Source organism: Hyla sarda, chromosome 4, assembly GCF_029499605.1.
Source record: "Hyla sarda isolate aHylSar1 chromosome 4, aHylSar1.hap1, whole genome shotgun sequence".
NCBI classification, from domain to species: Eukaryota; Metazoa; Chordata; class Amphibia; order Anura; family Hylidae; genus Hyla; species Hyla sarda.
This window is the reverse complement of record NC_079192.1, coordinates 128,828,023-129,090,282: the sequence shown is the minus strand read 5'-3', so window position 1 is coordinate 129,090,282 and position 262,260 is coordinate 128,828,023. Positions and strand designations below refer to the sequence as shown.

Sequence of the window (262,260 nt, the reverse complement as noted above, 5' to 3'; positions counted from 1 at the left end):
AAAGAATCTTTACTCAAACGGCTTATTTCATACTTCCTATTAAAAACATGTGGTTCTAGAGTATTAAGTATGAAAATCAAAAACTCCTTGCGGCGTAACAATTGTTTTTTCATACAACCTCCTCACTTGGGTAAAGTGGCCCCATCTATAACTTGAAATTGACACTTCTGATTGTGAATTTATGCGTTGTGCATTTATGCCTTAAAGGGGTTATTTAGGAATAGAAAAATAGACCTACTTTCTTTTAAAACCTCACCCTGTCTGTCTCCAGGTTGGGTGTGGTTCTGCAGCTCAGTTCCATTGAAGTAAATGGAGCCAAGTTGTAAAACCATACCCATCCTGGAGACAGATGTGGAACTGTTATTGAAAGAAATTAGTTGTGTTTTTCTATTCCTGGATAACCCCTTTAACATGCTGCATGGTATAACCGATGTAAAGAAATCTTAAGTAAGTATGTAAAATTAGAGTCCCCTCTGATTTCATATGTCTTGCCTGAAATGGGGGAGAACAAATTAATTGCCCACATCAGGGATAAGTACCCTCTCTTTTGCTGGACAGAACCAATTGACGTGGCAATAAGATTCGTGACCCCCAAGTCTGCCTGACTAATGTCAGTTAGGGGCTTTTTTATTGCAAATCAATGCAGCATTTTGGAACTCCTCGATCTCAGGGTATTAATCAGTTAGAATGGGCCTATGTTTTTTGTCTACCCTGTCAATCTTATTATTTTTAAATGGATGAAATTTGTGTATGAATTAGATGTATCTTTCTGTATGATAGGCATGTCATTCTTTATGTCCCTACACACCTCTGCTAAAAAAAAATATTCTCCTCCATTTCTTTTAAGCTAAGATCACACTGTGTCTGGTCAGACACAGTACGATTCAGCCATTGCAGTTGTGATTTAGGAATTGCTTTTTTTGTTAAAAATAAGTGTGCAATTGTAAAATGTAAGAGCTGCTCGTGTCAGTGGTTTTGCTGTACAAATCTGTAAATAGTTGACCTATAGTACCCTTGGAAACTGATGTATTGAGAAAACTGATGGAATATAAATTGCAATTCATCCGAGATTGCATTCACTTGTGACACAAAATCCAATGCCCATACGCAAACACGTCATCTATAAAATGATGCCAGACTAGTGCATGCTTTTGAATTAAAGTGTTTGAATAAACTTGATATCTTCAAATTCAGACATAAAGCAATTTGCATATGGGGGGGGGCACATTTGCCCCCATGGCCAATCCACATTTCTAAAGAAAAAAACATGTCCTGAAAGAGAACATAGTTTTGATATAAAACTATTTTTAATAGCTCCATAAAAATACACACTGTTAAATTAAGAAATTACTTCTCTAGCATTTTACTGACTGCTGTCATGCCCTTCTTTATCAAAGTATATAACCTTACAACGTCTATCGTAACTAATAGACTATCAACTAAAACCTGCTTCAAAAGTGTCCAGCAAAAAGGATCTAGAGTCTTTAGTCAGATGTGTAAAGGCCTTTTTTAATGTTACTGACAATGAGATAAAACTGGAATCCATGGTGGCCACGATTGGACTCCCTTGTGGGTTGTCTAAAATCTTATGAACTTTCGGGACAATATTTATCAATGGTGTAACAGGTGAGTCCTGTTGGCCAAATCATCATCAATTAAAAAAAAATGTATTTGGCTATTTCTGAGCCAAAGCTTCAATTTTCTTTTTTATAGAAAAACATAGGATTCCTCTTCAATTTCACGTATGTTGTGGTATCAGCCAACTTTCTCTTCATTTATTGGATATATATCGGCAGTTCTTCACAATGATGGAACCACCTTTATCGTCCGCTTTCAAAATGAGGTCTCTATCTTCTATATAGTAATTGTAAGCCAATTTCTCATCCTTATTTAGGTCCTGTGACATAGGGAATAAACTTATTTAAATAGAATCGGTAATAATGTCAATGTCTTTCTTGACACACTGCATTAATGTCTCTAGCGATGATAGATCTTCAGGGGGTTGTAGGTGCTACGCAATCTAATATCCAGGTGTTTCAGTTGCAATACCCGCTAAGCTTATTGTGGGGTTCAGAGGGGCCCTTACACTCTTTTGAGAGATGTGCCTTCAAATGAACATTACGAAAAAAAACATAGCATGGCATATTTTCATCTGGAAGACATCATACGATGGAATAGGGCTACCAAATGACCCCTCTCATGCAAGCTTATTTGAGCACTATTTAAATTCTTAGATAAAATGTTAATGACTAGCAAGGGGTTTCTACCTGGAATCGGGTCCATGTGGCTCCTATTCGACCATCTGTGGTATTCTCCTGAAAGTTCATAAGACTCTGGACAACCCACTAGGGAGGCTAAATATGGCTGTGGTGGATTCCATTTTGAACCCATTGTCAGTAACATTGGGAAAACCCCTGACTAAAAACTCTAGGGGGGAGATTTATCAAGGGATTTAGAGCTCTTTTTTTTGCTTACAAATGCTGCATAAAAAGTCATATTTGTGCCTAAGAAATTTTTTGTGCGACTTTTGGCTGTAAGCAAAAATCTACAAAAAAGGTTACCAAAGGAAATTTCAGTTTTCACTTTGCAGTGGTCAGGGATTAACCTATTGGGGACCATGGGTGTATGGATATGCCCTTGCGTCCTGGTACTTAACGACCAAGGGCGTACCTGTACGCCCGTGGTAATTTCGATCCCCGCCGCTAGCCGGACAGGGATCGGAATGGGATGCCTGCTGAAATCATTCAGCAGGCATCCCATGCAAATGCCTGGGGGGTCCTGAGACCCTCCCAAATCGCCGACCAATTCATATCAGCAATTTGCGGCTATTCCGGGCTGATCGGGTCTCTGATGACCCGATAGCCCGGAAAATAGGGATGATCGGAGCTGTCAGAGACAGCTCCGACCATCCTGAAGGATAGGAGTGAGGTTGCATGGTGCGGCCAATCGGCGAATCGCAGGGCAGGGGTGGGGGGACCTTTATTTCCCCAGCTCTGCCCACCTGGATGTCGGGGCAGAGCAGGGGAAGATGGTGGCAATGTGCGGGGGGCCTGTGCATGCGGCGGAGACCAGCGGCGGCAGTTACCTTCATCACGGCGCCGACCAGGACCAGGGACCGCCAGCTATAACAGGAGGCGCAGGCAAGTGGAGGCGGCGGCGGTGGTTTCCCAGATACAGCTGTGAAGATCGCCGTAAAGTGATCTTCACTGCTGTATCTAGGAGATTCAAAACTACAACTTCCAGCATGCCCAGACTGCCTTTGGCTGTCTGGGCATGCTGGGAGTTGTAGTTTTGCAACATCTGGAGGACCACAGTTTGGAGACCGCTGTCCTTCCAGATGTTGCAAAACTACAACTCTCAGCATGCCCAGACTATCCATGCATGCTGGGAGTTGTAGTTCTGTAACATCTGGCCCTTCAGATGTTGCAGAACTACAACTCCCAGCATGCTTGCACAGTCTCAGCATGCTGGGAGTTGTAGTTTTGTAACATCTGGATGGTCACAGTTTGGAGACCACTATACAGTGGTGTCCGAACTGTAGCGCTCCAGATGTCAATTGAAAGCATGCCGAGACTGTCCAGGCATGCTGGGAGTTGTAGTTCGGCAACATCTGGCCCTTCAGATGTTGCCGAACTACAATTCCCAGCATGCCTGGGCAGTCTGGGCATGCTTGGAGTGGAAGTCCTACACTACACAGTGGTCTCCAAACTGTTCTCCTCCAGTTGTTGCATAACTACAACTCCCAACATACCCTTCGGCTGTCTGGGCATGCTGGGAGTTGTAGTATTGCAACAACTGGAGGTGCACTGGTTGGGAAACATTGTCTGTTTCCTAACTCAGTGTTTCCCAACCTGTGTGCCTCCTGCTGTTGCAAAACTATTACTCCCAGCATGCACTGACAGACCATGCATGCTGGGAGTTGTAGTTATGAAACAGCTGGAGGCACACTGGTTGGGATTGGGAAACACTGAGCTAGGTAACAGACTACCGCAGTGTTTATGCACCACTGTCTGTTTCCTAACTCAGTGTTTCCCAATCCCAACCAGTGTGCCTCCAGCTGTTGCATAACTACAACTCCCAGCATGCATGGTCTGTCAGTGCGTGCTGGGAGTTGTAGTTTTGCCCCCCCACCCCCTCCCCCACGTGTATTTACAGGGTACATTCACATGGGTGGGGGGTTTACAGCAAGTTTCCCGTCTGAGATACGGCAAATTTTTCGCTGCAGCAGGAAACTCACTTTTAAATTGCGCTACAAATTTTGGGGGGGCTTTTTCTCCTTTTACCCCTTATGAAAAGGTAAAGTTGGGGTCTACAACAGCATGTTAGTGTGAAATTATTTTTTTTTTTTACTCAAACATGCTGGTGTTGCCCCATTCTTTTTATTTTCATACAATGTAAAAGTAAATAATGACCCCCAAAATTTGTAATAAAATTTCTCCCAAGTACGGAAATACGTAGACCTAAAATGCTCTGCGGGCGCACAACAAGGCTCAGGAGTGAGAGAGTGTCATGTACATTTGAGGCCTAAACTGGTGATTTGCACAGGGGAGGCTGCTGGTTACAGCAGTTGTGACATAAACGCAAAATAAATAAATACCCACATGTGACCCCATTTTGGAAACTACACCCCTCACGGAACGTAACAAGTGACTGACAGGTGACTGACAGATTTTTTAAACAGTGCTCCGTGAAAATGAAGAATGTAATTTTTCATTTGCACAGCCCACTGTTACAAAGATCTGTCCAGTGGCGGATCCAGGGGGGGGGGGGCAACGGGGCAATTGCCCCCCCGAGATTGCTGTCCCCCGCCCCCTAGAATGGTGGAGCCGAAGCTGTAAGCTTCCGCTCCACCATTCACTAACCTAGGCAGTCTCACACGCTGTGAGTACACAGCGTGTGAGCTGCGGGGACGCGATCCTCTGCAGGCCGGCCCGATGACGTCACATCCTCGCGCCGGCGCCCGGAAATCCCGTCCCCGCGGCCAGCATACAGTAAGTAAGAAGAGTATGCTCAGGGCCCAGTGGATTTGGGATTTGGAATATGTGCCACTGTTAAGGGCACTGTATCGGAGGGGGAGGGGGATTTAAAAACTTAGGGGGGGGAGAGAAAGGGGAATTTTTTATGTGAGGTGCTGCAGGGCAAAGCACTGGGGGCACTATATGTTAAGAACACATGACAGGGGGGGCCTCCTTTGCTGTGCCCCTCACATATAATGCCCCCTGTGCTGTGCCCACACATATAAATTATATGTGTGGGGGGCACAGCACAAGGGGCATTATATGTGTGGGGCCCAGCACAGGGGTATTATATGTGTGGGGCACAGCACAGGGGGCATTATATGATATATTGCCCCCTGTGCTGTGCCCCACACATATAATACCCCCTGTGCTGTGCCCCACACATATAATGCCCCTTGTGCTGTGCCCCCCACACATATAATTTATATGTGTGGGCACAGCACAGGGGGCATTATATAATGCCCCCTGTGCTTTGCCCCACACATAATGCCCCCTGTGCAGTGCCCCACACATATAATGCCCCCTGTGCTGTGCCCCACACATATAATGCCCCCTGTGCTGTGCCCCACACATAATGTCCCCTGTGCTGTTCCCCTCACATATAATGCCCGTGCTGTGCCCCACACATATAATGTCCCTTGCTCTGTGCCCATCACATATAATGCCCCCTGTGCTGTGCCCCACACATATAATGCCCCCTGTGCTGTGCCCCTCACAAATAATGCCCCCATCATGCGCCCCTCATATATAATGCCCCCATCCTGTGCCCCTCATATATAATGCGCCATCATGCGCCCCTCACATATAATGCCCCCTGTCCTGTGCCTCTCACATATAATGCTCCTGTCATGTGCCCCAAACATATAATGCCCCCTGTGCTGTGCCCCTCACATATAATGCCCCCTGACTGGACAGGACAGGGGGCATTATATGTGAGGGGCGCATGATGAGGGCATTATATGTGAGGGGCAAAGAACGGGGGCATTATATGTGAAGGGCACAGCACAGGGGGCATTATATGTGAGGGGAACAGCACAGGGGACATTATATGTGAGGGGCACAGCACGGGGGGCATTATATGTGAGGGGCACAGCACAGGGGGCATTATATGTGAGGGACGCATGATAGGGGCATTATATGTGAGGGGCAAAGAACGGGGAATTATATGTGAAGGGCACAGCACAGGGGGCAATATATGTTAGGGGCACAGGGCATTATTATGTGGGGGGAACAGGACGGGTCATAATTATTATATGTAGGGGCACAAGATGGGGCATTATTACTATATGTGAAGGAACAGAGTGTTTTGCATTTCAGAAGTATATTGTAGATTATGAGGAATTTCTGGGGTGGTACATTTTTTTATGGGCCGCAATACATTTGGGTATTTTATTCAGAGGGTGCACTGCACAGCAAGTTATATTCAGAGAGTGCAGTGTGTGGTAGTATTAAATTTAGAGGGTACAGTGTGTGGTAGTATTATATTCAGAGAGTGCAGTGTGTGGTAGTATTATATACAGAGGGTACAGTGTGTGGTAGTATTCTATTCAGAGAGTGCAGTGTGTGGTAGTGTTAAATTTAGAGGGCATAGTGTGTGGTAGTATATTCAGAGAGTGCAGTGTGTGGTAGTATTATATTCAGAGAGTGTAGTGTTTGGTAGTATTATATTCAGAGGGTACAGTGTGTGGTAGTATTCTATTCAGAGAGTGCAGTGTGTGGTAGTATTAAATTTAGAGGGCACAGTGTGTGGTAGTATTATATTCAGAGAGTGCAGTGTGTGGTAGTATTCTATTCAGAGAGTGCAGTGTGTGGTAGCATTAAATTTAGAGGGCACAGTGTGGTAGTATTCTATTCAGAGAGTGCAGTGTGTGGTAGTATTATATTCAGAGAGTGCAGTGTTTGTTAGTATAAAATTTAGAGGGCACAGTGTGTGGTAGTGTTATATTCAGAGGGCACAGTGTGTGGTAGTATTATATTTATATGGCGCAGTGTGTGGTAGTATTATATTCAGAGGGTACGGTGTGTGATAGTATTATATTCAGAGGGTACGGTGTGTGGCGGTATTATATTCAGAGGGTACAGTGTGTTGTATATTCAGGAGGTACAGTGTGTCAGAATTATATTCAGAAGGTATGTGCCAGTATTATATTCGAAGAATACAGTGTTTGGCAGTATTATAATAATTATTGTTTTCATATAGAGGATCAGAATCCGCTGACATAGTGAGGAGACGTCTGGGCATCAAGTTCTGCAGGGAGAACATTTAGCTGAAACAAGTCCCGGTGGTATGTACATCTGAATTAGATAAGGAAAGACTATAGAGAAGACGTCACCTGTAGTCACTAATATCATTCTGTATCCTCCTGTGTGTGTCCCATCAGAGCTTTAGTCACTGAAGAAGTTCTGCAGTAATGATGGGTGAAACAACAACTCCCAGCATCCCCTTACCACTACTTAGGTCATACTGGAAGCTGTAGTTTTAAATGGTAAAAACTTCTTTAGCACTTTCCCATTCTGTGGCAATTGGTATATTTGATTATTATTCTGACATATGAACATGGCCTAAGAGTCTTAAACAAGGTTAGGACTGTATGATACATTTAATAATATTGTAAGTTCCGTAAGCAACATCTTGTTTTCTGTCCGCCAACACAAAATACTCTAATAGTGCCCCTCCCGAGACTCGACTCTGGATCCGCCCCTGGATCTGTCAAAAGCCAGTGGGGTGTAAATGCTCACTGCACCCCTTGTTATGTTCCTTAAGGAGTGTAGTTTCCCAAATAGTGTGCCATGTGGGGTGTTTTTCGCTGTTCTGGAACCTTTGGGGCATCCTAAATATGACATGCCCCCCAAAAACCATTTAATCAAAATTTGCTTTCCAAAAGCCCAATGTCGCTCCTTCCCTTCTGAGCCCTCTATTGCACCCGCAGATCACTTTACATCCACATATGAGGTATTTCCTTACTCAAGAGAAATGGGGTTTCAAATTTTGGGGGACATTTTCACCTATTACTCATTGTGAAAATGAAAAATTTGGGGTGACATCAGCATTTTAGTAAAAAAAAAAAAATTTTCATTTTCACGTCCAACTTCAACGCAAAGTCGTCAAACACCTGTGGGGTGTAATTCTCACTGTACCCCTTGTTACTTTCCCTGATGGGTTTAGTTTCCCAAATAGTTACCATGTGTTTTTTTTTTTTTTTTTTTTGCTGTTCTGGCACCATGGGGGCTTCCTAAATGAGACATGCGCCGCAAAAACCATTTCAGCAAAATTTGCTTTCCAAAAGCCCAATGTCGCTCTTTCCCTACTGAGTCTTCTAGTGCACCTGCAGATCAGTTAACATCCACATATGATATATTTCCTTACTTGAGAGAAATGGTGTTTCTAATTTTGGGGATATTTTCACCTATTACCCCTTGTGAAAATGAAAAATTTGGGGTAACATCAGCATTTTAGTGAAAAAAATTAAATTTATCATTTTAGTCCAACTTTATTGAAAATTCATCAAACACCTGTGGGGTGTTAAGGCTCACTGTACCACTTGTTACGTTCCTTGAAGGGTGTAGTTTCCTAAATAGTATTCTATGTGGGGTGTTTTTTGCTGTTCTGGCACCATAGGGGCTTCCTAAATGCGACATGCCTTCCAAAAACAATTTCAGCAAAATTCGCTCTCCAAAATCCCATTGTTGCTCCTTCTCTTCTGAGCCCTCTAGTGCACCCACAGAGCACTTTACATCCACATATGAGGTATTTCCTTACTCAAGTGAAATTGGGTTACATATTTTTTTTTTTTTGGGGGGGGGGGGCTTTTTCTCCTTTTACCCCTTGTAAAAAATAAAAAATATGAGTCTACAAGAACATTTTGGTGTAAAAAATGAAGATTTTGAATTTTCGCCTCCACTTTGCTGCTATTCCTGTGAAACACCTAAAGGGTTAACAAACTTTCTGAATGTCATTTTGAATACGCTGAGCGGTGCAGTTTTCATAATGGGGTCCATTATGGGATATTTCTAACATAAAGACCCTCAAATTCACTTCAAAACTGAACTGGTCCCTGAAAAATTCAGATTTTGCAGTCAATGCGAATATGTGAATCAATATATAATTTATTTGGAATGTCTATTTTCCCTACAAGCAGAGAGCTTCAATGTTATAAAAATGCTAAATTTTCAAATTTTTCATGAAATTTTAGAATTTTTCACCAAGAAATGATGCAAGTATTGACGAAAATTTGCCACTTACATTAAGTAGAATATGTTATGAAAAAAACATCTCTGAATCAAATTCATAAGTACAAGCATCCCAGAGTTATTAATGCTTAAAGTGACAGTGGTCAGAATTGCAAAAAATGCTCTGGTCCTTAGGGTCAAAATGGGCTCGGTCCCCAAGGGGTTAAATCAAGTGCGACAGTCGCACAAAAGTTGCAACCGCCTCCAAAGCAGCGTAAATGTAAGCCAGCCCGGACATGGCTTACAAAACTGGCTTTGGAGAGCGGGATTTAATATTTCCCACTGGGAGCCGAGACCACGGCTCCTGCGGGAAATATAAAATCATGTCCCCCGCTCTCCTCCTGTGTGTCACGTCCCCCCACCACCGCCTATCTTTGCCTCGCTTCCCACCCGCTGGCTAGCCCTTACAGGACTATAACTCCCAGCATGCCCCAACAGTGAGGATATACTGGGAGTTTTAGTTGCAACGGCTGGTAGTTGAGGGCAGGCGGCTGGGGAGCGGAACCCCCCCCCTACTTATTGCCAACCCCCCCCCCCATTTATTGCCAACGTGCCCACCCCTGCCATTTGCCAACACCCCCACCCCGGTGGCTCTCCTCCTGTGTGTGTAACGTCCCCCTCACCGTCGCCTATCTTTGCCTCGCCCCCACTCCAGATCTCCCATCCAGGAGTAAAGCTGGTAGTGGCGGGCGGGTGACCGAGGAGCGGAGCTGGCTGACTGCAAGGAATATGAAACTACACTGTAACTTCATATTTCCCGGCCTGAGCTGTAATTGGTTGGTTGGTCTCGGCTCAGGCCGCTCCCCGGCCACCCACCCGCAACTACCAGCTGTTGCAACTACAACTCCCAGCATGTCCTCACTGTTAGGGCATACTGGGAGTTGTAGTCTTGCAACAGCTAACGGGCAGGTGCCCGGGGAATGGCTGGTGCTCCAGGTGTTGCTAAACTACAACTTACATGATGGGAGTCGTAGTTTAGGAAAGGGGTGCCTTCAGTTGTTGCTAAACTACAACTTCCATGATGGGAGTTGTGGTTTAGAATTAGGCTACGTCCAGCTGTTGCTAAACTACAACTTCCATGACGGGAGTTGTAGTTTAGGAATGGGGTGCCTCCAGCTGTTGCTAAACTACAACTTTCATTATGGGAGTTGTAATTTAGAAGTGGGGTGCCTCCAGCTGTTGCTAAACTACAATTTCCATGATGGGAGTTGTAGTTTAGGAATGGGGCGCCTCCAGCTGTTGCTAAGTTACAACTTATATCGTTCCTAGACAACCAAAGGCTGTCTGGAAATGATGGGGTTGTAGTTTAGCAAAAGCTGGAGGCTCCCTGTTAGGAAACGATAGTTTATGAACGTTTTCTTTAAGGGAGGGAACTATAGACGTACTAACCTATTTTTCATGTTATTGTCTTAGTTCAGATCCGTGTATGCAGAGTACTTCATCGGATTTCGGCGTTAACCAGCGTTTTTTTTATTTAATATTAATAAAATGGCTAACGAGCACTTGTCGGGGAGTGTTTTTTTGGAATAAAAGTTTTTAAAAAGTGTTGTGGGCTTTTTTGTTTAAATTTACTTTACAGGCTTGGTAGTGGAAGCTGTCTTATAGACAGAATCCATTACTAAGCCAGGGCTTAGCGCTAGGCACAAAAACAACTAACGCTAACAGATACCAACAAGCAGCAACAGCCTGACGTTTCCAGGATGGGTGAGGACCATTGTTACTCCCTCCCCAGCCTAAATAACACCAGCCTGTCATTGCCTAGGCCCAGAAGCACCATTTTTTTCCCCTCCGGGCCTGTTGGTACCGGCTCTTCCCGGCACCTCTGTGACAGTGGGTACTGGGGTAATAATTAGGGATTAGTGCTAGCTGTTTTTGTGGATAGCGCTAAGTCCCGGTTTAGTAATGGATTCTGTCTATAAGACAGCTTTCATTACTATAAGCCTGTAAATTAAATTTCCTACCCTATCATTTCCAGACAGCCAAAGCCAAAGGAAAGACATAAGTTGTAATTTAGCAACAACTGGAGTCTCGCTGTTTTTTTTTTTTTTGTGCCTTAACGGATGTTATTTTTGACCGGGCTCAACAGGAAACAATGGATTTCAACAGATGCCATTCACTATTATGGGGTCTGTCGGGCAATGTTGTTCTTTGACGGGAGTTGCGGGAGGAAAAAACGTTGCATGAGGTATTTTTCCTCCTGCTATTCTCCCCGGGTTCCCCGACAGACGTCACACTGTCGTGTCACAAAGGCAGTGTGAAAGAAGCCTAGTTGGATATCATTTCAATTGTATGGACCTACAAAATACATAGAATGTGTCATTTTTACTGAAAAGTGCACTGGATAGAAACGGAAGGTTCTAAAAGTTACACAATGGCATTTTTTTCCCCAATTTTGTCCCACAAATATATACTTTTTTGTTTTGCCGTGGATCTTGTGGTGAAATTATTAATGTCATTACAAAGTAAAATTGGTGGTGCAAAAACCAGGGCTTTATATGTAAAGCTGAAAATTGAAAGTGTTATGATTTTTAGAAGGTGAGGGGAAAAAAACTAAAGTTCAGAAATGAAAAAAAACCTGTGTCCAAAAGGGGTTAAAAAAATATTAATATTTTGCAAATTTTTTCACAACTGCAATTTTAGAGCAGAAAATCCACAGAGGAGAGCAGGTGGTGTTACAAAGTCATTTAATGTTTTTTTGCCTATGTGTGCTAAATAAATGGCATATTTATCAACCCCCTGTGATAGTATGGTAAATGTGTCATACATAAGCAAAACCAAAAGCAAGAAAAAAATGCCTACCGAACTCGCTTACCAAAGCAACCATGACAAATGGCCCCGTAGATTTTTTTTACTGGACACTAAGGATTTTTTTAAATACTATTTGCAGTTTGAAGCAGGTTCCAGTTGACAGGCTATTAGTTGCTTAACCCCTTAACGACGAAGGACGTATATTTACGGCTATCAACGGCCGGGACCCGCGGCTAATACAGGACATCACCGATCGTGGTGATGCCCTGCATTAACCCTTCAGACGCGGCGATCAAAGCTGATCGCCGCGTCTGAAGTGAAAGTGATCCAGCTGCTCAGTCACTTTCACTTTCCTGCCTCCTCGGTGTTCGATCGACGAATGACTGCTCCGTGCCTGAGATCCAGGCAGGAGCAGTCAAGCGCCGATAACACTGATCACAGGCATGTTAATACACGCCAGTGATCAGCATGAGAGATCAGTATGTGCTGTGTTATAGGTCCCCTTTTCCCATCCCCCTTTTCCCATAAAAAAATAAAACAGTGTAAATAAAAATAAAAATATGTGGTATCGCCGCGTGCATAAATGTCCAAACTATAAAAATATATCATTAATGAAACCGCATGGTCAATGGCGTACACGTAAAGAAATTCTAAAGTTCAAAAAAGCGTATTTTTGGTCACTTTTTATACCATTAAAAAATTTATAAAAAGTGATCAAAAAGTCCGATCAAAACAAAAATGGTACCAATAAAAACTTTAAATCACGGTGCAAAAAATGAGTCCTCATTTTAAATGTATACATTTTCCTGCATGTAGTTATGATTTTTTCCAGAAGTACGACAAAATCAAACCTATATACGGTAAGTAGGGTATCATTTTAACCCTATGGACCTACAGAATAAAGATAAGGTGTCATTTTTTACCAAAATATGCACTGCGTAGAAACGGAAGCTCCCAAAAGTTACAAAATGGCATTTTTTCTTCGATTTTGTTGCACAATGATTTTTTTTTCGGTTTCGCCGTGAATTTTTGGGTAAAATTACTAATGTCCCTGCAAAGTAGAATTGGTGACGCAAAAAATAAGCCATAATATGGATTTTTAGGTGGAAAATTGAAAGGGTTATGATTTTTAAAAGGTAAGGAGGAAAAAACGAAAAAACTGAAAAACCCTGCGTCCTTAAGGGGTTAAGATCTAGTTACAGTTTATATAATGCAAATTGCATGACAGCAGTCAGTAACATGCTAGAGAGAAGTCAAAAAAGGCGATTCCTACAACACAACTGCAATGAGTGAAACACAGCCTGGGGGAGATTTATCAAAACCTGTCCAGAGGAAAAGTTTCAGATTGCTTCTTTCATTTTTGAGAGACCTTTTCAATAATAAAAGACGCAATCTGATTGGTTGCTATTGGCAACTCAGCAACTTGTCCTCTAGACAGGTTTTGATTTATCTCCCTCAGTGTGTCTGACCAGACACAGTGTGACCTCAGAATTAAATAATAGTGGAGAAAGGGCACATAGGGACATACAGAGTGACATGCCTATCATACAGAAAGATAAATCTGCTATAAGATTCCCATTGATACACAAATTTCGTCCATTCAACAACTCCTAGATGACCTTGGGCATAAATGGATGCCCTTGCCGTCTGGGACTTGACGCACCATGGAGTAAATGTACTCCCCAGAGTGTTAAATAACTATGAAGCAAGCACGGGAGCTGCACTCACTTTATATGTGGTGTTGGATGCCTGTTATTAACCCTTAAAGGGGTTCTCCGGTGCTTACACATCTTATCCCCTATCCAAAGGATAGGGGATAAGATGCCTGATTGCAGGATTCCCGCCGCTGGGGACCCCCGGGATCTTGCACGCTGCACCCCATTTGTAATCAGTCCCCGGAGCGTGTTCGCTCCGGGTCTGATTACGGACGACCACCGGGCCGGCGGCGTATGACGTCACGCCTCCGCCCCCATGTGACATCACACTCCGCCCCTCAATGCAAGCCTACGGGAGGGGGCGTGATAGCCGTCACACCCTCTCCTGTAGGCTTGCATTGAGGGGCGGAGCGTGACATCACACGGGGTCAGAGGTGTGACGTCACACGCCGTCGGCCCGGTGGTCGTCCGTAATCAGACCTGGAGCGAAACACGCTCTGGGGACTGATTACAAATGGGGTGCCACGTGCAAGATCCCGGGGGACCCCAGTGGTGGGACTCCTGCGATCAGGCATCTTATCCCCTATCCTTTGGATAGGGGATAAGATGTGTAAGCACCGGAAAACCCCTTTAAGATGCCCCAATTAATGATGATAAAGGCATTTAAAGGTATAAATAAGATATGCTTGTAAACTCAGAGAGCACATCAGACCATTGCAACGTGATTGCAGGGGTCCGATGAACTAAAATGGCAGCAGAGTGTCCCACCTGCCGCCTGATCACCGTTCCAATGATACAGCATGGCTTAGCCAGGCTGCGCCAGTGTATCTGATCTCGCACTGATCTTGCTGTATAATGCTATGCAATAGGCATAGCATTATACAGTGAATGCAATCTAATGATTACATATAAAAGTCCCCTATTGGGACTTAAAAAATAAATGTTTTTAAAATTATATTAAAATAGTTTCCTTACAGCAGCATATTTTTCATAAAAAATAACTGAAAAGTGGATGAAAACAATAAAGATATATCATAAGGTGTAAGATTTATAATGTCTATTCTATGATCCAGATTTAAACAAAATTATAAAAAACATAAATTAATTATTTCCCATTAATAAAACTGTCATGATCAGGGTACTGTGAGGATCCTCTGTGTCAGTGGGGTGATGACGTGGGCCGTACCAGGGGAACGGAGTCTAAGGGGTTACTGGTATTCACCAGAGTCCGCCGCAAAGCGGGATGGACTTGCTGCGGCAGGTAACCCCCAGATCGTTCCACTCGATAGCGACTCAACCCCGATTGACTGCTGAGATAGGCGCGGTACAAGGGATTAGGCAAGAGCAAGGTCGGACGTAGCAGAAGGTCAGGGCAGGCAGCAAGGATCGTAGTCAGGGGCAACAGCAGGAGGTCTGGAACACTGGCTTAGGACATACAAGGAACGCTTTCACTGGCACAATGGCAACAAGATCCGGCGATGCTGGGAAGGGGAAGTGAGGTATTATAGGCATGGACACAGGTGAATTCACAAATTTGGGCCAGGCGCCAATCAGCGGCGCACTGACCCTTTAAATCGCAGAGAGCCGGCGTGCGCGCGTGCCCTAGGGAGCGGGGCCGCGCGCGCCGGGACTGAACAGACGGAGAACGGGTCCGGTAAGCAGGCTGGGATGCGAACCGTGAGCGGGCGCGTCCCGCATCGCATCCCTGCTAAGGACACTATCGCAGCGCTCCCGGTCAGCGGGTCTGACCGGGGCGCTGTGAGCAGGTAAACGCTGCGAGCGCTCCGGGGAGGAGCGGGGACCTGGAGCGCTCGGTGTAACAGTACCCACCCCCTTGGGTCTCCCCCTCTTTTTGGAACCCGAAAATTTGTGAATGAGGTCCTTGTCGAGGATGTTATCCTCGGGTTCCCATGACCTCTCCTCAGGACCGCAATTCTCCCAATCTACGAGAATTTTTTTTTTACCTCTGACCGTCTTCGACGCAATAATTTCTTTAACAGAGAAGACATCGGAGGAACCGGAGACAGGAGCAGGAGCGACAACCTTGGCAGAGAAGCGGTTAAGGAGAAGCGGTTTAAGGAGAGAAACATGAAAAGCGTTAGGAATGCGAAGAGAAGGGGGAAGAAGGAGTTTGTAGGAGACAGGATTGATTTGGCATTTGATTTTAAAGGGTCCAAGATAACGTGGTCCCAGTTTATAACTGGGGACACGGAAGCGGATATACTTGGCGGAGAGCCACACTTTGTCTCCAGGAGCAAAGACAGGAGGAGTTCTTTTCTTTTTGTCGGCATGCTTCTTCATCCGGGATGAGGCCTGTAAGAGGGATTTTTGAGTCTCCTTCCAGATGGTGGAGAAGTCCCTGGTAACTTCGTCAACAGCAGGCAAACCTGAAGGGGTGGGAGTGGGGAGGGGGGGGAAGAGGGTGACGGCCGTACTCCACAAAGAACGGGGATTTGGCGGAGGATTCAGAGTCTTTGAAATTGTACGAGAATTCAGCCCAGGGTAGGAGATCGGCCCAATCATCCTGGCGGGAGGAAACCAAATGTCGCAAATAGTCACCAAGGACCTGATTAACTCTCTCTACTTGCCCATTGGATTGGGGATGATAGGAAGACGAGAAATTTAATTTGATTTTTAGTTGATTACAGAGAGCTCTCCAGAATTTCGATACAAATTGAACGCCTCTATCCGAGACGATATGCATGGGAAGCCCGTGAAGGCGAAAAATATGCACAAAAAATTGTTTCGCCAACTGTGGCGCAGAAGGAAGGCCTGGAAGTGGAATAAAATGTACCATCTTGGAGAAATGATCAACGACCACCCAAATGACTGTGTTGCCATGGGATAAAGGCAGGTCCGTTAAAAAATCCATGGCAATCTGAGACCATAGTAGCTCAGGGACAGGCAGAGGATGAAGGAGGCCGGCAGGCTTCTGGCGAGGAGTCTTGTCCCGGGCACAGACTGTACAGGCCCGAACGAAATCAGCGACATCTGCTTCCAGGGTAGGCCACCAATATAAACGAGAGATGAGTTGGATGGACTTCTTGACGCCAGCATGGCCGGCGAGGTGCGAGGAATGTCCCCACCTGAGGATCTTGAGGCGCCGGGGTGGAGGGAGGAAAGTCTTTCAAGGAGGTGTTTGTCTGATAGAAGCTGGAGAAGAGGAGATCAGACACTCAGGAGGAACAATGTGTTGCAGGGGGACTTCCGTTTCGGAAGCATAAGAGGAACGAGAAAGAGCGTCAACCCTGATGTTTTTGTCAGCAGGGCAAAAATGAATCTCAAAGTTAAAACGGCCAAAAAACAACGACCACCTAGCCTGGCGTGGGTTCAACCGTTGGGCAGACTGAAGATACGAGAGATTCTTGTGATCCGTGAAGATGACAATTGGGTATTTGGAACCCTCCAGCAGGTGCCTCCATTCTTCGAGGGCAAGTTTAATGGACAGCAGTTCTCGATCACCAATGGAGTAATTTTTCTCCGCCGGAGAGAAAGTCTTAGAAAAGAAACAACAAGTAATGTTATGTCCAGAAGAGTCTTTTTGTAGGAGTACAGCTCCGGCTCCCACCGAGGAGGAGTCTACCTCCAGCAAGAAGGGTTTAGATGGATCAGGTCTGGAGAGTACAGGAGCAGAAGAAAAGGCAGTTTTGAGATGATTGAATGCCTCATCCGCTTGGGGAGACCAGGACTTAGGGTTGGCGTTCTTCTTGGTGAGGGCCACAATTGGAGCCACAATGGTGGAAAAGTGCGGAATAAACTGTCGGTAGTATTTGGCAAACCCCAAGAAGCATTGGATAGCTCGTAGTCCGGAGGGGCGTGGTCAATCTAAAACAGCTGACAGTTTGTCTGGGTCCATTTGAAGACCCTGGCCAGAGACTAAATAACCTAGAAAGGGAAGAGATTGGCATTCAAAGAGACATTTTTCTATCTTGGCAAATAATTGATTGTCACGGAGTCTCTGGAGCACTATACGGACATGACGGCGGTGTTCTTCGAGGTTAGAAGAAAAAATCAAAATGTCGTCCAGGTAAACCACAACACAGGTATATAAGAGATCTTGAAAAATTTCATTCACAAAGTCCTGGAAGACAGCAGGGGCGTTGCAGAGCCCAAAGGGCATAACCAGATATTCAAAATGTCCATCTCTGGTATTAAATGCGGTCTTCCACTCATCCCCTTTCCTGAGGCGGATGAGATTATATGCACCTCTTAAATCCAATTTGGTGAAGATGTTAGCGCCACGTAGGCGGTCAAAGAGTTCCGAGATAAGAGGCAGGGGATAGCGGTTTTTTATAGTGATCTTATTAAGACCGCGGTAATTGATGCACGGCCGTAAGGAACCGTCTTTTTTGGAGACAAAGAAGAACCCCGCTCCGGCAGGGGATGAAAACTTGCGGATGAATCCCCTCTTTAAGTTTTCTTGGATGTAATTCGACATGTGTCTCAGGAGCTGACAGAGGATAGATCCTGCCCCGGGGTAGAGTAGTACCAGGAAGGAGATCAATAGGGCAGTCAAAAGGCCTGTGAGGAGGCAAAGTCTCTGCTTGTTTTTTGCAAAAAACATCGGCATAGACCAGATAGGCCTTGGGGAGACCTGGTATAGGAGGAGCCACTGGGGTTTGACTGGCGGGACTGGGAGCAGACGTGAGGCATTTTTTGTGGCAAGAAGCACCCCAGTTCTTGATCTCCCCGGTGGTCCAGTCAAGGGTAGGAGAATGGCGTTGGAGCCAAGGCAGTCCGAGAAGAATTTCAGAAGTGCAGTTAGAGAGAACCAGAAATTAAATTTTTTCGTGATGAGGTCCAATGCACATTAACAGGGGTTCTGTGCGGTAACGCACAGTAGGGTCCAATCTTTCTCCATTAACTGAAGCGATGTAGAGAGGTCTGGCGAGACTGGTCACTGGGATGTTGAACCTGTTAACGAAAGAGGCCAAAATAAAATTTCCTGCAGAGCCTGAATCCAAGAAGGCCACAGCTGAGTAGGAGGAGTTAGTAGAAGAAGAAATCCGCACAGGCACAGTAAGACGTGGAAAAGCAGAATTCACACCTAGAGCTGTCTCACCTTTGTGCGGAATCGGAGTGCGTCTTTCCTGACATGGAGGACGGATAGGACAATCATTCAGGAAGTGTTTGGTACTGGCACAGTACAGGCATAGGTTCTCATTGCGGCGGCGTGTCCTCTCTTGTAGGGTCAGGCGAGACCAGTCTACTTGCATAGCCTCCACAGCAGAAGGCACAGGAACAGATTGCAGCGGACCAGAGAAGAGAGGAGCTGGGGAGAGAAATCGCCTAGTGCGAACAAAGTCCATATCCTGACGGAGCTCCTGGCGTCTTTCGGAAAAACGCATGTCAATGCGGGTGGCCAAATGGATAAGTTCATGCAGGTTGGCAGGGATTTCTCGTGCGGCCAGCACATCCTTGATGTTACTGGATAGGCCTTTTTTAAAGGTCGCGCAGAGGGCCTCGTTGTTCCAAGATAATTCAGAGGCGAGGGTACGAAATTGGATGGCGTATTCGCCTACATAAGAATTTCCTTGGACCAGGTTCAGCAGGGCAGTTTCGGCAGAAGAAGCTCGGGCTGGTTCCTCGAAGACACTACGAACCTCAGTGAAGAAGGACTGTACAGTGGCAGTGACAGGATCATTGCGGTCCCAGAGCGGTGTGGCCCATGACAGGGCCTTCCCAGACAGGAGACTAACCACGAAAGCCACCTTCGACCGTTCAGTGGGAAATTGGTCCGACATCATCTCCAAATGCAGGGAACATTGCGAGAGAAAACCACAGCATAGTTTAGAGTCCCCATCAAATTTGTCCGACAAAGACAAGCGGAGGCTGGAAGCGGCCACTCGCTGCGGAGGAGGTGCAGGAGCTGGCGGAGGAGATGGTTGCTGTAGCTGTGGTAAAAGCTGTTGTAGCATAACAGTCAGTTGAGACAGCTGATGGCCTTGTTGCACTATCTGTTGCAACTGCTGGGCGACCACCGTGGTAAGGTCAGCGACAACTGGCAGCGGGACCTCAGCGGGATCCATGGCCGGATCTACTGTCAGGATCCGGGTACTGTGAGGATACTGGTGGTGGATCCTCTGTGTCAGTGGGGTGATGACATGGGCCGTACCATGGGAACGGAGTCTAACGGGTTACTGGTATTCACCAGAGCCCGCCGCATAGTGGGATGGACTTGCTGCTGCAGGTAACCCCCAGGTCGTTCCACCCGATAGCGATTCAACCCCGACTGACTACTGAGATAGGCGCGGTACAAGGGATTAGGCAAGAACAAGGTCGGACGTAGCAGAAGGTCAGGGCAGGCAGCAAGGATCGTAGTCAGGGGCAATGGCAGGAGGTCTGGAACACTGGCTTGGGACATACAAGGAACGTTTTCACTGGCACAATGGCAACAAGATCCGGCGATGCTGGGAAGGGGAAGTGAGGTATTATAGGCATGGACACAGGTGAATTCACTAATTTGGGCCAGGTGCCAATCAGCGGCGCACTGGCCCTTTAAATCGCAGAGAGCCGGCGCGCGCGCCCTAGGGAGCAGGGCCGCGCGCGCCGGGACTGAACAGACGGGGAACGGGTCCGGTAAGCAGGCTGGGATGCGAACCGCGAGCGGGCGCTTCCTGCATCCCTGCTAGGGACACTATCACAGCGCTCCCGGTCAGCGGGTCTGACCGGGGCGCTGCGAGCAGGTAAACACTGCGAGCGCTCCGGGGAGGAGCGGGGACCCGGAGCTCTCGGCGTAACAAAAACTCTGATACAAATCTTTTCTGGCAAGATACATTTTATAGGAAGCTTATTAAAATGAAAGATACAGAATATACTTGCATTTCATGAACAACAAAGGTTTCACAAATTAGTGGTAATGTCTCATGTCATCAATACCTGTCTAACCGTATAAAAGACAAGATGAGTTATGTTCATGACAAGGTAATTGTCTATTGTAAAATATAGAAGAGGTGACATCATGTAGCTCATAATAGTTGTCTGCACTGGGAGAATTAACATTTATGCTTACATTATCATCACAATGTTTACCACATACTTTATTTTACAAATATTACAGCAATGGTTTTATGTTACCTAAATAAAGCAAAACATAAAACAATCACTGAGTGCCACCATTCAATGTAACAGAAAGGCTTGAGTTAAAGGCAAACAGACAGGAGCATCACCTACACAACCCAGGGAAATAGTGCTGGTGATGCCCATTAGAAGGCAGTTTAACCTTTTTAAAGCCAATCAAAAAAAGACCATAATATAAGAATCATATCATCTTTATTAAAGTATATTAATGAAGTACAATAAAACAATGTAAAACCACTTAAAGCACAACTGTCACCAATTTATTCCCCACCCCCGAGACTAGAACCATGATATTACTGTTCAAAACAAATGAAAAGCAGCCATACCTTTAGCTACACTTTTCCATACTTTATCAGCCCAAAAATCCTATTTTTATGCCTTTGATGTAAAGTTTTCCTCGATTCGAAAAAAACTTTCCGTACCGCGCAAGCAGTTTTCTACGATTTGTAGAAAACTAAGACCGCATGCGCAGCTTTCCTCCGTTACGCAGTTAGCGTAAGTTAGTACATGCGCAGTTGTTCAGAGTAGTCTGTAGAAAACTGTGTGTGCATGCGTTCGTAGTTATAGTAGATAGCTTAGTGTAGAAGGCAGGGAGAGAGGGAAACCAGTGTTAGCGAAGTTAAACATTAGTGTAGCGTAACTAGCTTAGATTGTAACGTAGTTAGTGTAGCTTAGGTTTTATAGTGAACGGAAGTAGGTTATAGGTTTTAAAGTAAAGAGACTAGAACTCCCAGCATGCCAAAGCATGCTGGAAGTTGTAGTTTTGCATGTTTTGCAGTAAAGGGACCACAACTCCCAGCATGCCCAGACAACTAAAGGCTGTCCAGGCAGGATGGGAGTTGTAGTTTAACACAGGTATAGAGTATTTAGCGTAGCTTAGTGCTAGCGCAGTTTTAAAGTAGTTAGCGCAGTGTAGTGTTAGCGCAGTCTTAACGTAGTTAGCGTAGCGTAGTGTTTGCACAGTTTTTGCGTAGTTAGCATAGTGTTAGCACAGTTTTAGCGTATTTAACGTAGTGTAGTGTTAGCGCAGTTTTAGTGTAGTTAGTGTAGCATAGTGTTAACGTAGTTTTACACAGGTGTAGTGTAGTTAGCGTAGCGCAGTGTTAGTGTAGTATTACACAGGTGTAGTGTAGTTAGCGTAGCATATTGTTAGCACAGTTTTAGCGTAGTTAGTGTAGCATAGTGTTAGCGTCGTTTTACACAGGTGTAGTGTAGTTAGCATAGCAAAGTGTTAGAGTAGTATTACACAGGTGTAGCGTAGTTAGCGTAGTGTTAGCACAGTTTTACACAGGTGTAGTGTAGCTAACTTAGTTTTACATGCAGATAAGGTATAGTTTAGAGAGTGTAGTGTAGAGTGTAGCTTAGCTTAGTCATACAGTGAAAGGGCTACAACTCCCAGCATTCCCAGACAGCCAGGGGCTGTCCAGGCAGGATGGGAGTTGTAGTTTTGCAAAAGTAGCAGAGGAAATTGCACTCTGCTACGTTAATGTAGCAGAGGCCATTGCGCTCTGCTACATTAAAATAGCAGAGAGCATTGAGCTCTGCTACGTTAACGTAGCAGAGGCGAGTAAGTCCTTGTACGTTAAAGTAGCAGAGGCAGTTTAGCTCTGCTATGTTAATGTAGCAGAGGCCATTGCGCTATGCTATGTTAATGTAGCAGAGGCGAGTGCTCCCTGAGCTGCGCTAGTTAGTTAATTAGGGTTATACAGCCATCTATATAGATGGCTGTATACGGTGATCAGAAGGCCACTTACCCACCTCCGTTTCTGCTCCTTCACTAGATGTGGAGCAACACAGGAAGATGACAGAGCTGGGACGGGGGGGGGGGGGCAAGTTAACAACAACTTTTAGGGGTACACCCCCAAAAGGGGTTGACCCTAAAACTAGAAATCCCCCTGTTTTATTTTAAAACTCTAATGCTTTATTCAATCCTTTAAAATAAAAGAAGTAAAAAAATGTGTAAAGTGCTGTTTACATGGATGGCTAGCACCTCATTTTAACAGCAGCCGTATATGCCAGTTTAAAGGGGTACTACTATGGAAAACTTTTTTTTTTTTTTTTTTTAAATCATGGTGCCAGAAAGTTAAACAGATTTGTAAATCACTTCTATAAAAAAAATCTTAATCCTTCCAGTACTTTTTAGGGGCTGTATACTAAAGACAAATCCAAAAAAAGAAATTCATTTCCTGTGATGTCCTGACCACAATGCTCTCTGCTGACCTCTGCTATCCATTTTAGGAACTGGAGAAAATCCCTATAGCAAACATATGCTTCTCTGGACATTTCCTAAAAGGACAGCAGAGGTCAGCAGAGAGCATTGTGGTCAGGACATCACAGGAAATGCATTTCTTTTTTGATTTCTCTTTAGTATACAGCCTCTAAAAAGTACTGGAAGGATTAAGATTTTTTAATAGAAGTGATTTACAAATCTGTTAACTTTCTGGACCAGTTGATTTATAAAAAAAAAAGATTTCCACGGTAGTACCCCTTTAAACTAAATGTGTATGTCCACAGCACACAGTGAATGACCATAGAGTTACCCAATGTTTATCTGGACAGACACAGTAATTCATCTGAGCATAGGATGTGTTTTTAAACAGCACTTTACACGTTTTTTTACTTCTTTTATTTTAACAGGCTGGCATTATTTAGGTTGGGGAGGGATAGTAACAATGGTCCTCGCTCACCATGGTAACATTTGGCACTCTGGGCCTGTTGGTATCGGCTCTTCCCGGTACCCCTGTGGCGGTGGGTACAAGGGAATAATTGGGGGTTAGCGCTAGCTGTTTTTGGGGCTAACGCTAAGCCCCGGCTTAGTAGTGGACTCCGTCTATAAGACAGCTTTAACTACTAAGCCTGTAAAGTAATTAAAAAAACACACACAAGTAAAAACATTTTTATTAGGAAAATTACTCCCCTCGTTAACCATTTTATTTGTACAAAACAAAAAAAGTGCAGTTCATCGTCGTAGTCCACCGAATCCAACGTGGTCTTCTGCATTCAGGTATCTGGAACGAGAAGAGAAGAAAAACTCAAAAAAATGGGTTAGAACATTTTTGGGGGTTCTTCCCCTGGAGAGCCTAACTTACCACCCCCGTTCCAGCTTTGTCATCTTCCTGTGTTGCTCCATGTCTAGTGACAGAGCAGGAACAGAGGTGGGTAAGTGGCCTTTTGATCACCGTTTACAGCCACCTATAAAGATGGCTGTATACCCCTAATGAACTAACTAGCGCAGCTCAATGTGCACTCGCCTCTGCTACATTAACGTACAATGATGTACTTACCTCTGCTACTTTTGCAAAACTACAACTCCCATCCTGCCTGGACATCCTTTGGCTGTCTGGGCATGCTGGGAGTTGTAGCCCCTTCACTGTATTACTAAGCTAAGCTACACCCTATGCTACACTCTCTAAACTACGCTTTATCTGCCTGTAAAATGAAGGTAGCTACACTACACCTGTATAAAACTACGCTATGTTAACTACACTACACCTATGCAAAACTGTGCTAACACTACACTACACTAACTACACCAGACCTGTATAAAACTGCGCTAACACTACACTAACTACACTACATCTGTGTAATACTACACTAACACTACGCTAACTACACTACACTACACCTGTAGAAAACTTCGCTAACACTATGCTACGCTAACTACAGTACACCTGTGTAATACTACACTAACAATATGCTAACTACACTACGTCTGTGTAATACTAAACTAACACTATGCTAATACACCTGTGTAATACTGCACTAACACTACGCTAACTACACTACACCTGTGTAAAGCTACTCTAACTAGACTAAAACTGCGCTAACACTACTCTACGCTAACTAGGCTAAAACTGCGCTAACACTACGCTACGCTAAATACGCTAAAAGTGCACTAACACTATGCTACACTAAGTACGCTATAACTACGCTAACACTACACTACGCTAAATACGCTAATACTACACTACGCTAAATATGCTACAACTGCGCTAACACTACGCTACACTAACTACGCTAAAACTGTGCTAACACTACGCTACACTAACTACTCTATACCTGTGTAAAACTACAACTCCCATCCTGCCTGGACAGCCTTTAGCTGTCTGGGCATGCTAGGAGTTGTGGTCCCTTCACTGTAAATCATGTAAAACTACAACTTGTTGTAGTCTCTTTACTTTAAAACCTATAACTTACCACCTTTCACTATAAAACCTAAGCTACTCTAATTACATTACAATCTAAGCTAGTTACGCTACACTAATGTTAAAAGGTAGCTCCCACCATCCATTTTTTTTTCTTTCTGTCCCTGCCTATTGCCCATCTATCCCTAACCCCCTCCCTCCCTTTACATTTTTATTTTTACTATATTAAAATTGCTTTTTGTCTGCCTGGTAGTGTGCTCACTACCAGGCAGACTTCCCCAGTAGGCGTGACGTCACTGATGCCTGTTGGGGCTGACACTTCCGCCCTTAGTTCACTATACAGGGTGCCTCCAGCTGTTTCACCACTATAACTCCCAGCTTGCCCTGACATCTACTGGCTGTCAGGGCATTCTGGGAGTTGTAGTGGTGAAACAGCTGGAGGCACCCTGTGGTGAAAACAATAACTTTGTTAGCGCAGCAGTGCTACACCACTCCCGCTCCCCCCCCCCCCCCCCTTGAGGAACAGAGTTCAGGAGTGGAGTGGTGTGCAGGAGTTCAACCGTGCAGGAGTTCAAGAGAGCAGTTGAGTTCAAAGTGAAGAATCATCAACTCATTTCAGTCAGAGTACAGAGTGGAGAAATATCAAGCCTTTACTTCAGCCTTGATCAGAGAATTCCTAAAGGACAAGTCACTATCTTCAGGTGAAAAGCCACAAATCTACCGACACTTCAGTAAGCGACTTTAATCTCAAGCCTAATATAGCGCAGAGCTAAAACTCCTAGTCCGGCCGTAAGAGCCAAGCATATATGCAATATCAAGTCCAGGCACTGCAAGCTGTGTGGTCCTCTAGAGACTGTCTGTTAACCCTTTGGGAGACTTTGGTTGAGTGCTCTGAAGATTGTACCAACTATCTTCAAGTTAGTAAAGCCTCCGTTAAACTGCAACCTAGTGTGGAGTCATTTCTTTCCTTGCTAGCCTGTGGGGAGACGGAGTTCCCCGGACCTGTAGTATCCCGGGAGATACCAAGACTACAGTGGTGTCACGTGACATTAAGGGTTAATACCATCCGACCCTGGGTTACTACCCCCAAGAACCAAGTAGCTAACCCCAGCGTAATGGTGGTTGCGGACCTCACACGTGGCCACCACAAAGTTTTTGGCATCCACGAACAGGATACGGGTGTACGCCTTAACTATTCAGCCACTAAATCAAGTCCTTCCCCCAAGTCTGAACTGTGTACGGGACTGTGTATTGAAAAAAATTTATCTGCCGAGGCGCAAATACAAGTGGTGGGGAAGGTGAAGGAGAGACTGTTAGCTGCCAGTACTAAGTGTAAAAAGTCCATACCTGAAGGGGTTAAATTGTTTCCACCATTTCCTGCGCGCAGGATCAGTCGCAGCTCCGCCCAGTCAACCCCCGGCGGTGACTCCTCTTCAGTGTGTGAGCCGGAACTTAAGAATCCGCCCTGTGTTGCACAGGGGAAGCATTTACTGACCGGACCAAACAGGAAACTGCCGGGCGCAGCCATAGCAACGCGTCCGGTGATCATCACTGAAGCTGCAGAAGATCTGCAAGTATCCGCGGCAGCGCAGGCTGAGTACGGAAGCCTCCGATACCTCCAGCATTAACCCCGGGCTGCACGGCACGCAGACACCCCCGCAGCATCCAGCCAGCTTAAAGAGATGGCACACTCAACGACGGTGCACTCAACGACGGCGCACTCAAAGACAGCGCACTCAAGGACGGCGTTCTCAAAATTCCTTAAAGCGACAGCGCACTCAATCAAGTCGACAAGATGTCAGATCCAAGATCACCAGACGCAGGTGATGTTCCAGATCCTCTTGCGGCTCCTGTGCAGGCTATCCCTCCGGGATCACCCCCGGCTAGGTCCCTCCCTCCAAGTGTCACTTACTCAAGCCACAAGTACATTACCTGGGCCATGTCATCAGCGCTGAAGGGGTCCAACCTGACCCAGCTAAAGTGGAAGTCATCAAGAACTGGCCTACCCTACGCACTGTCAAGGATATCAGGAGCTTCCTAGGATTTGCGGGGTATTATCGCCGCTTTATCCCTCATTTTGCCCAAATTGCCGAGCCATTGACCTCTCTCTTGCGAGGCACAGCGAGAGAGAATTATAATGGGAAGCTACCTGTGAAATGGGCTAAAGAACAAGAGGTGGCCTTTCAAGCCCTGAAACATCTATTGACAGAGCCCCCCATCGTGGCCTATCCGGATTATACCCAGCCTTTCCGACTGTATACAGATGCCAGTTTTGAAGGGCTAGGGGCGGTGTTATCCCAGATGCAAGGGAAACAAGAACAAGTGATAGCTTACGCCAGCCGGAACTTGCGAGGAGCCGAGAGGAATGATTACAATTACAGTTCATTCAAGTTGGAGCTCCTGGCCCTCGTGTGGGCGGTCACCAAAAAATTCAAGGACTACTTGGTAGCAACCTCGTTCACTGTTTATACCGATAACAACCCCCTGGCTCACCTGAACACCGCTAAACTAAGGGCTCTGGAACAAAGATGGGCCTCCAGGCTGGCCAACTATGACTTCTCTATTAAATATCGAAGTGGCAAATCCAATGTCAATGCGGATGTGCTATCTCGAATGACTCCCGGTGAAGATCCCCCGGTGGAGGACAGGTGGGAAGATGTGGAGATGCCCCCATTCTATCAGACGTTCGTGAACAAAGATGTTGCAACCACCCTCGAGGGGAGGGAGTCTAGATCTAAAACAGTCCAGGAGGACTTGTATACCTGGAGGACCTTACAAGAAGAAAGTCAGACCATGGGGGATCTGTTAGAGTACCTATTGACCAGAAGGGTACATCCCCGTCTATGCCGGAGTCAGAGTGACTATGAATTGAAGCGTCTGTGGCGCCAGAGAAAAAGGCTATTTGTGCACAAGGGAATGGTGTACAGGAACTTCTTGGACCCAGTGTCTGGCGAAAGGCTACATCAGATCCTGATTCCTCGGAGAGATGCTGCAATGGTTCTGAATGCCTACCATGATCAGTCAGGACACTTTGGGGTTTACAAGACAGAAGCCACCGTCCGACGCCGGTTCTACTGGATTGGGATGAGAAGTGATGTTGAAAAATTGTGCAGTGAATGCACAGTTTGCAGTATCACCAAGAATGGCCGCAAGGATGCCCGAGCACCCCTCCATTCCATCCAGAGTGAGAGGCCTAACCAATTGGTCGCATTGGATCATGTACCCGGTCCGGGTATTCATATGCCCTCACCATGGTGGATCACTACTCCAAGTGGTTGGTAGTTGTGCCAGTCAAAGATCTAACGGCCAAGACCACAGCCCAGATGCTCTACACCCATTGGGTACATATACTTGGATGTCCTGAGACTGTCTTGTCCGACCGAGGACCAGCCTTTGAGGCCCAACTATTCCAGGAATTATGCCAGTTCCATGCGTGTAAGAAACTCAGAACCACTGCTTATCACCCGCAAGGGAATGGACTTTGTGAAAGAATCAACCAGGTGTTCATCCACATGCTGAGAGCTGCATCTGTGTCTCGACCTGAAGAATGGCCTCGATTGATGCCCGAGTTGTTAGAAATTTATAACAATACCATTCACTGCTCCATGGGATACACTCCATTTTATCTAATGATGGGACAAAATGGCCAACTGTCCAAGGACAGGATCTTTGGCCTTCAAGCACCTTTCAACAGCTCGCCACAAGCCTCTATGGAATGGGTCTCTGAACACCAGAAAAGGATTCAAGAAGCAAAAGAGATTGTCAACAAAAAAATGGGTGAGGCACACCATAGACAGCAACAGGACTATAATCGCCATGCCTCTGCCCAGCCATTGCAGATTGGTGACAAAGTTTGGTTGAAGAAATTCCCTAGGACTCATAAATTGGACTCCATTTGGGAAACGGAACCTTATACGGTGATCGCCGTAACCTACCCATACACCGATGTCTACACAGTCCAAAAAGTAGGGTATGAGCCGCAAGTTGTTCACCGGAACCGGATCAAGATGTGTTATAAAGGGGATTTGCCTCTGTTGCCGCCTTCTTTTGCACTCCCAAATCTTCCACCGCCAGTTCAGCCAGCACAAGTCCAGCCATCAAGAACAGTTGAGCCTGAGAGACCGCTCCTAATGTTTGAAGATGATCCTCTTTTCCCTCCAGATCAAACTGCCTTCTTCGGCTACGTGCCAGCCAAGGCTCCCCCATCAACCCCAGTCTTGTTGCCAGAAGCCTCAGAATTTACTCCAGTCATCCATCCACCTGCCTCAAGTTCAGTTCAATGAAAGCGCTGTGGCCAGTCCAGCAGAATCAAGTCCTCAAGAAGAAATTGTTGCTCCAGAAAATTCAGAGATGGTGTTGCGTAGATCCACACGTTCTAATTTTGGACAACCCCCAGCAAGATATAGGGATTAGTCTAAAAACATGTACATAAACATATGTAGATAAACTACATACACATAAGTCAGTATACACTTCAAATATACTTCATTGATAATTCACTACAAGTGTATCTAATGGGTAAACCATTATCAGCTCAAAACCTTTTAACCCTGTTTGTGCACATACCGCCAAGAACCAAGTAGCTAACCCCAGCGTAGTGGTGGCTGCGGACCTCACCCGTGGCCACCACACATGTAGCTGGTTAACTGCCAAAAATGGAGCCTTATCCCCTCCTGGCAGTCAGTGTGGGGTCTCGGCAAGGGCCGGCCTTAGGTGTTCAGGCGCCCTGTGCGAGCTAACAAATATATATTTTTTTATATTTAATCAGTCTCCTTCCCCCTTAATCTGTCCCATGTCACCCTTCACCAGTCCCCTGCCCCCCTTATCAGATGCAGTAAAGCTCCCCCACATTAGATGCAGTATAGTTCCCCACATTAGGTGCAGTATAGCTCTCCACATTGGGTTCAGTATAGTTCCCCACATTAGGTGCAGTATAGTTCCCCCACATTAGGTGCAGTATAGTTCCCCACATTAAGTTGGCAGTATAGTTCCCCCACATTAGGTGCAGTATAGTTCCCCACATTAGGTGCAGTATAGTTCCTCCACATTAGGTGCAGTATAGTTCCCCCACAGTAGGTGCAGTATAGTTCCCCACATCAGGTGCAGTATAGTTCCCCACATTAGGTGCAGTATAGTTCCCCCACATTATGTGCAGTATAGTTCCCCCACATTAGGTGCAGTATAGTTCCCCACATCAGGTGCAGTATAGTTCCCCCACATTAGGTGCCATATAGTTCCTCCACATTAGATGCAGTATAGTTTCCCCACATTAGGTGCAGTATAGTTCCCCCACATTAGGTGCAGTATAGTTTTCCCACATTAGGTGCAGTATAGTTCCCCCACATTAGGTGCAGTATATGCAGTATAGTTCCCCACATTAGGTGCAGTATAGTTCCCCCAAATTAGGTGCCATATAGTTCCCCACATTAGGTGCAGTATAGTTCCCCCACATTAGGTGCAGTATAGTTCCCCACAATAGGTGCAGTATAGTTCCCCACATTACGTGCAGTATAGTTCCCCCACATTAGGTGCAGTATAGTTCCCCCACATTAGGTGCAGTATAGTTCCCCCACATTAGGTGCAGTATAGTTCCCCCACATTAGGTGCAGTATAGTTCCCCACATTAGGTGCAGTATAGTTCCCCACATTAGGTGCAGTACAGTTCTATACTGCACCTAATGTGGGGAACTATACTGCACCTAATGTGGGGGAACTATATGGCACCTAATGTGGGGGAACTATACTGCACCTAATGTGGGGGACATTAGGTGCAGTATAGTTCCCCCACATTAGGTGCCATATAGTTCCCCCACATTAGGTGCAGTATAGTTCCCCACATTAGGTGCAGTATAGTTCTCCACATTAGGTGCGGTGCAGTACAATTCCCCCATGTTAGGTGCAGTATAGTTCTCCACATTAGGTGCGGTGCAATACAGTTCCCCCACATTAGGTGCAGTATAGTTCCCCCACATTAGGTGCAGTATAGTTCCCCACATTAGGTGCAGTATAGTTCTCCACATAAGTTGCAGTATAGTTCTCCACATTAGGTGCAGTATAGTTCTCCACATTAGATGCGGTGCAGTACAGTTCCCCCACATTAGGTGCAGTATAGTTCCCCCACATTAGGTGCAGTATAGTTCCCCACATTAGGTGCAGTATAGTTCTCCACATAAGTTGCAGTATAGTTCTCCACATTAGGTGCAGTATAGTTCTCCACATTAGATGCGGTGCAGTACAGTTCCCCCACATTAGGTGCAGTATAGTTCCCCCACATTAGGTGCAGTACAGCTCTCCACATTAGGTTGGCAGTATAGTTCCCCCACATTAGGCGCAGTATAGTTCCCCACATTAGGTGCAGTATAGTTCCCCACATTAGGTGCAGTATAGTTCTCCACATTAGGTGCGGTGCAGTACAATTCCCCCATATTAGGTGCAGTATAGTTCTCCACATTAGGTGCGGTGCAATACAGTTCCCCCACATTAGGTGCAGTATAGTTCCCCCACATTAGGTGCAGTATAGTTCCCCACATTAGGTGCAGTATAGTTCTCCACATAAGTTGCAGTATAGTTCTCCACATTAGGTGCAGTATAGTTCTCCACATTAGATGCGGTGCAGTACAGTTCCCCCACATTAGGTGCAGTATAGTTCCCCCACATTACGTGCAGTATAGTTCCCCACATTAGGTGCAGTATAGTTCTCCACATAAGTTGCAGTATAGTTCTCCACATAAGTTGCAGTATAGTTCTCCACATTAGGTGCAGTATAGTTCCCCCACATTAGGTGCAGTACAGCTCTCCACATTAGGTTGGCAGTATAGTTCCCCCACATTAGGCGCAGTATAGTTCCCCACATTAGGTGCAGTATAGTTTCCCCACATTAGGTGCAGTATAGTTCCCCACATTAGGTGCAGTATAGTTCCCCACATTAGGTGCAGTATAGTTCCCCACATTAGGTGCAGTATAGTTCCCCCAAATTAGGCAGGCAGGGTTCCCCCACATTAGGCAGGCAGGGTTCCCCCACATTAGGCTGGCAGTGTTCCCCCACAGACATACAGCCTTCAGCCATATACAGTGTATGGCTGGAGGCTGTATGCCTGTGTACTGCCCCACTTCAGTGCTCCGACCACCACTCCGGCCATATCATTAGTTACCGGGACCGGAGAAGTGGTGGTCGGAGCACCGAAGATGACGTCCCGCTGGTCACTTACCAAGCTGGCCAGCACGCGTCCATCTTCCATCCACCTCGATCTTCCGCTCCTCCACGCTCAACGCTATGGGCGCACGCACGTGATGTCCCGGCGTGCGCTATCTCCTGGCGGCCCCTGCGTTTTTAAACTTAACACGGGGCCGCAGGGAGTTATCCTCAATAGTGAAGGGGGGAATTGCCCCGTCGCTACAGGACGGGCAAGCACCAGCTCTGCTCGGGGCCCCGGGCCAGCTCGGGGCCCCAAGCAATTGCTTTGTTTGCCTGTTCTGTAGCGACGGGCCTGTCGGCCGGCCTGTTACACAGCTCGCCCACCCCTAAGGCCGGCCCTGGTCCCGGCTGTCTTTCTGGCACCGGGGTCCAGTAGCAAACAGTCAGGCTGCTGCCATTTAAGGATGGCAGCCTAGTTATTATTGTTTAAAGACGTGAGGCGGTCACTAAGGGATTAAAATGTGGAAGCGTTGATTAGTTGCTAAAGGCAACTGTGCTACTCTACACCAATGTTTTCCAACCAGTGTGCCTCCAGCTGTTGCAAAACTACAACTCCCAGCATGCCCGGAAAAGCCTTTAGGCTGTCCGGGCATGCTGGGAGTTGTAGTTTTGCAACAGCTGGAGGCACGCTGGTTGGAAAACACTGCTGTAAACAGCTTTTGATAATTACTGCAATGGTCTCGTGTAATGCAGCACACACAACTCCAGTACACAGATATCACTGACACAACTGGGATTGTAACAGAGCACACTACACACACAGCTCTGCAGCACAGACTCATAGTTTGAGGGGTGTAGTGCTCGTGCTGCTGTGTTTGTGTAGAGTCTGAATGTTAAGGCATGCTGGGAGTTGTAGTTTCGCAACAGCAGGAGGCACCCTGGTTTAGAAACACTGCCCCTTCACATTCATACACAGACTAACAGACGCCCCCCGACTCCTCCCACACACGTGACTGATCACATGGTCACTCATTACGTCACCGAAGGTCCTTCACACCACGAGGACCTGACCTCTTCATTGCAGTAAGTGCAGTGCACTGCCTATTCTCTTGTCCCTGGTGACTACAGGTAGTCTGCCATCAGCTGCCTCAGTACTACAGGTCCCAGCATGCACTGTGACAGCTAATACAAAAGCGGAACCTGTTAGTATGCAGAGATTTCAGCTACTGAATGTATCCGCAGCATGTGTCTGCAAGAACAGATCTCTTACCTGATACATCCAGCCCTCACTATTATACAGATATTACAGAGTAGATAATGTCACTAGGTTCTACAGGAAGAAAGCATATAAAGTAGTCACCTGTAGCAACTTTTAAAGGGGTCTTCCAACATCACAAAATTTAAAGTACAGTTTTAGGGGGCTGGGGTCATCACTACTGGCTAATTCTGTGCCTTCTGTGTGTCAAAAGGAAATTCATCAGGGCTAAAGGTTTTGGGTGTTTAGGATGTACCTCCAGAGATGCAGTGCCATGTGCTCTGCATAGTTAGGTGTGAAGAGATGCAGCTCGAATTGCCATGGCAACTGTACAATGCCCAGCGAGTTCTGTGCATGAGCCCTATTCTTATTAATAGGACTCATGCACAGAACTTTCTAGGTATCCGACAAGTGCCTCAGCAACCCGAGTGGAGAGTAGCACCACATCACTGGGGGTACCCTGCACACCTGCCTTGGCAGATCAGTTTCATACATCTAAGGCTAAGTTCTGTTATTTTATTTTTTTTGTCTTTTTGCCAAATGGACCTTTAACAGGCCAAGGCACAACTGACACAGCCGGGTCTCAACAAGTCCCATCGACTTGAATGGGGTCCGTCGGGTGAATTGAGCGGAGTCAACTCCCGTCCTTCCGACAGACTGAGCGATGGAGCTCCCTTTACCGGAGCACAACAGCAGCGTGAACATAGCATTAAAAGGAAGCAGTTATTGGATTAATGGTGTCTGACAATGGGCAGTATGAAACAGAGACAGGCTCACTTATCACAGTGCTTGAGAAAGGTCTCATTGTGAGACTGAAACATTACACTTATATACTTGATGGGCAAATAAAAAGTAACTTATTTTACATTTTGGAGTGCGGCCTTTCTACCGTGGACGCATATCACATTGCTATAAAATCCTCCCTAAATGCCTGTCCTGGTTTAATGAAGAATAAACTTCCTCTGGGAATGGAGCTCTGGGTCATTTTGGGTGGTCCATGGTGGCTTTTTCCCGCACTACTGGCCTTAGGTGAAAGATTGTCCCCTTTATGCAAGTAAGGAGAAATCTGTTAGTCAACGCTGGCAGACCACCCCAATGACTTGGTGCCTGTTGGTCAAGGTTATATCTAAGCTTTCTCTGAAATGGCGTGGCCATTGAGAGCAGATAAAACAGCATTGTGATAAGGGAGCCTTTCTCTGTTTAATGCTTAAAGGAGTTCATCTTATCCCCTATCCAAAGGATAGTGGATAAGATGTCTGATCGTGGGGATCCTGCTGCTGGGGACCCACGCTATCTCGCAAGCAGCACCCACCTCTGGGAGCTGCATGCAGCGCTGCAGCCTCGGAGTTGCCGGGTCACGATTATGGGGCCAGAGTATGGTGACATCATGACTCCACCTCCCATGTGACGTCTATGGGAGGGGGCATCCTCCGAGGCTACAGCGCTGTGTGCAGCTCCCAGAGGTGGGTGCTGCATGCAAGATAGCGGGGGTCCTCAGTGGGGGCCCCCCGTGATCAGACATCTTATCCCCTAACATTTGTGTCTTAGGGCGGAGTACCCCTTTAAAGGGGTACTCTCCCCCTAGGTATCTTATTCCCTATCTAAAGGTGCAGGTGTCGGTCGTGGGAGTTGTGACGTCACGGCCACGCCCCTCGTGACATCACACCACATCCCCTCAATGTAAGTCTATAGGAGGGGTCATGGCAGCTGCCACGCCCCCTCCCATAGACCGGCATTGAGGGGGCGTGGCCTTGACATCACGACCCCACCGCCCGCTCCAGACGTTCGGAATAAAATGTTCCAAATGCTGGGGCAAGAGTACCCCTTTAAAGGTTATTTCCAGTTTGTCCCATTCTACAGGACAGAGCAGGGTGCTGGTTGGCTAGTGAGAGGCCTGTTGTGGGGGAAAAGGGCTAATGTTTCTCCTTGAGGAGAGTGTCAAAAGGATCTGTACTGACAAGGGGCAGAACCCTAAAACAGCTGTTTGCAGATGGGCATTCTTTCCTTTTGGAGAGATCTCTGGCTTGGCATACATTCCCAGTCAGTTTCCAATACTCTTAGTTGGAGTGAAATGGTGACTTTAATAGAATGCCACTTGGAAAGAGTATGGTGAGAACTGCTTTACATATTTTTCCTCCATTCTCTTTTAAATTATAAAATGTGAACAGAGAACGAGGAAATAAAACATTTTTAGATTAAAATAGACTTGACCTATTTTTATTTTTATATTTTTTTTTTACATTTCAGCAGAAAGAAAATGAGAAAAGTTACACTGCTGGGTCTTTACTCAAGGAGGATTTGCCAAAAACACTTTCTTCGCTTTTCACGCTCAACAGTCAGTTATCCATACCAGGTACTGAAAGGGTCTTTATGGGATATTCCTATAGTTGAATCATGTGGTGTATAGCGGTGATACCTCTTATAACCATTGTAGACTGAAATCCATGAAGTTATGACTTATCCTTTTTTTATTTTACCTCCTTGAGAGAAATGACGAGAATTTGAAGTTAGCAGAAGAAAATGAAGAGAAGCCTCAGGCTTTTTCAGAGACTATAAAAGGCATTCCAAAAAAGAAGCATGCCATACAGATGGTGTACTGTGGCTCCGGATATTATGGAATGCAGGTAAGTAAAGTTTTATTTAGATCTCATATTTTAGGCCTTCTTTTCCTTCATGGCATTTTGAACTGTTTAAAAAAATGTGTGTAATGATGCCAGAATTCTTTAAATGTTTTACAGTGTTTTTACATGTAGTTTTTACATGGGATTTTTGTGTGTGCATTTTGAATGTGCATTTTCCTGATGCTCTTTAGGAAGCAGTATAGTATCTCTGGCACTCCCATAGAGAATGCATGGCATGCCAACCCACCACTCCATGCAGCGGGAAGAGAAACGTCTGTCATGGAGATTGCGCATGGGATCGCAGAGGTCGGGCACATACTGCCCAACCTCTCCCACCACCACGTTTAAAGGGGTATTCCAGGCAAAAACTTTTTTATATATATCAACTGGCTCCAGAAAGTTAAATAGATTTGTAAATTACTTCTATTAAAAAATCTTAATCCTTTCAGTACTTATGAGCTTCTGAAGTTAAGGTTGTTCTTTTCTGTCTAAGTCCTCTCTGATGACACCTGTCTCGGGAAACGCCCAGTTTAGATGCAAATCCTCATAGCAAACCTCTTCTAAACTGGGCGTTTCCCAAGACACGTGTCATCATAGAGCACTTAGACAGAAAAGAACAACCTTAACTTCAGAAGCTCATAAGTACTGAAAGGATTAAGATTTTTTAATAGAAATAATTTACAAATCTGTTTAACTTTCTGGAGCCAGTTGATTATATATAAAAAAGTTTTTGCCTGGAATACCCCTTTAAGGGAAACCTTTTTGTATGGCTGGAATACACCTAAAGTGAATTATATAGTCATAAAGTTCTATAGAGAAAGCAGAACAGAACAAGTGTGAAGTATAACGTTAAGAGAAGGATTAGGCTCTGTTCTTGTCTGCAATGTGAATTTGACCTATACAGAACATATTAGGAATATTTCCTTACGCACCATTGTACCCATAGGCCATTGGTGAAATATATCCCAAAAAACGTGCTTTAGGCTGGTAACATTACTTTTCCTCTGTTATGGCGTGCACAGCTTTCTCTGCTAATCTGAAGACTGGGAAGCCGGACCACTGGAAGCTGATCTCTTGGACAGCTTCAGTCTAGGAAGGTTTGTCCGTGTGAGATATCCCTTTAGGGTACATTCACACATACAGGATCCTGAACAGATTTGATGCGCAGGATTTGTAACTGCAGATTAGAAGTTGTGCTCAGTCATTTCGTTTACATTGAAATCTGCAGCAGAAAATCCTGTACATCAAATCTGCGTACGGGTGAACGTACCCATAATAGGTATGTTATGTAGTTGGAAGAATTTTTATCTTATGTGTGGATGTGTAAACAAAATAAATGTCTTATTTGTTGACTACTTTAATTTTTTATCATTTGAGACAAGCTGACCATGAATTTCTGCTTACTGTCATTATGAATAAAAGATTAAAAATATGAAGGTTAGACATTTTGATTCTCTTTTTTCAGATAAACAATACAATTCCTTTTCCAACTATTGAAGGACAAATTGTTTCTGCACTTGTTAAAGCACAATGCATTCCTGAGATTTGTTCTACTAACTTGAAGAGTGTGCGATTTCAACGCTGTGCCCGCACAGACAAGGTGGGTCAATAGTTTTTTATGGCTTTATTATGCATGCAACATTGTTCTTATTATTATCGACAGATCATATGTTTTTGTATTTATTCTGAGGCACTTATCACTTTTGCGTACTCCTCCTAGATGCCCTCTTTAGCTGTTTGCTCGGCACTGACCTGTTGTTTTAGGTGTCGTTAGGATCTACCAGCTAATGCGGACACATTTTTACATCTGAATTGACTGCAGTTCTGATGACCTGAACCGATAGCTGTCAGTTTGTGTCATTAGACCCGCAGTTGGGCTGGGAGTTGTGGCTTTGATAGGGATGGAAAATTGCATATGTATTACGCAAGTGTGAATCCAGCCTTACCTGTCCTCATTGATGCACAGTGCAATGTTTGCTTTTATCTTCCAAACCATTTGATGTTTAGAGTGGAGGAAAAAAATGTTTGGTGGTATAGTAAAAATAATAAGCTATACTCATCCCGCTCCTCCACTAATGCAGTCTAAGTGGCTCCTGGTCCTCTTTGCTTCTTTCTTGTGACATCAGGGCCATGCAGGAACTGCCCCAATTAGCATACCAGTGGCTGTGGATGCATTGATTTGCTGTGTGAGGGGCAGATCCGGCATGGTCACAATGTCACATTAACTAGAAAGAACAAACAAAAGACCATGAGATTTAACGGCGGGGAAGTGCTATGGGTGAGTATAGCTGGTTTTACCACATCAGCAGCCACATAAAATTTTTTTTTAAAGCTTTGTAAGAAACTCTGCTGCAATAACAACCTCAAGCAGAGTTTGTTTGCAGTTGTCCAACAGAATCCCAGTGTAGGGGTGCACATTGTAAGGATTTTCTCCTGAAGGTTTCTATTCTTCATCGCCCAGGTGTTAAGCTTGCATAATATGTTCATCCCAGTAGTGATGTAAGATGACATGACTTCTTGTGATCCCTGATGACAATGCAGAGTGGAATTGCCATTTGATCTCTTTTATAATAATAATAACAATACTTTGTAAAGGAAAATTATAGTTGTTTATAAGAACTCCTATTACATAGTAGAGTATATATAAAAATTCTCCAATTCACCCAAGGCCTCGAGTTTACAAACTAATGCAAAGACACTGTCAGATTTTCCTACATATGTAAGACCTTGAATTAATGGTTATGATTTTCTAAATTTTTCTTATTTACTAGGGAGTTTCTGCCTTGGCTCAGGTTGTCTCCGTAAGACTCTTTGACCACTGTGAAAATCCTGTGGAGATTATTAACTCTTATCTTCCACCAGAAATTTGTGTCTTAGGTAATAAAGCTAAGTAATATCAAATCCAAATGTTCCCTGATTTATTAAATAACAAATTGCAGCATATTTACATCACCAGGTCCAGCTCCGACACTTCATTCCGCTTTGATGACACACTCCCCCTGCTTCCTCTGATGACACACTCCCAATGCTTCCTCTGATGACACACTCCCCCTGCTTCCTCTGATGACACACTCCCCCTGCTTCCTCTGATGACACACTTCCAATGCTTCCTCTGATGACACACTCCCAATGCTTCCTCGGATGACACACTCCCAATGCTTCCTCTGATGACACACTCCCAATGCTTCCTCTGATGACACACTCCCAATGCTTCCTCTGATGACACACTCCCAATGCTTCCTCTGATGACACACTCCCAATGCTTCCTCTGATGACACACTCCCAATGCTTCCTCTGATGACGCACTCCCAATGCTTCCTCTGATGACACACTCCCAATGCTTCCTCTGATGACACACTCCCAATGCTTCCTCTGATGACACACTCCCAATGCTTCCTCTGATGACACACTCCCCCTGCTTCCTCTGATGACACACTCCCCCTGCTTCCTCTGATGACACACTCCCAATGCTTCCACTGATGACACACTCCCCCTGCTTCCTCTGATGACACACTCCCAATGCTTCCACTGATGACACACTCCCCCTGCTTCCTCTGATGACGCACTCCCAATGCTTCCTCTGATGACACACTCCCCCTGCTTCCTCTGATGACACACTCCCCCTGCTTCCTCTGATGACGCACTCCCAATGCTTCCTCTGATGACACACTCCCAATGCTTCCTCTGATGACACACTCCCAATGCTTCCTCTGATGACACACTCACAATGCTTCCTCTGATGACACACTCCCAATGCTTCCTCTGATGACACACTCCCAATGCTTCCTCTGATGACACACTCCCAATGCTTCCTCTGATGACACACTCCCAATGCTTCCTCTGATGACACACTCCCAATGCTTCCTCTGATGACACACTCCCCCTGCTTCCTCTGATGACACACTCCCAATGCTTCCTCTGATGACACACTCCCAATGCTTCCTCTGATGCGCACTCCCCCTGCTTCCTCTGATGACACACTCCCAATGCTTCCTCTGATGACACACTCCCAATGCTTCCTCTGATGACACACTCCCAATGCTTCCTCTGATGACGCACTCCCCCTGCTTCCTCTGATGACACACTTCCAATGCTTCCTCTGATGACACACTCCCAATGCTTCCTCTGATGACACACTCCCAATGCTTCCTCTGATGACGCACTCCCCCTGCTTCCTCTGATGACACACTTCCAATGCTTCCTCTGATGACACACTCCCAATGCTTCCCCTGATGACACACTCCCAATGCTTCCTCTGGTGACACACTCCCAATGCTTCCTCTGATGACACACTCCCAATGCTTCCTCTGGTGACACACTCCCAATGCTTCCTCTGATGACACACTCCCCCTGCTTCCTCTGTTGACACACTCCCAATGCTTCCTCTGATGACACACTCCCAATGCTTCCTCTGATGACACACTCCCAATGCTTCCTCTGATGACACACTCCCAATGCTTCCTCTGATGACACACTCCCAATGCTTCCTCTGATGACACACTCCCAATGCTTCCTCTGATGACGCACTCCCCCTGCTTCCTCTGATGACACACTCCCAATGCTTCCTCTGATGACGCACTCCCCCTGCTTCCTCTGATGCGCACTCCCCCTGCTTCCTCTGATGACACACTCCCAATGCTTCCTCTGATGACACACTCCCAATGCTTCCTCTGATGACACACTCCCAATGCTTCCTCTGATGACACACTCCCAATGCTTCCTCTGATGACACACTCCCAAGGCTTCCTCTGATGACACACTCCCAATGCTTCCTCTGATGACACACTCCCAATGCTTCCTCTGATGACACACTCCCCCTGCTTCCTCTGATGACACACTCCCAATGCTTCCTCTGATGACACACTCCCCCTGCTTCCTCTGATGACACACTCCCAATGCTTCCTCTGATGACACACTCCCAATGCTTCCTCTGATGACGCACTCCCAATGCTTCCTCTGATGACGCACTCCCAATGCTTCCTCTGATGACACACTCCCAATGCTTCCTCTGTTGACACACTCCCAATGCTTCCTCTGATGACACACTCCCAATGCTTCCTCTGATGACACACTCCCAATGCTTCCTCTGATGACACACTCCCAATGCTTCCTCTGATGACACACTCCCAATGCTTCCTCTGATGACACACTCCCCCTGCTTCCTCTGATGACACACTCCCAATGCTTCCTCTGATGACACACTCCCAATGCTTCCTCTGATGACACACTCCCCCTGCTTCCTCTGATGACACACTCCCAATGCTTCCTCTGATGACACACTCCCAATGCTTCCTCTGATGACACACTCCCCCTGCTTCCTCTGATGACACACTCCCAATGCTTCCTCTGATGACACACTCCCCCTGCTTCCTCTGATGACACACTCCCCCTGCTTCCTCTGATGACACACTCCCAATGCTTCCACTGATGACACACTCCCCCTGCTTCCTCTGATGACGCACTCCCAATGCTTCCTCTGATGACACACTCCCAATGCTTCCTCTGATGACACACTCCCAATGCTTCCTCTGATGACACACTCCCCCTGCTTCCTCTGATGACACACTCCCAATGCTTCCTCTGATGACACACTCCCAATGCTTCCTCTGATGACACACTCCCAATGCTTCCTCTGATGACGCACTCCCCCTGCTTCCTCTGATGACACACTCCCAATGCTTCCTCTGATGACACACTCCCAATGCTTCCTCTGGTGACACACTCCCAATGCTTCCTCTGATGACACACTCCCAATGCTTCCTCTGGTGACACACTCCCAATGCTTCCTCTGATGACACACTCCCAATGCTTCCTCTGATGACGCACTCCCAATGCTTCCTCTGATGACGCACTCCCAATGCTTCCTCTGATGACGCACTCCCAATGCTTCCTCTGATGACACACTCCCAATGCTTCCTCTGATGACACACTCCCAATGCTTCCTTTGATGACACACTCCCAATGCTTCCTCTGATGACACACTTCCAATGCTTCCTCTGATGACACACTCCCAATGCTTCCTCTGATGACACACTCCCAATGCTTCCTCTGATGACACACTCCCAATGCTTCCTCTGATGACGCACTCCCCCTGCTTCCTCTGATGACACACTCCCAATGCTTCCTCTGATGACGCACTCCCCCTGCTTCCTCTGATGCGCACTCCCCCTGCTTTCTCTGATGACACACTCCCAATGCTTCCTCTGATGACACACTCCCAATGCTTCCTCTGATGACACACTCCCAATGCTTCCTCTGATGACACACTCCCAAGGCTTCCTCTGATGACACACTCCCAATGCTTCCTCTGATGACACACTCCCAATGCTTCCTCTGATGACGCATTCCCAATGCTTCCTCTGTTGACACACTCCCAATGCTTCCTCTGATGATGCGCTCCCCTTGCTCTTGCAGATGACATTCCGAATCCACTACAGCCAAATCCAGAGGCTGCATCGGGTTCAGATCATCATCAGCAGAGCAGGGGGATCGCTTCATCAGAAGAAGTAAATAAATACATCAAAGCGAAATTAAGTGACGCTGCTGGACTCGGTGAGGTGAGTATGCTGCAGTTTGTTATATTACAGCTCTAGAAGGCTGCAGTTTAGTTTTGAAATAAATTGAAACACTTCTTTAATGGACCACATAACCTTTCTTGTCTTCGTCTCTTTTGTATCTAGGTGTAAAAAGAGTGACCAAAGGCTTCAATGCAAAGCTCATGTGTGACGCACGGTCCTATTCTTACACACTGCCCACATTTGCACTGTCAAGGAGTGCTGACTCTGTTCCTGACTCCAGCTTTCGTCTATCTCGAGAAGACTTCTACCACGTCAACAAACTTCTTTCTTTTTATAAAGGAACACACAGTTTCCACAACTTCACAAAAGGGAAATTGTCTGATGACCCCAGTGCACGTAGACACATATACGCAATCTCCTGCTCTGAGCCATTTGTTCGCCATGGTGTGGAATTTGCAAGAATTGAAATCACAGGCCAAAGCTTCATGCTTCACCAGATCCGTAAAATGGTCGGTCTAATCGTAGCAGTGGTGAAAGGTGTCGCTGCCCCGGAGTTTCTTCCTCTGTCAATGAACATAAAAAAGACCAACCTTCCTCTTGCTCCAGCTTTAGGACTGGTTTTAGAATGTACTCATTTTCATTCTCACAATCGACGTTGCCAAACCAGTCTCTCCACCCGGACAATAACTTGGGAAGAATTTCTGCCCACAATTACAGCTTTCAGGGAGGAGAAGATCATGCCAGTCATTATTGAGGGAGAACTGAGCGATCTTTCTTTTTCTTGCTGGTTGCAGCAGTTCAGTGGTTACACATTTTTGTAAAAACCTTTAGTTTGTGTCAATAAGAAAAAAGACAGACTACGGCACAGCTGATATGCAGCAAACATAATCTCCAACTAGCCACTCTCAACACTTTTTTCGTCAAGTTTTTTAGGAAATCTTTTTTTAACTGGATGGCAAACAGATTTGGCTGACACGCAGGGAGTAAGTGACTGTGTAGGCCCTGCACTTTTAATTCCGCCCGGAGTGCCTAGACATCTTATCCCCTATCCAAAGGATAGAGGATAAGATGTCTGATCGGGGGGGCCCCTCAGCTGGGACCCCCGCAATCTCTGTGCAGCACCCCATCATTCGGAACATTTTGTTCCGAACACTTGGAGCGGGCGGTGTGATGTCACGACCATGCCCCTCGTGATTTCACACCACGCTCCCTTAATGCAAGTCTATGGGAGGGGGCGTGGCGACTCCCAAAGCCTTGCATTGAGGGGGCGTTGTGTGACGTCACGAGGGGGGTGGTCGTGATGTCACAACTCCCGCTCCAAGTGTTTGGAACAGGGGTGTGGAAATTTTATAAAAAACTACTTGTCCACGGGACTAAAATGGAGCAAAATCTACTTGTCCCTCATGACGATCCACTTGTCCGGGCCAATTTTCGCTTTTACGCTCTAATTTTTTCCTCCTCGCCCTATAATAGCCATAACTACCTACTATAATGATACCTTTTAATTTTTCAATAACATATATTCTCTGAACCAAAAAATATATATATATTAAGGGAAGTGATATTGAAATAGTAAAAGATAATTTTGCAGATTTGGTGGTTTTCTTTTCTGCGCCATTTACCTTGTGGTTGAGGTAACATGTTAGTTTTATACTTTAGGCGCCTGATTACAGCAATACCAGATTTGTATCGTTTACGTCATGTTTTACTAATTCTGAACGTTTTCTAATTTTTTTAATTGCCATTTTTTAACCCCTGTAGCTTTTTTTTTTTTTCCCGCATACCAGGCTGTATGAGGGCTCATGTTTTGCGCCATAATCTGTTTTCTGTATCGGTACCATCTTGGTATTGATCTGACTTTTTAATTGCTTTTTAACTTTTTTTATGGGATATTATAAAAATTGCAAGTCTGTGGTTTGGTATTTTTATTACATTTACCGTACTGGATACATAATGTTATATTTTAATAGGTTGTACAATTACGCACAAAGCGATACCAAATATGTTTATTTTTATTATGTTTGCATGTTTGTATATAGGAAAAGGGGGTGATTTGAACTTTTAACATGGAAGGGGTTAATGCAGCGGTCTTCAAACTGTGGCCCTCCAGATGTTGCAAAACTACAACTCCCAGCATGCCCGGACAGTCCTGGCATGCTGGGAATTGTAGTTTTTTAACATCTGGAGGGGCACAGTTTGAAGACCACTGGGTAATGTGTCTTTCAAACTTTTATTAAAACTTTTTTTTTTTATTTTTTTTTTTTTTTACACTTTATTACACTTATAGGAGGAATCATTAGATTCCTCATACAGATGAATAGATTCAATTGAACTCTATTAATCTGTGTGCTCTGTGGTCCATTGATAGAGCCTGGTCCAGCCAGGATCTATCAATGACAGAGCCGGGACAGGAGGAAGCAGAGGTAAGTCCTCCGGCTACCTCTATAGTGGATCTCCCCCCTGCGATCGCGCTGCGGGGGGGGGCGATCCACCCCACTAGCCCACCAGGGAGCATTCACATCTCCCTTTAGATGCCGCTAAAGGGTTAATAGCCAGCCGTGGCGATCACCGCATGCTGGCTATTAGCGGCGGCCCCCGGCTACTGAAAACAGCCGGGGGCTGCAGAGTATGGAGCGGCCAGGAATCCCGAGCCCGCTCCATACAGACTGCAGATCGCCACCGCACTTGTCAGGTCCGGCCCTGCTTGCCCGAAGCCGGGCTAAGGGCCGGACAATTTCACCTGCTCGGCGCCCAAAACTGTTTGTCGGGCCTCGGGCGATAGGAATTCCACATCCCTGTGGGGAGCCCCACCTGATGATGAGATTGGGGTTCCCAATAGGTGTACAGGTCCCCAGATATATATGACACCTAGGGCAGGGCGGTTTACCTGTTCATACTGAATAATGGTAATTTTATATATAAAATTTTCACCGCCCGCACATAAGGATAATGGGGCATCTTCTATGTGCTGGGACCTGTGTGTCACAGTGGGGGAGTGAGCTATGACACTCTGTGCAGCCAGTATACCGCTGTTTCTCCAACCAGGGAGCCTCTAGCTGTTGCAAAACTACAACTCTCAGCATGCCCAGACAGCCATTGGCTGTCCGAGCATGCTGGGAGTTGTAGTTTTGCAACAGCTGGAGGCACCACCTGGTTGAGAAACACTGTGCAGCCAGTATACCGCTGTTTCTCCAACCAGGAAGCCTCCAGCTGTTGCAAAACTACAACTCCCAGCATGCCCAGACAGCCACTGGCTGTCTGAGCATGCTGGGAGTTGTAGTTTTGCAACAGCTGGAGGCACCACCTGGTTGGGAAACACTGGGCAGACAGTATACCGCTGTTTCTCCAACCAGGGAGCCTCTAGCTGTTGCAAAACTACAACTCCCAGCATGCCCAGACAGCCATTGGCTGTCCGAGCATGCTGGGAGTTGTAGTTTTGCAACAGCTGGAGGCACCACCTGGTTGGGAAACACTGTGCAGCCAGTATACCGCTGTTTCTCCAACCAGGAAGCCTCCAGCTGTTGCAAAACTACAACTCCCAGCATGCCCAGACAGCCACTGGCTGTCTGAGCATGCTGGGAGTTGTAGTTTTGCAACAGCTGGAGGCACCACCTGGTTGGGAAACACTGGGCAGACAGTATACCGCTGTTTCTCCAACCAGGGAGCCTCTAGCTGTTACAAAACTACAACTCCCAGCATGCCCAGACAGCCATTGGCTGTCCGAGCATGCTGGGAGTTGTAGTTTTGCAACTGCTGGAGGCACCACCTGGTTGGGAAACACTGTGCAGACAGTATACCGCTGTTTCTCCAACCAGGAAGCCTCCAGCTGTTGCAAAACTACAACTCCCTGCATGCTCGGACAGCCAATGGCTGTCTGGGCATGCTGGGAGTTGTAGTTTTCCAACAGCTGGAGCCCCACCTGATAAAGAGATAGGGGTTCCCAATTGATGTACAGGCCCCCAGATATACATGATCACCTAGGTAGGGTTCCTATTTAAACAATTATACCCCCTTAAAAATATCTCTATGGACGTTTTACACTTACTGCTGCCTGTAAAGATCGCAGGACCTTGCCGGGGGATGCACGATGCGCGGGCCGGGGGATGCGCGATGCGCGGGCCAGGGGATGCGCGATGCGCGGGCCAGGGGATGCACGATGCGCGGGCCGGGGAATGCACGATGAGCACGTCAATTGACGTCATCCCAGGCGCCGCACGGGACGTCAGCGTCACGCCGCTGCCTATGCGTCCCGGCGTCCTGCGCTTCCTATGACGTCACGGATAGTGTGCACCGCTTCAGGAAGGAGGCCGCAGGTACAATACACACGCTGCGCACACATTTAAAATTCTTCCGGCATTTAGCGCTGCTTGCCCGAAGCCGGGCTAAATGCTGGAAGAATCCACCTGCCCGGTGCTCAAAACTGCATGTCCCGGGCATCGGGCTATATAATTTCCACATCCCTGTTGGAACAAAACGATGGGGCAGCGAAGTACCCCTTTTCTTATAAACTCTACGCAATTGGTTGTGAGTGCTATGTTTTCTTTTTCTACTTATACATTGATAACCTTTATTTTACGATAATTTAGAACACTTTCTGGGCATCAGATGACTTCAGACTGCCATGGGTGACATGTGAGCTGATACTCCATTATTACAGATATTGAAGTTGTGTTCCATCAGGAAATTCCTCTTTCATAAGGATGTTCGTACTGAGGGGATCAGCTGTCATTACCACCAGAAGTAGTGTAAGATCCGTAGAGGCCATATTACTGATTCTTTTGTATATGTTTGCCATATGGCATCCACTGTACTTCAGTATGCATTTGAAGAATTCATACAAAAAAAAAAAGAAAAATTACCTCCATCTCAATCTTTGTTTAAAATTCATATTAATATACAAATAAATAATTAAATGGCACCAAAACAGTCCACTCAGGATAACATACAGAGAAAAGGCTGAAAAAAATATCAAAAGGTAGAGAGAATCCTACTATTCCATAAATAATAACAATTTGAGACAAAAAGGTTTCTAAAAAATATGGGAAAAATATTAAAAATTGAAACAACTTTTTTTCTATTCTTCGAATAAAATCTAAATGTTATAAGGGTCATAATATTGCCGTGTCCCGGTACAGAACGTGGCTCTGTACAGTTCCTAAAGTCCCCTCATGTAGAGTCCCTCAAGTCCACAGGGCTCTCCTGCAGGTTCCCCCTAGGTCACTATTGTGGTATATTACTTATGTACATTTATTATAAGTATTGTACAGTGGATATAAGCAATGTGTAAAGGTTATTAGGAGGTTTAAACTGTATAGGACCTTCCTAAGGTCATGTGATATGGTCATGTGATGTGTGATCACCTGATACCTAGAGTTCCAGAGGCACAGGCAACCAGCTACCAATGGGCTTTAGTCCAGCCCCCTGATATATAGGGCTGTAGTTTCCACACTAGGTCTTTTAGTTCCGGGACACCAAAGCAAGCACAAGTCCTGTAAAAGTTCAGTCCAGTACAGCTAGGCCAAAGCCTACAAGTCTGCAGCCACATCTTATCTATAAATATATGCCATTTCTGGGTTGGTGGTCGGCGGTGCCCTACACCAAACAACCATATTCTGGCATCACGAACAATAGGGGTTAACAACATCTTGCCCAAGGGGTTAATACCATCTGGCCCCACCACCTACAACGCTACTCCCCGTGGTCCCGCCATACAGCGTGGGTCACCACAATATATTGATGCAAATAAGTTTATGTTTTTATTTTAATTTTTTTTTTTTTGCTTTATTGTAGAACAGTGTGAAAACAATTAATCCCAAAAATGAGTGGAACATAGTTTTTTTTCCCATTTTCACCCTACAAATTTTTTGGGGGGTTTTGCCGTACTTTTGGTAAAATGAAGCATGTTATTACAAAGTACAAATGCTCCCACAGAAAACAATCCCTTTAGGCTAGCTTTACTTGCATTGTTCAGGGCCTCCATTGCAGAATCTATCCAAACAGCTGGACAAAAAAGGCAGCATGCAGTACAGTGGTCCCTCAAGTTACAATATTAATTGGTTCCAGGACGACCATTGTATGTTGAAACCATTGTATGTTGAGACCATAACTCTATGGAAACCTGGTAATTGGTTCTAAAGGCACCAAAATGTCATCCAAAAATAGGAAAAAAGTGAGAATTAAAGAAAAATAAGTAGATAACTAATATAGATAAAGCAAGTCCGTACATATAAAAGAAAGAAAGATCTGCTGGGAGCTGTAAATCACTGTCTATGTCAGTGTTTCCCAAGCAGGGAGCCTCCAGCTGTTGCAAAACTACAACTCCCAGCATGCCCGGACAGCCTTTGGCTGTCCGGGCATGCTGGGAGTTGTAGTTTTGCAACAGCTGGGGTACCCTGCTTGGGAAACACTGGTCTATGTAGAGGAAAGGAGCTATGTACAGTACACGCAATGTCCTAAAAAAGTAACATGGCGTCGCCCTCACCTGGTGTCCAAAGGCGCAGCTTACCCTGGGACAGGTAAAGAGTACAGAACATGTAATACCTCCCTGTACTGTAGTGGGCGCTACCAGACACCAACACTTCAGTAATACAGGTGTTTTAGCGGTAAATTGCCCATTCTGATTGGTCAGATCTTCCAGCCATTGATGCGTTTCACAGATCTGGACTGTCCGTAGCATTGTATGTTGAGTCTGGTTTCAACTTACAATGGTCCAGAAAAGACCATTGTATGTTGAAACTATTGTATGTTGAGGCCATTGTACGTTGAGGGATCACTGTATTTTTTTCCATATAGATCCATTCAAATGAACATACTGGAAACCTGATGGATCTCATTAGAATCAATGGGGTTTGTTGGGCTCCATTGGTGTTGCATAGTGGACTGACCAGCTTACTGCTATATGCAATGGAGGTTCTGAACTGAGTATCCAACAAAGATCTCATCCTTAGTCTTATATGGCTCTGTAAATGGTAAAATAAAAGCGAAGTGGAAAAAATGTAACAACCACAATGGAAACCTGCTGCTTCCTTGAGAGGTTAAAGAGTAAAATGATACAAAACATACATTTAAAATTGATACAAACATAAAGTGCGATCTACCTTTAAAAAGGTAGAGAAAAGGGGAGACTGGCAGTGATGCCCACTGTAATAGCTGGGATCAGAGTAACCTGTTGTACCAGATGATTAACCCCTTAACTATGTTCTTCAGTGATCCCAAAAGAAGTTTATTGGTGGAAGCATTCCAAAGCCTCTAGAAAGGCTCAAATGTCTTGATCAAAGGCTTATAAAACTCCCGAATATAAAGTGTGATATAATGTCTGCTGTCCAGCACAGGAGTTACTCAAGGGTTAATGTGGGGCGCAGACCCCTCTGTGTTTATAGTCATAAGGTGACCGGAGCAGTGCGAGCTGTCTGGGGGGAGGCGGGGGGAGGACTGGGAGACATGAGGTGAGGGGAGGGACCTGCAGCCGGATCCTCCCCCCTCCAGCTGGCTCCCTGTCATCTCCAGTGCCAGGACCTGTGCGGGCACCGGCTTTGCGCCCTCTTCGTGCCCATGGATTACACGGGGGCGGCACAGGCTGCGGCGGATAAACTGCTCTCCTACCGCAAGGACCAGGACGGATGGAGACTCTGCAAGAAAACTGTAAGGACGGTTGGAGGGACTACACCTCCCAGCATGTCCTGGCTTATTATAAGGCTCTGAGGGCATGGGAGTGGGGGTGTCACAGCAGAGGGCTCTGTGGTATATCGGGGTATAAGAGGCGGCCGGGTGTGAATGACGCCCATCTACTATTACAGAAACTCAGCTCATCCTTATAACCGCAGCCATTGGGTAATAAGAGTGCATGACATCTGCATCACCGATACCGTGCACTGCCTGCTGCTATATACTGTGTCTGGTCATTGTGTCTGGCTGGATGTGTATCTATCTCCTATCTATCTATCTATCTCCTATCTATCTATATATCTCCTATCTATCTATCTATCTATCTATCTCCTATCTATCTATATATCTCCTATCTATCTATCTATATATCTCCTATCTATCTATCTCCTATCTATCTATATATCTCCTATCTATCTATCTATCTATCTATCTATCTCCTATCTATCTTATAATCTATATATCTCCTATCTATCTACCTATTTATCTTACACCTATTTGTGTATCCCATCCAGTTCCTTATTGGCTCAAATGGGGCACAGCACACAGGCACCCTGAGTAACTGGGGGCAACCATGCAGGAAGAAAAATGTGAAAGGGAGTACAGCCCAGCACAGTACAGCATTCCCTTCATCTTTGTGATCGGTGGTGGTCTGCACAGTACAGCATTCCCTTCATCCTTATCTGTCATGGTCTGCACAGTACAGCATCCCCTTCATCCTTATGATCGGTGGTGGTCTGCACAGTACAGCATTCCCTTCATCCTTATGAACTGTCATGGTCTGCACAGTACAGCATCCCCTTCATCCTTATGATCTGTGATGGTCTGCACAGTAAAGCATTCCCTTCATCCTTATGATCTGTCCTGGTCTGCACAGTACAGCATTCCCTTCATCCTTATGATCTGTCCTGGTCTGCACAGTACAGCATTCCCTTCATCTTTGTGATCGGTGGTGGTCTGCACAGTACAGCATTCCCTTCATCCTTATCTGTCATGGTCTGCACAGTACAGCATCCCCTTCATCCTTATGATCGGTGGTGGTCTGCACAGTACAGCATTCCCTTCATCCTTATGAACTGTCATGGTCTGCACAGTACAGCATCCCCTTCATCCTTATGATCTGTGATGGTCTGCACAGTAAAGCATTCCCTTCATCCTTATGATCTGTCCTGGTCTGCACAGTACAGCATTCCCTTCATCCTTATGATCTGTCCTGGTCTGCACAGTACAGCATTCCCTTCATCCTTATGATCGGTGGTGGTCTGCAGAGTACAGCATTCCTGTCATCCTTATGATCGGTGGTGGTCTGCAAAGTACAGCACTCCCTTCATCCTAATGATCTGTCATTGTCTGCACAGTACAACATTCCCTTCATCCTTATGATCGGTGGTGGTCTGCATAGTACATCATTTCCTTCATTATGAACTGTCATGGTCTGCACAGTACAGCATCCCCTTCATCCTTATGATCGGTGGTGGTCTGCACAGTACAGCATTCCCTCCATTCTTATGATCTGTCGTGGTCTGCACAGTACAGCATCCGCTTCATTTTTATGATCAGTGGTGGTCTGAGAGGTTGGATGCCAATGATCATCAAGTAATGGCACATCTTGGCAATATATCAACACTTTGAGATAGGAACCTCTCTTAATATCACCTCTTCCACCCCTTCCATACATGTCACCCACTAAGGCTGGGATGCTTCCAGCTTTCACATCAGGTGTATACAGTAGCACAGGCGCAGATCTATTTGCAGGCAGCTGTAAGTGAGATCTGTAGGGCCGATAGCATCATGAATATTATTTTCCGAGGGATTTTAATAGTAATATTGAGGGAGATTTATCAAAACCTGTGCAGAGCAAATGTTGAATAATTGCCCATAGCAACCAATCAGATCGCTTCTTTTATTTTTGGAAAGGATTCTAAAAAATGAAAGAAGCAACCTGATTGGTTGCTATGAACAAAGGGTCTACTTTTCTTCTGAACAAGTTTGATACATCTCCCTAATTTTTTTAAGGGAATCACTTTCATGCTGGCTTTACCGTGAGATTGGTCCCCGGTGGCTTCTCTCTGCCCCACCAGCTCTACCAGCAGAGTAGACAGAAGCCATCGGGGATCACCCCAATGTCTCGTGGTTCCCTTGAAAGAGTTGTAATGCAATTGTGTAATGTAATAGTTAAAGTAAAACCAGTAATAGGAATTTAATAGTTAAAGTAAAACCAGTAATAGGAATGTAATAGTTGCAGCAAACCAAAGCCTCCTGTTAGTATCTTTTACGGGGTCATAAACCCCGTTATATGTAGGTGAATCATTGTCACATGATGATTTTTACGGGCTCTGGAGCCTGGCACTTTAAAGAGTACCTGTCATCAACTAAAACTTTTTATTTGTTCTTCATCAAGTAAAGTTTTGCATATTTGCAATTTATCTTGTTTAAAAATAATCACTATTTCCATGTGCTTTTTATCTTTGAAATTGTGTCCACTAGGGGTCTCTGTTCTATCTATCTCTGCAGTCCCCGCATAGACTTCAGACTTGTGCTGGACTGGCACAAGTCCAAAGTCTGGAAGTGAGAGTGGGGTGGGACATGAGCGCTGCCCTGCACAGCTCTCGCTGCCTGCCTGGCTTTATCAAAACAGTTATTCTGTGCACAGCAGGCAGGACGGCTCCGATCTCCTTTTTCTCTGTATGCCTTGTGCTGTGCATAACAGAGAGGAGGGGCATGACAGCCTGCCTGTCGTGATTGGCTCCCTGTCCTATATGCACTCTGGAGCCCTAGCGAAGGGCGGAAGTGTTACTCGGCAGACTTCAGCTGACATCACACCTGCCGGGTAACGCCCCCTTGATCCCGAGAAAGCTCACAGGCAGTGAGCAAGCCTTGTAAAAGCATTACAAAGGAAATACAGAGCGAAATTGAAAAACTAAAACTGCTGGGGACAGCTAATGAAGAGGGGAACATAACAGCACACAATAGAATATACACAATACACATGGTGGCAGGTACTCTTTAACAATATACATCAAAACAAGCCAGGTAGAGACTATTTGGCATTTTTTTCTAGATAGAAATAGAAAATAAACATAAAAAGCAAAAACTTTGCTAATTTCTGGATATGTTGGGTAGATGCCTGCTGAGATTTATCAAACCTTGACAATATATATGACCTATTATTTGTAGGTCTGGTATAGAATGAGTGTACTAAACATTTTGAGAAATGAAAATATTATAAAAAATTTAGAAACTAAATCTCTCCCATTTTATCTTTAAAGGGGTACTCCGGCCCTAATACATCTACAAAGGATAAGGCATAAGATGTCTGATCGCAGGGGTCCCACTGCTGGGGACTTCCGCAATATGTTATTCAGCACCCACCTTTGCGAGCTCTCTGCAGCGCTGGAGGCTTTGAGTGTGCAGCTTGACGATCACGGGGTGTCACGCCCCCTCCCATAGACTTGCATTGAGGGGACGGGGCCTACGGGGGTGGAGTCCTGATGTCACGATACTCTGGCCCCGTGGTCGTCACGCTGCACACTCGAAGCCTCCAGCGCTGCGGAGAGCTCGCAAAGGTGGGTGATGAATGACAGATTGTGGGGGTCCCCAGTGGTGGGACCTTCGCGATCAGACATCTTAACCCCTGTCCTTTGGATAGGGGATAAGATGTATTAGGGCTGGAGTACCCCTTTAAACTGCAGTTGTATGGAGCTGGACACAGACCTGGGGACCTTAGATGTTGGTTAGATCTATAATCTGATTCCCAATATATATTTGGGAATGAGTAACAATAGCTAGATATTGCAAAGGTTTATTTCAGTCACTAGCCATTGAAACAAATTTTTAAATAAATAAATATTTCAGTAGTATAAAGGGGTATTCAGCCCATAGACATCGTATCCCCTGTCCACAGGATTTGGGATAAGATGTCTGATCGTGGGGGTCCCGTGATCCCCCCACGATCTCCGTGCAGCACCCTGCATTCTGTGCCGGGTGCTGGTCCAGTCTCAGAAAAACTGGGTTTCCGAAACAGAAACGCGATGAAACGCCACGCCCCCTCGTGATGTCACATCATGCCCCCTCCATTCATGTCTATGGTTGGATAGGGGATAAGATGTCTATTGGCAGAATACCCCTTTAAAGTGTTGTGTATTTTCTCTATAGGGTGACGTCGCTGTCTACTGGAGGCCATCAACTGAATTCACTGGCAACGTGTGAGTAATGAAGTCTACATACAGTCATGGCCGTAATTTTTGTCCCCCCTGAAATTTTTAAAGAAAATTAAGTATTTCTCACAGAAAAGGATTGCAGTAACACATGTTTTGCTATACACATGTTTTTGCTATACACATGTTTATTCCCTTTGTGTGCATTGAAACTAAACCAAAAAGGGAGGAAAAAAAGCAAATTGGACATAATGTCACACCAAACTCCAAAAATGGTCTGGACAAAATTATAGGCACTCTTTCAAAATTGTGGAAAAATAAGATTGTTTCAAGCATGTGATGCTCCTTTAAACTCACCTGGGGCAAGTAACAGGTGTGGGCAATATAAAAATCACATCTGAAAGCAGATAAAAAGGAGAGAAGTTCACTTAGTCTTTTCATTGTGTGTCTGTGTGTGCCACACTAAGCATGGACAACAGAAAGAGTAAAAGAGAACTGTCTGAGGACTTGAGAACCAAAACTGTGAAAAAATATCAACAATCTCAAGGTTACAATTCCATCTCCAGAGATCTAGACTTGTCTTGTCCACAGTGCGCAACATTATCAAGAAGTTTGCAACCCATGGCACTGTAGCTAATCTCCCTGGGCGTGGATAGAACAGAAAAATTGATGAAAGGTGTCAACGCAGGATAGTCTGGATGGTGCATAAGCAGCCCCAAACAAGTTCCAAAGATATTCAAGCTGTCCTGCAGGCTCAGGGAGCATCAGTGTCAGTGTGAACTATCCGTCGACATTTAAATGAAATGAAACGCTATGGCAGGAGACCCAGGAGGAATCAACTACATTTTGCCAAAATTAACTTGAGTAAGCCAAAATCCTTCTGGGAAAACGTCTTGTGGACAGATGAGACCAAGATAGAGTTTTTTGGTAAAGCACATAATTCTACTGTTTACAGAAAACGGAATGAGGCTTACAAAGAAAAGAACACAGTACCTACAGTGAAATATGGTGGAGGTTCAATGATATTTTGGGGTTGTTTTGCTGCCTCTGGCACTGGGTGCCTTGAATGTGTGCAAAGCATCATGAAATCTGAGGATTACCAACGGATTTTGGTTCGCACTGTACAGCCCAGTGTCAGAAAGCTGAGTTTGTGTCCGAGATTTTGGGTCTTCCAGCAGGACAATGACCCCAAACATACATCAAAACGAACCCAGAAAGGATGACAACAAAGCACTGGAGAGTTCTGAAGTGGCCACAATGAGTCCAGATCTAAATCCCATTGAACACCTGTGGAGAGATTTTAAAATTGCTGTTGAGAAAAGGCGCCATTCCAATAAGAGAGACCTGGAGCAGTTTGCAAAGGAAGAGTGGTCCAACATTCCGGCTGAGAGGTGTAAGAAGCTTATTGATGGTTATAGGAAGTGACTGATTTCAGTAATTTTTTCCAAAGGGTGTGCAACCAAATATTAAGTTAAAAGGGTTCTCCGGTGCTTTCGCATCTTATCCCCTATCCAAAGGATAGGGGATAAGATGCCTGATCGCGGGAGTCCCGCATTATTGCTTCATGTTTTTGGAAACTAAAATGACAAATAGCCTGAAATCAAAACAGAAAGCAATTGTCTCCACATGAAATCTGTACATCTTATGGTTGGTGTGACCAATCCATTACTCAATATTCATAATTATGTCTTTTATATTTAGATACAAAGGAGAAGGTTTGGTGGCTGGTAAACCAGAAGATGTTTGGGAATGTTTAAAACCAGAGCCTGGTGGCCTGAGAGTGAAGTGGGACAATAATGTGCAGGATTTTCAGCTCCTAGAAACTGTTACCAATGTAAGTATAGAAGAGTCAAATACCGGGAGGTCGTGTGGACTTTGTGGACTGTGTGATAATTCATAACTGCCAGTGCAGTCAAAACTACCCCACTAACTTGATGGACTTCAAAGCGGCACTCCAGGGAAGTATATATATATATATATATATATATATATATATATATATATATAAAAAGCTCCAAATCCTCCACACTATCTGGATATATTCCCTGTAAACCATCCTGCCTGATATACTTGACTCCTTTGGCCCCTGTTGTCTTCTCTGGCTGCTTGCAATTCTTTGCTATCCCTCCCTCCCCTTTCCTACATCTTTCAGCAATCATTGCAGCTCTGCTCTGCCAGTCAGCTCACTCTATGAGAGCAGGCTCCACCCTCCTGCTCTGCGCAGCAGAGATAGATTCAGTGTCTGATTGGCTGAGGCTGCACACACCTCTCAGTTTATAGCACTAAAGGTAGCATCACCCAACAGTGCAGGGCACATGGTCTGTGTCTCTCAGAAACGTGGGGGCTGCTTTCAGAGGGATTTTGAACATAGACAGAGTGAATGGCTGGATGATGTAATTCCCTTTATGCATGTTAGTGACAATTGGGAAACTGCTCTATATAGCTAATGAATGATATTTAAACAATTAAATAGGTTGATGAGAGGGAAGGGAGGGGCTATGGGTTTACATTTCTAATATTTTTACTACTTAATGGGGTACTGCAGTGAAAAATAACTTATCCCCTATACGCTAGGACCCCCCACAATCACCTGAATGGGCCATGACTCTCCGAGGAGCACATGCTCTCGGTCTCTTCTGCACTCCCTTAGAAAATTAATGAAGTGTGTGCTGACCCAGCACGCGCTTCTCTCAGAGAGCCAGGGCCCGTTCAGCAGATGGCAAAAGGGCCCCAGCGGAACCCCCCCCCCCCCTCCCCCGCTATCTGACACTTATCCCCTATCCTGTGGATAGAGGATAATTAACTTTTCGCTGCATTACCCCTTTAAAGGGTCACTCCAGGCAAGACTTTTTTTTTTTTTTTTTATATGACCACAGGTTCTCTTTAAAATATTCATTATATTATAACATGTGGGGTTTTTTTTGGCCAACATTATGCGGTGATGAATTTCATAGTATGTTTTTCGGGAACAAAGCTCCAAATCTCATTATTTTAATGGTACCTACCTTTAAACCACGAACATTATCAAATTAGAGTTATTATCATTCATTATCACACTAGAAATATGTTATTTTGTCTTCTTTAGGACATCACTATTTGCCGAACAGTGACACCAGCAGCAGCCATGGGCATTATATCTCCTCGAGATTTTGTAGATGTGGTAATGATCAAGAGATATGAGGATGGTTCAATAACGTCTAATGGTGAGTACACATCTGTTTGTGATGCCATCATAGTTATGTGCATTGTACATTTACTTTGTCTTTTGAGATTAAATAGTCTTCTGTTTTCTTCTTTTCACATAAAAACAGGCACTTAAATGGTCATTGTTGTTTCAACAAACTTTGCATGAATCAAAAAAAACTAAAAAAACTTTGTACTATATACAATTATCAGAGGGAAATGTTTCTTTCTCCTCTTATCAGACTGCTTTTCTTTTCCTTTGATAAACTTTCATTCACTCTAAAAAAAAGTATGTGTGTGTTTACAGGAAGGACTAGCAGCTCTTGGAGGGATTGGGTTATATGCTGCCCATACATGAATAGGGAGGGGGTGCAGTGGGAGGGGGGATGTGGTAAGAGAGCCAGAAGTTGCAGATAATTTAAAGAGGCTATTTAATAGCTTACTGTGAGTATTAGATCTCACCCCAGGTCTTAAAGAATATCTGACAGCTGTTCACTTGCACTAAACCCAGTATTTTGGCTTATAGTGCAGATGAAGAGCTTTAAAATGAAGGGTAACTTACATTTTTACGTTAGGTATTTCCATAGTTCTACTTGTTACAAGGTCCTTGCCTTTGCGCTCCAGTGCACATTTGAGGCAGGGAGCCAGCTTGCGCAGCTCCCCTGCCTCATCATAATTGCGCCCCCGGGCCGCCACCTTCTGTGAAGTGAGAGCCGGGTGTAGCGAGGGCAGAGCGCTCTTCCCCCCCTTTCTGACTCTCGTCTTGAAAGGGGGCGGGGCAAAATCATAACACTGATGAGGCAGGGAAGTTGCGCAAGCTGGCTTCCAGCATTTAATGCGCGCTCGAGCACAAAGGCAAGGGTCTTGTAGCGTGCAGAACTATGGAAATACCTAATGTAAAAATTTAAGTTACCCTTCATTTTAAATCTCTTCAACCAAACTATAACCCAATATACATGGTTTAGGGTGCGTTCACACGGCCGTTTGCCCCGTTCCGTTTAAAAAAAAAAAAAAACGGATAGAAACGGCTGATCAAACGGGTATCAGTTTTGAACCGTTTTTTAATCCGTCTTTTTTTTTTTTTTTTTAAGTATGAAAAATCAGCCACCTACAAACTCCTGCAGCCAAGACTACTACTACTCCCATCATGGAACAGACTTGTTTCCATGGTGGGAGTAGTAGTTCCTGGCTGCCGGAGTCTTCTGGCGGGGTGGGGAGGCTACATTAGTGCTTGTACTACTACCCCTATCATGGAACAAAGTCTGTTCCATGATGGGGGTAGTAGTACAGGGGCTGAGGGATTGATCGCACCGGGTCTCACTTTTGAGACCCGATCCGATCAGAAGTTATTAAGCAAGGGAGCGGGCGGCACAATGTATTTTACTTTCATTTTTAAATTCCCTGTGGGGAGCTCTGAATGGCTCGTACTGAGGAGCCAATCAGGGCTCCCTGCAGGGATTTTAAAATGGACAATGTATATTAAAAGCGCTGTGGGGGGCAAGATATATAGCGCTATATATCTAGCCCCCCCCCCCAGCGCATTTATAAAGAAATAACCCCCACCAGCGCCAAAAATATATTCCCCTGCCAGGAAATTACTACTCCCATCATGGAACAGACTTGTTTCTATGATGGGAGTAGTAGTAGTCCCACAACACTGTAGGAGTCTGCTGATGTCACCTTTTCTGAGCATGCTCAGATGTAATTACGGATATTTTAAACCCGGGTGCAAACGGATGACATTAAAGGTTCATCCGGCCATAGACTTCAATGTTAAAATTATGATGTCCGTGTTTTCTTCCGTTTTTTTCACGGAAGAAAAAATACTTCATGTGCCGTTTTTTTCTTCCATGAAAAAAACAGAAATGAGTGCAAACGGGTGCACACGGATGTAAACGGATTATAAAAATATCCTATTGACATGAATGGGATTTTTTAAAAACCGTTTTTTAATCCGTTTACAGTCTGCAAAAACGGAACTGAAATGGGGATAAAAAAACGGGGACAGACGGCCGTGTGAGCAAGCCCTTAGTGTGGGTGAACAGCTGTCAGATTGTCTTTAATTCACTGCTTATATGCTAAGTATGGCACTAATATCCTGCTGCTGCTTCCTCTCTTCTGTGGGTGCAGTATATGGGAGACATCATAGCATTATAGCTACTAGTCTTCAATTACTAGCTCCAGAAGAACTTAATATTGAATCCTGCAGAGCAGAAATCTGATGGAAGATTCCATTTACGTGTTATATAATGGCCAGAAATAATGCTACACCTCATGTACACAGGGCAGCTTATCAATAAAAGTCAGCTGAAATAGTAGGTTTACTTTAACCGTTTGCCGTCTAAAGATGAGTCGGCTCGTCCGATTTGAGCCTGCGCCATATCAGCCGGCCCCCAGCTGATTCCTGTTGCTGGGGGCCGCCGTTAATAGCCAGCATGCGGCTATTAACCATTTAGATCGCAGCTGTCAAAGTTTAAAGCGGCGTCTGAAGGGACATTTAAACCATCCCTGGAGGTCCAGTGGGGTAGATCTCCCGACCATCCCCCCCCCCCGCCCCGCAGCGCGATTCCGTGGGGGCAATCCACTATGGAGGTAGCCGCACCTCTCCTGCTGTGGCTGTTCCTGCTCTGTGATTGATAGAGCCTGGCTGAACCAGGCTTTAACAATCAGGTGCAGAGCACACAGATCAATGTGGTTCTATAGAAACACCCATTAACCCCTTCCATATTAAAAGTTTGAATCACCCCCCCTTTTCCCAAATTCCATATAAAAAATATATAAACATAATAATAATAAACATATGTGGTATTGTCGCGTGCGGAAATGTCTGAACTATAAAAATATAATATTAATTATACTGCAAGATCAATGGCATACACATAAAAAAATTCCAAACTCCAAAATTGCATATTTTTGGTCACTTTGTATACCCTAAAAAAATGTATAAAAAGAGATCAAAAAGTCCCATCAAAACAAAAATGGTACCGATAAAAACTTCAGATAACGGCGCAAAAAAATAGCCCTCATACTGCCCCATATATGAAAAAAAAAAAAAAAGGTATAGGGGGTCAGAAGATGACAATTTTACACGTACAAGTTTTGGTGCATGTAGTTATGATTTTTTTTTTTTAAGTAGTGAAATGGGTCTGTATGTGCAAAATTGAAAGCGTTTCAATTTGATTTTTAGAAGGTGATGAGGAAAAAACAAAAGTGGAAAAACCTTGCGTCCTTAAGGGGTTTATGTTATTTTACTCCTGTTTTGGTGGTAACAACAGGGGCAGTAGCATGTTAGAAGGGAGAAGGTGCAGCATCCTAAACTAGGCGTGAGATCTTATGGTGTTAACATAACAGCTTCATTCCTGGATCAGTAGTAATTCGGCAAATTGTTATCTAGTTATAATAACAAATAATGCAGTGAAAAAAAAATTCTTAATAATAATTTTTGTTGTTGTTGTTGTGTTTCGGTATAAAATATATTATCACTTATTTTGTTTATTGTTATAGCAACAAATGTTGAGCATCCTAGCTGCCCTCCCCAGCGACACTTTGTCAGGGGGTTTAACCATCCTTGTGGCTGTTCCTGTGTCCCTGTTCCTGGGTAAGCAAACTAAAAATTTTAACGCTATTTTTGGTGTAAAAATGTACAACTTTTTTTGTAAATCGTTGATAAATTGTTTTATAAAATTAAATATTGGTTTATGGTTTATTTTACAGATTTATATTGTTATGTGATATATATATATATATATATATATATATATATATATATATATATATAGCCCCCCAGAGGAGAGCAGCACACCTGTGGTGTGTGGATGCACGAGTGCAAGCTGCTTGAGGACCCCGGATTCCAGTCCAAAACAATATAGTGGCGAATGAGCAGCAGCACTCCAGAAATGTGAAGCAAATGGTCTTTATTCAGACGACAACGTGTGCGACGTTTCAGCTTGCTCACCAAGCCATTGTCAAGCGCTGTATAATGGGTTGGTGAGCAAGCCGAAACTTTGCAGACGTTGTTGTCTGTATAAAGAAATAAAGACCACCAATTGCTTCACAATTCTGGAGTGCTGCTGCTCATTCGCCACTATATATACATATATATATATATATATATATATATATATATATATATAGGCTATTGGAGGTTCATATGGGAGGTCCAAGTTTTGAAAGGGGTTTCATACAAAATTTGGCTGGTGTTGCCACTCAAATTCGCCAACATTACATATTTTTTTTATTTATTTGTGATATATTTATAATTCAATAAGGCCTTTCTCCTTTGCTATGTGTGGTTACATAGACTTATTGTGCAGTTTAAATACTGTTTTGTAATAATTATTAATATTCACTAACACACCGGTCATCATATATAGCTCAATTTACTACGCTAGTCAGGAATTGTAACATTTAAATTTGCCATTTAACAACAATAAATATAAGAACAAAATGCATGAATCAGATGATGAAGCAAAGAATGGTTAGAACTGATTGAAAAAAATAAAAATAAGTATATATCAGGAATTCCCCAGTTACACTTGAGGTTTTCGAGCTGATCGCCCATCATGGAGATGCAGCAGAATAAACAGTCACTAAAGCATTTGGGGAACATGTCATTTCTACATCCTTTATCATTAACATATTAATGAACGTGCAGATTTTCCGGACAATTAACACTTGGAGGGTTCTATCACTATAATTCAGATTTAGTAGTACTATGGATTGAGTGTCAGCTGATATTTACTACTATATGTTTTACTGTTATTCATCTCCACTAGTCAACATGGCAATAAAAGTGAATGTGTTTAATTTGTTGCTATATTGCATAGTATGTACTTTTTAGCATATTCTTAATGCCAGGCATTTGTCATTGTTGGAACGTTGTACTTGTAAAGCTACCTATAGATATTAGGTGGGGGACTTTGCCATGGCCATTGGTTAGCCTCATAGGAGTTGTTTTAGGACAGTGATCCCCAAACTGTGGCCCTCCAGATGTTGTAAAACTATAACTCCCATCAAGCCCAGACAGCCAGCGGCTGTCTGGGCTTGCTGGGAGTTGTAGTTTTGCAACATCTGGAGGGACACAGTTTGGAGACCACTGTACTATATGATTGGGTGACCATGCAACACAAGCTCAGTTTGGGTCTGCTAGAAGGGGGGGGGGGGGGGTTCTTTACTGTGGCTAAAAGAGAAGTGAGGTAACTTCTTTACAATGTCCATATACCCTAATAGAAAATGTGCACCCCAAATTAAACTCTGCTCAATGCTTGAACATGTGCCGTCCTTGTACCATCATATCCATGCCCTCGTGCCTCAAGGGGCAGTGCATTTTGTGGCCACATAGACATGACATCATAGGGAAGGCAAATATGGACAGCAATGAGCAGGGGCAGAATCATGTCAAGACATATACACTACTCAAAAAAATGTAACTCCAAGTCAATGACACTTCTGTGAAATCACACTGTCCACTCAGGAAGCAACACTGATTGACAATCAATTTCACATGCTGTTGTGCAAATGCAACAGACAACAGGTGAAAATTATAGGCAATTAGCAAGACACCCCCAATAAAGGAGTGGTTCTGCAGGTGGTGACCACAGACTACTTCTCAGTTCCTATGTTTCCTGGCTGATGTTTTGGTCCCTTTTGAATGCTGGCGGTGCTTTCACTCTAGTGGTAGCATGAAATGGAGTCTACAACCCACACAAGTGGCTCAGGTAGTGCAGCTCATCCAGGATGGCTTATCAATGCGAGCTGTGGCAAGAAGGTTTGCTGTGTCTGTCAGCGTAGTGTCCAGAGCATGGAGGCGCTACCAGGAGACAGGCCAGTACATCAGGAGATGTGGAGGAAGCCGTAGGAGGGCAACAACCCAGCAGCAGGACCGCTGCATCCGCCTTTGTGCAAGGAGGAGCACTGCCAAAGCCCTGCAAAATGACCTCCAGCAATCCACAAATGTGCATGTGTCCACTCAAACGGTCAGAAACAGACTCCATGAAGGTGATATGAGGGTCCGACGTCCACAGGCGGGGGTTCTGCTTACAGTCCAACACCGTGCAGGATGTTTGGCATTTGCCAGAGAATACCAAGATTGGCAAATTCGCCACTGGCGCCCAGTACTCTTCACAGATTAAAGCTGGTTCACACTTAGCACATGTGACAGACGTGACAGAGTCTGGAGATGCCGTGGAGACCATTCTGCTGCCTGCAACATCCTCTAGCATGACCGGTTTGGTGGTGGGTCAGTAATAGTGTGGCATTTCTTTGGGGGGCCACACAGCCCTCCATGTGCTTGCTAGAAGTAGCCTGACTGCCATTAGGTACCGAGATGAGATCCTCAGACCCCTTGTGAGACCATATGCTGGTGCGGTTGGCCATGTGTTCCTCCTAATGCAAGACACTGCTAGACCTCATGTGGCTGGATTGTGTCAGCAGTCCCTGCAAGAGAAAGGCATTGATGCTATGGACTGGCCGCCCGTTCCCCAGACCTGAATCCGATTGAGCACATCTGGGACATCATGTCTCGCTCCATCACCAACGCCACGTTGCACCACAGACTGTCTAGGAGTTGGTGGATGCTTTAGTCCAGGTCGGGGAGAACATCCCTCAGGAGACCATCCGCCACCTCATCAGGAGCATGCCCAGGCATTGTAGGGAGGTCATACGGGCACGTGGAGGCCACACACACTACTGAGCCTCATTTTGACTTGTTTTAAGGACATTACATCAAAGTTGGATCAGCCTGTAGTGTGGGTTTGCACTTTGATTTTGAGTGTGACTCCATATCCAGACCTCCATGGGTTAATAAATTTGATTTCCATTGATAATTTTTGTGTAATTTTGTTGTCAGCACATTCAGCTATGTAAAGACGAAAGTATTTCATACGATTAGTTCATTCATTCAGATCTAGGATGTGTTATCTTGGTGTTCTCTTTATTTTTTTGAGCAGTGTAGATAGGTACCTTGGGCCGAATTTATCATTGCCGGTGTAAGCACAGAGTGACAAAGTTGCTCAAATTTTGTGTGCAAAAGTATTAGAGCGCAAAAGGGGTTGTTTGTGCCAAAAAAAATAAAAATGTTACCAACATTTGCCGCTGGTGCAGGGAATGATAAATCCCCCCCTTTATTTATTTATTTTTATGTCAATTTTATTATGTTTTAGAAAAGTCCATTATTTGTACTACTAGCATTGTTTCTTATTATGTTTTTATTTGTATTCCTTTCCCATCTTCTAAACACGTTGGCCTTGTTGAAATAGCAAGTCCTGCCGGTGCTAGGGCCAGTCGAAAATGCGCCTTAGGGGTATATTCACACAGCGGAATTTCCAAGCAGAATCTATGGGAAAAATTCTGCTTGGAATTTCCGTTGCAGCAGAGTCCCATTGTTTTCATGGGGATTCTGCTGCACCGCACAAACTTCAATCAGATGTTTCCGCCACAGAAATTCTTTGATTCCGCTATCCGCCTAAAGAATGAACATGTTCATTCTTTCAGTGGAATCTACTCGGAAATGCATTGCTGTCTATGGAGACGGCGCCGGCAGCACATGCTATTTGCAGAATATCCGCCCTTGTTTTTTCCGGGTGGACATTCTGCAGATTTTCTACCATGCAAACTCTGTTATTTGCATTAGAGAATCATACTTGTTAAAAAAAATGATAATTTTTTGTTGATAATAATATTTACAGTTTTATAATCGTTGTTTTGTTATATAAAATTACTAATGTTATGAAATTTATCATTGATATTCCCTGTGTTCATCTTCCAGGGAACCTGAGAAAACGCAAGTATTAAGTTTCTTCCAGACGGATCTTAGTGGCTACCTCCCGAAATCTGTGGTGGAATCTTTTTTCCCTTACAGCATGACTCAGTTTTACAACAATCTCTCAAAGGCTGTCAAGTCATTGAATGTATGACACACAGAGCACTGCCCATTGTAGATAAATATTCTACTTGGAAGAGGTCAAGGAATTGAGGAAGAACGTACAGCGTTTACACTGTTACAACCTTAGAAAGGCGCGTCGGTAACTGCACTTGAGCTGTACCCTATAGTTACATTTTAAAAAATTCTATGCATATTTATTTTTTTCATTTGCATAGTAGAGCAACTATTTTAGGCTGCTTTCACACTATGAAGTTCACCCGTTAATAAACGTATGTTATTATGTATTATTAACAGACGTTTAATAACGGGTGAATTAAGGGATGCTACAAAACATCCGTCATGTACCGGACACCGGACGTTTTTACACCTCTGCCTACAGACTCCCACAGCCAGGACTACTACTACTCCCATCATGGAACAGACTTGTTTCCATGATGGGAGTAGTAAATCCCTAGCAGCTGGAGTCTGCAGAAAGCTGGGGAGGCTACATTAGTGTTTGTACTACTACTCCCATCATTGAACTGAGTCTGTTCCATGATGGGGGTTGTAGTACAGGGGCTGAGGGATTGATCGCACCGGGTCTCATTTCTGACACCCGATGCGATCAGAAGTTATTAAGCAGGGGAGCGGGCGGCATGCTCCGCAACCCTGAGATCACGATGTATTTTTTACTTTCATTTTTAAATTCCCCACGGGGATCCCTGAATGGCCGGTACTGAGGAGCCAATCAGGGATCCCCCTGGGGTTTTAAAAATGGACAATGTGAGGGAACATATGTAGAATAAAAGTGTTTATTGGGGGGCATAGAGCGCTATATATCTAGCCCTCGCCAGCGCATACTGTGACCACGCCAGCGCGCTTATAAGTATATATCTATACCCCCGCCAGTGCATTCTGTGCCCCCGCCAGCGCGTTTATAAGTATATATCTATACCCCCTGCCAGCGCATACTGTGGCCCAGCGCATACTGTGTGCATTTGTCCTAATTTTCTATTGCAGCTATATGTGACAACCATACCTATCAGAATGTATTCAGCAGCGGCCCGGCCAGATGATCCTGACAGATATACTATTCATGCATAGCGCCGGCAGCTGCATATGTATATAGATGTGCTGGGGGGCAGACATATAGCGTTATCTGCCCCCCCACAGCGCTTCTATATACATATACAGCCGCCGTGATATGAATGAATTGTATACCTGTCAGGATCATCGGCCGGGTGGCTGCTGGATTCGCTCCTGACATATATACTTGTCATATATAGCGCATTTGTGCAGCGTTATATATGACAAGTATATATGTCAGGAGCGCATCCAGCAGCCACCCAGCCGATGATCCTGACAGATATGCAGCTGCCGCTCTATGAATGTCATATATAACGCTGTACAAATACGCTATATATGACAAGTATATATGTCAGCAGCGCATCCAGCAGCCGCTCGGCCTATGAACCTGACAGATATACTATTCATTCATATCGCGGCGGCTGCATATGTATATAGAAGCACTGTGGGGGGCAGATAACGCTATACGTCTGCTCCCCCAGCATATCTATAGACATATACAGCTGCCGGCGCTATGAATGAATAGTATATCTGTCAGGATCATCTGGCCGGGCCACTGCTGAATACGTTCTGATAGGTATGGTTGTCACATATAGCTGCAATAGAAAATTAGGATAAACGCGCTGGCGGGGTCACAGTATGCGCTGGCGGGGGCTAGATATATACTTGTAAATGCGCTGGCGGGGGTCATATTTTTATTAATGCACTGGCGGGGCTAGATATATAGCGCTCTATGCCCCCCCCCTATAAACACTTTTATTATACATATGTCCCCTCACATTGTCCATTTTTTAAAACCCCAGGGTCATCCCTGATTGACTCCTCAGTATCGGCCATTCAGGGATCCCCGCTGGGAATTTAAAAATGAAAGTAAAAAATACATTGTGATCTCAGGGTTGCGGACCATGCTGTCCGCTCCCCTGCTTAATAACTTCTGATCGCATCGGGTGTCAGAAGTGAGACCCGGTGCGATCAATCCCTCAGCCCCTGTACTACAACCCCCATCATGGAACAGAGTCTGTTCCATGATGGGGGTAGTAGTACAAACACTAATGTAACCTCCCCAGCCACCGGCAGACTCCTGCAGTGGGGAATTACTACTCCCAGCATGGAAACAAGTCTGTTCCATGATGGGAGTAGTAGTAGTCCCTCAGCACTGCAAGAGTCTACTGATGTCACCTCTTCTGAGCATGCTCAGTAAAAATAATGTCCGTTATAATAACGGGCATTAACGGGTGTATTTTCTAACGTATGTTGGCCATAGACTTCAATGTTAAAAAATAACCTACGTTAATAGACCCGTTTCTTGTGACGTGCGAAAAATTTGTGCATGTCCCGTTATTTCTCCCGTCACAACTAACGCACGTTAGTCATGACGGGCTATAACGTGTGACAAAGGGTAAACGAAAAAAGCCATTTACTTGAATGGGGTTGTTTAACGTGTGTTAATAATTATGTTTCAAACGTACGTGTATTAACGGGAGAACCTCATAGTGTGAAAGCAGCCTTACAATGAGTGTCTGTTGTAAATGTTTTTAATATTAAGATTAATTTAGTATCAAGATTAATTAGCCAAAGTATGCTAAGGACACAATAAAAAATATTTAATAAGATTCTTGTGCAAAGCCATTTGGACAGACATATTCGGTGTGGAAAAGCAACATCTCTATTGCAGATGAGCCTACATATAGTGCCAAACCCATAATTAGCATCTGGGAGCTGGGAAAACATCGCTATGTTCAGGTATATATGCACCAAATTTGTAATAACACACACAACCTGAGGACAGGTGAGGTGCTGTTTTTGGAAGAACAACATACACAGAGGACCTAAAAATGACCATGGTTAGAATATACTGTTTTTTGGCTTTTAACTTTTTTATTTGTTCGGTATTCTCACTTCCATGCATGTTTCACTGCTGCACAGTGTTTTTTTTTACTTATGCTGGATGACCCTATGACTGTGGTCTCCAAACTAGGGACCTCCAGCTGTTGCAGAACTATAACTCCCAGCATGCCCGGACAGCCAAAGGCTGTCCTGGCATGCTGGGAGTTGTAGTTTTGCAACAGCTGAAGGTCCACAATTTGGATCCTTTAATCAGTTTAATGTAACCTATGTTTGCTATGAGCCAGTGTTTTTCTATTTTTCAAATTAGATATTGTTTACTATGTCAATGTTCTTTTATAAGGCTAAAGTTATTGCTTTTGCCAAGAAAATATTTCTTATGGCAAACAACAGGGTGACTGAGAATTATAGGGAGCCAGTCCAAGAGCAAGTAGAAAATGTACTTTGACTGCTTTCTGATTGATGTCAGACAACTCTGTAAGCATACTCCTTTTGCAATGGGCATTTATGCTTTAAATAGTAGTGATGTTTGACACTGTTTTATACCCTTTTCAATTAATGTAAAAAAATAAATATATAAGGGGAACCCCTCCCCCCACCTTGATCTCAAAAGGGGCCTGAGTACATGTGCTGAGTGCTTTGTTTTTCAGCTTTGGGTACAAGGTATCTGAGGTTTTTGGTTCGTTATATCAAAAGTTATTCCACTACATGTATCCCATGTGCCTGCCTTGTTATGAATGGAATGGTTCTTGGTTATGTCCCACAGTGTTCCTCAGAAGCCTGGGTCATGCATGCTCAGTTGGTTTTCCTGTTCACCATCCCTGTGAAGTGCCTCTTCTGCTCTTTCAGTTTGCCTGACACAAGCACAAGTATTGAAGAGAAACATTTCTCCTCTCCCATGCTGTCACTTCACTTTTCTGCACTGTCAGTTTCCCTGACCCTCTGTCTGACAGCCTGATATTGTATATTATGCTACATAGACAAGTTTCAGCAGTAAAAAAAAAAGTGGTGGGGTGGAGGATGACATTCTGCTTCTTCCCCCCTTCCCCCTTGTTTATTGCCAAGACTTGTTCATACATCACAATATGCAATATTAGGCTTCTGGACGGAGGATCAGGGAAACTGACAGGGCAGAAGAGTGAAGTGACAGCCTCGGGGATTGTTTTTCTTCAGTACTTAGTGTTTGTATCAAGCAAACCAACAGAGCAGAAGAGAGGTGCCACACGGGACAGGGAACTTGAAAACCAACTGAGCATGCGTGACCCAGACTTCTCAGGAACACTATGGGATATAACCAAGGACAGCAACATTCATAACAAGGCAGGCACATGAGCTACAGGTAGGGGAATAACTTTTGATCAAGACAATACAAAAAATTATGGCTAATATTGTTGTCTCAGCAAACACTATGGGGCAGATTTATCAAAACCTGCCGAGAGGAAAGTTGCTGAGTTGCCCATAGCAGCCAATCAGATTGCTTCTTTCATTTTTCAAAGGCCCTGTGAAAAATAAAAGAAGCAATCTGATTAGTTGCTATGGGCAACTGGTCGACTTTTCCTCTGCACAGGTTTTGATAAATCTTCCCCTATATAATTACATATGTTACAATTTGTGAGACAACTCCTTTCAGGAAGTTTTACCAGAAGTGAATACAATATCATTATTAACAAGGAAAGCAAATTTCACCAACCACTTTAAAGTAGACAATTTTTATTCAATATTACAGAATCACAATTATTTACATATCTATCATATACCCACAAAGTTAATAGAATATTTACAAAAACTGCATATTGCATAGATTTAGACTAGGATTTATACAAACTCTTTGGCAGAAGCTTTAAAGAGACTGTTCCCAGATTTGTGCTGCTCTATCTGAGGACACCATAAACCTGGTGGCAGGGACTCAGAGTAAAACACGTTATTACTTTTTTCTGTAGGTGCTGCATATCTGATGAAATCGCTGTTTACCACTGCAGGCTACTGAGCGTGTCCGCAATATTCATGAGTGGATGCTCTGACCCGCCCTCTGACCAGTGACTGGCAGCGCTTTGTCTGTGACCAGTATTGACAGAACGCTGCCAATCACTGGTGGACGGGCCAAAGCGGCGGCTCATGAATATTACAGACTACAGAGCACATGCTTAGTAGTCCATAGTGTTAAATAGCGATTTAGTCAGTAATACAGCGTTTTACTCATGGTCCCTGACACCAGGTTCCTGCTGCCCTCAGATTCCCTTTAAACCTACTGTTTCCTAAACTCCTTCACATTAAAGCTCTTTTTACCAAACTATATGAATAAGTCATTTTAGTTGTCTAGTAGAAGTGAGACACCTATTGACTGTCAAGTAATCATAATAGAACTTAAAGTAGAAAGTTACTCTGCAAAAAACTATCACTGGGTTAAGTAAATGCTGTCATTAAAGCGAGCTCGTCTGGTCTCTGAAGCATCTTCTCCGAAAACTTGTACCATTCTGCTATTATTACTTTAGGAAATGTGAATAAATTAACAACCGCAGAGACTCAAGCCATGCTCCTCACATCGGGAGGTGTTTTGTATATGGACCTGAGGAAGGCGCAAGTGTGCTGCGAAACTCGTTGTTCCAAGCATTCTACATTACTTCAATAAATCGTTAACCATTCATGTAACTTATGTGGTAACATAATACGAGAAAAGTAAAGCAGCGCCTCCAACAAAGACCTGTTTTCTTCTAGTTCTCCATTTGTTTGTTCCACCACCCTACAACCAGTAGATGGGTCGGCAGTGCAGTAGCTGGTTACATATCTATGGCTTCAATAGAATTGTGCCGATCACCTAGCACATCCACCCCAGATGAGTGCAGACTTGTGGTAAGGTAGTAGGGTCACCAGAATCCCTGTACTACTACATGAGGGAGTGCTCCTCTTCTTTTTGATTTCTCCCATTTGATTTTTGTGATAAAGTAACACTCACTGGGTAACACCCACTTTCCAGGAGGAAAAAAAGCACAGAGAAAAGCTCAGAAAAAAAGCACAATACAAATTTATACAGAGACTCCAGACTGTTTCATGAAAAATGTAAGCATTATCTAAAACATACATGTCAGGAAAAATAACACCTGGGTACTTTTATATTATAACATACACAATTCAAAAAGTTCAAATCCACACAGTTGAGCTTAAAGAGAACCTGGCATCACTTCTATGCTGCCTGAAGACATTGGGGCAGTCCCTGTGCATATTTGCTGTTGCATATCTTCCTACCTAATTAAGTCAATGGGTAGAATCCACAGCTGATTTTGCTATAAAAGAATATGCAGCAGCGAAATACGGCACGCGTGACCCAACCCTTAGATGTTGTACATCTTGGCAAAACGTTAACCTTTATAATATACTTTATAAGAATATTTTATTTCCTTTTTATTGAGTCAGGGCTTATAAAACCATGGCTTATTCCAAGCTGAAGCACAGGCACGGACAAAGTCCAGTAAGTGAGGGTGGGCTAGTACTCCTCTGTGCTCTCTCCTGTCTGATAGGACTCCTCTGTGCTCTTTCCTGTCTGACAGTACTTATCTGTGCTCTCTCCTGTCTGATAGTACTCCTCTGTGCTCTCTCCTGTCTGATAGTATTCCTCTGTGCTCTCTCCAGTCTGATAGTACTCCTCTGTTCTCTCTCCTGTCTGATAGTACTCCTCTGTGCTCTCTCCAGTCTGATAGTACTCCTCTGTGCTCTCTCCAGTCTGATAGTACTCCTCTGTGCTCTCTCCTGTCCGATAGTACTCATCTGTGCTCTCTCCTGTCTGACAGTACTCCTCTGTGCTCTCTCCTGTCTGATAGTATACTCCTCTGTGCTCTCTCCAGTCTGATAGTACTCCTCTGTGCTCTCTCCTGTCTGATAGCACTCCTCTGTGCTCTCTCTTGTCTGATAGCACTCCTCTGTGCTCTCTCCTGTCTGATAGCACTCCTATGTGCTCTCTCCTGTCTGATAGTACTCATCTGTGCTCTCTCCTGTCTGATAGTACTTCTCTGTGCTCTCTCCTGTCTGATAGTACTCCTCTGTGCTCTCTCCTGTCCGATAGTACTCATCTGTGCTCTCTCCTGTCTGACAGTACTCCTCTGTGCTCTGTCCTGTCTGATAGTATTCCTCTGTGCTCTCTCTCCAGTCTGATAGTACTCCTCTGTACTTTCTCCTGTCTGATAGCACTCCTCTGTGCTCTCTCCTGTCTGATAGCACTCCTCTGTGCTCTCTCCTATCTGATAGTACTCCTCTGTGCTCTCTCCTGTCTGATAGTATTCCTCTGTGCTCTCTCCTGTCTGATAGCACTTCTCTGTGCTCTCTCCTGTCTGATAGCACTCCTCTGTGCTCTCTCCTATCTGATAGTACTAGTCTGTGCTCTCTCCTGTCTGATAGTATTCCTCTGTGCTCTCTCCTGTCTGATAGTACTCCTCTGTGCTCTCTGCTGTCTGATAGTACTCCTCTGTGCTCTCTCCTGTTTGATAACACTCCTCTGTGCTCTCTCCCGTCTGATGGGTTTCCTTTGTGCTCTCTCCTGTCCTATCATATAGAGGAGTGCTTGCCCACCCTCACTTACTGGATTTTGTCCATGCCTGTGCTTCAGCTTGGACAAAGCCATGATTTTATAAGCCATGATTTCTATAAAAAAATAAAATATTCTCATGAAGTATATTGGAAAGGTTAATGTTGTGCCAAGATATACAACATATAAAAAGTTTTTGCATCTGACAGTGCTCATTTAAGGGAACTTTGTGAAATTATCACCTAATACATTGGGATGTTTCTGACCCAAGATTCCCAACACAGTGGCACATGCAGTTTATTATCTACTGTAGAAGAAGGTCATTGTCACGCTTCGGCTTCCAGGTAGTGGATCCTCTGTGCCAGAGAGGGATTGGCGTGGACCGTGCTAGTGGACCGGTTCTAAGCCACTACTGGTTTTCACCAGAGCCCGCCGCAAAGCGGGATGGTCTTGCTGCGGCGGTAGTGACCAGGTCGTATCCACTAGCAACGGCTCACCTCTCTGGCTGCTGAAGATGGGCGCGGTACAAGGGAGTAGGCAGAAGCAAGGTCAGACGTAGCAGAAGGTCGGGGGCAGGCGGCAAGGTTCGTAGTCAGGATGGGTAGCAGAAGTTCAGGTACACAGGCTTTGGACACACTAAACGCTTTCACTGGCACAAGGCAACAAGATCCGGCCAGGGAGTGCAAGGAAGGAGACTAGATATAACCAGGGAACAGGTGGGAACCAATTAAGCTAATTGGGCCAGGCACCAATCATTGGTGCACTGGCCCTTTAAGTCTCAGAGAGCTGGCGCGCGCGCGCCCTAGAGAGCGGAGCCGCGCGCGCCAGCACATGACAGCAGGGGACCGGGACGGGTAAGTGACCTGGGATGCGATTCGCGAGCGGGCGCGTCCCGCTGTGCGAATCGCATCCCCAACGGCCAAGACAGTGCAGCGCTCCCGGTCAGCAGGACTGACCGGGGCGCTGCAGGGAGAAAGACGCCGTGAGCGCTCCGGGGAGGAGCGGGGACCCGGAGCGCTAGGCGTAACAGTACCCCCCCCCTTAGGTCTCCCCTTCTCTTTGTCCGGTAACTGCCTCCCCTGGGATGAGGACACCTGGAAAGAATGGAAGGTTTCCTCAACGGCAGGCAGTACAGCAGGAGTGGGAATGGGGAGGGAGGGCAGAGGGCGAGGCCTGGCACGGAGCAGTGTGACACCAGGACGGGGACCATGGGGAGGCACAGAGGCCTGCCTGACGGGACTGGGAGGGGGGGAGAGGCACTTCCTGTGGCAGGCAGAGTCCCAGTTCCTGATCTCCCCGGTGGTCCAATCAATGGTGGGGGAATGAAGCCGGAGCCAAGGCAGACCGAGGAGGACCTCAGAGGTACAGTTGGGGAGAATGAAGAATTCAATCCTCTCAAGGTGGGGTCCAATAGACATGAGGAGGGGCTCTGTGCGGTAACGCACGGTGCAGTCCAATCTGGCTCCGTTGACCGCGGATATGTAGAGCGGCTTGACGAGACGGGTCACCGGGATGCTGAATTTATTAACAAACGACTCCAAAATAAAATTTCCAGAGGCACCGGAGTCCAAGCAGGCCACGGCTGAGAGGGAGGAGTTGGCTGAAGAAGAAATCCGCACGGGTACCGTGAGACGTGGATGAGCAGACTTGGAACCAAGAGACGCCACACCCACGTGAGCTGGGTGCGTGCGTGCGTTTCCCAGGCGTGGAGGACGGATAGGGCAATCCACCAAGAAATGCTCGGTACTGGCACAGTAAAGACAGAGATTTTCTTCCCTGCGGCGATTCCTCTCTTCCTGGGTCAGGCGAGACTTATCCACTTGCATGGCCTCCTCGGCGGGAGGCCCAGGCGTAGATTGCAACGGATACTGTGGGAGAGGTGCCCAGAGATCTGAGTCTTTTTCCTGGCGGAGCTCTTGGTGTCGCTCAGAAAAACGCATGTCAATGCGGGTAGCTAGAAGAATGAGTTCTTGCAGATTGGCAGGAATCTCTCGTGCGGCCAGCACATCCTTGATGCGACTGGATAGGCCTTTTTTAAAGGTCGCGCAGAGAGCCTCGTTATTCCAGGATAATTCTGAAGCAAGAGTACGGAATTGTACGGCATACTCGCCAACGGAAGAATTACCCTGGACCAGGTTCAACAGGGCAGTCTCAGCAGAAGAAGCTCGGGCTGGCTCCTCGAAGACACTCCGGAGTTCAGTGAAGAAGGCCTGGACTGTGGCTGTGGCAGGATCATTGCGGTCCCAGAGCGGTGTGGCCCAAGACAAGGCCTTTCCTGAAAGAAGGCTTACTACGAACGCCACCTTAGACCGTTCTGAAGGAAACAAGTCCGACATCATCTCCATATGCAGGGAACACTGAGACAAAAATCCACGGCAGAGTCTGGAGTCCCCATCAAATTTGTCCGGCAGGGACAAGCGGAGGCTAGGAGCGGCCACTCGCTGCGGAGGAGGTGCAGGAGCTGGCGGAGGAGATGGTTGCTGCTGTAGCAGAGGCAGAAGTTGCTGTAACATGGCGGTCAACTGCGACAGCTGCTGTCCTTGTTGGGCAATCTGCTGCGATTGCTGAGCGACCACAGTGGGAAGATCAGCGAGACTTGGCAGCGGCACCTCAGCGGGATCCATGGCCGGATCTACTGTCACGCTTCGGCTTCCAGGTAGTGGATCCTCTGTGCCAGAGAGGGATTGGCGTGGACCGTGCTAGTGGACCGGTTCTAAGCCACTACTGGTTTTCACCAGAGCCCGCCGCAAAGCGGGATGGTCTTGCTGCGGCGGTAGTGACCAGGTCGTATCCACTAGCAACGGCTCACCTCTCTGGCTGCTGAAGATGGGCGCGGTACAAGGGAGTAGGCAGAAGCAAGGTCAGACGTAGCAGAAGGTCGGGGGCAGGCGGCAAGGTTCGTAGTCAGGATGGGTAGCAGAAGTTCAGGTACACAGGCTTTGGACACACTAAACGCTTTCACTGGCACAAGGCAACAAGATCCGGCCAGGGAGTGCAAGGAAGGAGACTAGATATAACCAGGGAACAGGTGGGAACCAATTAAGCTAATTGGGCCAGGCACCAATCATTGGTGCACTGGCCCTTTAAGTCTCAGAGAGCTGGCGCGCGCGCGCCCTAGAGAGCGGAGCCGCGCGCGCCAGCACATGACAGCAGGGGACCGGGACGGGTAAGTGACCTGGGATGCGATTCGCGAGCGGGCGCGTCCCGCTGTGCGAATCGCATCCCCAACGGCCAAGACAGTGCAGCGCTCCCGGTCAGCAGGACTGACCGGGGCGCTGCAGGGAGAAAGACGCCGTGAGCGCTCCGGGGAGGAGCGGGGACCCGGAGCGCTAGGCGTAACAGTCATGCTATTGCTATGGAGCTTAGGCAGGGGTCAATTCATGGGAACTAAAGTATAGGTACTTACCCAAGATTTCCACTTAAGGCCTGGTCCTGCAGAAATAATGGGAACAGTGTTCCTGCTGTGGAAAAAGTGCAGGAACTCAGTTCCCATGCATTCCTGCAGGCATAGTACCCAACAGTTTTTATAGGACTGATAGTAAGTCAAGGGAAGTATCTAGAGGTTGTGAGCCGCCTGTGAGGGCAGCAAGGAGAGTAAAGAAACTTGCGCCCCTATTTATAGCCTTACAGCAGTGTTCCCCAACCAGAGTTGTAGTTTTGCAACAGCTGGAAGCACACTGGTTGGGAAACACTGTCCTACAGTACCCTGGTCCCCTTTTTTTTAATTAAAAGAGACTGTATTTACTTATACATATGTGTTTTCATGGGAGTCTGCCCTGGTTACTTTCCATAAACCCTGTGTCTAGACCAAAGTCAACCAACATAGTCATATCAAGGACCAAGAAATCTGCATTTTTATCTTTTATTACAATTTTCAGCCTGGCGCCAAGTATTATGTCATCTGCTGATCTGCATAGCACCATGTGTTCCGACTGTAAATCACCAGATGTAGTCAGTAGCGTTTATCTTATTATTCAGCCATTGCTCTATGTGTATTTATGTGTGTTTATTACTGATGCCGTATCTTCAATATCAGATTTCTAATTAAAAAAATAAATCTCTGTATAGGAGTGCAAACAAAACATGAACTCTCTAACCCCCCTCAACGGCAGTAGGGCTCCTCCATGGATCCATCTGCGGCTGTATAATGTTCGCGTACGGAAAAAGAAACATACCCTTCCCCACGTTTTATGGCACCATTCACTGAGTAATTGGAACATTCATGCAGTTCAATGGATTGTGACAGCTGGTAATGAATATTGCTTCACTAATTTTCTGCCTTAATTTATATTCATTTTATTATTATTATTTTAAAAAAAATGATATTATTATTTGATGGCAATGAAGTTAAAACACTTAACTATTCCAGGTGGGTTTATCTGCTGCAGTATGCTTGGGGAAGTGTTTTAGGCAGTCCTATGGGAAAGGGCATCTGGGGCGCAGGGCCCTATTTGCATTCTAGTGGCTACTTTGGGAGTCAATGCTCTTCTCTTTATAGGAATGACATATCATGCATTTTAAAGCATATTTCTGGTGAGGGTTTATAGGTGTCTGCAGACTTCAAAGTTAATCTTATATTACCGACACTAACGTTTTATGCATACAAAATCTGCTTGGTTTTTAACTACAAAGCATGGATCGGGCAGCAAATTAAAAATCTAAATATTGGTTTACTACGTTTACTGACATTTTTTCAAGAGCAAAGAATAATGGTATAGTGACACGAAAAGTGACAATATGATTCCTATTTCTGTCCGCATACTTAGTGCATTCACCATCCTCATCATCACGCCAAGGTCAGTTAGAAGGATGGTTGCCATTTTGTAGTTACAACTTTGTTCCAGGTGCTGCACCCCTGTCTTCCTAAAAATCCAATGTACTTTTGCATTAAAAATCTCATTTTAGCACATTTGTAGCTATATTTAACATTTCACAATAGTTGGAGATTTATCAAAACCTGTCCAGAGGAAAAGTTGTCCAGTTGCCCATAGTAACCAATTATATTGCTTCTTTCATTTTTAACAAGGCCTCTGAAAATGAAAGAAGCGATCTCATTGGTTGCTATGGGAAACTGGGTAACTTTTCCTTTGCAATGGTTTTCATAAAACTCCCCATATAGCCCTATATACTGGAAACTCTGTTAGTAGGTGCAGTATAGAAACCATACAAACAATATATTTCTGTTTCTATGTTGTTGAAATGTATTAAATAGATTAAGGGAGTTATCCTATGAAAGAAGCATCTGTGTGCATGTTTGGCCATCTTTACATTCACTCTCTATGGGACTTCCAAACATAACCAAGCTCAGTGACTGGCAATGTTCAGAAGCCCCATAGAGAATAAACAGAGCAGCGTTCAAGCATGTCTACTGCCACTCCATGCATTCAGGGGACAACAGGCTTCTGTTCTCACGATCGGTCAAATTCCTACAGATCAGCTAGATATCCTGTATCTCAGAGTTTTGCAACTGGTGTGCCTCCAGCTGTTGCAAAACTAGAACTCCCAGCATACCCAGACTGGTTGGGACACTTCTCTTTTCTGTGGCTTGGGATAGCTTTTAAAGGGGTACTCCGGTGGCAAAGTTTTTTTTTTTTTTTTTTAAATCAACTGGTGCCAGAAAGTTAAACAGATTAGTAAATGACTTCTGTTAAAAAATCCTAATCCTTCCAGTAGTTATTAGCTACTGAATACTACAGAGGAAATTATTTTCTTTTTGGAACACAGAGCTGTCTGCTGACATCACGAGCACAGTGCTCTCTGTTGACATCTCTGTCCATTTTAGGAACTGTCCAGAGCAGCATATGTTTGCTATGGGGATTTTCTACTACCCTGGACAGTTCTTAAAATGGACAGAGATGTCAGCAGAGAGCACTGTGCTTGTGATGTCAGCAGAGAGCTCTGTGTTCCAAAAAGAAGATAATTTCCTCTGTAGTATTCAGCAGCTAATAACTACTGGAAGGATTAAGATTTTTGAATATAAGTCATTTACAAACCTGTTTAACTTTCTGGCACCAGTTGATTAAAAAAAAAGTTTTCCACCGAAGTACCCCTTTAATCCAATGCACCAATGTAATATACCATCACATCATTAATAGGATTCATAGGTTCTGAAGATTATTCTGTCCTGTCCTTTTCCTTCCATTTCTGCATATAGCAGTTTTTCTGCCATTTGTCAGGAAGAATAAATGCAGTGGTGTAATAGGCTATAAGCAGTTTTCCTCCATGTGCCACTTTGTTTAGGGATTGCTCATGGAGTCAGTGGTGTTAGATCGCCTAATAACAGCGAGTACTGGCCCATTGGGCAACGTCTTGATAGCATTCCAGGCTTCAAACCGAGTCAGACCTTGTAGGTTGATATTTCCCAACTGCAATAATTCATCTCCGGGCTGCACAGCATCGTTCTTGTCTGACACACCTAGGAAAACAAACACAGAGCGATTTACATGTCAAGGTCCAGGTCACAAGTTGATTTCCCACTAGTAGACAGAGTGGTTCTAGTAAATGCTATTGCTGTGTTTGAATAGTAAGTCATGTCCACAAGTTATGTCTTAGGCTTGTAGTCTGGCTGTGATCCAATGTCCCACAAGTTGTGCCCCCCGCCCCAGCTGTTGCAAAACTACAACCCCCAGAATGCCCTAACAGACTTTATTTGTCAGAACATGCTGTGAGTTGTAGTTTTGCAATAGCTGAGCAGCCACAGGTTAAAGGGGTACTCCGCCCCTAGACATCTTACCCCCTATCCCTGCTTCACCCGGCGTTTGTTTAGAGTGTCGGGGGCAGCGCCGGAGGCTCATGACATCACGGCCACGCCCTCTCAATGCAAGTCTATGGGAGGGGGCGTGATGCCCCCTCCCATAGACTTGCATTGAGGGGCGTGGTTGTAACGTCACAAGCCTCTGCCCCGCATCGCCAGTCATCCGGCACGGAGCAAAGTTCGCTCCGTGCATCGGATGTCTGAGGTGCCGAAGCCAAGATTGCGGGGTCCCCAGCCGCTGGGGTCCCCCGCGATCAGACATCTTATCCCCTATCCTTTGGATAGGAGATAAGATGTCTAGGGGCAGAGTACCCCTTTAAGAAATACTGCTATATATCATAGTCCTATGCTATTTGTAACCAGACCTTAAAATCAAAGCGAACTTCCTTTTCCAGCAATTTTGCAGCAATCCACTGGGGATGTTGAAAGTGTTCTTGTCATTTCACAAAACTTTTCACATATCAATGAGACATGTCAAAAGTTATAGAAAAGGTTCAGTAAAGATTATTGTTGATATTATTACTACTACTACTACTACTACTACTACTAACCCTTTCCATACATTGAATGTGTGGACCATGCAACTATAAATTTGTGTATATGAATTATAATTCCTTTGACAACAGCATTATAAACTGATTAGCAGAGTTGTAGAACTGGAGCATAGAACTGGACTGGTGTAAGCAGATAGAATACTGTATTTCTCCTGACTGGTGTTTAACTGCTGGTGTTTAACTGCCCTCTAGTGGTTGCTGATGTTAATGTTTCATGCAAAACCAAAATATATTGTTATACAGTATTCAAATCTAGAGATTCTGCAGTCAAAGTCATACATTTATTTTTTAAGTAATCTCGATATGTTGGGATTATAGGGGGGATTTAATAAAGGATTTAGCTGTTTTGTTTTTTGTTTAAATAATTTGTCGCAGGATTTGTCTCAGTGTAAAATTTGCAACTTTCTCTGCGACTTTTGGTTTACACAAGATAAGGTGTGCTGTGATACTCAGATTTGTAGCAACTTTAAAGGGGTATTCCGGCCAAAGACATCTTATCCCCTGTGCAAAGTTGGGACCACCGTGTTCTCCATGTAGCACATGCATTCTATGCGAGATGCTGCTCCAGTCTTGGAAACCTCTGTGTTTCCAGGACAGGAGAAGTGAATAGACATGAATGGAAGGGGAGTGGCATGATGTTACGTCTCCAGTCCTGGAAACACAGGTTTCCGAGACTGGAGCAGCAGCACGGAGATCGGGGGGTCCCAGCAACAGGCCCCTGGCGATCAGACATCTTATCCCCTATCCTTCGGATAGGGGATAAGATGTCTTTGGCCGGAATACCACTTTAATGCAGTCATCATGGATTTATAATTAGCGGTGTGTTGCAAAATTTGGCAAAATCCCTTGATTTGTCCATAATCTACACAAGCCCAGACGTGTCATACAAAACTGGCTGTAGATAGCATTTGTAAAAAGTTGCACATTTTGGAACAAACAAGTTAAAAAGTCACAGAGGAGAAACCATACGAAGTGGAGTACTATAGTAAAAAATTTGTACTAGCCACATATTTCTTACATGCCCTGCGCCATTTCATTAATTTGGCGCAGGTACACATTACCACCACACAAGTTAAAGGTGTAACAAAAACTTTCACACTACCCTTGATAAATTTCCCCCATAATCTTTTCACGGCTCATACTGTCATCTGATGTTAAAAAGAAATAGGCTTACCTTTAAATATCCGGTTAATGACAATAGGCTTGTCTCCATTAACAGAGCCTTTGCCTCCTTCTAAACTGAATCCTAAACCGGACAAATTCTTTTCAAGAGTTACATTCATTGTTGATCCTGTACTGTCTGAATCTGTCAGAAATGAGGAAACGGTACATTATAAAGTTATACCATGTACGATTCAATTCCAATAGACAAAATAATAATTTTACAAAACGAGGAGGCTCACATTATCCTTAAATCTTTCTTTACTACTTGAAGCAGCAAACAAATGGTTAATATTTAGTTGCTAAGAAAAATATGTAAATTAGGTAAGGCCAGTATCCAATCAGTGAATAGTCCAGTAACATAATGACTCAAATTAGTGCAATAACTTCCTCTTTCTTTGCTGCTTCAGTATAAGATAAGTACTATATATTTTGCTCTGATTCATATACGTTTTTCTCCATTTATTATATAGTTTACTAGCTGAGTACCTGGCGTTGCCCGTTTTTTTAGGAGGACGAGATATGAGGACGAGATGTGAGGACGGGATATGAGGTTGATATATGATGATGGAATAGGAGGTCAGGATAGGAGGTCAGGATAGGAGGTCGGGATAGGAGGTCGGGATAGGAGGACGGGATATGGGGTTGGGATATGACAACAATATATGAAGACGGGATATGAAGTCAAAAGCTTCCTCCTTTGTTTATTTTCCTCCCCAACAAGGATTAGGAAGGAGAAACCGGGCAACGCCAGGTATTCGGCTAGTATATATATATAAAGCTCAATGTGTGTGTGTATGTGTGTGTGCATGTTCCAGCATCACGTCCAAACGGCTAAAGATATTAACATGAAACTTGGCACACATGTTACTTAAATGTCAACAACAAACATAGGATAGGTAATTTATTCCTTACTCACCCCCATTTGCCAGGGTCAGGGTTTTTGTTTAAAGTCCCATACAAGTCTGTAGGAAATATATGTTACTTCATAACTTCCAAACGGCTGGAGATATTTCAACATTACTCAGTCACACGTTACTTATATGTCCACTTAAAATATAGGATATTTAATTTAACCCTCAACTACCCCCATTTGTGAGAGTCTGGGTTTTTATTTGAAATTCCATTCAAATCAATGGGAAATGTATGTTCCCACATAACTTCCGTATGGCTGGAGATATTTCAATAATACCTGGTACACATATAACTAATATGTCAAATAAAAAGATATGATAGTTAAATTAACCCTTACCAACACCCATATATAAAAGATGGCTTTTTGTTTTAAGTCCAATGCAAGTATATTGGACTTCCAGTACCTTACTCCACAAGCTCCGCTCTGCATCTCTTGGTAAATGTGTCGGTCCGGCTTACAAGCCACACCCCATCTCAAAAAGACGGGACGGATATGGGGTCGGGCTGTGAGGACGGGATATGAGGTCAGGATATGAGGACGGGATACGAGGTCAGGATACGAGGTCGGAATAGGAGGTCGGGATATGAGGACGGGATATGAGGTCGAGAGGAGGACGGGATAGGAGGACATGATATGAGGTCGAGATAGGAGGTCAAGATATGAGGATGGGATAGGAGGTCGGGATAGGAGGTCAGGATATGAGGACGGGATAGGAGGTCGAGATAGGCGGTCAGGATATGAGGTCGAGATATGATGACGGGATATAAGGTCGGGATATGAGGATGGGATATGAGGTTGAGATATGAAGTCAAAAGCTTCCTCCTTTGTTGATTTTCCCATAACGATTATTGTTTTTTCCCATAACGATTTTCCTCATATGCAGCTATTGCTACGTAACTGGGGTCTCGAGCGCAGCTGGTGATCAGCTGTTATTCCCACGTTTTAAATTTCACCTCACACGCGCTCCTCCACCTCACTGTATACATCGCTACCTGTCAGCTCCTGTCAGATCCTGCCAGCTATAGTGATCGCGGCTCAGTGCCTCTCTATACAGTCCCGCTGTCTCTCCTCAGCTCTGTCGGCTTCACTGACACATTGTCAGCTATTTCCCCCACTGATCCTCCTGTCAGTTCATAGCCGCAATAAACCCTGTCTGCCGACTCCCGCTGCTCTCCTGTCAGCTGTGGACCTTATCAGCGCTTGTCAGTGTCTATTATATTCCTGTCACTACATATTGCTGCCTTAAGTATCCTTCTTATAACAATCAATTTATGTAATTATATACTATCAATTGTCTCACATGATCTGTTTTACATGAAGTAATTTTATCTTCAAATAATTCTATTTAATTAATTAATTTTACCACTAATATTTATTTATTTATTTATATATTTTATCTATATACACACACACACACACATATATATATATATATATATATATATATATATATATATATATATATAACACATTTATTTTTCTACATAATTTATTATTTATCAATTCTTTTCATTATTATATGTCATTCATGTTTACTGGATTTTATATACATGAATTTATATTCAAGTATAGGAATAGGTATAGGAAATATATATATATATATATATATATATATATATATATATATATATATATTTCCTATACCTTTATCATATATTATGTCAGTCATGGCGAATGAAGAACCTGCAAAAGCATCTGACAAACAGAGTTTTTGACGAAAATGTCTTACAATCCATAGTAGACCAGTCGGTCAATAAGTCATAACAATCTGCTGTCAGATCTGCTATGTCCAATATTTAGGAAGTCATCTCCAAATCTATTACTTCAGCAGTAAACCACTCTAATATTCATATTTCACCCCAAAAAGACCCTTCTACGCCGTCAGAAGTCTTCTGGTCGGCTGAAGATTCCAACTCAAAAATGGCAGGTGGGTTTAAAAAGGGAAAGGTTTCTCAAAAGAAATGCCATTTGTCTACTACCGATCCTTGCGTTGCTAAGCAACACAAATTACATAAACATTTCAGGTTTTATCTACAGCTTTACCAGAAAGCACAGATCTAGATGTATCTAATTTACATCCTCTACCCTCAGCCCCTGAGGAAGTAAAAACTAAGCAGGCAAATACAGCCTCTCTTCAAAGAAAGGCAATTCCTTTCCCTTCTTCTCCTATACATTCTTCTTTGGAAGATAACATCGTATATTCTGTATCTGACAAAGATTCCAAATTTGAGGAAATTTCAGAGGATGACAAAGAATTTGTAGGGGATGATTCTACTGAACCCATTTTACTTGATAGCGCTGGGAACCCATATTTCCACCCAAGCCATATTAACTCCTTAAATGGGCACTGTCATCAACATTTTTTTTTTTGATATGTTGTAGTACTTATGTACTACAACATATCTCTAATAGCTGGCCATGGCGTCAATCAGACAGGCGGGAGCGAGCGCAGTGAAGGCCAGGGCTGCGCGCATTGGCTCCCTGGATTCGCACGCAGCCCGTCCCCGCCCCCGGCATCAAAAGTGAAATGGAGACAGCACACGCACACTATATCAGTGCCGCGCTGAGGCTCCATTAGTACGGTCCTGGGTCTCGGCAGTTGTATATTGCACGGCAGGCTACTCCTATACTCCTCCTCCCTGGATAACACGTACTGCTAAACAGGGAGGAGGAGACCCCGGAGCAGCCTGCCGTTCTGTTCACTGCTCATCTATGCGTGCTCCTGACAGAAGTGCAGCATTGAGGAAGTGAGGGCGGAAGTCGGCGCCTAGAAGGCGTCAGTGAAGTCGAGTCTGCTGGGGAAGTCGGCTTCCAGCAGAGGAAAACGAGAGCCCAAGAAGACCCATTTGTAAGGTATAACAACATTTTTGAAAGGCAGGGAGGGGGTTAGGGATAGATTACCAATAGGTAGACAGATGGTGGGAGCTACTCTTTAAGGACTTAGGGCGTACCTGTACGCCCTGAGTCCGTTCCTGTTCTATAACGCCGGGCCACAGCCTCTAACAATGGCCGGGACCCTGGCTAATAGCGTGCGGCACTGATTGCAGTGCCGCGTGCTATTAACCCTTTCAACACGGCATTCAAAGTTGATCGCCGCGATTAAAGTGAAACTAAAACGTTGCCGGTTAGCTCAGGGGGCTGTTCAGGATCGCCACTGCGAAATGGCAGCATTCCGAACAGCTGTAGGACAGCAGGAGGGTCCCCTCCCTTCTTTCTCGCAGTCCTATCACCGAATAACTGCTCAGTACCTGAGATCCAGGCATGAGCAGTCAAGTGGCAGAATAATTGATCAATGGTTTCCTATGAGAAACCATTGATCAATGTAAAAGATCAGTGTGTGCAGTGTCATAGCCCCCCTGTGGGAGCTATAAAATTGCAAAAAATAAAGGGGGAAAAAAATTGAATAGAGATCATTTAACCTCTTCCCTAATAAAAGTTTGAATCACCTCCCTTTTCCCATTTAAAAAAAAACTGTGTAAATAAAAATAAACATATGTGGTATCGCCACATGCGGAAATGTCCGAATTATAAAAGTATATTGTTAATTAAACTGCATGGTCAATGGCGTACAAGCAAAAAAATTCCAAATTCCAAAATAGTGTGCTTTTGGTCACTTTTTTATATAATAAAAAAAATGAATAAAAAGCAATCAAAAAGTCCCATCAATATAAAATGGAACCACTAAACACTTCAGATTACAGCACAAAAATGAGCCCTCATACCACCCCGTACACGGAAAAATAAAAAAGTTATAGGGGTCAGAAGATGACAATTTTAAACATATAAATTTTCCTTCATGTATTTGTGACTTTTTTCTAGAAGTACGACAAAATCAAACCTATATAGGTAGGGTATCATTTTAACCGTATGGACCTACAGAATAAAGATAAGGTGTCATTTTCACCAGAAAATGTACTGCGTAGAAACGGAAGCCCCCGAAAATTACAAAATGGCGTTTTTCTTCAATTTTGTCGCTCAATGATTTTTTTTTTAATTTTGCTGTAGATTTTTGGGTAAAATGACTGATGTCCTTACAAAGTAGAATTGGTGGCGTAAAAAATAAGCCATCATATGGAGTTTTAGGTGCAGAATTGAAAGGGGTATGATTTTTTAAAGGTAAGGAAGAAAAAACGAAAGTGGAAAAATGTTCAGTCCTTAAAGGTTTAAGCACCCACGTTGAGGTGAATGGATTCCTCATCCTAAAGTTTCCCAATATATTTGAAACTGGGTGAAAAAACCTTTAGATAGGGCTGCCCGTAGCAAATTAAAATCTGAATGTCACAGACCTACCCTTCCCCAAAAATTGTTTACCACTCCCGACCTAGATCCTACTCTAGTTCATTATCTTACAAAAAACGGTAAGAACCCAAAAAAAAGTCCATTCAGGACAAATTTCTTGACCTTCTTTGTCCCTTGACCAAAATTCTTGATCTGAAAGAGGAAGCTTCCTTATCAGGAAGCTCAATTGACTTGCAGACTCTCCAAGGTTGGGCTCAGAGGGCCCTATGTCTCTTTGGAAATGCTAACTCAGCTCTATGTATTGAGAGAAAGAGGTCCATATTGATGGACCCACAATGAATTCATCTTGCTAATGCTGAATCCACTCCCTCTCCTGATAACCATTTATTTGGTGAATCATATATAAAAGAAATAAATAAGTATGGCTCTTTTCCTCTCTAGGCAAAGCCCAGACGTCCTATAAAAGAGTCTTCCAGGGTCGTATTTTTGGTCGGGCTGGGAAATGAAGGGGCCGTTTTCCCAGCCGTCAACCCCAAGAGAGACCACCTTACAGAGGCCCCCCTATACCCCATCAAGATACATTCTCTGTACCCACACCTACCTACCGTATCATAGAGGATATACCAGATCCACACCCTCTACAAGTAAGTGCACTACTTCCACATTTTTGTCACATTCCCCTAGGAGGGAGAATAAGAAATTTTTTCCATGTCTGGTCCATGATTACATCAGACACAGGGATTCTTCAGACAGTAATGGGGTATCAAATTGAATTTATATCCCCCTCCTGTTCAGATTCAAAAAACCACATCCAATACAATTTTCCATAATATACAGAGAACTTATTCACCAAGAAATCAAGGAACTATGTTCTAAAGGTGCGATCATTCAGATACCAATAGACACTCCAGGTTTCTTAAGCAATCTTTTCTTGGTAAAAAAGAAAGATGGAGGTCACAGACCTGTAATAAATTTGAGAATCCTCAACAATTATGTACGATATCATCATTTAAAGATGGAAGGCATCTATCTCATAAGAGATCTATTATCACAGAATGATTGGCTGGTCAAAATATATTTGAAAGACGGCTATCTCACGGTGCCTATGCATCAGAACTCACAACCATACCTCAAATTTCTATGGGAAGGTCGGAAATGGCAGTTTACCAGCTTACCTTTCGGCCTATCCTCAGCTCCTTGGTGCTTCACAAAACTACTGAAACCAGTAGTGGCTCTACTCAGAGCTCAAGGAGTTAATTTTATCATATATCTAGACATTTTAATTATGGCCGAATAATTACATTTAATTCCCCTTCATTTCCATTGGGCTTTAACATTCTGTTCAAACCTAGGTTTAAAAATAAATTCAGAAAAATCTACTCTAACCCCATCAAAAGAAATAGAATTTCTCTGCACTACCGGGCCCTTCAACGACTCAAAGCACAACCTTTGAGGGAGGGACTAGGTTATTCAGGCGAGATTTAACTCAATTCAGATACCAAAGAAGAACTTATACGGTGGCTTCAACACATACAATCCTGGAAAGGGAAAGCTATGTTCAATTCTATTCCAGATCTGATTACAGCATCAGACGCCAGTCTTCTAGGCTCCTTTTCCACTGGAGGGAAATGGTCAGAACAACAATCTCTTCTCCACATAAATTGCTTGGAACTTCTAGCAGGTTTCTTTGCCCTCAAATGTTTAATGCAGATGGACAATATTTCCGCAGTACAATACATCAATCGCTTAGGAGGCACCAGATCAAAATTATTGGCCAACACATTTTTGTCTGGACAAAGACATTACCCTGAAGGCAGAATATCTGCCAGGTATATCCAACTCCATGACAGATTGGAATTCTCGTTTCCTAATCGACAACAGCGATTGGAAATTGGATCCTTTAATCTTCCTTCAACTCAATTATCTATGGGGTCCCATACATCTGGATCTCTTTGCATCCAGACTGAATCGACAGATTTACAGTTGGCGTCCGGATCCAGAATCCTTAGGTGCAGACGCCTAATTCAAATTTGCCCGTCAGGAAATCTATATGCCTTTCCACCATTCACTCTAATCCCGAGGACACTCTTATTAACCAAAACCCAGAAATCCACTATGATATTGATAACACCATTATGGCCAACACAATCTTGGTTCCCTCAGATTCTAGGGATGTTAATTGATTTCCCACACATTCTTCCAAATCATCAATCCATTCTTCTAGATCTATCCGGGAATCCCCATCCTCTAATTGTATCAGGTCTCCTGTCTCTGGTTGCTTGGTTCATTTCTGGGGATCAGACTCTGACCTCGATGTTTCTCAATCAATTAGAGACATCCTCTCAGATGCGTGGGCTCCAGGTACCAGATCTGCTTACGTATCAGCCTGGAAAATTTGGTCTAATTGGTGCATACAACGGGCATTGGATCCCGTACATGCACCTTTAAATCAGGTTTTGAATTTTCTCTCTCATTCCTTCGATTCAGGTAAAGCTTATAGAACCATAAATGTATATTGTTCTGCCATATCGTTTTACCATGCCCCTATTCATTCATTCATTACCCTTGGGTAAACATCCTCTGATATTCAAATTATTGAAAGGTATAAAATTTAGAAGATGGTATGTATCTTTAATTTTGGATTTAATGGTTTCATGGGGAGACAATGAAACTCTTTCTCTGAAACTATTGTCTTTCAAACTCACTATGTTGTTATGTCTCATTTCTTTCAAAAGGGTTTTTGATGGCCGTGCATTAGACATATCTCATAGACATTTTTCACCAGAAGGTGTTACTTTTCATATTTACAGATGTTCCAAAACTAATCTACATACTGTCTTTTATCCAAGTTTTCCCCACCCAAAAAATCTTTGCGTTGTTCGTTGCTTAAAAACTTACGAACAAAGAACTGAATCTCTTAGAGGTCATTCCAATTCTCAATTAATTATCTCTTTCTGTAAACCTCATTAACCAGTCTCTTCACACACTAGATTAGCTAGATGGATTAGACACACCATGTCTTTAGCTGGCATAGACATTTCCCTTTTTGGGGCTCATTCCACCAGAAGTGTAATGTCTACTAAAGTTAGTCAGTCAGAAGGTTCTCTAACAGACATTCTAAAGGCCTCCAATTGGTCTTCAGAATCCACATTTAAAACTTTTAATTTCAGACCAGAACCACATGTTTCTATGGTTTTATTCTAAATTATTCTACTATTATTTTAGTATTAAGCTTTAAAGAAGCATAATGTGAGCTTCCTCGTCTTGTAACAAAATTGGAGATATTCCTATTTTCAATGACAGAAAATTTAGATTTTATTAAAGACAGGAGCTGAGCATTACCCCACCCTTTTTTATACACTTCCCATTGTATTTACTTTATTTATTATATTTTTTTAGTGTAATCTTCTCTTCAGCTGATCATTTCAGAAGTTTCCAGTTGATGTTTTGTTTTATTCAAAGAAAAGTTACATCAACTATATATCTACTTCTACAACAAAGATACAGGAAGTTATTGGACTAATCTGAGACTTTATGTTACTGGACTATTCACTGATTGGATACTGGCCTTACCTAATTTACATATTTTTCTTAGCAACTAAATATTAACCATTTGTTTGCTGCTTGAAGTAGTAAAGAAAGATTTAAGCATAATGCTTGTCTCCTGTCTTTAATAAAATCTATATTTTCTGTCATTAAAAATAGGAAAATCTCCAATTATGTATTATCACTGGTAGTAGTAGTAGTAAGTAATAGCGGTAGTAATAGTGGTAGTAGTAATAGTAGCTGTGGCAGTAATAGTAGAAATAGTAAAAGTAGCAGTAATTGTAGTACTAATAATGGGGGAGTCGTTGTAGGAATAATAGTATTGTTGTTGGTAATACTGGTGGTGGTAGTACTAGTAACAGTAGTAGTAATAGTAGTAGTACAAGGTAAAAGTAATACATAATAGAAGTTGCAATAATAGTAGTGTTAAAAAAGCTGTAATAGTAGTATTAATAATAATATTATTAGTAGTAGTAGTAGTAATACTATGTACACAAAAAGAAAATCGAGTTCAAACAACTCCTTAATTAAAATCATGATTTTATTAGTACAAATTTTAAAAAAACAATGTGAACAGATGCCAAAAATTGAAATTGGGATTAGGTTGGGTTCCAGTACAAAAAAAAAAAAAGTAGGGCTACTGCCAGCTGCAATGGGCTACCATATAATATGATGTAACAATTAATTAATATAGTATCTCAGTCTCTAAGAGAACTGCGCTGCATCTTCGGTTATTGCTACTAAAGTGCTCTATATACGGTATTCAAAGTATACACTGACCACAATTGTGGGTATAATAGGGTATAAATTAGTACAAACGAATAAAAATAGATTTCAACTCGCATGTGCATATATATACAAAAATATAATATTGCGCAATAATAGTATGATAATATAATGATAACACAGGCGCTTATCTATGGATCCATGCAGACTGCAAAGAGACACAGAGACTAGTAAGATAAAGTGCATATAGTAAGCTTACCCATGTTAGACTGCAGAGCCCAGACCCCTACGATCGTTTCGGTTTCCCTTTATCAAGAGGTACTACTGAACAACACCGCACCACAAACTTTATAGTGCTCGCTATTACTTACAATTAATTACAGCTGTGGACGATTCTTCCGGCGCATGCGATAGTAGTCTTCCGGATGTAAACAACCGCCCCACTTCCGGCGTCCACACCGCTATGCGCATGTCCGAAAGCAGTAAGCTTCCGGACATGCGCACTATGGCCACGGTCGCGTCGGAAGGCGGTATCTTGGATATCAACATATCGCGCATGCGCACTGAACCAACACAGCCGTACGAACTACTCAAGGCAGACATCTGCATGGATCCATAGGGCAGACTATACAACAATATACATGTAAGAGCATATATGGAGTGAAAAGACCCAGTGTAATATTAACCCAGTATTAAAATGAATCGTGCTAAATAAACAGGTGCATGTCAAAAATAATATGTGAAAAGAAAAAAGCAAAAAAGCAAAAAAAGAATTATTGAATACTTATAACATATTACAAGAATAATTAAAGTGCTATACATAAGGTGCAAATATCCATGTGTATCATGTCAGTATTAATTGCTGGCAAATCCCCATTATATAGTATAATTAAAGTGCATATACAGCCATCTATGTGGCACTTATAAAAAATTCCCAAACAAATCCAAAACCCCACTACAATTCCTTTCACTACCATATTGTCCAATTCATTTCCTTTTTTTTCCTTTTTAATCAGTCTGGCTACCATGGTTCACTTAATGGTCTTCAAGTAGTCCGTACTTCTTGCAATACTTTATATCTTCCATACTAAGATGCGAGACTCATATCATAGGGTAACAGTATGTCTTATAATGCCATGTGTACAAAGGTATATCTTAAACAAAGAAAATAAGAGTTATAACTAAATACAACAATACAATCTAAAACATGTGAACAACACATGGGAAATTAAAAACAAATTGGGGAGACAAATGGTGAATAATTCCTATCACAATATTAAATATCCAGAGTAAATTGATATTTAAGACTCGATTGGTACTACATATTTATATTCGTATCTTTTACTTTACAGGTAGGATGAAAAGCTTAGTTGTTCATTTAAACCGTGGGGAACCATTGTATTCAACACTGTAATCCACCTACATTCCTTCTGGGCCAGAATTCTTTTCAAATTGCCCCCTCTCATACCACCTTGGACTCTTTCGATCCCTCTTACTTTTAAACCAGAGGGGTCACATCCGTGTTTCTCCTTAAAATGTCTTGGTAGGGTTTTTAAACTCATGGTATCAACACAGTTCTTGGCAGAGATAATGTCCCTCACATGTTCTCGGACTCGGGTGCGCAGTTGTCTAGAGGTCAAACCTATATAGATTTTGTCACAATCACATGTGGCATAGTATATAACATGTGTGCTAGTACATGAGATATACTGCCTAATCCTGTACTCCCGCAAACTCCCAGATGTAGTGAATATTTTGGTCCTGATAATATTGGAGCAAGCTAGGCATTCCCCACAAGGATAACAGCCGACTCTTGGCATTGATTCTGTAAAAGGGTTAATGTTCTTTGGTACATAATGACTCTTAACTAATAGTCGTAATAGCCGCAGTCGTAATTTAAAAGATCTATTAGTTAAGAGTCATTATGTACCAAAGAACATTAACCCTTTTACAGAATCAATGCCAAGAGTCGGCTGTTATCCTTGTGGGGAATGCCTAGCTTGCTCCAATATTATCAGGACCAAAATATTCACTACATCTGGGAGTTTGCGGGAGTACAGGATTAGGCAGTATATCTCATGTACTAGCACACATGTTATATACTATGCCACATGTGATTGTGACAAAATCTATATAGGTTTGACCTCTAGACAACTGCGCACCCGAGTCCGAGAACATGTGAGGGACATTATCTCTGCCAAGAACTGTGTTGATACCATGAGTTTAAAAACCCTACCAAGACATTTTAAGGAGAAACACGGATGTGACCCCTCTGGTTTAAAAGTAAGAGGGATCGAAAGAGTCCAAGGTGGTATGAGAGGGGGCAATTTGAAAAGAATTCTGGCCCAGAAGGAATGTAGGTGGATTACAGTGTTGAATACAATGGTTCCCCACGGTTTAAATGAACAACTAAGCTTTTCATCCTACCTGTAAAGTAAAAGATACGAATATAAATATGTAGTACCAATCGAGTCTTAAATATCAATTTACTCTGGATATTTAATATTGTGATAGGAATTATTCACCATTTGTCTCCCCAATTTGTTTTTAATTTCCCATGTGTTGTTCACATGTTTTAGATTGTATTGTTGTATTTAGTTATAACTCTTATTTTCTTTGTTTAAGATATACCTTTGTACACATGGCATTATAAGACATACTGTTACCCTATGATATGAGTCTCGCATCTTAGTATGGAAGATATAAAGTATTGCAAGAAGTACGGACTACTTGAAGACCATTAAGTGAACCATGGTAGCCAGACTGATTAAAAAGGAAAAAAAAGGAAATGAATTGGACAATATGGTAGTGAAAGGAATTGTAGTGGGGTTTTGGATTTGTTTGGGAATTTTTTATAAGTGCCACATAGATGGCTGTATATGCACTTTAATTATACTATATAATGGGGATTTGCCAGCAATTAATACTGACATGATACACATGGATATTTGCACCTTATGTATAGCACTTTAATTATTCTTGTAATATGTTATAAGTATTCAATAATTCTTTTTTTGCTTTTTTGCTTTTTTCTTTTCACATATTATTTTTGACATGCACCTGTTTATTTAGCACGATTCATTTTAATACTGGGTTAATATTACACTGGGTCTTTTCACTCCATATATGCTCTTACATGTATATTGTTGTATAGTCTGCCCTATGGATCCATGCAGATGTCTGCCTTGAGTAGTTCGTACGGCTGTGTTGGTTCAGTGCGCATGCGCGATATGTTGATATCCAAGATACCGCCTTCCGACGCGACCGTGGCCGTAGTGCGCATGTCCGGAAGCTTACTGCTTTCGGACATGCGCATAGCGGTGTGGACGCCGGAAGTGGGGCGGTTGTTTACATCCGGAAGACTACTATCGCATGCGCCGGAAGAATCGTCCACAGCTGTAATTAATTGTAAGTAATAGCGAGCACTATAAAGTTTGTGGTGCGGTGTTGTTCAGTAGTACCTCTTGATAAAGGGAAACCGAAACGATCGTAGGGGTCTGGGCTCTGCAGTCTAACATGGGTAAGCTTACTATATGCACTTTATCTTACTAGTCTCTGTGTCTCTTTGCAGTCTGCATGGATCCATAGATAAGCGCCTGTGTTATCATTATATTATCATACTATTATTGCGCAATATTATATTTTTGTATATATATGCACATGCGAGTTGAAATCTATTTTTATTCGTTTGTACTAATTTATACCCTATTATACCCACAATTGTGGTCAGTGTATACTTTGAATACCGTATATAGAGCACTTTAGTAGCAATAACCGAAGATGCAGCGCAGTTCTCTTAGAGACTGAGATACTATATTAATTAATTGTTACATCATATTATATGGTAGCCCATTGCAGCTGGCAGTAGCCCTACTTTTTTTTTTGTACTGGAACCCAACCTAATCCCAATTTCAATTTTTGGCGTCTGTTCACATTGTTTTTTTAAAATTTGTACTAATAAAATCATGATTTTAATTAAGGAGTTGTTTGAACTCGATTTTCTTTTTGTGTACATGGTATTATGAGTTCTCCTGTGTCCATGCAGGAAATAGTGTGCCCCCGATTGTATGCCATAAAGGCAAGGGGTGACCATACACGTTTAATACTAGGACCTGTATTAATTAGTAGTAATACTAATAGTAGTAATAATAGTAGAAGGTAATCATAGTAGAAATAGTAGTAGTAGCAGCAGCAGTAATAATAATATATAGTTATAGTAGTAGAGTATTAGGTAGTAGATAATAGAAGTAGTAATAGTAGTAACAGTCATGGAAGCACAGTATAGTAGTATTTTTGTTCCCCTTTTGTTCTTTCAAAGCACTATACAGAGAATATTGCGACTATTTTGGTGTAACGTTTAGGGTTAACACTTTACTCACTAGATGGAGAGTCATCAAACATGCCGCAGGGTTCCATTGTGTCCATTTCTTGCCCTCCATCTGTTTCTTTCTTTATTACAATGACAGCTTGTCTGGGGTGGCGAGCCTGATGTAGAATTCCTAAAGCATCGTTGTGGCTTACACCTTTCAGTGATTTTCCATTAATAGACAAAACTTTATCTCCTTTGTGTATTGTTCCTTCATGAGCAGTCAGTCCATCAGGGAACACTCTATGCACCTGCAACAAATACCACAAGCAGGTATGAGGGTGTTTAATATCTCACTTTAGTCAGTACGTGATCAATACAGGACACTCTAAACTACACTACATGGCCAAAAATATGTAACCCTTCTCCATTGCCTATTTTAGCTGTACCCACTGATACGATATGCATAAGATCAGAATACTGACAGTGCACCATCACAGAATGCCACATTTATTAAACGTTTGCCCTATAAGACATGAACTGGTCAAATGTAAGTGGTTTTATTGTGATCATGTAATATCTAGGAGAAACAGTAGATAATCTGTGAGGGAGTATTGTACACAGGCTTACAGGACTGGCCCACCAAGTGCCAAGCCACAAAGTGGGCTACAAGAAAATGGCTTGCTTAGACTAGTCAAGGAAAGAGTTATGATTTAAGAGAAATAGCAAATTCAATACAGTATTGATATAAATACATACAGTGATTTCTTTGTTTTCCAGATCAACACCTCCTGCAAGACTGAAGCCTAGACCGGTGCCTTCCTCCTTGTGGAGAACCACCACATGGATGTCATCAAATTGCTGTGATAGGAGAATATACAGAGATAAGGTTACACATTAACATCTTCAAGCATATCTAGAGAAGGTACAAATATAGGGTCAAATGCTGCAATGCCATGACCAACAAAGAACAGATGGCTTCACTTTGCAGCTCATATAGACTGAAAACAACCATAGGGTCCAATAAAGACTCTCAGAATCTTACAAGGTTTTTAGCAATTGCAAACTGTATATGGCAATCTGGCTTCAATAAGTATTATCAAGGATCGTCATGAAGCTGTAGAGTGTTAGGGTGTTTTCACATTATTGTCATGTTACTATTGGTAACAGAGAAAAAAGCCACTATGTTGACTATAAAAATTGCTACTCCAATAGTAATTATTGATACATATTATATATTCATCTGTTTATGTGTATATGCTTATGTTTTATTTTTAACTTTCATTTTTATTATTTTTTATTTATATATTATTTTTTATTTTCATTTTTTATTTCTTCTTTTTATTCTTTCATCCTGTTCATGATCTATTGCACGTTCGCTAGAAGTTTGATTTTAATTGCAATTTTATAATTTTTTAGGCACTTTATTGTTATGAGGATGTCACCATTATAAGTATTGTGAAGAAACTTCATTGCAGCCTGGATTGATATCATTGAAGTGTTTATTTTCACAAAAATCTCCCCCTCCTTCTTTTCATGTTATTGTTAAATAGACCATTCTAATGAGTTGACCCTTATAATAAACTTTTTTTCCACCTTGAATACTATGTAAGCACTGGATAGTGTAATTTCTGTGATTCTTGGCACCGGGCTGTGCGCCTGACGGGCGACGCGATCGCATTGTTCCCAATACATGGGGGTAATGTGTGTGCGCGGCATGCTTGTGCAGCCGCACTATGCCCGGTGGATCTAGTTAAGGTATGGGCATCCCGGTCAGCAGCACAGCTTATTCTGCATGCACTACAACACTGGAAGATTATTGGTAGATACGGGGGTGATACGCTGAGGCATCAGAGACGCTTACGCAGTCGGTTTGTTTACAAACACCTGGCATGATAGTGATGGACATGAACGGCAGATCTGAAGAGAGATCCCCTCTGTTAGAAGGCTGGCAATGAAGTTATCTGTGGATTAATGTTGTATAATGCACAATTGGTTGCACTGAGCACATTATTTGTACTTATAATGTATTGTGTATATTTGGTTACCATGCCAATCTGACATCACTTTGATTGACTGATGACTGATCTTAACACCAATGTATGTATTGTTGAGTTGTGTGTAAGGTTGATTACATATTTGCATCACCTGTATTGTATTCAATTAAATGCATTTGAGATATATATATATATATATATATATATATATATATATATATATGCACTTTATCTGCTTGTATTATTAATAAAGATTTCCAGATTTTCATGATCCATGGCCTGGCTGGTGCTGTGATTTCCGGGGTTGGTGTACTTTGATCCTGGGCTGGCAGCCTAGGCAACCACTTGCACAGAGGTCAACCCCCGATGCTGTCTTACTTTCCCTCTACTTGTTTATCGTTTTATGTGTATCTGTTTATCTGTTTATATGTATTCATCATTTTTTTTTCTACAATATCAAAAGCATTGACAAGGCAAACCCCTTTAGTCCTCCCTATTCGATCACATTTAATAAATTTAGCTTATTTTTATTTTGTCAAAGCTCTGTAACAAAATAAGAAAAAGTGCAGAACAAGTTGAAATGAAAGGAGTTACCTTCAGTGTTTTCTCATCCAGTCCTTTAACTTCCTCTATTAGCTGTGTCAGTTCTTCTAGAGGAAGTAGGGAAATGACGGACTGGCCGGCACTCACACTTGCTGATGGCAGAGAAACCTTCTCTTCCTTCTCCCTTTCTATCTGTCCCACGCTATACCCCTTCAGTTCTGAAAGGCTTTGAAAAGGGAAAATATAATTAGATGAGATACCTTTCAGAAGAATTCATTTTAACAAGTTAAAAGAATGTTATTTAACCAAATTTATTTGATCGAATGAGCTGCATATTCCCTTATAGAGACAACTGTAAAAATGTACACTACATACTACTGCCGCCCTTGAACGTGAAGCAATGGCTTACAAAAGCTGTTTGTCTGAGTGACTCAATTGTCAAGTAGGGGGTGCTAAATTGTTTAAGTACTGCAGCATCGCCTGTCTCCTGGCTTCTCCTCCTCTTCCTTCCTTGCATGATTGACATACAGCTCTCAGCTCACTGTGTAAAGCCCTGTCTCCAGATCAGGTACCTTCACTATCTTAGGCTGGGTTCACACTACGTTTTGTCCCATACGGGAGCGCATACGGCAGGAGGGAGCTAAAAGCTCGCGCTCCCGTATGTAACCGTATGCGCTCCCGTATGCCATTCACTTCAATGAGCCGACCGGAGTGAAACGTTCGGTCCGGTCGGCTCATTTTTGCGCCGTATGCGCTTTTACAACCGGACCTAAAACCGTGGTCGACCACGGTTTTAGGTCCGGTTGTAAAAGCGCATACGGCGCAAAAATGAGCCGACCGGACCGAACGTTTCACTCCGGTCGGCTCATTGAAGTGAATGGCATACGGGAGCGCATACGGTTACATACGGGAGCGCGAGCTTTTAGCTCCCTCCTGCCGTATGCGCTCCCGTATGGGACAAAACGTAGTGTGGACCCAGCCTTACTAATAGCTACACATACAATATTACAGACCCTGCCTCAGTATATCACCATGCCTCATTGACAAAAGGTGCTTAGACAAAGACATTGTTTACCTGGAAGTGCAGCCAGTAATATGTTTCATTAACCCTTACTGTTATCTATGTACAGGATTCTGCAGCTTATTTGGTCAAAATGAACTGCAGATTCCCTTTAAATGAAATCAAAGAAGTTAAAACATACCTGTCAGATCCCTGTTAATCAGTGCCTCATCCTTATCATGTACATGTAATTTTTATGTCTCTATTTGCCATATTTCACAAAGAAATTGCAAATTAGAGCTGCTCACTGTCAATTCCATCTTGTCAAAGGGTGGGGGCATGTCCTACTCTTGCTTGCACTGTGTTGACTCCTCCCTCTCCCTCACTCTGCTGCCTCACTGCTCTCGGGAGCGAGCCTGGCAGCCCTGCTTTGTAACCCTTTTCTCTCTGTTTTTATGCTGTACACACAAACACACACACATACACACAATGATTATTGGGGACTGCCTGTACTTTACAAAATACAATATGGTAAGAGTATAACTTACATCTTCCTTTGTCATTCATGTGTGTCATCCTTAGTGTGCAGTCCTGTAATGCTGGGACTTGTAGTTTTGGAATAGTTGTAGGTACAGTGTTTGGATAACTCTTTTTCTGCAGCAGTGTTGCCTTCAGCTGTGTGCCTACAGCTTTTGCAAAACTTCAACTCCCAGCATGCCCAGACATCCTTTGACTGTCCAGGCATGCTTGGAGTTGTAGTTTTGCAACAGCTGGAGGCACATATTTGGTAAATCTCTGTGTTACAGCAGTGTTGCTGCAAGCTGTGTTCCTCCTGCAGCCTAGACAATCAGCCATCTTGTGTCCATGACCCTTGGACACACTCATGCTGCTGTGGGACTTATCAGTGTCCCAGGAGGTATGGGGACCCCTACTTGTAGTATTTTCAAAGGCAGTTTTCTTTAATAAAATGTGAAAAATTATTGTTATGCCAAGATGTACAACATATCAAAAGTTTTTATATCTGACAGTGCCCATTTAAATAATAGAAAGCTGCTGACAGATCCTTTGTCTTAAGATTAACAGTTTTATTTCCCTAGTAATATAAGCACATATACTTTCCATGTGAATGCCGCTACCTATCACTGTGCTCCCCATGATCAGCAGTAGGTTAGATTACAGGAGTAAATAAAAGCATATCCAACAAGATATAAGCTTAACTTATTATGTATTCCTTTGGCTTCTAGCTTGAACAAAAAAAGAGGCACAATTCTTGCAGTATTGTTTTTTTTTCTTGCAATTCTGTGTATTCCTTACCACTAAACTATTTATCATTTGCGACTTTTTTCAAAAGTCGCAATTTCTGCGCTACGGTACTTTTTTAGGCTCAAAGCTACACCACCTACCAGTAGGCATTTGAATCACTTCTACCTTCCGCAATTCAACTTTAACCTCTTGTGGACGACAGAGTCCCACTCCCCTTCTATTACACTCACTCAGGCGCTGAGCGCAGGTCATAGCTGGGTGGTCCTGGCCGCTATCTGCCCCCAGGTCTCATCTCTAATGCCAGACATCAACAATCATGGTAATGCCCAGCTTTAACCCCTTAGACACCGCAGTCAAATTTGATTGTAGCGTCTAAATGCAAGTAAAAATGTCCCGGTAGCTCTGTGAAATTAAGTAAAAAACACCTAACATTTCAAATTCAGGAACCGGGAAAGTGTCTACTTCCCTCCCTCACAAGAGTCTAGAAAAATTTTATGTGGAAGAGCTTTTACCACCACAGCAGAGCTGCGCAAAATTCATCATCCTGCTGCACCTTCTTTATAAATAAGATGTACGCTAGTCAAACCCACCACCCAAATAACCATGGGAAAATAGCTCTACTGTAGACATTCTTTGATAAATCTGGGCCATAGTGCCTTGGTAGGATTCATATGCTTTTTATTGTGCATGGATTTATTTGTGTAAAATATGTGTTACTGTAGGTACAAATAGATATGCAAATAGCCCAGTAATAATGCAATGGTACACACAAAAAAATTTATTGTTTGGGAAGTATAATTGGTCGAAATGGCTGCGTATATTAGAAAACACTTGGTAACTAGTGTTGAGTGCAAATATTAGAAATGCAAATTTTTACAGCGAATATCGGCACTTTGCAATTTCACGAATATTTAGAATTGTAGTGGTATATATTCGTAATGACAAATATTCGTTTTTTTTTCTTCACAGTACACATCAAAATAATGATGTGTACTGTGTATAAAAAGTGATAGTTGGTGTTAGATAGGGTAGGTTAGTTTATCAGGTTCTAGTGTAGGGTATAGTGTTAGTTAGTTGAAAGATATAATCGCGTATGCGCACTATACAAATTTCATTAGGATTTTAGCATGGAAAAAAAGTGAACGAACATAGCAAAAATGCGAATTTTGCAAACATAGGACGAATATTCGTCCATATAATTGCAATATCGCAAATTCGAATATGGTCCCTACCGCTCATCACTATTGGTAACATAAAACAAAACATAATGCATAAACAATAAAAATGTGACCATTAGAATGGTGTCACTCACAGCGTCTTCAAACAGTTTTCATCTTTTTACAAAATGAAGTATGCTCACAGTGTGGCCTTAAAGGGAACCTGTCGTACTTAAAATGCAGTCCAATCTTCAGGCAGATTGTTATAGAGCAAGAAGGGCTAAACAGATCAATATACAGTATCACAGTGTTTCCCAATCAGTGTGCCTCCTGCCGTTGCAAAACTACAATGCCTAGCATGCCCGGACAGCCAACGGGTGTCCGGGCATGTTGGGCGTTGTAGTTTTGCAACAATTGGAGGCACCCTGGTTGGGAAACACTTCAGTATCATATGAAAAGTTCTAGGATAACTTCTGTAAATCTCTTAGGATAACTGTAAATCTCTACTATTTTTGACCCAGTAGTCAAGTGGGCGGTCCTACTCAGTGATTGACAGTTACACAGATAGTTGTCATTTACTGAGTAGGACTGCCCTCTTGACTACTTAGCTCAAGTTATCTTGGAACTTTCCCCACAGCACCCCCAGAAAAAAATGAGAATTACTTCCTCTAGTTATCCAAAGCCTTTGACTATCATTCCAAGCCTATCATTTACAATGAATACTACACTACATGTCTTGAATATTAGATATGATAAAAAGTTAATCTTTTATTACAGTTATCCACTATTATAAAACATTGACAGCTTGACTTACTTAACAGAAAATCCCATGTCCACATGTTGACTTTCACCTGATAAAGCTGGGGTGTTCTCTTCTCGAGTAGTAGCCTCAAATTGCCATATATCACTACCATGGGTACTTGGTGACTGAGGGAAGACCAGCAAAGATTTCATAAGGGCAGAAGACACCTGGTTACTTATAGAATAGATTTTGCTTGAGTTTTCGGAAATCTTGCTGTTATCGATGGATGGTGTGGAGGTCAATGGATAACTCCTTGATCTTTGGCTTGGAGTTTTGAATGGTAGGGGCTCAGTGAGTTCTGTATATGAAGAGTGGTGTTGTGGTTCATTACTGGTACTGCTAGCTCTTCTTGTAGTCAATATCTTTGGTGGAGAGTGTGACAGTCTGTTTTCATTCTTGTCCACTGGAGACACTATCATAGGATCACTTATTTCTTTAATTTGACTCTCAACTGAGTTGACAGTGACCTTATTGAATGATACGGTTACACATTCTACTTCTAGTTCCTTGCTAGTAGGTTTCACATGTTGGGCTGGATTTCGAGCACTGAGCCTGTCATTCCCTTTTGTTGGTGGCTGTGGTGTACTATAGGTTTCAAATGAGCTTATTCTCTGCTTGATTGATGCCCTACTGGAAATTTGTGGCCTAAAACTATAACTAGGTTCCCTTGGTTTTACTTGAGGGGTGCTGTCTGCTCTTCTGTCTCCATTCTTAGACCCTCTTAAACTTTGACGGAACCAAGCAGGTTTGGGTGCTACTGGCGGGCCTTTCTTCATGTTCCCTATATCTTCATTTCTACATGTCTGAGAACTACAATCCGTACCCTGAGTTTGTTGCTGCCCACGCTCTATCTGAGCAGGCACAGAGCTATCCACTCCTGTGCCAATGCTTCCATCTAGATCCATTAGGCCGTGGTCCTCAGATAATATGGGACTAAATAGATTTTTTATACAGTCAGATATCCTGACCCAGGGATCTTCTGGTGGTGTATCGAGGCTGTAGTCAACACGTGCCTGTCGTCTCAGTAATGGCTTGTGATGTGAAACAATAGGATTTCCTATAAAATGTGAGAAAAAAAATGGTATAGTTACATTATGCTTCACAATCTGTTAGATATGGATAGTAGTATAACTTGTCAAATATATTCACACCTTTGTAAAATTAAGAGTGCACTATAGTCATTTTTTACTGAATGATAAAAGCTGAGACTGAAATAATTTAATAAACTGAAATATACAGTAGGACTATGCCAGACCTGTGAATTGTAAGTCCATTAGAGGGAATGATAACACCTATGTCACATATACACTGTTGGTTCAATCCCAACATAATAACACAGGAAATTATGGCATTATCTTTGTACCTAAGGTTTGTCTGCCAGGCTAGATGGCTATCTATAATGATTGTTGCATGCTGCTCTAAGCATTTGTGCTGAATAAAGCCAGAGATTTTTTTTACCATTTATGGAAGTGCTGCGTAACTTTTTTCCATATCTATCTATTTATCTATCTATCAATCATTCCTCTTTAAAATATGTTATCCTCATCGTATCACATCTTATTTATCAATCTATTCACACATCAGTATTTATAAAAGTTATTTCTAATCAACAGCGTCATAGCAGTTGCACCTAGGCCCAGTATTTTTCATATGGTCAATGGTATTAAGTGTTCTACAAAGATAGAACATTGCTTAATTCACAGAGGTTCACATTAAAAAAGTTATAGTCTATAATATTATATGGTGATTTCTACACACTACTTTGCAAGCTTACATTCCCTACAATGTTTATAGACTGTAAAGGCTTAATAAATCTGATTCTACATTATAATGATAAGATACTTTGTCATCCTAGGTATGTAAATATTTGAAACCATGACTGCAAGTATGTTCATCCCAGTGTAATGCATGTAAAGGTAGAAGGGTCTAGGATGCATCAGCCAGTAACATACCTGTGTCTGGAGACTTTTGTTCGCCAGGCGTTGTGTGCGAGGATTCGGTAGAAGATACTGTTGTATGTAATACTCTGTGGGCTGTCATTTGCTGGTTTCCTTTTAGCAGCAAGTTTCCTGCTTCCTGTGAAACAATGCTGTCATGTCAAAAACAGTATTCTGAAAAACCACAAGATTTTCTAAAAGTTCTGTTCTGTGTATATATTCTCTTAGCAGGCAGATGCTGGTCCTGATCTAATGTTTACACGTAGTCCAGATAGTATTTACTATCCACTAGTCTGAATGGTACTTTCACTGACCCGCTGGTAAACTTTACTGTCACTTGATAGTAGCACAAAGCAGAGAAGAAACATGACTTGCCAATATATCTGTTGCAGTCATTAGCATTACTACCTTACAGGAATAAAGCCTTGTTTCCTATTTTCATCATTACATCATCGTTATGGAATCTGCATATACTCACTATGTTCACATCTTTTTTCATATTGTGAGTTTTTTAAAGGGAGTATGTCAGCTGTACATCATGCTCAGAGTTGCAGAATTGGGCAGATAGCTGCTATGGAGGTAACACAAATAATACCGGTCTCATAGTAAAAGTCTGTTGGCAAAGTTATAAAATCATGTTTTACTTCCAAGCGTAAGTGTCATAGATGCAGTCCTCGGCTGCAGACATGCATGCCCCCTACCTCCTCAACCCCTCACTGCTTGGCTTCTGGCACTTAGCTCAGTGTATCAGTTATGCAGGGCAGGGTGGGGAGGGAGATAGGAGGAAAACATACTGCAACTTGACACCTATACATGATATAGAGCTGACAGATTATCTTTTAGGTCCCCCCCCACACACACACACACAATCTTGGTGGATTTGGTGGATCTTTCCCTTTACCTCTTGTATCACCCTACTTTTTCATAGATTGTAAGCTCTTGTTATCATGGCCCTCACTCTTGAGTTGATAGTTACTTTGTAATGTCAAACTTTATTTTAATGTACCCTCTTAAATGTGAGTCACTGGGGGGTATGATGGTGCTATATAAATTAAGATTATTATTTACATAACTATAATATAATTCTATTGGCTCAGCCTATTCACACGTTGGGATCTGCATATCCAACAGTGGATTGAGTACAATGATAAAGATAATGGGAGACGTAATCTGAAACAGTCTGGATTTGTGGAATTTTATATGATGTACTATACTAGTTATTTATACTAGTGTGTGTATTGTAGATCTTACATCAATTCAGTTTTTGAAAAGTTTTCTATTTGCATAAAGAGGATGGTTATAACCTTAAATGTATTGTCCCAGTTAAACAGCCTTTAATCAAATGCCACCTAATAGAATATGGATGCCTTAGGGGATTCTGTTGGAGAGGAGCACTACTATTCTGGACAGTAAAACAAAAATAGAGAAAAAGAAACACAGTCGCACAACCACAATTTGTATTTTGATCTACTTGCTTCTCAGCATAAATTCAAACACTAAAAGGTTGTTAGTATACATTTTGATCAGAAAGCACAAGCCCACTTGCCACATCAAGGCCACCTATTTAGAGTAGGTCCCTAACCCAACATTGGAGTAGCACCAGGCGGCGGCCACCATGCCTATTCTGGGCAGAGAACACTTGAAAACTGTCACTTAGTATACCCATGCACTGTATTATGTGAATAGGCGCCATATTATACTACATTTCTTCTGCAGGGAACATGTGTGTCTGTCTGCTGCTTACCCCTCCTCTCCCTATAGACCAGTGGCGGACTGACCGTCCAGTCTGATCGGACGTCGTCCGAGGGCCTGGCCGGGTCAAGGTCCCGCTGCCACTACTGAGGATCCAGGACACTCGTCCCAGATCCCCAGCAGACAGCGCTGCCTTCTCCGGTATGTGCAGTACACACACATACAGGAGAAGGCGCCCCCTCTGTGTGAGCCGCACCTGCAGCTTACACAGAGGAGACGTGTCCTCCACCCCCATGCAGTACGCAGTACAGGTGCCGATGATGTAAGTCATCAGCACCTGTACTGTGGTGGGGAGAAGACATGGGCCCCTGCTGCGTGGGATATCAGGTGAGCATATTTTTTTTTAACTCTGCCTATACCTATGGGAAAGAGGGGGAGGGGTATAACTATGCAAATACCTATGGGAAAGAGGGGGAGGTGTAACTCTGCATATACCTATGGGGAAGAGGGGGGAGTGTGTGTAACTCTGCATATACCTATGGGAAAGAGGGTGGGGGAAGCCCCGCTTATACCTATGGGGAAAGGGGAGGAAAGGCAGGTAACCCTGCCTATACCTATGGGGAAAGGGGGGGGGTAACTGCCTATACCTATGGGGAAGAGGGGGGTAAACTCTTCCTATACCAATGGGGAAGAGGGGGGCTAACTCTACCTATACCAATAGGGAAGAGGGGGGGGTAACTGCCTATACCTATGGGGAAGAGGGGGGGGGTAACTCTGCCTATACCAATGGGGAAGAGGGGGGTAACTCTGCCTATACCAATGGGGAAGAGGGGGGGTAACTCTGCCTATACCAATGGGGAAGGGGGTTAACTCTGCCTATACCTATGGGGAAAGGGGGGGTAACTTTGCCTATACCTATGGGGAAAAGGGGGTTTAACTCTGCCTATACCTATGGGGAATGGAGGAGTTTAACTCTGCCTATACCTACGGGGAAAGGGGGTAGGGGAGTGGGACTCTGCTGCCTACAGTGGGGATCAAAAGTTTGGGCACCCCAGGTAAAAATTTGTATTAATGTGCATAAAGAAGCCAAGGAAAGATGGAAAAATCTCCAAAAGGCATCAAATTATAGATTAGACATTCTTATAATATGTCAACAAAAGTTAGATTTTATTTCCATCATTTACACTTTCAAAATAACAGAAAACAAAAAAATGGTGTCTGCAAAAGTTTGGGCACCCTGCAGAATTTATAGCATGCGCTGCCCCCTTTGCAAAGCTGAGACCTGCCAGTGTCATGGATTGTTCTCAATCATCATCTGGGAAGACCATCTGACCTTGCCCCAACAATATGCACCATGGGTTCGTCTAAGCAGTTGTCAAGAAATCTGAAACTGAAAATAGGTGACGCTCACAAAGCTGGAGAAGGCTATAAGAAGATAGCAAAACATTTTCAGATGTCAATATCCTCTGTTCGGAATGTAATTAAGAAATGGCAGTCATCAGGAACAGTGGAAGTTAAAGCAAAATCTGGAAGACCAAGAAAAATATCAGACAGAACAGCTCGCAGGATTGTGAGAAAAACAATTCAAAACCCATGTTTGACTGCACAATCCCTCCAGAAAGATCTGTCAGACACTGGAGTTGTGGTACACTATTCCGCTATAAAGAGATACTTGTACAAATAAGGTCTTCATGGAAGAGTCATTAGAAGAAAACCTCTTCTATATCCTCACCACAAAAATAGGCGTTTGGACTTTGCAAATGAACATATAGACAAGCCTGATGCATTTTGGAAACACGTTATGTGGACCGATGAGGTTAAAATTGAACTTTTTGGCCGGAATAAGCAAAAGTACGTTTGGAGAAGAAGGGGAACAGAATTTAATGAAAAGAACTTCTGTCCAACTGTTAAGCATGGGGGTGGATCAATCATGCTTTAGGGTTGTATTGCGGCCAATGGCACAGGGAACATCTCACGAGTAGAAGTAAAAATGGATTCAATAAAATTTCAGCAAATTTTGGATGCTAACTTGATGCCATCTGTGAAAAAGCTGAAGTTAAAGAGAGGATGGCTTCTACAAATGCATAATGATCCTAAACACACCTCGAAATCCACGGGTGATTACATCAAGAGGCGTAAACTGAAGGTTTTGCCATGGCCTTCACAATCTACTGACCTCAACATAATTAAAAATCTATGGATAGACCTTAAAAGAGCAGTGCGTGACAGACAGCCCAGAAATCTCAAAGAACTGGAAGACTTTTGTAAGGAAGAATGGGCAAAGATGCCTCAAACAAGAATTAAAAGACTCTTGGCTGGCTACAAAAAGCGTTTACAAGCTGTGATACTTGCCAAAGGGGCAGTACAAGATATTAACTCTGTAGGGTGCCCAAACTTTTGCAGACTCCATTTTTTTGTTTTCTGTTATTTTGAAAGTGTAAATTATGGAAATAAAATCTAACTTTTGTTGACATATTATTAGAATGTCTAATCTGTAATTTGATGCCTTTTGGAGATTTTTCCATCTTTCCTTGGCTTCTTTATGAACATTAATACAAATTTTTACCTGGGGTGCCCAAACTTTTGATCTCCACTGTATAGCTAAGGATAAAGGGGTTAACTCTGTTCCTATACCTATTGGGAGGGTGTTTAACTCTGCTGCCTATACCTATGGGGAAGGGGGGTTCAGTCTGCTGCCTATACCTATAGGGAAGGGTGGGGCTAACTCTGCTTCCTATACCTTTGTGGAAGGGGGGGGGGTAACTCTGCTGCCTATACCTACAGGGAAGGGGATGGATTAACTCTGCTGTCTATACCAACAGGGAAGGGGGGGGGGTTAACTCTGCTGCCTATACCTACAGGGAAGGGGGGGCTACCTAACTTTATACCTAGATGCCTAACTATTTACCTACATACCAGGAGATCTAACTACCTACATACCCAGCTACCTAACTATGTACATACCTGGCCTTCATACATGGCTGCCTAACTAGCTAGCTCCCTACCTACCTGGCTTGTCACCTACCTACATATCTGTCTTCCTGATCAACCTACCAAGTTACCTATTTACCTGGCTGCCTATCTATCTGCCCTTTTACTGTGCAGGACACCAAGGAGGGCATTATTACAGTTTGTGGGCCTATAGATGGAAAGATTGTGTAGAGGAGGGGAGGGCACTGGAAAATGCAGAGTCTGACATGTTTTTCCTACAGATGTTAAGAGATCCACATGGCGGTCTTATCCGGACGGAGAAGAAAAGGAAAGAGGACAATGCTGATCAAAAAAGACGTCATTGTGAGCCCCAAAATGTAACTGTAATCGCTTATATGGTATATGCATCCTGTGTATAGCTGATATCTAAAGCCATATGGTCCTGTATATAATCACTTATATTGTACACAGATCCTGTGTACAGCTGATATCTACCTCCATATGGTCCTGTATATAAACACTTATATTGTATACAGATCCTGTATAGTATACTGGTCTGTATATAGTGGTTTTATTCAGTACAGTGTGGCGGTATTATCCAGTTATTGTGTGGTGGTATATATTTACTCCTTGTATACCAGTATTATTGGTCATGGAAATTTACCTACATTAAAGTGTTTCTTACATATATAAATTTTTGTTTATTGTGTGTGGGATTTGGGTAGAATAGGGGCGTGGCAGAAGATTGACGAGCTGCAAAGACTAGCAGGGGCCCTTGCTTTTTTTGGTCCAAGGGCCCTGAGTGTTGTCAGTCGCCCCTGCTATAGATAATACATAAACATTTGGCCACATTGAACATTCATATTTATGGGAAGGTCAGGGGACATAGCATTCGCTTGGCTGACAGTTATTGAAAATGAATGTCAGCATTTAGACTGAATACATAGAAGTAAGTTCTTACAAAGGAGAAGTTTTAGGTCTGTATGACTTTTGAGCCATCACTAACAGCAAGCAGATATGTTGCAAATGCATTTGAAAAAATGCAGTGCAGTGGATGTTTAAATTTTTTTATATAATTTCAGCTTTAAGATAATATTCCTACACTCTCCTTTCTCTGAAGACAATTTCAACAATTTAACACAGAAACACATATTATGAGTACACAGCAAGGAAGTTATTGTTCACATATTATATAAGCTGCCAGGCACATCTTTGCCCCTAAAGTAATTTTATGTGTAAAGCTCAAACTTCCTTTGCTAAACCGCATCCTGTGAACCTTTTTTTTTTTTTTTTTTAAATTAATGATCATTTTATAAAATGTGTTCCGTATCCGTACATTGAAATATTCAAGTGAATATGATAGTAATGTTTGAGATATATATATACGGTATATGTTTCTGGTTAAATTGCAGCAAGATTGAAAAGTCATGACAATGTCTGACAGCAAAATATGTAATCAAATAAAAAGCTTTTTCTTACATTGTAGTGAGGATTTTTAATAACACGAGTTCTGTGTCCATGTGCTGCAGCGTTTTTATGCAAGTACAGCGTGTCATCATTGCTACCGTGTGTCCGACAGAGGAGCATCGCCACTGCAATGGCAGGGGGTTTAACAGGTAATATTTTTTATATTATTACATAATCTGCAGATTTTTTCACTTTAGTAGCACTACTTTCTTTATTCTTGTCAATATCAAGTTAAGTTTGTTCACCTTTAAAAGCTATTTATATATATTTACAGTTTAAATATAAGGTTGTAAAATACACTATACTCCCTTTCCTAAATCGAGAATTTGCGCTGCGGCCTGCCCAGTGCCCCTGTTTACCTATTCTAATGACACTGTTTCTCAGCTCTCCTGATGATGTTCCAAAACCACTGTAGCCAATTACGTCATCACCAAAACGCTGCAAATTCCCTTCTGTTGAGCGCCTTTAGGGAATTTTAAATGGCTGAATTCCCGAGTGGAATTCTGCAGGACTATTCTGCTCGTAAATTCCGCTGAAGCAGAGACCCATTGATTACAATGGGATTCTGCTGTACTGTGCCCCTGGCGGAATTTCCGTGACCGAGAAAATCCAGATTCTGGTGTCCACAGAAATATTGAATTGGTTAAAAATTTCTGCGGATTCTGCTCAGAAATTCATTGCCGTCTATGAAGATGCTGTATTGCCAAGCGGTTAAGGACCGAATGGTCCGAAACGCGTCGGCATTGTGTTTTTAATCCACTGGGTGTTTTTTGTTCTACCATACTGACTTTTTAAATGGATTAATTAAACTTTGGACTTTTAACACGGATTATTGTTTGGGAGCTGGAAACCATTTTCCTGGTTGGAATTTTTTCTTGCATTGCCAAGCAGTCCTAGTGCCACCGAATCAAACAAATGTGCGGAATGTCCGCTATTATTTTTTTCCAGGTGGACATTCTACACATTTTCAGCTGTGTGAACATAGCCTTAAGGCGCCTTATGTGGGAGCTGCTTGTTGGCAGATCAAATGATCATTTATATTGGTAGTCTCTCTCAGCTGTCTGGAGCCTATTCACTGTTTTGCATGCTCTCATGTATCCACGGCTCCCAACACCTCCTAACAACTTTGTCAGAATGTCCTAGATAGCAGGCAATTCATTGAAACAACTCATGATAATGAGTCCAATGATGTTCCCCCTTCTCAAAGTCTACCAACTGGGCAAATTGAATTTGAGTGGGTTGTATAGGCATGTCTATCAGGCAACGGTCTTTTACCAAGAGGTACACTATCCAACAGTAGCTTCTTAGAGCCTTTTTATAGAGCATCTAGTCAAACACTTTTATGCCCTCTCGTGGCAGGACCCAGTGTCTAATCATACCACAGCTGTAATCATCTACACATCTGCCTGAGACATAACTACATGCTGAGGTTTGAATCAATCTGGAAATTCTATCTGGGTGCATTATTTGTTTGGTCAATGAATGTATGCGAAGTGGTTGTCTGGTTTAGAAAACCCATTGTGAATACATTTTTAGGGAATTCCAAGTTAAAAGAGCAGCCTCCCCCATTCAGCCCCCCTATATAATTGTGGTGGCCCAGCACTTCTGACTTCTGACCCCCCCTGCCCCACATGTGTCTTATGTATCATCTTTAGTGCCTATGTTATTTAGTGTAATGTACATATATTGTTGTATGCCTTTACGTATTATTGTCATGTGGTTGTAACAAGGGAAGGTACCAGTGACCATGTGACCTACAGGATGACCTATGGGACCCCTCCAGAGTCTCCCCCATATAAGCCCTGGGTGCAGCTTCCTCTCTCTCTTTGAGTCTTTGCTGAGCTATAGTGAGATCAAGTCTTGTGAGAGTGTCTGGTGTAGTTGTTTAAAATTTTTTAGGTATTAAATAATGAAACCGGCTCCTGAAAATCCCACCGCTAGGGGCCCCCATACCTACTGGGACACTAACCAGTCCTGCTGCAGCATCAGCTTGTCCATGACTCATGGAACAGAGATGACTCATGGACAAGGCTGCATGAGCAGACACCAATCACCTCCCACCACCACAAGGGAAGGACACGCCCCCTTCCCCTGAGAGGATTTCTAACACTGTGAGCTAATGTAAAGAGGTATTTTTATAACAAATATAGGGGATAGAGGCATAATGTACTTGTACATGGTCAGAATTAGGTACTGAGTAACATATTGAGTTGTTTTTTATTGTGGGATCTGATCTGTGGGTGCTTTAAGTATTTTCCTGCAAGTTGTTATTACATCAATACAAACCATGCATCAGTGAATTTTCAATGGACTTACTTCATCCTTGGTATCTTGCTTGTAGTATTTCCTTGGTGGTGGAGCTGGTTTTGATGGTAGTTTCTTCACTATGATCTCTCCTGAGTGTCCACTCATTTTCTTACACAGAACCTGAGTTGAGGCTTGAGTTTCACTGCTTATGGGTGAATGGTCATCCATGCTTACTGGGGCAGAATAATGTGGCTGGGTGTGCTCTGCTCGCACAGGCACGTCCACACTATGCACCCTGTTCTTTAGGTCATACAGCTGGTAGGTGTCTGCGCTGGCAGATCTAGGGTTATAATTGCTGTCACTGCTTGAGCGAATCATTGGTTTCTGTTCCCTTCGGTTGTAATATAAATATGCTGCGTACCTCTCTATACAGTGGTCACATTGGTATTTCCCATGGGAGCATGAGAACATCTTTTTATCTCCTGAAATGAACATATATATTAGGTTACATATAGGCCTCTACAAGGTGAAATCATCATCTCTATTTACTGCATGCCAATTATACGTCAAGCATTAAACATTCTCTATGGGGGGTATTTATCAAAGGATTTATGTGTTTTTTTCACGTAACTTTGGCGTAGTGTCTTTTTGCGCCAAAGTTTGGCACATCTTCTCCACTGTCATTTTTACAACTTTCTCAAAATCACATGGTCCTGTGTGTGATTTTAACTTTAGTCAGTAATTCATCATTTGCGCCAATCGATCTTTGGCGCAATCTTGGCACAAATCCCGTTTTTTTTGAGCAAATCCCCGCCAAGAAATTTTGCACATGGAAAACACACTTAGCAATGTCACAAAATGTAAAGGCGTCAAAATACATTAAAAAATGCTTTTGTGAAAGCAGCGACGCCTCCAGGGCTGTTCAATACTATCCTGCGACATAGTTGTCTCTGAGGGACCTTCACCCTCCGTTGAGCCAGCATTGGACATGGCCAAACAGGTTCAGGAAAGGTAAGCACTAAAGCAGTGGTCTCCAAGCTGCGGACCTCCAGATGTTGCAAAACTACAACTCCCAGCCGTTGGCTGTCCGAGCATGCTGGGAATTGTAGTTTTGCAACATCTGGAGGTCCGCAGGTTGAAGACCACTGCACTAAAGTAACAAAAAAACAAAACTACCAAAGTTGAAAATAAAATCCATTTCACATGGTGGCTATAAACCCCACAAAAGAAAATAACTCATGTCGCTTGCTGATATACTGCAGGAGGGACTCCGAAATAGCTGCTCTACAGGGTAAAATACGCATCCTCTGTGGCGGTAAGTTCTGTGTAAAAGACGCTGGGAACAGCTGATTTCAACATTTGAGCCAAAATTACTAACAACTTGCACCAAATGATAAATTTGGTGCATGTCCACGAAAACCAAAGTGGAAAAAAAAGGGTAAAAAGAAACTGTCAACAGGCAAAATTGATAAATACCCCCCTATATCCTTAAGAGCAAGCGACAAAGCAATAGAGACACAGAGAATGCGAGCGACTTCATGGAGACTGCGATGAGCTTTTAACCTAGTAGACGGCTACGTGCACAGACATTAGGGTCATGGGATATTTTTTTATTTTTTTGGGAGAAGTAGGGTACGTTTATAAAATAAAAAAATTTAAAAAATTTAATAAAAAGAAAATCCCGATGTTGTCATCGAAAACTCATGATGCTCCAGTTTTTGAGAAATGTCATAGAACATCTTGTAGGATAAGGAATGTTGAACCTTTTACAGCAACTGTGCAGGCAGAAGTTATTGTTACTTGCCATTCCAATGCATTTTTTTCACTTTAGATATTCTTTCTGAAAAAGTATGTGTATATTTTTTTGGGCATGTTTTTAACAATGTTTTAGAGTCAGGTTTTGTCATACCTTCCACGTTGCACTGAGGATGGTCTCGTTCCACGGCCTCAGCCATTGCTTGCTGCAATTGCTGCTCAGAAACCTGGCCAAATGCAAACACAACATAAAATACTGGAATATGTGTTCTTAAACCCTTTTATCCCATAGCATCTTCACTATATAAATTGTTTTTAATGACTTTATATTCCCACAATATTTATTAGATGCACAACATATATTTTGCCTTCACAAAATAATATTGCCATAACGTATGCTTGTTATTTCCTTCCTAACATACTTTTACATTAAGTGCTAAACATTTTGGAATTTGTCAGTGTTTCCATCATGAAACAAAAAGAACGTTTTTCAACTATTGTATGAAGATATTTGTTGAATGATGAACATGTTGGGCATGTAGAGATGGATGGAGCTATCCTTTGCTTTTATAACACAATATCACAAACATTTGAAGCCAGAAGTTAAATGGCTTTGTGAAAAGTATAAAATATTTTAAGTATTCATATCAGCTTCCATTACGGGGACATTCAAATACATTACGCTAAGTCTGTCTTTTCCCCTTTTGTTGTGAAGTGAAATCCATTTCAGACTGATGAAAGATAAGGGGAAGGGGGTTATACTACCTGACCTTTTCTACACTGGGTTATTGGGCAAACATGGCTGCCGGGAGGATCACTGTCTAAATGTGGGGCCTTTTTCTTTTATCATTTATCAGGCATACATATGAGATGTGATTCATGACCAGTGAACAAGTATTCTTTTTTCATAGGTTAGAACCATGGCATCACCAAGGTAATCATCGGCCTATTCATGCAGTACAGTGACCCCTGACCTACGATGGCCCTGACCTACGATCATTTCAACATATGATGGCCTCTCAGAGGCCATCGCATGTTTAAGGCAGCATCAACACACGATGCTTTTGTATGTCGGGGCCATCGCATAAACGGCTATCCGGCAGTGCAGATTGCTTCAGCTGCCGCCGAATTGCCGTTTACGGTGCCCCGTGTGGTCCGCTGACGATCACTTACCTGTCCTCGGGGCTCCGGCGCGTCCTCTTCGGAATCCCCTGCATCGTTGGCGCTCTACATTGTCGTCATCACGTCGCTGCGTACGCTCTCCCGTCATCCAATAGGAGCGGCGTGCGTAGCAACGTGATAGAGAGCGCGGATGCCGGGGAAGCAGAGGCCTTGCCGGAGCGTCGGGGACACCTCGGGGACGCGGCAACAGCGATGGACGGCGACATCCCGGGCAGCGGTGACGAGCGGTGACGGTCCGGAGCGGCGGGGACAGGTGAGTACAACTTCCTATACCAGTGGTCTTCAACCAGCGGACCTCCAGATGTTGCAAAACTACAACACCCAGCATGCCCGGACAGCCAACGGCTGTCCGGGCATGCTGGGTGTTGTAGTTTTGCAACATCTGGAGGTCCGCTGGTTGAAGACCACTGTCCTATACTTTACATTGCACGGATCCCTCAACATACGATGGTTTCAACAAACGATGGTCCGTTTGAAACGGATTATCATCGTATGTTGAGGGACCACTGTATACTCCCCATGAAATAGGGCTCCTAGTTATACTTAATTTTTTGGGATTACTGTAGGTGCCCAGTGAAATATATTCATTCAGGAGATTTTTGTGCTTTAGTTCAAAATGAATTCATGTATAAGGGTGGCTTCACACACGTTTTTATTTTAAAAACACCAATGCAGTTTTTTGAGTCAATGCCAAAAGTTGATCCAGCAGGAGGAGTAAAAAGGTGTTGTTTTGAAAGGCCTGCTGAGATCTGTAGTGCGGCATACTAGCCCTAGGGGGTCAAAATAACTAGAGTGGAGCCTCTGACCCGGGGCACCTCTCTGGAGCATGTGATTGTATTCTCTTGGTAAGTTTTTCTCCTGAGGCACACCTGTATACAGCGCCCAGTCAATGGTACCTTGAGTGGGCCCTTGGTGTTACTGGATCATGAGGGAGATGGAAGAACAAGACCAAAGAGCAGTGGAGACTTTACTTAAAGGGGTACTCCCGTGGAAAACATTTTTTTTTATCAACTGGTGCCAGAAAGTTAAACAGATTTGAAAATGACTTATATTAAAAAATCTTAATCCTTCCTGTACTTAACTGCTATATGTTCCACAGGAAGTTATTTTCATTTTGAATTTCTTTTCTGTCTGACCACAGTGCTCTCTGCTGAGAACTGCTGAGAACTGTCCAGAGTAGGATAGGTTTGCTATGGGGATTTACTCCTGCTCTGGATAGTTCCTGACAGGGACAGAGGTGTCAGCAGAGAGCACTGTGATCAGACAGAAAAGAAATTCAAAAAGAAAAGAACTTCCTCTGTAGTATACAGCAGCTGATAAGTACTGGAAGGATTAAGATGTTGAAATAGAAGTAATTACAAATCTGCTTAACATTCTGGCACCAGTTGATTTTTAAAAAATAGTTTTTCATTTTTTCCTCCTTACATTTTAAAAATCATAACCCTTTCAATTTTCCACCTAAAAATCCATATTATGGCTTATTTTTTGCGTCACCAATTCTACTTTGCAGTGACATTAGTCATTTTACCCAAAAATGCACGGCGAAACGGAAAAAAAAAATCATTGTGCGACAAAATTGAAGAAAAACGCCATTTTGTAACTTTTGGGGGCTTCCGTTTCTACGCAGTGCATATTTCGGTAAAAATTACACCTTATAATTATTCTGTAGGTCCATACAGTTAAAATTATACTCTACTTATATAGGTTTGATTTTGTCGCACTTCTGGAAAAAATCATAACTACATGCAGGAAAATTTATACGTTTAAAAATGTCATCTTCTGACCCCTATAACTTTTTTATTTTTCCACATACAGGGCGGTATGAGGGCTCAATTTTTGCGCCGTGATCTGAAGTTTTTATCGGTATGATTTTTGTTTTGATCTGACTTTTTGATCACTTTTTATTCATTTTTTAATGGTATAAAAAGTGACCAAAATTACGCTTTTTTGGACTTTGGAATTTTTTTGCGCGCACGCCATTGATCGTGCAGTTTAATTAATGATATATTTTTATAGTTTGGACATTTACGCACGCGGCGATACCACATGTTTATTTGTATTTTTTTTTACACTGTTTTATTTTTTTTTATGGGAAAAGGGGGGTTATTCAAACTTTTATTAGGGAAGGGGGTTAAATGACCTTTATTAACACTGTTACGCCGAGCGCTCCGGGTCCCCGCTCCTCCCCGGAGCGCTCGCTACACTTCCCTCACTGCAGCGCCCCGGTCGGTTCCACGGACCCGGGGCGCTGCGTTACCACCTCCGGCCGGGATGCGATTCGCGATGCGGGTAGCGCCCGCTCGCGATGCGCACCCCGGCTCCCGTACCTGACTCGCTCCCCGTCAGTTCTGTCCCGGCGCGCGCGGCCCCGCTCCCTAGGGCGCGCGCGCGCCGGGTCTTTGCGATTTAAAGGGCCACTGCACCGCTGATTGGTGCAGTGGTTCCAATTAGTGTTTACACCTGTGCACTTCCCTATATCACCTCACTTCCCCTTCACTCCCTCGCCGGATCTTGTTGCCCTAGTGCCAGTGAAAGCGTTCCTTGTGTGTTCCTTGCCTGTGATTCCAGACCTTCTGCCGTTGCCCCTGACTACGATCCTTGCTGCCTGCCCCGACCTTCTGCTACGTCCGACCTTGCTTCTGTCTACTCCCTTGTACCGCGCCTATCTTCAGCAGCCAGAGAGGTTGAGCCGTTGCTAGGGGATACGACCTGGTCACTACCGCCGCAGCAAGACCATCCCGCTTTGCGGCGGGCTCTGGTGAAAACCAGTAGTGACTTAGAACCGATCCTCTAGCACGGTCCACGCCAATCCCTCTCTGGCACAGAGGATCCACCACCTGCCAGCCGGCATCGTGACAGTAGATCCGGCCATGGATCCCGCTGAAGTTCCTCTGCCAGTTGTCGCTGACCTCACCACGGTGGTCGCCCAGCAGTCACAACAGATTGCGCAACAAGGCCAACAGCTGTCTCAACTGACTGTTATGCTACAACAGTTACTACCACAGCTCCAGCAATCATCTCCTCCGCCAGCTCCTGTACCTCCTCCGCAGCGAGTGGCCGCTTCTGGAATACGACTATCCTTGCCGGATAAATTTGATGGGGACTCTAAGTTTTGCCGTGGCTTTCTTTCCCAATGTTCATTACACTTGGAGATGATGTCGGACCAGTTCCCCACTGAAAGGTCTAAGGTGGCTTTCGTAGTCAGCCTGCTGTCTGGAAAAGCCCTGGCTTGGGCCACACCGCTCTGGGACCGCAATGACCCCGTCACTGCCTCTGTACACTCCTTCTTCTCGGAAATTCGAAGTGTCTTTGAGGAACCTGCCCGAGCCTCTTCTGCTGAGACTGCCCTGTTGAACCTGGTCCAGGGTAATTCTTCCGTTGGCGAGTATGCCGTACAGTTCCGTACCCTTGCTTCAGAATTATCCTGGAATAATGAGGCACTCTGCGCGACCTTTAAAAAAGGCCTATCCAGCAACATTAAAGATGTTCTGGCCGCACGAGAAATCCCTGCTAACCTACATGAACTCATCCATCTTGCCACTCGCATTGACATGCGTTTTTCCGAACGGCGTCAGGAGCTCCGCCAGGATATGGACTCTGTTCGCACGAGGCGTTTCTTCTCCCCGGCTCCTCTCTCCTCTGGTCCCCTGCAACCTGTTCCTGTGCCTCCCGCCGTGGAGGCTATGCAGGTCGACCGGTCTCGCCTGACACCCCAAGAGAGGACACGACGCCGCATGGAGAATCTCTGCCTGTACTGTGCTAGTACCGAACACTTCCTGAAGGATTGTCCTATCCGTCCTCCCCGCCTGGAAAGACGTCCGCTGACTCCGCACAAAGGTGAGACAGTCCTTGATGTCTACTCTGCTTCTCCACGTCTTACTGTGCCTGTGCGGATGTCTGCCTCTGCCTTCTCCTTCTCTGCTGTGGCCTTCTTGGACTCTGGATCTGCAGGAAATTTTATCTTGGCCTCTCTCGTCAACAGGTTCAACATCCCGGTGACCAGTCTCGCCAGACCCCTCTACATCAATTGTGTAAACAATGAAAGATTGGACTGTACTATACGTTTCCGCACGGAGCCCCTTCTAATGTGCATCGGATCTCATCACGAGAGGATTGAACTGTTGGTCCTCCCCAATTGCACTTCTGAAATCCTTCTTGGACTTCCCTGGCTTCAACTCCATTCCCCAATCCTGGATTGGTCCACTGGGGAGATCAAGAGTTGGGGGCCCTCTTGTTCCAAGGACTGCTTAAAACCGGTTCCCAGTAAACCTTGCCGTGTCCCTGTGCTTCCTCATGTAACCGGTCTCCCTAAGGCCTATATGGACTTTGCGGACGTTTTTTGCAAAAAACAAGCTGAGACTCTACCTCCTCACAGGCCTTATGATTGTCCCATTGACCTCCTCCCGGGCACTACTCCACCCCGGGGCAGAATCTATCCTCTGTCCGTCCCAGAGACTCTTGCCATGTCTGAATACGTCCAAGAAAATTTAAAAAAGGGCTTTATCCGTAAATCCTCCTCTCCTGCCGGAGCCGGATTTTTCTTTGTGTCCAAAAAAGATGGCTCTCTACGTCCTTGCATTGACTACCGCGGTCTTAATAAAATCACGGTTAAGAACCGCTACCCCCTACCCCTCATCTCTGAACTCTTTGATCGTCTCCAAGGTGCCCATATTTTTACCAAACTGGACTTAAGAGGTGCTTATAATCTCATCCGCATCAGAGAGGGGGATGAATGGAAAACGGCATTTAACACCAGAGATGGACACTTTGAGTATCTGGTCATGCCCTTTGGTCTATGCAACGCCCCTGCCGTCTTCCAAGACTTTGTTAATGAAATTTTTCGTGATCTCCTATACTCCTGTGTTGTTGTATATCTGGACGATATCCTGATTTTTTCTGCCAATCTTGAAGAACACCGCCAGCATGTCCGTATGGTTCTTCAGAGACTTCGTGATAATCAACTCTATGCCAAAATAGAGAAATGTCTGTTTGAATGCCAATCTCTTCCTTTTCTAGGATACTTGGTCTCTGGCCAGGGACTACAAATGGACCCAGATAAACTCTCTGCCGTCTTAGATTGGCCACGCCCCTCCGGACTCCGTGCCATCCAACGTTTTTTGGGGTTCGCCAATTATTACAGGCAATTTATTCCACATTTTTCTACCATTGTGGCTCCTATTGTGGCTTTAACAAAAAAAAATGCCGATCCCAAGTCTTGGCCTCCTCAAGCGGAAGACGCCTTTAAACGACTCAAGTCTGCCTTTTCTTCGGCTCCCGTGCTCTCCAGACCTGACCCATCTAAACCCTTCCTATTGGAGGTTGATGCCTCCTCAGTGGGAGCTGGAGCTGTCCTTCTACAAAAAAACTCTTCCGGGCATGCTGTTACTTGTGGTTTTTTTTCCAGGACCTTCTCTCCGGCGGAGAGGAACTACTCCATCGGGGATCGAGAGCTTCTAGCCATTAAATTAGCACTTGAGGAATGGAGGCATCTGCTGGAGGGATCAAGATTTCCAGTTATTATTTACACCGATCACAAGAACCTCTCCTACCTCCAGTCTGCCCAACGGCTGAATCCTCGTCAGGCCAGGTGGTCTCTGTTCTTTGCCCGATTTAATTTTGAAATTCACTTTCGGCCTGCTGATAAGAACATTAGGGCCGATGCTCTCTCTCGTTCCTCAGATGCCTCTGAAATTGAACTCTCTCCTCAACACATCATTCCTCCTGACTGCCTGATTTCCACTTCTCCAGCCTCCATCAGGCAAACTCCTCCAGGAAAGACCTTTGTTTCTCCACGCCAACGCCTTGGGATCCTCAAATGGGGTCACTCCTCCCATCTCGCAGGTCATGCGGGCATTAAGAAATCTGTGCAACTCATCTCTCGCTTCTATTGGTGGCCGACTCTAGAGACTGATGTGGTGGACTTTGTGCGAGCCTGCACTATCTGTGCCCGGGATAAGACTCCTCGCCAGAAGCCCGCTGGTTTTCTTCATCCTCTACCTGTCCCCGAACAACCTTGGTCTCTGATTGGTATGGATTTTATTACTGACTTACCCCCATCCCATGGCAACACTGTTATTTGGGTGGTCGTTGATCGATTCTCCAAAATGGCACATTTCATCCCTCTTCCTGGTCTTCCTTCAGCGCCTCAGTTGGCTAAACAATTTTTTGTACACATTTTTCGTCTTCACGGGTTGCCTACACAGATCGTCTCGGATAGAGGCGTCCAATTTGTGTCTAAATTCTGGAGGGCTCTCTGTAAACAACTCAAGATTAAATTAAATTTTTCTTCTGCATACCATCCTCAATCCAATGGACAAGTAGAGAGAATTAACCAGATCTTGGGTGACTATTTACGACATTTTGTTTCCTCCCGCCAGGATGACTGGGCAGATCTTCTACCTTGGGCCGAATTCTCGTATAATTTCAGAATCTCTGAATCTTCCTCCAAATCTCCGTTTTTTGTGGTGTACGGCCGTCACCCTCTTCCCCCCCTCCCTACCCCCTTGCCCTCTGGTCTGCCCGCTGTGGATGAAATTTCTCGTGATCTTTCCACCATATGGAAAGAGACCCAAAATTCTCTCTTACAGGCTTCTTCTCGCATGAAGAGATTCGCAGATAAGAAAAGAAGAGCTCCTCCCATTTTTTCCCCTGGAGACAAGGTATGGCTCTCCGCTAAATATGTCCGTTTCCGTGTCCCGAGCTATAAGTTGGGACCACGCTATCTTGGTCCTTTTAAAGTTTTGTGTCAAATTAATCCTGTCTCTTACAAACTTCTTCTTCCTCCTTCTCTTCGTATCCCTAATGCCTTTCACGTCTCTCTTCTTAAACCTCTCATCCTCAACCGTTTTTCTCCTAAATCTGTTCCTCCCACTCCTGTTTCCGGCTCCTCGGACATCTTCTCTGTCAAAGAGATCTTAGCCTCAAAAAAGGTCAGAGGAAAAACTTTTTTTTTAGTGGATTGGGAGGGTTGTGGTCCAGAAGAGAGGTCCTGGGAACCTGAGGACAATATCCTGGACAAAAGTCTGATCCTCAGGTTCTCAGGCCCCAAGAAGAGGGGGAGACCCAAGGGGGGGGGTACTGTTACGCCGAGCGCTCCGGGTCCCCGCTCCTCCCCGGAGCGCTCGCTACACTTCCCTCACTGCAGCGCCCCGGTCGGTTCCACGGACCCGGGGCGCTGCGTTACCACCTCCGGCCGGGATGCGATTCGCGATGCGGGTAGCGCCCGCTCGCGATGCGCACCCCGGCTCCCGTACCTGACTCGCTCCCCGTCAGTTCTGTCCCGGCGCGCGCGGCCCCGCTCCCTAGGGCGCGCGCGCGCCGGGTCTTTGCGATTTAAAGGGCCACTGCACCGCTGATTGGTGCAGTGGTTCCAATTAGTGTTTACACCTGTGCACTTCCCTATATCACCTCACTTCCCCTTCACTCCCTCGCCGGATCTTGTTGCCCTAGTGCCAGTGAAAGCGTTCCTTGTGTGTTCCTTGCCTGTGATTCCAGACCTTCTGCCGTTGCCCCTGACTACGATCCTTGCTGCCTGCCCCGACCTTCTGCTACGTCCGACCTTGCTTCTGTCTACTCCCTTGTACCGCGCCTATCTTCAGCAGCCAGAGAGGTTGAGCCGTTGCTAGGGGATACGACCTGGTCACTACCGCCGCAGCAAGACCATCCCGCTTTGCGGCGGGCTCTGGTGAAAACCAGTAGTGACTTAGAACCGATCCTCTAGCACGGTCCACGCCAATCCCTCTCTGGCACAGAGGATCCACCACCTGCCAGCCGGCATCGTGACAAACACTTTTTTTTACATTTTTTTTGCAGTGTTATAGGTCCCATAGGGACCTATAACACTGCACACACTGATCTCTCAACCAGATCACAGGCGTGTATTAACACACCTGTGATCAGTGTTATCGGCGCTTGACTGCTCCTGCCTGGATCTCAGGCACGGAGCAGTCGTTCGCCGATCGGACACCGAGGAGGCAGGTAAGGGCCCTCCCGGTGTCCGGTCAGCTGTTCGGGACGCCGCGATTTCACCGCGGCGGTCCCGAACAGCCCCACTGAGCAGCCGGGTCACTTTCAGTTTCACTTTAGAAGCGGCGGTCTAAGCTAAAGGGTTAATACCGCACATCGCCGCGATCGGCGATGTGTGGTATTAGCCGCGGGTCCCGGCCGTTGATGAGCGCCGGGACCGACGCGATATGATGCGGGATCGCGGCGCGATCCCGCTTCATATCGCGGGAGCCGGCGCAGGACGTAAATATACGTCCTGCGTCGTTAAGGGGTTAACACGTTAACGACCATGGACGTGTATATACGTCCATGGTTCTCGTGGGTGCTGCCCAGTGTACCCACGAGATTGCGGCAGGGACTCGACTGTAACACACAGCTGGGACCCTGCCGCACTGCCGGGACCAAAGTAAACTTCGGTCCTGGCAGTTTAACCCTTACAGCAGCGGTCAGAAGTGACTGCGGGCTGTAAGTGTTTTGACAGAGGGAGGGAGCTCCCTCTGTCTTCCCTGCAGCACACCGCAGCGCGATCTCAGGGTTCTGTGTGTAATCCCCAACGGACAGGGGCCTGCCGCACTGCCAAAGTAAACTTCAGTCCAGCAGTTTAACCATTACAGCCGCGGTCGGAAGCAACCACGAGTTTTGGGTTCCCTCTGTCTCTCTCCTGTAGCACCCCGCAATGATCGTGGGGTGCTGCTAGTTACCTGGGCAGCTGGGAGTCTTTACAAGGCACGTCCTGATATGCTGCCTGCCAGTGTAAAACTGGAATGCAACATATAACTGCAATGCTTTGGAATACTAAGTATTCCAAAGCATTTTTTAAAAAGTGTAAAAAAATATATATAAAATAAATAAAAGTGTAAAAAAAAGTTCAAAAACAATAGGTGGTAAAAAAAAGTGTAAAAAAATATTACATGCTGCGGATGCCCGTCAGCAGTTACAATAATGAGCTCTCTGCTGCGGCTGGGTAGCTTTGTGCATTTGCCGCCGGCAGTCATGAGCGGACACACTGAGCTACTCAGCCGCAGCAGTGATCTCGCCCTTGTGACTGCGGGGGGCATCCGCGGTGTGAGATATGCTGCGGATGCGCTCTATGTGACCTTACACTGTGTCCCAATCATACTGCGTTTCAGCAGTATGTGAGAGGTATCCGTCAGCATCATGTCAAAAAAAGTGATGCTGACGTATACTGTAGCAGCTCCATTCATTTCTGAATCAGACTGCTACATTGGCATCCCTTTTTTGAAATGACAATGGACACCTATACTGCAGAAATGCAGTATGAATGGGGACTATCACCCAACTCCCCCCCCCCCCTCCAACAAAATAAACCAGTTTTTTCAAGATTTATTTATTTTTTAACGCCCAGTGATGGATATATTGGCCATGAGTGGGTGCTTATTCCCACAACATGACGGATATATCCATCAGGAACTTTAACTGTCACAGCCGCGCGTCACTGCTAGCCCCCCAAGGTCCCTGGTCCAATACACTTGTAGGGGTGCAGTATTGTTCTGCCAGCTCCAATCCTTTGTAGGTATGGAGTGAGGTCTATAATTCATATAATGATGCCCTGAAAGCCAAAGGGGGCTCCTCTCCTTCTTTGTCCTACCAGGCAGTCAGGCAACCAGATATGGCCTAAGTAGGGGTACTGCCCAGCCCGGGACGAACAGCGTGATAACATATGGGGCACATTTCCTCCATTTCAAAAGCAACGTACCAAAATCATGTCCCACAAATAGAATTTGTGGAAAAAAAAGCTAACTGCTATTTTTTCCACTGACTTATAGAATAATTCTAGCCACACAATAAGGGCTCAACGTACTCACTTTTGCCCTAGGTGAATACTTTAGGGGGCGTAGTTTCGAAAATGGGGTCACTTCTGGGGGTGCAGTATTGTTCTGACAGCTAGAATGCTTTGCAAGATGAAGTGCGGTCTATAATTTGTATAATGATATCCCGAAAGCCAAATGGGGCTCCTCTCCTTTTGGGTCCCATCATGTGGCCATGCAACCAAATATAGCCTAAGCGGGGGTATTACCGAACACGGGACGAACAGCGTAATAAAATATGGGGCACATTTTCTACTTTTCAGATGCAATGTACAAAAAATATGTCCCACAAATTATGCATTTGGGGAAAAAAATTTAATTTTTATTTTTCCACTGACTTTGTAACCATTCCAGCCACACAAAAAGGACTCACTTTTAGTCTAGGTGAATACTTTAGGGGGTGTAGTTTCCAAAATGGTAACTTGTGGGGTTCTGTATGGTTCTGGCAGCTAAAACCCTTTGCAGGCATGAAGTGCGGCCTATAATCCATAATGGAGTCATTGGGGGGGGGGGGGGTTATCGGCTTACTTTTACTATGTACAGGAAGGACAAATTGTGACAAAAAAGCATTGTCAGATTTATCATGATTGACGAAACGCTACCAGAGTTGTTCTCTAATTAAGTCAGACATCCCCAATTTTAAAAAACAGGTCTGGTCTTTCAGGGGCGTACAGGTTTACTTGTATTGGACCTTGAGGTGTTAAAAGAGTAGCAAATTGAATTTGAGCACCATAAAAAATCTTTTCTATTGTTTGGCGCTCTATTTTCATACATAGTTTTGAAGCTCCTGTATTTAATTACATTTAAAGGAGTATTTTGGTATGTAAAAAGTTATTCCCTATCCTTAAGACCTTAGAATAGGGGATAAGTGTCAGACCGTGGGGGGGTCCATCCACTGGGACTCCCCCCCCCCGCAATCTCCCATACAGGGCCCCTGCAGTCCGCAGGAAGGGGGCGTGTTTGACCACCGCACAAAGCGGCGGCTGACACACTGCCTCAATTCAACTCTATGGGAGAGCCAGAGCACTGTATTGTCATTCTCCAGCTCTGCCATAGCACTGCATTGAGGGTGTGTGCCGTCCACCATTTCATGCGGTGGTCGACACACGCTATTTGGCTGGAGAGCCGGGCCCCCCATACAGGAGATTGCTGGGGGTCCCGGTGGTTAGGACCCCTGCAATCTGAAACGTATCCCCTATCCTTAGGATTGGGGATACATTTTTATATCCCGGAGTACTCCTTTAAGAGATAACCATGTATCAAGCCCCATCATTTATTTTCTACTATGACTTAAGTTACCTGTGGATCTGGGTGTCTGCTGATGAGAATAATGATGGGTCCGGGGTGACAATGGCTTAATAATGCATAGACTTCATTCAGGGACTTGTTTGTGACAACATGTTCATTTATTTCCACAATTTCATCACCTTTCCTTTAAAAAAAAAAAAATAATAATAATAATAAATACATTCAAAGAATTAGCATTAGTAACTACTCCTTTTTGTTAACGGAAAATATGTGTGATCCCTGCTTTTTTTTTGCTGTTTATCAGTATTCCTTGAAGTAATTTTTGGATTAGTAGCTGTTGACTATAGACACGTTTTTGTAGACTGAAGTGGTAATAAAAAAAGTTTTCACTTATATTCACATATTGAATATATTAACCAACTTTTGCATACACATTGTATAAAACAGGAAGCTTGAGTTAAAGCGAGTGGTAACAACAAGAGTTGAGTAATTTACTGTTTGTAATGTTTTCAAATGAACTGGTGCCAGAAAGTTAAACAGATTTGTTAATTACTTCTATTTAAAAATCTTAATCCTTCCCGTACTTATCAGCTGCTGTATACTACAGAAAAATTTGGGAAGTTCTCTCTGCTGACACCTCTGTCAGGAACTGTCCAGAGCAGGAGAGGTTTTCTATGGGGATATGCTTCTAATTTGGACAGTTCCTGACAGAGGTGTTAGCAGAGAGCACTGTTGTCAGACTGGAAAGAACTGCACAATTTTCTCTGTAGTATACTGTATAGCAGCTAATAAGTAATGGAAGGATTAGGATTTTTAACTAGAAGTAATGTACAAATCTGTTTAACTTTCTGGTACCAGTTGATTTGAAAACATTTGTTTTCCACTTGTTTCCACCGGAGTTCCCCTTTAAGAGCAGCATGGTGCTTGGATGCAACAGTACAGCTTCTAGAATTTGCACATAAATAAAGGCATCTGTTGACAGAGAGGAATATCGGTGGGTTGATTGCAACCTCCTAAAAGGCGCACAAGAAACAGTCTCTTTCTTTGAAGCATACCTCCAGTATTTTTTATTTTTTTTGAAACGACAACTTAATGTAATTTTTTTTTACACTGCGTCTCGCTCTGAAGACAGCTGTTGTGGAGACAGAGCAGGAAGCTTTGTCTCCCATTGCATAGTTATATACAGTGTCGCCTCGTTCAGGCATTTTGGTGAATATAGTGCACAGTGTTAATTTTTTATGCACATTTTTCCAAATATTATGTTATCATTGGTTGTACGCTTCAAAGCTTTTTTTCTCTTTACATGCACACCTGTACAAACAAACCCATTGATTAGGCACTAAACATCAGTACTAAATGATCAAGATAAGTTTTAAATTATTAGTATTTTAGTATTTAAATAACACAAAAATAACTAGTACGTCAATGGGTTGATCACTGCCTAAAATGTGCACTGCTCAGTTTAGTGTTAAAGAAACATTTATCTTTTTGGTGGAAAGCACAAAAAAGATAGTCCTGTTCATTTATCCATTTTTAGACATTTACCTTAATTTTCCATCCATGTGAGCCATAGAACCTGGAGAGAGTGTATGGATAAATATTCCAGAAATGCTACCACAGTTTGGAACACTACACAGTCCAATACCCAGGCCAACCCCTGATTCTGGAGAAATAAAGAACAATAACATTACAGGGTTATGTAAAATTTTAACATATGCAACATAAGTGTACACATCATTTAGATGTGAAGGGTTTAGAGTTCATTGAACTTTGGTTTTCCAGGCTTGCAGTACTTTTCAAAAAAGTTTGGTTCACGTGAAAAAGTTCTAGCCAAATCCGCAATTTAATAAGCCTGAAAACACATGGATAACACTGCCTAAGAGCTCTTTAGCCCTGTATAACACTGCTGGGGTCACCTAGGAATGGTGACATGCAGTAACCCATGGTAACTAACAGCTTGTTTTAAGCCAGTGGACAACAGACTGTGGTGGACTGGTTGTAGTTCTAGTAGCCAGTGGATAGCAGGCAGTGGTGGACTAGTGATAGCTGTAGCCAGTAGACAGCAGGCAGTGGTGGACAGACTAGTGATAATTTTAGTAGCTAGTGGACAGCAAGCAGTGGTGGACTAGTGATAGTTATAGTAACCAGCAGACAGCAGGCAGTGGCAGACTAGTGATAGCTGTACCCAGCAGAAATTAGGCAGTGGTGGGTGGACTATTAATAGGTTTAGTAGCCTCCGGACAGCAGATAGTAGTAGATCAGTGATAGTTGTAGCCGATAGGAAGTGGTGGACTGGTGATTGTTGTAGTAGCCAGCAGGCAGTGGTGGACTTCTGATAGTTGTAGCCAGCAGACAGAAGGCAGTGGTGGATAGTGTTGGGCGCGAATATTTGCATTTAAAATTTTTATCGTGAATATCGCAAATTTGCGCATATTCGCATATGTGAATTTTCGCATATTCTTTCTTTTCACTTGTGGGCCAATTACAATGATGCAAATACACTTGTCAGAGGTTATCAACAACATCCCTAGCAACCAATAGTAAAGTTGCCCACCCCCTCACTGTTTTCTTCCTCGAATATGCGAATTCGCGAATATAACTAACACGTGAAATTTGCGAATATAGGACGAATATTCGTCTATATATCTTTGCGAAATATCGGGAATTCAAATATGGCCAATGATGCTCATCACTAGTGGTGGACTGGTGATAGTTGTACCCAGCGAACAGCAGGAAGTGGTGGACTGGTGGTAGTTATAGTAGCCAGGCAAAGTTTAAAACCTGGTTCTATGGTTTGGGCTTGCTCATCTTTAGAAGGGTTCTCTGGATGAGGTTAATCTCTACCTATATTGCTTATTATGGCATTTAGACTTGTAGATTGGGTTTCCTCTTTTATGGCTGTTAGCAGAGAGACTCTAAATTAGAGAAGCTCTGGCTTTGGTTGAGCAACACTTGTCAATGTATTATATAGTACTGCATTCTCGGAAGCAATGGTTGAACAAAACTTTTGTTATCACCATATCCAGGAGCCAGACCCATGGTAATTGACTGCAAATACTTTCTGTAGAGTGGTTCTTCATGAGGCAACCTTGTTAATGAATAGGAAATCTGAAGCTTTTGGAAGTACAGAGGACCCCACAGGTTTCTATGGGTACAACTCAGAAGTTGTTCTAATGTGTTAAAGTTAATGGAATGGCTCATCAGTGAATATGCTTATTTAAGTTTTTAGTAGATATGACTCTTACCTTAATGATATGGCTCTTACCCTAGTACCAATGATATGGTTTTTATCTTAGTGTCAGGTTATTGATGGTACTAGCACACAACTGTATCCGTAGCTTGAAAACTCCATTCAGGGCTCCCGTCGGGGTTTCTAAATAGAAGCGCAGCGGTGGGGAAAGATATATAGAATTGCTGGGGGGGGGGTATATGTCTGGCCCCCCACACCCCCACAGTGCTTCTATATATCTTGCCTCCTGCTGTGCTATATAAGTCTTGCTCCCCACAGCGCATTTATATAGGTATTGTCCCCCGCAGCACTTTCATAAGCCCCCGGCAGCGCTATGAATGAAAAGTATTCTAAATGCAAATTTTTACAGCGAATATCAGCACTTTGCGATTTCGTGAATATTTGTAGAATATAGTGATATATATTTGTAATGAAGAATATTCGTTTGTTTGTTTTTTTTGCGAATATATGCGAATATTCACGAATATGCAAATATTCGCAAATATCGGCACTTCCAGTCAGAGGACACTGATCTCTCCCTTTTTTTAGGTGAAAGATATAATCATGCATGTGCACTATGTGAATTTCATTATAAATTTTTGCATGGAAAAAAAAAAGAGAATGAACATAGCGAATATTCGAATTTCGCGAACATAGGACGAATATTCGTCCATAAATACGCAAAATATAGCGAATTCAAACATGGCCTTTGCGGCTCACCACTACTTATGATAGCGCTGCAGGGGGAATATATATATATGAACATGCACTGCAGGGGAAAATACCTATATAAATGCGCTGCTGGGGGCATATGATAGCGCTGCAGCGGACAATACCTAAATAAATGAGCTGCGGGGGGAAAGATGTATCCACCCCACCCCCCCAAGTGATTCTACATATCTTTCCCCACCACAACGCTTCTATTTGAAAACCCTGCCAGGAGCCCAGAATGGCTTCTCAGTACCGGCCATTCAGGGCTCCCGGCTGGGAATTTAAAAATGAAAGTAAAAGTACACTGTACATCGCTGTCGAGGAGCATGCCGCCCGCTCCACTGCTTAATAACTTCTGATCAGATCGGGTCTCAGAAGTGAGACCAGGTGCGATCAATCCCTCAGCCCCTGTACTACTGCCCCCAACATGGAACAGACCCTGTTCCATGATGGGGGTAGTAGTGCAAGCCCTAATGTAGTCTGAATTTACAGAGACAGACGGCTGTGTGAATGCAGCCTTTCAACATGTTACATTGTACAACTTTTTTTTTAATTCTTTTTGACCCATATATCTTATTTAGAGAATTTCTTCATTAGCGACACCCCTGCGATCTTCCTGTATAATGTATAGATGCGAGCGGCTTTCTCCTGCGCTCGCATCTCTGCAATAGATAGGACGATCGCAGCGGGTGTCAGGAGTGACACCTGCTGTGATTTTTCCTTAACTGCAGGTACTACTGCTACTGTCTAATAGACAGATTGCAGCGGGTATCACTTCTGATCACCACTTCTCCTAATGCAATCGTCCTGTATAATGTATAGATGCGGGCGGCCGCTCTTCTCTGGTCCCACTTTAGTATGAATATATGCCATATATATACCTATTATTCATATTTCCCGCAGAGAGCTGTGATTGGCTGGAACCATGTGGCCAATCACAGCTCTCTGCAGGAAAAATGAATAAGTGATGTGAATTCTATTCACATCCCTGGCCGACCGGAGTATAGTGCAGTGATGCGAGCACAGGAGAAAGCCGCTCCATCTCTGCAATAGAAAGAACAATCGCATGGGGTGTCAGGAGTGACACCCAGGGCGATCTGTCTAGTAGTACAGGTACTACAGCTCTCATCATGGAACAGTCTGTTCCATGCTGGGAGTAGTAGTACTACCAAAACAATTTAGAAAATAGAGAAAAAAACTGAACCACACAAACTTTATTAAACACAATATTACAATATTACATTACTAATAAAAAAATAAAAATAAAAATTAGTTTTACATTTAAATGGCCCTTTTCTACATTTTTATTATTTTTGGCAACATTTTTAGGTCCCTACCCACCAACCCATATAAATTGATCCCTGTTTAAAATTTAGCATTAACATTTTTTTTTTTTTTGTCTTTTACTTTTCGGGAGCGGGCAGGGACCAGAAAATTCAGCACTCAATTTCTTCTAGTTTTTTGTTCTAAATCATAATTTTTTTTTAATTTTCACTTTACTATTTTAGCCTCATTTATTTTATTTTTTCGGGCAATTAGATGTGCGGCCATGAGTAATTGCGGGGTCAGAGACCAGACGAGGACAGGGATCAGTAATATGCATAATACAGTAGGCAAAAAAGGTTGAGTTTCCCTAATTTACCAAAACTCCATAAATTTACAGAGGTCTTCTATCAAAAAATCAAATATACTTCAAATTGTAATTTGCGTAGGCAGAAGGCCGGGACAATAATGTATGTAAAGGATGATGTCATTGTAATTAATAATTACAATGACATCGTTCTTCACAATTATATTAAATACATACATACATTATTGACCCGGCCATTTGCCTCTGCAACTTACAATTTGAACTATATTTGATTTCTGATAGAAGTCCTCTGTAAATTTATGGATTTTTTGTAAATTAGGGAAACTCTGCCTTTTTTTGCCTACTGTATTATACATATTACTGATGTCCCGATCCTCGTTTCGTCTCTGACCCCTGCAACTATTCATGGCAGCACATCTAAATGCCCGAAAAAATAAAATAAAAGGGGCTAAAAAAGTAAAGTGAAAATAAAAATAATATATGATTTAGAACGAAAACTAGGAAAAAATTATGAAATGCGCTGAATTTTCTGGTCCCTGCTGCTCCCAAAAATTTAAAGTCAAATAAAAAAAATGGAAATTTTTAAACAGGGATCAATTTATGTGGGCGGGTGGGGAACCTAAAATTGTAGCAGACAATAATAAAAATGTAGAAAGGGGCCATTTAAATGTAAAAATTATATATTTTTTATAATTATTATTTTTTTTTTTATTAGTAATGTATTTTAATATTGTGTTTAATAAAGTGTGTGTGTATGTGTGTTTCTCTTTTTGTCCTGTATTTTTTTAATTTTTTAGGTAGTAGTACTACTCCCAGCATGGAACAGACTGTTCAATGACGGGAGCTGTAGTACCTGTACTAATTCGGTGCACTGATATTACTAGGTGGGTAAATTAGTTCTCCCAGAAAAAGTTATGGAAAAATAGTGATTGTACAGGTAACCATAAAACTTAGTTTTTATTATGCTAGTATAAAAATAGCAATAATATATCAAAAATCAAGAAATAAATTGCAAAAAACATCAGATTGCTGTCCTTCATTTATAGCAGTGCATCCATCTTAGGATACCAAAGTCTATGGATGCTTCACTTATAGAATATGTAAGGCTCAGCACAAGTTCACACCTTTTAGTTTGGGGATCCGTTACTGTTGCGTAATATCCGGATTCATCACTATGGAGAAGATTTTCTACAGTTGGCAGGACATGACTCGCACAGGATGCACTGTAATAATCCTACTGTAAATCCATCAAGTATATATCTTGAAAAACCATTTACTATAGATGATGATGCTTAAATACAATTCACACTGATATTGTGTTTTCTATTAATTACTCATGCTAAGTATTTCCGTTGACTGATTCCAAGCGCAATCCACACTACCAATGCTTTGATTTTTGCAATGACCACAGCATATATTACCGACACGACACAGTTTACACTGATATAGTGTTTCCAATTATATGGTGATATTATGTTACTTATCTTCACAACTTATAGAAGTAGTACACACTGCCAAGATATTGCCACAATATACACTCAGGATATAGTTCACAGTCTGTGCTTAGCATAGCATGTACTTGGAGCATAATACACACTGATATTGCATTTAAATAAGATGACCACATATATGTCGAACACGATTTACACTGACATAGTGTTTCCAATTCTAAGGTGATGTTATGTATTTTTATTATTATTCACACTGCTGCTCTGTCAGTGCTTTCAATGACCACAGTATACACTCCAAGATAAGTTCACAGCCTGTGCATAGCATAGCATATAATTCACACTGATCTTGCGCTTGAATTCAAAAATAGAAGAATTCACAATCACTGATGGTGAATTTAAAAAAAACTGTGAGTATTTAACCCCTCATCACCTTCTAAAAATCATAACGCTTTCAATTTTGCACATACAATTCCATATGATGGCTTATTTTTTGTGCCACCAATTTTACGTTACAGTGACATTTGTCATTTTACCAAAAAATCCACGGCGAAACGGAAAAAAAAATCTTTGTGTGAAAAAATTGAAGAAAATTTTTTGGGGGGCTTCCGCTTCCACGCAGTGCATTTTTTGGTAAAAATGACACCTTATCTTTATTCTGTAGGTCCATGTGGTTAAAATTATACCCTACTTATATAGGTTGGATTTTGTCGTACTTCGGCAAAAAATCATAACTAGATGCAGGAAAATGTAAACGTTAAAAATTCTCATCTTCTAACCCCTATAACTTTTTTTATTTTTCCGCGTACGGGCCGGAATGAGGGCTAATTTTTTGTTTGTATCGGTACCATTGTATTTTATTGATCGGACTTTTTGATCGCTTTTTATTCATTTTTTCATGACATAAAATGTTACCAAAAATACGCTTTGTTGGACTCTGGAATTTTTTTGCACGTACGCAATTGACCGTGCGGTTTAATTAACGATATATTCTTATAGTTCGGACATTTTCGCACGCGGCGATACCACATATGTTTATTTTTCTTTTTATTTACACAGTTTTTATATGGGAAAAGGGGGGTGATTCAAATTTTTATTTAGGAAGGGGTAAAATGACCTTTGCTAACTTTTTTTTTCACTTTTTTTTTGCAGTGCTATTGCTCCCATAGAGACCTATAACACTGCACACACTGATCTCTTACCCTGATCCCTGCAAAGCCATAGCTTTGCATGGATCAGCGAGATAGGGGCTCGATTGCTCAAGCCTGTAGCTCAGGCTTGGAGCAATCAAACGCCGATGGGACGCGATGGAGCAAGGTAAGGGGGTCTCCGCTGGCGTCCTAGCTGATTGGAACATCGCGATTTTATCGCGATGTCCCGATCAGCCCGACTGAGCTGCCGGGAATCGTTTGCTTTCACTTTCAGATGCGGCGGTCAACTTTGATCGCTGCGTCTGAAGGGTTAATAGTGCGCGGCACAACAATCGGTGCCACACGCTATTAGCCCAAGGTCCCGGCTATCATTAGAAGCCGGGAACGACCGGGTGTGATGCGGGGTCATGGTGTGACCCCGTTTTAAACACTGGGACCGGGTGTAGGGCATACAGGTACGCCCTTCGTCCTTAACAGGTTAAAATTCGCCAACAGTGATTGTGAATACTTCTACCTTTTAATTCAAATGCAATATCAGTGTGTATTATGCTCCAAGTACATGCTACGCTAAGCACAGACTGTGAACTATATCCTGAGTGTATATTGCGGTAATATCTCGGCAGTGTGTACTACTTCTATAAGTTGTGAAGATAAATAACATAATATCACCATATAATTGGGAACGCTATATCAGTGTTAACTATGTCAGTAATATATGCTGTGGTCATTGCAATTATCAACGCATTAGTAGTGTGGATTGCGCTTGGAATCCGTGAACGGAACTACCTAGCATTAGTAATTCATAGAAAACGCAATATCAGTGTGAATTATATCTAAGCATCATCATCTATAGTAAATGTTTTTTGAAGATATATACTTGATGTATTTACAGTAGGATTATTACAGTGCATCCTGTGCGAATGATGTCTAGCCAACTGTAGAAAATCTTCTTCATAGGGTTGAATCCGGATATTACGCAACAGTAATGGATTACTGTGAAGTAATGGATTAAGTGAATCATCCATAGACTTTGGTATCCTAAGATGGATGCACTGCTATAAATGAAGGACAGCAATCTGAATATTTTTTTAATCTTTTTTTGCAATTTTTTCTTGATTTTTAACACATTATTGCTATTTTTATACTACCATTATAAAAGCTAAATTTTAAGCTTCCCTGTAAAGTCCCTATTTTTCTAGTACCTGTACTAATAGACAGATCACCCAGGTGTAATTTCTGACACCCAATGCGATTGTCCTTTCTATTGTAGAGAGGGAGCGGCTTTCACCTGCGCTCGCATCGCTGCATTATACGCCGGCCTGCCAGTGATGTGAATAGAATTCACATCACTTATTCTTTTTTCCCGCAGAGAGCTGTGATTGGCCAGATGGTTCCAGCCACTCACAGCTCTCTGTGGGAAATATGAAGAATAATATGTATACGCATATACTCATACTACAGTGGGACCAGAGAAGACCAGACTACATCTCCCAGCATGGAGCCGAGTGTGCTCCATGTTGGAAGCAGTAATACCTGCAGTTAAGAACAGATCACAGCAAGTGTCACTCCTGACACCCACTGCGATCATCCTATCTAGATGAGAGAAAGCCGCCCGCATCTTTACATTATACAGGACGATCACAGTGGGTGTCAGGAGTGACACCTTGGGCGATCTGTCTATTAGCACAGGTACTACTACTCCCATAATAGAACAGTCTGTTCCATGCTGGGAGTAGTAGTACTACCTAAAAAAATTTAAAAAAATTTGAGAAAAAAGTGAAACACACAGTTTATTAAGCACATTATTAAAATACATTACTAATAAAAATTTGCTGAGAATTTATTCATATCAAATCGATTAATCTCTAATCTTAATCTGTTCTGTGTGTTTGCTTCTCATTGTTCTATCTTTAATTGCATGTTTCTGTAATCATCTTGGCAATACTGCCTGTCAGGAGAATACATTTTGTGTGATAGATTTAAACCTGTGTGACACAAAAAACCCAGAGATGGGCAACAGATTAGTAAATCAGGGGGGAAAAAAGACAGAGTAAAAAGAAAAACACTTCACATTAAACACCCAGGTTTTAGTAAATCAGGGCCACTATGCACCAAAATAACCCGACAAAAACCATTCGGTTTTAGCTTAGTAAATCAGGACCATACTGTGATAAAGTTTAAAAAAAACTATCAATAGTCTGATGTGAACAGAATACAAAGGGTAGAATTAGGATGGTACCTTTTTGTAGTGACACCTCCATAATAACTCTGTTATTTGGATTAGAGCTTTCTGATTGTAGCGGACTATGCTCTCGCACTGCGCAAGTGCTGGAGCTTTTGGAGCGAACCATTTGAGAGTTGCAGGCTTTGATGATATCTGGTGCACTGAGTCCTGTCCGAACTGTGAGAGTGATCACTCCTTTCTTCACCTGCTGAAGGTGACAAATAACAGCATGTCATATACTTATATTAATCGTAGCAAGAAAAAAGCAACCAAAGGAACACACAAATACTGTATACTGTAAATGCTTAAAGGAGCACTCAAGACAAAACTGATACAGAAAGTTAAACCTAGGGATTATAATCAACCATCCCCTAAAATCTTGTATGAGGCATACTACAATGTGTCTGTTTTGCCAGGAGTGTTCCTTTAGGCTGGGTTCACACATCGTAAAATCAAATGCAAAATATAGCCATAAAATAGCTATAAAAAAGGTCAGTGTTTTTAATCTAATAATGTGCCCTATTAAAGTCTATGGAAGAGCCGCCTTTAATCCACACACTGTTGGCCACACACTGATGGCCATTGCATAAAACAGTGTTTACACTGACTGTCTCATTTCCATAGACTTTAATGGAACACATTACAAGATTGAAAATATGGCTCTTTTTCATACCTATTTTTCAGACATGTTTTTCTTTTGATTTAACAATGTATAAACCCAGCCCTAATGTGAAAAATAAGAAACTTTTCTCTTGTGCCTCTTCATTTTGACTGCTGTTCCTTTTTTGCATTGCTCTCTATTTGCCAATATGCTACCATTTTCCAGCACCACATCAACCTTAAAGGAGTTAAAGGGGTTATCCACCATAAGGTGATTTTAGTGCATACCTGGCAGATGGAAATATACATGCTTAGGAAGAATCTGCACTTGTCTTGGGGCTAAATGGCTATGTTGTGAGATTACCATAATACTGTGAATAGTATTTGTGAACAGGTTTTTCCTGTTTGAGTTTTCTTCTTTGCCTACAAATCCCATAATTCACAAATTATCTGCATCCATTCAAAAGACCTGTGGTTTTCAATCAGGGTGCCTACAGCTGTTGCATTAGTTGCAGATTGATCTCTCTCCAACCAAGCGATCACTCCACCCATTGAAGCAGACAGGCTCCCTGTCATCAGCTGACTAGTGAGTCAGGTCTCGGCTACATTGCAACCTGGGAATAATTTGGTATGCAGTTAAAAATACATTTTGGGCTGAAAATCACAGAAGAATTGTGAGAAAACCATCACACACTGGTACAGGCACTATATTATGAACTACAGGAACTTTACAGCCCCTGCAGCATAGTCAAATAAAATAAAAAATCCTGGAATACCCCTTTAACTGCTGGGAGGAGAAGTTTTAGAACAATGCCCATACTACAGTATATAAAAATGTAAATCTGTACTTACCTTCAGCACTCCCGCGGTGCCTCTGGTGTCTTGCTCCGGTCCCTGGCTGCGATCTTCTTCCCGTCAGAAATCGTGACACTTGGGCCCAGAGTGGCGTTGGGGCCCAGTGTGTCATACTGCCACTCACTGGCTGCAGCGATGTCCTACCTCAGACAGTGACTGTCTGACTGGCAATATGAAACACCGGGACCCTGACAACACTCTGGGCCCATGCATAATGCATTTTCAGGAAAAGGATCACATGGCGACTGGAGCAGGACACTGGAGGCAGCACGAGAACGCTGGTGGTAAGTACAGATTAATTTTTTTATATACTGTAGTATGCGCATTATTCTAAAAAAAAAATCTGCCCGCCGAATAACCCCTTTGAGGCAAAAAATGTAGGACTTACACAACTGTTCTGTAGAGTTGTGCTTTTAAACTCAAGCACCCCCAACCAGTCAACCTGTGAGATTATGAGAGTGAAAACACACAATCAGGTAGTGGTGCAGTTTCCAATTCAGCAATGAAATACTTTCATTACTTACTAATGTGATGCAGTTACAAACCGCAGGGCAGCTGCAATGCAACCTGGTCCTGTGTTTTCCCATTAAGAAAATCCTTACAATCTGATCTGTCAAGGTTTGTGCAGACACAGTACAATTTGCAGTGGATTTACAGAGCTGATTTCATTTGAAGCAAACAATTTCCATGAGCAAAAACAAAAAAATAAAAATTAGGTGTTCAGCTGTTCAGTTTGTGCATTCTGTTTTGTAATTGACTATACATGTAGATCTGCAGCAAAATAAATTGTATTATGTATAAATTCACCCATACATGTTACAAAATTTTACGTTTCAGCCTCTCTATGAGGCCTTTCTCAAGCCATCAAAGAGAGGCTTAAAGGGGTACTCCGGTGGAAATTGTTTTTTTTTTTTTTTTTTAAATCAACTAGTGCCAACATTTTTTACAGATTTGTAAATTAGAATAAAATCAAGGGCAGTGCAGCTCAATCAATAACTAGCCTGAGGTTAACTGGTATGGTCTAATTACCCCAATACCAAAAAATCTATAGAAAAATATATAATGAAGAAATTATATGTCCAGTCCTCAAGGGTAGTGAAATACAGAAAAAATAGAAAAAAGGAAAAAGAAAAAAGATGAAGATTAAAGATATGGAAAAATTGACGGATAGCAGGTCACAAATGAAAGTGTGAGATATATAGAGATAAAACTAGTAATAACTTAAATAATCCTATCTTGATTATAATAATAATAAAAATACCTGCAGAACATAGCTTAAACAATAATGTGCATTTATTGAGTGAAAATGGTATTAAAACACCTGGGCAGGGCCCTTGCCCAGGTATTGGGAAAAATATGCTTATTAAAAATAAATTAAAAAAATGTAGATTGCCAACCTTCTTATAAAAATAGATATATAAATGTTCATAAAAATATTTTGTATCAGATAGCAGCCAATGTCCCAAGTCAGTATAATGATTCTAATCTGGTTTAGCAGCCACAGTGGTTAGAATTGTTCATCAAATAGAGCCAATGTACTGTATTGGCAGCAAAGTAGATACAACGTGTCTGTTAGATGTAGCAGATGAGATGAGCGATACAGTTATAACTTCCACTTCACTTCAAAGAGAGCCGGTTAGTATGAATATGAATGAATACAATATTTGAACATTCAGAGCGGTACCTTATTTGAAGTCTTCACCGTGTGCCACGGCAGCTGACCGTCTCCAGAGTGGCAGACTCCTGGAGACTGTAATAGATCAGCGCCCGCACGGACTAAAACGAGGGCAACCACCAACCTGGCATGGGTGTAGGGGTTCCTCCGAGAAGCCGTTTATGAAGGTACGCTGGTCCCAAATGATGAGAGGTTGTAATGCAGAGAGCCGGCATCCAATATGAAACGGTGGGTGAGTGAAGTTTTGCTGGACACTGTTCGCCCGTCGGCCTAAAGAGCAGCAATCAGCTGTAAGCCGGCGTCCTCGTGGTGTGAATAGCGTGCTATTCAATGGTTTGCCGCAGGTTTGGGCACTGCAGTGCTGGCAAGGCGGTATTGGCTGATTTAGTGGCTAATATGAGCAAAAGATGGTTGTGGCAATACTTATAGATTGAGGCTAAACGCGTTTCACCACTATTGTGGTATTCCTCAGTAGCCTTAATATATATATATATATATATATATATATATATATATATATATATATAAAAGATTTGTAAATGACTTCTGTTTAAAAATCTTTATTTTTCCAGTACTTATCAGCTGCTGTATACTACAGAGGAAGTTCCTTTCTTTTTATAATTTATTTTCTGTCTGACCAGGATAGGTTTGCTATGGTGATTTGCTCCTGCTCTGGACATTTCCTGACATGGACAGAGGTGTCACCAGAGTGCACTGTGATCAGACACAAAAGAACAAATCAACTTCCTCTGTAGCATACAGCAGCTGATAAGTACTGAAAGGATTACGATTGTTATATAGAAGTTATTTACAAATCTGTTTAACTTTCTGGCACCAGTTGATAGAAATTTTTTTTCTTCCACCGGAGTACCCCTTTAAACATTGCATGTTGTAACATGGATGAGTGAATAAAATCACTTTTTAACATTGATATGGAGTGCCGCTTTTCTACTTTTGGATGCATATCTGACAAGAGGTTGTGGGTCTAACCTTGGAAAGCAGAACACCCTTCCTTTGATCAAATGTTCATTATAGAGAATAAGATACCTTGCACAAAAGTGGTGCAGTTCCCAAATAATTCTTGGGTTATTGGCTGTTCCTTCTTATAGTTTGGGTCTATTCACTCGACGGAATTTCCGCTTGCGGAATTCATCCTCAAAATAAAGCCCATAGACTTCTATGTGATTCCGCACTCCCATTCAACCTTCTGAAATTTCGCAAGCGGAATTTCAGAAGGTTGAATGGGAGTGCGGAATCCCATAGAAGTCTATGGGCTTTAATTTGAAGCAGAAATTCTGCCCTGTGAATAGACCCTTTCTTTGCTTCCTTCGATATGTGAGTGCACTACCTTTCCAAAGTATATAAAAAAAATAAAGAGATCTTCAATTAGGAACAGTAATTCATACCTTAAATTTCTGTAGAGCATCATTATGTGTTAGGCCATGCATTGACTCTCCATTTAGTTCCAGAATTTCATCCCCTGCAATAAAACACTTTGTAAAGCTATGTCATAGTTCAGTTAAATCTAATAAGCTTTGTTAAAAGCAGCTACTTATGTCCCATTTACACTGATTCTATTACTTTAGTAGACAATCTATTTCAGGTCAGGGGCTGAATTTATATTGGTAATTTATGCTTCATTTTTCCATTCGTCTCTGCTATAAGAGGTAATTAGGCTTTGTACATTTTATAGCCAAACTCACTGCTCAGACTGCATACATAATGGATGATTCATAATACTGTTTAATTTGAAGATGGGGCAACATATCAGATAAGTAATTATAAATTTATCTCCAAAAATACAGTCTTAGTTTGTTCTGGCCCAATATGAGTGTATGAAGGCTACATACAAAAAAAGACTCATACATTTCACAATTTTTATATATAATTATATATATATATATATATATATATATATATATATATATATATATATATACTAGCTGAGTACCTGGTGTTGCCCGGTTTTTCCTTCCTAATCCTTGTTGTGGAAGAAAATCAACAGAGGAAGCTTTCGACTTCATATCCCGATCTTAAATATTTTGTTGTCATATCCCAACCCCATATCCCGTCCTCATACCCCGAACTCCTATCACGACCTCTTATCCCGTCCTGCTACCTCGACTTTCTATCCTGACCTCCTATCCCGTCCACATATCTCATCCTCCTATCTCAACCTCCTATCCCGTCTTCATATCCTGCCCTCATTTCCCATCCTCCTATCCTGACCTCCTATCTCAACCTCCTATCCCGACCATCCCAACCATCCTGTCCTCCTATCTAGACCTCCTATCTCAACCTCCTATCTCGACCTCCTATCCCGACCTCCTATCCCGACCTCCTATCCCGACCTTCCATACCGGCCTCCCATCCCGTCCTCATATCCCGACCTGTAATATGTGTACCAGGTATTGTAATATCTCCAGCCGTACGGAAGTTATGTGGGAACATACATTTCCCATTGATATTCATGGGACTTTAACCCCTTAACGACGAGCGCAGTAAATGTACGTCCTGGTGACATGGTACTTAACGCACCAGTACGTACATGTATGTCCTAAGCATCCGGAGCGATGCCCGGATCATGCGTGGCAGGTACCGGCTGTTGATCGCAGCCAGGGACCCGCCGGTAATGGCGGACATCCGCCATCCCACGGATATCCGCCAATAACCCCTCAGATGCCGTGATCAATACAGATCATGGCATCTGCAGCATCGCGGTCACTTAATTGGATGATCGGATCGCCTGCAGCGCTGCAGCGACGATCCGATCATCCAGCACGGCAGCCGGAGGTCCCCTCACCTGTCTCCGCTGCATTCCGGGAGTCTTCTGCTCTGATCTGCCTTCCCGCAGACCAGAGCAGAAGATGACCGATAACCCTGATCAGTGCTATGTCCTATACATAGCACTGAACAGGATTAGCAATCGAATGAAAATAAAAGTAAAAAAAGTTAAAAAAAATAAAGTAAAAAAAATGTGAAAACCCCCTCCCCCAATAAAAATGTAAATTGCCCCATTTTCCCTATTTCACCCCCAAAAAGTGTTAAAAAAATATTTTATATACATATTTGGTATCGCCGCATGTGTAAATATCTGAACTATTAAAATAAAATGTTAATGATACCGTACGGTGAACGGCGTGAACGTAAAAAAAAAAGTCCAAAATAGCTGCTTTTTTATAACATTTTATTCCCAAAAAAACTTATAAAAAATGTATTAAAAGTTTTATATAAGCAAATATGGTATCAATAAAAAGTACAGATCACGGTGCATGCAAAAAATGAGCTCCATATCGCCGCTTATACGGAAAAATGAAAAAGTTCTAGGTCTTCAAAATAGGGGAATCTTAAACGTACTAATTTGGTTAAAAAGTTTGTGTTTTTTTTAAGCGCAGCAGTAATAGAAAAGTATGTTATCACAAATATTATTTTAATTGTATTGACTCAAAGAATAAAGAACACATGTAATTTTTACCATAAATTGTACGGCGTGAAAACGAAACCTTCCAAAATCAGCAAAATTGCGGTTTTCTTTTTAATTTCTCCACACAAATAGTATTTTTTTGGTTGCACCCTATATTTTATGGTAAAGTGAGTGATGGCATTACAACGGACAACTGGTCGCGCAAAAAAAAAGCCCTCAAACTAGTCTTTGGATGAAAATATAAAAGAGTTATGATTTTTTGAAGGCTAGGTGGAAAAAATGAAAATGTAAAAATAAAATTTTCTGCGTCCTTAAGGCCAAAATGGGCTTCGTCCTTAAGGGGTTAAACAAAAACCCCGACCCTCACAAATAGGGGTAGTTAAGGGTTAAATTAACTATCCTATATTTTAAATGGACATATAAGTAACATGTGACCAAGTATTATCAAAATATTTCCAGCTGTTTGGAAGTTATGCAATAACATATATTTCCCATAGACTTGTATGGGACTTTAAACAAAAACCCCGACCCTGGCAAATGGGGGTTAGTAAGGGTTAAATTACCTATCCTATGTTTGTTGTTGACCTATAAGTAACATGTGTGCCAAGTTTCATGTTAATATCTTTAGCCGTTTGGACATGATGGTGGAACATACACACACACACACATTGACTTTTATATATATAGATAGATATATATATATATGCAAAGTAACTCATCACACCACCTTCTCAGGTAGCGTGCCCTAAGATCTGCTCTGGCTCCAGTTACGAAGCCTCAGAAACTGAGGAGAATTCTGGCTTGGCATAAATCCCTATCAGTTTCTGAGGCTTCGTAACTGGTGCCAGAGCTGATCTTAGGGCACGCTACCTGAGAAGGTGGTGTGATGAGTTACTTTGCATATTCTTTACCCAGAAAGCCCGCGGAGTGCTAATGGCCTTTTTGACTCTCCATTCTACACCGGAAGCGGTGCTCCTCCCTGAGGAGAATACTTACCCCTTTTATATTTATATATATATATATATATATATATATATATATATATATATATATATATATATATATACATATATATATATATATATAGAAGTTGTAGGAAAACAGCACATCCAAAAAAAAATTATATTAAATGTATTATGGTGCTCGCAGGTCCAGACCCAGGTCAGGGATCCATTTTAAATAAAAAGAGAATATCCACAGCACACATCCAATGGGTGAAAAATCAAAGGTGGTTTATTACATCAAGCAGAGTTCTGGACACTGTGTTTGATGGAATAAACCACCTTTGATTTTTCACCCATTGGATGTGTGCTGTGGATATTCTCTTTTTATATATATATATATATATATATATATATATATATATATATATAAATATACACACATCTCAACATATTTGTATGTTCCAGCGTAACTTCCAAACGGCTGGAGATATTTAGATTAAGCTTAATAAACATCTTTTTTATATGTCAAATAAAAATAAAGTAAAGTTTAGGGATGTCCCGATACCAACAATCTTCATATCTGCAGCTCAAGAGTAACGCTATCAGGAAATGTACCAGAAGTAACATACAAGTCTATGGGACTTCCGTTACACCTCCTGGTTGCTCAGGAGTTTTAAACATCCTGTTAATTGAGACCAACTGTAATTAGATCAACGTCATGGTAAAATATGATTTAATGGCAGGCAGTTAGTGAGGGGGTAGGGGTCAGAGTGAGAGGGGTTAGAGGGAGAGGGGGAGAGAAGATTTATTGCAGGTTAAGAGAAGACATCAGTGTGGGGGTAAGGAAAGGGCATGACAGCACTGCTGCAGCAAAGAGTGCAAGAAGGATTAGCAGCATATCACTGCTGAGGCTTTAGGCAACTAGGAAAGCTGGGTGGCACACAGTATGCATGCTGACCACTTTTCCCAATCTTCTAAAGAGCTTCAATATAGCTGCTTTACCAGATAGTTATTCTTTTTAGGAGACTGAGAAAACGGGGTGGCAGGCAGTACACAGTGCAGGACTCACAGTCCTCCCCTAGATTCCCCAGTCTTCTGAAGAGATTATCTGTCTGGTGAAACAGACTTGAAGAGAAGTAGCAGATGCCACTTACAGTAGTTGCTGTATTTACTGAAATAGCATTGATTACATTTTTGGCTAGTTGAGTACTTGGTGTTGCCCGTTCTTCCTACCTAAACCTTGTGTAAGAGGAAAAGCAACAATGATGTAAAAATAACACATATTGGGGTTTATTTACTAAGGTTGGGGGTATTTACCAAGGTTTCCCTACATTTTGCACTTTTCCTTACGTTTTTCTTTTTTAATACATGTTCTGATTTGTAGGGTTTTCCTCAGCTCAAATCCACCACATTTTCTGTGGAAACCTTAGTAAATATGTTGGGATTTTTCAAAACTGTCGGGGACACGCCTCTTTTGCCGGGACCACGCCCACTTTTTCCAGTGACAACGCCCACTTTTCAGTTTTTTCTTGTAAAATGGAGGGTTTTGTTTTTTTTTTGTCACATATTGTGTCGCATGGAACGTGGAAATAATTTGGGCACAAAACCCGAGAAAATAAGAGTCAGGATCACGTTAGTAAAGAAACCCCATTGTTTTTAGGTAGGAAGACCGGGAAATAAATCATTTTTGTAAAGCATGTTAGAAACTAGTAAAAAACAAATTCTTTTTTTTTTTTTGCACACTTTGGAAACAGTCACCTTCTTGAAGCCTTCCATCAGCTGCAGCAGCTCCATCCGGAAATATTGTCTTCACGTAAATACCCACAGGTCCATAAATGCTATCTTTCCCTCCAACAATGCTGAAACCCAATCCCTGGACAATAACAATAGATGCGACTTAATGTAACGTTTTAGTCTTTTGAATATGCTTTGTAGTGCAATCTGTACTATCCTTTTCCAAGAAAATTTGACTACATTTTTTAATACATTGATAGATATGTTGTAAACACTGTCTACATAACAGACAACAATACACGGACAACAGTATACAACTGTTCTTTTATGTTATCTTATAAAGTGTTACTATAGTTCTGAACAGAGTTGGAGTGAACAGTTAAATATAAATGAGCTACTTTGTATAAATTGGTTTGTATAATACTCTTATATAGTACTACAAAAACCTTGTCATTATACATCTTGTTCGACATTGGTTTAAAGGGGTTTGCCACTTTGAACAACCCTCTTCTCGTTCATTCACAATGACCTGAATATTAATGTGGCCGTCACGCCCCCTCCCATAGAAATGAATAGAGGGGCGTGGCGTGACGTCACTAGGGGACATGGCCGTGACGTAACGTCCCCGTCTCGGAGGCAGCGCCTGGCACAGAATGCCGGGGGCTGCACTGAGATCACAGGGGTCCCCAGCAGTGGGACCCATGCGATCATACATCTTATTCCCTATCCTTTGGATAGGGGATAAGATGTATAGAGCCGGAATACCCCTTTATGCATTACACAATGCCCAGTCAAATCAATGGCTTGTCTGTGTAATGAAGGATGGGACAGGTCCTTCAGGGAGAGACAGTCTTTGTAACTGCTCTCCACTCTGGCCAAGAGATGAAGATAGCCATCAGGAGAACCCCTTCCTATTAACCAATTATACTCTGGAACTAATTATACTCTAAGGGTACGTTCACACGTACAGGATCTGCTGCATATTTTTGTTGCAAATGTTATGCAGCTGATTTTGCTACCCAATGAAGTTAATAGGCAGCAAAATTAGATGCACAAAATATGCAGTAAAAATATGAAGCAGATCCTGTACGTGTGAACGTGCCCTAATAGTGCATATGCACATGAGTTTTCTGGCCTGCACAAATAAGAGGAACATGGTAGTAGTTATAGAGCTATTTTTCTCCAGTCTGAGATATGTTATACTAACTACTGATAGAAAATGCAGCAAGTGTAACACCCTGCACTACCAAGGGTATACATACAATAGAGATAGACCATGTGGCTGCTATATGGCCCTTGGAAAGAGAACACCCAGCGCTGGCTACTCCCCTTTTACAATTGGGTGATGCAGGGCTCCAATGTCCACAGGAACTACTAGAAACAAAGCAGTGGGGAATTAGCCTAATAGTTGTGGCTTGGCAGTGGGAAGCCTTTGTGGCAAAACAAAGTATCTTTATGGTCCCCATTTTGATCATTGCTTTGGGTCCCCTTTCTACTACATATGCCACTTCAATGCCATCTAGCTTGTGTATAACTGTCATTTGTAATATTTATGGCTTCTACATCTATTTAGCCTGTCAGTTACACTACATTGTATTTATTATATTGATAGCATTTTTAGGCGTTTCTCATTCACAAGTAAAAATAGCTGGTGTAAAATGGCCTGTATGTTTTATTGAATAATAACAAGAATGGTCTCACCTTGCCTTGGCCCTTCATTAAGATAATATTGGAGATGACAGAAGCATGTGATGAGCTTCTCATGTTCATTAGTTGTGCTGAACTCAGGGACCTTGATGAACGGGTGACACCCTGTAAATATGGAAGATGTAATACGACATTATTGATGTGATTTGTACTAGGTCATCATGTTAATAGGATGTACAGGGAAAATAGATCTAAATGTCTACAGGTCTGATGCATAGTGCAAATGTGAAAAATCAACTAACAGTGAAACTGCCATAGATGGTGATTATAGGCCTTCAAATATACCATGACATTTTCTAATAGCACTTAACCTCTATGTAAAGTATAAAAAAGTGTTTGAGAAGTCATGTACGGCAAACTGTATAACTTGTCCTGTACGCAAGAAAATATTGGTAAACATGTATTTGGCCAATAGCTTTATCCTCTCCCAAAATGTATGCTTAGTTTAGCCTAAAGAGCATATTTATTTCAGTGGGAAAGGGAAGACAAAATGGTGTGTCTCCTGGTAGAAGAAACATTTTAATTTTGGCTGCGCCCTAGATGAACAGACCATGGTTGTATATTATTATGGCTTTCACTGCTTGACATGATATGGCGTCACTACATTATTACCTGGACGACCCCTGTAGTAGAGTCGAATTGCTGAGACAAAGACTTTCTGTTGCTGCACAGGATTGCGGATTGCCTCTCTCTATATAGTGATGGCTTCTTAGTTGCAGAAGGGTCAATTTCACCAATCCAATAAGGATTCACACCTAATAGAGATATAAGAAAAATATTCATCAACGTGAGGTCAAAGCAATAAGGCTAAAGACTGTTTAGTGATTGAGGTTTTTCTGAATACAAATTAAGCATGTCATCTTCAAGAAATCCCCAGTCTTACCCCACTGTAGATTTTTTTTAAGGGGGTTGTGCAGCATCGGTCTCCTCCATGTGATCTGATATACTGAATAGAGTAGCAGTGCTGTATGCCAGGCAAGACAGTTGCTAATACAACCATCCAGCGCTTAGCAGGTATCCTGTCCTGTCTGTTAGAACGCACAATATGTCAGGTGTCAAACAGTTGCCTTTGTGTCCACTCCACAGTCAATATCAGATCGGGGGAAAGAGAGGCACTGCACAACCTCTTTAAGGAATACCACGCTGAATTTCCTTACTGTTGTGGACACCAAGACGGCAAGTTTTGTAGTCAACAAATGATGGTAGAATGTACTGCTTATTCATCACAGTACCACTAGAAACAGAATTTATCAGAAATATAGCTTGAGTCCCTATTTGCAGTGTGTAACATGAGTTAGGCTCTGTTTACACCACAATAATGTTTAATATATGTAAAATATATTAATGTTAAATAAATGTACCCTGAATGTCCATTTTAGTAAAGGAACCCATCTAGTAGTGCACTGGATCTTCTTTAACTCTCCGAACCTCAATTCATTAATCATAGATTCCATTAGGTGTTGAAATTGCTCGGCAGGAATATTGATCCACACAGAGAGGACAGCTTTTCACTGTTTCCGAAAATTAGATGGAGGTAGTGACATGCCCGGAACAGCCTGTTTTACCTTGTTCTAGAGATGCTCTATAAGAATAAGATCTGGGGATTGTGAATGCCAGGGAACAACGAAAAGTTATGTTTCTCAAACCAATCCCTGACTATACGATACTTGTGATATGGTACATTGTTCTGCTGAAAGTGTCCTTCCTTCTTTTATTTTAGATAAGCCACTGTCCAAATGTCTATCCTTTAGCATGGAAGAACAGAAATCTTGCTTTATTTCAGCAGTCAATCTTTTTCTACTGCTCAATGATACAAGTTTTCTTCTCTTATGCCAGACACCTGTTAGAGCACCTACAATTGACATCACTGTCCATTACCTGTTCAACAAAATGATTTTCTTCTTTCGTGGACAAGTTGTTTACATCAGAAGGATACCCTATAGTTGGATGTTTTCCTTTATCACTATCCTCAGCTATTCTAGCACTAATAATCACACTCAGATTCACTCAGATTGCTCAATTTTCCCCATTGCCATATGCTTAATTTCTTTATAGAGAAGGTGAAAGGTAAGGTGTCTAATAAATTGGCCATGCATTGCATACTGTATGTTAAAATAACAATAGGTTTCTATTCTGCAGACGTAGGCTAAAGGTATATCATTTTGTTATGTAACAAGCAGGTTTGCCAGAGGTAGTCATTTCATATGTGCTACCTGTGCAATGGCACAAAGGTCACAAAAGTTATGGGGGCTCACAGCTACAATAAACGTAGCCAGCAGCTTCATACTGCCCTATGGATTGCATCTGTGTTAGGAACATTCGTTTAGGAATTAGCAGGGAGATGCAGTGACCGAGGCCCGAGTAATGTCATGGAAAGCCAGGCGGTGAGCTAATTGGGATAAGTGTTCTGTGTATTGCTGTGTTGTAGGGAAGGACTTGTTCCTTTAGCTTTGGGAGAGACAGTGTGAAGGCACTCTTAGGGTCTTTTCAGACTGCGGAATTTCCGCTTGCAGAATTCCGTCTCAAATTAAAGCCCATAGACTTCTATGGGATTCTGCACTCCCATTCACACTTCTGAAATTCTGCTTGCGGGCTTTACTTTGAGATGGAATTCCACAAGCGGAAATTCTGCCGTGGGGATAGAGCCTTAAAGGACTGTGAGGAAAATGGCAGCTCCTGTGACTTGTATAGCAGCCGGCAGGGCCATGACAAGGAATTTTGATGCTCTTGTCAGATAAATCAAATAAAACACACCGACATAATACCACTGCCATTCGGGCCCACCAGTAGCTTCACTAGGGTCTATAAAGATATAAGTTTTGTTACTGCCCCCCCTAACAAAAACCTATATATATATATATATATATATATATATATATATATAGATAGATAGATAGATAGATATAGCTATAAGATGATTTTATATGTATAATTCACCTTGCAGTGGCAGTCAGGAAGGTGATGAGATGCAGGCTAACCGACTCCTGAGAGTTTTGACCATATCTGCAAAGCCAGTAAGTGGTGACTGGTGATAATAAGAGGTGCAAGCTATGGAACTAAAGTCCCGCCATTCAGCAACAGTGGTCATTTATTTTCTATTAAACTTCCCTGTACCTGGAACCATAGGCGGCTGCATTCCCTGCCTATCCCTTGGCCTGTCCCTGGCCACCTAATTGTGTCCTAGTTCTGTAAGAGAATAAACAGGACATGTATAGTGTAACTAGCCAAAGAGGAGTGCCTGGTAGGAAAGTGGGGTTAGAAAAAAAATCCCCTTCTGCTCGACGGATGAACTAGGATGCCTAAAGTCACAATTTCTTCTATGAAAAGTGAAATGGTCTGTTGATATTGGCCTGAAGAAGTAGTTTGAGTAGTTGGAGTAAACTGTCAAAGATGGTTGAGAGTAATTCGCAAGTAGTTAATGAGGAGACACAAGGAGGCGCAGGGAATAGCAACATGGAGGGACTGGTGCAACTCCACAAGTAATCGCTAGGTGGGGCAGGCTGAGGGTAGTGGTGAAATTTCAGAGGACTCAGTAACACTTACTCTGTAAGTCAACATTTACTTTGGGCACTAAATTTAGTTTAGTAGCGTTCTATTTGTTTCTACCCCAAAGCATTATTGTGCCAGTCTTTGTGTCTGCAACCATCAGGATTCTGCATAAGGCTAGGTTTCCACAAAGGTTTATTTTTCCTGCCTTTTTTGGGGAAAACTGCCACTGCAGTTTTTGAGCCAAGGCCAGAAGTGTATTCAAAAGGAATAGGACATATAAAGGAAGGATTTATACTGCTCCTTCCTACTGGATACACTTTGGCTCTAAAGCTGCAGTGGCAGTTTTCAAAAAAAAAAAAAAAAAAACACCAAAAGAAAAACCTGTATGGAAACCTAGCCTAATAGAGTGGTTAAAGAACAAATATTACATATCTGCCCTCTGAGCCCATCAATACTTTTATGTAAAGCTGTTAGTGAACACTAGATGTCACTCCATTTCATATCTTGGTTTAAACTATATTAGTTTATTCTGAAATAGTACTTTTTATGTTTTCATGTATTATTTTTCTTCTGTTTAATATAGGGGTTTGCTATAGGAGCTGTAAACTTAGTATAGTTCATGATATAGTGTCTGTACCTGTTTTACATGGTGATCTCACAATTCTTTTGTGATTTTTGCCCCAATTCTAGTTTTGCAACAGCTGGAGGCAGCCAGGTCAGAGAACTCTGGTCTATTGCATGGAAAGGATCACAGGTGTGTTTCAATAAGTGGGGTGGCTGATGTGTGGGAGGGAAAAAAGTGACCTCACCCTTAAAAACAAGGAATCATGAGACTTGTAGTTTAAGGGAAGGAACTCCAACAGAAAATAGCCAGTTCACAAAAAGATAGCCTTATGGTAATCTCACAACATAGCAATTTAGCCTGAAGACAAGCACAGATCCATCCTTAGCATGTCCATTACTGTTTGGCAGGTACAGACTAAAATCTTCTTATGGTGAATAACCCCTTTAATTGGGCACTGCCATTTTAAAACACTTTCAGCCTATGTGATTCTGCTATCCATCCCGGTTTTGCTCGCAGCAGGCAGATCCCCCACCGGCAATCTCACTTTGGGTTGCGGAGGCAGGTGCCCAAATCCCACCCCCCTTGTTGCATATTCATTTCTTGTTTCTCCACGTCCTAATAACGTGGAGTTATCCGCCCCTCTGAGTGCGGCGATCTGGCTTCAGAGCATGTGCTCTGTTTTGTTTTACACAGCTCTATCCTGATAACGTGAGAGTTATGTTCCCCAGAATCGCTCTGCGCCACGAAACTGCGCATGTGCTCTGAAGCCAGATCGCAGCGCTCATAGGGGCGGACAACTCCATGTCATTAGGACATGGAGAAACAAGGAATTAATATGGAATAAGGGCGGGTGGGATGCGGGTGCCTGCCTCCGGAACCCAAAGTGAGATTGCCGGTGGGGGACCCGCCCGCTGCGCGCAAAACACTTTAGAGGACGCAAACTCGCCCTAAACAAAACTTTACTAAGTAAGTAAGCATGTTACAGACTCCTGTTCACCCACACTATAACCCAATGTACTGGGTTTTCCTTTAAACAGCCAAGGTAGTGTAGCTGCAAGCTCTGCTAGTCTCCCTGTGGAAGATGATCCTCTCTGTTCCTCAAAGGTCCCTCTGCATTTTGAAATCCAGTGCAGGCCCAGAAGCTGTGCTATCCTTGGCTATGAAGTTGCTTCTGCACAGTGTGACATTTAAATGTGCAGAGGGAGCAGAGTGGTGACGTTGGAGTGGCCTGGGCTGTCAATCATGGTCGAGTAGTCATGAATACAGTCCAGAGCAGCAGCGACTACCTGAAGATGCACCACGCCCAGGGGACTACTTGGGGGTGTCAATAACATAGGACGCGGGACATTTTCAAAGTGATTTTTCGGCATTATGGAGGATGCAATCCAGGACATCGGGACATGGTAAGAACACTGATTTTGCCCTATATAACATGTCACAAACAGTCTTATAGGGTTAAATATGCTGACAGTTTCCCTTTATTTATCCTGCATTAAAAACAGAGCTGATTTCTTTAAAAAACTGCCCACATTGTCTGAAGGTTGTAATACCACACATAACCTGCAGACAGGAGTGGGGACCCCCGTGATCTCAGTACAGCCCCCCGGCACTCTGTGCCGTACGCTGCCTTTGATACGGGGACAGGGACGTGACATTACGACCACGCCCCCTAGTGACATCACGTCACGCCTCCATTCATGTCTATGCCCCCTCCCATAGACATGAATGGAGGGGACATGGCGTGACGTCACTAGGGGACGTGGTTGTCTCGGAGTCAGTGTCCGGCACAGAATGGCGGGTGCTGCACAGAGATCGCGGGGTCCCCAGTGGCGGGACCCTTGCGATCATACATCTTATCCCCTATCCTTTGGATACGGGATAAGATGTATAAACCTGGAATACCCCTTTAAGTTACATAAGAGCTGTAGCTGAATCCTACGTAAATGACAATACTGGTATTTGTTTCTTTTTTGTATTTTAATTCATGTTACTGCCACCCCATATGGTTTCTGTCCGCACAGTAATGAAGTTTATAAGCTGAATTACACCAACCGATCAATATCCCCTTCATGTATAAATAAAAACCAGAACATACTTGTGGAATTACTCCGAGTCCTGACGCAAGGAACCTTCATTTGTAGCATGCAGTGATTTTCCAGTTTCGTTTGACTTTCTATGAAAGCATTCAAAGCTGTTTCCTGAAAGACAAAAGATTGATGGTAAGCAGCAGAATTATAATTTGTTGCTTTCAATAAGGGGTTAAGATGTCTGATCTGTTAGCTGTGGTTAATCTGTCTACATCAATTTTGTAGACAAAGGTCTTGCAAATCCAGGCTGAGGTTTCAGGGGAGCCACGTGCCAAATGTGGTAAAGTACTGGCAAGCCGTCCTCTGGTTATAGAAAACATTTGCTGTGTATACGTTCAGCTCAACAATCCTGATCCATGATTTCACTGTAGAAAAAGTATTCATGACACATGTGCTGAAGTAAATACATTGCTAAATAAAAGCAACCACAGCAGAAAGGTAGAATAAAGTCTGTTCCATCAGACACCATATTACTTAGTATCCTGCCCTACAATGTCTCCCTAAAACAATGCTTATTATATGTGGGCGCCATTCTGCTACACAAAGCTTCGGTGTCACAGCGGCTTTACATGCAGCTTCTGTGCATTTAAAGTAATGTTTACTACATCTGTCCACCTCATCACTTTGTAATGCTTCTTGCACACTATTTGGTGATAGGAGAGTTATTGGAAGACATCTAGGATAGAAATACTTAAAAAACATGGATTGATATATTATAAATGCTTAAATTGGTGCTGTCACTTTATAAAGCTTTTAACATTTTGTACAGATGTGTCAAAAGCTTTGATTAGTCGGGGTCTGAGTGTTTAGACCCCGACCAATCGCTAGAATAAGGTGAGAGAAGAGCGAGCTAACAAGCAGGGCAGGCCCGAGACTATGTGCTGCCTGGGTCCAGAATGAATGCTCCCCCCCCCACCACCCCCCCAAAAAAATGATATATATTATGCCATTGCATATCAGGAGGACATGATGCAAAAAACGCAATTCTGGGGTTTTGTATTTTGTTACTCTTACAGCATTTACCATACGGGACTAATGTTATATTTTAATAGTTTGGACAATTATGCAGCAATACCTAATATGTTTATTTCTATTATGTTTACGTGTTTTTTAAATGGGAAAAGGGTGGTGATTTGGACTTTTAATATGGAAAGAGTTAATGTGTGTGTTTTTTTTAACTTTATTAAACTTTATTTAATTTTCTTTTTTTTTTTAAACTTTATTGGTCCCTTACGGGACTGTTAGGAGGAATTATTAGTTTCCTCATACAGATTAATGCAGTTCTATTGAACTCAATTGATCTGTGTGCTCTGCACTCCATTGATAAAGCCTGGTCCAGCCAGGCTCTATCAATGAGATAGAGCCTGGATAGCAGAAAAAGAGTGGTAAGCCCTCTGGCCACCTCTACAGTTGATCACACTCCTGCGATCGTGCTGCGGGGGTGTGATCCTCCCCTCCAAACCACCAGGGATGGTTTAAAACTCCCTTTAGATGTGGCAATCTAAAGGGTTAATCGCCAGCTGAGGCAATCACGGCATGCCGGCTATTAGTGGCGGCCCCCAGTTACAGGAATTAGTTGGGGGCCTCAAGGTTTTGAGTGGACTTGAGTCAGGAGCCTGCTCCATACACCCTGAGCGGCACCATGACAGACTAGGTCCGTCATGGGTCATGAAGGGGTCAAAAATCTTCTCTGGGTGGCAATTAAAGGCCTCTGTGAAGGTGCTGCCTGGGTCCAATGAAGCCAGCGGGACCAATTGTAGGACCAGCCCTGCTAACAATACAAACTTACAATGTAAGTCTATGGGATTGTCTTAAAGAGGTACTCCAGTGCAAAACAATTTTTTTCCAATCAACTGGTGGCAGAAAGTTAAACAATTAAATTACTTCTATTAAAAAAAACTTAATCCTTCCAGTACTTATCAGCTGCTGTATGCTCCAGAGGAAGTTCTTTTCTTTTTCAATTTCTTTTTTGTCTGGCCACAGTGTGATAAGTACTGGAAGGATTAAGATTTTTAAATAGAACTAATTGACAAATCTATATAAAACAGTATATTAGACAGCGCTGATTGGGACTTAATTATGCAAGTTAGTGGAAAATGAACAAGTGTGTATCCTATATGTATATATATATATATATATATATATATATATATATATATATATCTATCTATCTATCTATCTATATATATATATATATATATATATATATATATATATGCACGTGCAACAGTATATATAAAGACATATATGCACATGAAAAATTAAAAATTACCTGAACGGAATTGCCACAGGATTATTAGATGGCTACAATGATACTGTCATACGGATACCGTGCTGATAGCAATATACATGTATTCTGCAAAAAAAGCTTAACGATGCTGCAGGGCTGTACTCTGCTAAAAATACAGGTATTGTATTTTTTGCAGAGTACAAACCTTTCTTACCTCTGAGTGCTTTGCCTTCACCTTCCGTGATCAACTGATCTCAAAAGTGATAGCCCCTTGTGCCAAACACAGACTAAGGTGCTACACACACAGCAGTTCACCCAGGGCCAAGTTGGGGCCCATACCAGAGATCGTGGGGAGTGCCAGCAGTCGGACCCGCACGGTCAGGCATTTATCCCCTATCCTGCAGATAGGGGATACATTTTTTAGCACTGGAAATCTTTAAGACCCCTTTAGACAGGCTGGTTAAAGAGGAAATTAGTATTTCTAGGAAGGCTCATTCCTAATAATCGGCCTGTCTAAAATGGCCAGTTATCAGTTGAGAAACAGGCAAACACTTGCTCATCAGCTAACAGCATCTTAAATGGGTACTTCACCCTCCGAAGGATAAGATGTCTGATTGCGGGGGTCCGGCTGCTGGTACCCCAGCACTCTGAACATTTATGTTCCGAGCGCCGGTTGAGGGCGGCCATGTTCATGCTGTCACACTGAGCCCCCTCCATTCATGTCTATGGGAGGGGGCGTGATGGCTCTGGGGGATAAGGTTTCTAAGGGCAGAGTACCCCTTGCAGGCTTCTAAGTTACTGCTATCTGCCCAACATGACCCGTATAAATATTTATTAAACCAGCAATCGTTCGTGCAGCCCAGCCATACCATTGATTGAGCCTTGTGAAGTTCAGCAGTCAGCCTAATAAAAGGGTAATGAAATGAAATAAGGAATATATCATGTTTTTGTAGAATGGACCTTTAACACTTTATAATATCTAATGCTGTTCAGGAGGTTTTCAAGGCCTTTCAGCACAAAAGAACTTACCTTTAGAGATAATTTGTTTGTTGGTTTGTCACTGGAAGCAGCTTTGGACAAAGCAATATTTTTTCCTGTGAGATCTGGCAAAGTGCTATCTGTGTGCGTTGTATCAGCTGTAGATGACTCCGTGTCTCGTACACTTGCGCGTGATATGTCATTGATTTCAGAATACTTTTCTTCCAGACTGGACCCATCATCACTGTTTTTGGTGTTACAAAGAATAAGAGACTTGGATATAGATCGGAAGTTTTTAGGTTTCTTCATTTTTTTCCCTGTACTGTTCTGTCTGTCCATCTTTAGTGAGGACGTAAAGATGCTGGTTCTCTCGTGACCATATTTGTTGGGCATGTCAGGAGTTAGGCCTACATCATCCACAGCATAACATTATAGCTGAAAGTACAATGAAAATTATTATAATATTGTACTGAGTTGATATGGAACATTTCAAAACCAAGAACTCATGATTTTATTGCATAAAGAAACCATTCACTTCACATGATAGCTCATGATCAGCATCTCCACTTTATAGGGTTTCTATTGTAACTTGTACCAGTTCATCATTTTACTTTTCTTAAATTTGTTTGTGGAATATTATGTAATCCTGTATTTGCTCATAATACACACATGTAGACATAACACTGCTTGCTTGTTATTGCCAGTATACTTCATGACGCCTGCCTACAGCAGAATAAAATAAGGCATACCTTACTATTACATCTGTAAGCTGATCATCCTAATCCTCATGTCTGCAAGAACATTATTAGGTAAAATCACTATCACAGATCATCTTTAGGGGTCAAAAGAAAACTAACCATAGTTATTTAGGCCAGAGAAGAGAAGAGTATTGTTATATTTAAAATCTCTACAAATCTCTGACTTTTTTCTTTTTAGTAATCGGTCATTGAAATAAGGGAAAATGTATCCTCTTATACCAGCCAAACCAGATTATCCTTAGGAGGAGTCACCCATTTGTAACAAGCAGTTTTAGAGTTTTGCTCCTTGTGATTACGGCACTTCCGTACATCCTGTTGGTTTGGAATGTAAGAAATAGTTTTTCTTCCTTCAAAAAGATAATTCATTTGCATACTTTCCCCCACCCAAAAAATTAAAATAAGAAGGTCTTTTGCCATTTGTAAAAGACTCAGCGATCAGCCAACAAACGAGAAATTACTTAGATCATGTAACCCTAGAATCACCTTCAGTCCGTCGTACATCTACATGTGTAAACAGGACAGGTATGGACTTGGTCTCACAATCATTGAATCTTGAAAAGGCTCATAAAATGAATGCTGATCTGTAAGATCAGTGCTTTTATCGGGCATGGACTTCCCATCTAAAAGAAAAAGTCTCCATATCGTTGATCAATTCAACAAAAGTCAATACCCCATCACCCTAAGCGATATTGAAGCCACTTCTCTAGTCAATCAATAGGCTATGTTCACACGTCAGAATGTCTGCACTGAGATCTTCTGAAAACTGTGGGCGCCGGCTAAGACCGCACGGGAATGTTCCATCTCATAGACGGCTATGCATTCGGTGCAGAGTCCGCAGAAAGAATGAACAGGTTCATTCTTTCTGTGCATCTGGAAATCAGACTTTCCATGCCAGAAACATCTGGCACAGAAATTCTGCTGTGTGCACAGTGCAGCAGAATCCCATTGAATTCAACAGGACTTTGCTGCTCCGGAATCTCGCTGCAGAATTCCGCACGGAAATTCCAAGCTGTGAACATAGCTTCACCCTGCTCTGAATAGACGAAGAGAAAGTACCCTGATACATTAGTTTAGAGATGGGTTCGGCTGGGTTTACATATGTCCAGCATAGGTGAACTCTAGATCTGGACGCAACTGATGCCACAACTGATGACAGGCATCCATTGTTTCTGAATGCCGGGCAGGGGAACGCAGCTTGCTGTCCGGTGCTCTCAGGCGTGTCCAACCATCCAGGATCAAAATTGTGACACTGAATGATTGTGAACTGTCCCAATCAAATAGGCTCAACCAATAAGAGAAGATAAATGAAGAAAACGTTCCCCTTTTTCCTCAGCCTGAAGTCACGATGGAACCATCACAATATTACAGAATCGTGAACAATGCTATTCATACCCTATGCTGCCATGCCATACATGTCATCTTGGTGAACCAAGAATATCATATTAGACTGGAAACATTTATAGGAGACTTGGTGTCTCAATATGGAATTCACTATGTTTAATATGGATATTAAGATGATATGATTTAGAGAAATAAATGAACTACTGTAATATAGATGATGTAGCAATAAGACGCTTTAAAAGTGTTCACTGTCCCTCTATGACCCCTCCACAAGTGTGTGGGTTTACAGCCATCATTCAGTTTCACAATAAATATTATAGATTTTGTTACATGACAACTGTGCTGCAACATGTACGCTTAGAAATATTTATTGGCTTGCAAACTTTTTTTCTTTGTGACCACAGAACTTGGACAAGGGTGAGGTTTTAATTTATTGTTGTTTTAACTCATCCTGACTTACGCTGCTGTCATGCAAGTGAGCGGCTTAGATGACTCAAGCGCAGTTTATTACTTATTTAGGCTTATTGTGCAGGCAGCTTATGGATAGATGTTTATCCAGTAATTATTGTATATGTGTCTTATGTTTATATGTGCTGACATTTTAGATGATTTTTTATGTGTCTCCAAACTTCATCCTTACAACTTGCATATATAAGGATACCATTGCAACATCTTACTGATCTCAATTATGCTAGTATGTTTTTGCTTTATAGCTTATGGAGAATAACTGAAAGTCATCCTTATGGTGATGTCATCATATCCAAAGAAGGCAAGATGTACACTCATATCCTGGACTACATTACATTTTAGAAAAACATCCCCTTCTGCCACCATCCTTTCACCCACGTTCTTACTCCCATGCGTTTCTCATTTTTAACGGTACGCACCAGAGCTGTTTCCTCTCTCTTCTCCTTTTTGTTTTCTGTATTAAACTTTTAGCAGCTTATATTTCGGAAATGTTCTTTTTGCAGATGATGTCCTCCTTACCTCGACCTCCCTTCATGCCACCTTCTCTTCATGCTGCTTTTGATATGGCTTGCGGTCAGGTTATAAGGTAAATACTAGTGTTGAGCGGCATAGGCCATATTCGAATTTGCGATATTTTGCGAATATATGGACGAATATTCGTCATATATTCTCTAAATTATCATATTCGTAATATTCGCGTTTTATTTTCACCTATACGAAAATTCCCGTATGCGAAAATGAGCATATGCAAATTTTCGCATATGCAAAAATTTGCATGCCAGTCTCACACAGTAGTGGTGTGGATGCTGGATAACCTCGGCAAGGTGCTTGTCCAGTCCTGGTAAAAACGGCGATGCTTCTCTGGGGTGCCTCCGGATGCGTGGATGCTTCAACTCCCGACCCAGGTGGGGGTTGGAGAAGGAGGAAGGTACGGGAGCAATTGAAAGTTTTAAAAGCTTTATTCAGACGACGCGTTTTGCAAGGGGTCCCTTGCTTCATCAGGTGACCTGATGAAGCAAGGGACCCCTTGCGAAACGCGTCATCTGAATAAAGCTTTTAAAACTTTCAATTGCTCCCGTACCTTCCTCCTTCTCCAACCCCCACCTGGGTCGGGAGTTGAAGCATCCACGCATCCAGAGGCGCCCCAGAGAAGCATCGCCGTTTTTACCAGGACTGGACAAGCACCTTGCCGAGGTTATCCAGCATCCACACCACTATCCACCAGACCGACACCACGGAGTATCGGGATAGATGCTTGGCAGCCCAGAGGAGAACGTTTAGAGTGCATGCACTCAGAAAGCCCACATCAGTGTTGTGCCTGAGCTTGCACAACACTAGAAGGTGAGTGTGTTAATACACACTTTAATTTGGCTCCATAATTCCTGTATGCGCAAATTTACATCCTTTGCGATTACCACCATTTACGGCACTTAGATAGCGCCCCCTTTGTTTCCTTTCTTTTTTCCTTTTCTTCACAGTCTCACACAGTAGTATTAGAGCCTTCTTTACACCACACAAGCTAGAAGCAGAGAGGGGTGATAACTGTGATGTGTACTGTGGAAAAAAATAATAATAATAAAAAAAACGAATATTCGTAATTACGAATATATAGTGCTATATTCGCGAATATTTGCGAAAATGCGATATTCACGAATAAAATTTGCATTGCGAATATTCGCGAGCAACACTAGTAAATACTGCCAACCCTCCTTCTTAATGTCCCTCCTCTGCCCCTTAATCTTTTAAAACAAAATTCTTAGCACCAGTGGAGATCCTACTCTGAAATACCTGGGTGTTTTCTTGACCCCCTTCCCACTATTCCACAAAATCTTTATCACATAAATGGAAACCCCATTTTCTTTCTCTTCTAGGATGCATGTATGTCATTAAAATGTCTCTCCTACCTAACCTTGCATACCTTTTTGACCTCTGTGTCAAGATTCCCCTCGCTAACTTTTATTTGGAATTACAAGCGCCATTCAATAGCTAAACTTTTTATGCTTGCTACCAAGGGCCAGAGGAATTTCATGGTACCAGACCTACTTCAATTCTTTTGATGAGTTCCTGGGCAACTCATCAAGCCTGTATTGAATGGATAAAAAAAATTAGGTTACAGTAATCCCAATTCATTCTTATTGCCTTCTATGGGACCATTCCCTCCACACTTCTTCAGGAAAGCCTCTCGAGCCCATAACATATTTATTAGAACTATTGTCTACTTACAATAGAGGTTTTTCTCTAACTTCTTATTCTCCTGTGGTTTTCATATTGCAAACCTTAACCTTCCACAACATTTCTATTCTCAAAAGATTTAGCAACTTCTCTGGTAAACTGCACAATGTTGAAGAAAGAAGGATAAATGGAGCACTCAACAGAGTGTTGCAGAGCAGATCATGCAGGGGAACTAACCAGACTATCTGCTAAATTGCTTATTTCCATCCTTACTCCCACCAAATCTCTTATTCCTCAGACATGGAAACAATCTACTCTACCCTCTTTTCTAAAACTTTATGCCCGGATTAGGGAGATTAGGTCATTAGAATATCTCACAGCTACTCTTCATTATAAGATAGGTATGTTCCTAGCCCTAAAGGACTCTTGGGACTCACTGTTCTTGCCTGGTATTTTGTAGGACCTCTTGTTTTATACCCCTTTTACCTCTTGTTTTTTTTCTTTTGTATTCGTCTTTGTCCTGTTTTTATTTTACTCCTATGCCCTCTTCTACATTGCTTTAATACTTGATTGTTTTTGTAATGATGCTGCTGACGTATATTAACTCATGATGCCTATATCCTGGCTGTTAACAGTTTCCTGTGCTCAGAATGGAGGTTCTATCACTATTACAGTGAAAATGCTATTTTCCTTTAAAGTTATTATATTATTGTATTACATATTCTGCAAATTCTAATTAAAAATTACGGAAAAAAGACCGTACAGCATAACCTTTTACATTTTTCATATTCCTCATGGTTTTACTCGTAATGTCCATAATCTTTAATATGTAGCACAAAATTAAAGCATCATTTAATCCAATTTGCTAATAGCCATTTCACCTTGTTGAAAAGGTGTTTCCAGAATTTTCAATCAATGACTTATCCGTATTATAGGCCATCAATATACAGTAATGCTGTTCAGCTGCCCATCTGTGGAAGCCAGCAGAAGGGCAGCTAAAGAGTAGTGTCAGCTGGCAGAAACTGTAAACCTGCTGTTCACCCTTGGCAGATACCAGTAGGAGAAAGCACTGCACCAATACCAGCACTTAACCTTCCATTTGCTTTCAGATAGATTGCCAGAGCCACCCTCGATCAGAGCCTTGATACTGTCTAGAGTCAGGACATTGCCTGCACTGCTTTCCACTGTCTCCTCCTGATGCTAGATAACTTAAAGGGGTACTCCGCCCCAAGACATTTTATCCCCTATTCAAAGGAAAGGGGATAAGATGTCTGATCATGGGGGGACCCCTTCGTTCTCGGCTGCGGCACCCCAGACATCTGGTGCATTGAGCGAACTTCGCTCTGTGCTGGATGACTGGCGATGCAGGGCGGAGGCTGGTGACATCACGTAAAGAACGGTGGGTGCAGCAGGAAGATCATTGAGGTCCCCAGCTGCGGGACCCCCGTGATCAGACATCCTATCCTTTATCCTTTGATTAGGGGATAAAATGTCTAGGGGTAGAGTACCCCTTTAAGGTCACAGACTGTCCAGACACAGGGCCACACTAAATATGCAAAACCTGTTGCAGACATGTAAGCTAAATGGCACTTGCACAAATCCATTCACATTATTCAGAAAAAACTCAATTCAGATGGATGGAAGGGACTTTTCAGTAGCAAAAAGTTTTGCAATGAATCTGCTACATGTGAATATACCCTAAATCAATCATTTGAACCCATTGAGGGATATACCATATACTGAATTCCCTGGTACAATATTCTGCTTGTATAAAATGAATTGTACTACTTTTATACAAGGAGATTATTGTTTGCAGACACAAGTTCTGAGTTGCATTCCCATACTGGAAATAAAGATTAACATCTGTATACAATAAACATAGCCATAACTATATTCATGACACAGTTTCTACATTTCATGGTGCACTTTGTACAATACATGTACACTATAAATAAAATACATAGCAGCTCAATGGAACCATTGATGGAAGTATGCTGGACCCATTTGTGCAGCCCATAGATGTCATGAACCTAAATAGTGGTCTTTTTTGAAAACTAAACAAATTCAGCTTTGGACAGACTTTAGGATCACTCTTATATTTTATTACCTTCATTAATTGCTATTGCTTCCTCTGATCTCCTTCCAGCGCCATAACATACTTTTTATGAACTTGTGCCAAAATCTACTGCATATGTAAGGTGATCTGGTGCTGTAGTAAATCAGACATCTGTCTACTTATTTTCAACATCTAGGAATTTTCTAAGAATCTTTTTGGTACGGTACATGTTCTGAATCATCTGTACTTTTCAGAGTACTATTTCTATTCAAATACTAAAGAGATTCAAGTAGGCGCGCATCATTTCTGAGCATTATTGTGTATGCATGTCTCTTTTCCTTATGTTTCTATTTTTTTTAAACATCTGAAAAAAAAAACATAACAAACCAGTACTTTAGAATAATAGCTGCCAATCTGTACATTTCATTGCTGTTGTTATTCTTATTTTTGTTCTTGTTACTATTGTAAATCTTAAAGGAGAAGTATCATAACAAAAAATGTATCACCTATCCGCTGGGACCCTCCGTTATCTCCTGTGCGGTGTCCCGGCTCTGTCCGGGAATGGCGCGTGTCGATCCTCCACATGAAGCGGCGGCTGACACGCCCCTTCATATATCTCTATGGGAGAGCCGAAGATAGCCGAAACAGCTCTCCCATAGAGATATATGGAAGGGGCTTGATGCCACTTCGTGTGTTGGTTGACACGCCCCCATTCTCGGATAGAGCTGGAGCTCCGTAAAGGAGATCAGGGGTCCCAGCTGTTTATGTTTATGCTATATATATAAAACTCAACGTGTGTGTGTGTGTGTGTATGTATGTATGTGTGTGTGTATGTTCCAGCATCACGTCCAAACGGCTAAAGATATTAACATAAAACTTGGCACACATGTTACTTATATGTCAACAACAAACATAGGATAGGTGACTTAACCCTTACTCACCCCCATTTGCCAGGGGCGGGGTTTATGTTTAAAGTCTCATACAAGTCATTGGGAAATATATGTTACTGCATAACTTCCAAACGGCTTGAGATATTTCGATAATACTTGGTTACATGTTACTTATATGTCCACTTAAAATATAGGATAGTTAATTTAATCCTTAACTACCCCAATTTGTGAGGGTCAGGGTTTTTGTTTAAAGTCCCATGCAAATCAATGGGAAATGTATGTTCCCACATAACTTCCGTACAGCTGGAGATATTTCAATAACTGGTACACATATTACGGGTCAGGATAGGAGGTCGGCATAGGAGGTCGGGATAGTAGGTCGAGATAGGAGGACGGGATAGGAGGTCGAGATATGAGGACGGGATAGGAGGTCGTGATAGGAGGACAGAATAGGAGGTCGAGATAGGAGGACGGGATAGGAGGACGGGATAGGAGGTCGTGATAGGAGGACGGGATAGGAGGACGGGATAGGAGGTTGGGATAGATGGACTGGATAGGAGGACGGGAAAGGAGGACGGGAAAGGAGGACGTGATAGGAGGACGGGATAGGAGGACGGGATAGGAGGACGGGAAAGGAGGACGGGATAGGAGGACGGGATAGGAGGACGGGATAGGAGGACGGGATAGATGGACGGGATAGATGGACGGGATAGGAGGACGGGATAGGAGGACGGGAAAGGAGGACGGGAAAGGAGGACGGGATAGGAGGACGGGAAAGGAGATCGAGATAGGAGGACGGGAAAGGAGGTCAAGATAGGAGGACGGGAAAGGGGGACGGGAAAGGAGGTCAAGATATGAGGACGGGAAAGGAGGACGGGATAGGAGGTCGGGATAGGAGGTTGGGATAGGAGGTCGGAATAGGAGGTCGGGATATGATGACGGGATAGGAGGTCGGGATATGACAACAATATATGAGGACGGGATATGAAGTCAAAAGCTTCCTCCTTTGTTTATTTTCCTCCCCAAGGATTAGGAAGGAAAAACCGGGCAACGCCGGGTACTCAGCTAGTCTCCTATAATAATAGAAATCACTTAAGGACAAAGCCCATTTTGGCCTTGAAGACACAGACAATTTTTATTGGCTGTGTCTTTCATTTAGCGTTTTAGGTTTTTCCTCCTTGCCTTAAATGGACATAATTCTTCTTATTTTTCATCCACAGACCCATATGAGGGCTTGTTTTTTGTGTGACCAATTGTACTTTGTAATGACATCTTTAATATCATTAAAAAAAATGTAAGACGTAACCAAAAAAAATGTATTTGTAGGGAAAAATGTAGCAACTTTTGGGGGTTTCATTTTTACACAGTGTACTTTGCGCTAAAACTGACACAGTAGGGGGAATATTCAAAGAGTTGTGTAATTAGTGGATCTTGTTAGCGCCTCATTTTCAGAAGTGTGTTTGGTCTTTTGAAAATTTGGGGCACGTTTGTCCCGCAGCCAAAAAAATAAATAGAACATCATTTAATACCAGGTATTAACTGCAACACCTTTGTGCGCCAGAAAGTTGTGCTAAACCTTTGAAAATAGGGTGTTAATAACGCATAATTCGTAGCCACGCCCCTTTAAAATTCGGGTGCTAAATATCTGAATATGTGGTGCTAATAGTGTGCACCACATTTGCTTAAAAAAAGCAAAAAAAAAAAAAAAAAAAGTTTTGCTTAATTCTTTGAATATCCCCCAAGTATCTTTATTCTGTCTGTCAATACCATTAAAACAATGCCCAATTAAAATATTTTTTCTATTAATGTATTAATTAAAGTAACTTTTTAAACATATTTAGAACACCTCAAATTGTCCTATTCTGCACCCTATAACTTTTTTACTTTTCCGTATAAGGGGCTGTATAAGGGCACATTTTTTGTGAAAGTATCTATATTTTTATCAGTAGAATTATTGTTTAGATGAGACTTTTTGATCGGGATTATAAATGCTATATTTTTATAGCTTGGACAATTCCACACACGGCGATTCTAAGTATATTTTTGTATGATTTTTTTGGGGGAAAATGGGAAAAGGAGGGTGATTTACATTTTTATTTGGGGAGGGGCTTTAATATATTAAAAAAATATATATTTTTTTATTTTACACTATTTAAGTCCCCTTGCATTACATGAGATAATTGGATTGCATTCACTTTACAATGCAATGCTATTGCATAACATTGTACAGGGAGATTGGTGCTGTACTAATACTGCTAGGCTGTATCACAGGAGCAATGATGCTGGGGCAGGAGGATAGGTAAGAGACCTCCAGCCACCATTTTAACTCTTCGCCTCCCCTGATCCCAGGAGTCTGATGAGCACCACATTACCACCAGCACCTGTCTTTTTTCCATTAGACGCTGAGAGCAGCATTGACCATGGCATCTAAAGGGTAAATGACAGGCAGTGGCAAGATCACCACTGCCTGTCACTAGCAGTGATAGTTGCCATCAATTACTGCCTATGAAGCGAACACAGCTCTGGCGCTTGCTTTATAGACTCTAAACCCTCCAGGTACAGGTACACCCTGATGCATTTAGGCCCAAATGGCAGGGGGCATACAGGTACACCCTGTGTTGTCAAGCAGAATTTAAGCAAAGATGCTTACAATCAATTTTTGAGTAATTCAAAAAGGTTAGCCTTTTGGTTCATTGAGGGGAATTCATCAAGCTTTTTAGACCGTTTTTTCTATCTAAAAAAAAGTTACATCCAAAGTCTCAGTGACTTCTCCTGTGACCTTTGTGCAACTTTTGTTATAGCTCATATCTGAAAGTGAACTACCATGTTCAGTGAAGACAACAGAAGAAAAGGTCAGCTTCTCCTAATCCAAGCACACTGCAATCTCCACAAGTAACAAGCAAGGAGAGGCTGGAACCAGCGCTGTAGAATCTTCCAATTTATTGGAGGTTAAAACACAGAGCAGGATAAGAACACATACCAACACGTGGAAATAGCAGTGGCGTGTTTCAGGTCACGTGACCCTTCGTCAGACTGAAGCAGTGCCATGTGCAGGGCTTTAGACTAGTTTAATACAGTGGTGATCAATTCATGATGTGCGACTTCTCTCTTAAAGTCGCACAAAAGTTGCAGCTCCCGTCCTTTACACATTAACCCACACCAATTTACTTCAGAACTGAAAAGTGCCTGCTGCTCAAACAACCCCCCTCGCTCTCAGACCTCCTCTGCGATCCTAACAGCATCTCATCCGATGGCCCCTCCATGTGATGATGTTGCCCATCCCTTTGCCTACAGATGTCCGTCCCTTCTACACCCCCCCCCCCCCCCGCACCACCACAAAGGCAAAAGACAAGTGCACCTACCCTCTGCATCACTGCTTCTTATTTTAACAGAGTTGTTTCAGAACTTATCCTTAAAGTTCAATATGGAACCCCCATTTCAAATCTTAAATATTTTCACTTTAAAATGGCGCACATACTTCCTACATAATACATGCAATTCTAAACAGAGGATGATTATTTAAAAAAAAGTAATGCAAGATGCAATTCATAAGACTTAGATTGAACAGTAAACTCACCTCTTGATCTGCTTTAAAGTAAAGAAAGTGCAGGTGTGAACAGATCCATTATTTTTTCCAGGGTTTCCCTTGATGAGAAGACAAGAAATGTGCAATGTAAATATTTAGCGATCAGTAAAATGCCATAAATGAGGTCTCTATAGGGATGAACTAGAATAGAAGGCAAATGTTAAAAACTCATAACATACTTCTCCCTGCTGTGTACAAATACACATTTTGTATAATTAACTCAGGTCACTAGACATATACATTTTATAGAATACCAAGTTTTGGTCTGGCGTGCCACAAAAAAACTAAACAATGGTGTCTCAAGAAGCGCAACAGTAAACCAGTAGTTTTCTAAATGGCAATTAAGATTTATTTAGTCCAATATAAAATGCGCTTTTCAGAGGGTTTACCCTCCTTCCTCAGATAACAGGACTGAGAACATGGATAAAACGTACTTTTCGGAGGGTTTACCCTAAACGTAAGCACGTTCTCAGTCCTGTCATCTGAAGAAGGAGGGTAAACCCTCCGAAAATCACGTTTTATATTGGACTAAATAAATCTTAATTGCATTTTGGAAAACTACTGGTTTACTGCTGCGCTCCTCGAGACACCATTTTCTAGTTTTTTTTACTGGCCCCACTGTCGGACAGTTAGGGGTATTTGGAAGTGACTCGCTGCTGCATGGTATCCAGTATATCATCTAATTTCTTCCCAAAGAGGGATTGATAGGCTATTTATGGAGTTGGGGCTACACCACAACCCACCCAGGTGAGTGGCTCTATTGCTAACTGGTATTTTTATCATCTTCTATGATGTTATTACACTATGTGTCTCTTTTTTCTTTTGTTTGTTCAAGTTTTGGTCTGGTTATTCAGTGATTTTTCTGCTTTACTGGCCCAGTACCACCAGTTTAATTCCAGCAAAGGCCAGTTTCAGAAAAGGGTAATGTGGCCATATTTCTGTGCCCTTATTACATCTGCAAGTCCTAGTATGTCTGTTAGTCTTATGACCCAAACTGACAACATCTTAGGGATCTATGATGCTGTAAGTTCTGATCACTTGAACTGCAGATAGGCCGGGACATATGGCTGTAGTATGCTCGTCTGAAACTGGTGTAACTGGCCCTGTGAAAATAAGCTGGTCACAGGGTGTCATGCTGCTAAGACTATCATCTGTACTCTTCACAGTAACCTGGTAACATGTGGTCAAATGCTCTGTAACTGCCATCACAGGAAGAATAAAACATAAAAATAAATTCACATGCAACAGATTGCATATAGAAATTTCTGTGTCGGGAAATCAGTTCCACTCATCTGTATAAGGTTATTATAGAATAGATTTCCAAAATAATGAACTCTCCTTTATTAACTCCAAGATGGGGTATTTGAAAATTGTTTTTCTAAACTAGACAACCACTTCATGTATGCATTTGCTTGTTTTAAGAACTTACCTTTCCTTAGTGACCCTACTAAGGTTATAACAGCAATACACGCAATAATAAATATGCATAAACCTATATTTGGTACAGTGGCATTCTTTTTATAAGGCCACATCACTTTGAAGATGATGTTCCAAGATATTGTCACAACACACATCAATCCAGGACACCATTAGGCTTGGCAAACACTTTGGACACTACATTTGCAAAGTATTAATTTGCACAGTGCAATTGTTTGCCCCAGATAAATGCAACTGTATGCATTTACTACTGCATGCGTCTCTGAAAGACTCTCAATACAGTTGAGTCATAGGTGTATTGATATATCATAATCTAAATGGATACTCCTTTGGAATACACCCAGCTAGAAGAAGTCTATTAGAGTTGAGTGAACCTTTGAAAAATTCTGTTCACCGGACTCACAGAACTTTTCGGAAATCGAGAGTTTGGTTCGACTACAAACAGCAATGAAATAAGCCCCTAAAAATGTTTATAACACTGCCTAACACCTCTGAACCCTTGTCTAACACTGTTAGGAATGTATTCAAGTAGTTTTAAAGTGTTTTCAAGGCTCAGTTATGGCGACATGCATTAACCCATTGTCACTATTACAGCTCGCCCGAGATGACAGCACAATGAGCACAATGAGTACTGAAGGTGTTTGCGGAAATCTATTATATTAACAATTGTGTTGACAGGCCATATAGGTATACAGGTGCCACTTGAATACGCTTTGTGGGTGGGTGGCACAGATTAACCTCTTAAGGACCCATGACGTATGCATACGTCATGAGTCCCGGTCCTGCGATATAACGCGGGGTCACACGGTGACCCCGCATTATATCGCGGCGGGCCCGGCGTCATAGTGAAGCCGGGATCCGCCTCTAATAGCGCGCGGCACTGATCGCTGTGCCGCGCGCTATTAACCCTTTAGCCGCGCGCTCAAAGCTGAGCCGCGCGGCTAAAAACGAAAGTAAAAGTGCCCGGCTAGCTCAGGGAGCTGTTCGGGATCGCCGTGGTATAATCGCGGCATCCCGAACAGCTGTAGCACAGGAGGAGGTCTTCTTACCTTCTCCTGTGCTGTCCGATCGCCGAATGAATGCTTCAAGCCTGAGATCCAGGCTTGAGCATTCAATCGCCGAAAACCCTGATTGATCCATTCCTATGGATATGGATCAATCAGAGTAAAAGATCAGTTAATGCAATGTTATAGCCCCCTATAGGAGCTATAATGTTGCAATAAAAAAGTGTAAAAAAATCATTAACCCTTTCAATTATCCCTTCCCCTAATAAAAGTTTGAATCACCCGGCATTTCCAAAAATAAAAAAAACATTATGTAAATAATAATAAAAATAAACATATGTGGTATCGCCGCGTGCGGAAATGTCCGAATTATAAAAATATACCGCTTTTTAAACCGCTCGTTCAATGGCGTACGCGCAAAAAAATTCCAAAGTACAAAATAGCGCATTTTTGATCACTTTTTATACCACAAAAAAGTGAATAAAAAGTGACCAAAAAGTCTGATCAGAACAAAAATGGTACCGCTAAAAACTTCAGATGACAGCGCAAAAAATGAGTCCTCAAAGTGCCCTGAACACAGAAAAATAAAAAAGTTATAGGGGTCAAAAGATTACCATTTTAAACGTATAAATTTTCCTGCATGTATTCATGATTTTTTTCGGAAGTGATACAAATTGAAACCTATACAAGTAGGGTATCATTTTAACCGTATGGACCTACAGAATAAAGATAAGGTATCATTTTTGACAAAAAATGTACTGCGTAAAAACAGAAGCCCCCAAAACTTACAAAATAGTGTTTTTTTATCAATTTTGTCGCACATTGATTTTTTTTCCCGTTTCACCGTAGATTTTTGGGTAAAATGACTAATGTCATTACAAAGTATAATTAGTGACGCAAAAATTAAGCCATTATATATAATTTTAGGTGAAAATTTTTAAGAGTTATGATTTTTTAAAGTTAAGGAGGAAAAATTGAAAATGAAAAAACGGAAAAAGCCCGGGTCCTTAAGGGGTTAATGCACCTCACTGGAGCTGGTTCAGGGGCACTATTCAACTCAGGCATGTGTAGGCATGAGCCTTGAAAAAGGCTGTGGATTTGTGGAAGCAAAAGATGAGCCCTTCAGAGGCTGTAATTAGGATGTCCCCTTATATGCTGTTTTGGTGTTTTGGAGCCCCTTTAGGATTCTTGCATGGGGATTGAATCCTGTTCATACACAAGGGGGGAGCTTTAGCAAAACCTGTGCAAAGGAAAAGTTGTCCACTTGCCCATAACAACCTATCAGATTTCTTCTTTCATTTTGCAGAGGCCTTGTTAAAAATGAAACAAGCGAGCTGATTGGTTGCTATGGGCAACTGGGCAACTTTTCCTCTGGACAAATTTTGATAAATCTTCTCCATTGTCTTTATTTCTATTCTTTATCTCTCTATTTTTCTAATCCCTAACTGTCCCTATTTTTGTCTCTCTCTTCAGTAGTTTAGCCTCTCTGAATGCAGTGGGTGATATCATTGCCCTCTTATCTGTGTAAAAATGCCCTCCCCCTTGCTGTGTTCTATTGGCCTTTGTGCAGATTGACGCAGTAAGCAGCAAATCACATGATAGACCTGGGTATCATGTGATATGCTGATGTCCCGACGTCACCTCACCCTGCTTCTTCCATCCACCAAAAAACCATGCTACTACGTTTTTCTGCACTATTTACCAGCTTGCACAAGCTGAACCGGTAAAAGCTTGAGTGTTTGCCGAGCCAGAAAAATCCTAAAGTTCGGGTCAAATCTGGGTTCGCCGGATTCAGCTTGCTCATCTCTAAAATCTATAAACACTGCAAATGTATACATTGGGTTGAGTTTAGTCAGTATGGTTGTCAGCAACATTGACTGCTTTATTATCAACTAACAATTAAAAAATGTTTACTGTTTGACTTCAGTAGATTATAAAAGTGATAGAACTGGTCACATGTGTAGCACGGAAAAAGTTAAATGTCACAAATGAGTCAGTTTCTCAGTTAACTGGTTTAGTATAGTATGTAAAAATCACTGCTTTCTAGTTTTGAACTTGGAGACGTGAATCAGACCTTCCACAGTATAAACTTGTCCTTGGCATTGACCAGTAAATTTTAATCCTTCCAAATGGTTTGTCAGCCAAGTTACCCCTGACGGTCACGGCTATTTGTTGAGTATCTCTCCCCAGAAAACAATAAAAGCAATAGAATGATGTCAATAGGATGCTATTAATTACCGTTAATTAGATGCAGAGATGAATTTCTGCTTTTCCTTCCTGTTATAATTTCTGTCGAATTTTTAAATGCTTACGAGGCAGGAACTTGGAACTAATTATGTTCTCTTACTAACTGGCTAAGTGCTATAGAGCACCCTGTGGTTCGGCCTTCAGGCTCACTCTTAAATAAATGACCTATTTACCACAACTTTTGTAACATTAGAGTTTTGCATGGTTATAGACTTAGTTTACGCTCGGAACTACCAAAACGTTTCTAAGTAAATTATTTATAATTGCATGGAACATGTTATAGAACAATTGCATAGACCAGATTATAGAACTGACTCTATTATATTTAAATGAGTAGCAGCAGAGTTTCCGCACAGCCAACAAACTTTTAACATCTTGACATGCCTTGAGTATGTAATGTTGTATTTTATTTTAGATTTATTTTTTGCTGGTATATGTTACTCACATTTTAAGTCTTTAAGCAATTGGGTGTACTTTACTTTTCTGTAATTGAAACAGAGAAGCTTATACATTTCTTGAACATCTTGTTTTTGTCAGATATTTGCTAATCCTAAAAAAAAAATTTGATTTGATAACAAAAGGTTGTAGAACTTGCTCAATACACAATATTTAGTGATGGATCTTCCTGGTCACTGACACTTTCAATGCAGGCAAGCAGCTAAAAAATAATGACTCGGTCCTCGGCCGCTAGAATACCTAAATCACTACCTACTTTTCAGCTGTGAATACTTCTGCCCTGGGTTCTGATACCATAAATAATCAAGATGTAGTATCTGGGATCTAATTACTTTAGGTAGCCTGGTTGAGAGTCTGAGTTAGGCTATATCCATATGGTAGAATTTCGTTAAACCCGTACCAATTCTGCATCCAAATTCATTTGTGTGGTTTCTGGTTTGTGTGGATCTGAATCGGTGCGTATTCCGTGCAGAATCGATAAATGTGAATGGGAGGATGGAATCCCAATAAAGTCTATTGGGCTTTAATTTTATGTGGAATTCGCACGCAGAATCTGTGCGAAATTTCGCACGCGGAAATTCTGCCATGTGAACATAACCTTAATTTAGGGGGTCTGATTTATTTAGGGGCCTTGACTGAGGTCTGACTTTGTTTTGCTATGGGGGATGGACTGCAGAAACAAGGGGCCAAAAATGTTTGGGCAGAAAATGCTATTTTTTGTTTGGAGTCTGGAGTAGATGGAGAAGAAAGGGAAAGTGGAAGGCAATAAGAGAAGATCATTTGTGAGTCACTGAATTTAGTATTTATGTATTCTACTGCAAACCACCTCTGTAGAACCGGCATCCGACCCCTGCATGGTCACTGTAAGGCACTATTATTGGTTATATTGGTCTTTATATATTGGTAGAATAGAATATATCTGTCCCTGACTGAATGGGATTATTTGTTTCTGTTTTCTACTTTCTATATTGTGGGGATGATGTGGCTTACATATTTAATGGAATGGAGAGGGGTGTTACCAAAAATAGAAAAACTTTTTGGATGTTCACTATGTAAAAAAATAAAAACTTTCCATAACTAGTACCCTGTCCTCTCACTTGTCAGTCTGTGGCCGAGCAGCCTGCACTTTGTCTTTAAACAACCCCGCCCCCCAACACACCTTCCTAAAATACCCAGTATTCATTCTTCCTCAATGCATCTTCGGCTTGGCAAAGGTGCAACTAAATCTACAGTCCACCAACCTTTTAAAAGGCAATGCACATCACTGCTGCTGTAATATACATATCTGCATTTGCCTCCTCTTTATAATATAAAACAATGTAGATATAAGACATACCGGATGCCTGAAAATCAGAATTTGTTAAAAATCTCCGCTATTTTTTCTGAAAAATAAATAAAAGTGTCCCTGTCTAAAGCAGTGTTTTGTATTGGTTTCGTCTATCATAGACTGTCATATGGCTGAAGTTTACATGGTTTTATGATTAACAAAGAAAGTCCTTTGTATATAAGGGGAGGCATTCTAAATATGAGCTGTGGAGACCACAGGCTGTAGGACGCTGAATGTTGCCTCCTGTTTAGTAAGCTGCAGTGGGCAGGGTAGGCTTTATAAATATTGTCCACATAATATTTTCTTTCATAAGTTGTTTATCTAGTATGAATGTACAAAAATTGTGAACAGGAACTAATAGGCATGAAAGAACAGTGAACACATTCCAGCTTGCATTAGTTAATATTCGTTACAATTAAACCACATTCATCCTGTCTATATATGTAATATATAACACCTACACTATAGTTCAGTTATGCAATAATTATGCCAAGTGTGAAAAATATGGGCAGAGACTTGAAGCTCCTAGGCCCTGCTGCACACCGCTGTACAAGGCCCCTGACTGTCATTTGTAGAACTGATGTCCTTATGTGACAATGTGGTAACTGATGTACTGCACATCTTAAATTCTATACAATTACAAAATTAATTCTACACAGTGGAAGTGATTCACATATTCGAGACTTAAACAAGGGAATCATTTGTGTATTTTTGTGGTATAAGGCTGGGTTACCACAAAATAAAAACAAAAAATAAAAACAGCATTAAAAAAGGTATAAAAAGTGGCAAGCTTTTTTTTTTTTAAAGTCTATGGAGGCGCCGCCATCAGTGCACAGATTGTTTAAAAAAATGGCTGGCATATATTCAGAATAAAAATGCATTTTATGCAGATAAAGATAATCCTAGATGGGAAATTGGGTAACACGAATTATTTGAATTTTTGGTTGACACAAAAATTAGTTGAAGGAGTAGAATGGGGAAAATGATAATTATTAAGCACAAGACACAAAAAAATATTAAAATAATTAAATGAAAATGGGAAAATGAAATAGGAGTGTTGGAGGAAGAGGAGTGGCGGGAAATATTTAGAAATGTAGATAAATCATCTATTAGCACAAATCACAAAATATCACAAATTAAATTGATTCACAGAACTAGTTACACTCCTTATGGGTTGTTTAGAATGGGGAAAAGGGATGATTCAAATTGCCCCCGATGTAGTTGGGAAAATGCGCATCTTATACATATGAAGTGGGGGTGCAAGGTGCAGACATTATGGGAGCAAGTTTATAGTAAAATTGAGGCAAAGTTGGGGGTGAAATTAAAATATAATATGGTTACTGCTGTATTGGAGTTGGAAATTGTGGAAAATAAAAACCTAATCCTCAAACTTGTTGGGTTGACCAAGATTCTGATTCTTAGGAAATGGTTTGCACCAAAGGCACCACATATTAAAGAAGGGATTAAAGAGGTATTCCAGGCAAAAACTTTTTTTATATATCAACTGGCTCCGGAAAGTTAAAGTCTATTAAAAAATCGTAATCCTTCCAATAGTTATTAGCTTCTGAAGTTTTCTGTCTAACTGCTCAAGGATAATGTCACGTCCCGGGAGCTGTGCATGATGGGAGAATATCCCCATAGGAGCTGGACAGCTCCCAGGACGTGAGTCATCAGAAAGCAGTTAGACAGAAAACATCAACTCAACTTCAGAAGCTAATAACTATTGGAAGGATTAAGATTTTTTAATAGAAGTAATTTACAAATCTGTTTAACTTTCCGGGGCCAGTTGATATATAAAAAGTAAAGAAGGATATGAGGTAGTGTGGTATAAAGGCAACAGGCTGTCGCGGGAGGGTGGGGAGGGGTAAGGGAAGAAGAGGGAGGGGGAGGGATGATATGTAAAATAAGTAGATATGCTGATTTATGAATGTGTAAATTGTTATGTGTATGGCAATTTTGCAAATTAAAAAGGTATAAAAAAAAATGGCTGTAATTTAAATTTTAACATAGGACATTAATATAACACAAATTAGGTAAAACAAAATATCAGCCTAATATGTTATTTGGGGTGGGAGGCTAGGGCTACTTGACCTGGCACAAAAATATGGAATCGCCATAACTAGAGGATGATCTCTTAGCTTTTTTACCCTGTATCAAATACCCAAATTTCATAGTTGATGCAAAAATCATATTGTCACGTTATGCAGAGATAAAGTGCAGCCCTAAACTTGCCTCCAGCCTCTGTCGCGTCCTTCTTATGTGCCCATCCTAAACAACGGGTCCACAACCATGAAGACGGTCCCTTCCTTTGAGGGAAAGGGAAAATAAAATTTTAAACAATAAAATACAATACTGTAGGTGTCAGGAAAACAGCTGGAGGCACACAAATCTAACAGAAATCAAACTAAACACACACACACACACTGTCAGGATTCGGCAGGCTGGTGGTGGATCCTCTGTGTCAGAGAGGGATTGGCGTGGACCGTACCAGAGGACCAGTTCTAAGTTGCTACTGGTTTTCACCAGAGCCCGCCGCAAAGCGGGATGGTCTTGCTGCGGCGGTAGCAACCAGTTCGTGTCCACCGGTAGCGGCTCAACCTCATTGACTGCTGAAACTGGCGTGGTACAGGAGGACTAGACAGAGGCGAGGTCAGACGTAGCAGAAGGTCAGGGCAGGCGGCAAGGTTCGTAGTCAAGGGCAACGGCAGAAGGTCTGGAAACACTGGTAAAGGCACTCACAAAACGCTTTCACTAGGTACTAAGGCAACAAGATCCGGCAAGCACAGGAAGGGGAAGTGGGTTTATATAAGCCTGGAGCAGAAGGAAGCTAATTACACTGATTGGGCCAGGCACCAATTAATGGTGCACTGGCCCTTTAAATCTCAGAGAGCCGGCGCGCGCGCGCCCTAGAGAGCGGGGCCGCGCGCGCCGGGATGTGACAGCCGGGGAACGGGACAGGTGAGTAGATTGGGATGCGATCCGCGGGCGGGCGCGTCCCGCTACGCGGATCGCATCCCCGCCGGCAGTGACAGTGCAGCGCTCCCGGTCAGCGGGTCTGACCGGGGCGCTGCAGAGGGGAGAACGCCGCGAGCGCTCCGGGGAGGAGCAGGGACCCGGAGCACTCGGCGTAACACACACTGAAAGCATAGTCAAACAAGCTGAGTCAAAGCCAGGAGATTAGCGAGGGGACAATAATGCTGGTTACTGGAAACTTCTTTCACTGGCAACCAGGAATAGAATGAGCTAGACTTAAATGTTTCGCTCATAGGTGTAGCTCAGCCTGATTGCTGCCACAGCCAAAGGGCGTAGCCAAGCAACCAGGCCAAGCAACATCTCAGGGAGGGTAAACCTGAGAATATCAAGAATATCACTGTGTAATGTGCATTTCTAAAATGAATGCCTGCACTAAAATTGTCAATTACCTTGCAATCAATAGGAAAAGAGCTTACATCCCTTACAGTTGTGAACTTGGCTATTTGATGGCCCCACCAAGAAAGTTGTTATCTAAAACAATGGAATAGGGTTATAAAACTCAAAAGATGTTGACTAAGGAAGATGTCAAGGTGATCACTGGCACAATACACTGCAATACTTCTGTATTGCAGTATATTATGTCTGCTGGCTTAACTCCTTAATGACACAGGGTATTTTCCGTTTTTGCATTTTCATTTTTTCCTCATCACCTTCTAAAAATCATAACGCTTTGAATTTTGCACCTAAAAATCCATATTATGGCTTATTTTTTGCTACACCAATTATACTATGCTGTGGCATTAGTCATTTTACCCAAAAATCCACTGCAAAATGGAAAAAAAATCATTGTGCGACAAAACTGAAGAAAAAATAAAATTTTGTAACTTTTTGATCACTTTTTATTCACTTTTTTTATGGTATAAAAAGTTACCAAAAAGACGCTATTTTGCACTTTGGAATTTTTTTTACGTGTACACCATAGACCATGTGGTTTAATTAACATTAGGTTATACCACATATGTTTATTAGGCGATATCACATATTTATTTTTTATTTACATATTTTTTTTTTCTTTATTGGGGAAAGGGGGGTGATTCTGACTTTTATTATGGAAGGGGGTTAAATGATCTTTATTAACACTTTATTTTCACTTTTTTTTTGCAGTGTTATAGCTCCCATAAGGGGCTATAACATTGCACACACTGATCTTCTACACAGATCACTGCCAGGCAATAGCCGGGCATTGATCAGTGTTATCGCTGCTCAGATCTCAGGCACGGAGCAGTCATTCGGTGATTGGACAGCGAGGAGGCAGGTAGGGACCCTCCAGCTGTCCAGCAAGCTGTTCTGGACACCACAATTTCATTGTGAATAGCCAAGTTTCTAGTGGATAATAGAACCCAGAGACAAGAACTAAGTCTGAAAAAATACTGAATATAGAAGCTAAAGCAATAAGACAAACTGAAATAAACATTACAGAACTACACACTAACATTACAGAACTACACAGGAATAAAAACTAAAACCACCACTAGTAGCAAAACAAGGACAATAATAACTAATAGGAGAGGGTAGCACTGCAGATTGATTCTTACTATTTGTAACAAGTTCCCATGACTTAATAGTATGTCATAAAGTGGGAAAAGGTTAAACAAATATTGTTTTGCGTCATCTAACAGACTCCTGAAGTAGAAGGCTGGAATGAAATAGGTTGGAAAAATACTGGGTGAGCTGAGATATATAATAAAACAAGCATATTGTAAGACTTATTGCTTTTAATAGAGACTACAAAATTATATAGGTTCAAGTGTAATATTTGCCTTTAAAGGGGTACTCCCCTGGAAAACATTTTTTTATTTATTCTGGTGCCAGAAAGTTAAACAGATTTGTAAGTTACTTCTATTTAAAAATCTTAATCCTTTCAGTACTTATCAGCTGCTATTTGTTCCACAGGAAGTTCTTTTCTTTTTGAATTTCCTTTCTGTCTGACCACAGTGCTCTCTGCTGACACCTCTGTCATTTTTGGGACTGTTCAGAGCAGGATAGGTTTGCTATGGGGATTTGCTCCTACTCTGGACAGTTCCTAAAATGGACAGAGGTGTCAGCAGAGAGCGCTGTGGTCAGACAGAAAGGAAATTCAAAAATAAAAGAACTTCCTGTGGAACATACAGCAGCTGATAAGTACTGGAAGGGTTTAACTGTTTAACTGTTTAAACAGGAAGTTTAACTGTTTAACTTTCTGGCACCAGTTGATTTAAAAAAAATATTTCCAGTGGAGTACCACTTTAAGTCCAAAAATAAAGGTGTAGAAACTTACAATATCAAATAAAAGAAAAACAAAACCTTCCTGCCTAATAGCTAACTAAACTTAAAATAAATTTCTTCACACTGGATCCCCTAGGACCACCTAGAACATGCAAAATACATTGGCAGATAGATATCAATCATAGACATCAATCCAACAGACTGCTTCTCCGGCAGAATGGGACAAAGCTAATACAAGCACTAAACAAATAGGCCATAGAAGAGAAACTAAGCAGAAAACACCTATGGAGAATTGTTTTTGCACCATAACAAGTACAAAGCAGTAATTTAAAAAATGCATCTAAAGTTGTCCATAGCCTTTAATTTCTAATTCTCCATGTAAAATTAACCATTTAAGCATAAAATGGTTTAGAGTGACTTTTTTTTTTTTAATACAAATGCCTTTCAAGAAGAGACTGTATCTAGGCAACAGTTTGAAATAATTTAACTATAGATGATTTTGACTTTTGAAAGTTTAAAGCACATTAAGTACTTTTAACAGTAGTCTCGAATTATTTTTGAACAACTCAGTTATGTAAAAAATACAGAACCCATTATGTGCATTGTGTGACATTAACAACTAGGAATAGCTGATATCCGCCTATGAGCTATTTTCCTGTCATCTCACTAGAATAAGATTTTACAGTAATGTAAACTGTTATCTTCACAATACAACTTCTATTTCACAAAAGTCCTTTATTTTCTATCATTGTGAGTGGATAAGAACTTAAAGGGGTACTCCGGCACTAAGACATCTTATCCCCTATCCAAAGGATAAGGGATAAGATGCCTGATCGCGGGGGTCCTGCCACTGGGGACCTTCCAAGCCGCACCCCGTTAGAATCAGCCCCCGGAGCGTGCTCGCTCTGGGTCTGATTAGTGGCGATCACGGGGACGGAGCATAGTGACGTCACGGTTCCGCGCCCCGTGTGACGTCACGCTCCGCCCCCTCAATGCAAGTCTATGGGAGGGGGCGTGACAGCTGTCACGCCCCCTCCATAGGCTTGCATTGAGGGGGAGGAGTGTGACATCACACGGGGGCGGAGCCGTGATGTCACTATGCTCTGTCCCCGTGATCGCCAGTAATCAGACCCGGAGCGAGCACGCTCCGGGGGCTGATTCTAACGGGGTACGGCGTGGAAGATCACGGGGGTCCGCAGCAGCAAGACCTCCGCAATCAGGCATCTTATCCCCTATCCTTTGGATAAGGGATAAGATGTCTTGGCGCCGGAGTACCCCTTTAAAGGAACAATTTGGTCAAAAAATTTTTACTGAAGCAGTGTGTGTCTCTTTTTTTTATTTTTTTTTACTTGTTTTATTGGAGAGTGATTATAGTAAAAAAAAAATAAAATAAAATAAAATAAAAGCCACAGACAAATAGGCCATTCCACAATTTCAAATGCTGATGTTCTATCTAGTATTCTATAATTACTGTACCTGTGTAATACACTACTTGTTTTTGTCCTCCACTAGACATTTGTACCATGAGTGTTTTTTTCAGGAGCTGGGCCCATGCAACCAGCACTGGATATCAGATATAACATACAGCTGACCTTTGCTGCATTGCCTGTTATATGATCTGAGCTATCTCCAATCTGTCCATTCGACCCTCATGTTATAGTAAATGTTTTATATGTTTATTTTTTCTTCTTTTTTGAGGTACAAGCACACAAGTCACCCAAGTGCAAGCAAAGAGTGCAAATCGTGTTCAGACAAAAAACTGTGCACGAAGATGCGGTCCATGGCCAGCCCTTCTCCAAAAGGAGAGAGGCCCCCCAATAAACCAAACCCTTTGCCTCAGGGCCAAAAGGCACCTGCAAGGTTCCAGGTACAATGGGAGAGATTTAGCAAAACCTGTGCCAAGGAAAAGTTGCCCAGTTGCCCATAGCAGCCAATTAGCTTGCTTCTTTCATTTTTAAAAAGGCTTCTGTAAAATGAAAGAAGCCATCTGATTGGTTGCTATGGGCAACTGGGCAACTTTTCCTCTGGATAGCTTTTGATAAATCTCCCCCAATGTCCCCTTTCGCCGAAGCTACTCAGGGACCGAAAGTGTCCCTGGCAAACAACTAGGCGTAAACCAAGTTCTCACCAAAGAGCCAGTAAAACCGGCTTGGCACCCTTGCCGAAGCAAGGATGCCCAGGGCATGGCAGGGAAATGAGGAACCAGCGGGCCACACACACCTCCCATAGACTGGCAGGAAGGACACCCAGAAGAGCTACCACACCCTGACAAATCCTAGTGACACACAAAAGCAACATAAAACATGGAGACAGTGACAAAAATAAATAAATAAGTAAGTATGCGCTGTGTAAAACTGCCCGAACATCCAGCAAGATATTATAAAAATTTCTCTGCTTATCAACAATCAGAAGGCCGGGACACTAGAGGTGAGTGCCTGGAAGAGTAAGAGAAAAAGTGCGTGCTGCATGCCACCTTTCAAGTGGGTCCTAAATCCCAAGTGAATTCTGGCACCCTGGGGTCACCACTCTCTCGGCACTTTTGCACCTTGGCTCTTACTCTACCCGGACCTTAAAGAAGAAGTATAGTGGGGGGAAAAACGTATATCCTATCCGCAGGATAGGGGAAAGGTTTTAGATCATGGGGGACCGACTGGTGGGGCCCCACATGATCTCCTGTATGGAGCCCCAGCTCTCTTCCACAGTGGCGCATCACGACCCCCGCCCAAAGCTCTATAGGGGAGCCATTCAGCTATCTTCAGCTCTCCCATAGAGCTATATGAAAGAGGCTTGGCGGCCCCCGCTTTGGGCGGGGGTCGTGACGCGCCACTGTGGAGGAGAGCCAGGGCTCCATAAAGGAGATTGCGGGGAGCCCCATCGCTTGGACCCCCTGCAATCTTAAACATATCCCCTATCCTATGGATAGGGGATACTATTTTCTTCCACCATACTTCTCCTTTAAGGCGAGATCTAGCAGGAACAGGTCACTTCAGGGACAGCTGCTGCTCTCTTCAGCCATCCCTGTTACACCTGCCCCACTTTGTGGTTCTCTGTTCTTCCTTGGTGGTCTCCTTCACAGCCAACTAACAGAACAGATACTACACTTGATCTTTGCCAAAAGACCGAGAAGCATCAATGTTTTATATATATAAATATATCAAAGATATACATTTCATATCAATATAATTATAACAACCTGAAGAATAAAGTTATTACAGATGTGTCCACCCTTACCTTTCCTTTAGTTTAAGGAGTATTCCAGGAGTTTTTTTTTCCCATTTGACTGTGCTACAGGGGGTGTAAAGTAAATGTAGTTCATAATATAGTGTCTGTAATAGACCTTGTAAGAACCAGCTGGTAATATGGTGGATGGGAGGTATGTATCACTGAGGCTTTATGCCTCAATAATATAAGACTAGAGTTTGAATCTGGGTTTTGGGAGTGACTGAAGGTTCTGGAGATAAAGCACTACAGTTTTGCTGAGTGTGTTGGAGTCCTGAACCTGACTTTGGGACTAAACATTCCAAGTTTTGGGTGAGAAGCTCAGAAGTTTATGTAAAGAACCTATCATACCACATGCTGCAAGTGGAAGTTATTTCTGTATGTGAATTATTACAATACACCGAAGACTACAGAACTGTGACACCTGTCTGTTAGGGTCTGTTTGCTTGCTGTCAAGACTGTTTGGGTCCCGTTCCACAGCCTTTACAGATATCTTTGACTTCTGGAGGTAACAAGGAATATTTTTGTAAACTGATAGCAATCAGGAATCTTAAAAATATAATGTCATATACTGGAATGAATGGCTTTCGATAGCAATAAGTAGTCATTAAGGACATAATTTATGTTACCAGTCATGTGGAGCTATAAATACTGATTCACAGAAACTTTATGACTGAAGTAATCTTTGTGTTACGGCTTCATTCATAAAATATAGCTATATGAAAATTCCTTTTCAATGACTGATATATGTATCCTGTTACATAAGAACAGTTATGACCTGTATGATAATCTCTAACTTGCCTCTGTTCACTTGAAAGTGAAGGTTCTCTGTCTACAAACAATTTCAGTTTTTGGAATTTCAGTCATTTGATATAAACTAACATTTCCTACTACGCTTTAACAAACCACAACTTAATAATTATTCTTATGCAAAAAGACATTGACCTATAGCAACCAATCACAGCTCAGATTTCAATTTACTCTTTTTCAGATTTCAATCTCTTTAAAGGGGTACTCTGCCCCTAGACATCTTATTCCCTGTCTAAAGGATAGGGGATAAGATGTCTGATCGTGAGGGTCCCACCACTGGGCCACTTTCAGAACACCTTGTGCTGCACAGAGATGGCAGGGGTCCCAGTGGTGGGGCCCCCACAATCAGACATTTTATCCCCTATCCTTTGGATATGGGATGAGATGTATAGGGGTGAAGTACTCCTTTAAGATATGAAATCTGAGCTGTGATTGATTGTTATGGGAAAACCAGACAGTTTTGGGTTCACGCAGACTGATCAGGGCCATTGGTTTTGGCCTAGTTTATTTAAAGGGGTACTCCGCTGCCACAGCGTTCAGAACATTTTGTTCCAAACGCTGGGTGCAGGTGGCGAGGGTCGTGATGTGATGGCCACGCCCCTTGTGACGTCACGCCATGCACCCTCATGCCATGCCCCCTCCCATAGACTTACATTGAGGGGGTGTGGTGTCATGACATCACGACCTTTGCTACTTGCACCCAGCATTCTAAAGGAACGCTGAGTGCTGTAGAGATCACAGAGGTCCCAGCGGCAGGACCCCCACCATGAGACATCTTATCCCCTATCCTTTGGATAAGGGGTAAGATGTCTAGGGGCAGAGTACCCCTTTAAGTTAAAATACCCGTGCTTTACTAAAATGCATCCAAAAAGTGGAGTGAATGAGGGAGGAAGTAAGTAGATACTCCTGCTACTTGGCTATTGACAAAAATCATTAGACAAAAAGGCATAAAAGGATAAGTGAGACATAGGATGTCACACAATAAAATAAAACAGTTTTGTTATAGGCCCAAGTTAACAGACAAATTTATTAAAATGCCTATTCACTATCTGCCAATTGCCATTGCAAAAATGGCCAAGTACAAAACAGATCTTATGCAATGTCAAAAGAAACTAATGCAACACAACCCAAAAACATGAAAGTCAGAGAACTGGAACAGTTCAGCGTTGAGGAAGTGAGATATTGAAGAAGCAATAAATTGTTTTTTTTATTGCGAAATCTAAATTCAACATCAACATTCTGTTTTCAAAAATGAAAATATAGTTAAATCCATGTGTTCTTTGAAGACATGCACAATATATATATATATATATATATATATATATATATATATATATATATTTTTTTTTTTTTAAAGGATGATGAAAATATTGTGCTATAAAAATGTTTTATGTGCTCTGAACACTCAAGTCTCTAATATAGTACATATATGTCCGTTTTACCAGTAGGCTACACTATAATGGAGATTTAGGTTGATTTTAAATGTCCTTGATCTGTTCAACCTCTGTACTACAACCACAACAGCCAGACCACCAACTTTTCCTTAACGAAACTTAGACAACCATAGAGTTACCTTATAGTGGTGTTAGTATAGAAAATTCCTCTGACTGAATGGGATATACTGATAATGTTACTATAGGCCACATCTTACAATGGTTATAAAGAAGAAGCTTGGTTTACGACTCACTAACCTCACTTACATGAGGTTTATGTGACTTACCACATAAACATATTTTAGTGTTTTTCCACTTTAATGCACTCCTGTCTGTCAAGTTCTATGTAGAGTTTACCCATAATGCTGCTATTTCTTTGATACAATCAATATCGTGAAGCTGTCAAAGCACAGTTGGCCCATCATTGCCTGAGGATGGGTCTTGTCTCATTGGTAGGATGAAGAGCTGTTCCAGACAGGAGCCATTCAGGGTGCATAATAACATCAAGTAGCCTCTTCTTGAATATCACAATGTATCATTATAATACAAATAAAACAATGGGAATAATGATTTTACAATTGAACTATACTGGCAAAGCGACATATCGACTTAACTTTAGAGACTTTTATTTGCATACCTTCCAATATACAGAAACCGATTCAATCTTTAATTCATCTGATAAAATGTTCTAAATCTTACAACTACTGACTAGGTGTTGCAGCCTATAGTAGAAATGGCTGAGGTTGGGCAGATGTTCGAATATACAACATGAGAATATTTCATATGCTAACCATTCAAAGGCCACAATGTAAGAGAGTCCTGGATTGGCTGTGAGATAAGACCCATCATTCTAAAATGGACAGGCAAAAAAAGTATTAAACGCATGTTAAAAATGAAAAATATGTACAGTAATTTTTTTTCCAATTTCAATTTTCTTTTTCTTCATGTCATGGGTCTTGCCAGCTAGTTCCCATTGACTGATTTTTCAGTACCCCCCCCCCCCCTCCCCCAATTGTAGACAATATTTACTATACTGTATAACACCATCTTAGATAGAGTACACATTCCAATATTATCGCTTTGTTCTACATCGTATTTCAAGAACTTTCCTTCTTCACAATGACATTTCTGTTCTGGGACTGGTGTCTGAGCAGCAGAGTCCCCAGCATGCCTGCCTCCCTGCACCCATAGAAAAGAGCTCTTTCTTTAGTTGGTCTTAATTAAAAATAACACAGGACAAACTGCTGCTACTGGAAATGAAAAACATCTGGCTAACTTTTCCACTTTATAAGTCACTAAAAGTCGATGGGGAAAAAAAATAGGACTTACCATTGCCAAGAATATTGAATATCTTCTTTAAAGATTCATTAACACAAAGTTATTCCGCAGGTTAAGAATAAGCGGCCAGTCCATGTTCCTGAGTATAGAGCCTGTAACTCCTGTGTGTATTTCCCTCCTCTGCTGCTAAACACATCCACAGCAAGCTACTTTCATCCAGTTTTCCTCTCCTCTTACTCTGCAATGAGTGGTTTGCCAGTAAATCATAATTGCCTGAGTCTCTGCATTTTAAATACCGCCCAGTGAGACAGATGTGCATAAAAGAGATGCTATTTCACTGAATGAAACCACTTTGGTCATAACCTTTTTTTTCCCTGCACCAAGAGGGAACATGAAAAAACCTCAGACTTTCCTTTAGACGTTCACTGGTCTGTTATAAAAGCATACTCCCAGGGTTATATGGCAGCATGACTGGTAGTGTTACGCCGTTCACTCTAGTGCCAGTGAAGGGTTAAGAAACCCTTTTTCTTTAAGCCCTAAGAGCGGCTTGTTAGTTGGAGGTCTGTCTGTTTATATAGTTCTGTACTGCTCCACATTAGCTATACTTCATGCCTAAAATTAAAATGAATCATTTAGATGTTGTTTTTTTTTTCTTAAAGGAAAAAAAAAAAAAGTTCTCTCTGCTTGCTTTACCAGGAAGAAAACGCCTTTCATAAAGTGTTTCCAGGCTGCTAGAGGGTGAATAATGTCTGTGTGGAGACTATTCAGAAAAAAAATGAAAATGACGTGACAAGGGACAGAACGTTTTACTGCGTCTTGTAAAAACATAAGACAGTGTATAGTGACATAGAACACAACCATTAGTGTCATTTATTGCCACTATTTTAGTATATCAACTATCTCTGTGTGACAAAGATATATTGTACAGCAGTTTATTTTGGATGGTCCGAGACAAGTAGATTATAAAAAGTTTGTAGCTTGAGGTATGTGATTGCGTACTGTATTATATATGTATGTAGTGTTTTTAATTGCAATAGGATACAATTTGTACGGAATAAATTTAATAGTATTAACTATGGTTATTACGTAAAAAAATCAACTATTTATATAAGTAATACTATATAAATAAATAAAAAAATGTAATTAATTAATGCATTACGTGCAGCCAGGGATCTCTCAGTATTTTTTCATGATATTTACCAACTTGGTACTTTTCCCTACATTTTTCTTTCTTCACAACTGCTCTGAGTTGTTGGTTTTTTTTCCAGAGCTCTAATGCACCACATTTTATGTCAGAAATTTTATGTAGTAAATATGTTGGGATTTTTCCAAACTGTCCGAAACACGCCCCCATTTTTGCCAGCCCTGCCCCTTTCCACTGACAGCCATGCCCCTTTTTCAGGTTTTCTGTGTAAAATGGAAAGTTGGGTGGGTTATTTGACTTTTTGCGAGCAAATTTCTGTGCAAAGAATGTGCAACACAATTTGGGCTAAAAACCCAAGAAAAAACAGGCGGAATCACTTTAGTAAATGATCGCTAGTGTCTGCATATACGAGACCTCTGTGCTAACATACATTTTCTTGGATAAGGTGAATGGGCTTCTTCACATTCTACAATAAGTGGGATAATAACTCTTCTTATAGGTAAGATGTATAATACAATGGTAGTATAAATGGTACTCATAACCTGATTGCATTTTCCTAAGATCCCGAGATTGCATTTCAAGTTGGATAATTGTCTCGACTTTGAAGAGATAAAGTTGGATATTATCCCATGATGTATGCAACAACAAAGGGAAAGTAAGTATATGAAGTTGTTTATCAGAAGAATGTGTATAACATAATCTTCTATCTTTGATCATTTAATTGTGGTCTATTCATGTCCAATTTTGGTTGATATGGAGGCGTCTAACTATTGACATGGATGTACTTCTTTGCTTACAAATTGTGATATAACACAATTGTTGTTTTTTTTTTATTTAAATGTTATATTTTAATTAGGGCTTTATTATTATATGTAGTGTTAATATACTATTGCCTTTTTCACTTACTCCCATTTTCCTTAGGCCTCATGTAGAGTTATACTAAAGAGCCATAGGCCCATATGAAGTGTTATTCTTATTTTAAAGTAATGCTTTTAGAGAAGTAGATTCACGTAGATTCATGAGTTAAGCAGCATATTTAAAGTAAGTTAAAGTAAGGCTTTATACATGTCACGATCACACCCTATCGGTCCAGCCAAGACGCTACAGAGAGTGTGATGGTGCAAGGGTTAAAGCCGCCAGACCTCTGGGTATCCACTACAAGTCCCAGCAAGTCACCAAATTAACCCTTAGATAAACGTGTTTTACCAGAGCCTCCTTCAGAAAGGTGAGCTCATATATTTAGAGATCAAAGACCAGAGCTGATTAATTAAACATTTAATCTGATAAAAGGTATCACAGTGCTGACTATATAAAAATACAGAAACAAATGACATACAGGTACAAAAATATATACAAGAGTTTAGCAAGACAAGTTCAGAAAACAAAAGATGAAGTTCTTACAGCATGATGATATAGCAGTCCATGAGAGAGATGTTCTTAGGATGGTCTTGTCAGCTTGTGGCCCAGCTTTTAACAACCAACTTTTAGTCTAGCATTGTTTAAATATCATATCTGCTTTCTTTGGAGGGAAACTCCATTCCCCCCTCCCCTCTGATCCCACCAGGAGGGGCATCTCTCTTCCTGACCCCTTATCTGTTTGATTATATGATGGGACCAGAGTGCATGACTTCAAAAGAGCCTTTGACTTCAAAGGAGATGTAAACAAACAGCCAGACCCCCCAATAAAATGCAATACGCAAAACACAGTCTGAATGACTTCTCACCCATGTCTTGGATAAGACATTACACAGTTACAATTATAATACACACATAGGATTTTAATAATCAGGCCTTGGGCCTGACACCTCCCCCTTAAGATGGGGACAGAGAGATCTTGCCTGCCAGGCTGATAGATCTGTCTCCATTAACTGTCTTTATTTTCTTGACACCACAGGCCCTGCATTCCCAGGCAAAGATGGCACTGAAGGGTCCTAGTACCTGATTAAGCTGCCTCCTCCTTTCATCTGAGAGCTGTGGATTGATCTCCACATCCTGAAGGGATCCCTGGCTCTTAGCTTCCTCCACTAGGTCTAGTAGGGAATCACTACCCAGCCCTTCCTCTAGTGCACTACATACACTGAGTACCACCTTCTCAGGGTCATAGTATGCCATATTAATGTGGCACTGTCTCTGCCTCTGACCTTTCTCATCAAGTGCAACTACATATGTGGTGGGTTCTAGGTACTGCAGAATGGGGAAGGAACCCTCCCAGCCTGCAACTTATTCTGCCTGATGGGGTTCAGAACCATTCCCTTCTGTCCCACTTCATAGACCCAGTCCCTTGCATTGTGATCATACCAGTACTTCTGCCTGGACTGTGCTGCTATGAGGTTGTCCTGTACCAGCCCAGTCAATGCCTGCCTCTTGTCCCTGAATCTCAGAACATACTCCACCACAGAAGTCTCAGGGGCATGTAGCCCCCCTTCCCATTCTCCCCTAACTAAATCTCGGGGTCCCCGCACTTTGTGACCATATAATAATTCAAAGGGCGAGAAACCTGTAGATTCTTGGGGTACCTCCCTGTAAGCGAATAACAGATGGGGTAAATACTTTTCCCAGTCTCTGCCCTCTGATTCTACAAATGTTTTTAGCATTTGTTTCAAGGTGCCATTGTTACCGGACACTCTGTCCAACCAATGTAGAGGGTTGTGATCAGTTATGACAGTAAAATCTCTGCCATACAGGTATGGCTGTAATTTTTGCATATCCCAGACCACAGCTAGACATTCCTTCTCTATGACCGCATAGGCCACTCCCAAATGTCCTGCCAGGGGGTCTCATGGGCCAACCTCAGCAGCTCTTTTCTGTACTGCCTAGGAACCACTAACTGCCTTTCTCTCTCCTGGGCCCCTAGCATGCCTTTGGAAAGGGACTCCCAGTACAAGATATCATTTTCCCAATATACCCAATGCCCATCTGTGTCAACATCTGTATGCTCAGCACGTTGTCTCGGCCTTTCAAGGGAAGGGTCACTGTGCAGAGCTTCCCGGAAATGCTCATTTCCCTCCCCCCATCTTGGGGCATCAGGGAGCACATTTCCCCCAGATGAACTAGCATCTCCACCTTCCTCTCCCTCAGTTCCAGACATAACAATGTTACAGGCATCATACACAGGTCTATCACTCCTTCCCTCCTCCTCCTTAGGCTCACAGGATTGTGACATATCACTCACTGCTGGTCCCTCATCCTTACATGTCACCAGGGGCACACCAACCCCCCCCCCCCCCCCAGCCCATCTCCACTAGGTTTTGGCATTGGCAATTCATTATAACCAAATTTTACAATACACCCCATTTCACTTTTGGAAAACATTACTGGTTCAGTCACAGGTAAACATTTATCAATTCCCTGCACTCCCTCCCAGTTACCACAGTTCACAGTGTCTCCCAAAGTCTCGCACAGTACCTCAGAATGAACAGGGCTCTCTCCTAGCCCATCCGGTGTGCAGGTAGTGTCCTCTGGAGCATAATGACAGAGCATCCGACCCAAATCATTCCCCAGCAGAACATTAACAGGGATGTCCTCAGAGACCCCCACTTCCCGCAAACCTTTGCCTGTACCCCAATGCAGGTACACACGGGCCATGGGCACAGAAGGCCGCACACCTCCAATTCCTTTTAAAGCCATGGTTCTTCCAGGGATGATGTCCTCTGTATCCACCACTTCAGGCCACACCAAGGTAAAGGAGGCTCCAGAATCTCGCAAACCCACTGTCACCCAGTCACCCACAGTTACACTCTGCAGGTTATCCGCTCTTTTCTCCACTGCTCCGGACACCAGAAGAACGTCTGTGTGTCCTCCAGCTACTGATGGAGAATTCTTTTTGTTGGGGCAAGTGGCACTCAGGTGCCCAATATTGTTGCATCTGTAACATCGGCGGGTGTCCCCCTGACCCAATGTGGCTCCTGTTGCTTTTAGGAATGCTGGCAAGAATTTTCCAGCTGACCTGGTGGTGCTTTGTGGTTGTGTGGCTCCCCTCCAGGTACTTGCTCCAGCTTGTGCAGATCCACGCTTTGCTGCTGGTGCCCGGTTGTTGGCAAAGTCATCTTCTAGTTCTGCTGCTTCCATGGCTGTATTGGGCTTGCGGTCCAAAATCCACTCTCTGGCTTCAAAGCTCCGCATTTGGAGAAACTGATCCAGGACCATCAAGTCCTCCAGGGCCTCATATGTAGTGACTTGTAGGCCCCCAGTCCATTGCCTGAATGCAGTCCTTAGCTTACCTGCATGTTCAGTGCAGCTTTCTGTGGCGCTTTGTTGCAAAGTCCTACATTTTTTCCCATAAGCCTCTGGAGTCAGATTAAAACTTTTTAGCAGGGCAGATTTTATTGCCTCATAGTCCTAGTCACTTTCAGAGGGAAGCGAAGCAAACACATCCAGAGCTTTCCCTCGCAGCCGTGGGGTTAGATATCATCCCCACTGTTCCTTAGGTAGATGGAACTGCCGGCAAACCTTTTCAAATCCCCTCAGGAACACATCCAGATCACCATCTTTCACCAACATGGGGAAATGTTCCAGGCGGGTTTTGTGGTCTCCTTGAACCTGCACATCACTCCGTGCGGATGAAGCATCCCCTCTCAGCCTCAGAAACTCCAGTTCATCCCTTCGCTGGGCCTCTCTTTCTGCGGCTTGTGCCTGGGCCTCTCTTTCTGCGGCTCGTGCCTGGGCCTCTCTTTCCGCTGCTTGTGCCTGGGCCTCTCTTTCTGCGGCCTGACAATACATCTTTATGGGTGCTATATTACTGCTCTGCACAAATCTGAGCAACTAAACAAGGTTCAAATTTTCAACAGATCTCTACCCCCCTCCCCCTCCCCAGTAGAATACGTAGAAAATGAAAAGAGTCCCATGTTAAAAATCAAATTGGGCCCCTATTAGGGTTTTGGAGTTTTGCTGTCATGAGGACAGAAGGGTGTTTCCCTCTCCATACCCTTTTCATCACCTCTTGCGTGTCTCCACTTGCAGTTGAATGTAAAATGAGACCAAGTAAGGCCTATATTGCAGCTGCATGGTCTGACTCTATGGTAGTATACCTTTTGTACCACCTCTTTACATGACAAAAATGTGATGAGAGTTCTCAGAAAAAGGTCTAGGCCCTGTTTGTATTTTCATTCAGGAATCCAACAAAAAAAACATTACAATGCAAAAAAAAAAAAAACTTGCTTTAAAAAGACACTAATTTTTGTGCAGCGCTTTAAATTTTTGCGCAAAACGCAGACAAAGTTGCACATTTTTCAACAAAAATATATTACTTTTTTAAGCAAGTCTTCTGGTGTCAAGAAAACTTCTGTCCATTACTTGTACATATCACTGCAAGACTGTCAGTTTGTAGCAATAGCAACTTTCTAAGTAAAAATGTTCTTTCAAAATACTGCAGAACTGGATAAAACGTGTAAGGAAAATGTAGCATCCTGCCAGTGGCTGTGCCACACCCGTCCACAAACACATGGATTTCACATCACCCATACGTTGCCATAATAACATAGAAATTGAAATAATTTACTTAGGTTGATAGTGCTTCCAAGTCACTTTTAGTCTACTGTAAGTGAGTGTAGGGCTTGCTGTTTGATGCAAATAGTTTTTTCTACATGGCTAAAAATACTAACAGTTGGAGATACAAATTGTTTTGCTCTAAATAATGGAATTTCCTAATAATCAAATGCCCACTTTAGTAATATGTCAGTAACTTATAAACCTCTGGTCTGCTGCATATAAGGGCACTTCATCAGAGAGATGTATTAAAACTGTTAGAGGGGGGTTTCCACCACAAATGTATGCTAGAGGTTGTCAAAGGACCTGCACAGATAAGGTTGAATGATCAAGGGGTATTCCGGTGTAGAACTATAAAATTAAATCCTCAATTTACCGCCATCGCTCCCTTGGTGCTTTGGTATCGCTGCTCTCATCCTCCACTTTGGTCCTGATCCTAGTTGCTAGTAGTTGACACCGCACACTACGGCTCAGCTACTCGCCAGCCACAACATGGTGGTAGTGTGACGTATTGAGCACCAGCACTGGTCCTCTCCCTGGTGCCAGGGCTCTATACCTCACTATGCATCTCAGCCTATCACTGGCAGAGGTGAGACATTACTGCAGCCGGTGATTAGGTGAGTGATAGTATATTGTGATGACCATCATCAACCAGAAAAAAAGACTGCAGCGGACAATGGAAGCAGTGATAAAAGGGTACCGAGGAAGCGGAAGCTGGAAAGTTCTGTTTTTTTTATATGCCAGAAACCTTGGGTAGATATTTAAAAAATGTTCTATGCCCTTTAGGTTGGTCTATAAAGTTCCACAGAGAAAGAGAAAAACTGGTCCAGGGTCTGTTACTCTGGACTTTGGTCTGAAGTATGTTGTTATTTTTGTCTTGTTTGGACTCTTATTGTATTTCTTTCTCCAGGGTGGGGGGATCTGCTATTATCAGGGAACTAGTCTAGTTTTTGCTCTGATTTCTCCACTTATTTTTGGGACTGGGCAGTGCTCTGCATTTATTCTGAGGTCTCATCTAGGGTATGTTTTTATCCTGAGGTCTAATCTGAGGTCTGTATTTATCATGGAGTGTGTATTTATTCTGTGATCTGTATTTATTGGTACTATCTGATAGGGTCTGTGTTACTGTAGGTGGACTGGTCTGAGGTCTGTATTTATTTTGGTCCCTGGTCTGAGGTCTGTACTAATTCTGAGGTTGTGTATGTTATTATTTTGTACACTGGTATGGGATCTATATTTATTCTATGGTATTGTCTATTTTGGGGTCTGTATTAATGTTAGTGTCTGTATTTTCGTGCGGGTCTGTATTTATTCTAGGGTTTGGCCTGGGGTCTGAACTTATTCTGTGGACTGAACTGGGGCCTTTATTTATTTTTCAGTCTGGCCTGAGTCTGTATTTATGAGGGGGTCTTGGGTATTTATTATGATGTCTAGCGTCTCCATTTACTCCTTAGGTTTTGGTAGGGGGTCTGTATTAGTTAAAGGGGTACTCCGGTGGAAAACTTTTTTTTTTTTAATCAACTGGTGCCACAAAGTTAAACAGATTTGTAAATTACTTCTATTAAAAATTATAGTTATAGTCTCTTTGCTGTCTTTCTTGAGCCTGGCCCATTTTTTTTACTAACAATCTCTTTCACCTCTTGGATTCTCCTCTGACGGTCTGAGACCCAGTCTTGTGAAGCCTGAGCAGAGTGGTTAAAGGGCGCTTGCAGTCCAATGCCCGATCTTTCGGCAGTTGCCAATGTCGACCAATCATCAGGAAGAACGGGGTGTACCCAGTGGAGCAATGAATGGTATTGTTATAGATCTCCAACAAATCCGGCAACAGCCGGGGCCACGCTTCATGCTTGGACACCGACGCTGCTCACAGCATGTGGATGCAGACTTGATTGATGGGGGGTGGTAAGCTGTAGTCCGGAGTTTCTTGCAGTCGTGGAACCAACACAATTCTTGGAACAGTTGGGCCTCAAAAGCTGTTCCCCGATCTGTGATGACAGAATCCAGAAATACCAGGGTCTGCACCCAGTTAGAGTAGAACATATGGGCAGCTGTTTTGGCTGTGAGGTCTTTGACAGGCACAACTACTACCCACTTGGAGTAGTGATCCACCATGGTGAGAGTGTGAGTGTACCCAGACCGGGTAGGAGACAACTTGACGTGGTCTAGCGCGACCAGCTGATTAGGCCTGATTAGGCCTTGGATGAAATGGAGGGGTGCTCTTGCATCCTTGCGTAGGTTCTTGGTGACGTTGCAGACGGCACACTCGCTGCACCACTTCACCACTCCGCATCCCAATCCAATAAAACCTTTGTCTGACAGTGGACTCGGTCTTGTGGACTCCAAAGTGTCCCGGCCAATCATGGTAGGCGTTGAGGACTATTGCAGCGTCTCTTCGGGGAACCAGAATCTGTTGAAGCCGCTCACCAGAGACTGGATCCAAAGAATTCCTGTACAACAGTCCCTTGTGCACAAACAGTCTTTTCCTCTGTCCCCACAGCCTTTTCAACTCTTAGTCACACTGGGCCCGGCGCAGACGGGTTGGCGCCTTTTTCATTAACAGGTAGTCCAACAGATCTCCCATGACTCGACTTTCATCTTGCAGAGTTTTCCACATGTAGAGGTCTTCCTGAACTGTTTCGGACCTGGGTTCACATCTCATGTAGTTAGGACACTCTGACTCACGAACCTCTGATAAAATGCGGGCATCTCCACGTCTTCCCACTCGTCTTCAACAGGTGGTTCTTCAACTGGAGTCATCCGAGACAATACATCTGCATTCACGTTTGACTTGCCACTTCTATACTTGATGGTGAAGTTGTAGTTGGCCAATCTGGAGGCCCAGCGCTGTTCAATGGCACCCAATTTGACAGTATTTAGATGGGCCAAAGGATTGTTGTCCACGTAGACGGTAAAATCACTTTTTTTTTGCAATGTTATAGCCCCAATAGAGGGCTATATCACTGCACACACTGATCTTTTACATTAATCTTTGTTATCCCATAGGATAACATAGATCAATGATTCTGCCGCTTGACTGCTCATGCCTGGATCTCAGGCACTGAGCAGTCATTCGGCGATCGGACACCAGGAGGCAGGTAAGGGGACCCTCCTCGTGTCCTACAGCTGTCCGGGATGCCACAATTTTGTCGTTGCAACCCCAAACAGCACCCTAAGCTAACCGGCAGCAGTTTAGTTTCACTTTAGACGCGGCGATCAACTTTGAACACTGCATCTAAAGGGTTAATAACACGCGGCACCGCGATCAGTGCCATGCACTATTAGCAACAGGTCCCGGCCGGGCCCGACCCATTATGACGCGGGGCCACGGTGTTATAGAAAGGGGGCGGACTCAGGGCGTACAGGTACCCCCTACGTCCTTAAGAAGTTAATCTTCAGCCCATGACGGATCAAGACTTAAAACCCCTCTGTCAGGTGGTTAAGATGCTCCCGATAAGCTTTGGAGTATACGATGACGTCATCTAGATATAGCAGGACCCTCTGGAAGTTGAGATGTCCCAGGCATAACTCCATCAAATGTTGTAAGGTAGCAGGGGCGTTGCATATACCAAAGGGCATACTTTTGAATTCAAACAACCCCATTGGGGTCACAAAAGCAGTCTTCTGTCGGTCCTCTTCAGCCATGGGCACTCGCCAGTATCCGCTAGTTAAATCTAATGTGGAGCAGTATGCGGCTGATCCTAAAGCAGTTAAGGACTCTTCGATCCGGGGTAGAGAATAGACAACTTTATGCGTGACATTATTCAATTTATGATAGTCCACGCAGAAGCAGGTAGTCCCATCCTTTTTTTTTTACAAGGACCAGAGGAGCTGCCCAGGGACTCTGACTCTCTTGGATGACGCCAGCGTAATTCATTTCAGCTAACATCTTCTTGACCGTCTGGTACATGCTCGGTGCTACAGGACGGTGCCTCCGGTGTTGTATTATGGTAGTGTGGCTGAAATTGGTGGGGTGCTTGCTGAAAGCTTCATGGTGCTGCTTGGCCATTTTAATTACTCCACTGACCTTTTCTGCTGGTGTGTTTATAAAAGACATCCTTGGGTATGGTGGACACCTGATATCCCGTGTCGATTAGGGCCTCCAACTGTTCCCCTTCTACTCTTACATAGGGGCATGGGGTGAAATAAAGGGAGCGTCCTGACTTGAAACATGCTGAATCTGGACCTAGTGACGATTCTCCTAAGGGCCGGTCCTCGACCTCAGGGGATTCCCGTTTAATGATTGTGTTCTCCAATGTCCAGTCTTATTACAATGGCTACAGAAGGGCCTCTGAGTCCCTGGAGGTCTGTTAGAGGGAAAATTACGGTAATTAGCAGGACAAGTGTTACGCCGAGCGCTCCGGGTTCCCGCTCCTCCCCGGAGCGCTCGCAACATCCTCGCTACTGCAGCGCCCCGGTCAGATCTACTGACCGGGTGCGCTGCGATACCGCCCCCAGCCGGGATGCGATTCGCGATGCGGGTGGCGCCCGCTCGCGATGCGCACCCCGGCTCCCGTACCTGACTCGCTCTCCGTCGGTCCTGTCCCGGCGCGCGTGGCCCCGCTCCCTAGGGCGCGCGCGCGCCGGGTCTCTGCGATTTAAAGGGCCACTGCGCCACTGATTGGCGCAGTTGGCCTAATTAGTGTGTTCACCTGTGCACTCCCTATGTATACCTCACTTCCCCTGCACTCCCTCGCCGGATCTTGTTGCCATTGTGCCAGTGAAAGCGTTTCCTTGTGTGTTCCTAGCCTGTGTTCCAGACCTCCTGCCGTTGCCCCTGACTACGATCCTTGCTGCCTGCCCCGACCTTCTGCTACGTCCGACCTTGCTCTTGTCTACTCCCTTGTACCGCGCCTATCTTCAGCAGTCAGAGAGGTTGAGCCGTTGCTAGTGGATACGACCTGGTTACTACCGCCGCTGCAAGACCATCCCGCTTTGCGGCGGGCTCTGGTGAATACCAGTAGTAACTTAGAACCGGTCCACTAGCACGGTCCACGCCAATCCCTCTCTGGCACAGAGGATCCACCTCCTGCCAGCCGAATCGTGACAGTAGATCCGGCCATGGATCCCGCTGAAGTTCCACTGCCAGTTGTCGCCGACCTCACCACGGTGGTCACCCAGCAGTCGCAACAGATAGCGCAACAAGGCCACCAGCTGTCTCAACTGACCGTGATGCTACAGCAGCTACTACCACAGCTTCAGCAATCATCTCCTCCGCCAGCTCCTGCACCTCCTCCGCAGCGAGTGGCCGCTTCCGGCCTACGACTATCCTTGCCGGATAAATTTGATGGGGACTCTAAGTTTTGCCGTGGCTTTCTTTCGCAATGTTCCCTGCACTTGGAGATGATGTCGGACCAGTTTCCTACTGAAAGGTCTAAGGTGGCTTTCGTAGTCAGCCTTCTGTCTGGGAAAGCTCTGTCATGGGTCACACCGCTCTGGGACCGCAATGAACCCGTCACTGCCTCTGTACACTCCTTCTTCTCGGAAATTCGAAGTGTCTTTGAGGAACCTGCCCGAGCCTCTTCTGCTGAGACTGCCCTGCTGAACCTGGTCCAGGGTAATTCTTCCGTTGGCGAGTACGCCGTACAATTCCGTACTCTTGCTTCCGAGTTATCCTGGAATAATGAGGCCCTCTGCGCGACCTTTAAAAAAGGCCTATCCAGCAACATTAAAGATGTTCTGGCCACACGAGAAATTCCTGCTAACCTGCATGAACTCATTCATCTAGCCACTCGCATTGACATGCGTTTTTCCGAAAGGCGTCAGGAGCTCCGCCAGGATATGGACTTAGTTCGCACGAGGCGTTTTTTCTCCCCGGCTCCTCTCTCCTCTGGTCCTCTGCAATCCGTTCCTGTGCCTCCCGCCGTGGAGGCTATGCAAGTTGACCGGTCTCGCTTGACACCTCAAGAGAGGACACGACGCCGCATGGAGAATCTTTGCCTGTACTGTGCCGGTACCGAACACTTCCTGAAGGATTGTCCTATCCGTCCTCCCCGCCTGGAAAGACGTACGCTGACTCCGCACAAAGGTGAGACAGTTCTTGATGTCAACTCTGCTTCTCCACGCCTTACTGTGCCTGTGCGGATATCTGCCTCTACCTTCTCCTTCTCTACTATGGCCTTCTTGGATTCCGGATCTGCAGGAAATTTTATTTTGGCCTCTCTCATCAACAGGTTCAACATCCCGGTGACCAGTCTCGCCAGACCCCTCTACATCAATTGTGTTAACAATGAAAGATTGGACTGTACCGTGCGTTACCGCACGGAGCCCCTCCTAATGTGCATCGGACCTCATCACGAAAAAATTGAGTTTTTGGTCCTCTCCAATTGCACTTCCGAAATTCTCCTTGGACTACCGTGGCTTCAACGCCATTCCCCAACCCTTGATTGGTCCACAGGAGAGATCAAGAACTGGGGTACTTCTTGTTTCAAGGACTGTCTTAAACCGGTTCCCAGTACTCCCTGCCGTGACCCTGTGGTTCAACCTGTAACCGGTCTCCCTAAGGCTTATATGGACTATGCTGACGTATTTTGCAAAAAGCAAGCTGAGACTTTACCTCCTCACAGGCCTTATGACTGTCCTATTGACCTCCTCCCGGGCACTACTCCACCCCGGGGCAGAATTTATCCTCTGTCCGCCCCAGAGACTCTTGCTATGTCTGAATACATCCAGGAAAATTTAAAAAAGGGGTTTATCCGCAAATCCTCCTCTCCTGCCGGAGCTGGATTTTTCTTTGTGTCCAAAAAAGATGGCTCCCTACGTCCTTGCATTGATTACCGCGGACTTAATAAAATCACGGTAAAGAACCGCTACCCCCTACCTCTTATCTCAGAACTCTTTGATCGCCTTCAAGGTGCCCACATCTTTACCAAACTGGACTTAAGAGGTGCTTATAATTTCATCCGCATCAGGGAGAGGGACGAATGGAAAACTGCATTTAACACCAGAGATGGACACTTTGAGTATCTGGTCATGCCCTTTGGCCTGTGCAATGCCCCTGCCGTCTTCCAAGACTTTGTTAATGAAATTTTTCGTGATCTCTTATATTCCTGTGTTGTTGTGTATCTGGACGATATTCTGATTTTTTCTGCCAACTTAGAAGAACATCGCCAGCATGTCCGCATGGTTCTTCAGAGACTTCGAGACAATCAACTTTATGCCAAAATGGAGAAATGTCTGTTTGAATGTCAATCTCTTCCTTTCCTAGGATACTTGGTCTCTGGCCAGGGACTACAAATGGACCCAGATAAACTCTCTGCCGTCTTAGATTGGCCACACCCCTCCGGACTCCCTGCTATCCAACGTTTTTTGGGGTTCGCCAATTATTACAGACAATTTATTCCACATTTTTCCACTATTGTGGCTCCTATCGTGGCTTTAACCAAGAAGAATGCCAATCCTAAGTCCTGGTCTCCCCAAGCGGAAGACGCATTTAAACGGCTCAAGTCTGCCTTTTCTTCTGCTCCCGTGCTCTCCAGACCTGACCCATCTAAACCCTTCCTATTGGAGGTTGATGCCTCCTCAGTGGGAGCTGGAGCGGTCCTTCTACAAAAAAATTCTTCCGGGCATGCTGTTACTTGTGGGTTTTTTTCTAGGACCTTCTCTCCGGCGGAGAGGAACTACTCCATCGGGGATCGAGAACTACTGGCCATTAAATTGGCACTTGAGGAATGGAGGCATCTGCTGGAGGGATCAAAATTTCCAGTTATCATTTACACCGATCACAAGAATCTCTCCTATCTCCAGTCTGCCCAACGGCTGAATCCTCGCCAGGCCAGGTGGTCGTTGTTCTTTGCCCGTTTTAACTTTGAAATTCATTTTCGCCCTGCCGACAAGAACATTAGGGCCGATGCTCTCTCTCGTTCCTCGGATGCCTCGGAAGTAGAGGTCTCTCCGCAACACATCATTCCTCCTGACTGTCTGATCTCCACTTCTCCAGCCTCCATCAGGCAAACTCCTCCAGGGAAGACCTTCGTTTCTCCACGCCAACGTCTCGGGATTCTCAAATGGGGTCACTCCTCCCACCTCGCAGGCCATGCGGCCATCAAAAAGTCCTTGCAACTCATCTCTCGTTTCTATTGGTGGCCGACTCTGGAGACGGATGTTGTTGATTTTGTGCGGGCCTGTACTGTCTGTGCCCGGGATAAGACTCCTCGCCAGAAGCCTGCTGGTCTCCTTCATCCTCTGCCTGTCCCCGAACAGCCTTGGTCTCTGATTGGTATGGACTTTATTACAGACCTACCCCCATCCCGTGGCAACACTGTTGTTTGGGTGGTCGTTGATCGATTTTCCAAGATGGCACATTTTATTCCTCTTCCTGGTCTTCCTTCAGTGCCTCAGTTGGCAAAACAATTTTTTGTACACATTTTTCGTCTTCACGGTTTGCCCACGCAGATCGTCTCGGATAGAGGCGTCCAATTCGTGTCAAAATTCTGGAGGGCTCTCTGTAAACAACTCAAGATTAAATTAAACTTCTCTTCTGCTTATCATTGTTACGCCGAGCGCTCTGGGTCCCCGCTCCTCCCCGGAGTGCTCGCTACACTCTCCTCACTGCAGCGCTCCGGTCAGATCCACTGACCCGGGGCGCTGCGATACCGCCTCCAGCCGGGATGCGATTCGCGATGCGGGTAGCGCCCGCTCGCGATGCGCACCCCGGCTCCCGTACCTGACTCGCTCCCCGTCGGTCCTGTCCCGGCGCGCGCGGCCCCGCTCCTTAGGGCGCGCGCGCGCCGGGTCTTTGCGATTTAAAGGGCCACTGCGCCGCTGATTGGCGCAGTGGTTCCAATTAGTCTGATCACCTGTGCACTTCCCTATATCACCTCACTTCCCTTGCACTTCCTTGCCGGATCTTGTTGCCATCGTGCCAGTGAAAGCGTTTCCTTGTGTGTTCCTAGCCTGTGTTCCAGACCTCCTGCCGTTGCCCCTGACTACGATCCTTGCTGCCTGCCCCGACCTTCTGCTACGTCCGACCTTGCTTCTGTCTACTCCCTTGTACCGCGCCTATCTTCAGCAGCCAGAGAGGTGAGCCGTTGCTAGTGGATACGACCTGGTCACTACCGCCGCAGCAAGACCATCCCGCTTTGCGGCGGGCTCTGGTGAAAACCAGTAGTGACTTAGAACCGGTCCACTAGCACGGTCCACGCAATCCCTCTCTGGCACAGAGGATCCACCTCCTGCCAGCCGGCATCGTGACAATCATCCTCAATCCAATGGGCAAGTAGAAAAAATTAACCAGGTCCTGGGTGACTATTTACGGCATTTTGTTTCCTCCCGCCAGGATGACTGGGCAGATCTTCTACCATGGGCCGAATTCTCGTACAGCTTCAGAGTCTCTGAATCTTCTGCTAAATCCCCATTTTTCGTGGTGTACGGCCGTCACCCTCTTCCCCCCCTCCCTATTCCCTTGCCCTCTGGTTTGCCCGCTGTGGATGAAGTGACTCGTGATCTTTCCACCATATGGAAAGAGACCCAAAATTCTCTTTTACAGGCTTCATCTCGCATGAAAAGGTTTGCCGATAAGAAAAGAAGAGCTCCCCCCATTTTTGCTCCCGGAGACAAGGTATGGCTCTCCGCTAAATATGTCCGCTTTCGTGTCCCCAGTTACAAACTGGGACCACGCTATCTTGGTCCTTTCAAAGTCTTGTGCCAGATTAATCCTGTCTCTTACAAACTTCTTCTTCCTCCTTCTCTTCGTATTCCCAATGCCTTTCATGTCTCTCTCCTTAAACCACTCATCATCAACCGTTTCTCTCCCAAACTTGTTTCTCCCACTCCTGTTTCCGGTTCTTCTGACATCTTCTCCGTGAAGAAGATACTGGCCTCCAAGACGGTCAGAGGGAAAAAAAATTTTTTGGTTGATTGGGAGGGCTGTGGTCCTGAAGAGAGATCCTGGGAACCTGAGGACAACATCCTAGACAAAAGTCTGGTCCTCAGGTTCTCAGGCTCCAAGAAGAGGGGGAGACCCAAGGGGGGGGTACTGTTACGCCGAGCGCTCCGGGTCCCCGCTCCTCCCCGGAGCGCTCGCAACATCCTCGCTACTGCAGCGCCCAGGTCAGATCTACTGACCGGGTGCGCTGCGATACCGCCCCCAGCCGGGATGCGATTCGCGATGCGGGTGGCGCCCGCCCGCGATGCGCACCCCGACTCCCGTACCTGACTCGCTCTCCGTCGGTCCTGTCCCGGCGCGCGCGGCCCCGCTCCCTAGGGCGCGCGCGCGCCGGGTCTCTGCGATTTAAAGGGCCACTGCGCCACTGATTGGCGCAGTTGGCCTAATTAGTGTGTTCACCTGTGCACTCCCTATGTATACCTCACTTCCCCTGCACTCCCTCGCCGGATCTTGTTGCCATTGTGCCAGTGAAAGCGTTTCCTTGTGTGTTCCTAGCCTGTGTTCCAGACCTCCTGCCGTTGCCCCTGACTACGATCCTTGCTGCCTGCCCCGACCTTCTGCTACGTCCGACCTTGCTCTTGTCTACTCCCTTGTACCGCGCCTATCTTCAGCAGTCAGAGAGGTTGAGCCATTGCTAGTGGATACGACCTGGTTACTACCGCCGCTGCAAGACCATCCCGCTTTGCGGCGGGCTCTGGTGAATACCAGTAGTAACTTAGAACCGGTCCACTAGCACGGTCCACGCCAATCCCTCTCTGGCACAGAGGATCCACCTCCTGCCAGCCGAATCGTGACAACAAGGAGCAGGAACAGGTTTTCTAGGCAGAGGTGGTTCCTGGCAAGGCGAATTGGTCCGGCTAGCAAGCTCTTTTATGGCCTTGGTCAGCTGATCAATGTTCTGCCTAACACTTTGAAGTTCTGAGGCCGCAGGGATTGATGGGGCAGGTGGTACTGGTAAAGGAGCAGGTGGTGATGGTGGCACTGACCTAGTGGACGCCCCTAGTGTTTCTGAGGGAGAGGTGCTAACTTCATCGGACTCAGCCCGGACTCAATAACATGGATGGCTAGTATCTTCAAAGCGGGAAATGACAAACTAGGGTTTTGTACCGCTAACATTCTAAGCTGGGCTTTGTCCCATTTGTTGTGGGCCCCATCAATAAATCTGACCGTTAGTACCTTGTTGCCCTGCTCGGGAGTTATACCATCTAGTCTCCAGGGCATTTTGTAAGGCTACAGCATAGGCTTGGAGGGTCTCACCTAATTTCTGTCATCTCTCATACAGGCGGAGGCGTACCTCTGATGGAGAATGAGATTCAAATAATTAATACAGCCCCTCAAAGAGCTGCGGCTCAAACTCCTAGCGGGAAACTCATTGTGAACCCCCGCCCATCTGAATGAATCCTAAAAACACTACACTACACAAAATAAAAAGTAAAACACTACATATATACATACCCCTATACAGTCCCCCCCCCCCCCAATAAAAATGAAAAACATCAGGTGCGGCACTGTTTCCAAAATGGAGCCTCCAGCTGTTGCAAAACAACAACTCCCATTATTGCCGGACAGCCATTGACTGTCCAGGCATGCTGGGAGTTTTGCAACAGCTGTAGGCACCCTGTTTGGGAATCAATGGCATAGAATACCCCTATGTCCACCCCTATGCAAATCCCTAATTTAGGCTTCGAATACGCATGGCGCTCTCTCACTTCAGAGTCCTGTCATATTTCAAGGCAACAGTTTAGGGCCACATATGGGGTATTTCCGTACTCAGGAGAAATTGCCTAACAAATTTTGGGGTCTTTTTCAAATTTTACCTCTTATGAAAAGGTAAAGTTGGGGCCTACTCCAGCATGTTCTTGTAAAAAAAAATGTTTTTTTACGCTAACTTGCTGGTGTTGTCCCATACTTTTTATTTTCAAAAAAGGTAAAAGGAAAACTTGTAATGCAATTTTTCCTGAGTATGGAAATACCCCATATGTGGACGTAAAATGCTCTGTGGATGCACAACAAGGCTCAGGAGTGAGAGCACCATGTACATTGAGGTGATTTGCACAGGGGTGGCTGATCATTACAGCGGTTCTGACATAAACACAAAAAAAAAGCACCCACATGTGACCCCATTTTGAAAACTACACCCCTCACGGAACGTACAAAGGGGTTTAGTGAACCTTAACTACCCACAGGTGTTTGAAGAATTCTCGTTGGAAAATATTATTTTTTTTTTCACTAAAATGTTGGTGTTATCCCAAAGTTTTTCATTTTCACAAGGGGTAATAGGAAAAAAGCCCCACATAATTTGTAACACCATTTCTTCTGAGTATATAAATACCCCATGTGTGGATGTAAAGTGCTCTGCTGGAGCACTACAGGACTCAGAAGCGAAGAAACGCCATTGGGCTTTTGGAGAGAGAATTTGGCTGGAATTGAAGGCCATGTGCATTTACAAAGCCCCTGTGGTGCCAGAACGTGGAACCCCCCCCCCCCCCCCCAACGTGACCCATTTTGGTACTACAACCCTCACGTATTGTACTAAGGGGTTCAGTGAGCATTTACGCCCCACAGGTGTCTGACAGATTTTTGGAACAGTGGTCCATGAAAATGAAAACTGTAGTTTCTCATTTGCACAGCCCACTGTTCCAAAAGTCTGTCAAACATCAGTGGGGTGTAAATGCTCACTGCAGCCCTTATTACATTCTGTGAGGGGTGTAGTTTCCAAAATGGGGTCACATGTGGGCAGGGGGTCCACTGTTCTGGTAGCATGGGGTCTTTGTGAACGCACATGAGCCCCCCGACTTCCATTCCAAACAAATTCTCTCTCCAAAAGCTCCTTTTCTTCTGAGAATTGTAGTTTGCCCGCAAAGCACTTTACATCCACACATGGGGTCATACTCAGAAGAAATGGGGTTACAAATTTCTTGTAAAAAACATAATCTCTTGTAAAAAACTGCATTTAGTGAATTTTTTTTTCATTTACACATCCGACTTTTACGAAAAGTCGTCAAACACCTGTGGGGTGTTAAAGGGGAACTCCGGTGGCAAAACATTTTTTTTTTCTTTTTTAAATCAACTGGTGCCAGAAAGTTAAACCTATGTGTAAATTACCGTGCTTCTTTAAAAAATCTGAATCCTTCCTGTACTTATTAGCTGCTGAATACTACAAAGGAAATTCTTTTCTTTTTGGAATGCTCTCTGATGACATCACGAGCACAGTGCTCTCTGCTGACATTATAATAATAATAATATGTCTTTATTTATTGTTGTCCTTAGTAGGATTTGAGCCCACTAAGCCACCATGCTGCCCTTAGCATACATCTGCTATGCATGGTTGCTAAAATGGACAGAGATGTCAGCAGAGAGCACTGTGGTCGTGATGTCATCAGTGTTCCAAAAAGAAAGGAATTTCCTCTGTAGCATTCAGCAGCTAATAAGTACTGGAAGGATTAAGATTTTTTAATAGAAGTAATTTACAAATATGTTTAACTTTCTGGCACCAGTTGATTTAAAAAAGAAAAAAAAATAGTTTTTCCACTGGAGTACCCCTTTAAGGCTCACTGTACACCTTGTTACATGCCTTGAGGGGTGTAGTTTCCATAATAGTATGCCATGTGTTTTTTTTTTTTTTTTTGCTGTTATGGCACCACAGGGGCTTCCTAAATGTAAGATGCCCCCCAAAAACCATTTCAGCAAAATTTGCTTTCAAAAAGTCAAATGTGGCTCCTTCTCTTCTGAGCATTGAAGTTCGCCAGCAGAGCACTTGACGTCCACATATGGGGTGTTAAGGATCACTGTATGCCTTGTTACTAGTGTTGCTCGCGAATATTCGCAATTCGAATATTATTTGCGAATATCGCATATTCGCGAATTCGCGAATTTCGCGAATATAGCGCTATATATTCGTAATTACGAATATTCGTATTTTTTTATTTTTTTTTTCTTCACAGTACACATCACAGTGATCACCCCTCTCTGCTTCCAGCTTGTGTGGTGTAAAGAAGGCTGTAATACTACTGTGTGAGACTGGCGTGCGAAAATTCGCATGTGAAAATTAGCATATGCTAATTTTCGCATATGCGAATATTCGCGCATGTTAATTTTGCATTTGCTAATTTTCACATATGTTAATTTTCGCATACAAGAATATTCGCATATACGAAAATAAAACGAGAATGTGCGAATATTCGCGAATATATGACGAATATTCGTCCATATATTCGCGAATATTCGCGAATTCGAATATGGCCTATGCCGCTCAACACTACTTGTTACGTGCTTTGAGGGGTTTAGTTTCAAAAATAGTATGCCATGTGGTTTTTTTTGTTAGTTTTTTTGCTTTTATGGAACCATAGGGGCTTCCTAAATGCAACATCCCCCCTAAAAACCATTTCAGCAAAATTCACTCTCCAAAATCCCATTGTCGCTCCTTCGCTTCTGAGCCCTCTAGTGCACCCACAGAGCACTTTACGTTCACATATGAGGTATTTCCTTACTCAAGAGAAATTGGGTTACACATTTTGGGGGGCATTCTACAAGAACATGTTAGTGTAAAAAATTGAGATTTTGAATTTTCTCCTTCACTTTGCTGCTATTCCTGTGAAACACCTCAAGGGTTAACAAACATTCTGAATATCATTTTGTATACTTTGAGGGGTGCAGTTTTTATAATGGGTTCATTTATGGGGTATTTCTAATATGAAGACCCCTCAAATCCACTTCAAACTGAATTGGTCCCTGAAAATCCCGATTTTGAAAATTTGGTGAAAAAATTGGTACATTTCTGCTGAACTTTGAAGCCCTCTGATGTCTTCCAAAAGTAAAAACATGTCAACTTTATGATGCAAACATAAAGTAGATATATTGTATATGTGAATCAATATATAATGTATTTGGGATGTCTATTTTCCTCACGAGCAGAGAGCTACAAAGTTAGAAACATTCTAAATTTTGAAATTTTTCAAGAAATTTTGGAATTGATGCAAGAAATGATGCAAGTATCGACGAAAATTTACCACTATGATAAAGAAGAATATGTCACAAAAAACTTTTCTCTGAATCAAATTCATAAGTAAAAGCATCCCAGAGTTATTAATGCTTAAAGTGACAGTGGTCAGATGTACAAAAAATGTGCTGGTCCTTAAGGCCAAAATGACCATGGTCATTAAGGGGTTAAAACAAAACTACTATAGATCACAGAGCAAAAAATTAGCTCTCATACATACCGTATACAGGAAAATAAAAAAAAAGTTATAAGGGCCAGCACTCCACTGAACCCATTTGGCGCAGGTATTTTTAATCAGAAGGAGACTTCATATGGGTTTCCTCCTAGCATTCTCCCATCCCTCTGGCAGGGATAACAGGGTAGGTGTTCACACTGGTGTGTTATTCGGTGGCGGCCATTGTTGCTGTAGTGCTTTGTCTGTGGGGTGGGGTGGCCCAGAGCCAGGGGCTTGATCGGGCAGCAGTGGGGCTGCCTGGCCGCTGGGCCATTCCCCCTGTGGGCCTGGTGTGGCAGCGGCAGTGGTCGCTATGCCAGTGTTATTTTAGAGACCTACTCTTCTCAGGTGGCCTTGACATGGCATGTTTTGATCATAAGGTACACTGTTGGTCTTTGAAATTATGCTGAGAAGTAAATTGATCATTCTACAAGTTGTGGATGTGTGGCCATGTTTCTGTTTTTCTATTTGTGATTTACTTTTTGTTAACAAAAGTCTTTATTTTTTTTTAAGTTGTACAATAATAGAAAAACTATATAAATTGGATATCATTTTCATCACACTGACCTACAGAATAAAGAGAACATGTCATGTTTACCATAAAGCGCACTGTGTAAAAAAACAAACCCTGCCCAATGTGCAAAATTGCAGTTTTCTTATCAATTTCTGCCCAGATATAATAATTTTTTGGTTTCACTGTAAAATTAGAGGTGTCATTAACAAAGTATAATTAATCACAAAAAAGAAACAAACACTCATATGGGTCTGTGGATGAAAACATAAGAGTTATGCCTCTTAAAAGGTCTCTCTCCACTATTAACTTTTTGTCCATTTGTGTTAGTGATTATATGCTTGGTCTAAACTGTACCTATGAGTGTTAGACTTTTAGTGATCACATGCTTGTTTTAGACTGTACCTATGAGTGTTAGTGACCACACACCTGTTCCAGACTCCCTCTGAGTTTAAGTGATAACACACCTGTCCCAGACTCCTTATGAGTGTTAGTGATCACATACCTGTCATTGACTGTTCGTATGAGTGTCACTGACTATACATTAAGAAACCGGTCCTGCAACGCTTCAGTGCTAGCAGCTGCAGCAATTAGACGGGCTAGTAATACCTTGTAGACATGTGCAATTCGTTTCGTAACGAACATGGAACGAAACAAATTTTCCTGTTTTCGGATGTTCGTTACGAAAAGAATGCCCGAAAAAAAAAATTACAAAATCCTGAAAAAGCATACGAATACGAATATACAGTTAACTAACGCATAACGAATATGCATGTTAATGAACAACGAATGCATTCGTTATCAGTATACCGAATGTCGGGGCCATGCATCAATTGCTATCCGGCTGCGCATAATGCTTAAGCTGCTGCCGGATAGCAGTTGAAGCAGCCCGGGCAGGTTCACTCACCTTTCCGCGCTGCTCTGGGCCTTCCTCCGGTGGGTCCTGGGCTGGTCCAGGACCTTCATACGGGTCTCCCTCTGACGTTGTCCTGACCCGTCACGCACGCCGTCCCGTCATCCAATAGGAACGGCGTGCGGCAGAGACGTGATGACGTTGTTACGGAGGCCCAGTAAGGCCTTGCGGCAGACAACAGAGGACCGGAGAAGACCAGGAGAGCCCAGCAGAGCCCAGCGGAGTACCGAAGAGGATTAGGAGAGCCCAGCGGAGGCCCGGGGACACCATCGGGAGCAGCGGGGACAGGTGAGTAGGACTTAACTTTTTTACATTGCACGAATCCCTCAACATACAAATTACCATCGTATGTTGAGGGATCACTAGACATGTGCAGAACCAAAAATCAGAATTAACGAATGCATTCGTTGTTTCCAACGAATGCATCCGTTTTTTAAACGAATGCATCCGAAAACGAAAAAAAGAATCGCGGATGCATCTGAAAACCGAATATGACGATTGCACAGCATTCCGAATATTCACGGAACCGAAAATAAAAAAAAAAACGAAAACGAACATAACGAAAAAAACAAAATTTTTGGTTCTGCACATGTCTAATACCTTGCTCCAACTTCATATGGGGATGCATAATAACTGAATAGAAGAATCAAATCCAATGTAACATGAAGAAAGGAAGATTGTACTCGTAGTTGACTTTTTAGAAGAACTTTATTCCATAAAAGGAAAAAGTATGTAGAGCAGGTAAGATCAGTGGAGCAACCTCAAGGCAACAGACTGTTTCCTGCATCCAAGCACACTTACTCGTGCTGTTGGTCTCGGAAGTATGAAGTGTAAAAAAAAAAAAAAAAATGCCCCTTTCCCAATAAAAGCCCTGTATTACCACCAAAAAAGATAAAAAACACAAATCATATACATAATAGGTATTGCCACGTCCGTAATGACGCGTACTATAAAACTATAATGTAAATTATCCCGTATGGTGAACGCCATAAAAAAAAAACACAAGTGCAAAATTCACCAATTTTGGTACAAATAGCGGAATAAAAAAGATCAAAAGGTAGCATGTATCGCAAAAAATGATACCAATGAAAAGTACAGTTCATCCCTCAAAAAATAAGCCCTTACTCAATGGCGTCAGAAAAATTAAAAAGTTACGACTGTTGAAAAATTAATGGCAGAAAAAGAATTTTGATCAGAAAATGAAAAAGAACATAGAAAGCTACCGTATTTATCGGGGTATAACACGCACCGGCCTATAACACGCACCCACATTTTACCACAGAATAAATATAACATCACTTTTACCGCACAGTGAACACCATAAAAAAAAAGTTTTAAACGCCAGAAATTTTCCAGTTTTTCACAATATTTTGCAGTTTTTAACAAAAAATGCTCCATGTGTCAACAAAAATGCACCATTTATATAAAGTACAATATGTCACGAAAAAACTATATCAGAATTGCTCCACTCAGAAAAAGCTTTCTAAAGTTATTACCATTTAAAGAGAAAAAAAAAAAGAGCCTGGTCATTAAGGTAAAAAATTTGTCTCTCCTTAATGGGTTAATGGAGCAGTCATGGTTACAAGAGATCTATAAAAAAGCATCACCAAAGGAAACATTTGTCCACTTTGTTATGATAAACGGTTGGTGGTTGGTGGCTAGAGGCAGTGGCTATGCCCAGTCTACCACTTCAAACAGAGCACAATAAAGTAGTATTATAGAAAAATGTTAATAAAACCACTTGATCAAGACTGGGATAGAGAGTTCAGCATTGCCACTTTGATGTACAGAGTTCTGATACAGTAAAAAAAATATATAAATTTTGACGCTCAATAAATTTGGTAAAGGAAAATTCAGACTTCTAGAGGTAGATACTATTTTATACACCATTTATATATAACAGTAAGACCAGTGATTGGCTGCAGCGATGATGTACCTGTATACCATTGTCATTTCTGCTGTATATAATGCTAAGACCATTAATTGGCTGCATCGATAATGTACCTGTATACCCACATCACTTCTGCCTTATATAACACTAAGACCATTAATTGGCTGCATCGATAATGTACCTGTATACCCACATCACTTCTGCCTTATAACACTAAGACCCTTAATTGGCTGCATCGATAATGTACCTGTATACCCACATCACTTCTGCCTTATATAACACTAAGACCAGTGATTGGCTGCAGAGAGGATGTACCTGTATACCCACATCACTTCTGCCTTATATAACACTAAGACCATTAATTGGCTGCATCGATAATGTACCTGTATACCCACATCACTTCTGCCTTATATAACACTAAGACCCTTAATTGGCTGCATCGATAATGTACCTGTATACCCACATCACTTCTGCCTTATATAACACTAAGACCAGTGATTGGCTGCAGAGAGGATGTACCTGTATACCCACGTCCCCAATGCCTTATATAACACTAAGACCATTGATTGGCTGCAGCGATGATATACCTGTATACCCTTGTCACTTGCTGCCGTATATAACACTAAGACCAGTGATTGGCTGCAGCGATGATATACCTGTATACCCTTGTCACTTGCTGCCGTATATAACACTAAGACCAGTGATTGGCTGCAGCAATGATGTGGGTATACAGGCAGGAGCAGAGCAGCAGCGCTGGATGTTGGAAGGATTAAATGAGTAAACAGAGGTATAAAATATCACAATCCCTATTGCTGGGGAAAAGATATTAAAAATTATTTAGATAACTCCTTTAAGATTTTCTTGGTTTTGTAACATTGTTACCGTAATATCAATTAACACAAAGTCACATTATTTATTGTTTTCTCGTCATGGCTTTTCCACTAGGACTGCACACATTTGACTTTTTGACATTTCATTTAAAACAATCTGTGTCTATTGACCTGCTTGTAAAAACACATATATTCCTCCCAAGAGTGATATAATAATTACTTCCAAAACACGTGTACATGTTACTAACAAGGGATGTTTACACTACTATTATTACTATTGGAAAAATATTCATGCGACTAAATGTCTGTGTGCAGCCCAAGGCTTTGACCACAAGTGGTTCTTCATACACTTACATTAGGAAGGCCACATGATGATTAATGATGATGACAAGTCCATTGCTCTTGTAAAGAGGATTGCAGATGATTCCTAAATCGTGACATAATAACATTAACCTGTTAACAGCCATGGACGACTATACTTGTCCATTAACAGCGTGTGGCGCGGGCTCCCGACTCGAGCCCGTGTCCCATCGGCCGGACCCCAGCTGATTCCTGTAGCTGGGGGTAGGTGCTAATAGCAGACATACAGCGATCGCTGCGGCCTGCTATTAACCCTTTAGATCAGCTTTGACAGTGGCGTCTAAAGGTGCCTTTATCCCGTCCATTGTGGTCCAGTGGGGTGGATCACCCCCCACAGCGCTATCACGGGGGCGATCTACTTCTGAAGTAGCCTGAGGGCTTAGCTCTCCTTCACTGCAGGCTCCTGCGCTGAGAATGATAAAGCCTGGCAGGACCAGGCTTTATCAATCGAGCGCAGAGCACACAGATCAATGTGGTTTTATGGAACCACATTGATCTGTATGAGGAATCAAATGATTCCTCCTAAAAGTCCCCTAAGGGGACTAAAAGTGTAAAAAAAAAAAAAAGTTTAAAAACACACACATTAACCCCTTCCTTATTACAAGTTAAAATCACCCCCTTTTCCCAAACTCCATATAAAAAATATATAAACATAATAAAAAATATGTGATATCGCTGCATGTGTAAATGTCTGAAATATAAAAATATATGGTTAATTAAACCACGCGGTCAATGGCGTACGCGCAAAAAAATTCCAAACTCCAAAATAGCGTATTTTTGTCACTTTTTATACCATAAAATTTTTTTGAAAAAGCGATCAAAAAGTCAGATTAAAACATATATGGCACTGATAAAAACTTCAGATCACAACGCAAAACATGAGCCCTCATACCGCCCCATACGCAAAAAATATTAAAAAGTTATAGGGGTCAGAAGATGACAATTTTAAATGTAGACATTTTTGTGCATGTAGTTATGATTTTTTGCAGAAGTAAGACAAAATCAAACATATATAAGTAGGGTATCATTTTAATCGTATGGGCCTACAGAATAAAGAGAAGGTGTCATTTTTACCGAAAAATGTACTGCGTAAAAACGGAAGCCCCCAAAATTTACAAAATGTTTTTTCTTCAAGTTTGTCGTACAATTATTTTTTTCCGTTTCACCGAATATTTTTGGGTAAAATGACTGATGTCATTACAAAATAGATTTGGTGGCACAAAAAAGGTATTTTTAAAAGGTAAGGAGGAAAAAACGAAAGTGCAAAAACAGAAAAACACTTAGTCCTTAAGGGGTTAATAATATTAATTGTAATACAGTGTATGCTAACGTATAGTTCTATTAAATTGCTATTATTTTTATACTGTATGTCTACTGTACATGCCAATTACTTGGTTATTGGTTTCATTTTAACTAGTAAGTGACATAAAAAGAAGAAAATAGCCCCGTAGAATAAAAAAAGCTCCAAGGCTGGTTTGCTACCTGAGACCCTTGTCTTTTTATTGCCCCATAATCATTATCTGTATGGAGTCACCCTGCCAGAATTCCTGTATTCAGAACTTATAAGAATAGTACAGAGAAACAATGATGTGGAAGTCTTTTCTATGCCGCTTGACTTATTTATAAACCTGAGACCTCCTTTTTACTGAGATTTGACGGTTGGACACGTGATGATGAGGCCCCCCTGTGGTCTACTACTCAATACCTCTTATTCTTTCCCCTTAATACTCTTCCTTCTCCTTTTTTATTTATTGGTTCTTATTGTTTACTATTATTTTCCTGTTGATATGATTTTTGTATAACTGTTTCCCTTTGTTATGGAAAGTTTAAAAAATGTGAAAATAAACAATTATTAAAAAAAGAAATTAGATATTCATTTAGTATACAAAGAAACATTTACAAGCATGCAATATTTATTTCAAACATTTAAAAAAATGTGAAAGCATACTTCACTTAAGCTTCTAAAGCCATTTTTTATTTCTAGATATTAATTAGAACCAATGCTTTTTACAAGCCATTAATGAATAGACCCTTAATGGCCACATTATATTGCAGAAAAATAGCAGTTTTATCCACAAATTCCTACAGCTATTAAGGCTTTATTCACACCATATTAGTGATGTCTGTTTGCTCGATGTGTCAGAAAACCTCGCATTGCATACAGCACAGGTACCCATGGACCCTAATCACCCTACAAAGGCCAGAAATGTGTCCCATTGTCCACCACTCGGGTGGTCTTTCACCGGAAAGTTGAACAGATTTGTAAATTACTTCTATTAAAAAATCTTAATCCTTCCAATAGTTATTAGCTTCTGAAGTTTTCTGTCTAACTGCTCAATGATGATGTCACGTCACGGGAGCTGTGCATGATGGGAGAATATCCCTTGCATGATGGGAGAATATCCCCATAGGAGCTGGACAGCTCCCGGGACGTGAGTCATCAGAAAGCAGTTAGACAGAAAACAGCAACTCAACTTCAGAAGCTAATAACTATTGGAAGGATTAAGATTTTTTAATAGAAGTAATTTACAAATCTGTTCAACTTTCTGGAGCCAGTTGATATATAAAAAAAAGTTTTTGCCTGGATTACCCCTTTAAGTGGCCCAGCCAGAGACCTGCCATGAACCCAGTTGAACATATCTAGAGAGACCTGAATATGGCCTCCACCTATGGTCACCATCCAACCTGATAGAGATTTAGTGCACCTGCAGAGGAGAAAGGCAGAAAATACCCAAATCCAAATGTAGTTTTCTTTTTCTTGTCCCTTTATTGGGCTCCCTTTGTGGTTTGAGTGGAGCACTTGTTTTGTATTTATTTTCATTCCAAATAGGCAATCCTTGTGACATTATACCCAAGAAGACTGGAGGATGAATCACTGCCAAAGGTGCTTTAACTTAGTACTGAGTAATGGGTCTGAATACTTATGTCAATGTAATATTTTAGATTTTCATTTTCAATAAATCAGCAAAGATTTTTAACATTCTGTTTTCACTTTGTCATTAAGGGGTCTTGAGTGCAAAATAATGGGGGGGGGGGGGAAGACTTGTTTTTGTTTTTATTTATATTCACAAAATATTTTGTTTTAGTAAATTGTTATTAAATCATACTTTTTTACATTTGATTTTTTAACAATCAAAAAGTTACATTGCTTTAAACAGGATGCACAACATCCACACGTGTTTATGATGTTTTCAGTTCAGGTTTGTTCATTTAAGGCTGTCAATGTTTATTAGGGCCAGTATTACAACAGTGGTTCTTTGTTTCATAAAAAGTATATCCGTTGTTAGTACGTGCCTCCTGGGTCATACATTGAGTACAAATTAGATTTTGAATGAAAGTACACATTAATTGAATGATAAATATTAAATCCATGTCTATAAGGCAGTATTTCTGGCCCTATATAGATGTCCCCGATGAGGCAAGCTCTTTAAGCTATTATACAAATTACTGTAACATTACCATCTGTACTGCTCTTTCCACTACATGCTGTCAAGTCACTTATTTTGGAGAATAGTTTACTTAATTATGGCTGTCTGTAATCCAGAAGAATCGTTCCAGATGTGAGAGCAGAAAAGCAGAAAACTCATTCCAACAGGTGTACAGAAGACAAAGTAGTATTATAGCAAGTGCACCCAGTATACTAACTCTCAGGGTATGTTTACACAATGGAATTTCCAGGCATAATTCAGCATTAGAATTTAGCATGGAGATTTGCAGCAGCAGAGTCCTATTGATATAAATAGTATCCTGCTGCGCTGTGCACACAGCGAAAATCCCGCTTCCGGAGTCCACAGAAAGAATAGACATGTCTTTTTGCTTCTGCAGAATCTGTAAGGAAATGCATTGCCATCTATAAGACGGCACATTTCCAAGCGGTTTGCCAGGTGGGAGAATGTCTATGCATACATTCTCCTGTGTACAAAAAAGCATATGGGTGTCTAACTGCACTCAATTCTGAGTTTTAATTTGATTTGATTTTACAGTATTTCAATTGTTTGTTTTTTCAAAAAAAATTTTTATTAAAGTTTTATATTTTTAAAACAAAAATACATTGAAAGTCAATGCACATTAAAAGATTGAGGGTGCCATAAATCAATATTTGTAATAAAAAGAAACATTTCAGATGAACCAGTGAAAGTCCTATTTTGTTAAAGGGGTATTCCAGGAAAAAACATTTTTTTTATATATATCAACTGGCTTCAGAAAGTTAAACAGATTTGTCAATTACTTCTATTAAAAAATATTAATCCTTTCAGTACTTATGAGCTTCTGAAGTTAAGGTTGTTCTTTTCTGTCTAAGTGCTCTCTGAGGACACGTGTTTCGGGAAATGCCAAGTTTAGAAGATGTTTGCTATGGGGGTTTGCTTCTAAACTGGGCGTTTCCTGAGACACGTGTCATCAGAGAGCACCTAGACAGAAAAGAACAACCTGAACTTCAGAAGCTCATAAGTACTGAAAGGATTAAGATTTTTTTAATAGGAGTAATTTACAAATCTGTTTAACTTTCCGGAGCCAGTTGATATATATATATATCAACTGGCTCCGGAAAGTTAAACAGATTTGTAAATTACTCCTATTAAAAAAATCTTAATCCTTTCAGTACTTATGAGCTTCTGAAGTTCAGGTTGTTCTTTTCTGTCTAGGTGCTCTCTGATGACACGTGTCTCAGGAAACGCCCAGTTTAGAAGCAAACCCCCATAGCAAACATCTTCTAAACTTGGCATTTCCCGAAACACGTGTCCTCAGAGAGCACTTAGACAGAAAAGAACAACCTTAACTTCAGAAGCTCATAAGTACTGAAAGGATTAATATTTTTTAATAGAAGTAATTGACAAATCTGTTTAACTTTCTGAAGCCAGTTGATATATAAAAAAAAATGTTTTTTCCTGGAATACCCCTTTAAGCATGGTATATGAAACCCAGTTGATCATCCAGTAGAGCTTTTATGTGTCATAGAAGTGTTTTCCAAGCCCAGTTCTCAAGTATCCCCAACAGGTCATGTTTTCAGGATTTTCTTAGTCTTTCACAGGTAATATAATTCTGGTCAAAACATCAAGCATCACAAGAAGTGTTTTCTGTATGGGATATCCTCAAATCATGACCTGTTGGGGTACTTGAGAATCAGGATTGGGAAACACTGTCTTCTATCTATGCTAAAAGTATATAAAGCGTGTGCTTTACAATAGAAATTATTACCAGATTAGATGCACACCAAACAATAAATAAAATAAAATCTTACATTTTATTTGTAAATAGAAAATTCATAAAATATATACATGCAAAACCGACATGTTTTGTCTGCGCCAGAATTGAAAAAAAGAAACCAGACTAACTCTCCATTTTGCTAAGAAAACCCGTGGCCATCTTGAAAAGGGGTGTGGTCACCAAAAAGGGGCGTGTTTTCACAAAACATTTTCACAAAAACCCAACAAATTTACTAAGGTTTCCACAGAAAATGTAGTGGATTTCAGCTGAGGAAAACCCTATAGATCAGAACATGTGTAAAAAAAAAAAAGCAAAATGTAGGGAAAGTGGAAAATGTAGGGAAACCTTAGTAAATACCGTGGAAAATAAATTGTAGGGAATTAAAACCCAAAGAAACCTCCACTCCACTCTTAGTAAATAAGGGCCAATATGGGAGTACATGGCACACAAAACACTGTAATAGAAAATATGCTCACAACTCACTGTAGTGATGCAATCCAAGTAGTAACAAGTGAAACATATGCAGAGACTTCATAAAATTAATTATAATTTTGTAACCTCCTTTTTGAATCACCCTGTTTATTTGGTTGCCTCTTGCCCAGTACCTTGTTCATTGGGTAAGAGTAGACAAACTGCTACATTCGGTGGTGTAGCCATCTAAAAGGAATCTGTTAGCTCTGTACCAGGTATAGAGCTACACATTCTAGCAGATAAAGGCATAGAATTAACCAAACCTTCTACATTTACAAAGATGTAAAAGTGCCTTAGAAACGGTACCGAGCTCAAGTAGCACCCTACCCTGCAGGATCGATGTAGAGGTCTCTACACCTAGCACAAAACCCTATATATCAATCAACGAAAGAAGTGGGAGAGGGGAGGCATAGTCACTGTGGATTCCATATGGAAATTATTTCATATCCAAGATGTGGATTAGCCTCATTGAATGGGACTAACTCATGTCCATAACCACTGCAAAATCTGTCACATACAAAGGGCAAGTCAATGGGAGAATTCTGAGGGTATGGTTCTGTTTCTACTGCAAGTTCAGAACAGATTTCCAATTATAATATGAAAATGGCCTAGAAAAACAGAAGACAATTTCATCATGGGACCTACAAATATCACTTATTGATGACAAAGTACATGAGTCTCCCATTTGAATTTGGTTGCACACATTAGATTTGAATGGGTAGTGTGCCAGTAAAAGAAACCTATGCTATTAAGAAAATAAATTGTCAAGACAAACGTTTGTTCATGGACACCTAAGTGAACACCAATATTTTTAAATTAATGCACTCCAGACAGACAAGGAAAAAAGAATACACAGTATTTGTCAAAACCAAAGGCAGCATTTCACCATAAGAAACCTAATATTCATAGTAAAACATACTGTCAAAACTGTCATTTGGAGTTTATCTGCATCATGACATGGCCAACTATCAGAAAAAAAGGGCCGGGGTGGCCCTTTCATCAGGCGGCGGCGGCACAGAAACGCATTGTGTGTTAATAAAACAGTTATCTCCACCGTTCCTGGTCAAGTCTGAATTCATCAACTACTGTCAGCGCGGATATCTACTTCCAAAACCCGTTGTGTGATTTCTCCTATGAGATGGCCAACTATCAAGTCTTTATATACCAGAACATATTTGGGATCATGTGGACCATCTATCAGCAGTTGACCTTGTAAAATGGCGACCTGTCAGCAGATAAACAGGGGTGCTAATAAGCACATGACTACATAGAATTTGTCATTAGATTTGTGGTACACCTTTTTTTTATTTTTTTTATTCTCCATAGTTCCATACAGGAACTATGCCTAGGGCCTCTTATTTACCACCCCTGTGCCTACTTGTTTTTGCTTCTCCATAGGCATATGCATGCAGGCATGCATTAGAGTCCCGGCGCAGACGTCCCGACGCATGAACGTCCCTGTGCGTCATCGTCAAAGCAATGTCACTAGTCTGGGCCGGCCTGGAGCGGAGAAGAGGGCCTCCCGGTGAAAATGGAAAGCCCGGAATGACTAACCCTCCTCACCGCATGGTCCCTGCAGCATAGATGGCCCCGACCAGCTCACCCTTCGTTCCCACTGAGGGGAGGTGAGTAGAAAACTAAAGGGGGGTCTGGATGATGACGAAGGCCGCAGTGGTCTTTAACCTGCGGACCTCCAGATGTTTCAAAGCTACAACTCCCAGCATGCCCGGACAGCCGATGGCTGTCTAGGCATGCTGGGAGTTGTAGTTTTGCGACATCTGGAGGTCCACAGGTTGAAGACCACTGTTGAAGGGATTGACAGGCGGTGATGATGAAGGGGGGGGGGGGATGATGACGAGGGAGATGATGACAGGGTGATGATGACAGGGGGGATGATGAAGGCGGGGATGATGAAGAGGGGGGTGATGACAGGGTGATGATGACAGGGGTGAAAATGACAGGGTGATGATGACAGGGTGATGATGACGGGGGTGATGATGACGGGGTGAAAATGACAGGGTGATGAGGACAGGGTGATGATGATGGGGGTGTTAATGACAGGGTGATGATGACGGGGGTGTTAATGACGGGGGTCTGGATGATGACAGGGGGGATGATGAAGGGGGGATGATGACGGGGGTCTGGATGATGACATGGGGGGATGATGTATTTCCCACCCTAGGCTTATAGTCGAGTCAATAATTTTTCCTGGGTTTTTGGGGTGAAATTAGGGGCCTCAGCTTATATTCGGGTCGGCTTATACTCGAGTATATACGGTAAGTGTATGCTGAGAGCTACCGGTTGGTACCACTGCTGTACCACTGGTACCACTGTCAGAAAACCTTTCTTCATTTTCCTGACAACATGGTGTAAGATATCAAAATAAGATATAAAAAAGAAAGCTAATGAAATTATAACATTTCTAAGATCTTGCAGTAACATGACTTTTACTGTAATGTAAGTCTCCATATATTGTTTTAAGTACGTGGTGCTACATTACAATATGTCTAAAAGCTAAATGTAATTCCACACTTAATTCTTTTTACTCGGCTCCAGTAACAACTTTCATAGCAGGGCTGGTGGAGACCTGGCTTACTTGTAAGAAAGTCCCAGCATTGTTTAGTCATGGCATGCCTTGTTCTAACAACTGGTACAAACTGAAAGGATTGTTGGAAAAAAATAAAGATTTGTGTGAGGATTGAGCACATCAATAAGGGAACACTTATGTGTATGCTAAGGCCCTTTGATCATTGATGCCAATGAGAAAGATTTCATTAGATAAACTTACAATTCAGTGTTTTCTATGAAGTTGAGATTTGGAGCTGGATCCTTTTTGTAAATAATACAGTGTGTTACGGTTTTTGGAAAAGTAACAATTTCACTGGCCAAATGCTTTAAAATCCACCCACTGAAATGTGTTTCAGTTTAACATTACCACCACTTTAGGGTAATATTGGAATTGATGATATTACACAAATATGTTCTGTAGCCATCTTTCCCTCTGCTTGGGAAGGCTCCAACACCACTCGTTTCTGTTGAATTAAGCAAAGCAGAAATTCCTCCAAGAAGCGAGACTCCTACTGGTGATATGTAATGGGTCTGCAATGATGCCTCCTTACATGAACAAAATGAAAGAACAAAAATAATGTCTGTAAAATCTCACTGATAACTGAGGTAAAGAACGTTTGACACATATAAATGAGCCATTCATTTGTTTTATCATTAAAAAATGTAGCTGATTTTCCTACTACACAACTGTTTCAATGAGCTATGGTGGCCTAAAGATCAAAGGGGTTATGCAGCAGGAGGGTTTTTGTACAACTTTTCTCACTTAAAAGCCTATAAAACATTTTTTTTACTTACCGTCAGGGCTCCGGCAGTGCCGCCGGTGTCCCACTCCGGTCCTTGGCTGTGACAGATTGACGTCAGTACCCGAAGTGTCCCATTGCTTCTCAGCCCATTACTGGCCACCGCGATGGTTAAAGTTGTACAAAAAAAACTTGTCAGTCAACCCAGCATGGCTGCTTGTGCCATCATTATCACTTTTGAAGCCAGGTACAAATGATATTTGTTGTATTTGTTGATATGGCCTTCTTAAGTACACTTCCCCCTACATATCGCAAATATCATTAATGTAGTCTTAGTTTCTAGGCCTGTATTATGAAGCTGATGAAGAAGCATAAGCACAACTGCGGCGGGGGGTCGTGCACATGGTTGCATCACAGCTAAAATAACAATAATAAGAAAGTCACAGCACTCACCACATAGGATGCAATAACTTGTAGTGTTTTATTTACATCAGGTTAGGATAAAGGTACAGACAGGACGCGTTTCTGCACAACAGGCCTTTCTCAGCTGACAAATGAAGAAGGCCTACTCTGTCAAAACACATTCTGTCTCTAGCTTTATCCTAACCCGATGTGAATAAAACACAACTTATTGCATCCCACACGGTGAGTGCTGGGACTTTCTTTATATTGTACCATTAAAGGGGCATTCCGGTAGAAAACAAATTATTTTAAATCAACTGGTGCCAGAAAGTTAAACAGATTTGTAAATGACTTCTATAGCAATCTTGATCCTTCCAGTACTTATCAGCTGCTGTATACTTCAGAGGAAGTTCTTTTCTTTTTGAATTTCTTTTCTGTCTGACCACAGTGCTCTCTGCTGAAACCTCTGTCCACATCAGGAACTGTTCGTCCGGAGCAAAATAGGTTTTCTATGGGGATTTGTTCCTGCTCTGGATAGTTCCTGACATGGAGACAGCAGAGACCACTGTCATCGGACAGAAAATAACTATGCAACTTCCTCTGGAGCATACAGCAGCTTATATGCACAGGAAGGATTAAGATTTTTATATAGAAGTAATTTGCAAATCTTTTTAACTTTCTGGCACCAGTTGATAAAAAAAAAAATTGTTTTTCAACGGAGTACCCCTTTAAGCTAGCATATGTTATCATAGACATTAGATGTTAAAACCTCTTTTCATGCTAATAAAGTAAACTTTTTTTCTCTTATAGACTAAATCAAATTGAACACATGATCAGACAAATCTAGAGAGAATACCAACAGATAAAACCAGGGTGTATTTATACTCAAATGTGAGTATTTAACTATGTAATTATTTGACAATAATAATTCAGTTGTAGAAGTAACCTACATGATGAAATTATCAATTCATGGTACATACAATTGCTATATACCTTTTCATCACCATTACAGAATATATACTGACTCTAAGACAATGTTTGGCACTAGCAATGTATAGAAAAGCTTCATTTAGCACATTTTACACCTTTATGGTACATATATGTGTAACCTATTGCCTGCAAGCAATTATCTACGGAACACAGACCATCTATTCATTTTATGTGGGGGGGAGTTAAGCAGATGGCGGACGTTGGTGCCTTGTACACATCAAACTTTGTTGGTTTTGTTGAAACACTGCAGAAGTCATTACTGCCACTCACTGAAATGGTAATAAATGATGAAAGTGTTGTCCTTGAAATGTAACATATTGTGTGGGTAAATATCCTACTGCAACAATTTATATACACTCTTAATTCCTCTATTTTGATTTCGTTTACAGGGTCATTGAATAGTACATTTGACCTTCCTGACCTTAACTTCCCGTCGATGTGACAGATTGTGAGGACTAAGAAAGCAGCGTCACACCATGATCTCACAATGAAAGAGAAAAATATTAAGCAGAAGCCTAAATGGGGGCTGGGGGGGAGCTAGGTGCCAGGGGCACTAGGAAGCCACTCTGTCTTTGCTGAGGGCAAGGGCAATAATTGGCACACCATTCATGTACAATGCTTTGTATGACAAGCTTTAGTTTTTCTCTTGTTTGTGGCCAAGTAGACTTGCAGTAGATATTTTCTGTTGTGAAAGGTCACTGTAAAATTTAATTGACAAAAATAAACCTTATAAAATTAACTTCAAAGATCTACATGTATAACTCTTTATTACGACACAATAAAGCAAAAAATACTGAAGATTGACCAAACTTAATTAATCGCAGGGATTGACAAAACTCACGCTAAATTACCATAGGGATATATGCCCCTCCCTTATACTCCTCCTTTTTCCCATTGATTCCCATGTATATATTCACTTTATGGTATTAACACTATCTTTCACACATTCATTGGATTATATTTTCTCCCCCCTTTCTTTTTCATTGATTCCCAAGTATATATTCACTTTATGGTATTAACACTATATTGTCACACATTCAGTGGATCGTGTTTTCTTTTAATCGCTTTCTTTTATCACTTATCACTTGGCACACCCCTTTGTATTTGGTACACTGTTATTCTTCTTTCATTTATTCCTCACTTGTGTGTATAATGCAAATTTTTTGTTGTTCACTATGGTTTGTGGAGTGTGTTCACCTTATCACTAAGTGTGTTCCTATATTGCCCCTTTCTGTATGTTTGTTCATTATTTGTTTTTGCTGGCCAGCATCCTTTCCTTCATTGTTTATGCACACTGCGTGCACTGGGGGAATCCCTTTCCCCTATCTGCACGCCGACTGCTTATTCTTCAGCATTCAGTGCGGAGCTACCTATAGCCCCACCCTGCATGCCAAAGCAATAGTCATGTGACCGGCCCTCCGATCACATGATCTTCTTCTGATACATCTCCCCACTTCCGCTGTTGCGCGCCTCTGCTCCGTAGCTTCAGCGCCATCATCTGCATCATCTTAATGCGCGGCCTGTGTCTGTGATATCAGATGCCGACAGACATTCATAGGCAGCCATGTTTAGCATGTCAGCCTTTAATGGGTGGATGTTCTTTTGCTGACAGGTATAGACAATCTCTATTAGTTACTGCTAGACAGGTATCAGGACTTTTCACCTATTGGGTAGTTTATATGTTATTCATCAGATGGCTCATTTCCATTGGTCTAAGCAACATATATATACCCATCCGGTTGGGGTTTTCTGACATGTCCCCTGACGAAGCACAAGCGAAACGTACGTTGGGGTTGGAGGTGGTAGGTAGGCAGTGCATGGCAAGATGTTCTGATTTTGTATTGTACCATCTATATGTCCCCACTGTATCCATTTGATTTTATTTATCTCATGTTTTGGTCCATTGTTTGCCTATGTTAACCTTGTGGATTTTTTTACTCCTCTCTTTTTTGTATGAAGATCTTAACTGATATTACTTATAATATTATCTTCCTGTACTCCATGCTGCTGTATCCACCATACCCCCTCCCTGTTCTCTGTAGCTGTTATTTTGGTGACTTGTTTTTACATCTTTGCTACTTTTAAATGTATGTTCCTATTTGCAAATATGTTTAATAAAGTGATAACTCTTTACATTACTGTTTTTCTTCGTTGGTGTGTATATTTTGAGTAAATCAGTGGGGGCTACTCTTATATGGCCAAGCTTTTTTGAGGGTGATATAAACTTTTTACATGGGCAGATAACTGCTTGATATACCTCAACTATGAGAGACATAATGAGAAAAAAAAATCCATAAAATCACATTGTCTGATTTTTAAATAATTTATTTGCAAATTATGGTGGAAAATAAGTATTTGGTCAATAACAAAAGTTAATCTCAATACTTTGTTATATACCCTTTGTTGGCAATGACAGTGGTCAAACATTTTCTGTAAGTCTTCACCAGGTTTTCACTAGAGATGAGCGAACTTACAGTAATTCGATTCGTCACAAACTTCTTGGGTCGGTGGTTGCTGACTTTAGCCTGCATAAATTAGTTCAGCTTTCAGGTGCTCCGGTGGGCTGGAAAAGGTGAATACAGTCCACCTTTTCCAGCCCATTTTAGCACCTGAAAGCTGAACTAATTTATGCAGGCTAAAGTCAGCAACTGCCGAGCCGAGAAGCTTGTGATGAATCGAATCACTGTAAGTTCGCTCATCTCTAGTTTTCACACACTGTTGCTGGTATTTTGGCCCCTTCCTCCATTCAGATTTTCTCTAGAGCAGTGATGTTTTGGGGCTGTCGTTGGGCAACACAGACTTTCAACTCCCTCCAAAGGTTTACATGGTAGGAGTGCCGATCAACTGAGTAGTCAAGCAGTGGTCATTTAAAGGCCATGTTCACGTGTTCAGGCCATGTTCATAAAGTGTTTACAGCTGGTATTTTTTATACCATTATATACAAAGCCATATAGAGATTGACATCAGCTATATACAGGATCTGTATACCATATAAGTGATAATATAGAGACCATTTAGAGATAGATACCAGCAATGCACAGGGTCTGCAGACCATATAAGTGATAATATACAGGACGGTATGAGAGGTATATACCAGCTGTACACAGGATCTGTATACCATATACAGTGGGGCAAAAAAGTATTTAGTCACCCACCAGTTGTACAAGTTCTCCCACTTAAAAAGATGAGAGAGACCTGTAATTTTCATCATAGGTATACCTCAACTATGAGAGACATAATGAGAAAAAAAAATCCATAAAATCACATTGTCTGATTTTTTAATAATTTATTTGCAAATTATGGTGGAAAATAAGTATTTGGTCAATAAAAAAAAGTTCATCTCAATACTTTGTTATATACCCTTTGTTGGCAATGACAGAGGTTCTGTAAGTCTTCACAAGGTTTTCACTAGAGATGGGCGAACTTACAGTAATTTGATTCGTCACAAACTTTTTGGGTCGGTGGTTGCTGACTTTAACCTGCATAAATTAGTTCAGCTTTCAGGTGCTCCGGTGGGCTGGAAAAGGTGGATACAGTCCAGGGCATCTAATATGGTGGCTCCACATGTGAGGACACGGGGCAAAGAACTCTGGGAAGTCGGGTAGGCAGGATTCCCCTGAATCACATGCAGCATGGAGCCCATTAGCAGCCAGCCTTGTGATGTCACAGCCCTATATAATCGGTAGCCGTCTTGCAGCCAGCCATTTCAGTGTTTTAGTTCAGAGAGCGCGTTTTATGGCCTAGAGAGAGCAGAAAAACAGCTTTACAGCAGTGATTCACCACAAGCCCAAATCACTGCAGAAAAGCACAGACAGGGAAGAGAGAGAGAGAGAAAGTACACTTTTGGGTGCACTACACAGCAACTCGGTACTGCTGCAGTGAGGTGTGCAACAACTCTAAAGCTAATAGGGGCCAGTCAGAGTGAACACTATTAGCCATAGTCACCTGCTATTAGTCCATAATACTGTACTGGGCTTTACTAAACAGCGACTCTGTGCTGCAGCACTAGTGTGTAATACTACTGTAATGCAGGTTGCGTAGCAGAGCGTATTGTCCTCTCATAAATGTAACCTGTGCGTACATAGGTGGTGTACGTTTTTCTTTTCCTGTCAAACTAATTTGGGCCTCGTAACTTTAAAAGGCCAGCCACAGCTACACACTTGTTTTTGTAGCCTAATACAGTTTGTAGCAGAGCATATTATCCTCCTCTCATATGTGTTATTTGTACGTACACCTATGTAGTGTCCTTATATTTTTCCTGTTAAACTAATTTGGGCCTAGTTACTGTGATAGGCCAGCCTAAGCTATACACTTGTTTTTGTAGCTTAATACAGTTTGTACCAGAGCATATTGTCCTCTCATAAGTTGTCGAGGTATAAAGCAAAACACTTTATATGGAAAAAGAGGGATCAAAGAAAAACTATAAATATGATTGATCCAATGAGGTGGACATAAAAACACCTCAAAAAGAGTTCAAGGATAAGTAATTTTGTTGTGCAACTAGTAAAACAGGGTACAAATGTCTATGTAAAATATATAAATGATTTAATATACATTAAATTATAATACAATCAAAATAATTAATACAAGACCCACTAATACACAATAGCATGCAGTACATTGACCTCCAACCCACGATGGCCCCGACATATGATGAAATCGACATACGATGGCCTCTCAGAGGCCGTCGCATGTCGATGTCAGCATCGACATACGATGCTTTTTTATGTCGGGGCCATGGCATTAAGTGCTATCCGGCAGCGCCAAATGCTTAAGCTGCTGCCGGATAGCAGCTTAATGTTCCCCGTGTGGTGTGGTAAGTATTGCTTACCCCTCCACGATGCTCCGGGGTGCCCTCCAGGTCCAGCGCTCATCTTCCGGTGTCTTCTCGGCCCTCTCCGATTACGTCAATACGCTGCTGCGCACGTCATCCAATAGGAATGGCGTACGCAGTGGCGTAATGACGTCGCTATGTAGGCCCAGTAAGGCCTTGCGGAAGACAGAAGAGGACCGGAGAAGACAGAAGAGGACCGGAGAAGACAGCAGAGGACCGGAGAAGACAGCAGAGAGCCCAGCGGAGGCCGGGGTCACCAACGGGAGCGGCGGGGACACCATCTCAAGCGCTGTGAGTACAGCTTCCTATACTTTACATTGCACGAATCCCTCAACATACGATGGATTCGACAAACGATGGCTCGTTTGGAACGAATTACCATCGTATGTTGAGGGACCACTGTACACAAATTCGGCCACAAGATGGCTCTACCACAACAAATCTGTCTCTATCACCTTAAAACACAAGGGGGCAGCAGAGTCACCCTGAATACGGCTGGAACTATATATGGCAGTCAATTATACCCAAGGAAACAATAACAATATTTTCCATAAAACTATTTTCTCTGCACAGACTATAACCAATCTCAGATATCTGGTAGTATAGTATCCCAAATTACCTGGCTTGATATTAACTCCCCAAAATATGAATTCCAGGGCAGAGATTTTCCTCTGAGTCAATTTAAATACAATATTCGGTAATGTGCATCTTTACCGAATAACACTAAACAATGATGTAGCACCTTTAAAACTACACCTACGCAATAAGGTAGGAATGACTAAATATCAAGCCAGTTAATTATAACCCTTACTACAGGTAATCAAAGTTATACTTTACCAGATATCTGGGCCTAGTAGGTTCAGGAATGCAGACAATATGCAGGGTCTTTAGGAAGGTCAGCTCTTTGCATCAAGTCTGGTCTCTCTGATGTGGTGTCTGATCGATAGGATGATCAGGATTTTCCAAGCTTCCCCTTTTTCCCCTCCTAGCCTCTCAACCCAGGTTTATAAGCCTTTATTTATCTTAAACCCACCCTCATCAAATATGATGTCATCTGGTGGGCTGGAATATGTAATTAACCTTGCAATTTCACATATGCTGTTCCTAGGGTTAACTACAAGGGGCAGTCTGTGACAGGGAATTGACTTTAAGAACAGCCATATTTTCTATAATTGGGGTATAGGTATGCCATGTAACTATAATATTTATGCAATTTATTTATATACCGGTAACTATTTAATGTCTCGGTCCAATTAGATTAGAATAATATCCACAGATCTGTCCAGTCTGTTCCAGCCATTTTAAATAGATAGCTGGAAATAGATGAACATGACGTATTAAAGTGTTATCCACATGTGTACTCAATCTCTATGGCCAGTATCTTAATATGCCTAAGTTATATGCAAAATATATAACTAATATTACATAACTAAATATTATACTGTAATATATCATAACACTACTAGTGGGTACTACGATAAGAAAGTACCATATTTATCGGCGTATAACACGCACTGGCGTATAACACGCACCCCCATTTTAACAGGGAAATTTAAGTAAAAAAATTAAAAAAATGTTAAATAAATTACTTGGATTAAATGCCACATCATCCCCCCAACTTCGTTTTCTTCTGCACCTCAGTTTGGTCCCGTCCCCTCCAGTGCCACATCATTCCTTCCCTTTTATCAGTCCCTGTGCCACATTTACCCCTCTCATCAACCCCCATGTCTCATCATTTCCCCCTGTCATAGACCACCACTAGCCATACAGACATTAAGCATTTAGTGCCTCCCCATCATCATTTCCCCCTGTCTCATCATGTCCCCCATCATTTCCCCCTCATCATCCCCCCAACCTTTCTCATCATCCCCCCACCCTTTCTCATCATGTCCCTCATCATTCCACCCTCATCATCCCCCACCCTGTCTCATCATGTCCCCCATCATTCACCCTCATCATCCCCCCATCATTCCCCCCCTCATCATCCCCCCACCCTGTCTCATCATCCCCCCACCCTGTCTCATCATGTCCCTCATCATTCCCTCTCATTCCCCCCTCATCATTTCCCCCTGTCTCATCCCCCCATCATCCCCCCTCATTATTTCCCCCTGTCTCATCCCCCCCTCATCATTTCCCCCTGTCTAATCCCCCCATCGTTCCCCCCTCACCATTTCCCCCTGTCTCATCCCCCCATTGCCCCCCCCCCCCTCATCATTTCCCCCTGTCTCATCATCCCCCCATCATGTTCCTCCTATGGCATCCAGTGGTCTTCAACCTGCGGACCTCCCGATGTTGCAAAACTACAACTCCCAGCATGCCCGGACAGCCAACTGCTGTCCGGGCATGCTGGGAGTTGTAGTTTTGCAACATCGGGAGGTCCGCAGGTTGAAGACCACTCTTCCCCTTTCCTTACTTGTCTGCGCTTTGGCTGTCTTGCGGGGTCAGTGAAGCAGATGAGTGACGTCCTCTGCACGGCATCACGGATGTCACTTTTCAGCGGCGACTACAGGAAATGAAGTGATGCCGCACAGAGAAGTCGGCAGAGGACGTAACTCATCTGCTTCACTGACCCTGCAAGACCCTCCGTCTGACCTGACCTGCCGAAGAGCAGACAGGTAAGGAAAATAAACAAAACTATAAAAAACAGGAAAAGGGGGAATGATGAGGGAGGGGGGCGGGAGGGAAAATGAAAAGGAAAACTCACTTGTCTCCCGCACTATCCACAGGAACTGGTGGATAGTGCGGGAGAAGCTGATTAAAAGGTAGAACAGATCCGGGCAAGGTGGGGCTCATTTTAATCAGCGTCTCCCGCACTATCCACCACACCAGTACCTGTGGATAGTGCGGGAGAAAACAAGTGACAGTGCGGGGAGGAGACGCCACTGGTCACTGAATTAAAGTGGCCGCGACCGTGCTGTTAATACTTAACAAGCAGACGCTGCTGCGGCCGCTTTAAATCAGTGACCAAAAGACTTATCGGCGTATAACACGCAGGCAGACTTTTTCCCTTAAATTTAAGTTTTAAAAGTGTGTGTTATACACTGATGAATACGGTACATAAAATATATTGTTTAGATATATCTGCCTATATCTACCATTATATAATATACTGTGGGGATCAAAAGTTTGGGCACCCCAGGTAAAAATTTGTATTAATGTGCATAAAGAAGCCAAGGAAAGATGGAAAAATCTCCAAAAGGCATCAGATTACAGATTAGACATTCTTATAATATGTCAACAAAAGTTAGATTTTATTTCCATCATTTACACTTTCAAAATAACAGAAAACAATAAAATGGCGTCTGCAAAAGTTTGACAACCCTGCAGAATTTATAGCATGCACTGCCCCCTTTGCAAAGCTGCCAGTGTCATGGATTGTTCTCAATCATCATCTGGGAAGACCAGATGAAACTGAAAATAGTTGTCGCTCACAAAGTTTGAGAAGGCTATAAGAAGATAGCAAAACGTTTTCAGATGTCAATATCCTCTGTTCGGAATGTAATTAAGAAATGGCAGTCATCAGGAACAGTGGAAGTTAAAGCAAGATCTGGAAGACCAAGAAAGATATCAGACAGAACAGCTCGCAGGATTGTGAGAAAAACATTTCAAAACCCACGTTTGACTGCACAATCCCTCCAGAAAGATCTGGCAGACACTGGAGTTGTGGTATACTATTCCACTATAAAGAGATACTTGTACAAATATGGTCTTCATTGAAGAGTCATCAGAAGAAAACCTCTTCTACGTCCTCACCACAAAAATCTGCGTTTGAACTTTGCAAATTAACATATAGACAAGCATTTTGATGCATTTTGGAAACAAGTTCTGTGGACCGATGAGGTTAAAATTTAACTTTATGGCCGGAATGAGCAAAGGTACGTTTGGAGAAGAAGGGGAACAGAATTTAATTAAAAGAACCTCTGTCCAACTGTTAAGCATGGGGGTGGATCAATCATGCTTTGGGGTTGTATTGCAGCCAGTGGCACAGGGAACATCTCATGAGTAGAAGTAAAAATGGATTCAATAAAATGTCAGCAAATTTTGGATGCTAACTTGATGCCATCTGTGAAAAAGCTGAAGTTAAAGAGAGGATGGCTTCTACAAATGGATAATGATTCCAAACACACCTCGAAATCCATGGGGGATTACATCAAGAGGCGTAAACTGAAGGTTTTGCATTGGCCTTCACAATCTCCTGACCTCAACAGAGAGCCCAGAAATCTCAAAGAACTGGAAGACTTTTGTAAGGAAGAATGGGCAAAGATACCTCAAACAAGAATTGAAAGACTATTGGCAGGCTACAAAAAGTGTTTACAATCTGTGATACTTGCCAAAGGGGCAGTACAAGATATTAACTCTGCAGGGTGCCAAAACTTTTGCAGATGCCATTTTTTTTGTTTTCTGTTATTTTGTAAGTGTAAATGATGGAAATAAAATCTAACTTTTTTTTGACATATTATAAGAATAGAAGGAAACCAACTTTTGGTATGGGATATGGGTACCAAAGCCCTATAATGATATCAGGCCCTTGGTGATAGAAATTAGACTAGAACCCCACTTAAAACATAACTTTTACTTATTTCAATAAAAAGTAATAATTGATAACAAGAGGTACACTCATGTAGACAAGGGGGGGGGGGCATACGAATGGGTAACAGGTGAAGCCCTAATCTAATAGTCCCTAACAACCAAACTCCTACCAAAGGTGTGGAAATGGGGAGGGGGAATATAATACAAAATGGTACAGTATACAAAATTATTGTGGTAGGTCTCTTTAGCCTATGCGTTTCGCCCTTAATAATGTTGAGGGCTCATCAGGGATAAGAGAACCACAAAACCATATTATACATAAGGTGTATATAAAGTATACACAATAATATTATTTGAAACAGTGATACAGAGTGAGATAGGCATGCGTCTTCGATAGAGAAAGGATATCTGTGTCAGTCTTAGTCAGAGGTCTGTCATAGAAAGTTGGTGAATATAAGGAGATAACAATTCTAAAGACAATATTAAAGCACCGATTATATATACATCCACTAAGTATATGATGATAACTTCATAGTATGTTTAGTGCACAATCGCATATTTTTACTTTGTGCATGATGACAACCAAAACAGGTTGGATATATGATGTGGCAAATGACAGACAGAAAAGACCTCCAAGAAGTCAATTATGAGATCACAGATTCCTAGACAGTGTGACGGTAAGGGATGATAGACTGGACAATGGCACATCTATTGGAGGCATAGCTATAAATCAGTCAATATAAGAGGGATATAGATTTATCAGGCTCTTGATAATGATATTTGATAGAGATATTTTGTAAGAGCAGCACTGAAAAAGGGTGTGATAATCCCCTTGGTGAAACGAAGTCCCATGCTGCTGCAGCCGCCGAATGATGACCGGGATGTGCCACGAGGATGCCAGTGGGGTTCTAGTCATATTATAAGAATGTCTAATCTGTAATTTGATGCCTTTTGGAGATTTTTCCATCTTTCCTTGGCTTCTTTATGCACATTAATACAATTTTTTACCTGGGGTGCCCAAACTTTTGATCCCCACTGTAATATTCTTTTCCATCTAACCTAAGATAATATTATTCCTGAATTAATCTTTCAGGCAACTCAATATAATTGGGCATCCCACACATTATTTAGACAACTGAACACAGCATTTAGCTACATAGCTATACATTTTAAGAAAAATCCTTATAATGCCATAACTAGCTATCAGAAATCTATACATATATATATATATATATATATATATATATATATACATCAACATTGTTACTATAGGGCAAAGTAGCATACTACTGCTACATAGATCATATTCTAAGATCATATATAGGAATGGTTTTATAGAAATACATTTATGAACCTGTATTTTACCTCTGCTGAATTTGCAAATTAGATTGGTGTTGAACTTTCAGGGACAATGGGATCATATAAATCTCTTTGTATCTTTGGGTTGGTAAATCCAAGGCTACTGTGTTAAGTTTGAAAAATCAAGAATCTGTCATTGTATTGTAAAACACTGTAGACAGACCATTGTCTCAAATTTGGTTTTGAACATCTGGGCTTAATACACTTCCACTGTATTTTACTTTCCTGTAAACACATTTTAGTATCTGTCTACCTTTGAACAGAGAGCAAAGGTGAGGTCAGCATTACAACACAAACTAAAATCTTCTAGATTTGAAGTACAGGGTGGGCCATTTATATGGATACACCTTAATAAAATGGGAATGGTTGGTGATATTAACTTCCTGTTTGTGGCACATTAGTATATGTGAGGGGGGAAACTTTTCAAGATGGGTGGTGACCATGGTGGCCATTTTGAAGTCGGAAATATGGGGTACAAAGATAGTGGGTCCATTCTTTATCAATGGAAACCTCAAGGCCACTGGATATGTGAAATTGCTACATGATGATGTGTTTCCCTCTTTATGCACTGAAGCTGGCACATTCACTGAGTTTTTCCAGCAAGATGGTGCACCACCACATTATGGGTGTCAGGTCCGAGCATTCCTAGATGAACAGTTTCCTGGAAAGTGGATTGGTCATCGTGGGCCGGTTAAATGGCACTCAAGGTCTCCCGATCTGACCGCCTTAGACTTTTATCTTTGGGGTCATCTGAAGGCAATTGTCTATGCTGTGAAGATACGAGATGTGCAGCACCTGAAACTACGGATACTGGAAGCCTGTGCTAGCATTTCTCCTGCCGTGTTGCTATCAGTGTGTGAAGAGTGGAGGAAAAGGGATGCATTGACAATCCAACACAATGGGCAGCACATTGAACACATTTTATAAGTGGTCAGAAACTTGTAAATAACTCATGAAATAATAAAGTTATGTTAAAACCAAGCACTTCATTGTTTTTCTTGTGAAATTCCCAATAAGTCACATGACCCTCTTCCTGTTGAAAAAACAAAAGTTGGATTCAAAATGGCCGACTTCAAAATGTCCGCCATGGTCACCACCCATCTTGAAAAGTGTCCCCCCTCACATATACTAATGTGCCACAAACAGGAAGTTAATATCACCAACCATTCCCATTTTATTAAGGTGTATCCATATAAATGGCCCACCCTGTACTTGTCTGAGCTAGGAAATACACTATGGAGAAATCAAATAATATTCTAATATAAGTTTTATAGTCATATGATTAAGCCTGACAAAGTGTAAACTGTACGTACACCTTCGTGGTGTCCTTTATATTTTTCCTGTTATACTAATTTGGGCCTAGTTACTGTGAAAGGCCAGCCAAAGCTGCACACTGGTTTTTGTAGTCTAATACAGTTTTAGGCAGAGCGTATTGTCCTACCCTAGTAAGTGTAAACTGTATGTACACCTACGTGGTGTACGATTTTGTTCTTGTTAAAGTCATAAGGGCATAGTTACTCTGAAAGGCCAGCCAAAACTACACACCTGCTTTTGTAGCCAAATACAGTTTTAAGCATAGTGGAGTGTATTGTCCTCTCATGAGTGTAACATATACGCACTCAGCTGGTGTATAAATATGTCAAGCAAAGAAGTGCCAGGACATGCACAGAGGAGTGGCAGAGGCCTAAATTCATCAGGCGCAGGCAGAGGTCGCAGCAGACTAGGGGCGAGTGGCAGCAGAAGTCGCAGCGAGTAGCCTGAGCTCCGAGTATCAGCTAGCAGTCATGTCTCAACCAGCAACCCATCTGCCGCCATCGATTGGTTAACTCAGTCATCCACTTAATCACAAGTGACATCTGACACCCCCAGTCAACAGTCGGTGGGTTCCTCAGACACAATCCTCAGTTGGCATGGCCCGGGAGCAGTCCCTGACCTCCAATTGCCTCTGTCCTATGCTGTTCCCTTCCCCACAGAAGTATCGTATGCTGTGGGTTCAGCTCCACTATTTAGTGAGGACAATCTACTAGAGGACAGTCAGCAGCTGCTGCTCAGCCAAGAAGTGGAGGAGACATCTGCCACTTCCTCCAATAGGCGGGCAAGTAGTGATGAGGAGAGTGGCGTGGGAGGTGGTGTTGTGAGCGTTCAGGCTCCTGAAACAGACACTGTTGAGGAACCTGAGGAGGACATCAGTGAGGTGCAGACACAATTCGATGATGATGAAGCCGAACACACTTGGGAGCCGGGTACAGAAGGGGCTTCATCATCATCAGGAGAAGAGGGTTGCAGGTTGCCCACGAGGCAGCAGCTGAGCCAGCAAGGTGGTAGCATGGTTGGGAGTCAATGCAGACTGCTGGGGAAAAAATCAACTACTCGGCGGTGTGGCAGTTTTTCATCAAGCATCCGGAGGAGGTTAACATGGCCCCATCCAAGATATGTCGGCAGAAGGTGAAGCGTGGCCAGGGTCCCAATGTTGGCACCACGGCCCTGCATCAACATATGCAGTGTCACCATAAAGCATCCTGGGAGAACTGTGGCTCTGATGCGGTGGTCAAGCCTGCTGCATGACCCAGTGGCACGCCGCTCCCTGTTTCCCCCAGCCAAGGCTCCACCACCTCAGCTGAAGCGAGCTATCTGTCATAATCAACTTCTGTCGGTCCAGATGCTCCTGCTCCTCCTACTTCGAGTCAGTCATTCTGCCAGCATTCCATCAGCGAAACCATGTCCAAGAGACAGCAGTATGTGCCCACTCTTCCAATGGTGCAGAAGCTGAATATGCTCCTGTCCAAGTTGCTGGGGCTGCAGTCCCTCCCTTTTGAAGTGGACACTCAGTCATGAGCATAGGGGTGCTCTGAGAATCAGGGGCTGGGACAGGCGGTAGCTGGCCCCATGGCAGACCACCAGCTCAATTTTAAGATACAAGTATGAGCTTTTTTACTGTAGCAACTTATACACTGCAGCAATTATACACTATTGGAGCTGGAATTACTGTGGCGGCTGGCACCAGACTTGCCCTCCAATGGGTCCTCAATAGAGATGAGCAAATTAAATTGGATGAATCGAATTTAAAAAAAATGGAATTTCCATGAGAATCCAATGAGACAGGTTGGAGCGATAATTAACCTTAACTGATTAAATTAAAGATTTACAGTTTCACATTCGGGGGGGGGGGGGGGGGGGCAGGGGTCAGGGTGGTGCTGAGAGGCACGGGCTGGAACAGGTGATAGCTCGCTTTGTGGCAGACCACCAGCTCGATGCTCACCAGAATGGATCTTTAAAAATTAAATTAAATTAAAATTAAATTAAGAAATCTTGTTAATCACTTCAATTGTGATGCCATATGGTCTCCCGACCCTGCCTGCACATCCAGACGCTCTGCGTCAGTGATTCTAATAGCAACGCCTGTTATCTGCATGTCACACTGAATAACAGTAATATTTCACTAACACAGCACACTCCCTATGTGTGTTACAACAAGGCAAAGTGTTCTACACACCTATTGAGGCTCTCTGTAGTTCGGAAATAGCCATTTTTAATAGTGATTCGCCATGAATAAATTCTGATCGAAACTAATTTCTTTGGAAAATTTGGCGAATTGGCCAAATCTAATTTTTCAAAAATTCACTCATCTCTACTTCTTACGAAGCCACTCCTTCGTTGCCCGGTCTGTGTGTTTGGGATCATTGTCATGCTGAAAGACCAAGCCACGTTTCATCTTCCCTTGCTGATGGAAGGAAGTTTTCACTCAAAATCTCACCATACATGGCTCCATTCATTCTTTCCTTTACAGTCAGTCGTCCTGGTCCCTTAACAGAAAAACAGCCCCAAAGCATGATGTTTCCACCTGTTTCACAGTAGGTATGGTGTTCTTTGGATGCAACTCAGCATTCTTTTTCCAAACACGAGTTGAGTTTTAGTGTTGCTCGCGAATATTCGCAATGCAAATTTTATTCGCGAATATCGCATATTCGCGAATTCGCGAATATTCGCGAATATAGCACTATATATTTGTAATACCGAATATTAGTTTTTTTTTTTTCATAGTACACATCACAGTGATCACCCCTCTCTGCCTCCAGCTTGTGTGGTGTAAAGAAGGCTCTAATACTACTGTGTGAGACTGGTGTGCGAATTTTCGCATATGCAAATTTTCGTTTATGCTAATTTTCGCATACGCGAATTTTTCACATGTGTGAAAATAAAACGAGAATATTACGAATATGCGAATATTCGCGAATATATGACGAATATTTGTCCATATATTCGCAAATATTCGCGAATTCGAATATGGCCTATGCCGCTCAACACTATTGAGTTTTTCCCAAAAAGTTCTACTTTGGTTTCATCTAACTATATGACATTCTCCCAATACTCTTCTGGATCATCCAAATGCTCTCTAGCAAACTTCTGATGGGCCCGGATCTGCATGATTTGAGTCCCTGGCGGCATAGTGTGTTACTGATGGCAGCCATTGTTACTTTGGTCCCAGCTCTTTGCAGGTCATTCACTAGGTCCCCCCGTGTGGTTCTGGGATTTTTGCTCACCGTTCTTGTGATTATTTTGTTAGATATAACATGGCTGGATCATTGTATTAATAAAGCACTTTCTGCCTCAACCCCATTTCTTATAATCTCTATGCTCTTGCGAGCCGGGCCCTCACTGCTCCTGTTTGAATATTAAGTGTGTAATATTGCACTGTGTGATACTTGTCTTTATTTGTACCCCAACATTGTAAAGTGCAGCTGAATCTGCACTGCGTGGGGGCAGAGGTTATGGTCTCCTTTCAGAGTAAGTTGCAAGCTTGAGGTTTGCACTGGCTTGAAGCAAACAGATGAAAACAGCGCACGCTCGCTCGAACAATCTGGAGCAAGACCAAAGGCTACAGGGGCCACACCCGGGCTATAGCCCCATTAATCCTCCCCCCCAGCAGCGCCACTGCTAGGAGTTGTAGTTTTTTACAACATCTGGAGGGCTACAGTATGGAGACCACTGATCTAGCTTATCAATGTGCCTTTAAAGGAGTACTCCAGTGGAAAAAAATTTTTTTTTTTAAATCAACTGGTGCCAGAAAGTTAAACAGATTTGTAAATGACTTCTGTTTAAAAATCTTAATCCTTCCAGTATGTATCAGCTGCTGTATGCTCCACAGGAAGTTCTTTTCTTTTAGAATTTATTTTCTGTCTGACCACAGTGCTCTCTGCTGACACCTCTGTTCGTTTTAAGAACTGTCCAGAGCAGGAAAGGTTTGCTATGGGGATTTGAGGTGTCAGCAGAGAGCACTGTGGTCAGACAGAAAATAAATTCAATATTTCAAAATTAATTTCAATAATTGGCTTCTTCGGCTGATAATCACCCTTTATTAAGATTTCTTTTTTTCTGATAAAGAGCTCCAAAAACCCTGCACAGTTATAGATTTGAAAAATGACATGCTGGTTTCTGCAACTACTCTACTGCATACTCCTTATAGACATATGGGGGATATTTATCAAAGCTGTCTATTTCCTGCATCAATATAGACCAAACTACAGAGGGTTAGGCTGGTCTATTGTGCGCCTAATTTATCAAAAGTCGCACGGCTCTTGATAAATTCTCCGCACAGACTTCGGGATCTATGCTTTAGACTGTATTTAAACCTGTTCCAGCATGGTCTGACATTTCAGTGGACTTTCAGCCAATGCGACTTGTCGCTTTTGATAAATTCAGCACCAATGCATTTTTCCATCTAAAATAGACTAGAATGCATCATGTTCTAAAAATTCTCTAAAGCAAAAGTCGCGAAAAAGTCGCAAAAATTCTAAATCCTTTGATAAATCTCCCCCATTATGTAGATAAAGGGTCTGCATTCTTGTTACATGGTGCTCATAGAAATCTCACGATTTTCTTGAATCACTTCGTATTGTTTTATTCACACATCAGATCATCAACTATGCGATACGTAGACACATCAGATTTTCAAATTTGCGATACGTGTTTCACACATTTGATAATCTGATGTGTGAATAAAGCACTAAGGAGTGATTCAAGGAGTGATTCAAGAAAAGAGTGCCGATATATTTTTTTGCTATTATGCTCCCTTTAGTAGCTGTTACAAAACTATATATTTGAGGTGGATTCAGAGCTCTGTATGAGGAAAACAGAATATTCTTTAACCGCTTGGGGACGCAAGGCGTATGCAAACGCAGTGCATCCCTAATCCTTAAAAGACGCAGGGTGTACCTGAACACCCTGGTCCAGTTTAATGGGTTTAAACCGTTCTCACCGGTGGAGAACGGGTTAAACCCGGTGGGTCCCGGTTGCTATGGGCAGCCAGGACCCACGGCTAATGCCGGGCACAGACGATCAGGTACTGCCCGGCATTAACCCTTTAGATGCCGCAATCAAAGTTCATTGCAGCAGCTAAAGCAATGTAAAAGAATTCCAGCAGCTCATCAGGACTATTGCGACAAAATCGTGATGTCCCGATCAGCTTACCAAACGATGGGAAGGTCTTCACCTGCCTCTCCGTTGTCCGATCGGCGATCTATTGCTTCTATGCCTGTGCAGCAGGCTATAGCAGCAGATTGCCGGTTACACTGATCAGTGCTTTGCAATGGCATAACACTGATCAGTGTATGCAATCAGAAGTTTGCATGTTTTAGCCTCCTATGGGGCTAAAAATATTTAACTTTTTTTTTTATTAAGTTTTTATTTTTTTTATTAAGTTTATTAACCCCTTCCCTATTAAAAGTTTAAATCACCCCCCTTTTCCCATTGTTTAAATAAAATAATGTAATAAAGAATAAAAATAATCATATGTGGTACCGCCGTATGCATAAATGTCCTAACTATTAAAATATTAGGTTAGCTAAACCACACAGTTGATGGCGTCCAAAATTGTGCATTTTTGTTCACTTCATATACCATAAAAATATTAACAAAAAGCAATCAAAACAAAAATGATACAGATAAAAACTACAGATGATGGTGCAAAAAATGAGCGCTTATACTGCCCCGTACACGGAAAAATTAAAAAGTTATAGGGGTGGGAAGATGCCAATTTTAAACATACAAATTTTGGTGCACGTAGTTTATAATTTTTTTCAAATATTAAAATAAAATAAAACCTATAATCGTACGGACCTACAGAATAAAGATAACGTGTCATTTTTTACCAAAAAGTACACTGTGTAGAAACGGGAGCCCCCAAAATTTACAAAATGGCATTTCTTTTTATTTTATTTCACCCCAGAAATATATTTTTTTGTTTCGCCAGAGATTATATTATAAGATAAGTGATGTCATTACAAAGTACAATTGGTGACGCAAAAAACAAGCCCTTATATGGGTCTGTAGGTGCAAAATTGAAAGTGTTATGATTTTTAGAAGGGAAGGAGGAAAAAACGAAAATGCAAGAACGAAAATGTCCCTAAGGGGTTAAACTTCTTTAAAGAAATAGTGAGAAATTAATCTGCATCAAATTTTGGACCTAACAACTAACATGATGATAAATTGTGGACACAACCTGCACCCCCTGGCATCCTGGGACTTAGAGACCAAGGGCATACCTGTACGCCCTGGATGTTTCTGTTCACCACCATTAACCGAGTAATGAACAAAACGGGATGCCTGCTGAAATAATTCAGCAGCCATCCCCTGCAAACCCTTGGGGGGGGGGGGTCCTGAGACAATTCAGACCGACAATTTTCGGCGATTCCGGTGACCCAAAAAAAATGAGTCATAGGTGATGTCCAAGACAGCACCTATCACCCTTTACCAGCAGGATTGAGGCGACACTGGTGCCACCTCACAATTGTCCTGATTTGTCAGCCATTACCGGAATAGGGGCGGAGTGGGTGTCGCTAATGGCACCCACTCTGCCCCTATTCCGTGGCTGTCAGTGCATGCTGAGAGTTCTAGTTTTGCAACAGCTGAAGGTACACTGGTTGCAAAACACTGAGAGTCTGTTACCTAACTCAGTGTTTCACAACCAGTGTGCCTCCAGCTGTTGCAAAGTACAACTCTCACCATGCACTGACAGACCGAGTTATAAATGCTTAAAGTGACAGTGGTCAGATGTGCAAAAAATGCTCTGGTCATTAAGGTCATAATGGGCTTGGTCCTTAAGGGGTTAAGTTAATACAGAAGTGCAGTAATGTATAACAATGTTTTTCCTATTAGAAAGAAACAATGGACACTTTGTACTCTAAGTTACATGGCAAATGTATATTCCAATCTCCGAGTCAGAGATTTGATCTATTTACTTTATATTAAAGGGCACAGGAATCATCCAGTCTTATCATGCAATACAGTGTTGCCAGGCCGTCCTTAGATCAGACAAACCCCCTAGTGGTTTCTGGCATGTATGATGGGCATGGCCTTTGATGTGTGAATTTTGGTTTAAAGTCAGAATGATAATCCATTGCCCTCAGTGCTTCTGTTCTTTATGTGTTGGGCCAAAACTCTGATAAAAGTGAACCTGAATACATCAGAGGGAAAGAGCTGGTTTAACTCATCATCATCCAAATGGATTGCAGCGAGGCTTTGTATTGCCAGTACATGGAAAGAGCTCAATTTCCGAGCAATAATGCAGAAATTTGACAATTGAAGCTGTTACTGTGAAAAATAGGTCACAGCGAACAAAAAACTGGTGAACAATAGACAAGCACATATCTATGTATTCAACAGCTTGTTAAAGTGTAGCTCCCACCAAGTAATATATCATCTAATATGTCCCTACCTAGTAGTAATCTAGCTCTAACCCCCTACCTGGCTTCACAATTTTTAAAATCGCTTTAATAGAGCAGATTTAGTGCTTCCAAATCTGCTCTATAAAGCAGGGCAGGAAGCAGCACTTCCCAACAGGCGCAACGTCACTGACGCCTTGCTGGGCGCTTGCTTCCGCCCTCACATCGTCTATACAGTGCTCCTGTCGGGAGCACGCATAGATGATCTGCCAATAGCACGGCAGGCAGCTCCGGGATCTCCACCTCCCTGTTTACCTGTGCATGTGCTATCCAGGGAGGAGGAGTAGAGGAGCATCGCCGGCCTGCCGTGCACGATATTACAGCCGAGACCCGGGACCGATTACAATAATGGTGGATATAATAAATAATTGCCAATACAAAGAAAAACTTTAGAAACCCCACCAATGATCTAAATTATGCCCCTAAATAGTTTAGAAACATTTATTATAGAAATACTGATGAATAATCATCAGTGTGCCTACAGCTGTTTCTAAACTACAACTACTAGCATGCACAGACAGCTGTTAGCTGTCAGGGCATGCTTGCAGTAGTAGTTTTGCAACAGCTGGAGGCACCCTGATGATTATTCATCAGTATTTCTAAAATAAATGTGCCTACAGCTGTTGAAAAACTACAACTTCCAGTATGCCCATACAGCTGTCAGGTCATGCTTGCTGTTGTAGTTTTTCAGCAGCTGGAGGCACACTGTTTGAGAAACACTCATGTGTAATCAGGGTGCCTACAGCTGCTGCAAAAGTACAACTCCCAGCATACCCTGAAAGCTGATGACTGTATGGTCATGCTGGGAGTTGTAGTTTTGCGTTAGATGGAGGCACCCATCCTAATAATTACACGAGTGTTTCTCAAACAGTGTGCCTCCAGCTGCTGAAAAACTACAACAGCACGCATGACCTGACAGCTGTATGGGCATACTGGGAGTTGTAGTTCTTCAACAGCTGTAGGCACACTGTTTGAGAAACACTCATGTATAATTTTCATGGTGCCTCCAGCTGCGGCAAAACTACATCTCCCAGCATGTCAGTACAGCCATCAGCTTTCACGGCGTTCTGTGAGTTGTAGTTTTGCAGCATCTGGAGTCACCCTCTTGATTACACATGACACATTCTCAAACAGTGCGCCTCCAGCTGCTGCAAAACTACAACTCCCAGCAGGCCATGATTGCTATTAGCTGTCAGGCCATGTTGAGAATTGTAGTTGTGAAACAGCTGGAGGCACCCTATTAGATACATAACACTCATGCCAGATGTATAAATAGTATATCATTACAAATATATATATATATATATATATATATATATGTGTGTGTGTGTGTGTGTGTGTGTGTGTGTGTAATTATATTCTATATATACATCTGTCATGAGTGTTATGTATCTAATAGGGTGCCTCCAGCTGTTTCATAACTACAATTCTCAGCATGACCTGATAGCTAATAGCAATCTTGGCATGCTGGGAGTTGTAGTTTGGAAACAGCTGGAGGCACCCTATTAGAAAAAGAACACTCATGCCAGATGTATATATAGTATATAATTACATATATATATATATATATATATATATATATATATATATATATATATTTATATACACACATCTTCCATAAGTGTTCTTTTTCTAATAGGGTGCCTCCAGCTGTTTCACAACTACAATTCTTAGCATGGCCTGACAGCTAATGGCAATCATGGCATGCTGGGAATTGTAGTTGGCAAACGTAAATCCAAAATGATGCCAGATCCCAACCAGAACATGTTCCGGCGTTAATTTTTAAAGTTTGTAAAGTAATATAAGACCTCAGATCAGACTTACCCATCCGGAGGATTAGCGCAGCAATGAGTGCGCGCGCTGCCTCCGGACAGGGTAACGGGGGCGGGCGGTGCCGCGTGCGAGGCCAGTGGAGCTGGCCAATGCGCGCAGCCCCAGCTATCAGCGTGCTCGCTCTCGCCTGTTTGATTGACAGGCGGGAGCGAGCACTGCAGTGACTGAATTTCGACTTGTTGCCAGGCTTAAATAAGTCGAAATTCAGTAGTGACGTCACTGCCGAATGCATTCGGGCACTAGGAGGGCGACCCCTAGTGGCCGAATTTAAAAGTGATTTTAAACTGGTTTAAAATAACTTTTTTTTATTAAAGTATATTAGAGATATGTTGTAGTACTTAAGTACTACAACATATCAATTTTTTTACTTCATGACAGTGCCCATTTAAACATTCAGCAAATTTCAGATTTGCAAAACAATATTTTCTCTGAGAACAGTCACCTTTATCAATAATATCATTCATAAATAAGTGGGAGCAAAGATTGGAACCACATAGATGTTTTGTTACATAGAATAGAAAGTAAATATATTTTGGGAAATATTCTGGGACTCTTGAAGCAGTGATCTCTCCAGGCTCCTATCTCAATTTTTTGTTGCCCTTTAGCCAGTGAGCTCAGACTAGCTGCTATGAGGTCTCCCATACACTCACAGAACAGGGGATCCTTTCCCCCATATATTTGAAGCAGATCATATCTCATTCTGTCTCCCTCCTGCTACTCCTCCTCTCTGGCATAAAAATAGCTAGAAATCTTATCAAATCCCTTAAAGGGGTAAGACATCTTATCACCTATTCAAAGGATAGGGGATAAGATGTCTGATTCCAGGGGGTCCGGCAGCTGGGACCACCTGCGGATTTCAGGCCGGCACCCCGGCATTCTGAACACTTATGATGAGAACGCCGGGTTCAGGTGGCTGTGGTCGTGACTTCACACCACGTCCTCCTCATTCATGTCTATGGGAGCGGGCATGATGGCTGTGGTAGGGGCAGAGTACGCCTTTAAATAAATTAAAAGTTAGGAACTTTAAAGTTAGGAACAAATAAAGTGATATATTTGATATATGGGACTGTGTCCTAAAGTCTAAAATAGGCCCCATCCTTACTCTGGTGGAACAAAAATGTTTTCAAATCCACTCATGCAAGAAAAGAAAATATATATATAGATTTTTAAATTAACGGGGTACTCCCATGGAAAAGGTTTTTTTTTTTTTTTTTTTTTTTTTTTTTAAATCAACTGGGACCAGAAAGTTAAACAGATTTGTAAATTACTTCTATTAAAAAATCTTAATCCTTCCAGTACTTATTAGCTGATGAATACTACAGAGGAAATGGTTTTCTTTTTGGAACACAGAGCTCTCTGCTGACATCATGAACACATTGCTCTCTGCTGAAATCTCTGTCCATTTTTAGAACTGTCCAGAGTAGGAGAAAATCCCAATAGCAAACATATGCTGCTCTGGACAGTTCCTAAAATGGACAGAGATGTCAGCTGAGAGCTCTGTGTTGCAAAAAGAAAACCATTTGCTCTGTAGTATTCAGCAGCTAATAAGTACTGGAAGGATTAAGATTTTTTTTAATAGAAGTAATTTACAAATCTGTTTAACTTTCTGGCACCAGTTGATTTAAATTAAAAAAAAAAGTTTTCCCACGGGAGTACCCCTTTAAGCCTTTCAATACTTATCGGCTGCTATATGCTCCATAGGAAGTTGTTTAGTTCTTTCCAGTCTGACCACAGTGCTCTCTGCTGACACCTCTGCCTATGTCAGGAACTGCGAAGAGCAGGGGGTTTGCTATGGGGATTTGCTTCTACTCTGGACAGTTCCTGATATGGATAGAGGTGTCAGCAGAGAGCACTGTGGTCAGACTTGAAAGAACTTTCTGGCACCACTTGATTTAAAAAAAAGTTTTCGAGGGGAGTACCTCTTTAAGCTTAGCCAAAATATACAGAATATTGTGTTTGAGTCATCATGTGTCCATTAAATGGTCCATGAAAATATGTTATCTTTTGTAGCTTTGTCCAAGGAATTGCAGCTGTTTCAGATCATTTAAGTGTCTTTTACTCCCTCTCATTTATGACTACTTAGGACTGCATGGCCTAGCGTTTCTGAACCAGTGTGGCTCCAGCTGCTGCAAAACTACAACTCCCAGCATGCCCGGACAGCCGTTGGCTGTCCGGGCATGCTGGGATTTGTAGTTTTGCAACAGCTGAAGGCACACTGGTTGGGAAACACTGACATAGACAATACAGAGGTTGGTAGGGGCAGAACTAAAAGAGAACATTGGAATATAATGTAAGCCATTCCACATATATCAAAGGGGTTGTTGATAAAAACTTTTGTCCATTGTCATAAATTTAGTGCTAGTATTTAGTTAAAAAAAAATGTCTGTGTCCTTGCACACACACATCCAGCTTGTATATTCAGATTTCAGAAAGCATTGTCTGCAGGTAGGAGCTCAGAGGTCATGGTGTTTTGGGAGGTAAGATCACATCTATTAGAAACTATAGCTTTTTACATCATTCCAAGCACGCCTTCAGTTTGTGTTTATTATCTTTTGTTTCTTTAATTGATCTCTACGACATATCAAATAGTCACACAGCACAGGTATTCAGTTCTGTTAAAGCGGTTATCCACCATAAGGTGACTTAACCTCTTGGGGACGATTTGCGGTGATTCCGGGCTGATCGGATCTCTGATGACCCAATAGCCCAGAAAATAGAGATGATCGGAACTGTCAGAGACAGCTCCGACCATACTGAAGGATAGGAGTGAGGTGGCAGGGGTGCCACCTCCTCTTATCCCCTGGGATTGATCGATCAGGACTGACCGGCGAATCGCAGGGCAGGGGTGGGGGTGAAAGTTCATTTCCCCCAATCTGCCCGTCCCTGGATGTCGGGGTAGAGCAGGGGAAGATGGCGGTGATGGTGTGGGGGCCGTGGATGTGGCAGGGACCAGCGGCAGTTATCTGCGAATCACGCGGGAACCAGGGACCGGCAAATGGATGCAGCGGCTGGGGCGGCGGTTTCAGATGCAGCAGTGAAGATCGCCGCAAAGTGATCTTCACTCCTGCTTCTAGGAGTTTCCAAACACCAACTCCCAGCATGCCCTCCAGGAGTTGTAGTGTTGCAGCATCTGGAGGGCCATAGTTTGGAGGGCCACTGCATGCTGTGTCCTTCAAGATGTTGCAAAACTACAACTCTCAGCATGCCCAGACAGTCCAGGCATGCTGGCAGTTGCAGTTCTGTAACATCTGAACCTTCAGATGTTGCAGAACTGCAACTCCCAGCATGCCTGGACAGTCTCAGCATGCTGGGAGTTTTAGTTTTGCAACATCTGGAAGGGCACTGTTTGGAGACCATTACACAGTGGTCTCCAAAATGTTCTCCTCCAGTTGTTGCATAACCACAACTCCCAACATGCCCCTCGGCTGTCTGGTCATGCTGGGAGTTGTAATATTGCAACAACTGGAGGCACACTGGTTGGGAAACATTGTCTGTTTCCTAACACAGTGTTTCCCAACCCGTGTGCCTCCTGCTGTAGCAAAACTATAACTCCCAGCATGCACTGACAGACCATGCATGCTGGGAGTTGCAGTTTTGCAACAGCTGGAGTCACACGGGTTGGGAAACACTGAGTTAGGAAACAGACAGTGGTACGGAAACACTGAGGTAGTCTGTTACCTAACTCAGTGTTTCCCAATCCCAACCAGTGTGCCTCTAGGTGTTGCATAACTTGATATGCGGCAAATTTTCCGCTGCAGTGGGAAACTCACTGTAAAACCCCTGTCCGTGTGAATGTACCCTAAAAACACTACACTAACCCTAAATAAAGAGTTAAACACTACATATACACTACACCCTTATACTGTGCCCCCCAAATAAAAATAAAACATCTTGTACATCAGTTTCTCCAAAACGGAGCCTCCAGCTGTTGCTAAATAACAACTCCCAGTATTGCCGGACAGCCATTGACTGTCCAGGCATGTTGGGAGTTTTGCAACAGCTGGTGGCACCCTGTTTGGGGAAAACTGATGTACAGGCCTCAAATGCGCATGGTGCTCTCTCACTTCGGAGCCCTGTCGTATTTCAAGGCATCAGTTTAGGGCCACACATGGGGTATCTCCGTAAAGAAATTGCGCTACAAATTTTTGTAGCTTTTGTGGCTTTTTCTCCTTTTACCCCTTATGAAAAGGTAAAATTGGGGTCTACACCAGCATGTTAGTGTAAAAAATAAAATTTTTCATTTTAAAAGGGAAATAAAGACCCCCAAAATTTGTAACACAATTTCTCCCAAGTAGGAAAATACCTCATATGTGGGCGTAAAATGCTCTGCGGGCGCACAACAAGGCTCAGGAGTGAGAGTGCACTATTTACATTTGAGGCCTAAACTGGTGATTTGCACAGGTGTGGCTGCTGGTCACAGCCGTTCTGAAATAAACGCAAAAAAAAAAAATACCCACATGTGACCCCCTTTCGGAAACTACACCCCTCATGGAATGTAACAAGGGGTATAGTGAGCCATAACAACCCACAGGTGACTGACAGATTTTTGGGACAGTGGTCTGTAAAAATGAAAAATGTAATGATCTGTCAAACGCCAGTGGAGTGTAAATGCTCTCTGTACCCCTTGTTACGTTCCTTGAGGGGTGTAGATTCCCAAATAGTGCGCCATGTGGGGTGATTTTCGCTGTTCTGGCACCATGGGGGCTTCATAAACGAGACATGCCCCCAAAAAACCATTTCAGCAAAATTTGCTTTCCAAAAGCCCAATGTTGCTCCTTCCCTTTTGAGCCCTCTAGTGCTACCGCAGATCACTTTACATCCACATATGATATATTTCCTTACTCACAAGAAATGGTGTTTCAAATTTTGGGGGACATTTTTACCTATTACCCCTTGTGAAAATGAAAAATTTGGGGTAACATCAGCATTTTTGTGAAAAAAATTAAATTTTTCATTTTCACGTCCAACTTTATAGAAAATTTGTCAACGCCTGTGGCGTGTTTAGGCTCACTATAACCCTTGTTACGTTCCTTGAGGGGTGGCATTTCCCAAATAGTATGCCATGTTGGGTGTTTTTTGCTGTTATGGCACCAAGGGTGCTTCCTAAATGCGACATGCCCCCCAAAAAACATTTCAGCAAAATTCGCTCTCCAAAATCCCATTGTCGCTCCTTCTCTTCTGAGCCCTCTATTGCGCCCACAAAGCACTATACATCCACATATTAGGTATTTCCTTACTCGAGAGAAATTGGGTTAACAATTTTTTGGGGCTTTTTCTCCTTTTACCCCTTGTAAAAATAAAAAATATGGGTCTACAGGAACATGTTAGTGTAAAAAATGAAATTTTTTTATTTTCACCTCCACTTTGCTGTTATTCCTGTGAAACACCTAAATGGTTAACAAACTGACTGTCATTTTGAATACAATGAGGGGTGCAGTTTTCATAATGGGGTCCATCATGGGGTATTTCTAACAAAGACCCTCAAATTCACTTGAAAACTGAACTGGTCCCTGAAAAATTCAGATTTTGAAATGTTATTGAAAAATTGGAAAATTGCTGCTAAACTTTGAAGCCCTCTGATGTCTTCAAAAAGTAAAAACATGTCAACTTTATGATGCTTCCATAAAGTAGACATATTTTATATGTAAACCAATATATAATTTATTTGGTATATCTATTTTCCTTACAAGCAGAGAGCTTCAAAGTTATAAAAATGCAAAATTTTCAAATTTTTCATAAAATTTGGGAATTTTTTTTACCAATAAATGTTGCAAGTATCGAAGAAAATTTACCACTAACTAAGTATAATATGTCATGAAAAAACAAACTCGGAATCAAATTCATAAGTAAAAGCATCCCAGAGTTATAAATGCTTAAAAATAAAAAGTGGTCAGAATTGCAAAAAATGCTCTGGTCCTTAAGGTCAAAATGGGCTCGGTCATTAAGGGGTTAACCCCTTAAGGATCCAGGGCGTATGGGTACGCCCTGGCTCCCTGGTAGTTAAGGACGCCCGTGGGAATTTCGTGCGCCGGGTGGGGACCGGACCGGGCTGACTGCTGATATCTCTCAGCAGCCTTCCCGTGCAAATGCCCAGGGGGTCCCCATGTCGATGATTCTTGCAAATCGCCGGTCAATTCAGATCGGCGATTTGAGGTGATTCCGGGTCAATCGGGTCTCTGGTGACCCGGAAAAAAAGGGTGCCACCTCACGATCACGTGATTGATCAGTCAGAACGACCGATCAATCACTGTCCTTCTGGGCGGCGATTGGGGGGCGGAGATCGGGGTCAGCGGGTCCCCACAGGAGCGGCGGCGGTCCCAGTGGCAAGAGCGGTGGCAGCAGCGGCGATGGTCCCGGTGGGGCAGACGGCAGGATACAGCAGGAAGTGAGGCCTGTTCACCTCCTGCTGTTGCTTAGCAACAACCCTCAGCATGCACAGCCAAAGGGCATGCTGGAAGTTGTCATTTTGCAACAGCTGGGGTTCCAACAACAACTACCAGCATGCCCTTTGGTAGTCTGTGCATGCTGGGGGTTGTAGTTATGCAACAGCTGAAGGCACATTTTTCCTATGAAAAAGTGTGCATCCAGCTGTTGCGTAACTACAACTTCCAGCATGCACAGACTACCAAAGGGCATGCTGGGAGTTGTAACAGTGTGCCTCCAGCTGTTGCAAAACTACAACTCTCAGCACGCCCTTCGACTGTCAGTGCATGCTGAGTGTTGCAGTTTTGTGTATCCAAAAGTTCATTGGCGCTCCTTCTCTTCTGAGCATTGTACTTCGCATGCAGAGCACTTTACATCCACATATGGGGTATTTCCATACTCAGAAGAAATTGTGTTAAAATTTTGTGAGGCTTTTTCTCCTATTACCCTTTGTGAAAATGAAAAATTTGGGGTAACACCAGCATTTTAGTGAAAAAAATCTAATTTTTCATTTTCACGTCCAACTTGAGTGGAAATTTGTCAAACACCTGTGGGGTGTTAAAGGGGTTATAAAGTAAATGTTCAGTTCAGCTCCCCTTTCCCATCTTCCGTGCAAGGGTCCACACTCGGCAAAGTGCTAATGTCCAACACAGAAGAACAAACGATGATCCGGCACCTGACGAAAAAATTTTTGCAGCTTTATTTCCTCCGTATCAAACTAGACAAACATCACACAGTAAAACCGACTCCCTCCATAGTCATACGCGTTTCAAGCGCATGCACGCTCTTCCTCAGTGACGTCATGAAGAAACACAAAAACAAATATAGGAGAGCGGACAGGATCGATATTCATATGCAGCCACTTTTCTACTTTCCAAGCGCAATTTTACTTACTTCGGCGAGAGGTTTTTTTTCGTCCTTAAACCCCCCTCGATCCGGCTAGCCTTCGAACAAGTTTGTTTTTACCACGCCGTCCAGATGTATGGCACACCGTCAATCGATCACTTCTTTTTTCGCATCTGTCCGAAAATTTTCTTTATAATCACTGCAATGCACTTAACTTCATTCAAAATAATAATTTATTTCATACTACATATAATCCGACGCGTTGCGGGGAGAAAATTCCCCTTCCTCAGGGATACCTATTCCTAACACAATTACTACTTTTATATGGATCTATGACCCCATATTCACCTGGAAACAATTGCCCATTGGCCGAGACATTAAAATGCCAAAAGTTTCTATTTTCTCTTTTTCAATCTATTGACTCGAATGGCTATCTGCATTTTAAAAGCTGTCATCAAAAAAATTGGAAGGTGAATATTCCGTTCGGACAACTAAACAGAATAAAAAGAAACTGCTCTGAAAACAAATGCTATGAAAATCAAGCTAAATTAATAGAGAATAGATTTTTAGATAAGGGTTATCCTTTATCAATTGTTGAAGGCGCTAGAAAGAAAGCAGATCTTATCGTAAGAACAGATCAAATAAAAAAACAAAGCCTAAATTATAAGAAAAAAGAGAAAAATGAGAAAAAAATAAATTATTGTACAGCATTTGTATCCCGTTATTCTAGAGATGCCAAGAAAATAGAAAATATTTTTTTTTTAAATTGGGATATATTACAAGACCCTTTTTTAAAAGAAGCTCTAGGAACTAATGAATTCAGACCAAAGTTCATTTATAGGCGAGCAAAAACAGTTGCACAAGAAATTGCACCTTCATACCCTAGATTCAATACAAATAAAATGAGTAAAAAAACAAAAAAAGAACAAGAAATATTGAAAGGATCGTTTAGATGTAACGAAAAGAGATGTGGTACCTGTTCACATATAGAAAACGGTAAACAGAAAATAAAAAGTGCGTCCACTGGTAAGGAAATCCCTATAAAATCTAGATTAAATTGTGCTAGTAATTTTGTCATTTATGTGCTCGAATGTCCGTGTGGGACCCAATATGTGGGCCGCACATCTCAAACACTTCGAAAAAGAATAAATTCACATAGATTTAATATTAAGCATAAATATTTAAAGCACAGTGTTTCCCGTCATTTTGCAGTATATCATAATGCAGATCCAGGGTTGCTACGGGTGATTCCCGTGGAGCAGATAGCGGAAGGTTTACGTAGATTCTCCACTTTATGTAGGAGAGAAAGTTTTTATATTTTTAAACTAAATACATTGGTTCCGAATGGTTTTAATGAATATATTGAGCGAGTATAGAGAAAATAGAAACTTTTGGCATTTTAATGTCTCGGCCAATGGGCAATTGTTTCCGGGTGAATATGGGGTCATAGATCCATATAAAAGTAGTAATTGTGTTAGGAATAGGTATCCCTGAGGAAGGGGAATTTTCTCCCCGCAACGCGTCGGATTATATGTAGTATGAAATAAATTATTATTTTGAATGAAGTTAAGTGCATTGCAGTGATTATAAAGAAAATTTTCGGACGGATCCGAAAAAAGAAGTGATCGATTGACGGTGTGCCATACATCTGGACAGCGTGGTAAAAACAAACTTGTTCGAAGGCTAGCCGGATCGAGGGGGGTTTAAGGACGAAAAAACCCCTCTCGCCGAAGTAAGTAAAATTGCGCTTGGAAAGTAGAAAAGTGGCTGCATATGAATATCGATCCTGTCCGCTCTCCTATATTTGTTTTTGTGTTTCTTCATTATATTATTCGGAGTCGCGAGTCACTTGCCGAGGAGGATTGATGCGGAGAAAGGACTGATATGAGAGATCACTGGTTGTATCTACGGGCTTTTTAAAGTGTGTGAGTGGTTCCAGTAACCACTCACCAAGTGTAAGTTTGAACTTTATTCATTCAAAAGTGTTGCCAACTGAAGGATCAGTACACCGCTCCCAAAAAAAGTTTTTTCTTGTACTACTTTCTGCATCAGTGACGTCATGGGTCTGACAGGCAAGGGCTTTTATTCGTACCAACTCAGGTGAGGGGTAATTAATTTCCTCTACTCCATTCAGGTTACTTGCGCTTGTCCGTGAGACCACAAGACTGGGCAGAGACTTTGTTTTTGTGTGATGTTTGTCTAGTTTGATACGGAGAAAATAAAGCTGCAAAATTTTTCATCTGGTGTCGGATCATCGTTTGTTCTTCTGTGTTAAAGGGGTTATCCAGGAAAAAACTTTTTTTTATATATATATCAACTGGCTCCAGAAAGTTAAACAGATTTGTAAATTACTTCTATTAAAAAATCTTAATCCTTTCAGTACTTATGAGCTTCTGAAGTTAAGGTTGTTCTTTTCTGTCTGAGTGCTCTCTGATGACACGTGTCTCGGGAACCGCCCAGTTTAGAAGAGGTTTGCTATGGGGATTTGCTTCTAAACTGGGCGGTTCCTGAGACACATGTCATCAGAGAGCACTCAGACAGAAAAGAACAACCTTAACTTCAGAAGCTCATAAGTACTGAAAGAATTATGATTTTTTAATAGAAGTAATTTACAAATCTGTTAAATTTTCTGGAGCCAGTTGATATATAAAAAAAAGTTTTTTCCTGCATAACCCCTTTAAGGCTCACTGTACCCCTTGTTACGTGCCTTGAGGGGTGTAGTTTCCAAAATAGTAGGCCATGTGGGTACAGTGAACTTTGAAGCCCTCTGATGTCTTCCAAAAGTAAAAACATGTCAATTTTATGATGCAAACATAAAGTAGACATATTGTATATGTGAATCAAAATATAATTTATTTGGAATGTCCATTTTCCTTATAAGCAGAGAGCTTCAAAGTAAAAAAAAAAAAGAGCAAAATTTTTATTTGGAATTTTTCACCAAGAAATGATGCAAGTATCAATGAAATTTTACCAATTACATAAAGTAGAATATGTCACGAAAAAGCAATCTCGAAATCAGAATGAAAGGTAAAAGCATCCCAGAGTTATTAATGCTTTAAGTGACAGTGGTCAGATGTGCAAAAAATGGCCGGGTCCTGAGGTGAAAATGGGCTGGGTCCTTAAGGGGTTAAAGGGGTATTGCAGTTAAAATCTATTTTTTTTTTTCATATCAACTCGCTCCAAAAAGTTTAACAGATTTGTAAATGACTTCTTTTAAAAAAAATCTTAATCCTTCCAGTACTTATTAGCTGCTGAAGTTGAGTTGTTCTTTTCTGTTTGACAACAGTGCTCTCTGCTGACACCTCTGTCTGTCTCAGGAACTGTCCAGTGTAGGAGAAAATCCCCATAGCAAACCTCTCCTTCTCTGGACAGTTCCTGAGACAGACAGAGGTGTCAGCAGAGAGCACTGTTGTCAGACAGAAAAGAACAACTTAACTTCCGCAGCTGATAAGTACTGTAAGGATTAAGATTTTTTTAATAGAAGTAGTTTACAAATCTGTTTAACTTTCTGGAGCCGGGTGGAAAAAAAATTTGACCTTTTTACTGGAATACCCCTTTTAGAGATGAGCGAATTTACAGTAAATTCGATTCGTCACGAACTTCTCGGCTCGGCAGTTGATGGCTTATCCTGCATAAATGAGTTCAGCTTTCAGGTGCTCCTGTGGGCTGGAAAAGGTGGATACATTCCTAGGAAAGAGTCTCCTAGGACTGTATCCACCTTTTCCAGCCCACCGGAGCACCTGAAGTCTGAACTAATTTACGCAGGATAAGTCATCAACTGCCGAGCCGAGAAGTTTGTGACGAATCGAATTTACTGTAAATTCGCTCATCTCTAACCCCTTTAACCCCTTAACCCCTTAAGGACCCAGCCATTTTACACCTTAGGACCCGGCCATTTTTTGCACATCTGACCACTGTCACTTTAAACATTAATAACTCTGGAATGCTTTTAGTTATCATTCTTATTCTACTTATTTGTGACATATTCTACTTTAACATAGTGGTAAAATGTTGTGGTAACTTGCATCCTTTCTTGGTGAAAAATTTGAAAATTTAGAATTTTTCTAACTTTGAAGCTCTCTGCTTGTAAGGAAAATGGATATTCCAAATATTTATTTTTTTATTCACATATACAATATGTCTACTTTATGTTTGCATCATAACATTTATGAGTTTTTACTTTTGGAAGACACCAGAGGGCTTCAAAGTTCAACAGCAATTTTCCAATTTTTCACAAAATTTTCAAACTCACAATTTTTCAGGGACCAGTTCAGGTTTGAAGTGGATTTGAAGGGTCTTCATCTTAGAAATACCCCACAAATGACCCCATTATAAAAACTGCACCCCCCAAAGTATTCAAAATTACATTCAGTCAGCATTTTAACCCTTTAGGTGTTTCACAGGAATAGCAGCAAAGTGAAGGAGAAAATTCACAATCTTCATTTTTTACACTCGCATGTTCTTGTAGACCAAATTTTTAAATTTTTTACAAGGGGTAAAAGGAGAAAATGTATAGTTATATTTGTATCCCAATTTCTCTCGAGTAAGCACATACCTCATATGTCTATGTAAAGTGTTCAGCGGGCACAGTAGAGGGCTCAGAAGCGAAGGAGCGACAAGGGAATTTTGGAGAGTACGTTTTTGGGCCTATTGGGCCAGAACAGCAAAAAAAAAAACACATGGCATACCATTTTGGAAAGTGAGCCTTAATACCCCACAGGTGTTTCACGACTTTTGCATATGTAAAAAAATATATAATTTTTTTCACTAAAATGTGTGTTTCCCCCCAAATTTCAAAGGGTTAATAGCACAAAATACACCCCAAAATTTGTAACCCCATCTCTTCTGAGTATGGAGGTACCCCATAAATTGACCTGAAGTGCACTACGGGTGAACTACAATGCTCAGAAGAGAAGGAGTCATATTTGGCTTTTTGAGAGCAAATTTAACTCGGGGGCATGTCGCATTTAGGAAGCCCCTATGGTGCCAGGACAGCAAGAAAACTCCACATGGCATACCATTTTGGAAACTAGACCCCTTGAGGAACGTAACAAGGAATAAAGTGAGCCTTAATACCCCACAGGGGTTTCACGACTTTTGCATACGTAAAAAAAAAAAAATAATTTCACTAAAATGTGTTTCCCCCCCAAATTTCACATTTTTGCAAGGGTTAATAGCAGAAAATACCCCACAAAATTTGTAACCCCATCTCTTCTGAGTTTAGAAGTACCCCGTAAGTTGACCTGAAGTGCACTACAGGCGAACTACAATGCTCAGAAGAGAAGGAGTCATATTTGGCTTTTTGAGAGTAAATTTTGCTAGGGGGCCATGTCGCATTTAGGAAGCCCCTATGGTGCCAGGACAGCAAAATAACCCCCACATGGCATACCATTTTGGAAACTAGACCCCTTGCGGAACGTAACAAAGGGTACAGTGAGCATTTACCCCCACTGGTTCTGTCAGATCTTTGGAACAGTGGGCTGTACAAAATTTTTAATTTGCACAGCCCACTGTTCCAAAGATCTGTCAGACACCAGTGGGGTGTAAATTCTCACTGTACCCCTCATTACGTTCCGTGAGGGGTGTAGTTTCCCAAATGGGGTCACATGTGTTTATTTTTATTTTTTTAGCGTTTGTCAAAACCGCTGTAACAATCAGCCACCCCTGTGCAAATCACCTCAAATGTACATGGTGCACTCTCCCTTCTGGGCCTTGTTGTGCGCCCCCAGAGCACTTTGTGCCCACATATGGGGTATCTCCGTAGTCGGGAGAAATTGCATTACATATTTTGGGGGGCTTTTTTCCCTTTTACCTCTTGTCAAAATGAAAAGTATAGGGCAACACCAGCATGTTAGTGTAAAAAAAATATTTTTTTACACTAACATGCTGGTGTAGACACCAACTTCACCTTTTCATAAGGGGTGAAAGGAGAAAATTTGTTAGGAAATTTCTCTCGAGTACGGCAAAACCCCATATGTGACCCTAAACTGTTGCCTTGAAATACGACAGGGCTCCAAAGTGAGAGAGCGCCATGCGCATTTGAGGCCTGAATTAGGGATTTGCATAGGGGTGGACATAGGGGTATTCTACGCCAGTGATTCCCAAACAGGGTGCCTCCAGCTGTTGCAAAACTCCCAGCATGCTTGGACAGTCAACGGCTGTCTGGCAATACTGGGAGTTGTTGTTTTGCAACATCTGGAGGCTCCATTTTGGAAACAGTGGCGTATCAGACGTTTTTCATTTTTATTGGGGAGGGGGGCTGTGTAAGGGTATGTGTATATCTAGTGTTTTTAACTTTTTATTTTATTGTGTGTTAGTGTAGTGTAGTGTTTTTAGGGTACAGTCACACGGGCGGGGGATTACAGTGAGTTTCCCACTGCGAGTTTGAGCTGCCGCGCAAAATTTGCTGCATCGCAAACCATGCAGCCTGATACTCACTGTAAGCCCCCTGCCCATGTGAATGTACCCTGTTACAGAACTACAACTCCCAGCATGCCTGGACAGTAAGGGCATGCTGAGGATGTGTAGTTTTGCAACATCTGGAAGGGCACTGTGGTCTCCAAACTGTGGACCTCCAGATGTTGCAAAACTGCAACTCCCAGCATGCCCAGACGCCAAGGGCTGTCTGGGCATGCTGGGAGTTGTAGTATACAGGGTCTCATTACAGCAATGCATGTCGCTTTACGGCTGAAGAGGAACTCACCTGTCGCCGCCGCCGTCTTCATCACCGGGATCCAGGTCTTCAGGGACAAGGTAAGTACCGGGGCCGGGCCCCAGCACTCCCCCGTCCCCCGCCGTGTCCTCCGGTCTTCCTCCCGTCCTCTCCGGACTTTCAGGGGCCGGGCAGGGCGGGAGGAAGTAACCGCCCCCCCCTGCGATTGGTCGGTTAACCAACCGACGGATTGCAGGGGATAGGAGGAGGTGGCAGGCTTGCCACCCCGCTCCTAGCCTCCAGCATGGTCCTGGCTATCTGTGACAACCGGGATCATGCAAAATTACCGGGCGGTCAGGTCCCAGAGACCCGATCAGCCCGGTATCGCCGCAGATCGCAGGGGCGATTTCCCTCGCGATTTGCAGCGACATGGCCCCCCTCGGCGTTTGCCCTGGATGCCTGCTTCCGATCTCTTCCCAGCGCGTAAGTTTACGCCCTGGGTCCTTAAGTACCAGGGCGCCGGGGCGTAAAATTACGCCCTGGGTCCTGAACAGGTTAAGGACCAGGCACTTTTCGTTTTTTGCACTTTCGTTTTTTCCTCCTTACCTTTAAAAAATCATAACTCTTTCAATTTTTGCACCTAAAAATCTGTATTATGGCATAGTTTTTTGCGCCACCAATTCTACTTTGTAATGACATCAGTCATTGTACCCAAAAATCTATGGCGAAACGGAAAAAAAATCATTGTGCGACAAAATTGAAAAAAATTCATTTTGTAACTTTTGGGGGCTTCCGTTTCTACGTAGTACATTTTTTATTACAAATGACACCTTTTCTTCATTCTCTAGGTCCATATGGTTAAAATGATACCCTACTTGTATAGGTTTGATTTTGTATTACTACTGAAAAAAAATCATAAATATATGCAGGAAAATGTATACGTTTAAAATTGTAATTTTCTGAGCCCTATAACTTTTTTATTTTTCCATGTTCAGGGAGTTATGAGGGCTAATTTTTTGCGCCGTGATCTGAAGTTTTTGTTGGTACCATTTTTGCATTGATCAGACTTTTTGATCGCTTTTTATTCATCTTTTCATGATATAAAAAGTGACCAAAAATACGCAATTTTGGACTTTGGAATTTTTATGTGCGTACGCCATTGAACGTGCGGTTTAAAAAGCGGTATATTTTTATAATTCTGACATTTTCGCACGCGGCAATACCACATATGTTTATTTTTATTTTTATTTACACTGGTTTTTTTTTTATTCTTGGAAATGCCAGGTGATTCAAACTTTTATTAGGGGAAGGGATCATTGAAAGGCTTAACCCCTTAAGGACGCAGGACGTAAATGTACGTCCTGGTGCGGTGGTACTTTTACGTCCTGTGCATAACCGTGGGCATCGGAGCGATGCCCGTGTCATGCGCGGCTAATCCCGGCTGCTGATCGCAGCCAGGGACCCGCTGGCAATGGCCGACGCCTGCGATCTCGCGAGCGTCCGCCATTAACCCCTCAGGTGCCGGGATCAATACAGATCCCGGCATCTGCGTCAGTGCGCGATTTGAATGAATGATCGGATCGCCCGCAGCGCTGCTGCGGGGATCCGATCATTCAGAACGCCGCACGGAGGTCCCCTCACCTTCCTCCTTCCGGCTCCCGGCGTCTTCTGCTCTGGTCTGAGATCGAGCAGACCAGAGCAGAAGATTGCCGATAACACTGATCTGTTCTATGTCCTATACATAGAACAGATCAGTATTAGCAATCATGATATTGCTATGAATAGTCCCCTAAGGGGACTATTCAAGTGTAAAAATAAATGTAAAAAAATGTAAAAGTAAAAGTAAAAAAAAGTGAAAAATCCCCTCCCCCAATAAAAAGTAAAACGTCCGTTTTTTCCTATTTTACCCCCAAAAAGTGTAAAAAATAAATTTTATAGACATATTTGGTATCGCCGCGTGCGTAAATGTCCGAACTATTAAATGTCCGAACTATTAAAATAAAATGTTAATGTTGCCGTACGGTGAACGGCGTGAACGAAATTTTTTTTTTCCAAAATTGCTATTTTTTTTATACATTTTATTAAAAAAAAATTATACAACATTTATTGAAAGTTTTTTATATGCAAATGTGGTATCAAAAAAAAGTACAGATCATTGCGCAAGAAATGAGCCCCCATACCGCCGCTTATACGGAAAAATAAAAAAGTTAGAGGTCATCAAAATAAAGGGATTATAAACGTACTAATTTGGTTAAAAAGTTTGTGATTTTTTTTAAGCACAACAATAATAGAAAAGTATGTAATAATGGGTATCATTTTAATCGTATTGATTACCATAAATTGTACGGCGGTCAAAGCTGACCTAAAAAACGAAACCTTCCAAAATTAGCAAAATTGCGTTTTTCTTTTTAATTTCCCCACAAAAGGGTTAATACCGCACATCGCCGCGATCGGCGATGTGTGGTATTAGCCGCGGGTCCCGGCCGTTGATGAGCGCCGGGACCGTAAATATACGTCCTGCGTAGTTAAGGGGTTAAGTGGAGCAGATCAGCATGGGAACTCTGATCTGTCTTTTGCCACTTTTAATAGATTCTAACTACTGCATACTGAAGTAGCTGTAAGACCTGATGTAGTGTTTAGATATAGCTCTAAGACAAGCACAGATACTTCCTAAGCATGTTTATTACTGTCAGTCAGGTAAGTACTTAACCTGTTAAAGACCAAGGGCGTAAACTTACGCCCCTAGTCCCGCTCCCGTGATATAACGCTGGTAACCTGTAACCCCGCATCATATCACGGCGGGCCTGGCGTCATAGTGAAGCCAAAAGCTGAGCCGCGTGGCTAAAAGTGAAAGTAAAATGTGCCGGTTAGCTCAGGGAGCTGTTCGGGATCGCCGTGGTATATTCGTGACATCCCGAACAGCTGTACTTCAGGAGGAAGGTCTCTTACCTTCCTTCCTGCAGTCCGATCGCCAAATGAATGCTTCAAGCCTGAGATCCAGGCTTGAGCATTCAATCGCTGAAAACACTGATTGATGCATTCCTATGGAGATGCATCAATCAGTGGTAAAGATCAGTACATGCAATGTTATAGCCCCCCTCTAAGGGCTATAATATGGCATAAGAAAAGTGTAAAAAAATCATTAAAGGGGTACTCCACCCATGGCATCTTATCCCCTATCCAAAGGATAGGGGATAAGATGTCAGATCGCCACGGTCCCGCTGCTGGGGACCCTGGGGATCGCCGCTGCGGCACCCCGCTATCAATACTGCACGGAGCGAGTCCGCTCTGTGCGTAATGACGAGTGATACAGGGGACGGAGCAGCGTGACAGCGCGGCCCGTCCCCTTAATGCAAGTCTATGGCAGGGGGCGTGACGACCACCATGCCCCCTCCAATAGACTTGTATTGACGAGGGCGGGCCGTGACATCACGAGGGGCGGAGCCGTGACGTTCGGGACCGCCATGGTGAAATTGCGGTGTCCCGAAGAGCTGACCGGACACCGGGAGGGCCCTTACCTGCCTCCTCGGTGTCCGATCGACGAATGACTGCTCCGTGCCTGAGATCCAGGCAGTAGCAGTCAAGCGCCGATAATGCTGATCACAGGCGTGTTAATACACGCCAGTGATCAGCATAGGAGATCAGTGTGTGCAGTGTTATAGGTCCCTATGGGACCTATAACACTGCAAAAAAAATGTAAAAAAAAAAGTGTTAATAAAGGTCATTTAAATGGGCACTGTCACCAACTTTATTTTTTGATATGTTGTAGTACTTATGTACTACAACATATCTCTAATATACTTTTATTATAATTTTTTTTATTAAAATGCTTTAATTTACATTTGAAAACCGGCCACTAGGGGTCTCCCTCCTAGTGGCCGGCTGCAGCCTGGCGTGACGTCACGCCGGAAAAAGGACTGATGCGGCCGGGCATCGGTCCTTTTTCATTCAGCTTGCGCTCGCTCCCTGCCTGTCAATCAGACAGGCAGGGAGCGAGCGCATTGGCTTCCCGGCCACTGGCTGGGAGGCCACTCCTCCCGTACATCGCCGCCGCCTCGTCGCCTCTGCTGTCCCTGCACGCCCGCTGCCGGACTCTGCAGTAAGTGTAATGAGGGAACGGAGTAT

General features: G+C 42.6%; 3 protein-coding genes and 1 long non-coding RNA gene across 5 annotated transcripts; 3 read left to right on the top strand and 1 right to left on the bottom strand.

The window, feature by feature from the left end:
- Positions 1-33,032: 33,032 nt before the first annotated feature.
- On the top strand, positions 33,033-44,301 carry LOC130366904 (pseudouridylate synthase 1 homolog). Its single transcript, XM_056569262.1, has 6 exons — positions 33,033-33,094; positions 35,514-35,619; positions 35,753-35,890; positions 37,353-37,487; positions 38,659-38,764; positions 42,568-44,301. Exons 1-6 carry the CDS (start codon positions 33,033-33,035, stop codon positions 43,224-43,226), a joined length of 1,206 nt encoding a protein of 401 aa, XP_056425237.1. The 3' UTR covers positions 43,227-44,301.
- Positions 44,302-49,823: 5,522 nt separating this feature from the next.
- On the top strand, positions 49,824-65,819 carry STARD5 (StAR related lipid transfer domain containing 5). 2 transcript variants are annotated; one of them, XM_056572127.1, is made up of 6 exons: positions 49,824-50,046; positions 54,223-54,272; positions 55,926-56,058; positions 57,310-57,427; positions 60,912-61,005; positions 65,173-65,818. In XM_056572127.1, the coding sequence occupies exons 1-6, from the start codon at positions 49,957-49,959 to the stop codon at positions 65,318-65,320; spliced, it is 633 nt and encodes a 210-aa protein (XP_056428102.1). In that variant the 5' UTR covers positions 49,824-49,956; the 3' UTR covers positions 65,321-65,818. The 2 variants fall into 2 exon arrangements, with proteins under 2 accessions (XP_056428102.1, XP_056428103.1); XM_056572128.1 differs by lacking the exon at positions 49,824-50,046 and adding an exon at positions 50,062-50,235 and having other exon boundaries at positions 65,173-65,819.
- Positions 65,820-76,062: 10,243 nt separating this feature from the next.
- On the top strand, positions 76,063-97,053 carry LOC130368453 (uncharacterized). Its single transcript, XR_008892472.1, has 3 exons — positions 76,063-76,964; positions 95,698-95,842; positions 96,337-97,053. It is a non-coding gene; the product is annotated as an uncharacterized LOC130368453 (long non-coding RNA).
- On the bottom strand, positions 78,709-186,534 carry IL16 (interleukin 16). Its single transcript, XM_056572126.1, has 21 exons — positions 186,385-186,534; positions 167,876-167,943; positions 163,460-163,772; positions 156,665-157,048; positions 153,414-153,516; positions 147,877-148,019; positions 147,259-147,369; positions 145,582-145,696; positions 140,862-140,935; positions 136,341-136,533; positions 127,517-127,634; positions 126,023-126,155; positions 113,863-113,935; positions 112,023-112,435; positions 103,632-103,755; positions 101,692-102,736; positions 97,509-97,683; positions 95,677-95,778; positions 94,991-95,228; positions 81,198-81,329; positions 78,709-79,130 (listed from the first exon to the last, which is right to left on the bottom strand). The coding sequence occupies exons 4-21, from the start codon at positions 157,004-157,006 to the stop codon at positions 78,952-78,954; spliced, it is 3,813 nt and encodes a 1,270-aa protein (XP_056428101.1). The 5' UTR covers positions 157,007-157,048; positions 163,460-163,772; positions 167,876-167,943; positions 186,385-186,534; the 3' UTR covers positions 78,709-78,951.
- Between the last annotated feature and the right edge of the window lie 75,726 nt (positions 186,535-262,260).

Excerpts from the sequence above, each read along its gene's own strand:
- LOC130366904 (XM_056569262.1), top strand. The coding sequence starts at position 33,033 with ATGGTCACTCATTACGTCACCGAAGGTCCTTCACACCACGAGGACCTG. Across the intron at positions 35,891-37,352 it reads CCGGATATTATGGAATGCAG|ATAAACAATACAATTCCTTT; the intron begins GTAAGTAAAGTT and ends CTCTTTTTTCAG. Across the intron at positions 38,765-42,567 it reads ACCAGAAATTTGTGTCTTAG|GTGTAAAAAGAGTGACCAAA; the intron begins GTAATAAAGCTA and ends TTTTGTATCTAG.
- STARD5 (XM_056572127.1), top strand. The coding sequence starts at position 49,957 with ATGGATTACACGGGGGCGGCACAGGCTGCGGCGGATAAACTGCTCTCC. Across the intron at positions 50,047-54,222 it reads GGAGACTCTGCAAGAAAACT|GGTGACGTCGCTGTCTACTG; the intron begins GTAAGGACGGTT and ends TTTTCTCTATAG. Across the intron at positions 54,273-55,925 it reads ACTGAATTCACTGGCAACGT|ATACAAAGGAGAAGGTTTGG; the intron begins GTGAGTAATGAA and ends TTTTATATTTAG.
- IL16 (XM_056572126.1), bottom strand. The coding sequence starts at position 157,006 with ATGCCCAACAAATATGGTCACGAGAGAACCAGCATCTTTACGTCCTCA. Across the intron at positions 113,936-126,022 it reads GCAGACACCCAGATCCACAG|GTTTCTGAGCAGCAATTGCA; the intron begins GTAACTTAAGTC and ends GCATTTGGCCAG. Across the intron at positions 102,737-103,631 it reads ACAAAAGTCTCCAGACACAG|GAAATCCTATTGTTTCACAT; the intron begins GTATGTTACTGG and ends CACATTTTATAG.